This window comes from Lissotriton helveticus, chromosome 6 (assembly GCF_964261635.1).
Source record: "Lissotriton helveticus chromosome 6, aLisHel1.1, whole genome shotgun sequence".
NCBI lineage: Eukaryota > Metazoa > Chordata > Amphibia > Caudata > Salamandridae > Lissotriton > Lissotriton helveticus.
In genome coordinates, this window is record NC_136067.1 from 2,077,500,540 (window position 1) to 2,077,788,897 (window position 288,358).

A 288,358-nucleotide genomic window follows, 5' to 3' on the forward strand; every position below is an offset into this window, starting at 1 on the left:
TCTTTTAACCAAATGGAACGCCATATCATTAAAGGCATTAAAGCTATCAGATCTGACAAGCAACTAATTCCGACCTCTCTATGAATTAGTTCAGTAGGGGTAGAGGATGGTAAATTTAGTAGTTTTTTGAGGAAATTATTTTCCTCTGTTATTAAGCTACTATCAGGACAATATCCCCAGACCCCCGAACCATACAATGCATTCGAGACACATCTGGACTGGTAGATCTGTAACATATCCCTTATGCATCTGTCGCCTAACTTAGATGAAAATCTGAAAACTCCGTGAGCACTTTTGGCCATTTTGGCTCGAACGTTAGTTATTTCATGGGTCCACTTTCTATCTCTTGAATAAGTAATCCCTAAGTAACAAAATTTGTCCACTTGTTGGACTTTCTGTCCATCTATAAAAAAGGGATAATACTTATTACGGCCGCTGCCACAAACCATCGTATAAGTTTTTCTCTTATTAATCTGCAACTTTCTTTCTGTTATAAAATCTGCGAACCTATCTATTAGTTGCTGCAGAACATTCGGGGTCCTGGACAATAAAACAGCATCGTCTGCATAAGGCAGTACTGGTACCTCTGTCCCTTTAATTTAAGGGGCATCTGATTTTACTCTTTTTAATACAGCATCTATCTCATTAATAAAAAGAGTAAATAACAGAGGGGCAAGGACACAGCCTTGTCTAATGCCACATCTCACATCGAATTTTGGCGTGCAGTCCCCTCTGACCCCATACCAGACAGAGGTCTGTAATTTTTCGTACAGCCTTGCTAAAAAATATATTATTTCTTCTGGGGCCCCAAGTTTCAATAAAGTTTGCCATAAAATTGAATGATCAACTAAATCAAACGCACTGCTTAACCCCTTCAGTGCTGCGCGAATTTCACTGCAGTGCTGAAGGGTTTAAAAGCGTATTGGCTTCATGACGGAAATGTTCCGTCATCAGCACCGGAGCACCGACGCTGATGACGGAACCGTTCCGTCATGAGCATGGAAGGGGTTAAGTCCGCAAAGCAGAGGAAGATGGAACCTTGTTTGGCATAGGTATATTTAGCAATGATTAAATCTAAGTTAATACATTGTTCCAATGTTCCTCTTCCTTTCCTAAAGCCATATTGAGTATTGGCTAGAATTCCATTAATCTCTGCCCACTCTTCAAGCCTGACTAACAGAACCCTGCTCATTATTTTGACAGAGAAATCCAAAAAGGAGATTGGGCGGTAATTCCTAGCTTCCGATTTATCCCTTTCTTAAAAATGGGAATAATGATGTATTCTCCCCATGTAGATGGGGCTCCGTTGCTTACAGCAGCATTAAAAACAGTCGTTAATTAAGGGCCCCATAAAGCAGGAATAGCTTTGTATACGTCTATAGGCACCCCATCCGGGCCCTGTGCCTTTCCACCCTTACTTGCTTTAATTCCCTGTTCCACCTCATCTAAGGTGAAATTTAACGGGACTATAGGCCAGTTACCGGTATTATCGGAGGGTGTGTTGTTAGATTTAAAAATTCCTGAAAAATGCGTTACCCAGGCCTCACAGCTTACTTGGGATAATAACTCAGGGGCCGAGGCATCTTTTAAAAATGGCGAGTTAACAGTAGCCCAGAACAGTTGACAGTTCGATGTAATTGCCGCCTGAGTGAGTTTTTCCCATGCCTCCATCTGCAACTCCTTTTTCCTCCTCTTTAGGGCCAATTTATAATCCATTCGCAAATTTGCAACATGCAAAGGGTACCTAGGGCTATTTGTTAGCGCCTGTTTTAACTGAGTAAATAGAGTGGTACAACCAACCAACCAACCTTTATAATGGCCAATTTCCCTATCACCAGACCGTGTAAAAATGTTATCAATACAAAGGTTAATCTTATTAAAATTCAATAAAATTTACGGAGGATCACTGTCTATGTTTAAATATTCATTAATCTCCATGAAACTGGCCTTCACTATATTGTTTGACGCTACTTCTGCTTTCCCCCCATTCCATCTCACCCTGGTGCCATTAGATCTATATGGAACAATATTATCCACACTTCTTGCAATATTGGCAGGCCTAGATTCCCAAATTACAGTAGTAAAAGTAATACAATTATGGTCCCTAAGTAGAGATTCCTCTATCCTAGGTGTCATACAGAGGGTGGTGATATTCAAGGATATCAAGACGTGATCAGTGGTGGAGATCAAGTTTCTACCAATAAAGGTAGGAATCATTTTTCCACTTCCATCACTTGTGGGTAGCAATAATTCCAGGTCAATCAATCAATCAATCAAGGCATTTATAGAGCGCACTACTCAACCAGAGGGTCTCAAGGCGCTGGGGGGGTGGGAGGGGGGGTTGGGGGGGGGGGGGGGTTGGCGCTACTACTCGAACAGCCAGGTCTTGAGCTTCTTCCTGAAGGAGAAGTGGTCTTGGGTCAGGCGGAGGTCGGTAGGGAGGGTGTTCCAGGTCTTGGCGGCCAGGTAGGAGAAGGACCTTCCTCCTGTTGTCGCTCTTCGGATGCGGGGGACGGCGGCGAGGGCGTGGTTGGTCGATCGGAGGTGGCGTTTGGGAGCGTAGAAGTTGAGGCGGTTGTTGAGGTAGCTCGGGCCTTGGTCGTGTAGGGCTTTGTGTGCGTGGGTGAGGAGACGGAAGTTGATTCTCTTGTTGATGGGGAGCCAGTGCAGGTCTCTCAGATGTCCGGAGATGTGGCTGCGTCGGGGGATGTCGAGGATGAGTCTGGCTGAGGCGTTCTGGATCCGTTGGAGTCTCTTCTGGAGCTTGGCGGTGGTTCCGGCGTAGAGGGCGTTGCCGTAGTCTAGTCGGCTGGTGACGAGGGCCTGGGTGACCGTCTTCCTGGTCTCGGTGGGGATACACCGGAAGATCTTCCGTAGCATGCGCAGGATGTTGAAACAGGACGCGGAGACGGCGTTGACTTGTCTGGTCATGGAGAGGGAGGAGTCCAGGATGAAGCCCAGGTTGCGTGCGTGGTCTGTCGGTTTGGGTGCGGTGCCCAGGGCGGGGGGCCACCAGGAGTCGTCCCAGGCGGAGGGCGAGGAGCCCAAGATGAGGACTTCCGTCTTGTCTGAGTTCAGTTTCAGGCGGCTGGTCGTCATCCACTCGGCTACGTCTTTCATCCCTTCGTGGAGGTTGGTTCTGGCGGCGGCGGGGTCGTTGGTCAGGGAGAGGATCAGCTGGGTGTCGTCGGCGTAGGAGACGATGTTGAGGTTGTGCTGGCGTGCGATGGCCACAAGGGGGCTCATGTAGACATTGAAGAGGGTGGGGCTGAGCGAGGAGCCCTGAGGAACGCCGCAGATGACTTCCGTGGCTGCAGATCTGAACGGTGGTAGGCCGACTCTCTGTGTCCTTCCAGCGAGGAAGGAGATGATCCACTCCAGTGCCTTCTCCTGGATTCCGATGTTGCTGAGGCGCTGTACTAGAGTGCGGTGGCAGACAGTGTCGAACGCCGCGGAGAGGTCTAGGAGGATGAGGGCCGCTGTTTCACCGTTGTCCAGCAGGGCTCGGATATCGTCGGTGGCAGCGATGAGGGCGGTCTCGGTGCTGTGGTTGGCTCGGAAGCCAGACTGTGAGGGGTCGAGGGATCCATTCGTCTCGAGGAAGGCGGCCAGCTGCTTGTTGACGGTCTTCTCGATGACTTTGGCTGGGAACGGGAGGAGCGAGATGGGGCGGTAATTCTTGAGTTCGTTGGGGTCCGCTGTTGGTTTCTTTAGTAGAGCGCTGAGTTCGGCATGCTTCCAGCTCTCCGGGAAGGTGGCGGTGTCGAAGGAGGTGTTGATGATGTCCCGCAGGTGGGGTGCGATGACAGCGTCGGCCTTGTTGAAGACGTGGTGGGGGCAGGGGTCGGTCGGAGATCCGGAGTGGATCGAGTTCATCGTGCAGATGGTGTCTTCTGTGTTGATCTGGGTCCAGGCGCTGAGGGTGGTGGTGGGGGGCGTTGGAGCGGTCGTGGGGAGCGTTGTTTGTGGGCTGAAGCTGTTGTGTATGTCAACGATCTTGTTGTGGAAGAAGGAGGCGAGGGAGTTGCAGAGGTCTTGCGACGGGGTGATGTCGTTGCTTCTGGCGTTGGGGTTGGAGAGCTCTTTCACGATGTTGAAGAGTTCCTTGCAGTTGTGTGCGTTGTTGTCCAGCCGGTCCTTGAATGCTGTTTTCTTGGTGGCGTGGATCAGTTGATGGTGCTTCCGGGTGGCGAGCTTGAGGGTGGTCATGTTGTCCGGTGTAGGCTCCCTTCTCCAGGCTTTCTCGAGGGCTCGGCAGTTTTTCTTGGAGCTCTTGAGTTCGTCGGTGAACCATGGGGCCTTCTTGCTGCCGGGTCTGCTCGGCGGGGTCCTCAGTGGGGCGAGGTCGTCTGCGCAGTTGCTGATCCACTTCGTGAGGTTGTCGGCGGCCTGGTTGGGGTTCGCTGAGCTGGCGGGAGGGTGCTGGCTCAGGGAAGCGGCGAGCCGGTCTGCTGTGATCTTGTTCCAGTTTCTTCGAGCAACCTGTTGCTGGTGGTGGTAGGTCGTGGATCTTCTGAAGGTGAAGTGGACGCAGCTGTGGTCCGTCCAGTGGAGTCCAGTGGCGTGGCTGAAGGCGATGTCCTTGCTGGATGAGAAGACAGCGTAGAGTGTGTGTCCGGCGAGGTGGGTGGGGTGGTCACCAGTTGCTTGAGTCCGAGGTTGGCGAGGTTGTCAAGCAGGGTGGTGGTGTTGCGGTCGTTGTTGTTCTCCAGGTGGAAGTTGATGTCCCCCAGGAGGATGCAGTCAGCGGAGGGGAGGGCGTGCGGGCAGATGAAGTCGGCGATGTCTTCGCTGAATTGTGTGCGTGGTCCCGGGGGTCGGTAGATGAGGGTGCCTCTGAGGGTGGTTTTGGGGTCCGTGTGGATCTGGAAGTGCAGGTGTTCGGCGGTTTTCAGGGTGTCGTCGGTGTTGGTCGTGATGCGGATGGTGTCCCTGTGGATGATGGCGATGCCTCCTCCAGTCTGCCATAATTTTGTTTATTGACTCACCATATAAATTGTGAGGAAAATGGGAGTCATCTTCACCTGCGACTCTCTGCACCCCGCAAACCCTTGAGGTAGACAACTGACATATTGGAGTGTTAAAGTCTCCAACCCAAATGGAATTAAAAATAACATTTTCATCTGCACTTAATTTCTCAATCACGCTCTCTAATTCCTTAATAATTTTAAACCGTGTATTATAAAAGACATTATTATAAAAATTGATTAAAAGAACATCCCGGACATGTTTTTGAAAAAGCCAAAGAATCTGCACGTGTGTCCCAATATTCAAAGACCTTTTCACTTTCAGTGGCAAATTTGTCGAAACAAGAACTAAGAGGCCACCCTTAGCTCTCCCAGACGCCAAACCTTGTGCTTGTAAATTATGGGAGACATACCCATCATAGCTAACAGTTTCCGGTAGGGGAGAGGTGTGGCGCCGCGGCCAGGGCGACTGACGCTGGAATCTGGGGACCACGGTTCGATCCCCGGCTCCGGCGGCAGGGTAGCCCAGCACCATGTGACTCTGGGCAATAGCTCGCTTAATCTTCCCGACGGCCCCCAACGCCTAGAGACCCTTACGGGTGATTGTGCGCTTTACAAATGTGGACTTTACTTTTACTTTACTTTACTCTTGGAGGCATATTACATGATGGGAATGTAGAAAGTCCGCCCACCCCAGCAGTTCAATTAAATTAAATTCAATAAAGTAGTAAGCAGCACTATAAGCTGTAACATGAGTATATGCATTAAAAAGGGTAGTTCTGCTGAACACTTGAGAGGCAACCTATTCACTACTGGAGCCCACATTACTATTTCTGCTCCTGAGCAGCCCCATCCTTTGCCTCCCACCTCAACAAAGAAGCATATTGTGTGAGGATCCTGACATCATCAGAACCCCCTTACATATCTTTATCCATTGATGAGAGGCCGAAGTCAGTATCTACTTGAATAAATGCACATTGGGAAAACGTCAGCTAAAGAGTTTGTAGTTGTCTCTTCACATAGATTGGGCTACCCTTCTTGTGGCCTCTGATTCCCTTCCTTACAACAGGCAACAACAGCAACTGCGGCTCATTTGAGCTAGGTTACTGCTCTTTTAAATATTTACCATATAAAAAATAGAAGGCACCTGCATGTAACACCAAGGGCCATATTAGCAAGAACCTCATTAAAATTATCGCTGTTTTAGCTGCAGGAAACTGCAGCTACAAAGGCGATAATGGGCTTGCTATTATGCGTTATAGAATGCCAGGTTAGATGTGCAGGACATCTACCCTGGGTTTCTTTTGGAATTGTATAACGCATATTGGCAAGCCCATTATTGCTGTTTTAGCGGCAGTTTCCTGCCACTAAAATGGCGATCATTTTAAGGGGGTTCTTGCTAATATGCCCCGAAATCTTCTAGCAATTACCACAGAATTAACCACACACACACTAAGAACCTCCCCCTGCATACTTTCTACCTCTTCCTTCCGGGGGAATCCAATACAAGGGCCACCTGTACCATCACAAGTGAACAGTTCAAAACACCACAATCAAGTCACAGACCCCCCCAACCAGTAGATAAACCTCCCCTGACTGTGACCAACAAGTGTGATATGGAGTAAGCTACTGTGGTCTATGGAAGAATTGAAAGCAGTGTGTTTAAGATACATCATGTGAGCTTTTAAGCAAAAACAATGTGAAGCTGAAACAGCAGGTACACAACGGATTATTGTGTTGCATCCTGCTTCAAAGTAATTATTCTGCTTGTGCTAAACACACTATTCTGACACTTTCAGGGCTCACAGAACCTCTTGTGGACTTACTTGAAGTAAGGCGTCCATTCCAGCTGACTCCATGAGGACTGACAACAGATGGCAAATCAGAGAGCAAAATAAGCTTCATATTTTGAAATATTTACTCTGGCTAATCACTTGTTCTTCACAACTTTACTACTAACACCCTGTTTAGGATGATTTACACTCTAACTGCATGAACGTTACTGAATAGCATGCAGATGTATCTAGTGGTTAGTTTACAGAGAGAACAGTCTCCCTTATAAGGGCTCCAGCCCTCGCTATCCATGTCTGATGGCCCTGGCAGCATGCCCCAAGGGAACTCTGGAATCTCAGAAGATCTTCTTCATACTGAATAATGAGGTATTTACATCTAGCAAGTAAATGATGGGATTCATGTACACTGGATTTAAGTTGCATGTTTAATATCCTCTGAACTGGTGAAACTCCCTTCTTTTCATGCCACACATTTTCCTTACCTACCCCTTGCTATGAAGATGGATATCAGTGCCTTGAAAACATCGCTATTTACACAAGAAAAGGATGTTTGAAGTCAATAATTTGGCAGTGGAAGAATGACATGTATCCTCTAAAATGCTATCTTTGTTGCCTCTCAAGTGAGTTTATAAAAAAGGTGTAAGGGTCATGATACAATCAAAGAGGGATCATGTGTTGAGTTGGAAAGCTGAAGAAATGTAGGAATTATGGAGGAATAATTATTCTGTGCATTGCATATTAGCTATTCACAGCCAAAATCAGAAACCAATTTGAAAACAATAGAGTAAATTGTAATAAACAAAATTACATCAATATAATCAAGATCTAATTAGTAGAACCAGAGACTTGGGTGCCAACTGTGTATCTGTTCAAAGTCAAAGGACCATAGGCCAGGTCCAGGACCAATTTCAACCCTCTAAGCAAGATACTTTATGTTCTTGATGCAAGGACTGTGCAGAGTTCTCTTGGAAAGTCTTTGTGGCACTCAGCATCAGTTTAAATGAAGCTTTGGCTAGGTGGTAAGGCTTTGCTGGGCTCTGCATCACTAGGCTTCAGATCCGTCAAAGCAGTCAGGTAAGATCTGCACTGCTCTTTTGGGTCTAGTCAAGACTTTGGTTATGTTCTGCTCTGCATGGATCTGTGTAGCTTCTTGTTGCTTTGTGTCACATCCAATGAACGCTTTGGGAGGGAGATGCACAGCTTTGTGGGCCTTGTGCTGGATCTGACGGAAACTTCAGTTAGACAAGGAGAGGTGCTCTCTGATTCCTGCCAAGGGTCGAGGACTTGGAGGGGTCTTCTCTTGGCAATCATGCATCACTCCATCAGAGGCCAGCAGGATGGCTCGGGCAGGACCAGTGAGGTCCATTTGGTGTTGGTCAGATGGGCAGTTGCAATGCAGGCCTTTAGAAGCTTGTTGTTTCCAAGAAACTCAAACAATAGGGCAGCCAAATAAACCTTGGAGTCACTCTGGTTAGGCTGAATCAATGCAAACAGGCCTAACCTTTCCTCTTTAGACAGCAGGGCAGTCCTTCAAGCAGCAGGCAGTCCTTCTGGCAGCAGGCAGTCCTTCTTCCAAATCTTCCACAGATCCATAAGTGTTCTGAATAGTGGCTCTGAAGGTCCCATTTTTATACCTGGTGCCAGAAATTGAGTGGGGGAATTCCTTGACCTATACCCAAAACTGATTCTGGTCAGTTTTTCCCTGGTTTGGCTCCAAACTACCTATGATGACGAAAGGCAAGGCAGGCCTGATGTCAGGTTACCCTGTGTTTGCTGCAGGCAAGGTCCTCTGAAGTGTAATCAGGCCATGGGATAGCTCATATACAGCCAGTCTGTCAGGAAGGCTTACTGCATTCACACATTTGTCTTACTATGTGGAAGCAATACCCAACTACAACAGCAGGGCCAATCAGTGATGTGACCCATGCCATTGATAGAAAGGCACATTGGTTTGGGCAGAAAAATGCCAATGTTCTGAAAACAGAATTTTCAGAATTCCAACTTAAAATCTGACTTCACCATTGAATAGATTTTAAAACTACAAACAGTGAAAAGCAAGTTTTAGAGTGTAAGGGTGTTTTAATTACCATACACCCCACCTAATGAGCATTTAGGAGGGCAGTGTGTTTGTTTGTAATTAGTTAAATATGGAAAAGCTTCAGTGATAAACACTGTGAGCAGCCTGAGTGTGTGTGATGCATGTTTCGGTACTACTAAGGGTACATTGCATGGAGGAACATGGCTGGACTGAAAGTATGCTGTGAAAGTACACTGAGTGAGTGTGCCTTCAATGGTACTTTGTATAGAAGAATCTGGGTTCCATTTTGGGAAGTCCATCCCTGTCTGGTAAAAACATGAGGAGGAGAGGACTGCCCCCAGACAGATTTGTGCTTTTCGGCATTCCTGTGAGCTGGATGGGGGCACACTGGAGGGAATGGGTAGAGACTCCATTTACATTTTAAATGTCTGCTCTTTGATTCAGTGATTAATCAAAAGGAAGGGGCCTTGACACCTACCAGGAAGGGAAATAGGGCTGATAAGAAAATCACAAAGATTAGAGCTGTGGGTCAATGATGAAGCTTTTGATGAACATATTACGGTGGCTGACATCCAGTTGTGAACTCTGGACTTTCCATGAATTATGTTGTGGCCAATCAGCTTCAGAGTTGTGCCCACTGTGACAGTCATCATTGATGAAAGAATATGAAAAGGGAAAGTACCCTCTTCAAAAAAAGCCGAACCCCAGCATTGAACTTGAAATAACCAGACCTTAATTCACATTTGGTGTCTGGAAAAGGACTATAAGATGGGAGATTGAGTCCTCAAATATTAGGCATCTGCAAAGCAGCCAGACAGACGGGGAAGCTGTGCAAGAATTCTGCCTGTGACCATGACAGGGGCACAAGCTCTGCTAATCTCCCTGTTGGGACCCCATATGCCAGAAGGGGCCAACCGTCAAGACGTTGTGGGGCCAGCATTCCAAATACTCGTAAAAGTAGGAGCAGTGATGCCAGGAGAGGCTGGCGTGTGGTGCGTGATGGCAAATGAAGAGTCTCTGTGGAGTCTGGAAACTATCACAGCAACACCGTATGCCAATGGAAGTTACCAGTAAGGGTGGGCGGAGTTGGCAGAGTGACACTGCGTGGAATTCCACATAGTTGCCTAAAAGCTCAGCGGAATTCTGCTCTGCCCTAACTATGAATGCAGGCAGCAGACCTGGAGGGTTCCTGACCCTCCAGGTTGCTTCTACCAATTATGGACTCAGTATGCTGAATGCTGGTAGCTGATGAGCCAGAAATGTGAGGCTAAGAGGAGAAAATGCATTTAACGTAGTTCAACTGAATCGAGACTGCCATTGTGGAGATGGAAGTGTCCCAGAGGGAGAAGTGTGGGTAATTAATGAAGAGGGAAGGGCTTTTGACCAGTGTAGGAATGGCTAGTATTGTGGGTGAAGGTGTGCTAGTAGAGAGGGCATCTGATAGGGGTGGGGGCTGTTATAGTCTGCATGAGGGAGGGGAAGGGGACAGCCTACCAGGACTGATTGAAGAAGTGCAGAAGGAGGAGTGTGCATACAGATAATGGAGAATGAAGATTCTTTTAAGAAAATGATACTTTGGCATATAGGGCAGAAACACATGATATTCTCAAAGTGAAGGGGGCTCGGTCTCTAAGTTTGTTCACGCAAGTGAGTGCTAGAAGGGAAATCTGGGTGAGTCCATAAAAGACAGGCTCTTTGACTAGAATGCTGTAAGAATGCAAAATTCATGGAGAGAAAGTTCATCTCATGCATTTAGAAACATTTTCTGGAAAAGGTACTCAAGCTTGAAGGGCTTTTAAGTTCATGGATGGAGTTATTTTCCGGAAACTATACTTCAGATATCCTGTCAATTCCCACTCTGGCTTATGACTCTGGCCCCTGTGTTCTGCCTTACCCACACAGCTCTAGTTTTCTACAACTCCATCATCAATGTGTACATCATATCTTAACTCCACCCCCAACTCATTTCACTCACATGACTCTGGTCCAATAACTTCATCTTTTTCTGCCATTCCAATCTAGACCCTAATCTTCTGTTGGATCTGGCCCGCAATGCCGGGTCCCTCCAGATACTTACCTTCCTCTGACTTCCTTTACAGAGCTCATTTTTGTTGTCTTATAGGCATCTATATACTTTCTCACTGATCATCAGAGGTAAACTAGCTGTGCTTTCTTTCCATTAAGCATGGTTAAATAGGTCTATACCCACCTTACATATTTAATTTACTTGTAAGTCTCTAGTAAATGGTATTAGGTGTATCCAGGGCCTGTACATCATAGATGCTGATAGTTTGTAGTAAAAATCATTGTGCCAACCACTTTATTAGCCTTTAAAAACATGTCTCAGGCCTGCCACTGCACCCAGTTGCATAGTTTTAAACTGCCATTTCATCCTGATTAAATGGACCTTTTTCCTGGCCTAAGCCATCCCTTTTAATGTTTTTAAGGTACCCCTAAGGTAGACCCTAAAGGAGACATACACGTAGCAAATGTTTTATTCACAAATGTTCTGCACAGCACTATATCTGTCATGTAATAGTTTCTTCTCATCATGCGTACACTCAGTGCATGTACTAACCGCAAATGCACTGTACTGTAAGTTCCATCCTTGTACTATACCCTTACCAGGCACATATATATATATAGATAGAGTCATTTCTCCTCCACGCTATGCAGCATTCTACAGAATCCCCCATGTAGGCCAAGGGTGAGTTAAGCACACAGCATCAGAACTTTAAAAACGATGAGAGAGCCTGTAGGTCTCACTCCAGGGGCACAGGATAAAAGATAATGTTGTCTACCAATGATCATGACACAGTATGCTGCAAACACCACACTTGTGCTGCTTATCTTCTGGTGATTGTGGTACCCTTTTCGGCACCCTTCCTAGTCCAACAAAACCGCAATCCAATGATAACAAAAGTCATCTTTAGTGGTCCAGATAACAGTAAAGCTTGGTATTCTGGGCAAAGGTACACATTTTTACCATATGATGGACATTTACATTTCCACAACTCATAAATGTGGATACAAAGTCCCGACCATCCATATATTTTCTGCCACTTATTCTTTTTTTCAGTAACCAATAAAAAACAACATTAATGAAAGGCATCTTATCCTGCATTTCCTTGCTGCTTCTGTCTGTGTCATGCTGAGAGGATATATTTGTTTATTTACTCATTTATTTATATTTATGTAGTACAGACATTACCCAACGGTGCTGGAACTCCTTACTGTAGAAATATTTAATTTCATGGAAATTACAGCTGGTTTTAAATTAACAAAATACAACAGAAAAATGTTACAGCAGTCAACAACATGTGCAAGAGATACATAGGCAGAGAAAAGAGCAGAAGCAACTGATGAGAAGTCTGGTTACATGTCTGTGCCAAGATTAATTGCAATGTCTTAGTCAAAATATTGTTGTAGAAAGAAATGGCTTTCAGGTCCTTTTTAACTTTGGGAGGTAATCAGCTTCAAATTCTGGCGTTGGTACATGAAGAGTATTAAGCCAGTTGTTTCTTTTTAAAGGATGAGGGTTCTAGCAGCAGACTGAATTTGTTGTTTTTCATGAGCTGATGCACATGCACAACCAGCTCAGCCATGACTCAACATTTGCAGGGATCATGATCTGAAAGACCTGGGGCTATGAGGTTATCAGTCTGGCAAAGCTCTGGCCTCCCCAAGAAGTGTCCCTAGCAAATGCAGCCCAGGTGTTTTGTCTTCAACTCTGCAGTGGCTGATGCTGTGCATCAATAAAGGTACTGGAGCCATCACATAAGGGGTCAGCAAGCCTTGCTGGCCCCACCCCACCACACCCTGTAATGAGTTGGGTGATAGTTAAATCAGGAGATCCCACAAGGATGCTGAGCACTGGAGCCTGTCAATTCATCAGCTCAAAAAGTGCTGTGCTAGGTGACAAAGTCACGTCCCCAGGAGATGCACAGCTCTCAGCTTCTCACTCTATGCTGAGGGCATGAGTCAGTCCACCATTACTGGACTGTGCAGCTGGCTTTCAGCTTGTCACTATGAGTCTCAGACCTAAGAAAAATGCAGACTAATTGCAGGTAAGAAAGCAAGTGAGAACCTTGGAAGGCAGCAGTGCAGTGAAATGGAAGAGAGAAGAGGATGAACATTTGCCTTGACTGAAGCATTGGGATGAAATAAAGAGTTGGGTAAGGCTACTTCTGAAGGGAGCTGGGGAGGGGTGGTATTGTGGAAGGCACAGAGAACTCAGACACTTGTTACATGTCATGCTCTGAATTAAGATTGCAGGAAGCCATGTGGCAATTTGCAAAGATCTTAGGGTCAGAAAGATGCTTTTTTATGTTCAGAATGTGTGTTGCTTTGAAAGGAATCTGTAAGGGGATCATACAAACTGTGAATGTTTAAGGAAGACCCTAAAGTGCTTACATAGTGCTTGGAGTATTGTGCTCTTAGTATAGTATATGTAGAGTCCAAGCAGTTGACTGTATGTTGTATAGAGGGTAGGCTGCATACAGCTCAGATTGTGATACATTGAGGAAAGCCTGCAGGGAATACATTTCTTGGGTTTTTCTGTTTAGGGCTGTGAGTGTAGTTGAGCTAGCTGCCTGGAGCTCAGAACCGTATGTGCTAAATATTTTACAATGAGGCCGCTTGGAGTTATAACATTATTTTAAACATGGCCACATACATATTAAATTATTTATTTACAAATGTTAAAAAACACAAATTGCTAGTGAAAATGAGAAAATATGGTAGGCGAGAGTTGCTGTAAGAGTGGGGGCTGTTTGTCTTAGGCTTTTAACTTTGAATAGCCAGTGGAGTCGGCAGTGAAAACCTCAGGCAGTCATTTTGCCCACTGAAGTGGACTGCCACTGACTTTTCTATGTATTCTCCAGCCTGGCGACCAAATATGCATAAAGGTTTGCAGTGACAAAAAATCTGAGTTGGAGAAAGACTGGTTTTGTGACCACAAAAACCCTTTCACATATGCACTAACCTAATTTTGCAATACAGGAAATACATTTGCCAAATCAAAAACAGGGTTTAAAAAACTCCTTTTGGAATGGAGTGGCATCTTTCAAGGTACACCCAGGCCCAGATTAGGCTGACCCTACAAGTCTTGCACCCTTTTCATGGCGGGTCCCCACCATTGAAAGTGTGGTAACATGTGGCCCATAATTTGCTTGGCAGTGCCGGCATCAGCACTGCCAATATATTCAGCCCCTTGGGAGACCGCCACTTCAGCAGGATCCTGGATCCCAGTGGAAGCAGCAGTCTTGTGGTGGTTCCACCACCACACTGATAATATGGGGGACTGACCGCCATGGTGGTGGTGCTTCAGCCCGCCACCATGAATACAGTGGTCCCAGGACCGCCGTACTCTTAATAAGGCCTTAAGTCACTAACCGGCTAGCTCCAGACAACGATTTTATAAATGCATACATGAGCACAACCCCAAACAGCTAGGTTTTTGTTGGATCAAATGTGTAAAGCATATAGAAGTATAAAAACAGTTAACAATTCAAAAATCCAACACAGTAAACACAAATCCCCAAAACTGACACCAAATGAACAAAAATCCTACAAGGCAAAGCCAAGTAAATCATTTTTAATGAACTTAGGCAAAAAGCTCAAGAAACAATAAAGCTCTAAATAGAGGTTACTGTTCGTGGTTCGCGATTTCAGGCCAGTCACGATGGAGAGTGCTTTCAATACACTAGGCAGGTTTATTGTATTCAAGTATTTTACCTACTGGCTTACGGTATATAATATAAACATTGGAATTCTGTGGAGGAAGGCCTGTACCGGAGCCGGTTTATTGTCTTCAGAGGATCTCTAAGCTTTCCACTGCTATAAAGCTAATGACACCAGAGAACACCTCCAATGCATCTCTGCTCCCCCCAGGGGCATTTACTTTTATGCCACTCTCTGCTCTCTACACACTTCCAATCTAGTGTACAGTCTAGCTCTGGAAATCTGTTCTTCAGGTCCACCAAACTTTTCTTTCTGGGATGGTGGCCTGCTGGGGTAGGCAGACCACCATGTCTGGGATTGTTTTTTCTTTTTTTTTTTTTTTTGTGTCCTCATTTTGCTCTTGGAAAGACCACATAGGAGCACTAGGCGAGGGAAATGAACTATACTGTCTCAGGTAGACTGGTAGTGCCACACACCAACTAGGATTGGCACTCAGTAATGTTCAAACCCTCAACAAGGTGCACCGCTAGGTGTTTAAGTATTTAAGAGCGACGTTGCTGCTATTCGACACCCATTATAGATAGGGGAAGCCATGACGTTGGGTAAGTCGAGGGAGGAGAGCAGACCAAGCAGCGTTAATCATCGGACTGTGGAAAAAAAAAAAAAACCACGGTCGAAAGAGAAAACACCTAAACCCAATTTAAGAGGTGCCAGAAGCCCCGTTTCTCGGGGTTACCAGATCTTGCTAGGTCGGTTTTAGAAGTTTGCAGGACTGATATACGCCAATCTAACAGGGTGGGAGGCAGTGCTTCTTTCCATTTCCTGCAAATTTCTCTCCTTGCCAACAGGATACAGTAAAACAAAAGTTTTTTGGCTGGACCATGTATTTCCGGTGATGTTCTGAAAATTGCTAGCATTGCGTTGATTGAGATTCGATACCCTAAAGATGTTGACAACATGATACTGATAGAGTCCCAATAAGATGACAAAGATGGGCATTCGAAGAACATGTGTAGGTCAAAGGCTGCCAGCAACTCACACTTAGGACAGGCCACGATGGAGTCAGTCGAAAACTTTGATAACCTCTGTGGGGAATAGTACGCCCTATGCAGCGTAAAAAGATGGTTCCTACGCAACCACGCTGGCTTGACTGTGTCCCAAAGGATCTTAAAGGAGGAGTACCAGATATCCTCAAGATCTTTCCCAATGAATGAGGAATTCCACAATGTTTCAGGTAGGGTAAAATCCCCATCGACCTCTTCTAGTAATAAATTGTACCAGAATGAGATCTCCTTAGTTACAGGAGGTTTATCCATCATCAGGGTCAATATTCTACTATCCCCTCCCATTTGAAATCTACCCCTAACAGAACTCTGTGTATGGGACCAGCTCACTATCTGTAGATATTTAAATCTAGATAGCCTCAACCCCACTCTAGCTGATAGGTAGTCCCATGGTAACAAAACCCCGTCTAGGTAAAGGTCCCCCCAGACCTCCAGACCAGCCTCTCTCAAGGGTGTTGCCAAGCTATCAAGAAGCCACGCCGGACAACCCGGGGAGTCCCACAGTGGAGACCTACTTGCATAGTACCCCACCTTAATGGCACCTCTTAATTTAACCCATGTCCTTGTAAATCCCAACAGAATCTTCAATTTAACTTTTTTTTAAAACTTAGGATCCCCAAATTTAAGTAAAAAACCTTGCTGGCCTGCTCCCTCTCCTCTAAGTAGTGCGGCAAACATAATGCCTACCCCTACGTTGGTCGGCATTTTAAGCAACATCCTGGCGTGGGAAAATTGAAAAGCCCAGGCATAAAGTTGTAAGTCAGGTGCTGCCAGGCCCCCCTTTTCCCTGCGACGCCTGATCTTTTTCCATGCTATCCGTGGTATATGGTCATTCCAAATAAAAGAACTAATATGGCCTTGAAGTTTTGTTAAAATGGAGGGTTCAAAGTATAACGGGACGGTATTGAACAAAAAGGTGATTTTGGGTAAAATAGACATTTTAACCAGGTTAGCTCTACCCAAGATGGAAAGGGGGAGCGATGACCAAGACCTCATAAGCCTTTTACACTCCCTCGCAACAATGTCAAAGTTCAGCTGTACGATCTTATCTATGTCTTTTACGATAGTAAGACCCAGATAGCGCATGGACCGACTTAGCTGAGCCCCTGCCACTGGCTCAGCCTCATTCCACAGCATCATCTCGGTTTTGGATGCATTAATTTGATATCCAGATATCTCACCGTAGTTTTGTGCCAGTGCGATGACCGCGGGAAGTGCTGTACGCAGATCCGAAGAGAAGACAAGAATGTCATCAGCGTACAGGGCTACTTTCCTCTCCCATCTACCATAGATAAAAGGCTTGATATTGACGTCGTCCCTCAGCCGTTGGGCAAAGGGTTCGATATATAAATCAAATAGGAGAGGGGAGAGGGGGCAGCCCTGCCTGGTTCCCCGAGTGATGTTAAAAGGAGCTGACAATTCCCCATTGACCAGTAAAGAGGCTGTGGGGTTCCTATACAGTAGACTCACTGCTCTGCGAAAACTCTCCCCTATGTTGAACTTCCCCAAGACCCCCGACAGGAATGCCCAATTCACCCTGTCGAAGGCCTTAGTGGCATCCAGCGTGATCACAGCTAGGGGCAGAGAGTCCGCTGTAGCCATATCTATGGCTCCCAGTAGATCGTAAGTCAGCTCAAAGAGCTGGCGGCCCTTCACAAAGCCTCGTTGGTCCTGATGTAGAATACAGGGTGCCACCTCCCCAAGTCTTCTGGCAAGGACAGATGTAAAAAGCTTATAATCTGCATTTAAAATTCAGATCGGTCTATACGAGCCACAGCTGTCAGCTGGTTTACCATGTCTGTGATTGTTTTTTCAATAAAGAAGTTTTTTTTAAAAAATGCATCGCATTTTCCTTAAAGGAAAACAGGATGTATTTAAAAAAGAAAAATGAAACTTTTCAGTTAATTTTTTTTAAGGCCAGGTCCCTGGGAACACTGCCTGCTCTTAAAATATATTCTTGCACCCATTCACAAATGGGGATGGGGTCCCCTGGGGACTTCTTCCTGTTTGCGAGAGGTTTACCACCTACTCAAAGGAGGTGGTAAAGTGCGAGTGTTTGCGCCCGTAAATGTGGTTGGAAAACAACAGTACATTGATATTATAGTCGCTATTAGGAAGTGACGCCCTTGTCACGCCGCTTCCTAATAGCGAGCCGCAAACGCTAATTTGAGAGCCAGTGACTCGCAAAATAGCATTTGAACATAACACCACAGTTGATTTCCCTTTTGCGACTGCAAAAAAGGGTCGTACTTATGGGCCTTCGTATATTCCGGAGGCAGGCGGGGTTTTGCTGGTGGCTATTTTAGTTTGGGCAAATAAAAAATTTAAGTGGGTGAAAGTGATAGTTGGCCTAGTATATGTTCAGTAACTTTAAGTAGTACATCTCTACGGTTATTGGTTGTGGGTTCATAGGAGCTAGTGCTTGCCTATCTTATATTATATCCTGGAATATACCTGTTATTTTTATTTCTCACACATTTTGGGGTGTTTTTGCTCCATTACATGAAATACATCATCTTTTTATAGTTGCTTTCCCATAGCATGCATGAGAATAACACGTAGCACATTTCCAGTTTAGGTTTTCTGATGATGCACTTTCTTGGCGATGGGTGTAGCCCATTTGATTTAGTGGCTGATTTTTGTTCTGTGAAATTATATACTTTGCAGTCTCTGACATTGTATCTGAAAGCAGTGTAATAGTATAAATACATTTGTTTTGTACACTTACATGTATAATTTGTTTAGAAGTTTCACACAGTTTTGAAGCTTTTCTATTGGGGTGTTCTACTTAAGGCTTTAGACTTTAGATCTAAACTTAGACGTTTGGTCTAATTTTATGTTTGTAATTAGGTCTCATACTGTTTAGTACACTGGGAAGGCTAAACCAACAGTACCCCTGTACCCTCAAACCTACAGGCAGTTTCCTCCACCCACACAAAGTGAGGTAACTTGGAGGCTCTAGTTGCTCTGCTAATTATAAGGATCTAATTATAGATCCTGACCTAATGGTCTGTCTACCACAGAAACTCTGCATTAAATTGGAACATTTTCCACAGATGGACAGGAATTAGACAGAAAGGCCCCCAATGTTCAGGGAGGCAGCAATCTCTGCAGCAAGGTGGAATCAGTGGAACAAACTCTGATTCAGGTACTTTGTTTTTTATGAACAAATACGTTTGCCCATTAAACATGTGCCTGCTCAGCACAGCACAGAGATCATTTACAGGAAGGTGCTATCTATGTATGTCACAAGAAAGCAATGGCTTGAATTTGTACATCAACATGGTTAGTGGTGGCTGGTGAAGGATTTCAGAACCACAAACCAAACCGACAGATCTGTGATGAGCAGATCTAGAGTGTCATTGGTGTTGAGAGTGCTCTACACAGAAGCTGCTTTCCACCTAAACTTGAGAACTACCCAGAGTTATCTGCTTCTTTTTTGTGTGTGTATGTTTGTATATATATATATATATCACAGTTTTCTTCCGTAAGTTGCAGGATGCCTCCAGAAACGGACACGTACCCAGGAATGCTGCAAAAACAGATGTTTTATTCCTCACCAGTCGCCGTTATGCTTTTCAGCTCACCTGAGCCTTGATCACATAATTTGAGATGTTATCAGTGATGTCATCAGTGATGTCACTGACCATGTCATGATATTGTAATATGTGAGGTTATCAGCAGTGCATTGCAGGGGTGCAAGTTATAGTTAATCAACTAACTATAATGGCCACATTTCTCTGGTTTTGTACAAGTGAAATGTCTAAAACTATAACATCCCTGAAACCTGTATTTTTTTTCAGTGAATTTCGAAGGTTTTTTAAATGGTAATTTCTAACTATAACGACCCTGAAAACGATGGTTTTTTAAGTGAATTTCAGAGGTTTTTGAAATGCTAATTTCTAACCATAACATCCCTGAAACCTATGGTTTTTTCAGTGAATTGCAAACGTTTTTTAAATGATAATTTGTAACTATAACGTGTCTGAAACCTATTTTTGTTTTTAGTGAATTTCGAAGGTTTTTTCAAATAATATTGTTTAAATATAATGTCCCATAAAAATTTCTTTAGATTTTTGGTTATAATAAACATATTATAATGTTTTCTCTTTTCTGATTTACAAATAAAATGTAATGGATTTGCACACCCATCATGCACGTATCATGATGGGTGCGCAAATCTAAGCATTTGACCGCCATGTTGCTTAAGTCGTGTAAAATGTGCGTTTTGTCAGTGACGGGTGCGGGGTTCCGGCCCCGCGTAACGCCACGTTCGTGGCTGTGATGGTCGCGCTGTGTGCGCGAATCGACGGTAAATATTTAAGTTTTAAAACTATATCTATATAATATTATTATATACATGATACTAAGACATGATTTAAGATATTCTAAATATCATGTATCTGTAACAGGAATAAAGATATATTATTTTTAAATGTATTTTTCAGAATTTGCGCTGGGTGTGCCTACGTTGTGCGCCCAGTGTGCGAATCCCATGTGACTTCAAAAGAAACAGGCTTTGTATTCTAGAACTTGAAGGACCTCACCTCTGCTCTCATTTGCATCTCTTTGGTGTTTATTTTGCGGTTTAGAGAAATGGCAGCTGGACAACCACCACCGCAGCTTGCACCAGAGGATGAGGAAGATCTGGAAGAACCTATGAAGAAGAGGTAAGAGTGGGTTATCTGGGCATTTTTTACCTTCCCACCTAGTGAAAAAAAAAGTTAATGCCAGGAAGGTAACATGCACGATCTACGCGAATGTGCTAGCATGTGGGTCTTTAAAAAAGTACTCTTGTGGCACATCGTTGATGCTAAAACATCTGCAGACCATGCACCCTCGACAGCTCGCACTAGAGCAACTGCCATTTCAGCAAGAAAAAGAGACTGCAGATAACAACAGTGCTGGACCCAGTACCTCTTCTGGTGGTACAACAAGTGCCGTGATAAATGTTCACCCACTTTTTGCTTGAGTGGAGCAGCGCTGTCTGAAGTGCTGAAAATTGTTGTGTTTGGGGAGCAATCCGTTAATGCAATCCTCATTGCAATTGAGAACCACAAGTGTTTTTTTTTCATCTTTATGTTTTAATTGCATAATAATTTTTTCAATGTTTTTCTTGTCAGTTTTGTATGTCAATCAATCAATCAATCAATCAATCAATCAATCAATCATGGCATTTATATAGCGCGCTACTCACCCGGAGGGTCTCAAGGCGCTTGGGAGAGGGGGTCCGCTACTGCTCGAACAGCCAGGTCTTGAGCTGCTTCCTGAAGGCGAGGTGATCTTGAGTCAGGAGGAGGTGAGTCGGGAGAGAGTTCCACGTCTTGGCGGCGAGGTAGGAGAAGGATCTGCCTCCTGTGGTGGCTCTTCGGATGCGGGGGACGGCGGCGAGGGCGTGGTTGGTAGATCAAAGCTGGCGTGTGGGAGTGTAGAAGTTGAGGCGGCTGTTGAGGTATCTTGGTCCTTGGTTGTGTAGGGCTTTGTGTGCGTGGGTGAGGAGTCGGAATGTGATTCTCTTGTTGACCGGGAGCCAGTGCAGGTCTCTCAGGTGTCTGGAGATGTGGCTGTGTCGGGGGATGTCCAGGATGAGTCTTGCAGAGGCGTTCTGGATTCGCTGGAGTCTCTTCTGGAGTCTGGCAGTGGTTCCGGCGTAGAGGGAGTTGTCGTAGTCCAGTCGGCTGGTGACGAGGGCCTGGGTGACCATCTTCCTGGTCTCGGTGGGGATCCACGGGAAGATCTTACGTAGCATGCGCAGGATGTTGAAGCATGACGAAGAGACGGCGTTGGCTTGTCTGGTCATGGAGAGGGAGGAGTCCAGGATGAAGCCCAGGTTGCGTGCGTGGTCTGTTGGTTTGGGTGCATTGCCCAGGGCGGGGGGCCACCAGGAGTCGTCCCAGGCGGAGGGCGAAGATCCCAGGATGAGGACTTCCGTCTTGTCTGAGTTCAGTTACAGGCGGCTGGTCTTCATCCACTCGGCTACGTCTCTCATCCCTTCGTGTAGGCTGGCTCTGGCGGTGGCGGGGTCGTTGGTGAGGGAGAGGATCAGCTGCGTGTCGTCGGCGTACGAGATGATGTTGAGGTTGTGCTGGCGTGCGATGGCCTAGAGGGGGCTCATGTAGACATTGAAGAGGGTGGGGCTGAGCGAGGAGCCTTGAGGAACGCCGCAGATGACATCGGTGGCTTCTGATCTGAAGGGGTGGAGGCGGACTCTCTGAGTCCTTCCGGCGAGGAAGGAGATGATCCAGTCTAGTGCCTTCTCTTCGATTCCGACGTTGCTGAGGCGCTGCTCTAGGGTGCGGTGGCAGACAGTGTCGAAAGCCGCGGAGAGGTCCAGGAGGATGAGGGCCGCTGTTTCCCCGTTGTCGAGCAGGGCTCGGATGTCGTCGGTGGCTGCAATGAGGGCGGTCTCGGTGCTGTGGTTGGCCCGGAAGCCGGACTGCGAGTGGTCGAGGGATCCATTCGTCTCGAGGAAGGCGCCCAGCTTCTTGTTGACGGTCTTCTTGATGACTTTGGCTGGAAACGGGAGGAGCGAAATGGGGCGGTAGATTTTGAGTTCGGTGTGGTCCGCTGATGTTTTTTTCAGTAGAGCGCTGAGTTCGGCATGCTTCCAGCTCTCCGGGAAGGTCGCTGTGTCGAAGGAGGTGTTGATGACGTCTCGCAGGTGGGGTGCGATGACGGAGTCGGCCTTGTTGAAGACGTGGTGAGGGCAGGGGTCGGTTGGAGATCCGGAGTGGATGGAGTTCATTGTGCGTAAGGTTTCCTCGGTGTTGATCGGGGTCCAGGCGTGGAGGGTGGTGGTGGGGGGTGCAGGTGCTGTCGTGGGGTGCGTCGGCTCTGTGCTGAAGCTGTTGTGTATGTCCGCGATCTTGTTGTGGAAGTAGGAGGGGAGGGAGTTGCAGAGGTATTTGTGATGGGGTGATGTCGTTGTTTCCGGCACTGGGGTTGGAGAGCTCTTTGACGATGTTTGATTCTTTTAACAAAAAATCCCCCCAAAAATGTAAAAAGAATTTAAAAAATAACTATTTGTTTTAACCCCTTCGCTGCTAGGCCTTTTCCCCACCTGTGCTAAACCTTTTTTTGGCTATTTGGGGTAGAGCGCGCTTAGGCCCCTGTAACTTTTTGACCACATAAGGTATCCATGCCAATTTTGCGTCCTTTTCTTCCAACATAATAGGGATTCTAAAGGTACCGTGGGTTTGTGGATTCCCTTGGAGCGTTTCCAGAAATTAAGCAAAATACAGAAATTATTTTGTTTTTTTCAGAAAAATGGGAAAAACAGGCTGCAATGAAAGCCTCTGAGTTTTTCCCTGCAAGTGTTATAAAAAAGGGTTTGTGGGGCTGAAATCACCATTTTCCCAGGTTTTAGGGAATGACAGTCTTTTGTCAGAGAACCAACATTTTTCACACAGTTTTGGCATTTTTCTGGGACATAGCTTATTTTTGCAATTTTTTGTGCTTTCAACTGCCTTCCAGTTAATGGTAAAAATGAGTATGAAAGCAATAATGGATTCTGGAAAGCTATACATTTTAGGAAAGTAGACAAAACTCTGAATTCAGAAAGGGTTCATTTGTCTAAATCCATAAAGGTTTCTTTATAGAAACTAACAGTTAAATATTGAAAAATGTTAACATTATTTGAAAAAACAGTCTTTTGTGTCAACGTTTTTACCTGTATCTTCTTGTAATTATGACAGCTCATTGAAATCAATATACAGTTACATCCACTAGACGTTCCTGATTGTGGGGATATATAGGACTTGTAGGTTCACCAAGAACCCGACGAACCCAGAGCCAAAAACTGAGCAGCAACTTGCAATGGTATTTTATTATGTACCGGGTATAGAGCAATTATTCTTGGAAAATGTATACATGGAAAAATTGGTATGAAAGACACTTATGTAGTTCTGAAATAGGTACAAAATATAGAGTTTAGAAACAGTACATAATTATAAATTTTCAAAATTGGGAATACTCATACTAGCATGAGAATTATTGGTCATTTTTCCACGTGACTTCTTTTTTAGACAATGTCTTTCATTTGGAAGGGAGAAATGCATGAAAACTCAATAGGTAATAACAGTTAGTTTACAAATATGAATTACCCTAAGTCTCTCAATAAAAACGGTACCTCACTTGTGTGGGTCTGCCTTGTGCCTGCGACAGGAAACGGCGCAACACGCAACGAGGTCAGACCTCAATTTCGCAGTGAACAAAGACCCTTTTTTTAGCAGATTGCCTAGCTGTAGTTTTTGTACCCTAGATCTGCCGACACCTAAGGAAACCTAGCAAACCTATGCATTCTTGAAAACTAGACACGCTGGGGTGACTTGACTGCCTCCCACCAGGTTCTGTTACCGAGAATCCCTTACAAACTTAAAAGATTTACAAAAAAACACATTTTCTCTACATTTTGTGGCAGAAAGTTCTGGAATCTGCGTGTATACACACATGTCCTTCCACCATGCATTACCCAAAGTCTTCCAAGAAAAACGGTACCCCTAGTGCCTAGTGCCTGCGACAGGAAATGGCGCAAAACGCAACGTGGTCACACCTCAATTTCGCAGTGAAAAATGACCCTTTTTTGGCAAAGTGCCTAGCTGTATTTTTTGTTCAACAACAATAACGATGCACAGGAAATAATAACAATCAATCTATTTCAAGGACCGAGAAAAATGAATTATCCCTTCCTACTTGAAATTTATCATATCAGAAAAAAATCTGTGCTTTATATTCGTCCAAAACCAAACTATATGACGCAAAAAAAGCTTTCTTAGTGACTATTTTATTATTATTATTTTTTTTTGATTACTGTTCTATTTTTTCATAGACAGGAGGAGTTCTTTTTTTGATTTTACAAAAAAACTACATATATACAACAAACATATATATATATACACCACATTTATTTTCATCACAAAACTATACACAATATTTACATTGACAAACTAACACATATATTCAACTTTTTATGTGTTATAGCCCAATTTTTTAACAACAAGGATGCTTTACTAAAGTATAAACAAGCATTCCTATGAAACAAGATCTACCAAAAAACAATATCTACCAAAAAACTGAATAGGAGCCTAACAGGTATACATTATTTGAACCTTTCTTATTCAATTACTCCTTGTTGATCTATTTCTACAACATACATTTTTTTGATGGCGTCTTCTTAGTAATGTCGACCCGTTTCAGCCCAAGAGATACGGGCCTCATCAGGACAAGGGCTATTAAAAGTCCGTCTATAGAATCAGAAAAAACAAATAAAACATTTCTACGTACATATTCACTAATATTGTAGTGTTTTTGTAATCCAGGAACAAGGGGCATAATCAATATATATATATTGTACATATATACACTTATTTACAAAACTTCCTCGGAGTTGTGCGGCACAGAACGAATCCAAAAGCACCCAAGTAAAGTGTAAACCGAATTAGGAAGGACATGTATTCCAGATAAAATATCAGAATAACGTGTATTCAAGAAAATAGGGTGAAAAAGAAAAGACCCCAACCAACAGTTTTATTCTAAATAGCACATAAGTATTTACCGTGATCTACATCCTCCGTTAAATGAGGGTGGTGTAAATCTAGAAGTGTCTTAGTTCCTATAACAGACAGCTACTAGAAAAAAGAAAAGCGTTGTCAATCTGGCGCTAAAACGATATTTATAATGTCACGCCAAGTATACATTTGGTATGGCTTACCCGAAAAAACTCTCTCTGGCTCTACATATATTTATATCTCTCGCCAAATTCAAATAGTAAACAGATGGCTGTTTGTAACAAGCTTGTGTTCTCTGCAAATAAATGTAAGGACTGCTTATATATAATGCCTGTAACAAAATATCGTAACAAGAGGGGAAGAAATATCTCCCAAGTGTCTTACCCTGTTTAGAAAGTCTCATAAATAAATCGTCTAGGAGTGACACTATTCCACCTTGTTATCTAAAAAAACAATAGACAAGGCTATAACTAAGGAGCCTACTATGTAAAGACCGTTCCTTCCCCGATTGCGCAACCAGCCAAAGCTCCACTTACCCGGCAGACCCGAGTACGCATGTGTGATCCACGCCATTCTGTTTCTTCCAACGTGCACACATGTCACAAGATACTGAAGTTCAATACATTAGGATTCGTGATTCAAAAAAACAAACAAAGGACTAAAAAACTGCAAATAAAACCCACGGAAGTAAAAAGAGGACTGAGTGCCTCTATCTATAACTATTCACAAAAAGGAATAAAACGACCTAAAAGAGATCGTCTCTGTACTAATGGACCTTTTCTTACTTATGGTTCTGATTGAATAGATCACTCACATATTAGTAGTAAATAGAGGGACAGATGAAAAATAGGAAAAATTATAAAAATAATCATAAAATGAATACAAATAATAAATACCAATCCAAAACTCGAAAAAGTGCCACCACTTCTCACAATCTCAAAAAAATTCAATGGAATTCAATACATTTGTTATGCTATACTGATCTTTTCTCTCAGCAACCAGCAATTAATCATTATATCAATGCCCATATTTCGTCTCTATCATTAAGGCCAGATACCGCAGTACAATAATTTCCTATTAGCCTTGCTTCCAATCTGCTCAATTTGGTTTCAACTTTCTCCTGATTTGTCTTGCCCAAAGTGCACAAAACTGTCCACTCAATATTGTTTTTCGTATGTTTACTGGCTTCAAAATGATGTACAAGAGGGGCTCCTTGAACTTTACATTTTACCCGTGATTTGTGCTGTAAAATACGTTTCTTAACAATTTGGGTAGTTTGTCCTATATAGAACCTGTTACATGGACACTTAATAAAGTAAACTGTATTTTTTGAATTACAGTTAGAGAAAGTTCTTTGTTGGTGTAACTGACCATTTATTTCTACCTATTTTGAGTCCCTCGTTAGACTACATGCAGCGCAGTTTTGACATCTATAATGCCCAACTACTGGAGGCAAATTTAATAGCCCTCTTAGGTCATTGTTAATCAAATCTTCCTTTCTTGCTGCTCTCACTAGATATTGTCTTAAATTTTTTCCTTTTTTAAAACCAAAAAGAGATTTTGGAATACCTAGATGTTCAATAAGTTTCCAATTCTTTTGGATCAGTTTTTTTTACTTTATTCGCTTTTGGATCATACGTGAGAACACACGTTAATGGAGTTTCTTTCTCTTTAATTTTTGGCACCAATAGGACTTCTCTCGGTGTGTACCAAGTTTGTTTAAGGGCAACTTTAACCAATTTTTCGGATCACCCCGAGCCACAAGTTTATCTTTCAATATCTCTGCACTTTTAAAACAATCCTCCTTTTTGCTACAATTTCTCCTCACACGGAGAAATTGACTATATGGCAAGTTCTCTTTTAACGTGCGAGGATGACAACTCGAGAAATGTTCCGGTCTGTCGGTTTTGTATACAGACTAACTTGTAGATGACCATTTTCTTGTTGGATGTACACATCCCAAAAATTTATTTTCTCTCGATCACTAGACAAGGTAAAGTTGAATTCCTTAGTTCTCATGTTTAACCAATTATGGAAGTCTTGTAACGAAAAATCATCTCCATTCGAAATCCAAAAAATGTCATCTATATAGCGACACCAAAAAATCACCTGGTTCTTAACGTGATTGGTGTTGCTATATATCCACTTTTTTTCAAATTCTGCCATCACTCATTTAGGGGAAACAACCCTTACAACGCAACTATTACAACGCACACCGTTACAACGCACACCATTACAACGCAGGATCCGTTACAACGCATATCTTTACAACGCATGACATTACATAGCAGATGCTATTACAACGCATGCCATTACAACGTAAGTATTGGTAAGTATGTTATTTTTTTAAATCATTTTTTTTATATGTAAATTAAATAAATTATTTTAAGTAATAGTATATATTTAGGTTTGGGTTTTTGGGTACAGGGGTATTTTTAGGTTTCAGGGCTAGGTTTGGGTTTTGGGGTACAGGGGTATTTTTAGGTTTCAGGGCTAGGTTTGGGTTTTGGGGTACAGGGGTATTTTTAGGTTTCAGGGCTAGGTTTGGGTTTTGGGGTACAGGGGTATTTTTAGGTTTCAGGGCTAGGTTTGGGTTTTGGGGTACAGGGGTATTTTTAGGTTTCAGGGCTAGGTTTGGGTTTTGGGGTACATGGGTATTTTTAGGTTTCAGGGTTAGGTTTGGGTTTTGGGGTACAGGGGTATTTTTAGGTTTCAGGGCTAGGTTTGGGTTTTGGGGTACAGGGGTATTTTTAGGTTTCATGGCTAGGTTTGGGTTTTGGGGTACAGGGGTATTTTTAGGTTTCAGGGTTAGTTTTGGGTTTGGGGTACAGGGGTATTTTTAGGTTTCAGGGCTAGGTTTGGTTTTTGGGGTACAGGGGTATTTTTAGGTTTCAGGGCTAGGTTTGGGTTTTGGGGTACAGGGGTATTTTTAGGTTTCAGGGCTAGGTATGGGTTATGGGGTACATGGGTATTTTAAGGGTTCAGGGTAACAGGTATTTTTAGGGTTCAGTTTTTAAATAAATAATTTTAAATAATTTAAATAATTAATTTTAATAATTGTATTATTTTTTAATATTAGTTCTTTAATAATAATTGTTCTTTTTAAAATAAACTATTTTTAAGTATATATATTTACAAATTAATGATTAAACAATAATTTAATTTATTAAATTAATTACATTTTAATAAATTACATTTTTTTTTAAAATAATATACTTGCCTATACTTACGTTGTAATGGCATGCGTTGTAATAGCATCTGCTATGTAATGTCATGCGTTGTAAAAGCATTCGTTGTAAATGTATCTGCGTTGTAAAAATTGCTTTGTAACGGTGTGCGTTGTAAAAGTTTGCGATGTAACGTCATACATCCCTCATTTAGCTATCTCGGGTGAAAAACTACAACCCCATAGCCACTCCTGAAGTTTGAAGATATAGATGACCTTTGAAATCGAAAAGATTATTTTTTAGGCAAATGGTAGCTAAGAATGTTAAGAATCTTGTAGGTACCTGGTGTGGGCGTTCTCATAAGTCTAGAACCTGTCTCATTACTGCCAGAGCTTCATCTTGGGTATGTTAGTATAAAGGGATTCGATATCAAACGATACCAATAGTTGGTTTTCCATGTTGTAAGGCAAATCTTCTATCTTTGATATAAAATCCATCGTATCCTTAATGTATGATTGGGTCTCTTTTAACAGGGGAAAAAGAAAGAAATCTATGTATTGAGCCACAGGCCGATACTATAGGCCTGCCCAGCGGGTTAGTAGTTGATTTATGCACCTTGGGCAGGACATAGATATTCGGTATTTTATTCTGCTCACTGTTTAAAAAGTCAAATTCACTTTGGCATAGCCAACCTTGGTCTAGTCCCTCTTTTGTTATGTTAAGGATTTCTCCTTTCAATCTCAATGTAGGGTTATTCTCCAATAATCTATAGTGTATTGTGTTGGACAATTGTCTATTTACTTCCTGATCGTATTTGTCTTCATCCCAAAGGACTATTTCACCCCCTTTATCTGCCGGCTTAAGTATTAAGGACGGATTATTAGATAAATCTTTAAGGGCGGCCCTTTCAGTTTTACTGCAATTTGCATTGAAAAAAATCTTCTTCGATTGTAAAGTGTCCAATTCTCGAAGAACTAAGTCTTCGAAAATAAAAATTGTTGCCGGTAGTAAAACGCTTTCAGCGATAAATTTAGATTTATTCCTTAAACCGCATATGTTTATCTGGTCTTGTAATTCACGTTCTAAAAATAATGCTTTTAATCTAACTTTTCTGAGAAAGTTAAGAATTTCTATTTTAGTCTCTACTGGATTTTGCAGTGACGTCGGCACGAATGAAAGTCCCTTGGATAAAATTGAAAGTTCTGACTCTGTTGGTGTATAGTTAGACAAATTGTAATTAGGTATAGTATTTGCCTTTTCACCACCTTCTATCATGGTGTTATTTGATGTCTGTAGGTTTTCTTCCATGTTCGGAGATGCTCGGATTCTTGGTTCTGGTATTGCTCGGACTGCTGGAATTGGCCTTGTGGGGTGAACATTGCTACCTGTTGGTTGTACCCTCTCCATCTGGTCCCACCTCCCCTTGCTCGATACCTGCCTCTGCCTAAAAAAGGTAGAAACGATTGTTGATATTGGGTATAGGTTTAATGACCACTGTATGGCCCTTGATCAGAGTCCGATGAACTTTCTGAGAATGTAATAATTTTATTATGAGATCTACCTCTATATTGGAGATTCAACGCACTTGGGTTGTTATTCAGATAGAAATCGTCTTTCAAGAAAGGATATACTTCATCTAGTTTGCAACTCTTTATGTCTCTTGTTACTTTGGTGATTTTCAAGTTTGTATTATGTACCGTGAAATCAGCAATAGTTTTTTCAACTGATTCTGACAGTTGTTTATAGTCTTTAATGGTACTATCTCCTAATATTTCGTGTTGTCAATATTACTATTTATTTTAGAGCCTATTGTAAACGCGTGGATCGATTTGGATATTGGATATTGATTGCTTTAATTACCTAAGGTGAATGGTGTTATTTTTATAGGTGACCCTTTACCTGGTGGAGTTGTGCACTTTAGTGGTTTTCCATACCCTGGTGACTTGCTGTATCCTTTGATCTGTTCTTTTTCACTTTGTGGTGTTGTTCTTTCTTGTTTAACTGGGAAAGATAATTTCCTTATATCCTAATTTGTAACTATTTGCAATGCATTTTACTTTGTAATAGGAAGTAGTATATTACTTTCCTCAGTATATTTATAATATACTATTGTTTGTTTTCTACAGCCCTGAGGAAGTCAATTGCTAAACCTTTTGCTTGACGAAACACGTGTTGGCTGTTTTTGTTGGATACTATCCGTCTGACTGCTTAACAGATATTTATGTGGATCAAAAGAATCAAGAAGTATTGAACAAAATAAAGAAGTATTGAATAAGATGGACTTGAAGAATATAATTCGAACAGCACCAATAACTGAGATTACTGTGATTTACAACTGAATTTGTTTGACAATCTACTGTTTCGAGTTTTATACTTTTATGAAGATCTGTAAAATTGTGATATTTATTTTGCTCAGGGAGGAAGAACTTTTTCTAACTGCAATTGTATATAGCACTAGAATACCCCAAATGCTTCCATTATATTTGTAGAAATATGAGTAAAATATATCCCCTGAAAATACCCCAAAAAACTTTAAAGTGAATGCTTGCATTGTAGATCAATAGTCCACACCATAAATGTTGTCCTTTATGATTTGTTTGAGTGAACTCAGACTGACCGTCTATGAATCGCATACACTTGACGCTCATAATGTTATGCCTTTTCTAGCAAATATGAATACTTCCGACAAGGACTTTGAATATGTTTCAGCTCATCTCAGTGTGAAGTGAATACAATAAGATGTGGCCTTTATAAGTCATTGTGTTGTGTCCAGAGAAGAGAATTATGAGCTGTTTTACAATATTCTATGGATGAAAGGGTTTCATTGAGAAAGAGTTAATTGGGACTCAATTCACCAATAAGCCATAGTACCAACCCTTGAGCGGCGTATCGTTAAGACAACAGACATGTCGAGGACAATTTATCAACTGTTTGCTGTAGATTTGAATTGTAAAAGTGATGCAACCCCAGTGGAAACTGATGTAATGGGATTGAAGTTGCCTACATTAATTCAAAGGAGCCCTATTTTGCATTAAATGGGTGTTCCACATGAATTTTCAGGTTTGATGCAAATTCCTGTAGTAGGTAGTGTGTTCCTTCTTGAGGCTGGCGTAAGGTTTGAGAAACATTTTCTGTTCTAAAAACATTTCAAACTTTGCTTGTTTACCACACAGTACAGCATACATTTGAATGGGGAAGTGTGCAAGGTATTCAAGTAAAGGAAGGGTGCATTTCCAGAACAAAACCTGTTCTTGACACAACACAACACTCTTACATCATGGTGCACAGGTGAATGCTTTGGTGCATGACAGTCAAAATGTCACCAGCGCTGAGGGAGAGAAAAACAGCTCCATATCTTTATAGGTATGGTGCAGTTTTTGATTTTCCCATTGACTCAACACACAGCAACAACTTTGTTTTCTGAGCTGCAATGCACCAAAAATGGTTACATCTTAACTTTAGAATATATATTGTCTTGGAATTATCATGCACTACAATATGGACACAGCGAAAGAGTCTTCGTACCAACAACAACAATTTTGTATTGATTTACACATCTGCATAGATCAACATTTTAACATATATATGTATATAATCAATGTAATTTATATAAAATAATTGAATCTTAATATATCTTTTAATACCAAGGGATTGTACATATCAAATATTTACAACAAAATATCCTAATCAGTGCATTAAGTGTGTACATCTTATACCTGGCATAGGTGTGGTATTGGAAGGACTCTTCCATTCAAAAGACAATGCTTAGACATAGTTTAAAATTGTTGAAAGTTTGCATGTGTGCTGTTCATTATTCCACACAAGAAAGTTGGTAGTGTTTGATGAAAATATGTTTTTCTCTGTGTTATGCCTAGCTCAAGGGGACATAGATTGTGTTGCAAATGGCTATTTACCATTTTACCAGATAAAGCTTCGCGCCAAAATTCAGGAGCTGGGAGTAGTTGTGTGGGAACACCCATGTACTACACAAGGGACACCCCCTTGACACAGCTAGTTTTGTGATACTTTAGGCCGACTTTCCAAACCAAAGCAGGATTCACATTGGAAATTATATTCTAAGTCATTCTTTGCACTGGATAGCATCACTTTTTGTGACAGTGCCCACGAACAAAGGCTTGATAATTCTGACCATGTGTATTTTCGCTTATGAGAAAATATTTCATTAGGGTGCCGTACTTGGGAAGCATGTAAAGCAAACAGATCAGGATTAGAGAGTGCACAGGGCTTGTTCTGTAAAATTTGAGGTTAATGCACTAATTCAATACCCAGCCACTCCAGTCAGAAATACAACCTGTGAATTAAGAAGTTTTGCATTCCCAGGATCCTATTTTCTCTTTTAATCTTTTTTAACCAAAAACTTAGTATAAATGATGATATAGTAAGGATGTCAAACTATAATTTCACCTTGAAACCTGTAATTTTTGTACTACTATAAGGAACATGCAAGCACACACTGGCATTAAGCAAATCATACATTAGAAGTACATGTATTATTGCCCACAGATCATAATCAGGAAGTGGGCAATGAATACACTTGATTGCTCTCAACTAAGGGCAATAATGCTAACTGCATAAGCCAAGCCTCATGTGTCCCATTCCACTTCTAGTAGTTCTCTGCGGTTACCCACCAAGCATGTTTCCTTGACTCCCCCCACTGCCGACTGACTGTTCCCTACACACGTCAAGATCAATGCATGGGTTCACCCAGCCTAACACTGCACATTTATTCCTCTGTACTACACACATGTCCTTCTGCCCAGCACTCAAGAATGGTTGTCTGCTCTTGTTGACCTCAGCACTTCCGGCCTCTCTCACATTCTTCCCTGAGTTACCACCTAACCCACAAATAGGTCCACTGTAGCATAGTGCTAGCCGGGCATTGCTCTGCCTCCTTCATGTCCTTCCATCAGCACACAGCACCCATTTTCCTTTCCTACCCTGTGCTGCTGCTCCAGGATGAGCGTCACAACCTTCCAAAGCAACCTGGCTCCAATCAGTCAATCAATCAATATATCAATAAATAAATGAATAGATCAATCAATCAGTCAACCCAATCAACTTCAATGTAGTAGTACGAAATGGCTCAAGACATGTACAAAGAAGCAGATTTACTAAGACTTTGTGTGGGAGATGCATCACTTTTCTGGTGCAGCTTCAATGCGGAATTATTTTAGAAATGTATTAAGACACACAATAAAGCACATATCAATCCCATATTTAGTAAGCTGAGTATACCTGGGAATATGTCAAAAGTTATGGCTCTCTGAACCTTGGAAATATTTGTATTTCTCCTAGGGATTTACTCATTCAAACTCCACAAAAAGTATCCTGCCTGTAATGCAGTCACCCTTGCACCATAGTGCAAGGTGCCTGCGTTGGTGCTATGCAACAGCCAATGCACCAGAGCTAGGTGCATTTTTAGTAGATATGATGCATTTCTGTCTCCCCTTCACATAACGTAGTGCCGCGACTTTTCTTGCTGCCCTGCGTTGTGTGAAAAAATGATTCAATATGCCCCAGAAACTTTACCTGAAACCATGACATTAAAATTCAGTTCAATTAAATTAAATTCAATTCGATTCGATTCATAAAGCTTTATTCGGTTTGGTTAAATACAACCATAAAAGCACATAGATAATACATCGTTATATGGATAGAGATTAGTACAGAAAGAAAACATGTAATAAAAAAACAAGAATTAAAACATCATACTTTTTCTTTCATTAATACATTTAGGTAGATAAGTTGCGGTAAAAAAGCATACATCAGGTTCCTGCATGATAAAAAGCAGCCTTATAGCTGCGTCCACACTAAAAATGCCAAATTTTAAAAACATGGGTTTCTGATAAGCAATGCGAAAATTCCTATAGAAATTACAGATAAATAGAAAGTGCACTGTGCTTTGCTTGGTTTGACCATCACAGGGACAGGGACCTGCCGGGCGCTTTTTAGGATGTGGAAAAGCTACCAGGTGGTGCACCAGTCCAAACCTTAATCTGGAAAGAACATACCTATGTGATATTCTTGAAACCTAGCTCAAACATATCTGAAATCCTTCCTCGGCTAAGTATCTGTTATAAAACAGACAGGTCAACATTTGCTCACTGTTATGTGACCGCCTTTTAGCTCTGAATAGCAGGAACATGTTTTTTAATTCTGCTTTAGGCATTTCTACTACAGCACAGGGGTTGGCCAGAATATTTATGTCAAGTATTTCTTTAAAACTGTGTACTATATACTTTAGCCAAGGTATCTTAAGATAGTTATCCTGTTCAAGGCAGTCTTCTATTATCAATCTATTAAAAGCGGTCTCCTCTTTTAACCAAATGGAACACCATATCATTAAAGGCATTAAAGCTATCAGATCTGACAAGCAACTAATTCCGACCTCTCTATGAATTAGTTCAGTAGGGGTAGAGGATGGTAAACTTAGTAGTTTTTTGAGGAAATTATTTTCCTCTGTTATTAAGCTACTATCAGGACAATATCCTCAGACCCCCGCACCATACAATGCGTTCGAGACGCACCTGGACTGGTAGATCTGTAACATATCCCTTATGCATCTGTTGCCTAACTTAGATGAAAATCTGAAAACTCCGTGAGCACTTTTGGCCATTTTGGCTCGAACGTTAGTTATTTCATGGGTCCACTTTCTATCTCTTGAATAAGTAATCCCTAAGTAACAAAATTTGTCCACTTGTTGGACTTTCTGTCCATCTATAAAAAAGGGATAATACTTATTACGGCCGCTGCCACAAACCAGCATATAAGTTTTTCTCTTATTAATCTGCAACTTTCTTTCTGTTATAAAATCTGCAAACCTATCTATTAGTTGCTGCAGACCATTCGGGGTCCTGGACAATAAAACGGCATTGTCTGCATAAGGCAGTACTGGTACCTCTGTCCCTTTAATTTGAGGGGCATCTGATATTACACTTTTTAATACAGCATCTATCTCATTAATAAAAAGAGTAAATAACAGAGGGGCAAGGACACAGCCTTGTCTAATGCCACATCTCACATCGAATTTTGGCGTGCAGTCCCCTCTGACCCCATACCAGACAGACGTCTGTAATTTTTCGTACAGCCGTGCTAAAAAATATATTATTTCTTCCGGGGCCCCAAGTTTCAATAAAGTTTGCCATAAAATTGAATGATCAACTAAATCAAACGCACTGCTTAAGTCCGCAAAGCAGAGGAAGATGGAACCTTGTTTGGCATAGGTATATTTAGCAATGATTAAATCTAAGGTAATACATTGTTCCAATGTTCCTCTTCCTTTCCTGAAGCCATATTGAGTATTGGCTAGAATTCCATTAATCTCTGCCCACTCTTCAAGCCTGACTAACAGAACCCTGCTCATTATTTTGACAGAGAAATCCAAAAGGGAGATCGGGCGGTAATTCCTAGCTTCCGATTTATCCCTTTCTTGAAAATGGGAATCATGATGGATTCTCCCCATGTAGATGGGGCTCCGTTGCTTACAGCAGCATTAAAAACAGTCGTTAATAAAGGGCCCCATAAAGCAGGAATAGCTTTGTATACGTCTATAGGCACCCCATCCGGGCCCTGTGCCTTTCCACCCTTACTTGCTTTAATTCCCTGTTCCACCTCATCTAAGGTGACATTTAACGGGACTATAGGCCAGTTACCAGTATTATCAGAGGGTGTGTTGTTAGATTTAAAAATTCCTGAAAAATGCATTACCCAGGCCTCACAGCTTACTTGGGATAGTAACTCAGGGGCCAAGGCATCTTTTAAAAATGGCGAATTAACAGTAGCCCAGAACAGTTGACAGTTCGATGTAATTGCCGCCTGAGTGAGTTTTTCGCATGCCTCCATCTGCAACTCCTTTTTCCTCCTCTTTTTTTTTTTTTTTAAGACCAACAGTCCCAAACTTTATTTAGTTTCACAGATAAGGTAAACAGCAGTCACACAGTGTCATAACAATAAACCACTACTACAAGCGGTACTCGGCTATCAGTACATAATGACATGTCAATTGAATGCGAGTGAAAATAAACAGTAGCTAGTGGTAATGCATTAGTTCACAAGTAGCGGTGCTAGTAAATGTCTCGTGCCGCAGCGCTTGTGGCTCATGGCACTGCGCTAGGACCAGGGTGCTGAAAGAAATCCAACAGTCATTGCATTAAGTTATGTTCCCTGTTCAGTACAGTAGCGAGCTAGAGCAGGATCGTATCCCCCGCCGTCACCTGGATCGCTGGGCTTCCGCTGCCTGTACATGAAAACACCCAGGTGCCATTGTATGATACGGAAACAGGGAGGGGGGGGGTCGAGCATTAGCGCGTGTACAAAATCAACAGTCTCTGCGTCAACCAAAAGGTATAACTGGGAATTAAAAGAGGAGGGGGAGGGAGAAACATTTCAACAACTGCTGGACTAGTGTACGTGCATGTGGTAGTGTGTCTTGAATCCTAGCTGTGTGTGGTGCACCCCGTGTGGGCTGCGCAGGGGCGGGGGTGATCGAGGATGTGGTGTCGCCACGGCCGCCGGGCGGGGGCGGGGAGGGGAGGGAGGGGGCAGCGGGGGGGGGGAAGGGGAGCGGCGGGGAGCGGCAGGGGACATCGTTCGTTGTGGAAGATCTCGGTAGGCGGGGCTGGCGGCAGGGGGGGAAGGGGGGGAGGGGGGGTGCGGCAGTGGGGGGGAGGACGCGGCAGCGGAGGGGGGTGGGGGGCAAATTCCGTGTCCTATATGGACAGCAAGTGACAGGGCCCCTTCTAGTCCGCGTCAGGTTGGCATTCTATACCGGCCCGGGCGCATGCCCTGTGGTACGCGATCAGGGTAGCGTCCCAGTCTTGGGCGATCGGGTATGTCCGTAGGCCAGCGGTCTCCTCTCTGTGTAGGGACACACTCTCCGCACTGGCCCAGTTGCTAAAAGAGCGGCGCCAGTCTGCAGGGCGCGGTGGGTTGGCGTTTTTCCACCGTCTCGTAATGAGGCGTTTAGCCGTAATGAGGCCTAAGTCCCAAAAGCGTGCCCGCAGCTTGGTTTGCTTGGTTCTCCTGTAAAGCCCCAGTAGGCATACTTCCCACGTCTTGGGGAGAGTTTCGCCTGAGGCCGCCGTCAGCGTGTCAGTGACCGCTGACCAGTACAAGGCGAGGTGGGCGCAGTTCCAGAGTGCGTGCAGGAAATCAGAGTCTAGGAGGCCGCATCTGGGACATGCCGATGAAGTGAGTCCGAAATAGCGATTCAGTTTGTCAGGAGACAAATATGCTCGATGAATGATATAATATTGGATGGTTTTAAATCGCGCGTTGCGGGGAACATTTCTAGCGCCCGCTAATATTGCGGTCCATTGTTTGTCCGTCCAGTCGGAGCTCCGGTCGGTCGCCCACTTCCCCCTCAGCCTTTGGGAGGAGAATTGAGTGAGGGTGTGTAGTGCCTGCGCTAGCCAGTGCACTATATGAGACCCATCGCCCATCACGTGTAGGTACTGGATGAGAAGATGAGTGGGCGGTTCCTGGCTCATGTCACCCCATGCCTTCGTCAGTTCATGTAGGAGTCCGGCGTGTGCCAGGAATTGACCCACTGGTAGCCCGGTGTCTGTGGACAGGGTCCCGAAGGGCAGCAGCACTCCGTCGCTATATAGGCCGCTCAGGTCGTCCAGGTCTGCCGCCGTCCAGCAGCGTAGCGCAGTCGAGGACAGTATGCTAGTGCCCAAGGGAGTTCCCAGTAGAGGTAGGTTCGGGGCGTAGGGCACTGTACCTTTGGTAAGTTTGAGGGCCCGCACAAAGCACCGCTTCGCGATCGTCACATGGACTTGGGCGGGGTGTCGCTCCTGCGTTAGGGGGTGGAAGAGTGTGAGCACCTGCACGGGGGACAGAGTGGTATCAGTCGTGGCCGTGTCTATCAGGTTCTTGCCGCTCAGCCAGTAAGCGACCCATTGTAGCTGGGCCGCCAAGTAATACAGCTCTTGGTTGGGGACGGCCAAGCCTTCAGCGTCCGTGGCTGCATATAGAGTCTTTAACGCTACCCGGGGTCTCCCTTTGTTCCAAATAAGGCGCCTGGTGAGAGTTTCCAGCTCTCTGAATATGCGCGTTGGCACATACACTGGCAGGTTAGCATAATAATAGAGGAGCCGGGGGAGCATTATCATTTTGGTCAGTGCCACTCTGGCCGGCACATTCAGCGGGAGGGAGTTCCAGAACGTGACCTGGGCCGTGAGTGAGGAGATAGCCCTCACCAGGTTACCCTCCAGGAGATCCACGGGGTCTCGATATATCAAGATCCCGAGGTACCTGAATACCGTCGGGTGCCATCGGAGCGTCTCCCCCATCATGCGCACTTCACATTGCGGCATCTCGCTACTGAATGCGTAGGTCCCCGATTTGGCCCAGTTAACATGGAGCCCCGACATATCTCCGAAGGTACGGAAGATGCCCGCGATCGCCTCAGGTATGCATGTGAGATCTCTGACATACAGTAGGAGATCATCGGCATAGAGAGACACCGAGTGTATGCCGTCCGCTAGTGGGATGCCCCATGCAGCGCCGGAGGTGCGGAGCAGCTCCGCTAATGGCTCCATCGCCAGGGCGAATATCATAGGGGAGAGGGGGCAGCCCTGTCTGGTACCCCGCCCAATGCGGATCCTGTCGGAAAACAACCGCCCAGTCCGGACACGCACTTCGGGCGCCTGATAGAGGAGCCCCACCATCTGGATATAGGCGTCGCCTAGTTCGTATTTCTCGAGGACTCGGAGGAGATACGGCCATTCCACCGAGTCAAACGCTTTTTCCAGATCGAGCACGATGCACCCTGAACGCGGCCAGGTAGGGGTCGCATACCGCTGGATCTTAAAAAACCGGCGTAGGTTGTAGGACGTGCTCCGGGTGGGCACAAAGCCATTTGGATCAGCGTGCACCAGCGTGGGGACCAACGGTGCAAGTCTCCGGGCGAGCGTCGCGGCCAATATTTTGTAATCGGTGTTGAGGAGTGCCAATGGTCGGTACGAGCCAAGGTCTGTCGCCTCCCTACCTGGTTTCAGCAGAGAGACCACGTTAGCTTCGTTTAGAGACGCCGGGAGCTCAGCATCTTCCAATGCCGCCTTATACATTCTCAGCAGTTCAGGTATCAGCACCAGTGAATAGGCTTTATAGAACTCCGCCGGGAGCCCGTCAGGGCCCGGCGCTTTGCTATTGGAAAGGGAGAAAATCACGTCCCGTAATTCCTCACCGGTAATTGCAGCACCCAGCTCCGCCTGGTGGGCAGCAGTAGCTGTCGGGAGCTGTAGAGTCGCTAGATAGTCCTCGATCTCCACCACGGTGGCCCGCAGCCGTGTGCTATACAGGGACTTGTAATGTGACGTGAACGCCTCATGGATCTGTGTCTGGGTGTAGACCTCGACGCCTTGTGTCGTACGGATCGACAGGACCGGCGCAGACTGCGTGTCCTGCCGTATCAGCCACGACAGCAGTCTGCCAGGTTTGTCCCCCGCGTTGTGAGTGCGTGCGGAGTGGGCCGCAAAGTTAATGTTCTTTAGGCGCTCCATCAACGCAGCGTGATCCGCCCTGGCCGAGATCAGCTGGGAATCATCGCCTCCCGTCGCCTCCCGTTCTTTATCCAGTAGTGCCTCCTCCGCCCGTATCAGATCCCTCTCCACCTGACTTCGTAGGTCCGCCTGCACGCTAAGGCAGCCTCCCCGGGTGACTGCCTTGAAGGCGTCCCACTCAATTCTCGGGGAGGAGGCCGAGTCGGTGTTGTCTTCAAAATATTGTAAGATTCTCCTGGACATCTCCTCCCGGAATGGCGGGTCGAGTAGGAGGTCCGGCTGCAAGCGCCATGTGGGTACTGGCGGACGTGGGCGCCGCCATCCATAGACCAGTGTGTGCGGGTTATGGTCCGAGTGTGTCCGTCCCAGATAGTCAGCGTCAGTCACGGAGGAAAGCAGGTCGCGAGACAGCATGTATCGGTCCAACCTAACATGCAGAGAATGGGCTCCTGAGTAATAGGAATACACCCGGGCGGTGGGATTCCTGACTCGCCAGGCATCGTGCAGGTTCCATTGCGTCGCCCAATCGGTCAGGGCCCTGGATGTCGCTTGCGCTGGGGCGATTGCTGCTGGGGGGGACGAGCGGTCAAGGGAGACATCTAGTACGCAGTTGTAATCCCCACCCACCATCAAGGGTACGTCTGGCCAGGGCGCAATTACTGCCGACAAGCGCATGAAGAATTTCCCCTGTTCCACATTGGGTGCGTATATGGAGGCTATGACAATTTGCTGCCCGTCTAGTCTGCCCTGTATGAAGACATAGCGTCCCTCGGTGTCGATGTTGCTGTGTGTTAGTGCGAATGGAACCCCAGGTCTGACCCAGATCAGGGTCCCCCGCGCGAATGCTGAAAAGGTCGTGGCGTATATCTGCCCCCTCCACCGGCGGCGAAGTGCGGCCACCTCAGCAGCGACCAGGTGTGTCTCCTGTAGTAGTGCAATCTGGACCTGATGTCGCCTAAGGTATGAGTACACCTGGTATCTACGTGAGGGTGTGTGCATGCCCCTGACATTCCAGGTACAGAATTTAACCGTAGCCATCACAGCATGCATCGCGCCCAAGCACCCGCCCCCCCCCCCAACCCCCAGCCCACCCCACCCACACACACACAGCGGCCGCGGACAGTGGCCAATGTTACCCCACGCCCACTCCCACAGTCCCAGGGATGCACGTAGCAGCATTGCAATGTCCACACTAGTCTCAAAAGGAAGAACTTTAACAGAAACATAATACCAAAAGGGCAACGGCAGAACGAGTCGCCGCCCAAATGCTCTATCGAGCTTAATCAATCCGTGAGTTCAATGGGGGGATGCCAGAGTTCAGCACGTGAGTAATGCAAGTCAGTTCAAGTCGCCAAGGGAGCTGTGGCGGCTCCCCACCACGGGCAGTGTGTCTAGGGGCACCAAATGTCAGTGGCAGTGTCCGCAGACAGGTCAGGGTTCCCAATGTCGCTGGTCTCGGACAGTCCACCCCTGGGGGGGGGATCCCATCTGCTACCACCTCAGGGGGGGTCACTCACCTCTAGGGGCCCGTCCACCCCGCCAGATGCTTGCTCCCAGTGACGTACCAATAGGACCGCTCCTGCCCCTCTCTCGGTGTCACGGCGGACTGGGCCGGGCCGGTAGGCAGGGGGATCAGGAGTGGAGCTCAGATCACGGAGATGGGGCTGTATGTAGCTGCCGTGGGTCTCGGAAGTGTTGTTGCGGACATCCGGACAGGTCAGCTTTGAAATCGACCAAACTGTCCCAGGATGCCAATCGCTATGCCCAGGCCTGGGCTAGATTGAGGAGGGTCATTTATGCTATCAGATCCGATGTTTGGGGTGTGACAACCGGTAAGCCCTCAGTGTTCGGGTCATCTGGCAGTCCGTATATGAAGTCGTCGTCCTCGCTCCCGCGTGATCTTGGGCTTGCGTTGGAGATCAGGATGGGCGATTGTGATCCACTGATCTCAGCCGTTCTCCGGATGGCCTCTCGATGTTCAATCAGTATTTGCTCTGGGGTAGGTCCGATTTCTGCGTCTGTGGTCGGCGACCCGGGCCTCGAGGCGTGTCGTTGTCTCCGCCTGCGGGTACCGCGATTTCGGCGCTGCTCCTTCGGCGCAGGTACGTAGTTCGCATCCACTCCCGAATCCAGCCAGGCCGCCGCCGCCTCTGGAGTGTCGAAGAAGTGGGTTTTGTCCTGCGCCACCACTCTGAGACGTGCTGGGAACAGCAAGGAGTACTTGAGAGCCAGGCGCCTGAGCCGTTGTTTCACCTCGAGGAACGATTGACGCCGGCGTTGGACCTGAATGGTGTAATCAGGGAAGAACATCACCTTGGCGTTGTCCACCTGTATGTCCGACAGTTTCTGCGTTTCGCGGAGAATGGCGTCCCGGTCACGGTAGTTCAGCACCCGCATGAGCATTGGCCTCGGGTTGGAGCCCTCCGGGGGTGGACGGGACGGTACTCTGTGCGCTCTTTCCACCACAAAATGTGGTGACAGTGTGCCTTCAGGCAGGAGCTCTCTGAGCCAGATCTCCATATGTTCCGCTGTCTCCCTCCGTTCCCATCGTTCCGGAAGGCCCACTATGCGTACATTGTTTCTTCTGGCCCGTCCTTCAGCATCCTCCGCTCTATCCTCGAGGAACTCCACCCGGTTGAGTAGGTCACGGACGTGCTTATCTGTTTGCGTCAGCTTGGGAGTGGTCTCCGCCATCGTTTGCTCCAAGGCTGTGGTGCGGTCGGATAGTTTCTTGTGGTCCGCTCGAAGGAGCGTTAAGTCCACAGCCACTTTATCGATCCTGTTCTCCAGCGACGTACGGGTGAGCTGCATGGATTCCTCCAGGCGTTCCATGGCCGCCAGCATTGTGTCCAGTTTGGAGGCGGTTTGGTCAGCATCTGTGTTCTTCACCATCTTTCCTTTGCTCAGTGTCCCACCGGTGCCGGTCTTTGCTCTGGTCCCCCCTGACATGTGGGTGGTCGTCACGGGGAGGCAGCCGGTCAGGCAGGCTTTTTTGGTGAACACTGTTGGGGCCTGTGCGTACTAGCCTCTCCTGGCCAGGTCGTCAGCTCAGCCCGTGCCGGGCGGTGTGCGGGATCCTGGGTGCCACCCGACGTTGCGTGGGGCACCGTGGAGCTCAGTGCCGGGTTGGCCGAGGTGGAGAACGCGGGGGTGTTCTGGGCGCTCACCCGCGTGGGCCTGGGCAGGTCCCCCGGTGTAAGGCCAATTGTGAGATGGGCTGTCTCGACGCGGCCACGGTCCGTGTGCCGCGCGGGCCGGGCTCTTCAGTATTGGATGGGTCCAATGTTGTCCAGCGGTTGTATCTGAACAGCGGGTGGGTTCTGGTGTCCAGGAGGTAGGGCCACCCAGCTACCGTCGCCGATCACTCAGGCCCAGGGACGACGTCGATGGTGCGGGCCTCCAAGCAGTGGAGTGCGGTTGTCCTCCAGCTCCCGCCAGGTTCGGCGGGAAGCCCCCAGTGCCGGCAGGCAGGGCGGGTCAGCAGTGCAGGGCGCCGCGGGTCAGTGTGGCGTGCCAGCTCGTAGCCTCTGGGATCCCCGCGCCGCGGGTGCACCGGGGGTACCGGGCGCTGTGGTATTGTCTCGTCCCCCTCGCTGGGCCAGTGACAAGGCGGCGGGCGAGTGTGAGGGGCCAGGGGGCATAGCGGGTCTGTTCTCACTGTGGCCTGCTGGGAGCCAGGGGCAACGCCGACCAAATGGACCCCCAGGCGTCCGAGTGTTCCCCCTCTCCGGTGCTCACTGGGCCAGGCTGGATGCCTCCATGGTCGGTCGGCAGGGCGGGACGATTACACCGCCGCCGTGGGCCAGGGTCGGATGCCTTGCAGTTGAATCTGGGGCCCCTGCACAGCCGGAGCGCTGGTGGGGGCGGCCGGCGTCGCGGCGCAATCTCCTTCCCCTCCGGATCGCGCCGGGGAGTGCACTCGTGTTGCGGCCTACCTCGTTGGGCCGGATCCCCGGTCTCGGGTAGTTGGGGCCGCCGACCGGAAGTGAGCCCTGGGCGGGCAGATGCAGCGGCAACTGGCGGTCGGAGGGGCCGGTACTCCGACCCTCCTGAAATTTCTAGGGATGGCTGGGCAGGTCCCCGGGTGCACTCGGTCCGAGTTTGGGCCCGAATGCACAGGAATTGGAGGAGAAATCGCCCGTGGAAGGGGAGCTTCGCTCGGAGCTCTACCCGGGCACGTCTTCGTACATCGCGCTCTTGGCCACGCCCCCCCTCCTTTTTCCTCCTCTTTAGGGCCAATTTATAATCCATTCGCAAATTAGCAACATGCAAAGGGTCCCTAGGGCTATTTGTTAGCGCCTGTTTTAACTGAGTAAGTAGAGTGGTACAACCAACCAACCAACCTTTATTATGGCCAATTTCCCTATCACCAGACCGTGTAAAAATGTTATCAATACAAAGGTTAATCTTATTAAAATTCAATAAAATTGACGGAGGATCACTGTCTATTTTTAAATTTTCATTAATCTCCATGAAACAGGCCTTCACTATATTGTTTGACGCTACTTCTGCTTTCTCCCCATTCCATCTCACCCTGGTGCCATTAGATCTATATGGAACAATATTATCCACACTTCTCGCAATATTGGCAGGCCTAGATTCCCAAATTACAGTAGTAAAAGTAATACAATTATGGTCCCTAAGTAGAGATTCCACTATCCTAGGTGTCATACAGATATGGTGATATTCAAGGATATCAAGACGTGATCAGTGGTGGAGATCGAGTTTCTACCAATAAAGGTAGGAATCATTTTTCCACTTCCATCACTTGCGGGTAGCAATAATTCCAGGTCGTAATCTGCCATAATTTTGTTTATTGACTCACCATATAAATTGTGAGGAAAATGGGAGTCATCTTCACCTGCGACTCTCTGCACCCCGCAAACCCTCGAGGTAGACAACTGACATATTGGAGTGTTAAAGTCTCCAACCCAAATGGAATTAAAAATAACATTTTCATCTGCACTTAATTTCTCAATCACGCTTTCTAATTCCTTAATAATTTTAAACCGTGTATTATGAAAGACATTATTATAATAATTGATTAAAAGAACATCCCGGACATGTTTTTGAGAATCTGCACGTGTGTCCCAATATTCAAAGACCTTTTCAGTTTCAGTGGCACATTTGTCGAAACAAGAACTAAGAGGCCACCCTTAGCTCTCCCAGACGCCAAACCTTGTGCTTGTAAATTACAGGAGACATACCCATCATAGCTAACAGTTTCCGGTAGACATAGACTCTTGGAGGCATATTATATCATGGGAATGTAGAAAGTCCGCCAACCCCAGCAGTTCAATTAAATTAAATTCAATAAAGTAGTAAGCAGCACTATAAGCTGTAACATGAGTATATGCATTAAAAAGGGTAGTTCTGCTGAACACTTGAGAGGCAACCTATTCACTACTGGAGCCCACATTACTATTTCTGCTCCTGAGCAGCCCCATCCTTTGCCTCCCACCTCAACAAAGAAGCATATTGTGTGAGGGTCCTACATCATCGGAACCCCCTTACATATATTTATCCATTGATGAGAGGCCGAAGTCAGTATCTACTTGAATAAACGCACATTGGGAAAACGTCAGGTAAAGAACTTGTAGTTGTCTCTTCACATAGATTAGGCTACCCTTCTTGTGGCCTCTGATTCCCTTCCTTACAACAGGCAACAACAGCAACTGCGGCTCATTTGAGCTAGGTTACTGCTCCTTTAAATATTTACCATATGAAAAATAGAAGGCACCTGCATGTAACACCAAGGGCCATATTAGCAAGAACCTCATTAAAATTATCGCAGTTTTAGCTGCAGGAAACTGCAGCTAAAACGGCGATAATGGGCTTGCTATTATGCGTTATAGAATCCCAGGTTAGATGTGCAGGACATCTACCCTGGGTTTCTTTTGGAATTGCATAACGCATATTGGCAAGCCCATTATCGCAGTTTTAGCTGCAGTTTCCTGCCACTAAAATGGCGATCATTTTAAGGGGGTTCTTGCTAATATACCCCGAAATCTTCTAGAAATTACCACAGAATTAACCACACACACACTAATAACCTCCCCCTGCAGACTTTCTACCTCTTCCTTCCGGGGGAATCCAATACAAGGGCCACCTGTACCATCACAAGTGAACAGTTCAAAACACCACAATCAAGTCGCAGACCCCCCCAACCAGTAGATAAACCTCCCCTGACTGTGACCAACAAGTGTGAAATGGAGTAAGATACTGTGGTCTATGGAAGAATTGAAAGCAGTGTGTTTAAGATACATCATGTGAGCTTTTAAGCAAAAACAATGTGAAGCTGAGACAGCAGGTACACAACGGATTATTGTGTTGCATCCTGCTTCAAAGTAGTTATTCTGCTTGTGCTAAACACACTATTCTAACACTTTAAGGGCTCACAGAACCTCTTGTTGACTTACTTGAAGTAAGGCGTCCATTCCAGCTGACTCCATGAGGACTGACAACAGATGGCAAATCAGAGAGCAAAATAAGCTTCATATTTTGAAATATTTACTCTGCCTAATCACTTGTTCTTCACAACTTTACTACTAACACCCTGTTTAGGATGATTTACACTCTAAGTGCATGAACCTTACTGAATAGCATGCAGATGTATCTAGTGGTTAGTTTACAGAGAGAACAGTCTCCCTTATAAGGGCTCCAGCCCTCGCTATCCATGTCTGATGGCCCTGGCAGCATGCCCCAAGGGAACTTTGGAATCTCAGAAGATCTTCTTCATACTGAATAATGAGGTATTTACATCTAGCGAGTAAATGATGGGATTCATGTACACTGGATTTAAGTTGCATGTTTAATATAGTCTGAATTGGTGAACCTCCCTTCTTTTCATGCCACACATTTTCCTTACCTACCCCTTGCTATGAAGATGGACATCAGTGCCTTGAAAACATCGCTATTTACACAAGAAAAGGATGTTTGAAGTCAATAATTTGGCAGAGGAAGAATGACATGCATCCTCTAAGATGCTATCTTTGTTGCCTCTCAAGTGAGTTTATAAAAAAGGTGTAAGGGTCATGATACAATCAAAGAGGGATCATGTGTTGAGTTGGAAAGCTGAAGAAATGTAGGAATTATGGAGGAATAATTATTCTGTGCATTGCATATTAGCTATTCACCGCCAAAATCAGAAACCAATTTGAGAACAATAGAGTAAATTGTAATAAATAACATTACATCAATATAATCAAGATATAATTAGTAGAACCAGAGACTTGAGTGTTTAAGTGCCAACTGTGTATCTGTTCAAAGTCAAAGGACCGTAGGCCAGGTCCAGGACCAATTTCAACCCTCTAAGAAAGATCATTTATGTTCTTGATGCAAGGACTGTGCAGAGTTCTCTTGGAAAGTCTTTGTGGCACTCAGCATCAGTTTAAATGAAGCTTTGGCTAGGTGGTGAGGCTTTGCTGGGCTCTGCATCACTAGGCTTCGGATCCGTCAAAGCAGTCATGTAAGATCTGCACTGCTCTTTTGTTATGTTCTGCTCTGCATGGTTCTGTGTAGCTTCTTGTTGCTCTGTGTCACATCCAATGAACGCTTTGGGAGGGAGATGCACAGCTTTGTGGGCCCTGTGCTGGATCTGATGGAAACTTCAGTTAGACAAGGAGAGGTGCTCTCTGATTCCTGCCAAGGGTCGAGGACTTGGAGGGGTCTTCTCTTGGCAATCATGCATCTCTCCATCAGAGGCCAGCAGGATGGCTGAGGCAGGGCCAGTCAGGTCCATTTGGTGTTGGTCAGCTGGGCAGTTGCAATGCAGGCCTTTAGAATCTTGTTGTTTCCAAGAAACTCAAACAATAGGCCAGCCAAATAAACCTTGGAGTCACTCTGGTTAGGCTAAAACAATGCAAACAGGCCTAACCTTTCCTCTTTAGACATCAACGCAGTCCTTCAAGCAGCAGGCAGTCCTACTGGCAGCAGGCAGTCCTTCTTCCAAATCTTCCACAGATCCATATGTGTTCTGAATAGTGGCTCTGAAGGTCCCATTTTTATACCTGGTGCCAGAAATTGAGTGGGGGAATTCCTTGACCTATACCCAAAACTGATTCTGGTCAGTTTTTCCCTGGTCTGGCTCCAAACTACCTATGATGACGAAAGGCAAGGCAGGCCTGATGTCAGGCTCCCCTGTGTTTGCTGCAGGCAAGGTCCTCTGAAGTGTATTCAGGCCAGGGGATAGCTCATATACAGCCACTCTGTCAGGAAGGCTTACTGCATTCACACATTTGTCTTACTATGTGGAAGCAATACCCAACTACAACAGCAGGGCCAATCAGTGATGTGACTCATGCCATTGATAGAAAGGCACATTGGTTTGGACAGAACAATGCCAATGGTCTGAAAACAGAATTTTCAAAATTCCAACTTAAAATCTCACTTCACCATTGAATAGATTTTAAAACTACAAACAGTGAAAAGCAAGTTTTAGAGTGTAAGGGTGTTTTAATTACCATACACACCACCGCAGTGTGTTTGTTTGTAATGAGTTAAATATAGAAAAGCTTCAGTGATGAACACTGTGAGCAGCCTGAGTGTGTGTGATGCATGTTTCGGTACTACTAAGGGTACAATGCATGGAGGAACATGGCTGGACTGAAAGTATGCTGTGAAAGTACACTGAGTGAGTGTGCCTTCAATGGTACTATGTATAGACGAATCTGGGTTCCATTTTGGGAAGCCCATCCCTGTCTGGTAAAAACATGAGGAGGAGAGGACTGCCCCCAGACAGATTTGTGCTTTGCGGCATTCCTGTGAGCTGGATGGGGGCACACTGGAGGGAATGGGTAGAGACTCCATTTCCATTTTAAATGTCTGCTCTTTGATTCAGTGATCAATCAAAAGGAAGGGGCCTTGACACCTACCAGGAAGGGAAATAGGGCTGATAAGAAAATCACAAAAATTAGAGCTGTGGGTCAATGATGAAGCTTTTGATAAACATATTACTGTGGCTGACATCCAGTTGTGAACTCTGGACTTTCTATGAATTATGTTGTGGCCAATCAGCTTCAGAGTTGTACCCGCTGTGACAGTCATCATTGATGAAAGAATATGAAAAGGGGAAGTACCCACTTCAAAAGAAGCCGAACCCCACCATTGAACTTGAAATAACCAGACCTTAATTCACATTTGGTGTCTGGAAAAGGACTATAAGATGGGAGATTGAGTCCTCAAATATTAGGCATCTGCAAAGCAGCCAGACAGACTGAGTAAGAAGGGGAAGCTGTGCAATAATTCTGCCTGTGACCATGACGGGCACACGCTCTGCTAGTCTCCCTGTTGGGACCCCATATGCCAGAGGGGCCAACAGTCAAGACGATGTGGGGCCAGCATTCCAAATACTCGTAAAAGTAGAAGCAGTGATGCCAGGAGATGCTGGCGTGTGGTGCGTGATGGCAAATGAAGAGTCTCTGTTGAGTCCGGAAAGTATCACAGCAACACCATATGCCAAGGGAGGTTGCCAGTAAGGGTGGGCGGAGTTGGCAGAGTGACACTGCGTGGAATTCCACATAGTTGCCTAAAAGCTCAGCGGAATTCTGCTCTGCCCTAACTATGCATGCAGGCAGCAGACCTGGAGGGTTCCTGACCCTCCAGGTTCCTTCTACCAATTATGGACTCAGTATGCTGAATACTGGTAGCTGATGAGCCAGAAATGTGAGGCTAAGAGGAGAAAATGCATTTAACGTAGTTCAACTGAATCGAGACTGCCATTGTGGAGATGGAAGTGTCACAAAGGGAGAAGTGTGGGTAATTAATGTAGAGGGAAGGGCTTTAGACCAGTGTAGGAATGGCTAGTATTGTGGGTGGAGGTGTGCTAGTAGAGAGGGCATCTGATAGGGGTGGGGGCTGTTATAGTCTGCATGAGGGAGGGGAAGGGGACAGCCTACCAGGACTGATTGAAGAAGTGCAGAAGGAGGAGTGTGCATACAGAGTAATGGAGAAGGAAGATTCTTTTAAGAAAATGATACTTTGGCATATAGGGCAGAAACACATGATATTCTCAAAGTGAAGGGGGCTCGGTCTCTAAGTTTGTTCACGCAAGTGAGTGCTAGAAGGGAAATCTGTGTGAGTCCATAAAAAACAGGCTCTTTGACTAGGATGCTGTAAGAATGCAAAATTCATGGAGAGAAAGTTCATCTCATGCATTTAGAAACATTTTCTGGAAAAGGTACTCAAGCTTGAAGGGCTTTTAAGTTCATTGATGGAGTTATTTTCCGGAAACTATCCTTCAGATATCCTGTCAATTCCCACTCTGGCTTATGACTCTGGCCCCTGTGTTCTGCCTTACCCACACAGCTCTAGTTTTCTACAATTCCATCATCAATGTGTACATCATATCATAACTCCACCCCCAACTCATTTCACTCACATGATTCTGGTCCAATAACTTCATCTTTTTCTGCCATTCCAATCTAGACCCTAATCTTCTGTTGGATCTGGCCCTCAATGCAGGGTCCCTCCAGATACTTACCTTCCTCTGACTTCCTATACAGAGCTCATTTTTGTTGTCTTATAGGCATCTATATACTTTCTCACTGATAATCAGAGGTAAAATAGCTGTGCTTTCTTTCCATTAAGCATGGTTAAATAGGTCTATACCCACCTTACATATTTAATTTTCTTCTAAGTCCCTAGTAAATGGTATTAGGTGTATCCAGGGCCTGTACATCATAGATGCTGATAGTTTGTAGTAAAAATCATTGTGCCAACCACTTTATTAGCCTTTAAAAACATGTCTCAGGCCTGCCACTGCACCCAGTTGCATAGTTTTAAACTGCCATTTCATCCTGATTAAATTGACCTTTTTCCTGGCCTAAACCATCCCTTTTAATGTTTTTAAGTTACCCCTAAGGTAGACCCTAAAGGAGACAGACACGTAGCAAATGTTTTATTCACAAATGTTCTGCACAGCACTATATCTGTCATGTAATAGTTTCTTCTCATCATGCGCACACTCAGTGCATGTACTAACCGCAAATGCACTGTACTGTAAGTTCCATCCTTGTACTATACCCTTACCAGGCACATATATATATAGATAGAGTCATTTCTCCCCCACGCTATGCAGCATTCTACAGAATCATCCGTGTAGGCCAAGGGTGAGTTAAGCACATAGCATCAGAACTTTAAAAACGATGAGAGAGCCTGTAGGTCTCACTCCAGGGGCACAGGATAAAAGATAATGTTGTCTACCAATGATCATGACACAGTATGCTGCAAACACCACACTTGTGCTGCTTATCTTCTGGTGATTGTGGTAGCCTTTTAGGCACCCCTCCTAGTCCAACAAAACTGCAATCCAATGATAAAAAAGTCATCTTTAGTGGTCCAGATAACAGTAAAGCTTGGTATTCTGGGCAAAGGTACACATGTGTACCATATGATGGACATTTACATTTCAACAACTCATAAATGTGAATACAAAGTCCCGGCCATCCATATATTTTCTGCCACTTATTCTTTTTTTCAGTAACCAATAAAAAACTGAAATAAGGTTTGGAGCCAAATGTATAAGTGTGGGTTACTACTGCTAAAAAACCAAACACTATCCCCAGGATATGGAGTTGGTGAGACTCTAGATATAAATATAAACAGGCCATTATTGAGAGTAACAAATACATTATATGAGAAGCTTGTGAAAAACTGCATGTTGCAACATTATTAAGGATTCCTTCTTATTTTAGGAGACTGTAAATTACCCAACATGACCATAATACACAAATTGATGTCACCATAACACCGCAAGACAGGTTTGAGCGCTTCCCTAGGGTATTCAGTTACTGCAATAGAACTGATAGCCACCCAGAACTAGGTATCCCCACAAAGACACGTTCCAGAATGAAGATAGACTCACCCACTTATATGGAGGTCGGCTGTGCACTTAAGAGTACCCAGAGAAATAAGGCCCTTGGCCCTAACAGGGTACCAGCTGATCTCTTTTTAGACAACCCCGACCTATGGTTTCCATTGTTGGGAAACATTACCAGAAGTGTAGCAATAGAGGCCCCCACAAAAACTTGGTAATATATCAGACCCTTCATGTTATTGCCCAGTTTCCCTAATTGACACCACAATTAAGCTTATAGATAAGGTGTGCTTCTTGGAAGTAAAGTGTGGGTTTGGGAAAGACCTCCGCACTGTAGAAGAGTGTCTTAACCCCTTCGATGCTTATGACGGAACGGTTTCGTCATGAGCGCCGGTTGGGCTGTGCTTGTGACGGAACCGTTCCGTCACGGCCCACCCGTTTTTTAGAACCTTGAGCACAGCGCGAAAATTCGCGCTGCGCTGAAAGTGTTAAACTCCATCTGTTCGTATCTAAATATACAGAGGCAACAGTGGCACTATCCCCCTAGGTTTCATGGACCTAACATCGGCCTTTGACTGGGTGTATAGAAGAAGTTTGTGGTCACTCTGCATTGGTCCCCTTTTTGGCCCAGATGCTCAAATGAGTGACAAGGCGGTTGAGGTACCGGAAAAATGGAGAGCTTACCGACCCAATTGAAATTAAATGTAGCATTAGGCAGGGCTGTGTATTGGCCCTATACCTATTTTGCATATATATTAGCAGCCTAAATACCCATCTTAACCTAGATGAAGCTGATAGACTGAAGGTTGGGTCTAGGAAATGATCTGCCTTATTGTATATGGACAATTGTGTCCTAATCTCAAGACTGAGGGTAGGCTAGAAAACATTATTGAATAGATTTTACTTTTTCATGAATGTTTTAGGTTTAAAAATGAACATCATCAAAACCCACATTATGGTTATAGGGAGACCCTGTACAACTATATCAAACTATATTAATGGTGAGATTGCTATCATAATCCATTGCTAATGGCTAACATGTCTAAAAATCAATTCAAACAACATTTTATATATGTATGTGCTAACCAATGTCAAGTTAAAGAGATAGGTAAGAAGAGGATAACCAGATATCTCCCTCATGTCACCACTAGCTCTACGAAACCATATCTCATGTTTTCATTTTCCCACACACTGTGACACATCTAGCAGGAAAATATTGACATACTTCACAGAGTTCAATCATTGAGTAGGAGGGAGCAGCCAGGACAGCAACACTAACAACCCCAGGACCAGCCAGGATGACTCACTGTGAAAGAGAAGAGAAAGTGCAATTTCACTGAGGAGGAGAATGATATCTTGATCACGGAGGTGACAAAGCACAAAGACCAGCTCATCATCAGCTCCAAATTACCATTAGGGAAGAAAGAGCTCATTTGGCAGTCCATAGTTGCCAAGATCAACAGTGTGGGACAAACAAAGAGGACAGTTACTGACTAAACGAAACGCTGGAATGACGACAAGCGCTGGACCTAGGAGAAACTAGAGGGAGCCCTGTGCCCCAGGAAGAGCTGGATGAATTGGAAAAGAGGGTGGCAGCTGTCATCCCAGCAGAGTGGTGGCAGGACTACCTGGACAGGACAGTGCAGCTTTTGAAGACAAAGAACCTAAACAGTCCCAGGATTCAGTTTTTGAAAGGACCTCTTGTATACGCCCTCATACCTCAAGAAACTAACCACACAATAAAAAGATATACAATTTTCGAAATACAATAAAACATTAGATTCAAACGACAGTGTTTTTGTTAAAAAGCTTGGGCAATTGTATTACAAATAATTAAATCAAATATTTGATAACAGCAGCACGTGCCGTTGGCGGCACGTGTGGAGGAGCTAGGGGCTCAGATCGTATCCTATGCGGATGACACACAGCTCCTGTTCACGTGTGACAGGGGCTGTGACTACGACGGAGCGGCCATCCGGAAGTGCCTGGAGTTTGTGTTTGATTGGTTCGGGAAAAGCGGCCTCAAATGCAACTCAGACAAATCCGAGATATTGTTTTTTGGTTGTCCTGCTGAACCGAGATGGAAGCTCTGGTGGCCTTCGGCCATGTTCCCCCCCGCTAGCGATTCTGTTACAGCTAAGAATCTGGGCATGTTGGTCGATAACACCCTTTCCTTCAAAGCCCAGGTAGCTGGCCTGACGGGGAAGTGCTTTGCCATCTTAAGGATGTTGAGAAAGTTTCTGCCGTACCTATCTTGGGAACACAAGAAGATAACGGTGCAGGCCCTGATAGGCTCTCGCCTAGACTATGCCAACATCCTTTACTTGGGTCTTCCTGAATATCTGCTGACCCGCCTGCAGATAGTCCAAAATTCGGCAGCCAGGGCAATCTTTGGTCTTACCAGAAGAGCCAGGGCTAGCAACCTCCTTGCTACTCTGCACTGGCTGCCGATTCGCAAGCGCATCTCCTTTAAGACCTTAACTACAGCTTTTAAGGCGCTTCACAATCTTGGCGCTGGCTATTTGCTGAGAAGGGTCAATTTCTATCTTCCATCTAGACCCTTGAGGTCGGCTGCCCAGGCCTATGCCATCGTGCCGGCAGTGAGACGTGTTCGCTGTGGAGGTCGCTCCTTCAGTTATCTTGCCCCCCGTCTTTGGAACACTCTGCCCCTGATGTTGCGAACGTGCCCCAATTTGTCTGCCTTTAGAAAGGGACTTAAAACTTATCTCTTTGTTCTGTAAGTTGTTCCTGTGGATTTCTAGTGCCGTTTTGGCTGTCTTGTTAGTTGCTGGTATTTGTGTTGAGGATCTACAGCGCCGGGAGGCTCTTCAGAGCAGCTGAGCGCTTTACAAAACCCCCAGTAACATAACATAACATAACAGTATCATATATTAAAAAGATATAAAAAATGTGCCAATACACATAAACAGCATTTAAAATTACAAAGTGCAGAGTTGTCACAAAGTGCAAAGTTGTCGACGCAGCGTTTTGGTTTATTAAAATATCACCTTCATCAGAACAAGATTCTATTTAGAAAAAACATACAATTAGAAACAAGCATATAATCTATTAAAACATTTTCTTTCACATTTTCAGGCACAAGTCGATACTGGCATCTTTTTTATTAGTTAAGTTTAGCCAATACTGTATTTTCTACACATAAAGTACAGTACTATTTTTTTAGTTATTGTGGTTGACTTACGTGGGGTTATACTATTGGGCTCAAAAAAGAGTGACCTATGTCACTCCAAGGTATTTTATAAAGATAAATCATTATATATACCTACGATAATTCGTACTTCCTCTTGTTTAAATTCGAGGTTTTTCTTTCATGTTGTCTCACATGGTTAAGGCTTCTGTTATAACAATTGTGCCACAGATTCCTTGCTAGAGGAAAAATGGATTGACAAACACATATTTTAATTAGATGACCGAGTTTTTTTATATTTTCGGCTTTTTACTTTGCTAGGAGCGGCCTAATTCTTTAGCTTGCCCTCTGATTAGGTATTACCTTTAAATTTCAGGTACTCTGTGTTGAGGATTGGACCGGAGGGGGGCCACCGTATTCATATTAGATGTGTTACTATAAGAAGACATATATATACATACTAGGGTCTTATAAGTATTTTGATGGTCAAGCTCTTTTTTATCTCTAGGTTAAGGGACCTTACCGACCTATTGTGTTGCGTATTTCTTCGTCCACAATATGTCTGCCTTATTGGTAAACATCGTCTAACTAATAGTACTCACGAATAAAGATCTAAAAACGTCCTAATTAGGTTTGAGATTATGAGTATGGCAATTTGAAGCTTGAATAATCACAGTTGTATATCAACCCGCTCGCTCTTCTAAGTAATGGTAGAGCATTTTCGTCCTGCAGCAAGTTGGTAAATTGTTTAACCATGTGAGGCAGATACGAACAAATAGAAGAGGTAGTCAATGACAAAAGAGACAACCGACCAAACAAATTGAATAAGGACAATCAAGCAATGTCTTATGAAATAATTTATGAAATTTACGCGCTATTTACTAACAATGCATACTAAGATTTTAAATACAAAGTATGAAGATATGTATAATATAATCAATTGCAGGTCAATTGGATAAGAGACCACAATACATCACTGGTAGAATTAAAAGGATCCCAGTTACGCTGCTCCGGGGGCTCCATATCTCTGTTTTCAGGGTAAGTACGAGGTCATGGGCATTCAGCAATTTCTAGAGGTGTCTGATCACTTTGTAACATTTAAAAAATCAGACCTTTAATTTAATTGTTACAGACTCCTGCGGGTTTTTGGCTGTTAACGATTAGCTTCCGACGAAGAAATACGCAACACAATAGGTCGGTAAGGTCCCTTAACCTAGAGATAAAAAAGAACTTGACCATCGAATATGTATATATATGTCTTCTTATAGTAACACATCTAATATAAATACGGTGGCCCCCCTCTGGTCCAATCCTCAACACAGAGTACCTGAAATTTTAAGGTAATACCTAATCAGAGGGCAAGCTAAAGAATTAGGCCGCCCCTAGCAAAGTAAAAAGCCGAAAATATAAAAAAACTCGGTCATCTAATTAAAATATGTGTTTGTCAATCCATTTTTCCTCTAGCAAGGAATCGAAATTTGCCTAGCATTTGTAACGGTAAGTTTCAATTCTATTAAGGACACGGAGGCGAGGATTATGCTTTTTCCTTCTTCGCTGTTTTATTAACCGCAACACACAGCAGCCAAAAAGCAATAACAAAAGCCCAAAACCCTAAACAAAGGTAAAAGGGCTGAAAAACAACTACAAAATTTCTTCTCAGTAAACTACAAGTCCCATGACAGCAAGTCAGACAGTCCACAACGTAGTCCTTCCTCCATCTCCATGCAGGCTAGAAAGGACGTCCTCCCTGTGTCCACTTCCTCTTTCTTCGCGCGAGTCACGCCGTATCATCACTGGCCTTGTTTCGCACCATCATTTCCTAGCAAGAAAAATACACAAAGCGTCAGCCGTGCAAGGATAAGAAACCCTATGTGCACCAGCAGGAAAAAAGGAAGACTGTGAGCACCGAACAGGTCATCACCATACAGGAAAGGAAAACTGAGTACTTACTGCAGAACGGGGAGGGATCTGCTTCCACCGAAGACCTGGGAGGGATAATCCTCGCCTCCGTGTCCTTAATAGAATTGAAACTTACCGTTACAAATGCTAGGCAAATTTCGATTCTATGTCAGGACCGGAGGCTTCAGATTATGCTAGTTCAAAGCTTACTTACGACCAAATGTGCAATATCCACCACCGGCTTAAAGTAGAACCTCTTGAAGGTGGAATCCGAGGACCAGTCCGCCGCGCGCATGAGGTCCTCCAAGCGGGCTCCCAACGAGAAAGCCTTTGAAGCCATGGCCCCTCTGGCCGAATGAGCACCAAACTGCTTTGTGTCAATACCTGCTTCTTGCATGACCCACCGCACCCATCTGGCAATGGTGGGAGACGAGACAGCCTTGTGCGGTTTTCGCAACGCAATCAGGAGCTGTCGTTCGCCCGCCGGGCGAAGTTCTAGGGTCGCCTCCTCGTACGCCTTCATGCATTGGACCACACAGAGTTTGGGGACGTCGACGAAAGATGGGTAGGAAATCGTCCTTGACCCACATTTCGTACGGCGCCCCAAAGTGAAGACGACCCCATCCGGGGAAAAAACCCTCGCTGAAACGTCCAGAGCTCGCACATCCGAAACCCGCCTGCAAGAAATCAGGCACAAAAGCATCGCTAGCTTAGCGGAGAGCTCCTTCAAGGACAAATACCTATTCTGCTGCCAGGACAAAAAAAGGTTCAACACCAGATTAACGTCCCAAAGAACCGAATATCGCGGTTCCGGGGGTAAGGAGAGGCGGATGCCCCTTAACAGTCTACAGACAAAGGGATGCGCCCCAATCGGTGTGCCGTCCACCGGATTATGGCCCGCTGAAATCGCAGAGCGCATTGCATTGACAGTGCGATATGCCTTGCCGGCCGACGCCGAATCTGCCAGGAAATTCAGAACGGGCACGACTCCAGCGACCACGGGATCCACACCCCGTCGAAGACACCAACGAGACCACTCATTCCAGGCCGAGCGGTAGCGTTTCGCTGTGCTGCCGGCCCAAGCCTTGGAGAGGAAAGCCTCAGCCGGCCCCGAAAGGCCCGGGAGCGACCAGCGTCGCCCGAAAGCCTCCACGCCATGAGGTGGAGAGAGCTCTGCATCACCAGAGGATGGGGATCTCCGTCCGCGTTGAGAAGCAGCCGAGGAAATCGGGGGAGTAGGATTGGAGAATCCCAAGAAAGTTCCAGAAGAACCGGAAACCACACTTGAGACCTCCACCAAGGGGTCACCATGACCACTTCCGCTCGCTGGCGGCGCATCTGGGCCGCCGCCCTCAGTATCATCGAAAATGGAGGGAAAGCGTACGACCTCTCCGGACCCCAGTCCTGGAGGAAAGCATCCGTGGCTTCCGCGAGAGGGTCCGGCCTCCAGCTGAAAAACCGCGGCAGCTGACGGTCCAGGCGGGATGCAAAGAGATCCACCAAAAACTGGCCCCAAACACTGTCCAGCCACCTGAAGACCCGCGGGTCCATTTTCCACTGACTGGAATCCCGCAAGTGGCGGGAGTGCCAATCCGCCACCTGATTGGCCTGGCCCGGCAAGTATTCCGCCGTCACCGAGACGTGATGTGCCAGGCAATAATCCCAAAAATCCTTCGCGAGATCCGCGAGGGCCTTGGAGCGAGGTCCACCCAAATGGTTGACGTAGCGGACAGCTGAAATGTTGTCCATCCGGAGCAGGACGCAGGAACGCACGGACTCCTTGGTCCAACAGCGCACCGCGAAGGACCCCGCCAACAGCTCCAAGCAGTTGATATGCAGCTCCTGCTCCACGGACGACCAGGCGCCGCCTGTAGAGAATTCTCCGCAACGGGCGCCCCAACCAGCCCTGCTGGCATCGGATTCTATCACCATGTCCGGGGCTGATCCGAAAATCGCCCGACCGTTCCAGGCCTCCATATGAGCGAGCCACCACGCCATTTCCTCCTTCACTTCGGCGGAGAGAGGGACCACCTGATCGTAGGATAACCCCCGACATAGGTGGTGCGCCTTGAGGCGCTGAAGCGCTCGATAGTGGAGCGGACCCGGGAAGATTGCCTGGATGGACGAAGAAAGCAGTCCCACCACCCGGGCAATCTGGCGGAGGGAAGTGTGCGACCTCGAGATCGTCTGGCGCAAAATGTGACGGATCTTCCCTACCTTCTTGGGAGGCAAACTCAGGGTGCACTGCACCGAGTCCACCGTAAACCCCAGAAACACCACCGACTGGGAAGGAGAGAGAACCGACTTTTCCTCGTTCACGACAAACCCCAGACCCTGAAGTAGGGACACCGTTTGTTGAAGTTGAAGCGAGAGCGTTCGGGGACACTGCGCCATGACAAGGATGTCGTCCAGATAGACAATCATCCGCACCCCCTGGCTCCGCAAATGTTCCACCACAGGGTGGAGAAGCTTGGTGAAACACCAAGGCGCCGAGGAAAGTCCGAACGGAAGGGCGGTAAATTCGAACACTCGACCCCCCCACCGAAACTGAAGAAAGCGACGGTGCGGGGGATGGATGGGCACCACGAGATACGCATCCTTGAGGTCCAGCCGGACCATCCAATCGCCGGGAAGTAACACGTCCCGCAACAGATGGATACCTTCCATCTTGAAATGCCGGTAAACCAACCACCCATTGAACTCCTTGAGGTTGATCACCGGTCGCTTGCCCCCATCCGCCTTCTCCACCAGGAAAAGATTGCTCAAAAACCCGGCAGGGTGTTGCGTCGAAAGAACAACGGCTCCCTTGGAAAGCAAGTCGGAGACCTCTTTGTCGACCAACTGCGCATCCTCGTGAGAAAACACGATAGGGTGTGGAGGCCTTCGCTGAAAGGGCCGATCGTAAAAGTCTAAGCGAAAACCTCGGACGGTCTGCAAGACCCAAGAGTCCGACGTGATCGCAGCCCAGGCCTCCGGGAACAAAGCCAACCTCCCCCCAATGCGGACCTGATCCGCCGGGATGACACTCACCGTTGGAACTGTTTCCCGCGGAGTTCTTGAAACCGCCTCTGCCTCCGAAGCGCTGGCCCCTGGTGGGGTAGAAGGAGTTGTAGTTGGAGGAGGCGTTAAATTGACCTCTGCCGGAGCCTTGATTCCTGTTGCCAGCCTGCTGCTGGCCGCCACGGCCGGTCGCGCGGCCCCCACCGCGACCAGCCCCCCGGGAGAAACGCTGCTGGAACACTTTTTTAATGCTAGACTGGGCCCTGTCCAGAGACGTAAAGGTGGAAACAAATTTCCCCAGCTCCTTGATGAAAGGGTCCCCAAAGAGCCCCCCTTGGGCCACCGCCCCCGCCTCAGAAGAGGCCAAGTCGCCCAGCTTCGGGTCCAATTTAATTAAGAGGGACCTACGACGCTCGGTTGAGAGGGCACAATTAGCGTTTCCCAGGAATACCACCACTCTCTGAGCCCAATTAGATAGTACGTCTGGAGAAATGGGCGTCCCCGATACCTTAGCCTCTTCAGCCATGTCAAGTATCTTAGTGATCGGGCCAATGGCATCCAAAAGCTTATCCTGGCAGGAACGCCAGGATCTATCAATCCCCTTGCGAGGGTCTTTAACGAATTTCGCAAGGAAAGTGGCCATCTTCGGATCTAATTCGGGGGTAAGGGCCACCTTGCCCTCCAACGTAGGCCTAGGGCACTCACCCCGCAGACAACTCCTCGCCTCATTCGCTAGGGGCTTGCGGAGGCGTCCCGCGACGAACTTCGCCACCTTTTCCCCCGGAGCCCAGGCAGCCGACCGCGGATGCATTATTTCATCCGGGTCAAGCATACCCGAGCTATCCTGGGGCAATTCGGCAGCGGAGCCCGAAGGGCGCCAAGAACGCACAGACCCATCCTCGTCGTCCGTGTCTGCCGGTGACATACCCCCCGGAGAGGAAGGGGCCGTGGCTATGGACCCCGAAGGATCCAGGGTAGACGGAGGCGCAGGGGTGGACGTGGTCGCCTTGGCCAAAAAAGCGTCACGCAGGTGCTCAAAGGCGTCCCTGTCCACACCCTGCGTCGCCCCGGGAGCACCCTCCTTACACACCTTCTTAGGGGCAGGCGGAGAACAGCCCTCAGGGGCTGCCGCCGAGCCTGCCGTCCCCGAATGGGCCTGGGAGAGTCTCTCACACTCCTGCGTGATGCGAGCAGAGAGGCGGTCCTCCATAGGGCCCACTATCTCCTGCACGCACCTGTAAATAGAGCTGTCTACAGCGTTATAAAACTCCTCATCGTTTAAATACTGATGGGATTCCTCCTCAGTGTAGTAACTTTCCTCCTGATCCATGCCTAGCACCTTAGGCCCAAAGGGAAGGAGAAGCAGCAGGCACAAATCAGGGCAGCAGGCAGTGCCTGTGCAAATTGTGGCGCAGATAGAATCTGCCAAGTGTGGCCCCGGTGGAACCGGAGGGGGGGGGGGGGACAGACCCCAAGCGCGCTGACCCTTGCTGGAACCGGGTCTACACCACCTCCCTGCGCGCTTGTGTGAAGGGGAAGCAGGCTTTCAAGAGCGTCCCCACAGAAAAAACGCCCGCAGGCGGCAACGCGGTAAACACCGCAGTACAGACCCCGTCGGGGCGTCAGAGACAAGCACGGGCCAGGTACAGACCCAGGAAAGGCACCGGGCGTCAAGGTGAGGTGGCAGCAGGCTCCGGCGGCTCGCGTCTCCCAGCGCGTCCCTCCTGAGGAGAAACCCGCGCTGGGACCAGCGAGACGCTCCGGCGCCCCCTAGCGGCTGGAGGAGGCCGCAAAGCTGTGGAAATACCGCGGAAGGGACCGTGAACGTCCCCGCGGTAAGAAGGGCTCTGAAAAGGAAACAGAGCCACCATACAAGAAACAAGTCGCAACAGCGACCCACGCATACCAAAATACACCGAATTACATCCCCAAACCACCACATAAAGGGAAGATAAGGAGAAGCACTTAACTGGCTGCGAAGCAGCGAAGAAAGAGGAAGTGGACACAGGGAGGACGTCCTTTCTAGCCTGCATGGAGATGGAGGAAGGACTACGTTGTGGACTGTCTGACTTGCTGTCATGGGACTTGTAGTTTACTGAGAAGAAATTTTGTAGTTGTTTTTCAGCCCTTTTACCTTTGTTTAGGGTTTTGGGCTTTTGTTATTGCTTTTTGGCTGCTGTGTGTTGCGGTTAATAAAACAGCGAAGAAGGAAAAAGCATAATCTGAAGCCTCCGGTCCTGACATAGAATCTGTGGCACAATTGTTATAACAGAAGCCTTAACCATATGAGGCAACATGAAAGAAAAACCTCCAATTTAAAGAAGAGGAAGTACGAATTATCGTAGGTATACATAATGATTTATCTTCATAAAATACCTTGGAGTGACATTGGTCACTCTTTTTTTAGCCCAATAGTATAACCCCACGTAACTCAACCACAATAACTGCAAAAATAGTACTGTACTTTATGTCTAGAAAATACAGTGTTGGCTAAACTTAACTAATAAAAAAGATGCCAGTATCGACTTGTGCCTGAAAATGTGAAAGAAAATGTTTTAATAGATTATATGCTTGTTTCTAATTGTATATTGTTTCTAAATAGAATCTTGTCCTGATGAAGGTGATATTTTAATAAACCGAAACGCTGCGTCGACAACTTTGCACTTTGTGACAACTCTGCACTTTGTAATTTTAAATGCTGTTTATGTGTATTGGCACATTTTTATATCTTTTTAATGTATGATACTGCACTGCTGTTATCAAATATTTGATTTAATGATATGTAATAAAATTGCCCAAGCTTTTTAACAAAAACACTGTCGTTTGAATCTTATGTTTTATTGTATGTTGAAAATTGTATATCTTTTTATTGTGTGGTTAGTTTCTTGAGTTATGAGGGGTGTATACAAGAGGTCCTTTCAAAAACTGAATTCTGGGACTGTTTAAATTCTTTATCTCCTTTCGCCTTGTCCCAAATTGGACAGTCCAGGAGACCTCCCTTCTTTTGGCTTTTGAAGACAAGACAGACATACACGGTAAGTAGTAACAAGAGGCAATGTGGGTGAAAAAGGACATGTCAGGCAGTGCAGCCATCCATGTCTCGGAACAACACTACGCTGGTTACAAGGTAAACAGTAGGAATCATAGAGGACTGGAGCAAAGGTGTATGGACACAGTAGCGTGTCAAACCTGTGTTAACCCATGTCACCCATTTGTGCAGCACTAGTATGTGGGGTTCAGCTTTACCCATAGCCCTCAAATACAGGCAGCCATGTCAGTCAAGTGACATGGGAGAGGTGTGGTGCAGCGGCCAGGGCAACTGACTCTGTAGCACAGGGCTCACAGTTCGATGCATAGTGCTGGCGGCTGCTCAGCACAACACCATGTGACTTTGGCCAATAGTTCACTTAACCTCCGAAACGGCCCCCACTGCCTTGAGAACCTTAGCGGTGAGCAGTTTGCGCTTTACAAATACCACATTTTGAGCCAAGTGTACATGGACAAGAAATATTACACTGTTGCAGGCACATGAGAGTCAATGTATGATGTGGCCCCATCATTGTGTGGCATTATTATCAGTACCTTGCCCAAAAGAGCATTTCCAGAGGAGCCATGAACACTGACAAATGAGTGGGCCTGAGTCTAATGATGTCTGATGATCCTCAGGGGACTATGAGTACTAGCAATCTCCCTAGTATGACTGGAACCATACCGTCAGAGTCAGATCACAGTACTCACTGTCCACAACTATGGAGCCAGCGGTGTGTTAACGGAAGCACATGAGAATACATAAACAGGAAACCTGTGGTTGATACAACCACACACATTCCTGCAGTGTAGCAAGCTATTCAGCTGTCTACAGATGTGTGCATGGAGCTGTAAAACTAAACCGAGGGCCACATGAGTGTACAATGTGCAAGTAACAGATTGCTGTGGTCTGCTAGGTGAAAGCCAGACTGCAATTCCTTAAGTGAATACCTAACCAAACACACTTCATCCTCACAGAGGCAGTCGGCTGAGTACTGGTCACAGGGAATGTAGGCACCCTGTTAACTAGGTGCAATGTGCACAGTTGTAGTGTCACTACATAAAAATATAAACAGTACAGCCATCATCAAAAGATAAGATAATTACCCTGGCAGTTGAGTACCTGACTTGAAATAGCACGTGCAGGTAGGGCAGGCCCAGCAGGCTGTGTTACTGGATTGCACTGTATCCATTTCTATGACTAAAAGGCCTTACACATCTATTTTGAACTGAAGGTTAATCTGAAGAAAATATGTGTGTCAGCCTGATAATTAATTTCAACATAAACCATCAATAACATATCTTGATTTCATTGCAGAGGGAGAAACAACACCTCCTGGACAACTGCCTTTTATGGATGAGGAATCTATTGATGGTGACATCCTGCCAACCCTGGACCAACACACCCAAAGACAAATCCTCTTTTTTTTGGAAACACCTTGTCCGGTTGCTGGAAGGGTCACCCCAGAATAATCCTACCACCGTACAGACACTGTCTGCTAGCCCAAATTCAGACATGGACTCCAAGGACCCCAATTAGATTCTCAACACCATGCAGTGGCAGCTGGTAGATGTAGCGTGAGCGGGGATGGAAACCTCTACAAATAAGGACACATCAGAGAAAATAGGAGGCAGCTCCCGCCCCTGGCTGTCATTACTGGCATTGCTGGTGTCATGAGGCAGATGGTTGAACAACTGCCCTGCCGAAGTGACACCAATGAGGTTGCCAACCAGCTGGGGCCATACACCACATCCTTGAATCATGGAGCAGAAGGAGGACTGACCTCCACTACAACATGTTGGCAAACCACCAGGCCCTTCTCAGCTCTGTGCTGTCTTCATTGTTATCAAAGGCAAATGTTGGTGGGGACAAGGCACACACATCTCCTTCCCCTGACATGTATGTGCCTCAGTCACCTCCTGCACTAAAACCACCCCCTGCAGTGGAAGAAGAAGATATGGACTCTGACATCCATTTTAGGAGAAGTGACCTGTAACATTTCTCTGTGCAACTTGGCCAGTTTCTCATTGGACTTGTATATATGAGTGAACTCACCAACTGGCACTGTCCTCAATTGGTTTTTCTAGCTATTGATCTCACCCAATTAAGGGCTGTTGATGTGGCCTACAATCTCTAATGGCAAAGTGGACCTCCTCTTCACTGGAACACTCCCCTCCTCAACATGGGACATGTCATGTGTCCCCCATAGACATTGTCTGGCCATCCAATGGCACACTTATAATGTTGGGGTTGTTGCTTCAATATCTGCTACTGTGATCCTCCTTTTGACACAGATGTAAATACATGCACTTAATTCAACCTCAGGATTGTCTGTCTGTTGAGGATTGTACTAAGTAAACCATGTTGGATCTTGGAACACCAATAAGGCAAACTAACAACTGAAGTGATTTGTGTCACATACACCATTTGTAAAATCTAGACAGGACAGGCCCAATAGTCAATGTGCTACACAAACAAATGATGGACGTAATGCTGAATAAATCATACATTCACCCCGAGTCGAGAGATCTGGCTTAAATCCATTGTTTTTTTGCTCACCATGCCACCCCAGTTTAGACACAGCCATATGCAAATCAGTCTTGTCCCTGTGCCTCATGGGAACAGTCCAGACCCGAACTGCCAAGCCAGGTCCTCCCTGGACTGGAAACAAGCATCCTGGGACCGGTTTCTGAGTATATATTTTTGCATTTGTCACCCCGAGTGGGACGGGTATGCCCAGACGTGGGTCCTGTGCTCTCCATGCCACTGGAGTCACGCTATCCTGGCCGATGAGGGCTGAAAGCCGAAAACCGGTCCTTAGATACTTGTTTCCAGGCCAGGGAGGACCTGGCTTGGCAGTTCGGGCTGGACTATTCCCATTGGGTGCAGGGTGAAGACTGATTTGCATATGGCTGGGCCTAAACTGGAATGGCATGGTGAGCAAAAAAACAATGGATTTAGTCACAGATCTCTGTACTGGGTGAATGTATTACATTGTTCTGCATTCTGTCCATCAATTGTTCTTTTTGCAATAGTCAATGTAAACCATATATGCATCTCAAATAGAAAGTAGGGTCACATGGATGAAGTGCAACAAGTGTCATTATTTCAGTGCTAAGTCTCAATAAAGTTCCTGTCCAGGTGGGTGTCTCTATGTACACAATGAATCAAATAACAGTAATGTGACAATTAAATGATGCTAGGTTGTGTGCAAGTACCTGACATCCTTCTCTGAATCAACACATCCTTGACTAGTTTCAATGGTTTGACATAATCATCCATACAATACATGTTGCATGACTTACACACAGTACAACATTCAGTCAATAGCGGTACAAAAGGGGGTGGTGATGGACGGAGCATCTGATTCAATCAAACACTCACACCCAGTCAAAAGATCTGGGTTTAATCCATCACCGTTCTTTAGCCCACTCTGCCACCCCAGTTCAGACATGGCTATATGCAAATCAGTCTGACCCTGTGCCTCATCGGAACAGTCCAGCCCGAACTGCCAAGCCACGTCTTCCCTGGACCTGAAACAAGCTTCCGAGGACCGGTTTCTGGCATTCCAGCTGTCTTCAGCCCGGTTTGCTTGAATCCAGTGGCAAAGTGAGCAAGGGAGTCACGTCTGAACATACCCTGCCACACTTAAGGCGGCCAAAAGCGGTACAAAAGGGGGTGGTGATGGACGGAGCATCTGAATCAATCAAACACTCACACCCAGTCAAAAGATCTGGGTTTAATCCATCACCGTTCTTTAGCCCACTCTGCCACCCCAGTTCAGACATGGCTATATGCAAATCAGTCTGACCCTGTGCCTCATGGGAACAGTCCAGCCCGTACTGCCAAGCCATGTCTTCCCTGGACCGGAAACAAGCTTCCGAGGAGCGGTTTCTGGCATTCCAGCCGTCTTCAGCCCGGCTTGCTTGAATCCAGTGGCAAAGTGAGCAAGGGACTCACGTCTGAGCATACCCTGCCACACTTAAGGCGGCCAAAAGTGGTGCAAAAGGGGGTGGTGATGGACAGAGCATCTGAATCAATCAAACACTCACACCCAGTCAAAAGATCTGGGTTTAATCCATCACCGTTCTTTATCCCACTCTGCCACCCCAGTTCAGACATGGCTATATGCAAATCAGTCTGACCCTGTGCCTCATGGGAACAGTCCAGCCCGAACTGCCAGCCATGTCTTCCCTGGACCGGAAACAAGCTTCCGAGGACTGGTTTCTGGCAATCCAGCCGTCTTCAGCCCAGCTTTCTTAAATCCAGTGGCAAAGTGAGCAAGGGACTCACGTCTGAGCATACCCTGCCACACTTAAGGCGGCCAAAAGCTGTACAAAAGGGGGTGGTGATGGACAGAGCATCTGAATCAATCAAACACTCACACCCAGTCAAAAGATCTGGGTTTAATCCATCACCGTTCTTTAGCCCACTCTGCCACCCCAGTTCAGACATGGCTACATGCAAATCAGTCTGACCCTGTGACTCATTGGAACAGTCCAGCCCGAACTGCCAAGCCATGTCTTCCCTGGACCGGAAACAAGCTTCCGAGGACCGGTTTCTGGCATTCCAGCCGTCTTCAGCCCGGCTTGCTTGAATCCAGTGGCAAAGTGAGCAAGGGAATCATGTCTGAACATACCCTGCCACACGTAAGGCGGCCAAAACCGGTACAAAAGGGGGTGGTGATGGACGGAGCATCTGAATCAATCAAACACTCACACCCAGTCAAAAGATCTGGGTTTAATCCATCACCGTTCTTTAGCCCACTCTGCCACCCCAGTTCAGACATGGCTATATGCAAATCCGTCTGACCCTGTGCCTCATGGGAACAGTCCAGCCCGAACTGCCAAGCCACGTCTTCCCTGGACCGGAAACAAGCTTCCGAGGACCGGTTTCTGGCATTCCAGCCGTCTTCAGCCCGGCTTGCTTGAATCCAGTGGCAAAGTGAGCAAGGGACTCACTTCTGAGCATACCCTGCCACACTTAAGGCGACCAAAAGCGGTACAAAAGGGGGTGGTGATGGACGGAGCATCTGAATCAATCAAACACTCACACGCAGTCAAAAGATCTGGATTTAATCCATCACCATATTTTAGCCCACTCTGCCACCCCAGTTCAGACATGGCTATATGTAAATCAGTCTGACCCTGTGCCTCATGGAAACAGTCCAGCCCGAACTGCCAAGCCATGTCTTCCCTGGACCGGAAACAAGCTTCCGAGGACCGCTTTCTGGCATTTCAGCCGTCTTCAGCCCGGCTTGCTTGAATCCAGTGGCAAAGTGAGCAAGGGACTCACGTCAGAGCATACCCTGCCACACTTAAGGCGGCCAAAAGCGGTAGAAAAGGGGGTGGTGATGGACGGAGCATCTGAATCAATCAAACACTCACACCCAGTCAAACGATCTGGGTTTATTCCATCACCGTTCTTTAGCCCACTCTGCCACCCCAGTTCAGACATGGCTATATGCAAATCAGTCTGACCCTGTGCCTCATGAGAACAGTCCAGCCCGAACTGCCAAGCCATATCTTCCCTGGACTGGAAACAAGCTTCCGAGGACAGGTTTCCGGCATTCCAGCCGTCTTCAGCCTGGCTTGCTTGAATCCAGTGGCAAAGTGAGCAAGGGACTCAATTCTGAGCATACCCTGCCACACTTAAGGCGGCCAAAAGAGGTACAAAAGGGGGTGGGGATGGACGGAGCATCTGAATCAATCAAACACTCACACCCAGTCAAAAGACCCGGGTTTAAACCATCACCGTTCTTTAGCCCACTCTGCCACCCCAGTTCAGGCATGGCTATATGCAAAGCAGTCTGACCCTGTGCCTCATGGGAACAGTCCAGCCCGAACTGCCAAGCCATGTCTTCCCTGGACCGGAAACAAGCTTCCGAGGACCGGTTACTGGCATTCCATCCGTCTTCAGCCCGGATTGCTTGAATCCAGTGGCAAAGTGAGCAAGGGACTCACGTCTGAGCATACCCTGCCACACTTAAGGCGGCCAAAAGCGGTACAAAAATACCTGTATTGAGTGGAGTCTATTCCCAGCAAAAGCGCCCCTCGCTTTGCAGATTCATGTTCCACGCTCACTTCACTTACTCCATATAAAACTTGACTGGAGATACTCCATAGGAATCTCACCTTGTTATACATGTATAAAAACACAGCCTGTAATTCCTAAAGCATGTCTGACATAGTTAGATGGTGGGTACCAACCATTAAAACAACATACACTGCTTCACTATTGCCTCATGGAAAACCATGGAACCCTAGTGCATAGTATATGTAATGAAATGTACCCTATACCATTGGACCTTTTACCTATCCTAGTTTCTATCCACGCATTTCAGAATGTAATGTTACCTAGATGCACATGTAGTCATATATTATCCATGTAAATGAGTGTGTGCATGCCTGCTATGGAGTTCCTTGGCATGACTGCCTTGATCTGTAGTGTGCATGTAATAGCTCAAACATGCCCAATTGAGAGAGGCAGCATGGCTAACGGCAGCACTATGTGGACAGTGAAATATCCTGGATGCCAATAACACAATGCATACATGCCTGTCATACGTTACACATTGCATTTCTGGATCAAACAACAACACAGAGGGATGATCAGATGTCGATTATAGGCCATATGAGTCAGGCATGTAACTGCATTGGCATGTGAGAATGCTGCAATGTGTCATATCTACTCATAGCTAATCTTTCTGAACTGAGATAGGAATGCTCATCAGCTTTGTAAAACTGCCATACAAAACTGTCCATACATTGCCATGTGCACAAAAGCACCATACATGGGCATCAGTCTTTTGACAACATTCTGTACACCACTATGACATTTTGTAAATAGTGCCTCCATCACCCCATCTCACATGTCACTGATATTCAGCACTCTGAGGAGTGTACAGGCTCCCATGATGCAGGATATCAGTTGACACAAATCATGATAAATGTGGGGTTGTGCCTGAAACTAAGTAAATCATTGATATGGGAGATGGACTCACACACTTGCAGCTAATATTAGGGATTTGTAACTTGAACACTGGTATTTGAATAATGAATGATACATTAGAACTGTGTCAGTTCTAAAATACAGAGGCAGCATCTATACTAGGGAGGGAACAAGTTGTGGGATGCGGAGCCTGAACACAGGCTCACAAAAGCCCATTGTAGTCTGAACTTTTGCAAGACGCCGACCTACAGGTACATGTATAGATCCCAAGAAATGTTGCTGTTTGAATGACAAGGATGTCTGACCTGCATTCATTCATTTACAGTGTACCAAGGTTGATAGAGATGAGAAGTGTATCTGGCATTGCATGGGCATGGTATGAGGTTCTGCACCCCTTACACACCTGGGAATGACTCAAATTTGATATTGGGGAAACATGCTATGTGGGTAAAATCACAGACTATCACTCTGTCTACATTTCAAAAACAGTACATTGACTTCACTAATGTCTGATCAACTCTGTAATTTTGACATGTTGCAAATGGCAAAGTGGAAATGTCATAATGATGGATATATGTCTGCCATGTTGCAGGGTTGTCTGGTAATGCCAGGCACAGCGTGTATCTGGTGCAGAGATTGCACACAGAGTACTGTACAACCCTAACCTGCAGCATGGTGCAAGGGTGCCTGGCTTAGATGTTTATGTCAAGCAATCTATTTGACAGACAATACATGCATATTTAGATATTGTTGGGGCCAGTCATTGATAGGTTGTATACTCCATATATGTCAATTGTTCGGGGGATAATCTGCTTACCAGATAAAATTAGACAAATCTCTTCTCTATGTGCTCACTGGATCCCCACCAGCTTAACCATCTACCGCTCGCACTTTAGTAGTCAAAGACATGTTTCAGTATCAGGGAATGACGATTTCTAGGACAGACACTGAATTCCTAGAGGACAATCTATTCCCTCAATTGAATAAGCTTCAAAGGGATGTGATACACTGGAGACAGCTGTCAGTGTCTCTAATAGTATGGGCAAAATGTTCAAAATGATAGCTATGCCACGGTTCCTATAAGTTTTGCAGACTTGTGCCACCAGACTTTTTCCAAAAAGTCGACTTTGAAATAAGGCTGCTTCTATGGAATGGAGGAAGCCTTTGAATATCACTTCACAAACTACAAAGGGAGTGTGTGAGGAGGTCGCCTCCATGACAGATATACCCCTCCTTCCGACGGTCCCTGAGCAGGGCAACATTGTCACACAAAGACAGAGAGAGAAAGAGTTAATCCCTTCCACTGCCTCTTTCGTACAGGGAGAAGCCCTGCCCAGGGTATACAAGAGTCAATCGGATGAAGAAGAGGCGGGACCAATGACGTATGAAGGAATCCCGGAAGAACAGCGGGGCGTTGTTGAACCGAGAACGCCGCTGCGCCACGAGGAAGAGGACAGCATTCGGGAGCAGTACCCAGCAGACCGAGGACAACGAGAGGACCCAAGCCCAGACGCCGACCCTGAAGACGTCCTGGAGTCGGGAGGAGCGAAGATCTGGTCCGAAGAGAGGTGGACACCCCCGGAGGTCGCTAACGAGCCGCCGCAACTCTGGAGAGTTACGGCTGCCGCGGTACGTGATACGGGAGGGGGGAGGGAGTAATTGTGGGCTAAAAATGGGCACTGAAATATCGTCTTAGGACACCCTTACCCCCGTTACTTGCACCCCTGCACCGGCACAAATTGTGTTGTCTCGAGCACTGCCCATCACCTCTTGTTCTCTTGCATATTCCTCGTCCTTCCCTTGAGGAACGGAAGGTTTCCTTACCTTCTCCTCATATTTTCGAGCTTCCCATTTTGTTTTCTAAAAACCCTCACGTCCACTGTCGACTACTCCTCTGTACAGCACAAAGGGTGTATCTTGAAACCTGTGAAGGGTTCTCAGCAGATCATTGAGAACAGGGAACATACCGCTTTCTCACATTTTCTGTTTCACTTCCGAGGCTACCCGGGTGAGAAGTTCAACTACCTCAAGAGAAAACTACCTGCCAGAGATTGCTGATTAGATTTCTGTGCAGATGATTCTCAACTACGGCTTTACCTAGATGACACTGCAGCCACACAACAGGCGTGTCAGAATACTATGCATTTTAAAGGTAGTAGGATGGGATATATCCATCTGAAATTAAACACAGTTAAATCAGAAACAGTAATTCTGAACCTCAAAGTGAACTTATGAAATCAACTTTACTGGCCTTCAGAAATGGGCTCCACTAAGTTTCTCAATATATGTGTTGAACGTCTTGGTATCACTATGGATATCAACTTCTCTATGAAACCATAGATTGATCTGCAGTGTCTGAATGCATATGCATGTTAAAAGTGATTAGGAAAATGCCCTCAGTAAGAGCTAGAAACGGCAACAATGGCCTTAATATCTTCCAAGCCTGATTATGTGGGCCTACCTAACAACATGATTTACAAGCTGCAAGTGTTTCAAACACGCTAATTCATTTAAAATCTAAAGTCCCTAGCAGTATCCATGCCAACCCACTGTTGAAGAGTGTCCATTGGCTGCCTGTAAAACAAACAATTCAATTTATAACTTGCTATTTATTCTTTATGACAGTACATCCGCCCATTTTGTAATCAGAGGATAATGCACCATTAATTCTTTGGTAATCATATTCTAACTATCTGCCCATATTGAATTATTTATGTATAAGGTTTTATATAGCGCTTTCTTGACCCAAGGGGTATCAGAGCGCTTTACAGGAGTATGAGGTACAATAATCGATACCTTTGGTCAAAAAATTGCAATACAAGCCGAAATAGGGAAGGCAGATAAGTATGAAATTATTTACAATGGACAAATAATGATCAGCTCATGTGGGTAGCGAGTAGTTTGGGTCGGGTGGGTGCGAGGAGGTGGGCAGGGTGAAGATAAAGTAGGGGGATAAGGAGAGTGGGATATTAGGGGGTGGGAGTTCAGGGGAGTGGGGGATGGCAAGTCAGAGGGAGGCCATTTGTAGGTTAGATGTTAAAGGTAAAAGTGGGGGCATGGAGGGGTTGCTAGGGGAGGGGGAAGGGAGTAGCATGAGGGAGATGAGTTAGGGGGGCAAGTGAGGGGGGAGAGAGTTGGATGTCAAGGGGAGCCTGGAGGGGTGCAGGGTTGGATACTGTGACAGAGGAGGAAATTATTGACCCCAGTATTTGTTGAGGAGACACAATTTGAGGTCTTTTTTGAAGTTGATGTAGGAGGGGTTGCAGCGTAATTCTTTAGGCAGGGAGTTCCATATGGACAGAGCGTTACCCGAGAAGGAGCGAGCTTGTGTGCATTTCTTTTTTAGTAGAGGGGGGGATGAGAATTAGGGCGTTTGTGCTCCTTGATGAGCGAGTGTAGCCCGCTTTGTGAAGCTTGTTTGAGAGGCAACGTGGGGTGTTTTGGTGAAGGGCTTTGTGTGTAATACAGGCAATCTTATAGGTGGATCTGCCTTTGATGGGAAGCCGCTTGAGGGTTTTAAGTGCAGGAGAGATGTTGTCAAAACGTTTATAGTTAGAGATAAGTCTAGCAGCTAGAATGAGTACAGCTATGAGTGGTGCGAGATGGACTTTGGGAGTTCCAGCGAGGGTGGCGTTACCATAGTCTATTCTCGACAGGACCAGCAGGGCAAGATTGTTGTCAATAGTGATTCTTAGAGATTTAACTGAATTGGAGGTGGTGAGAGACCAGTTGAGGGCATTAAGGTCAGATATCCAGTTTTGTATGGGGAGTGGGTTGTTTTTAGGGGAGAAGAGAATGATTTCTGTTTTTGTAGGGTTGAGTTTGAGATGCTTTGGTGGAACCATGATTGGATCTTAGGCTGTCATTGAGGTGTAGCACATCAGAGTGGGATTTGATCTCATAGTAGAGTTGAGTATCATCAGCATAGAGGGTGTAGATGATTTCAGCTTGTTTGAGAATGAGGGTGAAGGGTTCCATGAATAGGTTGAAGAGAGCAGTGGAGAGAATGGATCCCTGAGGGACACCAAGGGGTTTAAGGAGTGGGATTAGAAAGGCAGTTCTTGATTTTGATTTGTTGAGTTCTGGTGTTGGAGTAAGGAGGTGAATCATTTGAAGACATGACCATTCAGGCCAAAACGGTCTCAAAGGCGGCAGAGAGGTCGAGGAGAATGAGAAGGCAAGCTTCGCCATTGTCAAGTAAGTGATGAATATTGTCTACTATGTTGAGTATGGCCGATTCTGTGCTGCATCCTTTTCTGAAGCCGGATTGCAGCAAGTCAAAGTGGTCGAAGGTGTTTATGTGATTATCCAATTGAAGCAGGACGCATTTTTCAAGGGCTTTGGAGAGAAGGGGGAGGTTAGAGATAGGTGGGGTGTTATTGGGGTTGTTGGGATCTGCTTTGGGGTTTTTGGGGATGGGTGTGATTTGACCTAGTTGGAAGGAGGCAGGAACATGCCCTGAGGTCAGGGGTGAGTTTATAATGGTGGTTCAGGATGGGGCTATGATATGCTTACGGTCTTGGACAAGTTTAGAGGACATGGTGTCTTTGATGTAAGAGGATGGTTCAAGCTTAGAGATGATATTATAGACTTTGTGTTCCGTGACTGGGGGGAAATTATGCCAGGAGGCATTATTTTTTAGTTGCTGGGGGTAAAGGAGTTACGGAGGGAGGGAGATGGATGAGAGATGGGAAGAGACCTGGGGATGATTAGATGGAGATGGAGATTCAGGAGAAATAAGAAAGTAGTGGGTTGGTAGGGAGAGAATTTAAGAGGAAGAATTAATCTATTTTAGTGAGTTTATCAGTGAAGAATTTGCAATTTCTTCACATTTCTCATTAGTGGCCATCAGCTTTTAGGGGGCACTAGTTCTATACCTTTTTCTCTCATCGGGGAGTAATTTGCACGCCTCATTGAGGTCAAATACAGACGGGGCAGCTACAGGAGAGCTAATGCAAATTAGCCTACAGGTGCTTCAGGCAGATAAAAGGTAACTTTCTAAAAGTCAGTGTTCCCAACTATTCATTAAACAACAGACTTCACAGTAGAATTGGACTTTTAATATACATTAAAAATAGCGGTTGAAAGAAATCGGTAGCTGGTCCGAATTTCAAGATAGCCAAATTAATATTTAAGATTCTTTCCCATCGTTATCTATGGGCCAGCAAGAGCCTTCCCAACGAAAATAGACTTGAATGCTAGTCGCAGTAGAAAATATCAACTTTATATTTCCATATTATCCTACTTTTAGATTCTAAGCATCCTACCTTATGGGCTACAGGACCTACATGTAGTTGATATTAGTATTTTAAAGGTAGGCTATTTTACACTCAAAGAGTTAAGATAGGTCAGACTGTAAGTTTAAACTGCAACAATCAGGCTGCAATGGAAGTCCTGACACCATGATTTCCTTGTGTTCTAATCCACGTAACTTTTCATGTAATGCATGTCAGTCAGTCATAACAATCTTTATATGGGTGACAAAAACAATATAAGCATAAAAGCAAAGACATATAAAGTCATATATCATGCTTAAAATAGCAAAGCTGATTCAAAATACCACATAAAAGAAATTTCAATTAAAACATGCCTATAAAATGTAAAAAATACAACAATAAATGGACAAAAAGGTACCATTTATTATAATGTTACTGATGATCAATCAACGTCACACACACCGCACACGTATAACACCGGAATATGAGCTATACTTGGTGCAGAGCGAGTCAACATATTCTAACATATTGGGCCTTTTAGAGCGGGGGGAAAAACCTTTCCCTAGGAATAACACCTTGCTTGGAATAGAAAAAGAAATGAAGAGTTCTGGGCAGAGCTTGAGTCACAAGGCACGACATGGGCTCAGAGGATACGAGAACAGGAAGTGCACTATATTAAATCTCTGATAGGGCTGTAAAGGAAAAAATAGATAAGGTGACATCTGTTCTGTAGTCACTTAAGGGATATATTTGGATGTTTTTTGCTCCCCCAACTCCCTGCCTTGATTTTGCTGCCCGAAAAATGTATCTTTAGTTACAGGTTAGAGAAAGATATATTATCTTGCCGACTATCAAAAAGAACAGATCTCCTTAGCAGGGCAAATTGGTCTTTTACATATCTTAACCAGGATATACAGTAGGCCTTACCTAAACATAGACAAATGTTTTATAATGCCCTGGTTTAAGAACGTTTCATCTTTTGCCCACACACATGCCAGAGCTTAAGTGGTGCCAGCTTAATCTGCTCTTCTAGGTTTAACAGGCCCAGTTCCATCTGACAAAGGAATGAGGGCAGGGATTTAGGGACAGACAAAAGCCTTCTGACAAACATGTTTTCAATCATCTGAAGGAGGGCAGTGTCACACTAACCCACACCCCAGCACCATAGACCATAGCAGAGCAACACTGAGCCATATAGATTTTTCTTAATGGCTTCCATCGGCTTGCAACCGAGCTCCCCAGCAAACCAGCCTGTGTTGTTTGACTAAACTAGGCATTACTGACTTTAATTAAGTGAGGCCAGGAACCTTTATGATCAAAAGGGATAACCAGATAATTAAAAGTTGTGACACAGGCAAGTTAATACAGAGAGCTCTAGGTTTCCAGACAGTGTTCCCTAAAATCATGGTGTGAGACATGGTAATTTTTTTCTGCAGGCCGAATTTTCTTATGTAGGAGACACATCTATTAGTGAGCGGTAAGCCCACAACTGTCCTGTATATATTTTCATATTTAGCCAATGTTATTAGTGATGTCATCAAGCAAGAATGACCCGCTGGGCCTCAAATTGTTACTATTGTAAATAAAATTAATATTGGCGAAAGACACTTTGGATTAGGACCAAAACATCCTTCATCTGATATGACTTTTAGATAGCAGAGAAGTTGAGGTGGGATGCAGCGGCTAAAGTGGCTGACTCCAGAGCATGGGGCTCAGGGTTCGATCCCTGGTGCCAGCGGCAGCTCAGCAGTGTGTGACTCTGGGCAATGGCTCACCAGTGCCTTGAAACCCTCAAGGGTGATATGTTTGGGCTTTATAAATATGGATTACATTATAAAGGATATTCTTGAAGGAGTGTGTGGTGTGTCTTCTACATTGAGAAATGTGGCTAGTGTGGGCTTCTTTAAGAGTGTATTTGTAAGATTCGATGGCCACAATTTATTTCTGTCTGTTATCATGAAGGCATCTTTTACTCTAGCTATGTTTCTAATTTTAATTTTAATTTTGGTTTGGTCATATGTATACAGTTGTAAATATCATGTCTTCTAGGGCAGAGATACCCTTTCATTTCAGTTTAAAAACATGTATTTTTTCCCTGCAACTAAGGCCAATAATGCTAGTAGCACAGGGACACATCTTCGGTGTCCAACTAATCTTCCAATGTTTCCTGAGTCCACCAGGCACATTCCGTTATATGCCACTGTCCAGTTCCTACGCCTTTCGAGTCTTTTGCCAGGTTTCACCCTGCCTATATGAAGTAGTCTTTTGTCCCACCACACACGCGCTTCTGTGTAGCACACAAGGACATTGGATCCTTCAGGGAAATCTCAGCACTTCTCTACACCCACACCTCCTTACACAAGTTACCTTCCTATCAACTCACACTATCTACAGCCCACAGCCAATCAGAGCTTTTAAAACAGTGTGAGCACCTCTTCCTTCAGAAGAGAACTAGGATCCTGTCTCAGATCAACTGCAATTGTATATAGCACTAGAATACCCCAAATGCTTCCATTATATTTGTAGAAACATGAGTCAAATATATCCCCTGAAAATACCCCAAAAAACTTTCAAATGAATGCTTGCATTGTAGATCAATAGTCACACCATAAATAATGTCTCTGAGCAATGTAACACCATCCTATGCTTCCAAGCTCAAAGAAAAGAATGAAATGACCTCGTTCTCAACACCTCAGATTAGGACAGATTGTTTGAGTGAACTCAGACTGACCGTCTATGAATCGCGTACACTAGAGGCTGCTCATAATGTTATGCCTTTTCTAGCAAACATGAATACTTCCGACAAGGACTTTGAAGATGTTTCAGCTCATTTTAGTGTGAAGTGAATACAATAAGATGTGGCCTTTATAAGTCATTGTGTTGTGTCCAGAGAAGAGAATTATGAGCTGTTTTACAATATTCTATGGATGAAAGGGTTTCATTGAGGAAGAGTTAAATGGAACTCAATTCACCAATAAGCCATAGCACCAACCCTTGAGCGGCGTATCATTAAGAAACCAGACATGTCGTGGACAACTTATCAACTGTTTGCTGTAGATTTGAATTACAAAAATTATGTAAACCCAGTGGAAACTGATGTGCTGGGATTGAAGTTGCCTACATTAATTAATCTCAAAATTATAAAGGGCGAAAACCAAAGGTATATACAGCATTGGATCAGATGATGAAAAGTCACAACTTGGTTGACGTCTGGGGCCTACTCCGGGGGCCAAATGTGGATGGCTATACATATTTTTCTTTCCCCCACAACAAATATGTTAGAATCGACTATATTATGTCAAGTATAAATCAGAAAGATATTATAGAAATAATTAAATCCCCGAAAACCTTATCTGACCACAATGCACTGACCTTTACCTTCGACACGGCTAATTTAGTTAAACCAATAATACAGTGGACTTTTGATAGGAGGCTACTGGTTAATCCAGAATATATAGCGTATATTAAATCTTGGACCCAGTCCTTTTTCGACTGTAACCAGTTTAGTGCACCCCGTATTATAGTATGGGACTGTTTTAAAGCAGCATTGAGAGGAGAGACCATCTCCTTTGTTGCTAATAAGCGAAAGCTAGAAAAACAATCCAATATGGAAATGATGCAGGAGTTGTCCAACCTTGAGGCCCATCATGCCTCCCAGTTAAATCTGTCTCGTAGAGGGCAAGTCGATCCTACCTTAGATCCTGGGAAAATCTTAAATAAAATAATGATCTTAAAAAATGAGATTAATAGTACCTTAATTCAAAAAGCCGCGGAAACCTATCAGGTCAATAAGGATAGACTGTACGAATCAGGGGAAAATGTGGGGAAGCAGTTAGCACTACGCACACGACAAAAGCAATCATTGAGCAATATTAAAAAGATAGAATTTGAGGGAAATGAATATACTACCCCCAAAGACATTGTTAAAGTATTTCAAAAATATTATCAAAAACTATATAGTAGTGATATTTCACATCCTGATAATGAAATTACCACATTCTTAAATAATTGGCTCCCAGACCATATTAATCATAAAAATATCGATGAAGAAAATAAGATTTACCTGGACAGAGAGATTACGGTCACTGAGGTGGAGATTGCATTAGCTGAGATGGCCAATGGTAAGGCGGCCGGACCGGATAAAATCCCATTGGATTTATATAAAATCCTTGGAAATCAGATAACTCCCTTTTTGTTTGATTTGTTTCTTGGAGTCCAATACCACGCAATTCCCCCTGAGTCTTGGAAACAAACAAATATAATAATTTTCCATAAGAAGGGTAAACCACCCCACCTGCCTTCCTCATATAGGCCTATATCCCTGATCAACTCCGACTCAAAGCTATACGCTAAAATATTTGCAAATCGACTGAGCGGGGTCATCGAACGGCTTGTATCCCCGTGGCAACACGGTTTTATACCCGGCAAAGGCACTACAGACCATACTCGTAGAGCCATAACCCTACTTGACATCATGGGCGCCACGGGGGGCGAGATGTCGATGATCTTCCTCGATGCCGAAAAGGCATTCGATCGAGTACTATGGCAGTTTCTCTGGAACATCCTGGAAAGTAGAAATTTCGGAAATACTTTTATCAATGCCATTAAAGCCATTTATACCAACCCCACGGCAAAAATCTGTATAGCAGGAAATGAGTCGGATGTCATTACGATTCAGAGAGGTACAAGGCAGGGTTGCCCATGCTCCCCGGTTCTATTTGCACTTTATATAGATCCCCTTATTCAAAAACTACTAACCTCAACTTCCATATATCCAGTTCTTACAGGGTCCTTTTCCACCAAAGTTATGGCATATGCGGATGACATTGCCGTAATAACCACTAAACCGTCTGAAGCAGTCTATGAAATTGAGACAATTACCCAAGCGTTTGGGAAGTACTCAGGGTACTCCTTGAATAGAGATAAGACTATGGTATTAGCCACTAGTAACACTCAATATGAAAGCACTCTCAGGGTTAAACAGGCCACTTATTTAGGTGTAGTGCTTTCGGCAGAAATAAGTAACATCAGCGATATTAACTATTCTCCCCTTATTGATAAAATTAAAAGCGATCTAAGAAGGGTAGATAGTCTACACCTCTCTATTATAGGTAGGGCCAATTACGTTAAAATGAACGTATTTCCGCGTGTTCTATATTTGTTTAGAGCAATCCCCCTGTTACCGGCAGAGCACGCGATAAAGACTATAGATTCCCTCATAGCAAAGTTTATGTGGAGTTACGGAAAAATAAGGCGGGCCCTCCCCCTTTTAGCACTCCCTCAAAGTAGAGGCGGCTTAGCCCTACCAACACAGCACCCATTTTCCTTTCCTACCCTGTGCTGCTGCTCCAGGATGAGCGTCACAACCTTCCAAAGCAACCTGGCTCCAATCAGTCAATCAATCACTATATCAATAAATAAATGAATCGATCAATCAATCAGTCAACACAATCAACTTCAATGTAGTAGTACGAAGTGGCTCAAGACATGTACAAAGGAGCAGATTTACTAAGACTTTGTGTGGGAGATGCATCACTTTTCTGGTGCAGCCTCACAGCGGAATAATTTTAGAAATGTATTAAGACACACAATAAAGCACATAGCAGTCCCATATTTAGTAAGCTGAGTATACCTGGGAATATGTCAAATGTTATGGCTCTCTGAACCTTGGAAATATTTGTATTTCTCCTAGGGATTTACTCTTTCGAACTCCACAAAAAGTATCCTGCCTGTAATGCAGTCACCCTTGCACCATAGTGCAAGGTGCCTGTATTGGTGCTATGCAACAGCCAGTGCACCAGAGCTAGGTTCCTTTTTAGTAGATATGATGCATTTCTGTCTCCCCTTCACATAATGTAGTGCCGCAACCTTTCTGCGTTGTGTGAAAAAATTATTCAATATGCCCCAGAAACTTTACCTGAAACCATGACATTAAAATTCAGTTCAAATAAATTAAATTCAATTCGATTCGATTCATAAAGCTTTATTCGGTTTGTGTAAAAACAACCATAAAAGCACATAGATAATACATCGTTATATGGATAGAGATTAGTACAGAAAGAAAAAATTCAATAAAAAAAACAAGAATTAAAACATCATACTTTTTCTTACATTAATACGTTTAAGTAGATAAGTAGCGGTAAAAAAGCATACATCAGGTTCCTGCATCATAAAAAGCAGCCTTATAGCTGCGTCCACACTAAAAATGCCATATTTTAAAAACATGGGTTTCAGATAAGCAATGCGAAAATTCATATAGAAATTACAGATAAATAGAAAGTGCACTGTGCTGTGCTTGGTTTGACCATCACAGGGACAGGGACCTACCGGGCGCTTTTTAGGATGTGGAAAAGCTACCAGGTGGTGTACCAGTCCAAACCGTAATCTGGTAAGAACATACCTATGTGATATTCTTGAAACCTAGCTCAAATATTTCTGAAATCCTTCCTCGGCTAAGTATCTGTTATAAAACAGACAGGTCGACATTTGCTCGCTGTTATGTGACCACCTTTTAGCTCTGAATAGCAGGAACATGTTTTTTAATTCTGCTTTAGGCATTTCTACTACAGCACAGGGGTTGGCCAGAATATTTATGTCAAGTATTTCTTTAAAACTGTGTACTATATAATACTTATTACGGCCGCTGCCACAAACCATCGTATAAGTTTTTCTCTTATTAATCTGCAACTTTCTTTCTGTTATAAAATCTGCGAACCTATCTATTAGTTGCTGCAGACCATTCGGGGTCCTGGACAATAAAACGGCATTGTCTGCATAAAGCAGTACTGGTACCTCTGTCCCTTTAATTTGAGGGGCATCTGATTTTACTCTTTTTTAATACAGCATCTATCTCATTAATAAAAAGAGTAAATAACAGAGGGGCAAGGACACAGCCTTGTCTAATGCCACATCTCACATCAAATTTTGGCGTGCAGTCCCCTCTGACCCCATACCAGACAGAGGTCTGTAATTTTTGGTACAGCCGTGCTAAAAAATATATTATTTCTTCGGGGGGCCCCAAGTTTCAATAAAGTTTGCCATAAAATTGAATGATCAACTAAATCATACGCACTGCTTAAGTCCGCAAAGCAGAGGAAGATGGAAACTTGTTTGGCATAGGTATATTTAGCAATGATTAAATCTAAGTTAACACATTGTTCCAATGTTCCTCTTCCTTTCCTGAAGCCATATTGAGTATTGGCTAGAATGCCATTAGTCTCTGCCCACTCTTCAAGCCTGACTAACAGAACCCTGCTCATTATTTTGACAGAGAAATCCAAAAGAGAGATTGGGCGGTAATTCCTAGCTTCCGATTTATCCCTTTCTTGAAAATGGGAATAATGATGGATTCTCCCCATGTAGATGGGGCTCCGTTGCTTACAGCAGCATTAAAAACAGCCGTTAATAAAGGGCCCCATAAAGCAGGATAGCTTTGTATACGTCTATAGGCACCCCATCCGGGCCCTGTGCCTTTCCACCCTTACTTGCTTTAATTCCCTGTTCCACCCCATCTAAGGTGAAATTTAACGGGACTATATGCCAGTTACCGGTATTATCAGAGGGTGTGTTGTTAGATTTAAAAATTCCTGAAAAATGCGTTACCCAGGCCTCACAGCCTACTTGGGATAATAACTCAGGGGCCGAGGCAACAGTAGCAAGAACAGTTGACAGTTCGATGTAATTGCCGCCTGAGTGAGTTTTTCCCATGCCTCCGTCTGCAACTCCTTTTTCCTCCTCTTTAGGGCCAATTTATAATCCATTCGCAAATTAGCAACATGCAAAGTGTCCCTAGGGCTATTTGTTAGCGCCTGTTTTAACTGAGTAAGTAGAGTGGTACAACCAACCAACCAACCTTTATAATGGCCAATTTCCCTATCACCAGACCGTGTAAGAATGTTATCAATACAAAGGTTAATCTTATTAAGGTTAATCTTCTTAAAATTCAATAAATTGATGGAGGATCACTGTCTATTTTTAAATTTTCATTAATCTCCATGAAACAGGCCTTTAATATATTGTTTGACGCTACGTCTGCTTTCTCCCCATTCCATCTCATCCTGGTGCCATTAGATCTATATGGAACAATATTATCCACACTTCTCGCAATATTGGCAGGCCTAGATTCCCAAAGTACAGTAGTAAAAGTAATATAATTATGGTCACTAAGTAGAGATTCCGCTATCCTAGGTGTCATACAGAGGGTGAGATATTCGAGGATATCAAGACGTGATCAATGGTGGAGTTCGAGTTTCTACCAATAAAGTTAGGAATCATTATTCCACTTCCATCACTTGTGGGTAGCAATAATTCCAGGTGGTAATCTGCCATCATTTTGTTTATTGACTCACCATATAAATTGTGAGGAAAATGGGAGTCATCTTCACCTGCGACTCTCTGCACCCCGCAAACCCTCGAGGTAGACAACTGACATATTGGAGTGTTAAAGTCTCCAACCCAAATGGAATTAAAAATAACATTTTCATCTGCACTTAATTTCTCAATCACGCTCTCTAATTCCTCAATAATTTTAAACCGTGTATTATAAAAGACATTATTATAAAAATTGATTAAAAGATCATCCCGGACATGTTTTTGAAAAAGCTAAAGAATCTGCACGTGTGTCCCAATATTCAAAGACCTTTTCACTTTCAGTGGCAAATTTGTTGAAACAAGAACTAAGAGGCCACCCTTAGCTCTCCCAGACGCCAAACCTTGTGCTTGTAAATTATAGGAGACATACCCATCATAGCTAACAGTTTCCGGTACACATAGACTCTTGGAGGCATATTATATCATGGGAATGTAGAAAGTCCGCCCACCCCAGCAGTTCAATTAAATTAAATTCAATAAAGTAGTAAGCAGCACTATAAGCTGTAACATGAGTATATGCATTAAAAAGGGTAGTTCTGCTGAACACTTGAGAGGCAACCTATTCACTACTGGAGCCCACATTACTATTTCTGCTCCTGAGCAGCCCCATCCTTTGCCTCCCACCTCAACGAAGAAGCATATTGTGTGAGGATCCTGACATCATCAGAACCCCCTTACATATCTTTATCCATTGATGAGAGGCCGAAGTCAGGATCTACTTGAATAAACACACATTGGGAAAACGTCAGCTAAAGAGTTTGTAGTTGTCTCTTCACATAGATTGGGCTACCCTTCTTGTGGCCTCTGATTCCCTTCCCTACAACAGGCAACAACAGCAACTGCGGCTCATTTGAGCTAGGTTACTGCTCTTTTAAATATTTACCATATAAAAAATAGAAGGCACCTGCATGTAACACCAAGGGCCATATTAGCAAGAACCTCAATAAAATTATCGCAGTTTTAGCTGCAGGAAACTGCAGCTAAAACGGCGATAATGGGCTTGCTATTATGCGTTATAGAATGCCAGGTTAGATGTGCAGGACATCTACCCTGGGTTTCTTTTGAAATTGTATAACGCATATTGGCAAGCCCATTATCGCTGTTTTAGCGGCAGTTTCCTGCCACTAAAATGGCGATCATTTTAAGGGGGTTCTTGCTAATATGCCCTGAAATCTTCTAGAAATTACCACAGAATTAACCGCACACACACTAATAACCTCCCCCTGCAGACTTTCTACCTCTTCCTCCCGGGGGAATCCAATACAAGGGCCACCTGTACCATCACAAGTGAACAGTTCAAAACACCACAATCAAGTCACAGACCCCCCAACCAGTAGATAAACCTCCCCTGACTGTGACCAACAAGTGTGATATGGAGTAAGCTACTGTGGTCTATGGAAGAATTGAAAGCAGTGTGTTTAAGATACATCATGTGAGCTTTTAAGCAAAAACAATGTGAAGCTGAAACAGCAGGTACACAACGGATTATTGTGTTGCACCCTACTTCGAAGTAGTTATTCTGCTTGTGCTAAACACACTATTCTGACACTTTCAGGGCTCACAGAACCTCTTGTTGACTTACTTGAAGTAAGGCGTCCATTCCAGCTGACTCCATGAGGACTGACAAGAGATGGCAAATCAGAGAGCAAAATAAGCTTCATATTTTGAAATATTTACTCTGGCTAATCACTTGTTCTTCACAACTTTACTACTAACACCCTGTTTAGGATGATTTACACTCTAAGTGCATGAACGTTACTGAATAGTATGTAGATCTATCTAGTGGTTCTTTTACAGAGAGAACAGTCTCCCTTATAAGGGCTCCAGCCCTCGCTATCCATGTCTGATGGCCCAGGCAGCATGCCCCAAGGGAACTCTGGAATCTCAGAAGATCTTCTTCATACTGAATAATGAGGTATTTACATCTAGCGAGTAAATGATGGGATTCATGTACACTGGATTTAAGTTGCATGTTTAATATAGTCTGAATTGGTGAACCTCCCTTCTTTTCATGCCACACATTTTCCTTACCTACCCCTTGCTATGAAGATGGACATCAGTGCCTTGAAAACATCGCTATTTACACAAGAAAAGGATGTTTGAAGTCAATAATTTGGCAGAGGAAGAATGACATGCATCCTCTAAGATGCTATCTTTGTTGCCTCTCAAGTGAGTTTATAAAAAAGGTGTAAGGGTCATGATACAATCAAAGAGGGATCATGTGTTGAGTTGGAAAGCTGAAGAAATGTAGGAATTATGGAGGAATAATTATTCTGTGCATTGCATATTAGCTATTCACCGCCAAAATCAGAAACCAATTTGAGAACAATAGAGTAAATTGTAATAAATAACATTACATCAATATAATCAAGATATAATTAGTAGAACCAGAGACTTGAGTGTTTAAGTGCCAAATGTGTATCTTTTCAAAGTCAAAGGACCGTAGGCCAGGTCCAGGACCAATTTCAACCCTCTAAGAAAGATCATTTATGTTCTTGATGCAAGGACTGTGCAGAGTTCTCTTGGAAAGTCTTTGTGGCACTCAGCATCAGTTTCAATGAAGCTTTGGCTAGGTGGTGAGGCTTTGCTGGGCTCTGCATCACTAGGCTTCAGATCCGTCCAAGCAGTCATATAAGATCTGCACTGCTCTTTTGTTATGTTCTGCTCTGCATGGTTCTGTGTAGCTTCTTGTTGCTCTGTGTCACATCCCATGAACGCTTTGGGAGGGAGATGCACAGCTTTGTGGGCCCTGTGCTGGATCTGATGGAAACTTCAGTTAGACAAGGAGAGGTGCTCTCTGATTCCTGCCAAGGGTCGAGGACTTGGAGGGGTCTTCTCTTGGCAATCATGCATCTCTCCATCAGAGGCCAGCAGGATGGCTGAGGCAGGGCCAGTCAGGTCCATTTGGTGTTGGTCAGCTGGGCAGTTGCAATGCAGGCCTTTAGAATCTTGTTGTTTCCAAGAAACTCAAACAATAGGCCATCCAAATAAACCTTGGGGTCACTCTGGTTAGGCTAAATCAATGCAAACAGGCCTAACCTTTCCTCTTTAGACATCAACGCAGTCCTTCAAGCAGCAGGCAGTCCTACTGGCAGCAGGCAGTCCTTCTTCCAAATCTTCCACAGATCCATATGTGTTCTGAATAGTGGCTCTGAAGGTCCCATTTTTATACCTGGTGCCAGAAATTGAGTGGGGGAATTCCTTGACCTATACCCAAAACTGATTCTGGTCAGTTTTTCCCTGGTTTGGCTCCAAACTACCTATGATGACGAAAGGCAAGGCAGGCCTGATGTCAGGCTCCCCTGTGTTTGCTGTAGGCAAGGTCCTCTGAAGTGTAATCAGGCCAGGGGATAGCTCATATACAGCCACTCTGTCAGGAAGGCTTACTGCATTCACACATTTGTCTTACTATGTGGAAGCAATACCCAACTACAACAGCAGGGCCAATCAGTGATGTGACTCATGCCATTGATAGAAAGGCACATTGGTTTGGACAGAACAATGCCAATGGTCTGAAAACAGAATTTTCAAAATTCCAACTTAAAATCTGACTTCACCATTGAATAGATTTTAAAACTACAAACAGTGAAAAGCAAGTTTTAGAGTGTAAGGGTGTTTTAATTACCATACACCCCACCTAATGAGCATTTAGGAGGGCAGTGTGTTTGTTTGTAATGAGTTAAATATAGAAAAGCTTCATTGATGAACACTGTGAGCAGCCTGAGTGTGTGTGATGCATGTTTCGGTAATACTAAGGGTACAATGCATGGAGGAACATGTTGGACTGAAAGTATGCTGTGAAAGTACACTGAGTGAGTGTGCCTTCAATGGTACTATGTATAGACGAATCTGGGTTCCATTTTGGGAAGCCCATCCCTGTCTGGTAAAAACATGAGGAGGAGAGGACTGTCCCCAGACAGATTTGTGCTTTGCGGCGATCCTGTGAGCTGGATGGGGGCACACTGGAGGGAATGGGTAGAGACTCCATTTCCATTTTAAATGTCTGCTCTTTGATTCAGTGATCAATCAAAAGGAAGGGGCCTTGACACCTACCAGGAAGGGAAATAGGGCTGATAAGAAAATCACAAAGATTAGAGCTGTGGGTCAATGATGAATCTTTTGATGAACATATTACTGTGGCTGACATCCAGTTGTGAACTCTGGACTTTCCATGAATTATGTTGTGGCCAATCAGCTTCAGAGTTGTACCCGCTGTGACAGTCATCATTGATGAAAGAATATGAAAAGGGGAAGTACCCACTTCAAAAGAAGCCGAACCCCACCATTGAACTTGAAATAACCAGACCTTAATTCACATTTGGTGTCTGGAAAAGGACTATAAGATGGGAGATTGAGTCCTCAAATATTAGGCATCTGCAAAGCAGCCAGACAGACTGAGTAAGAAGGGGAAGCTGTGCAAGAATTCTGCCTGTGACCATGACGGGCACACGCTCTGCTAGTCTCCCTGTTGGGACCCCATATGCCAGAGGGGCCAACAGTCAAGACGATGTGGGGCCAGCATTCCAAATACTCGTAAAAGTAGGAGCAGTGATGCCAGGAGATGCTGGCGTGTGGTGCGTGATGGCAACTGAAGAGTCTCTGTTGAGTCCGGAAAGTATCACAGCAACACCATATGCCAAGGGAGGTTGCCAGTAAGGGTGGGCGGAGTTGGCAGAGTGACACTGCGTGGAATTCCACATAGTTGCCTAAAAGCTCAGCGGAATTCTGCTCTGCCCTAACTATGCATGCAGGCAGCAGACCTGGAGGGTTCCTGACCCTCCAGGTTCCTTCTACCAATTATGGACTCAGTATGCTGAATACTGGTAGCTGATGAGCCAGAAATGTGAGGCTAAGAGGAGGAAATGCATTTAACGTAGTTCAACTGAATCGAGACTGCCATTGTGGAGATGGAAGTGTCACAAAGGGAGAAGTGTGGGTAATTAATGAAGAGGGAAGGGCTTTAGACCAGTGTAGGAATGGATAGTATTGTGGGTGGAGGTGTGCTAGTAGAGAGGGCATCTGATAGGGGTGGGGGCTGTTATAGTCTGCATGAGGGAGGGGAAGGGGACAGCCTACCAGGACTGATTGAAGAAGTGCAGAAGGAGGAGTGTGCATACAGAGTAATGGAGAATGAAGATTCTTTTAAGAAAATGATACTTTGGCATATAGGGCAGAAACACATGATATTCTCAAAGTGAAGGGGGCTCGGTCTCTAAGTTTGTTCACGCAAGTGAGTGCTAGAAGGGAAATCTGTGTGAGTCCATAAAAAACAGGCTCTTTGACTAGGATGCTGTAAGAATGCAAAATTCATGGAGAGAAAGTTCATCTCATGCATTTAGAAACATTTTCTGGAAAAGGTACTCAAGCTTGAAGGGCTTTTAAGTTCATTGATGGAGTTATTTTCCGGAAACTATCCTTCAGATATCCTGTCAATTCCCACTCTGGCTTATGACTCTGGCCCCTGTGTTCTGCCTTACCCACACAGCTCTAGTTTTCTACAATTCCATCATCAATGTGTACATCATATCATAACTCCACCCCCAACTCATTTCACTCACATGATTCTGGTCCAATAACTTCATCTTTTTCTGCCATTCCAATCTAGACCCTAATCTTCTGTTGGATCTGGCCCTCAATGCAGGGTCCCACCAGATACTTACCTTCCTCTGACTTCCTTTACAGAGCTCATTTTCGTTGTCTTATAGGCATCTATATACTTTCTCACTGATAATCAGAGGTAAAATAGCTGTGCTTTCTTTCCATTAAGCATGGTTAAATAGGTCTATACCTAACTTACATATTTAATTTACTTGGAAGTCGCTAGTAAATGGTATTAGGTGTATCCAGGGCCTGTACATCATAGATGCTGATAGTTTGTAGTAAAAATCATTGTGCCAACCACTTTATTAGCCTTTAAAAACATGTCTCAGGCCTGCCCTGCACCCAGTTGCATAGTTTTAAACTGCCATTTCATCCTGATTAAATGGACCTTTTTCCTGGCCTAAACCATCCCTTTTAATGTTTTTAAGTTACCCCTAAGGTAGACCCTAAAGGAGACAGACACGTAGCAAATGTTTTATTCACAAATGTTCTGCACAGCACTATATCTGTCATGTAATAGTTTCTTCTCATCATGCGCACACTCAGTGCATGTACTAACCGCAAATGCACTGTACTGTAAGTTCCATCCTTGTACTATACCCTTACCAGGCACATATATATATATATATAGATAGAGTCATTTCTCCTCCACGCTATGCAGCATTCTACAGAATCATCCGTGTAGGACAAGGGTGAGTTAAGCACATAGCATCAGAACTTTAAAAACGATGAGAGAGCCTGAAGGTCTCACTCCAGGGGCACAGGATAAAAGATAATGTTGTCTACCAATGATCATGACACAGTATGCTGCAAACACCACACTTGTGTGGCGTATCTTCTGGTGATTGTGGTAGCCTTTTCGGCACCCCTCCTAGTCCAACAAAACTGCAATCCAATGATAAAAAAGTCATCTTTAGTGGTCCAGATAACAGTAAAGCTTGGTATTCTGGCCAAAGGTACACATTTTTACCATATGATGGACATTTACATTTCAACAACTCATAAATGTGAATACAAAGTCCCGGCCATCCATATATTTTCTGCCACTTATTCTTTTTTTCAGTAACCAATAAAAAAAAACTGAAATAAGGTTTGGAGCCAAATGTATAAGTGTGGGTTACTACTGCTAAAAAACCAAACACTATCCCCAGGATATGGAGTTGGTGAGACTCTGTAGATATAAATATAAACAGGCCATTATTGAGAGTAACAAATACATTATAAGTGAAGCTTGTGAAAAACTGCATGTTGCAACATTATTAAGGATTCCTTCTTATTTTAGGAGACTGTAAATTACCCAACATGACCATAATACACAAATTGATGTCACCATAACACCGCAAGACAGGTTTGAGCGCTTCCCTAGGGTATTCAGTTACTGCAATAGAACTGATAGCCACCCAGAACTAGGTATCCCCACAAAGACAGGTTCCAGAATGAAGATAGACTCACCCACTTATATGGAGGTCGGCTGTGCACTTAAGAGTACCCAGAGAAATAAGGCCCTTGGCCCTAACAGGGTACCAGCTGATCTCTTTTTAGACAACCCCGACCTATGGTTTCCATTGTTGGGAAACATTACCAGAAGTGTGGCAATAGAGGCCCCCACAAAAACTTGGTAATATATCAGACCCTTCATGTTATTGCCCAGTTTCCCTAATTGACACCACAATTAAGCTTATAGATAAGGTGTGCTTCTTGGAAGTAAAGTGTGGGTTTGGGAAAGACCTCCGCACTGTAGAAGAGTGTCTTAACCCCTTCGATGCTTATGACGGAACGGTTCCGTCATGAGCGCCGGTTGGGCTGTGCTTGTGACGGAACCGTTCCGTCACGGCCCACCCGTTTTTTAGAACCTTGAGCACAGCACGAAAATTCGCGCCGCGCTGAAAGTGTTAAACTCCATCTGTTCGTATCTAAATATACAGAGGCAACAGTGGCACTATCCCCCTAGGTTTCATGGACCTAACATCGGCCTTTGACTGGGTGTATAGAAGAAGTTTGTGGTCACTCTGCATTGGTCCCCTTTTTGGCCCAGATGCTCAAATGAGTGACAAGGCGGTTGAGGTACCGGAAAAATGGAGAGCTTACCGACCCAATTGAAATGAAATGTAGCATTAGGCAGGGCTGTGTATTGGCCCTATACCTATTTTGCATATATATTAGCAGCCTAAATACCCATCTTAACCTAGATGAAGCTGATAGACCGAAGGTTGGGTCTAGGAAATGATCTGCCTTATTGTATATGGACAATTGTGTCCTAATCTCAAGACTGAGGGTAGGCTAGAAAACATTATTGAATAGATTTTACTTTTTCATGAATGTTTTAGGTTTAAAAATGAACATCATCAAAACCCACATTATGGTTATAGGGAAACCCTGTACAACTATATCAAACTATATTAATGGTGAGATTGCTATCATAATCCATTGCTAATGGCTAACATGTCTAAAAATCAATTCAAACAACATTTTATATATGTATGTGCTAACCAATGTCAAGTTAAAGAGATAGGTAAGAAGAGGATAACCAGATATCTCCCTCATGTCACCACTAGCTCTACGAAACCATATCTCATGTTTTCATTTTCCCACACACTGTGACACATCTAGCAGGAAAATATTGACATACTTCACAGAGTTCAATCATTGAGTAGGAGGGAGCAGCCAGGACAGCAACACTAACAACCCCAGGACCAGCCAGGATGACTCACTGTGAAAGAGAAGAGAAAGTGCAATTTCACTGAGGAGGAGAATGATATCTTGATCACGGAGGTGACAAAGCACAAAGACCAGTTCATCATCAGCTCCAAATTACCATTAGGGAAGAAAGAGCTCATTTGGCAGTCCATAGTTGCCAAGATCAACAGTGTGGGACAAACAAAGAGGACAGTTACTGACTAAACGAAACGCTGGAATGACGACAAGAGCTGGATGAATTGGAAAAGAGGGTGGCAGCTGTCATCCCAGCAGAGTGGTGGCAGGACTACCTGGACAGGACAGTGCAGCTTTTGAAGACAAAGAACCTTAACAGTCCCAGGATTCCGTTTTTGAAAGGACCTCTTGTATACGCCCCTCATACCTCAAGAAACTAACCACACAATAAAAAGATATACAATTTTCGAAATACAATAAAACATTAGATTCAAACAACAGTGTTTTTGTTAAAAAGCTTGGGCAATTGTATTACAAATCATTAAATCAAATATTTGATAACAGCAGCACGTGCCGTTGGCGGCACGTGTGGAGGAGCTAGGGGCTCAGATCGTATCCTATGCGGATGACACACAGCTCCTGTTCACGTGTGACAGGGGCTGTGACTACGACGGAGCGGCCATCCGGAAGTGCCTGGAGTTTGTGTTTGATTGGTTCGGGAAAAGCGGCCTCAAATGCAACTCAGACAAATCCGAGATATTGTTTTTTGGTTGTCCTGCTGAACCGAGATGGAAGCTCTGGTGGCCTTTGGCCATGTTCCCCCCTGCTAGCGATTCTGTTACAGCTAAGAATCTGGGCATGTTGGTCGATAACACCCTTTCCTTCAAAGCCCAGGTAGCTGGCCTGACGGGGAAGTGCTTTGCCATCTTAAGGATGTTGAGAAAGTTTCTGCCGTACCTATCTTGGGAACACAAGAAGATAACGGAGCAGGCCCTGATAGGCTCTCGCCTAGACTATGCCAACATCCTTTACTTGGGTCTTCCTGAATATCTGCTGACCCGCCTGCAGATAGTCCAAAATTCGGCAGCCAGGGCAATCTTTGGTCTTACCAGAAGAGCCAGGGCTAGCAACCTCCTTGCTACTCTGCACTGGCTGCCGATTCGCAAGCGCATCTCCTTTAAGACCTTAACTACAGCTTTTAAGGCGCTTCACAATCTTGGCGCTGGCTATTTGCTGAGAAGGGTCAATTTCTATCTTCCATCTAGACCCTTGAGGTCGGCTGCCCAGGCCTATGCCATCCTGCCGGCAGTGAGACGTGTTCGCTGTGGAGGTTGCTCCTTCAGTTATCTTGCCCCCCGTCTTTGGAACACTCTGCCCCTGATGTTGCGAACGTGCCCCAATTTGTCTGCCTTTAGAAAGGGACTTAAAACTTATCTCTTTGTTCTGTAAGTTGTTCCTGTGGATTTCTAGTGCCGTTTTGGCTGTCTTGTTAGTTGCTGGTATTTGTGTTGAGGATCTACAGCGCCGGGAGGCTCTTCAGAGCAGCTGAGTGCTTTACAAAACCCCCAGTAACATTACATAACATAACAGTATCATATATTAAAAAGATATAAAAAATGTGCCAATACACATAAACAGCATTTAAAATTACAAAGTGCAGAGTTGTCACAAAGTGCAAAGTTGTCGACGCAGCGTTTTGGTTTATTAAAATATCACCTTCATCAGAACAAGATTCTATTTAGAAAAAACATACAATTAGAAACAAGCATATAATCTATTAAAACATTTTCTTTCACATTTTCAGGCACAAGTCGATACTGGCATCTTTTTTATTAGTTAAGTTTAGCCAATACTGTATTTTCTACACATAAAGTACAGTACTATTTTTTTAGTTATTGTGGTTGACTTACGTGGGGTTATACTATTGGGCTCAAAAAAGAGTGACCTATGTCACTCCAAGGTATTTTATAAATATAAATCATTATATATACCTACGATAATTTGTACTTCCTCTTGTTTAAATTCGAGGTTTTTCTTTCGTGTTGCCTCACATGGTTAAGGCTTCTGTTATAACACTTGAGCCACAGATTCCTTGCTAGAGGAAAAATGGATTGACAAACACATATTTTAATTAGATGACCAAGTTTTTTTATATTTTCGGCTTTTTACTTTGCTAGGGGCGGCCTAATTCTTTAGCTTGCCCTCTGATTAGGTATTACCTTTAAATTTCAGGTACTCTGTGTTGAGGATTGGACCGGAGGGGGGCCACCGTATTCATATTAGATGTGTTACTATAAGAAGACATATATATACATATTAGGGTCTTATAAGTATTTTGATGGTCAAGCTCTTTTTTATCTCTAGGTTAAGGGACCTTACCGACCTATTGTGTTGCGTATTTCTTCGTCCACAATATGTCTGCCTTATTGGTAAACATCGTCTAACTAATAGTACTCACGAATAAAGATCTAAAAACGTCCTAATTAGGTTTGAGATTATGAGTATGGCAATTTGAAGCTTGAATAATCACAGTTGTATATCAACCCGCTCGCTCTTCTAAGTAATGGTAGAGCATTTTCGTCCTGCAGCAAGTTGGTAAATTGTTTAACCATGTGAGGCAGATACGAACAAATAGAAGAGGTAGTCAATGACAAAAGAGACAACCGACCAAACAAATTGAATAAGGACAATCAAGCAATGTCTTATGAAATAATTTATGAAATTTACGCGCTATTTACTAACAATGCATACTAAGATTTTAAATACAAAGTATGAAGATATGTATAATATAATCAATTGCAGGTCAATTGGATAAGAGACCACAATACAGCACTGGTAGAATTAAAAGGATCCCAGTTACGCTGCTCCGGGGGCTCCATATCTCTGTTTTCAGGGTAAGTACGAGGTCATGGGCATTCAGCAATTTCTAGAGGTGTCTGATCACTTTGTAACATTTAAAACATCAGACCTTTAATTTAATTGTTACAGACTCCTGCGGGTTTTTGGCTGTTAACGATTAGCTTCCGACGAAGAAATACGCAACACAATAGGTCGGTAAGGTCCCTTAACCTAGAGATAAAAAAGAGCTTGACCATCGAATATGTATATATATGTCTTCTTATAGTAACACATCTAATATAAATACGGTGGCCCCCCTCTGGTCCAATCCTCAACACAGAGTACCTGAAATTTTAAGGTAATACCTAATCAGAGGGCAAGCTAAAGAATTAGGCCGCCCCTAGCAAAGTAAAAAGCCGAAAATATAAAAAAACTCGGTCATCTAATTAAAATAAGTGTTTGTCAATCCATTTTTCCTCTAGCAAGGAATCTGTGGCACAATTGTTATAACAGAAGCCTTAACCATATGAGGCAACATGAAAGAAAAACCTCCAATTTAAAGAAGAGGAAGTACGAATTATCGTAGGTATACATAATGATTTATCTTCATAAAATACCTTGGAGTGACATTGGTCACTCTTTTTTTAGCCCAATAGTATAACCCCACGTAACTCAACCACAATAACTGCAAAAATAGTACTGTACTTTATGTCTAGAAAATACAGTGTTGGCTAAACTTAACTAATAAAAAAGATGCCAGTATCGACTTGTGCCTGAAAATGTGAAAGAAAATGTTTTAATAGATTATATGCTTGTTTCTAATTGTATATTGTTTCTAAATAGAATCTTGTCCTGATGAAGGTGATATTTTAATAAACCGAAACACTGCGTCGACAACTTTGCACTTTGTGACAACTCTGCACTTTGTAATTTTAAATGCTGTTTATGTGTATTGGCACATTTTTATATCTTTTTAATGTATGATACTGCACTGATGTTATCAAATATTTGATTTAATGATATGTAATAAAATTGCCCAAGCTTTTTAACAAAAACACTGTCGTTTGAATCTTATGTTTTATTGTATGTTGAAAATTGTATATCTTTTTATTGTGTGGTTAGTTTCTTGAGTTATGAGGGGTGTATACAAGAGGTCCTTTCAAAAACTGAATTCTGGGACTGTTTAAGTTCTTTATCTCCTTTCGCCTTGTCCCAAATTGGACAGTCCAGGAGACCTCCCTTCTTTTGGCTTTTGAAGACAAGCCAGACATACATGGTAAGTAGTAACAAGAGGCAATGTGGGTGAAAAAGGACATGTCAGGCAGTGCAGCCATCCATGTCTCGGAACAACACTACGCTGGTTACAAGGTAAACAGTAGGAATCATAGAGGACTGGAGCAAAGGTGTATGGACACAGTAGTGTGTCAAACCTGTGTTAACCCATGTCACCCATTTGTGCAGCACTAGTATGTGGGGTTCAGCTTTACCCATAGCCCTCAAATACAGGCAGCCATGTCAGTCAAGTGACATGGGAGAGGTGTGGTGCAGCGGCCAGGGCAACTGACTCTGTAGCACAGGGCTCACAGTTCGATGCATAGTGCTGGCGGCTGCTCAGCACAACACCATGTGACTTTGGCCAATAGTTCACTTAACCTCCGAAACGGCCCCCACTTCCTTGAGAACCTTAGCGGTGAGCAGTTTGCGCTTTACAAATACCACATTTTGAGCCAAGTGTACATGGACAAGAAATATTACACTGTTGCAGGCACATGAGAGTCAATGTATGATGTGGCCCCATCATTGTGTGGCATTATTATCAGTACCTTGCCCAAAAGAGCATTTCCAGAGGAGCCATGAACACTGACAAATGAGTGGGCCTGAGTCTAATGATGTCTGATGATCCTCAGGGGACTATGAGTACTAGCAATCTCCCTAGTATGACTGGAACCATACCGTCAGAGTCAGATCACAGTACTCACTGTCCACAACTATGGAGCCAGCGGTGTGTTAACGGAAGCACATGAGAATACATAAACAGGAAACCTGTGGTTGATACAACCACACACATTCCTGCAGTGTAGCAAGCTATTCAGCTGTCTACAGATGTGTGCATGGAGCTGTAAAACTAAACCGAGGGCCACATGAGTGTACAATGTGCAAGTAACAGATTGCTGTGGTCTGCTAGTTGAAAGGCAGACTGCAATTCCTTAAGTGAATACCTAACCAAACACACTTCATCCTCACAGAGGCAGTCGGCTGAGTACTGGTCACAGGGAATGTAGGCACCCTGTTAACTAGGTGCAATGTGCACAGTTGTAGTGTCACTACATAAAAATATAAACAGTACAGCCATCATCAAAAGATAAGATAATTACCCTGGCAGTTGAGTACCTGACTTGAAATAGCACGTGCAGGTAGGGCAGGCCCAGCAGGCTGTGTTACTGGATTGCACTGTATCCATTTCTATGACTAAAAGGCCTTACACATCTATTTTGAACTGAAGGTTAATCTGAAGAAAATATGTGTGTCAGCCTGATAATTAGTTTCAACATAAACCATCAATAACATATCTTGATTTCATTGCAGAGGGAGAAACAACACCTCCTGGACAACTGCCTTTTATGGATGAGGAATCTATTGATGGTGACATCCTGCCAACCTTGGACCAACACACCCAAAGACAAATCCTCTTTTTTTTGGAAACACCTTGTCCGGTTGCTGGAAGGGTCTCCCCAGAATAATCCTACCACCGTACAGACACTGTCTGCTAGCCCAAATTCAGACATGGACTCCAAGGACCCCCAATTAGATTCTCAACACCATGCAGTGGCAGCTGGTAGATGTAGCGTGAGCGGGGATGGAAACCTCTACAAATAAGGACACATCAGAGAAAATAGGAGGCAGCTCCCGCCCCTGGCTGTCATTACTGGCATTGCTGGTGTCATGAGGCAGATGGTTGAACAACTGCCCTGCCGAAGTGACACCAATGAGGTTGCCAACCAGCTGGGGCCATACACCACATCCTTGAATCATGGAGCAGAAGGAGGACTGACCTCCACTACAACATGTTGGCAAACCACCAGGCCCTTCTCAGCTCTTTGCTGTCTTCATTGTTATCAAAGGCAAATGTTGGTGGGGACAAGGCACACACATCTCCTTCCCCTGACATGTATGTGCCTCAGTCACCTCCTGCACTAAAACCACCCCCTGCAGTGGAAGAAGAAGATATGGACTCTGACATCCATTTTAGGAGAAGTGACCTGTAACATTTCTCTGTGCAACTTGGCCAGTTTCTCATTGGACTTGTATATATGAGTGAACTCACCAACTGGCAATGTCCTCAATTGGTTTTTCTAGCTATTGATCTCACCCAATTAAGGGCTGTTGATGTGGCCTACAATCTCTAATGGCAAAGTGGACCTCCTCTTCACTGGAACACTCCCCTCCTCAACATGGGACATGTCATGTGTCCCCCATAGACATTGTCTGGCCATCCAATGGCACACTTATAATGTTGGGGTTGTTGCTTCAATATCTGCTACTGTGATCCTCCTTTTGACACAGATGTAAATACATGCACTTAATTCAACCTCAGGATTGTCTGTCTGTTGAGGATTGTACTAAGTAAACCATGTTGGATCTTGGAACACCAATAAGGCAAACTAACAACTGAAGTGATTTGTGTCACATACACCATTTGTAAAATCTAGACAGGACAGGCCCAATAGTCAATGTGCTACACAAACAAATGATGGACGTAATGCTGAATAAATCATACATTCACCCCGAGTCGAGAGATCTGGCTTAAATCCATTGTTTATTTGCTCACCATGCCACCCCAGTTTAGACACAGCCATATGCAAATCAGTCTTGTCCCTGTGCCTCATGGGAACAGTCCAGACCCGAACTGCCAAGCCAGGTCCTCCCTGGACTGGAAACAAGCATCCTGGGACCGGTTTCTGAGTATATATTTTTGCATTTGTCACCCCGAGTGGGACGGGTATGCCCAGACGTGGGTCCTGTGCTCTCCATGCCACTGGAGTCAAGCTATCCTGGCCGATGAGGGCTGAAAGCCCAAAACCGGTCCTTAGATACTTGTTTCCAGGCCAGGGAGGACCTGGCTTGGCAGTTCGGGCTGGACTATTCCCATTGGGTGCAGGGTGAAGACTGATTTGCATATGGCTGGGCCTAAACTGGAATGGCATGGTGAGCAAAAAAACAATGGATTTAGTCACAGATCTCTGTACTGGGTGAATGTATTACATTGTTCTGCATTCTGTCCATCAATTGTTCTTTTTGCAATAGTCAATGTAAACCATATATGCATCTCAAATAGAAAGTAGGGTCACAAGGATGAAGTGCAACAAGTGTCATTATTTCAGTGCTCAATAAAGTTCCTGTCCAGGTGGGTCCTATCTCTATGTACACGATGAATCAAATAACAGTAATGTGACAATTAAATTATGCTAGGTTGTGTGCAAGTACCTGACATCCTTCTCTGAATCAACACAGCCTTGACTAGTTTCAATGGTTTGACATAATCATCCATACAATACATGTTGCATGACTTACACACAGTACAACATTCAGTCAATAGCGGTACAAAAGGGGGTGGTGATGGACGGAGCATCTGAATCAATCAAAACACTCACACCCAGTCAAAAGATCTGGGTTTAATCCATCACCGTTCTTTAGCCCACTCTGCCACCCCAGTTCAGACATGGCTATATGCAAATCAGTCTGACCCTGTGCCTCATGGGAACAGTCCAGCCCGTACTGCCAAGCCATGTCTTCCCTGGACCGGAAACAAGCTTCCGAGGAGCGGTTTCTGGCATTCCAGCCGTCTTCAGCCCGGCTTGCTTGAATCCAGTGGCAAAGTGAGCAAGGGACTCACGTCTGAGCATACCCTGCCACACTTAAGGCGGCCAAAAGTGGTGCAAAAGGGGGTGGTGATGGACAGAGCATCTGAATCAATCAAACACTCACACGCAGTCAAAAGATCTGGATTTAATCCATCACCATATTTTAGCCCACTCTGCCACCCCAGTTCAGACATGGCTATATGTAAATCAGTCTGACCCTGTGCCTCATGGAAACAGTCCAGCCCGAACTGCCAAGCCATGTCTTCCCTGGACCGGAAACAAGCTTCTGAGGACCGGTTTCTGGCATTCCAGCCGTCTTCAGCCCAGCTTTCTTAAATCCAGTGGCAAAGTGAGCAAGGGACTCACGTCTGAGCATACCCTGCCACACTTAAGGCGGCCAAAAGCTGTACAAAAGGGGGTGGTGATGGACGGAGCATCTGAATCAAACACTCACACCCAGTCAAAAGATCCATCACCGTTCTTTAGCCCACTCTGCCACCCCAGTTCAGACATGGCTACATGCAAATCAGTCTGACCCTGTGACTCATTGGAACAGTCCAGCCCGAACTGCCAAGCCATGTCTTCCCTGGACCGGAAACAAGCTTCCGAGGACCGGTTTCTGGCATTCCAGCCGTCTTCAGCCCGGCTTGCTTGAATCCAGTGGCAAAGTGAGCAAGGGACTCATGTCTGAACATACCCTGCCACACGTAAGGCGGCCAAAACCGGTACAAAAGGGGGTGGTGATGGACGGAGCATCTGAATCAATCAAACACTCACACCCAGTCAAAAGATCTGGGTTTAATCCATCACCGTTCTTTAGCCCACTCTGCCACCCCAGTTCAGACATGGCTATATGCAAATCCGTCTGACCCTGTGCCTCATGGGAACAGTCCAGCCCGAACTGCCAAGCCACGTATTCCCTGGACCGGAAACAAGCTTCCGAGGACCGGTTTCTGGCATTCCAGCCGTCTTCAGCCCGGCTTGCTTGAATCCAGTGGCAAAGTGAGCAAGGGACTCACTTCTGAGCATACCCTGCCACACTTAAGGCGCCCAAAAGCGGTACAAAAGGGGGTGGTGATGGACGGAGCATCTGAATCAATCAAACACTCACACGCAGTCAAAAGATCTGGATTTAATCCATCACCATATTTTAGCCCACTCTGCCACCCCAGTTCAGACATGGCTATATGTAAATCAGTCTGACCCTGTGCCTCATGGAAACAGTCCAGCCCGAACTGCCAAGCCATGTCTTCCCTGGACCGGAAACAAGCTTCCGAGGACCGCTTTCTGGCATTCCAGCCGTCTTCAGCCCGGCTTGCTTGAATCCAGTGGCAAAGTGAGCAAGGGACTCACGTCAGAGCATACCCTGCCACACTTAAGGCGGCCAAAAGCGGTAGAAAAGGGGGTGGTGATGGACGGAGCATCTGAATCAATCAAACACTCACACCCAGTCAAACGATCTGGGTTTATTCCATCACCGTTCTTTAGCCCACTCTGCCACCCCAGTTCAGACATGGCTATATGCAAATCAGTCTGACCCTGTGCCTCATGAGAACAGTCCAGCCCGAACTGCCAAGCCATATCTTCCCTGGACCGGAAACAAGCTTCCGAGGACAGGTTTCCGGCATTCCAGCCATCTTCAGCCTGGCTTGCTTTAATCCAGTGGCAAAGTGAGCAAGGGACTCAATTCTGAGCATACCCTGCCACACTTAAGGCGGCCAAAAGAGGTACAAAAGGGGGTGGTGATGGACGGAGCATCTGAATCAATCAAACACTCACACCCAGTCAAAAGATCTGGGTTTAATCCATCACCGTTCTTTAGCCCACTCTGCCACCCGAGTTCAGACATGGCTATATGCAAATCAGTCTGACCCTGTGCCTCATGGGAACAGTCCAGCCCGAACTGCCAAGCCATGTCTTCCCTGGACCGGAAACAAGCTTCCGAGGACCGATTTCTGGCATTCCAGCCGTCTTCAGCCCGGCTTGCTTGAATCCAGTGGCAAAGTGAGCAAGGGACTCACGTCTGAGCATACCCTGCCACACTTAAGGCGGCCAAAAGCCGTACAAAAAGGGGTGGTGATCGACGGAGCATCTGAATCAATCAAACACTCACACCCAGTCAAAAGATCCGGGTTTAAACCATCACCGTTCTTTAGCCCACTCTGCCACCCCAGTTCAGACATGGCTATATGCAAAGCAGTCTGACCCTGTGCCTCATGGGAACAGTCCAGCCCGAACTGCCAAGCCATGTCTTCCCTGGACCGGAAACAAGCTTCCGAGGACCGGTTACTGGCATTCCATCCGTCTTCAGCCCGGATTGCTTGAATCCAGTGGCAAAGTGAGCAAGGGACTCACGTCTGAGCATACCCTGCCACACTTAAGGCGGCGAAAAGCGGTACAAAAATACCTGTATTGAGTGGAGTCCATTCCCAGCAAAAGCGCCCCTCGCTTTGCAGATTCATGTTTCACGCTCACTTCACTTACTCCATATAAAACTTGACTGGAGATACTCCATAGGAATCTCACCTTGTTATACATGTAAAAAAACACAGCCTGTAATTCCTAAAGCATGTCTGACATAGTTAGATGGTGGGTACCAACCATTAAAACAACATACACTGCTTCACTATTGCCTCATGGAAAACCATGGAACCCTAGTGCATAGTATATGTAATGAAATGTACCCTATACCATTGGACCTTTTACTTATCCTAGTTTCTATCCACGCATTTCAGAATGTAATGTTACCTAGATGCACATGTAGTCATATATTATCCATGTAAATGAGTGTGTGCATGCCTGCTATGGAGTTCCTTGGCATGACTGCCTTGATCTGTAGTGTGCATGTAATAGCTCAAACATGCCCAATTGAGAGAGGCAGCATGGCTAACGGCAGCACTATGTGGACAGTGAAATATCCTGGATGCCAATAACACAATGCATACATGCCTGTCATACGTTACACATTGCATTTCTGGATCAAACAACAACACAGAGGGATGATCAGATGTCGATTATAGGTCATATGAGTCAGGCATGTAACTGCATTGGCATGTGAGAATGCTGCAATGTGTCATATCTACTCATAGCTAATCTTTCTGAACTGAGATAGGAATGCTCATCAGCTTTGTAAAACTGCCATACAAAACTGTCCATACATTGCCATGTGCACAAAAGCACCATACATGGGCATCAGTCTTTTGACAACATTCTGTACACCACTATGACATTTTGTAAATAGTGCCTCCATCACCCCATCTCACATGTCACTGATATTCAGCACTCTGAGGAGTGTACAGGCTCCCATGATGCAGGATATCAGTTGACACAAATCATGATAAATGTGGGGTTGTGCCTGAAACTAAGTAAATCATTGATATGGGCGATGGACTCACACACTTGCAGCTAATATTAGGGATTTGTAACTTGAACACTGGTATTTGAATAATGAATGATACATTAGAACTGTGTCAGTTCTAAAATACAGAGGCAGCATCTATACTAGGGAGGGAACAAGTTGTGGGATGCGGAGCCTGAACACAGGCTCACAAAAGCCCATTGTAGTCTGAACTTTTGCAAGACGCCGACCTACAGGTACATGTATAGATCCCAAGAAATGTTGCTGTTTGAATGACATGGATGTCTGACCTGCATTCATTCATTTACAGTGTATCAAGGTTGATAGAGATGAGAAGTGTATCTGGCATTGCATGGGCATGGTATGAGGTTCTGCACCCCTTACACACCTGGGAATGACTCAAATTTGATATTGGGGAAACATGCTATGTGGGTAAAATCACAGACTATCACTCTGTCTACATTTCAAATACAGTACATTGACTTCACTAATGTCTGATCAACTCTGTAATTTTGACATGTTGCAAATGGCAAAGTGGAAATGTCATAATGATGGATATATGTCTGCCATGTTGCAGGGTTGTCTGGTAATGCCAGGCACAGCGTGTATCTGGTGCAGAGATTGCACACAGAGTACTGTACAACCCTAACCTGCAGCATGGTGCAAGGGTGCCTGGCTTAGATGTTTATGTCAACCAATCTATTTGACAGACAATACATGCATATTTAGATATTGTTGGGGCCAGTCATTGATAGGTCGTATACTCCATATATGTCAATTGTTTGGGGGATAATCTGCTTACCAGATAAAATTAGACAAATCTCTTCTCTATGTGCTCACTGGATCCCCACCAGCTTAACCATCTACCGCTCGCACTTTAGTAGTCAAAGACATGTTTCAGTATCAGGGAATGACGATTTCTAGGACAGACACTGAATTCCTAGAGGACAATCTATTCCCTCAATTGAATAAGCTTCAAAGGGATGTGATACACTGGAGACAGCTGTCAGTGTCTCTAATAATATGGGCAAAATGTTCAAAATGATAGCTATGCCATGGTTCCTATACGTTTTTCAGACTTGTGCCACCAGACTTTTTCCAAAAAGTCGACTTTGAAATAAGGCTGCTTCTATGGAATGGAGGAAGCCTTTGAATATCACTTCACCAACTACAAAGGGAGTGTGTGAGGAGGTCGCCTCCATGACCGATATACCCCTCCTTCCGACCGTCCCTGAGCAGGGCAGCATTGTCATACAAAGACAGAGACAGAAAGAGTTAATCCCTTCCACTGCCTCTTTCGTCCAGGGAGAAGCCCTGCCCATGGTATACAAGAGTCAATCGGATGAAGAAGAGGTGGGACCAATGACGTATGAAGGAATCCCGGAAGAACAGCGGAGCGTTGTTGAACCGAGAACGCCGCTGCACCACGAGGAAGAGGACAGCATACGGGAGCAGTACCCAGCAGACCGAGGACAACGAGAGGACCCAAGTCCAGACGCCGACCCTGAAGACATCCTGGAGCCGGGAGGAGCGAAGACCTGGTTCGAAGAGTGGTGGACACCCCCGGAGGTCACTAACGAGCCGCCGCAACTCTGGAGAGTTACGGCTGCCGCGGTACGTGATACGGGAGGGGGGAGGGAGTAATTGTGGGCTAAAAATGGGCACTAAAATATCCTCTTAGGACACCGATTACCCCCGTTACTTGCACCCCTGCACCGGCACAAATTGTGTTGTCTCGAGCACTGCCCATCACCTCTTGTTCTCTTGCATATTCCTCGTCCTTCCCTTGAGGAACGGAAGGTTTCCTTACCTTCTCCTCATATTTTCGAGCTTCCCATTTTGTTTTCTACAAACCCTCACGCCCACTGTCGACTACTCCTCTGTACAGCACAAAGGGTGTATCTTGAAACCTGTGAAGAGTTCTCAGCAGATCATTGAGAACAGGGAACATACCGCTTTCTCACATTTTCTGTTTCACTTCCGAGGCTACCCGGGGGAGAAGTTCAACCACCTCAAGAGAAAACTACCCGCCAGAGATTGCTGATTAGATTTCTGTGCAGATGATTCTCAACTACGGCTTTACCTAGATGACACTGAAGCCACACAACAGGCGTGTCAGAATACTATGCATTTTAAAGGTAGTAGGATGGGATATATCCATCTGAAATTAAACACAGTTAAATCAGAAACAGTAATTCTGAACCTCAAAGTGAACTTATGAAATCAACTTTACTGGCCTTCAGAAATGGGCTCCACTAAGTTTCTCAATATATGTGTCGAACGTCTTGGTATCACTATGGATATCAACTCCTCTATGAAACCATAGATTGATCTGCAGTGTCTGAATGCATATGTATGTTAAAAGTGATTAGGAAAATGCCCTCAGTAAGAGCTAGAAACGGCAACAATGGCCTTAATATCTTCCAAGCCTGATTATGTGGGCCTACCTAACAACATGATTTACAAGCTGCAAGTGTTTCAAACACGCTCATTCATTTAAAATCTAAAGTCCCTAGCAGTATCCATGCCAACCCACTGTTGAAGAGTGTCCATTGGCTGCCTGTAAAACAAACAATTCAATTTATAACTTGCTATTTATTCTTTATGACAGTACATCCGCCCATTTTGTAATCAGAGGATAATGCACCATTAATTCTTTGGTAATCATATTCTAACTATCTGCCCATATTGAATTATTTATGTATAAGGTTTTATATAGCGCTTTCTTGACCCAAGGGGTATCAGAGCGCTTTACAGGAGTATGAGGTACAATAATTGATACATTTGGTCAAAAAAATTGCAATACAAGCCGAAATAGGGAAGGCATATAAGTATGAAATTATTTACAATGGACAAATAATGATCAGCTCATGTGGGTAGCGAGTAGTTTGGGTCGGGTGGGTGCGAGGAGGTGGGCAGGGTGAAGATAAAGTAGGGGGATAAGGAGAGTGGGATATTAGGGGGTGGGAGTTCAGGGGAGTGGGGGATGGCAGGTCAGAGGGAGGCCATTTGTAGGTTAGATGTTAAAGGTAAAAGTGGGGGCATGGAGGGGTTGCTAGGGGAGGGGGAAGGGAGTAGCATGAGGGAGGTGAGTTAGGGGGGCAAGTGAGGGGGGAGAGAGTTGGATGTCAAGGGGAGCCTGGAGGGGTGCAGGGTTGGATACTGTGACAGAGGAGGAAATTATTGACCCCAGTATTTGTTGAGGAGACACAATTTGAGGTCTTTTTTGAAGTTGATGTAGGAGGGGTTGCAGCGTAATTCTTTAGGCAGGGAGTTCCATATGAACAGAGCGTTACCCGAGAAGGAGCGAGCTTGTGTGCATTTCTTTTTTAGTAGAGGGGGGGGATGAGAATTAGGGCGTTTGTGCTCCTTGATGAGCGAGTGTAGCCCGCTTTTTGAAGCTTGTTTGAGAGGCAACGTGGGGTGTTTTGGTGAAGGGCTTTGTGTGTAATACAGGCAATCTTATAGGTGGATCTGCCTTTGATGGGAAGCCGCTTGAGGGTTTTAAGTGCAGGAGAGATGTGGTCAAAACGTTTATAGTTAGAGATAAGTCTAGCAGCTAGAATGAGTACAGCTATGAGTGGTGCGAGATGGACTTTGGGAGTTCCAGCGAGGGTGGCGTTACCATAGTCTATTCTCGACAGGGCCAGCGTTTGGGCAACAGTTTTGAAGTCATCTATTGGCATGAAGGTTTTGGTTTTTTGGAGTTGACGGAGAGTGAAGAGTGCTCCTTTGGCTGTGGTTTTTATGTGGGCTGTTAGGGCAAGATTGTTGTCAATAGTGATTCTTAGAGATTTAACTGAATTGGAGGTGGTGAGAGACCAGTTGAGGGCATTAAGGTCAGATATCCAGTTTTGTATGGGGAGTGGGTTGTTTTTAGGGGAGAAGAGAATTATTTCTGTTTTTGTAGGGTTGAGTTTGAGATGCTTTGGTGGAACCATGATTGGATCTTAGGCTGTCATTGAGGTGTAGCACATCAGAGTGGGATTTGATCTCATAGTAGAGTTGAGTATCATCAGCATAGAGGGGGTAGATGATTTCAGCTTGTTTGAGAATGAGGGTGAAGGGTTCCATGAATAGGTTGAAGAGAGCAGTGGAGAGCATGGATCCCTGAGGGACACCAAGGGGTTTTAGGAGTGGGATTAGAAAGGCAGTTCTTGATTTTGATTTGTTGAGTTCTGGTGTTGGAGTAAGGAGGTGAACCATTTGAAGACATGACCATTCAGGCCAAAACGGTCTCAAAGGCGGCAGAGAGGTCGAGGAGAATGAGAAGGCAAGCTTCGCCATTGTCAAGTAAGTGATGAATATTGTCTACTATGTTGAGTATGGCCGATTCTGTGCTGCATCCTTTTCTGAAGCCGGATTGCAGCAAGTCAAAGTGGTCGAAGGTGTTTATGTGATTATCCAATTGAAGCAGGGCGCATTTTTCAAGGGCTTTGGAGAGAAGGGGGAGGTTAGAGATAGGTGGGGTGTTATTGGGGTTGTTGGGATCTGCTTTGGGGTTTTTGGGGATGGGTGTGATTTGACCTAGTTGGAAGGAGGCAGGAACATACCCTGAGGTCAGGGGTGAGTTTATAATGGTGGTTCAGGATGGGGCTATGATATGCTTACGGTCTTGGACAAGTTTAGAGGACATGGTGTCTTTGATGTAAGAGGATGGTTCAAGCTTAGAGATGATATTATAGACTTCGTGTTCCGTGACTGGGTGAAAATTATGCCAGGAGGCATTATTTTTAAGTTGCTGGGGGTAAAGGAGTTACGGTGGGAGGGAGATGGATGAGAGATGGGAAGAGACCTGGGGATGATTAGATGGAGATGGAGATTCAGGAGAAATAAGAAAGTAGTGGGTTGGTAGGGAGGGAATTTAAGAGGAAGAATTAATCTATTTTAGTGAGTTTATCAGTGAAGAATTTGCAATTTCTTCACATTTCTCATTAGTGGCCATCAGCTTTTAGGGGGCACTAGTTCTATACCTTTTTCTCTCATCGGGGAGTAATTTGCACGCCTCATTGAGGTCAAATACAGACGGGGCAGCTACTGGAGAGCTAATGCAAATTAGCCTACAGGTGCTTCAGGCAGATAAAAGGTAACTTTCTAAAAGTCAGTGTTCCCAACTATTCATTAAACAACAGACTTCACAGTAGAATTGGACTTTTAATATACATTAAAAATAGCGGTTGAAAGAAATCGGTAGCTGGTCCGAATTTCAAGATAGCCAAATTAATATTTAAGATTCTTTCCCATCGTTATCTATGGGCCAGCAAGAGCCTTCCCCACGAAAATAGACTTGAATGCTAGTCGCGGTAGAAAAATATCAACTTTATATTTCCATATTATCCTACTTTTAGATACTAAGCATCCTACCTTATGGGCTACAGGACCTACATGTAGTTGATATTAGTATTTTAAAGGTAGGCTATTTTACACTCAAAGAGTTAAGATAGGTCAGACTGTAAGTTTAAACTGCAACAATCAGGCTGCAATGGAAGTCCTGACACCATGATTTCCTTGTGTTGTAACCCATGTAACTTTTCATGTAATGCATGTCAGTCAGTCATAACAATCTTTATATGGGTGACAAAATCAATATAAGCATAAAAGCAAAGACATATAAAGTCATTTATCATGCTTAAAATAGCAAAGATGATTCAAAATACCACATAAAAGAAATTTCAATTAAAACATGCCTATAAAATGTAAAAAATACAACAATAAATGTACAAAAAGGTACAATTTATAATCATTTTTCTGATGATCAATCAACTTCACACACACGTATAACACCGGAATATGAGCTATACCTGGTGCAGAGCGAGTCAATATATCCTAACATATTGGGTCTTTAAGAGTGGGGGGAAAAACCTTTCCCTAGGAATAACACCTTGCTTGGAATAGAAAAAGAAATGAAGAGTTCTGGGCAGTGCTTGAGTCACAAGGCATGGCATGGGCTCAGATTCATGAAAGCTTTGCTAGGATAGGAAAACAGGAAGTGCACTATATTAAGTCTGAACCATAGCAAATAAAATCTCTGAGAGGGCTGTAAGGAAAAAATAGATAAGGTTACATCTGTTCCGTAGTCACTTACGGGATATATTCGGCTGTTTTTTGCTCCCCCAACTCCCTGCCTTGATTTTGCTGCCCGAAAAATGTATCTTTAGTTACAGGTTAGAGAAAGATATATTATCTTGCGGACTATCAAAAAGAACAGATCTCCTTAGCAGGGCAAATTGGTCTTTTACATATCTTAACCAGGATATACAGTGGGCATTACCTAAACATAGACAAATGTTTTATAATGTCCTGGTTTAAGAACGTTTCATCTTTTGCCCACACCCATGCCAGCGCTTAAGTGGTGCCAGCTTAATCTGGGCTTCTAGGTTTAACAGGCCCAGTTCCATGTGACAAAGGAATGAGATCAGGGATTAAGGACAGACAAAAGCCTTCTGACAAAAATGTTTACATTCGCCTGAAGGAGGGCTGCGTCACAGTAATCCCACACCCCAGCACCATAGACCATAGCAGAGCAACACTGAGCCATGTAGCTTTTTCTTAAGGCATCCCTTTTCTTATGGCTTGCAACCGAGCTTCCCAGCAAACCAGAATACGGCCTGTGTTGTTGGACTAAACTAGGCATTACTGACTTTAATTAAGTGATACCAGGAACTTTTATGATCAAAATGTATGCCCAGATAATTAAAAGTTGTGACGCAGGCAAGTTAATACAGAGAGCTCCAGGTTTCCAGACAGTGCTCCCTAAAATCATGGTGTGAGACATGGGGGCATATTATCAAGGGGGTTTATCTCCGCTTTTTTGGCTTTGAAAGCCAAGAAAGCGGAGATAAATTATCTCCCTATTACCTAACTGTCGCTAACACCAGTTAGCGACAGCTAGTAGGAGATAGCGACCATCTTGAGCCCCGCTTTGCATGTCAGTGAAATTTATCACTAATGACATGCAAAGTGGGCGTGCCAAGATGTTAGCGACTGGAAACAGTCGCTAACATCGCTATCTCCTATTACCAACTTTTGAAGATATTCGTGCTAAGCGCGAATATCTCCAAAAGATAACACCTGCCCCTGAGCAGTTCTTAGCCATTTTATCCAATGGTAGGTGGATAACATGGCCTAAGAGCATTAGCTTGGTAATGCATGAATATCGCTGACTTTACAGCGATATTCATGCATTTCGGCCGGTTTTTTATCGTTTAGGAGATAAACCTTGATAATAGCAAGGTTCCTAAGCGATAAAAATCGCCGCAGCTCGGCGATAAAAATGTTGCCGGTAATATGCCCCTGGTAATTATTTTCTGCAGGCCGAATTTGCTTATGTAGGAGACACATCTATTAGAGAGCGGTAAGACCACCCCTGTCCTGTATATATTTTCATATTTATCCAATGTTATTCGGGATGTCATAATCAAGAATGACCCGCTGGGCCTCAAATTGTTACTATTGTAAATAAAATTAATATTGATGAAAGACACTTTGGATTAGGACCAAAACATCCTTCATCTGATATGACGTGTTGAAAGCAGAGAGGTCGAGCTATGATGCTGCGTCTAAAGTGGCTGACTCCAGAGCATGGGGCTCATGGTTCGATCCCTGGTGCCAGCGGCAGCTCAGCACCGTGTGACTCTGGGCAATGGCTCACCAGTGCCTTGAAACCCTCAAGGGTGATATGTTTGGGCTTTACAAATATGGATTACATTATAAAGGATGTTCTTGAAGGAGTGTGTGGTGTGTCTTCTACATTGAGAAATGTGGCTAATGTGGGCTTCTTAAAGAGTGTATGTGTAAGATTCGATGGCCACAATTCATTTCTGTTTGTTATTATGAAGGCATCTTTTACTCTGGCTATGTTTCTAATTTTTATTTTTATTTTGGTTTGGTCATATATATACAGTTGTAAATATCATGTGATCTAGGGCAGAGATACCCTTTCATTTCAGTTTGAAAACATGTATTTTTTCCCTGCAACTAAGGCCAATAATGCTAGTAGCACAGGGACACATCTTCGGTGTCCAACTACTCTTCCAATGTTTCCTGAGTCCCCCAGGCACATTTCGTTGTATGCCACTGTCCAGTTCCTACGCCTTTCCAGTCTTTTGCCATATATGAAGTAGTCTTTTGTCCCACCACACACGCGCTTCTGTGTAGCACACAAGGACATTGGATCCTTCAGGGAAATCTCAGCACTTCTCTACACCCACACCTCCTTACACAAGTTACCTTCCTATCAACTCACACTATCTACAGCCCACAGCCAATCAGAGCTTTTAAAACAGTGTGAGCACCTCTTCCTTCAGAAGAGAACTAGGATCCTGTCTCAGATCAACTGGAATTGTATATAGCACTAGAATACCCCACATGCTTCCATTATATTTGTAGAAACATGAGTAAAATATATCCCCTGAAAATACCCCCAAAAACTTTCAAATGAATGCTTGCATTGTAGATCAATAGTCACACCATAAATAATGTCTCTGAGCAATGTAACACCATCCTATGCTTCCAAGCTCGAAGAAAAGAATGAAATGACCTCGTTCTCAACACCTCAGATTAGGACAGATTGTTTGAGTGAACTCAGACTGACCGTCTATGAATCGCGTACACTTGAGGCTGCTCATAATGTTATGCCTTTTCTAGCAAACATGAATACTTCCGACAAGGACTTTGAAGATGTTTCAGCTCATTTCAGTGTGAAGTGAATACAATAAGATGTGGCCTTTATAAGTCATTGTATTGTGTCCAGAGAAGAGAATTATGAGCTGTTTTACAATATTCTATGGATGAAAGGGTTTCATTGAGAAAGAGTAAAATGGAACTCAATTCACCAATAAGCCATAGCACCAACCCTTGAGCGGCGTATCATTAAGAAAACAGACATGTCGCGGACAATTTATCAACTGTTTGATGTAGATTTGAATTACAAAAATGATGCAAACCCAGTGGAAACTGATGTGCTGGGATTGAAGTTGCCTACATTAATTCAAAGGAGCCCTATTTTGCAATAAATGGGTGTTCCACATGATTTTTCAGGTTTGATGCAAATTCCTGTAGTAGGTAGCGTGTTCCTCCTTGAGGCTGGCGTAAGGTTTGAGAAACATTTTCTGTTCTCAAAACATTTCAAACTTTGCTTGTTTACCACACAGTACAGCATACATTTGAATGGGGAAGTGTGAAAGGTAATCAAGTAAAGGAATGGTGCCTTTCCAGTACAAAACCTGTTCTTGACCCAACACAACACTCTTACTTCATGGTGCACAGGTGAATGCTTTGGTGCATGACAGTCAACATTTCACCAGCACTGAGGGAGAGAAAACCAGCTCCATATCTTGGTAGGTATGGTGCAGTTTTTGATTTTCCCCTTGACTCAACACTCAACAACAACTTTTGTTTTCTGAGCTGCAATGCACCAAAAATGGTTAAATCTTAACTTTAGAATATAAATTGTCTTGGAATTATCATGCACTACAATATGGACACAGTGAAAGAGTCTTCGTACCAACAACAACAATTTTGTATTGATTTACACATCTGCATAGATCAACATTTTAACATATATATGTATTCACTGAAAAAAACATAGGTTATAGACCATATATAGTTAGGAATTAGCATTTACAAAACCTTGAAAATTCACTGAAAAAACCATAGGTTATAGACCATATATAGTTAGGAATTAGCATTTAAAAAACCTTATTTTACTCACACAAAACCATTGAAATTCCATATATAGTTAGTTGCACTAACTATATATCGCGCACCTGCAATCCACTGCTGATGATGTCACATATTACATCATTCATGACATGGTCAGTGACATCACTGATGACATCACTGATGACATCTCAAATGACATCACTGATGACATCACTGATGACATCTCATTTGACATCAATGACCACATCACTGATGATATCATTCATGTGACAATACAATGCATCTCCTCACATTTTAATATAACCTCTGTTTCACCCAGTGTTAAATACAGAATATAATTTTTGAAACCATTGACACACCAATACTAGTTACTACATACGCACTCACTGATTCCTACGTCTACACACACCTTCACTCATTCACCCATACTATCATTCATACATACAATCACTCATCTTTACAACACTATCATATGCACTCATACACCTATACAGACACTCACAGTCTGCCACTCATCCATGGAGTTACTCACACACCTAGTCAGTCCTGTAAAGAATCAATGACACTTCCATTTTCTTGTCTATACAGTTAAACATAGAGCACCTTACATTTTCAAACATATACTAACACATACTTACCTTGTTATACAATCATTGATACAAGTACACATTGATCTGCACAGAGTCACACACCTCCCAGCCAGCCACACACACACTCAGTCTCCCATACAAATACTTGGACAATCAATCAGTAACCCATATAGTTAATCATATAGCTACTGATCAAAACATGCAGCAGTTTACAGAACAACAGACATAATGATGCACAAATTAAGACACTTTAGTCACTAACCCATGCACTCAGTGAGACACATTTAATCACTCACTCATGCATTCAGTCATGCACCTACTAAATCCTTTGTCCAGACACTTATACTTCCACTCATTCTTCAATATGTAAGACACATTTTAACTTTACAGAAACATACAGTCACTGGATGTTGTCATCAGTGATGTCATCAGTGATGTCATTTGAGATGTCATCAGTGATGTCATCAGTGATGTCACTGACCATGTCATGAATGATGTAATATGTGACATCATCAGCAGTGGATTGCAGGTGCGCGATATATAGTTAGTGCAACTAACTATATATGGAATTTCAATGGTTTTGTGTGAGTAAAATAAGGTTTTTTAAATGCTAATTCCTAACTATATATGGTCTATAACCTATGGTTTTTTCAGTGAATTTTCAAGGTTTTGTAAATGCTAATTCCTAACTATATATGGTCTATAACCTATGGTTTTTTCAGTGAATTTCAATGGTTTTTTAATAGCAAATATCATAAGCTGTCGAATGTCAAGTACGTGGTAAGTGAAAACATTTTCGTGTTTATGCACACTGATCTGCTTTGAATGGTGCCCCCCCCCCTCATTTCTATTAGGAGTACTCTCTCTTTGCAGATAGTGAAAGGTAGTTAACGCAGGTCTTTGCCCCCATTGTAATCCGTCGTGCCTGCTTCTCTCTCCATTTGATTCATTGTTATCCAAGTATTTACTGTTTTAGAATTAGTTCTCTTTGGTTCATTCTCTATTTACAAACAAACACAGAGTCGCAATACTCTGTTTAGTCTTTGCAGATAACGAAAAATCGTGTAAAAAAAAAGAAAAGGAATCGAGCAAAATCAGTAGGCCACTAATGGGATCTCTTTTTGACCTCGCTAAAATAGAAACATTAGGAACAACCCCTCATGACAAATACAAAACTAGTGAGATGAACTGAACTCCACACAATGATGGCTGCAAAACAGCTCTGCTCCGCCACCCACCCCGCCCAAAATAACGATAAAGAACGGCTGCCATGATTGGTTGCGGAATGACCACGACGGAGCTACGAAATGGTGCTGCTCTCATGCTAACCCCAGCTTCAGTCTGAAACATCCAGAAACACTGTAGACTACCAATTCGATCAGTTCCGGTAGCGCCCCAATGTAACCCGGTAGAGAAGAACTAGCCCTCCCCTCTTTGACTGATGGTTCTTGTTGCCTGTCCCTTCTGTTGTCATTTAACAGAACTATTTAGCCTGCTGAAAGGGGTTGTGTTCCGACCGCTGGTTGGTGGAGACATTTTGACTATATTCTGTACCTGCGTTGTCGCGTAATGCGTCATATGACGCGCCGCGTTAGCGCATCCGGAAGTCATCCGGGGCGCGCAGCGCGTAACGTAAGCATAACAAGTCATGTGACTTGTTAATAAAACTTTTCATTGGTTCATTTTACTTTTCTTATTGTAATGATGAAAGGCTTGATCATATGACCTAAAAATTACGCTTTTCATTACTTCCTAACATTATTTTTTCTTAAATATATGTTATAATGTTCCAGGCTAATGTACTTTCCCGGAAATTTTACAACTGTCCTGCAAGTAAAATATATTCTTTTTTCGAGAAAAAGAGCGTTTCTTCGTCCCATGACGGAGCCGTTGAGCAAAAGAGGGTCGACCTGCTGTCTTAGTCGCCGATACGCCTGAATATGAGATTCTTATCGATCACTTTATGTTGCAGGAATAGAAAACACAACAGCCCTTGACCATTTATCTTTACTGCGTTCCTTCGTATTATACCTTTTACCCTTCATGTAATTGGTCTGCTTTATTTCACTTGCCTTTTAATGATTCTAAAACAGTGACTATTATTAAAAACTTTACCAATGTATATACTACTACCATGTTTTCTTTTAAAAACCTTTATTGTGAAAATTTCATTATACAAATACGAGCCTATAACCACGTGGGCCGGCCACGGAGCAAACTGTAATCGTATATGATAAATAGACATTTACACTGTAGAGGAACGTAACGGGCGGGCCATTAGGTTGCAAGAACTAAGGTGTCTAACAGTTACGGAATCGGTGGACGTACATTTTATAATTAAAATACGACAGGGCCAGTTACACTAAAATTATCTAGATATACATTTGCGGGCAAGTACCATGGGTGACGTTAATTCGAACTTTCAACAGTACAGTAATCAATAACACATCAGAACTTAATATCAATAGGGATGTCGAAATATTCAATCAATTCTCGTCCCCGCCCGCCATGTGCTTCAAAACTGCATACGTATCTCGTGATTTCAAGGTTCTGCAACCAGTACACAACAAGGAGTTACGAGTCCCATTTATTCTGGCGCCATTTTGGGCGAGGACGGACAGGTCCAGGATATAGTCAAAATGTCTCTACCAACCATCGACTATGATGATGTTCATATGCTGTATTTATTAGAGTAACACTCAGATGTCCACATGAAATAAATTTGCCACAATCTAAACATGTCATTTTAATCTTTCCAAAGTTCTTCTAAATATTTGGGACCGTTTCCCTTGCCTCTGAAGCTCTCAGTGCCACTTCTTTGATGAATGTACTAGCAGGTCAGGGGTTCTCCTCCAAATCTCTCTTTTATGCAGCACTATAATTAATTGGTGCCACCTCTCCATATGACGATGCATGGTATAGTTACCACAACTATATTTTTTTTCGGTTCCTCTAGAGAGTTCATCGTGGCAGATGAAGCGTGTAACGTACCGGGCATTTACCTTTTTTTGCATGTACAGGAAAGGAAAAAAAAATAGAGCGTCCGAGTTCTAAGGTGTCCCAGGGCCATTTTAGTGGACCAGGCCCAAATCCAAAGAACAGGCCGCCATTTTGAGAGTCCTGTTGCAGCCGCCTGTCGCTGTAGCATCAAGAGCAGCCGAAACTCAGCTGAATGGCAACTGAAACGGTAAAGGGGCGCCCCACTACAGCAGACGAGCCAGGCCCAAATCCAAAGAACTGCTATCTCACAGGCTAATGGGGCGACCCACGCCGAGTTTCAGCATTGTAGGATGACCACACAAGTACAGCAACTTGCTAGACATCACCTCGGTGCCATCCGGATCTCGGCGCCCCACTGCAGATGAAGTGCCTCTCAACTATGAAACCACCACGGTGACATCCGGATCTTGGCGCGTTGTGCTGCCTTCGGCCTATTCGCACATCGGTCCGCTACTGACGCCATCTCACAGGCTAATGGGGCGACCCACGCCGAGTTTCAGCATTGTAGGATGACCACACCAGTACAGCAACTTGCTAGACATCACCTCGGTGCCATCCGGATCTCGGCGCCCCACTGCAGATGAAGTGCCTCTCAACTATGAAACCACCACGGTGACATCCGGATCTTGGCGCGTTGTGCTGCCTTCGGCCTATTCGCACATCGGTCCGCTACTGACGCCATCTCACAGGCTAATGGGGCGACCCACGCCGAGTTTCAGCATTGTAGGATGACCACACCAGTACAGCAACTTGCTAGACATCACCTCGGTGCCATCCGGATCTCGGCGCCCCACTGCAGATGAAGTGCCTCTCAACTATGAAACCACCACGGTGACATCCGGATCTTGGCGCGTTGTGCTGCCTTCGGCCTATTCGCACATCGGTCCGCTACTGACGCCATCTCACAGGCTAATGGGGTGACCCACGCCGAGTTTCAGCATTGTAGGATGACCACACCAACTTGCTAGACATCACCTCAGTGCCATCCGAATCTTGGCATCTCAACGCCTAGTGGTATCTTCCATACAAAAAATATTGTTACGCTGCCTTTGGCCCCATTCGCACATCAGTCCGCAACTTAGACATCACCTCGGTGCCATCCGGATCTTGGCATCTCAGCGCCTTGTGGTGTCAGTCAGAAAATATTGTTGTGCTGCCTTCGGCCTATTCGCACATCGGTCCGCTACTGACGCCATCTCACAGGCCAACGGGGCGCCCCACGCCGACTTTCAGCATTGTAGGATGGCCACACCAGTACCACAACTTGCAAGACACCACCTCGGTGCCATCCGGATCTTGGCATCTCAGCGCCTTGTGGTCTCTTCTACACCGGAAATATAGTAGAAAATATTGTTGCGCTGCCTTTGGCCCCATTCACACATCAGTCCGCTACTGACACCATCTCACAGGCCAACGGGGCGCCCCACGCCGACTTTCAACATTGTAGGATGGCCACAGAAGTGCGACAACTTACTAGACACCACCTCGGTGCCATCCGGATCTTGGCGCGTTGTGCTGCCTTCGGCCTATTCGCACATCGGTCCGCTACTGACGCAAACTCACAGGCCAACGGGGCGCCCCACGCCGACTTTCAGCATTGTAGGATGGCCACACCAGTGCGGCAACTTCCTACACACCACCTCGGTGCCATCCGGATCTTGGCGCGTAGTGAAGCTGCAGCAGCTGCAAATAAGCTTCAGACAGTGTTACAACCGCTGCTCAGAACTCTCAACTATGACACCACCTCGATGCCATCCGGATCTTGGCGCGTTGTATTGCCTTCGGCCTATTCGCACATCGGTCCGCTACTGACGCCGCCTCACGTGCCAACGTATTTTCTCCGCATTTTATACCCTATGCCGCATAACAGGTCATGTGACTTGTTTATAAAACTTTTCATTGGTTCATTTTACTTTTGGTTTCCTAATGATGGAAGGCTTGATCATATGACCTAAAAACAACACTTTTCATTGGATGAAAACTTTTTTTTCCCCCCAAACGATGAAAGCCCCACCTTGTTTCTGGATGTTTCAGACTGAAGCTGGCGTCACCATGAGAGCACCACCATCTCGTAGCTCCGTCGTGGTCATTCCGCGAGCAATCATGGCAGCCGCTCCCCACCAGAAGCCTGCAGGAGTCGGGGCCCCCAAAACTTTTGATGAATTCTCAAGGCGGAGGGGACGCTTTCGAGAATGGGGTCCAAGACCTAGCAGACAAGCGTCCGATTTCCAAGGTGTCCCAGGGCCATTTCAGTGGACCAGGCCCAAAAAGGAAACAGCCTGCCGCCATTTTGAGAGTCCTGTGACAGCCGCCTATCGCTGCACCGCAAGAGTGGGCGCAACTCAGCTGAATGGCGGATTTTGACACAGTGGACCAAAAGCGGACGGAATGGCAACTGAAACGGTAAAGGGGCGCCCCACTACAACAGACGAGACTCCACCTGGAGAGGCCCGTTCACGCCGCCTCCCCCGGGGCGCTCCACGCCGTTATTCGGAGCAGCATTGTAGGATACCAAAACCAGTGCGGCAACTTACTGGACATCACCTTGGTGCCATCGTTCTGCTGCCTTGGAACTATTCGCACAACAGTTTGCTACTGATGACCCACCCCCCGCGACGCCCCACGCCGTTATTTGCTGGGTGGCAACTTACTAGACATCACTTTTGTGTCATCTAGATTTCGGCGCGTTCTGCTGCCTTGGAACTATTCGCACAACAGTTTGCTACTGATCACCCACCCCCCGCGACGCCCCACGCCGGAAATCTGGACGTTGTGCTGCGTTGGGACTATTCGCACAGCCGACCGCTACTTCGTTGTTTTTCTCTAAAAATGTTTATATGTTATTACTATTTTTGTTTTCTTGTATATATTTATAAATTATTAAAGTTTTATAATCTTACTACTTTGTCGGAGTGCTATATATTTTTAATGTGACACATAATTGTAAAAACTTTGATGTACAAAGAGTCATCCCTGGAATCTTCCGCTTCACGCTCGGTCCCCTCCCCAATCACAATACAGAATGGTTTTCAGATAATAGCAACGCTTCTGCTGTGACGGATCTCATCGAGTGTGGGCCTTGATCTACTATAACTCCTTTGAAGACGGGTGATTCTTTACAGCTGTGGCCATAAACTACATCTGCAGGGCTAGCTGATAGCCTAGGACCGGCCTGGACAATCGGACACAGAGGAAAAGGAGTGTCAGAGGGTGCGGTAGTGAATAGGGCGAAAGGGAGGTGTCGGGCGGGCACAGGGTGTGATTCTCAGGGAAGAACAGCGCAGATGGGGGGAGGTTTATTACCCATGCATAAAACAGACAGCGGGGGTGACCACTGCCTGGGGGAGATGCTTGCGAGGGTGGGGAGCCATGCTAAGGATCGACAGCGTTCACAGAGTGGATCTGGTCAAGGCATCTAAAATGGCTGCCGTGCACGACAAAAGTGTGGCATTTGAAAAAAGACAAGATGGCGCACACAATGTTTTTCAACAATTCCTGATTTCCTTCGAATCGAACGTTAACAGACGTTGGGGCATATTACCAAAGTTAAGCGATATTTATCCCTAACGATGCATTGCAAAGATTTTTTTACCGTCAGAAATTATCGCAGATAAACCTTGCTATTATCAAGGTTTATCGCAAATACGATAAAAAACGAGCGCAATGCATTAATGTCGCTGAAAACTCCGCGATATTCATGCATTACCGAGCTAATGCTCTTAGCCATGTTATCCACCTCCCATTGGATAACATGGCTAAGAACTGCTCAGGGCAGCTGTTACTTTTTGGAGATATTCGCGCTTATCTCGAATATTTCCAAAAGTTGATAATAGGAGATAGCGATGTTAGCGACTGTTTCCAGTCGCTAACATCTTGGCATGCCCACTTTGCATGTCATTAGTGATAAATATCACTCACATGCAAAGTGGGACCCAAGATGGTCGCTATCTCCTACTAGCCGTCGCTAACTGGTGTTAGCAACAGCTAGGTAATACACATATAATTTTATCTCCGCGAAGCGGAGCGCTGTTACAGATATATATCTTGTTTTTGAACGTTAATTTCTCAAAATGCACTGAAGCACATATATTGAGACATAGCAAAGGCACATCGGGCTACCAGTCCCTAATATTTTACCAAGTTTCGTGCAAATCCATTCAGCCGTTCGATTATTATTATTATTATTTTTTTTTGCCCCGCGGGGCCCTTTTAAAACCTCCACATCAAACCTAGGGGGTCAGCGAGGATCTACTATGCCCCCTTATGGTCATCAGCCGTTCGATTATTATTATTATTTTTTTTTTTGCCCCGCGGGGCCCTTTTAAAACCTCCACATCAAACCTAGGGGGTCAGCGAGGATCTACTATGCCCCCTTATGGTCATTTGCCCCTTCGCTTTGGCCTCCTCTTGTCTCTCGATCCTACCGAGAGACAAGATGGCGGCCGCTACGTACTGTTTGGAATGTTTACAGACACCGGAGAGCCAATCAGCTTCGCTTCGCAAAGCTCCGTAACGCGAAAAGTACGCGAAGCGGTGCGCTGTTACAGATATATATCTTTTTTTGAACGTTAATTTCTCAAAATCCACTGAAGCACATATATTGAGACCTAGCAAAGGCACATCGGGCTACCAGTCCCTACAATTTTGCCAAGTTTCGTGCAAATCCATTCAGCCGTTCGATTATTATTATTATTATTTTTTTTTGCCCCGCGGGGCCCTTTTAAAACCTCCACATCAAACCTAGGGGGTCAGCGAGGATCTACTATGCCCCCTTATAGTTATTTCCCCCTTTGTTTTGACCTCCTCTTGTCTCTCGATCCTACCGAGAGACAAGATGGCGGCCGCTACGGACTGTTTGGAATGTTGACAGACGCCGGAGAACCAATCAGCTTCGCTTCACAAAGCTCCGTTGCGCGAAAAGTCCGCGAACCAGAGCGCTAACCGGTCCGCTGTTACAGATATATATCTTTTTTTAAACGTTAATTTCTCAAAATCCACTGGAGCACATATATTGAGACCTACAAAAGGCACATCGGGCTACCAGTCCCTACAATTTTGCCAAGTTTCGTGCAAATCCATTCAGCCGTTCGGGCTAAAAGTGAGGCCAACCGCCCTATGGAAAACTCAATGTTAAAAACACGTTTTGGGACCCCCCTTTTTTCTCGGCCCCCACTGGACGAACCCCCCCCAAATTTTCAAGGGCTGCTCAGAAACAAAATGTGCCATTTTCCTGAAAATTTCAGCCGATTCCGTCCACAAACGCCAAAGTTATTAGACATAGAATTTTCAAAAAACCCATAGAGAAAAAATCCTAACTATATATACCTACTGGCGACCGCCAGTAGGTAATATAATCAATGTAATTTATATAAAATAATTGAGTCTTAATATATCTTTTAAAACCAAGGGATTGTACAAATCAAATATTTACAACAAAATATCATAATCAGTGCATTAAGTGTGTACATCTTATATCTGGCAGGGGTATGGTATTGGAAGGACTCTTCCATTCAAAGACAATGCTTAGACATAGTTTAAAATTTTTGAAAGTTTGCATGTGTGGTGTTCGTTATTCCACGCAAGAAAGTTGGTAGTGTTTGATGAAAATATATTTTTCTCTGTGTTATGCCTAGCTGAAGTGGACATAGATTTTTTTGCAAATGGCTATTTACCATTTTACCAGATAATGCTTTGGGCCAAAATTCAGGAGCTGGGAGTAGTTGTGTGGGAACGTGTACTAGACAAGGGATGCCCCCTTGTCACAACTAGTTTTGTGATACTTTAAGCCTACTTTCCAAACCAAAGCAGGATTCACATTGGAAATTATATTCTAAGTCATTCTTTGCACTGGATAGCATCACTTTTTGTGACAGTGCCTCAGAACAAAGGCTTGATAATTCTGACCATGTGTATTTTCGCTTATAAGAAAATATTTCATTAGGGTGCCGTACTTGGGAAGCAAGTAAAGCAAACAGATCAGGATTAGAGAGAATAGCAGAATCTAGTTCAGCTGCACAGGGATTGTTCTGTAAAATTTGAGGTTGATGCACTAATTCAATACCCAGCCACTCCAGTCAGAAATACAACCTGTGAATTAAGACGTCTTGCATTCCCAGGGTCCTATTATCTCTTTTAATCTTGTTTAACCAAAAACTTAGTATAAATGGTGATATAGTAAGGACTTCCGGCCCATCTCGCTCCTCCCATTCCCCACCAAAGTGATTGAGAAGATCATCACCACTCAACTCACCACCGCCCTAGAATCCAACGACTCACTCGACCTCTCACAGTTCGGTTTCAGAGCTAACCACAGCACCGAGACCGCCCTCATCGCAGCCACAGATGACATCAGATCCCTGACAGACATGGGAGAGACCGTGGCACTCATACTCCTGGACCTCTCCGCAGCCTTCGACACGGTATGCCACCGTACTCTAATACGGCGCCTCAACAACGCCGGCATCCGAGGCAAGGCCCTGGAATGGATCACCCCCTTCCTCTCCGGAAGAACACAGAGAGTCCGACTCCCCCCCATCAGATCTACAGCTACTGAAGTCATCTGCGGCGTCCCACAAGGAGCCTCCCTCAGCCCCACCCTCTTCAACATTTACATGACCCCCTTGACGAACATCGCACGCAAACACGGACTCAACATCATATCCTACGCCGACGACACTCAGCTCATCCTCTCCCTCACCAACAACCCCACCTCAGCAAGAACCAGACTACACGAAGGCATGAAGGAAGTAGCGGACTGGATGACAGACAGCCGGCTTAAACCCAACACCGATAAGACGGAGGTCCTAATCCTCTGCCCCACTCACACCGCCTGGGATGAATCATGGTGGCCCCCCGCCCTGGGCAGCACTCCCCAACCCACCGACCACTCCCGCAACCTCGGCTTCATCCTGGACTCGTCCCTCTCCATGAACAGACAGGTCAACGCGGTGACATCGGCATGCTTCAACACCCTCCGCATGCTCCGAAAAATCTTCCGCTGGATCCCCACCGACACCAGGAAGACCGTCACCCACGCCCTCGTCACCAGCCGCATGGACTATGAGAACACTCTGTACGCCGGCATCACTACCAAGCTACAGAAGAAACTTCAACGAATCCAGAACGCAGCCGCACGACCCATCCTGAACATCCCCCGCCACCACCACATCTCCGGACACCTGAAGAAACTTCACTGGCTCCCAGTCAGCAAGAGGATCACCTTCAGGCTCCTCACCCACGCACACAAAGCCCTTCACAACCTCGCACCAAAACTCATCAACCACCGCCTCTCCTTCTACTGTCTTCCTCGCACCCTGCGCTCGACAGGACAAGCCCTGGCAGCCGTGCCCCGCATCCGCAGGGCCACCGCCGGGGGCAGGTCCTTCTCCTACCTGGCAGCGAAGACCTGGAACTCTCTTCCCAGCCACCTGCGCGCCACACAGGACCACCTCTCCTTCAGAACGCAGCTCAAGACCTGGCTTTTTGAGCACTGACCCCCCCCAGCGCCTTGAGACCCCCACGGGTGAGTAGCGCGCTTTTCAAATGCAAATGATTGATTGATTGATTGACGTCAAACTATAATTTCACCTTGAAACCTGTAACTCTACACCAGTGTATATCAAATGTGCCTTGGTGGGCGGAGGACAATTCAATTGCAGCCTGGGTCAATGTGTTCCTTCACACAGTATGCCCCCAAGGGTGCCAATTTGGTGCCATTTGTGATTTTTGTACTACTATAAGGAATATGCAAGCGCACACTGGCACTAAGCAAATCATCCATTAGAAGTACATGTATTATTGCCCACAGAACATAATCAGGAAGTGGGCAATTAATACACTTGATTGCTCTCAACTAAGGGCAATAATGCTAACTGCAGAAGCCTAGCCTCATGTGTCCCATTCCACTTCTACTAGTTCTCTGCGGTTACCCACCAAGCATATTTCCTTGACTTCCCCCACTGCCGACTGACTGTTCCCTACACACGTCAAGATCAATGCATGGGTTCACCCAGCCTAACACTGCACATTTATTCCTCTGTACTACACACATGTCCTTCTGCCCAGCACTCAAGAATGGTTGTCTGCTCTTGTTGACCTCAGCACTTCCGGCCTCTCTCACATTCTTCCCTGAGTTACCACCTAACCCACAAACAGGTCCACTGTAGCATAGTGCTAGCCGGGCATTGCTCTGCCTCCTTCATGTCCTTCCATCAGCACACAGCACCCATTTTCCTTTCCTACCCTGTGCTGCTGCTCCAGGATGAGCGTCACAACCTTCCAAAGCAACCTGGCTCCAATCAGTCAATCAATCAATATATCAACAAATAAATGAATAGATCAATCAATCAGTCAACCCAATCAACTTCAATGTAGTAGTACGAAATGGCTCAATACATGTACAAAGAAGCAGATTTACTAAGACTTTGTGTGGGAGATGCATCACTTTTCTGGTGCAGCTTCAATGTGGAATTATTTTAGAAATGTATTAAGACACACAATAAAGCACATATCAATCCCATATTTAGTAAGCTGAGTATACCTGGGAATATGTCAAAAGTTATGGCTCTCTGAACCTTGGAAATATTTGTATTTCTCCTAGGGATTTACTCTTTCGAACTCCACAAAAAGTATCCTGCCTGTAATGCAGTCACCCTTGCACCATAGTGCAAGGTGCCTGCATTGGTGCTATGCAACAGCCAGTGCACCAGAGCTAGGTGCCTTTTTAGTAGATATGATGCATTTCTGTCTCCCCTTCACATAACGTAGTGCCGCAACTTTTCTTGCTGCCCTGCGTTGTGTGAAAAAATGATTCAATATGCCCCAGAAACTTTACCTGAAACCATGACATTAAAATTCAGTTCAACTAAATTAAATTCAATTCGATTCGATTCATAAAGCTTTATTCGATTTGTGTAAAAACAACCATAAAAGCACATAGATAATACATCGTTATATGGATAGAGATTAGTACAGAAAGAATTTTTTTTATAAAAAAACAAGAATTAAAACATCATACTTTTTCTTACATTAATACATTTAAGTAGATAAGTAGCGGTAAAAAAGCATACATCAGGTTCCTGCATCATAAAAAGCAGCCTTATAGCTGCGTCCACACTAAAAATGCCATATTTTAAAAACATGGGTTACAGATAAGCAATGCGAAAATTCATATAGAAATTACAGATAAATAGAAAGTGCACCGTGCTGTGCTTGGTTTGACCATCACAGGGACAGGGACCTACCGGGCGCTTTTTAGGATGTGGAAAAGCTACCAGGTGGTGCACCAGTCCAAACCTTAATCTGGTAAGAACATACCTATGTGATATTCTTGAAACCTGGCTCAAACATATCTGAAATCCTTCCTCGGCTAAGTATCTGTTATAAAACAGACAGGTCGACATTTGCTCACTGTTATGTGACCGCCTTTTAGATCTGAATAGCAGGAACATGTTTTTTAATTCTGCTTTAGGCATTTCTACTACAGCACAGGGGTTGGGCAGAATATTTATGTCAAGTATTTCTTTAAAACTGTGTACTATATACTTTAGCCAAGGTATCTTAAGATAGTTATCCTGTTCAAGGCAGTCTTCTATTATCAATCTATTAAAAGCGGTCTCCTCTTTTAACCAAATGGAACGCCATATCATTAAAGGCATTAAAGCTATCAGATCTGACAAGCAACTAATTCCGACCTCTCTATGAATTAGTTCAGTAGGGGTAGAGGATGGTAAACGTAGTAGTTTTTTGAGGATATTATTTTCCTCTGTTATTAAGCTACTATCAGGACAATATCCCCAGACCCCCGCACCATACAATGCGTTCGAGACGCATCTGGACTGGTAGATCTGTAACTTATCCCTTATGCATCTGTCGCCTAACTTAGATGAAAATCTGAAAACTCCGTGAGCACTTTTGGCCATTTTGGCTCGAACGTTAGTTATTTCATGGGTCCACTTTCTATCTCTTGAATAAGTAATCCCTAAGTAACAAAATTTGGCCACTTGTTGGACTTTCTGTCCATCTATAAAAAAGGGATAATACTTATTGCGGCCGCTGCCACAAACCATCGTATACGTTTTTCTCTTATTAATCTGCAACTTTCTTTCTGTTCTAAAATCTGCGAACCTATCTATTAGTTGCTGCAGACCATTCGGGGTCCTGGACAATAAAACGGCATCGTCTGCATAAGGCAGTACTGGTACCTCTGTCCCTTTAATTTGAGGGGCATCTGATTTTACTCTTTTTAATACAGCATCTATCTCATTAATAAAAAGAGTAAATAACAGAGGGGCAAGGACACAGCCTTGTCTAATGCCACATCTCACATCGAATTTTGGCGTGCAGTCCCCTCTGACCCCATACCAGACAGAGGTCTGTAATTTTTCGTACAGCCGTGCTAAAAAATATATTATTTCTTCTGGGGCCCCAAGTTTCAATAAAGTTTGCCATAAAATTGAATGATCAACTAAATCAAACGCACTGCTTAAGTCCGCAAAGCAGAGGAAGATGGAACCTTGTTTGGCATAGGTATATTTAGCAATGATTAAATCTAAGGTAATACATTGTTCCAATGTTCCTCTTCCTTTCCTGAAGCCATATTGAGTATTGGCTAGAATTCCATTAATCTCTGCCCACTCTTCAAGCCTGACTAACAGAACCCTGCTCATTATTTTGACAGAGAAATCCAAAAGGGAGATCGGGCGGTAATTCCTAGCTTCCGATTTATCCCTTTCTTGAAAATGGGAATAATGATGGATTCTCCCCATGTAGATGGGACTCCGTTGCTTACAGCAGCATTAAAAACAGTCGTTAATAAAGGGCCCCATAAAGCAGGAATAGCTTTGTATACGTCTATAGGCACCCCATCCGGGCCCTGTGCCTTTCCACCCTTACTTGCTTTAATTCCCTGTTCCACCCCATCTAAGGTGAAATTTAACGGGACTATAGGCCAGTTACCGGTATTATCAGAGGGTGTGTTGTTAGTTTAAAAATTCCTTAAAAAATGCGTTACCCAGGCCTCACAGCTTACTTGGGATAATAACTCAGGGGCCGAGGCTTCTATTAAAAATGGCGAGTTAACAGTAGCCCAGAACAGTTGACAGTACGATGTAATTGCCGCCTGAGTGAGTTTTTCCCATGCCTCCATCTGCAACTCCTTTTTCCTCCTCTTTAGGGGCAATTTATAATCCATTCGCAAATTAGCAACATGCAAAGGGTCCCTAGGGCTATTTGTTAGCGCCTGTTTTAACTGAGTAAGTAGAGTGGTACAACCAACCAACCAACCTTTATTATGGCCAATTTCCCTATCACCAGACCGTGTAAAAATGTTATCAATACAAAGGTTAATCTTATTAAAATTCAATAAAATTGACGGAGGATCACTGTCTATTTTTAAATTTTCATTAATCTCCATGAAACAGGCCTTCACTATATTGTTTGACGCTACTTCTGCTTTCTCCCCATTCCATCTCACCCTGGTGCCATTAGATCTATATGGAACAATATTATCCACACTTCTCGCAATATTGGCAGGCCTAGATTCCCAAATTACAGTAGTAAAAGTAATACAATTATGGTCCCTAAGTAGAGATTCCTCTATCCTAGGTGTCATACAGATATGGTGATATTCAAGAATATCAAGACGTGATCAGTGGTGGAGATCGAGTTTCTACCAATAAAGGTAGGAATCATTTTTCCACTTCCATCACTTGCGGGTAGCAATAATTCCAGGTCGTAATCTGCCATAATTTTGTTTATTGACTCACCATATAAATTGTGAGGAAAATGGGAGTCATCTTCACCTGCGACTCTCTGCACCCCGCAAACCCTCGAGGTAGACAACTGACATATTGGAGTGTTAAAGTCTCCAACCCAAATGGAATTAAAAATAACATTTTCATCTGCACTTAATTTCTCAATCACGCTCTCTAATTCCTTAATAATTTTAAACCGTGTATTATCAAAGACATTATTATAAAAATTGATTAAAAGAACATCCCGGACATGTTTTTGAAAAAGCCAAAGAATCTGCACGTGTGTCCCAATATTCAAAGACCTTTTCACTTTCAGTGGCAAATTTGTCAAAACAAGAACTAAGAGGCCACCCTTAGCTCTCCCAGACACCAAACCTTGTGCTTGTAAATTATAGGAGACATACCCATCATAGCTAACAGTTTCCGGTACACATAGACTCTTGGAGGCATATTATATCATGGGAATGTAGAAAGTCCGGCCACCCCAGCAGTTCAATTAAATTCAATTCAATAAAGTAGTAAGCAGCACTATAAGCTGTAAAATGAGTATATGCATTAAAAAGGGTAGTTCTGCTGAACACTTGAGAGGCAGCCTATTCACTACTGGAGCCCACATTACTATTTCTGCTCCAGAGCAGCCCCATCCTTTGCCTCCCACCTCAACGAAGAAGCATATTGTGTGAGGATCCTGACATCATCAGAACCCCCTTACATATCTTTATCAATTGATGAGAGGCCGAAGTCAGTATCTACTTGAATAAACGCACATTGGGAAAACGTCAGCTAAAGAGTTTGTAGTTGTCTCTTCACATAGGTTGGGCTACCCTTCTTGTGGCCTCTGATTCCCTTCCTTACAACAGGCAACAACAGAAACTGCGGCTCATTTGAGCTAGGTTACTGCTCTTTTAAATATTTACCATATAAAAAATAGAAGACACCTGCATGTAACACCAAGGGCCATATTAGCAAGAACCTCGTTAAAATTATCGCAGTTTTAGCTGCAGGAAACTGCAGCTAAAACGGCGATAATGGGCTTGCTAATATGCGTTATAGAATCCCAGGTTAGATGTGCAGGACATCTACCCTGGGTTTCTTTTGGAATTGTATAACGCATATTGGCAAGCCCATTATCGCTGTTTTAGCGGCAGTTTCCTGCCACTAAAATGACGATCATTTTAAGGGGGTTCTTGCTAATATGCCCCGAAATCTTCTAGAAATTACCACAGAATTAACCGCACACACACTAATAACCTCCCCCTGCAGACTTTCTACCTCTTCCTTCCGGGGGAATCCAATACAAGGGCCACCTGTACCATCACAAGTGAACAGTTCAAAACACCACAATCAAGTCACAGACCCCCCCAACCAGTAGATAAACCTCCCCTGACTGTGACCAACAAGTGTGATATGGAGTAAGCTACTGTGGTCTATGGAAGAATTGAAAGCAGTGTGTTTAAGATACATCATGTGAGCTTTTAAGCAAAAACAATGTGAAGCTGAAACAGCAGGTACACAACGGATTATTGTGTTGCATCCTGCTTCGAAGTAGTTATTCTGCTTGTGCTAAACACACTATTCTGACACTTTCAGGGCTCACAGAACCTCTTGTTGACTTACTTGAAGTAAGGCGTCCATTCCAGCCGACTCCATGAGGACTGACAACAGATGGCAAATCAGAGAGCAAAATAAGCTTCATATTTTGAAATATTTACTCTGGCTAATCACTTGTTCTTCACAACTTTACTACTTACACCCCGTTTAGGATGATTTACACTCTAAGTGCATGAACGTTACTGAATAGCATGCAGATGTATCTAGTGGTTAGTTTACAGAGAGAACAGTCTCCCTTATAAGGGCTCCAGCCCTCGCTATCCATGTCTGATGGCCCTGGCAGGATGCCCCAAGGGAACTTTGGAATCTCAGAAGATCTTCTTCATACTGAATAATGAGGTATTTACATCTAGCGAGTAAATGATGAGATTCATGTACACTGGATTTAAGTTGCATGTTTAATATAGTCTGAATTGGTGAACCTCCCTTCTTTTCATGCCACACATTTTCCTTACCTACCCCTTGCTATGAAGATGGACATCAGTGCCTTGAAAACATCGCTATTTACACAAGAAAAGGATGTTTGAAGTCAATAATTTGGCAGAGGAAGAATGACATGTATCCTCTAAGATGCTATCTTTGTTGCCTCTCAAGTGAGTTTATAAAAAAGGTGTAAGGGTCATGATACAATCAAAGAGGGATCATGTGTTGAGTTGGAAAGCTGAAGAAATGTAGGAATTATGGAGGAATAATTATTCTGTGCATTGCATATTAGCTATTCACCGCCAAAATCAGAAACCAATTTGAGAACAATAGAGTAAATTGTAATAAATAACATTACATCAATATAATCAAGATATAATTAGTAGAACCAGAGACTTGAGTGTTTAAGTGCCAACTGTGTATCTGTTCAAAGTCAAAGGACCGTAGGCCAGGTCCAGGACCAATTTCAACCCTCTAAGAAAGATCATTTATGTTCTTGATGCAAGGACTGTGCAGAGTTCTCTTGGAAAGTCTTTGTGGCACTCAGCATCAGTTTAAATGAAGCTTTGGCTAGGTGGTGAGGCTTTGCTGGGCTCTGCATCACTAGGCTTCGGATCCGTCAAAGCAGTCATGTAAGATCTGCACTGCTCTTTTGTTATGTTCTGCTCTGCATGGTTCTGTGTAGCTTCTTGTTGCTCTGTGTCACATCCAATGAACGCTTTGGGAGGGAGATGCACAGCTTTGTGGGCCCTGTGCTGGATCTGATTGAAACTTCAGTTAGACAAGGAGAGGTACTCTCTGATTCCTGCCAAGGGTCGAGGACTTGGAGGGGTCTTCTCTTGGCAATCATGCATCTCTCCATCAGAGGCCAGCAGGATGGCTGAGGCAGGGCCAGTCAGGTCCATTTGGTGTTGGTCAGCTGGGCAGTTGCAATGCAGGCCTTTAGAATCTTGTTGTTTCCAAGAAACTCAAACAATAGGCCAGCCAAATAAACCTTGGAGTCACTCTGGTTAGGCTAAATCAATGCAAATTGGCCTAACCTTTCCTCTTTAGACATCAACACAGTCCTTCAAGCAGCAGGCAGTCCTACTGTCAGCAGGCAGTCCTTCTTCCAAATCTTCCACAGATCCATATGTGTTCTGAATAGTGGCTCTGAAGGTCCCATTTTTATACCTGGTGCCAGAAATTGAGTGGGGGAATTCCTTGACCTATACCCAAAACTGATTCTGGTCAGTTTTTCCCTGGTTTGGCTCCAAACTACCTATGATGACGAAAGGCAAGGCAGGCCTGATGTCAGGCTCCCCTGTGTTTGCTGCAGGCAAGGTCCTCTGAAGTGTAATCAGGCCAGGGGATAGCTCATATACAGCCACTCTGTCAGGAAGGCTTACTGCATTCACACATTTGTCTTACTATGTGGAAGCAATACCCAACTACAACAGCAGGGCCAATCAGTGATGTGACTCATGCCATTGATAGAAAGGCACATTGGTTTGGACAGAACAATGCCAATGGTCTGAAAACAGAATTTTCAAAATTCCAACTTAAAATCTGACTTCACCATTGAATAGATTTTAAAACTACAAACAGTGAAAAGCAAGTTTTAGAGTGTAAGGGTGTTTTAATTACCATACACCCCACCTAATGAGCATTTAGGAGGGCAGTGTGTTTGTTTGTAATGAGTTAAATATAGAAAAGCTTCATTGATGAACACTGTGAGCAGCCTGAGTGTGTGTGATGCATGTTTCGGTACTACTAAGGGTACAATGCATGGAGGAACATGGCTGGACTGAAAGTATGCTGTGAAAGTACACTGAGTGAGTGTGCCTTCAATGGTACTATGTATAGACGAATCTGGGTTCCATTTTGGGAAGCCCATCCCTGTCTGGTAAAAACATGAGGAGGAGAGGACTGCCCCCAGACAGATTTGTGCTTTGCGGCATTCCTGTGAGCTGGATGGGGGCACACTGGAGGGAATGGGTAGAGACTCCATTTCCATTTTAAATGTCTGCTCTTTGATTCAGTGATCAATCAAAAGGAAGGGGCCTTGACACCTACCAGGAAGGGAAATAGGGCTCATAAGAAAATCACAAAGATTAGAGCTGTGGGTCAATGATGAAGCTTTTGATGAACATATTACTGTGGCTGACATCCAGTTGTGAACTCTGGACTTTCCATGAATTATGTTGTGGCCAATCAGCTTCAGAGTTGTACCCGCTGTGACAGTCATCATTGATGAAAGAATATGAAAAGGGGAAGTACCCACTTCAAAAGAAGCCGAACCCCACCATTGAACTTGAAATAACCAGACCTTAATTCACATTTGGTGTCTGGAAAAGGACTATAAGATGGGAGATTGAGTCCTCAAATATTAGGCATCTGCAAAGCAGCCAGACAGACTGAGTAAGAAGGGGAAGCTGTGCAAGAATTCTGCCTGTGACCATGACGGGCACACGCTCTGCTAGTCTCCCTGTTGGGACCCCATATGCCAGAGAGGCCAACAGTCAAGACGATGTGGGGCCAGCATTCCAAATACTCGTAAAAGTAGGAGCAGTGATGCCAGGAGATGCTGGCGTGTGGTGCGTGATGGCAACTGAAGAGTCTCTGTTGAGTCCGGAAAGTATCACAGCAACACCATATGCCAAGGGAGGTTGCCAGTAAGGGTGGGCGGAGTTGGCAGAGTGACACTGTGTGGAATTCCACATAGTTGCCTAAAAGCTCAGCGGAATTCTGCTCTGCCCTAACTATGCATGCAGGCAGCAGACCTGGAGGGTTCCTGACCCTCCAGGTTCCTTCTACCAATTATGGACTCAGTATGCTGAATACTGGTAGCTGATGAGCCAGAAATGTGAGGCTAAGAGGAGAAAATGCATTTAACGTAGTTCAACTGAATCGAGACTGCCATTGTGGAGATGGAAGTGTCACAAAGGGAGAAGTGTGGGTAATTAATGAAGAGGGAAGGGCTTTAGACCAGTGTAGGAATGGCTAGTATTGTGGGTGGAGGTGTGCTAGTAGAGAGGGCATCTGAGAGGGGTGGGGGCTGTTATAGTCTGCATGAGGGAGGGGAAGGGGACAGCCTACCAGGACTGATTGAAGAAGTGCAGAAGGAGGAGTGTGCATACAGAGTAATGGAGAATGAAGATTCTTTTAAGAAAATGATACTTTGGCATATAGGGCAGAAACACATGATATTCTCAAAGTGAAGGGGGCTCGGTCTCTAAGTTTGTTCACGCAAGTGAGTGCTAGAAGGGAAATCTGTGTGAGTCCATAAAAAACAGGCTCTTTGACTAGGATGCTGTAAGAATGCAAAATTCATGGAGAGAAAGTTCATCTCATGCATTTAGAAAAATTTTCTGGAAAAGGTACTCAAGCTTGAAGGGCTTTTAAGTTCATTGATGGAGTTATTTTCCGGAAACTATCCTTCAGATATCCTGTCAATTCCCACTCTGGCTTATGACTCTGGCCCCTGTGTTCTGCCTTACCCACACAGCTCTAGTTTTCTACAATTCCATCATCAATGTGTACATCATATCATAACTCCACCCCCAACTCATTTCACTCACATGATTCTGGTCCAATAACTTCATCTTTTCTGCCATTCCAATCTAGACCCTAATCTTCTGTTGGATCTGGCCCTCAATGCAGGGTCCCACCAGATACTTACCTTCCTCTGACTTCCTTTACAGAGCTCATTTTTGTTGTCTTATAGGCATCTATATACTTTCTCATTGATAATCAGAGGTAAAATAGCTGTGCTTTCTTTCCATTAAGCATGGTTAAATAGGTCTATACCCATCTTACATATTTAATTTTCTTCTAAGTCCCTAGTAAATGGTATTAGGTGTATCCAGGGCCTGTACATCATAGATGCTGATAGTTTGTAGTAAAAATCATTGTGCCAACCACTTTATTAGCCTTTAAAAACATGTCTCAGGCCTGCCACTGCACCCAGTTGCATAGTTTTAAACTGCCATTTCATCCTGATTAAATGGACCTTTTTCCTGGCCTAAACCATCCCTTTTAATGTTTTTAAGTTACCCCTAAGGTAGACCCTAAAGGAGACAGACACGTAGCAAATGTTTTATTCACAAATGTTCTGCACAGCACTATATCTGTCATGTAATAGTTTCTTCTCATCATGCGCACACTCAGTGCATATACTAACCGCAAATGCACTGTACTGTAAGTTCCATCCTTGTACTATACCCTTACCAGGCACATTACCTACAGTAGGTATATATAGTTAGGATTTTTTCTCTATGGGATTTTTGAAAATTCTATGTCTAATAACTTTGGCGTTTGTGGACGGAATTGGCTGAAATTTTCAGGAAAATGGAACATTTTGTTTCTGTTTCTGAGCAGCCACTGAAAATTTGGGGGGGTTTCGTCAAGGGGGGGCCGAGAAAAAAGGGGGGTCCCAAAACGTGTTTTTAACTTTGAGTTTTCCATAGGGCGGTTGGCCTCACTTTTAGCCCGAACGGCTGAATGGATTTGCACGAAACTTGGCAAAATTGTAGGGACTGGTAGCCCGATGTGCCTTTGCTAGGTCTCAATATATGTGCTCCAGTGGATTTTGAGAAATTAACGTTCAAAAAAAGATATATATCTGTAACAGCGGACCAGGCAGCGCTCCAGTTCGCGTACTTTTCGCGTTACGGAGCTTTGTGAAGCGAAGCTGATTGGTTCTCCGGCGTCTGTAAACATTCCAAACAGTCCGTAGCGGCCGCCATCTTGTCTCTCGGTAGGATCGAGAGACAAGAGGAGGCCAAAGCGAAGGGGCAAATGACCATAAGGGGGCATAGTAGATCCTCCCTGACCCTCTAGGTTTGATGTGGAGGTTTTAAAAGGGCCCCACGGGGCAAAAAAAAAAAATATAATAATAATCGAACGGCTGAATGGATTTGCACGAAACTTGGCAAAATTGTAGGGACTGGTAGCCTGATGTGCCTTTGCTAGGTCTCAATATATGTGCTCCAGTGGATTTTGAGAAATTAACGTTCAAAAAAAGATATATATCTGTAACAGCGCTCCGCTTCGCGTACTTTTCGCGTAACGGAGCTTTGCGAAGCTGATTGGTTCTCCGGCGTCTGTAAACATTGCAAACAGTCCGTAGCGGCCGCCATCTTGTCTCTCGGTAGGATCGAGAGACAAGAGGAGGCCAAAGCGAAGGGGCAAATGACCATAAGGGGGCATAGTAGATCCTCCCTGACCTCTTAGGTTTGATGTACCATTTTGCCAAGTTTGGTGTAATTCCGTTCAGGCTGTAGACGTATCTAAATGTCCTATGGAAAATTGCATGGGGAAAACACATTTGAAAGTGTTGAAATTTAGAACCAATTAAAATGTTACTTTGGTTTTGTATTTGTGTGTGATGAAAGTTAATTGGTTATGTATATATCTAAAATGAGAGGAAACCACAGCCATTTTGTGATACTACTGTCTGAGGTACATTTGTGAGGAATTTTTGGTGCTCAATTTCTGGTGTTTGGTTTACACAGTACTAACACTTCTCCTACTTTTAAAAAGATGAGTTGTTAATTTGTAAGGGGAACTATGTTGTACACTTTAAGATAATTTGAAAAATGTTTTCTGTTATTTATTTACAGTCCTTCTGTTATACTAAATACTTGATAAAGTTAGTTTTATATTATGTATTACTAAAAACGATAAATGAAAGTGATTATTTTTTTCTGCAATTTACAGCAAGCAATTTCAAAATAAAATGGCTCACAATGAAGAGACCGTGGCAATTTCTTTTGAATTATCCACTACATTTATTGAAATTGACAGCACCAATAATGAAGTATTCTCACAAGGAGGAGATGACTTGAATGATTTTTTGGATCAATCTCTTGATGGCGAATTTATCGAATGTTTGGAGACCATAGAGTTACAAGAATCATCATTGCAGACTTTTCATGAGGAGATTCCAGATGAGATGATTGAAGAGGAAATTCCTGATGAGGACATGTTACTAGTTCTTTCAAATTTTGAAAATTCAGAAGAATAAATTTATATTTAGAAATACAAAAATTGTTTGAGACATTATTCATTTTTATTTTTAATTTATGAGGTTGTAGCGAAGTGATTGTAGTATAAAATGAGACTTATAGTATAGAGTGGAACATTTTTATGTTACATGGTAAGTTTACTCATATTTACTTTCCTTCTTCCACTATATTATCTCCAATGTGTATTTGACATCTCTTCTTCATCTCCGGCCTCCTTTCTCTCACTGTATGTCTCTGATGCATCTTATCGCTGCCATTTTGTGTAATTACAGAAGAGAGTAAAATAAAATAGTTCGGAACGTGAAAAGGGGGCAAAGTAGAGTACCCCTCACCCCCTAGGCCTTCTCAGGCGGTCCCAAAAGGATCAGTTTCTGCTTTCCTGAGAGATTATGGTATGAGTTCCATATACCACAATAACTTGCATTACAACATGCAAGATATCTATCTCCTATTACCAACTTTTGGAGATATTCGCGCTAAGCGCGAATATCTCCAAAAACTAACACCTGCCCTGAGCAGTTCTTAGCCATGTTATCCAATGGGAGGTGGATAACATGGCTAAGAGCATTAGCTCGGTAATGCATGAATATCGCTGACTTTTTAGCGATATTCATGCATTGCGGCCGTTTTTTATCGCATTTGCGATAAACCTTGATAATAGCAAGGTTTATCTTCGATAATTTCTGACGATGCTTAGCGGTAAAAAAATTCGTTGCTAAGCATCGTTAGCGATAAATATCGCTTAAATTTGGCAATATGCACCAACGTCTGTTAACGTTCGATTCGAAGGAAATGAGGAAGTGTTGAAAAACATTGTCTGCGCCATCTTGCCTTTTTTGAAATGCCACACTTTTGTTGTGCACGGCAGCCATTTTAGATGCCTTGACCAGACCCACTCTCTGCACGCTGTCGATTCGTAGCATGGCTCCCCACCCTCGCAAGCATCTTCCCCAGGCACTGCTCACCCCCGCTCTCTGTCTTATGCATGGGCAATAAACCTTCCCCCATCTGCGCTGCTCTTCCCTGAGAATCACACTCTGTGCCCGCCCGACACCTCCCTTTCGCCCTATTCACTACCGCACCCTCTGACACTCCTCTTCTTCTGTGTCCGATTGTCCAGGCCGGTCCTAGGCTATCAGCTAGCCCTGCAGATGTAGTTTATGGCCCCAGCTGTAAAGAATCACCCCTCTTCAAAGGAGTTATAGTAGATCAAGGCCCACACCCGATGAGATCCGTCACACCACACGTGTTCATACTATCTGAAAACCATCCTGTATTGTGATTGGGGAGGGGACCGAGCCTGAAGCGGAAGATTCCAGGGATGACTCTTTGTACATCAAAGTTTTTACAATTATGTGTCACATTAAAAATATATAGCACTCCAACAAAGTAGTAGGAATATAAAACTTTAATAACTTATAAATATATACAACAAAACAAAAACAGTAAAAACATTTAAACAATGAAGAGACCGTGGCAATTTCTTTTGAATTATCCACTACATTTAATGAAATTGACAGCACCAATAATGAAATATTCTCACAAGGAGGAGATGACTTGAATGATTTTTTTGATCAATCTCTTGATGGCGAATTTATCGAATGTTTGGAGACCATAGAGTTACAAGAATCATCATTGCAGACTTTTCATGAGGAGATTCCTGATGAGATGATTGAAGAGGAAATTCCTGATGAGGACATGTTACTAGTTCTTTCAAATTATGAAAATTCAGAAGATGTTGCCTGGGGGTGGGTCGTCAGTAGCAGTCTGTTGTGCGAATAGTTCCAAGGCAGCAGAACGCGCTGAAATCTAGATGGCACGAAGGTGATGTCTAGTAAGTTGCCGCCCAGCAAATAACGGCGTGGGGCGCCGCGGGGGGGGGGGAGGCAGTCCAAAGTTCCGTTAAAAGGGCAAAGGAAAGGATCGGTGGTTTGAACCATCAGTCAAAAAGGGGAGGGGGTACAACAATTTTTCCGACCGGGTCACACTGTGCTTTCACCGGAACTGAGGTCTGCAGGATTCTAGTCATTCAAACTGAGGCTGGCGCCAGCATGGGAGCGCCGACGTCCCGCGGCTACAGTTTCGTCACTCCACGGGCGATCATGGCAGTCATTCCCCATCGGGGGTGTCTGCGGGGGTCGGGGACTCCCGCGGCTCCTCTAGAATCTTCAAGGTCGTGGAGGACTACGGTGGTGGAGTCAACCAGTGACCGGGCCATTTCTTTATGCTGGGCCCGCTCTTGCCAGGTCGACCGCCATTTTGAGAGTTCGGTAGCTACTGGCGATCGCGGGGTCAAATGAGCGGACGGGCTCCACCCTGCCGGGCGAGACGTTGCAGCATCGCCACAGTGGAAGAACCCTTTTCCGGGCACCTGGAGCGCTGAGGGTGCAGGTGGGAAGCCTCCACCTGGGGAGGCGGGAGAGGCCTGTTCGCACCGTCTCTCCCTCCCAGTGCACCCCACGGCGTCTCGCTTGAGATTTGTTATGGCCGGACCAGGCGATGAGGACGAGAGGGGGGGGGGGTCGGAGCCATGTGCAAGACATCCCCCCCCCCAGGGTTGTTGCAGCAATTATTCAAGAAAGAAGAAATGTCCCGTCCGTCTTTGGGCCGGACCTCCGGTGGATGGCGGCCGGACGCCCTTTGCTCTGGCCCCATGAACGGGTTCCTTGGCTCATCGGCTGCAGCCGGATCCCGTCGGCCCCAGCCCCCGGCCGTTGGTGGCCGGACCGGGAGAGAGTGTGGAGGGACAACCTGCAACTCTCAAGGGCCACCGCGGCCGGACTGGGAGAGAGAGGGGAGGTTCGAGGACACGGACATTCCCCCCCCTAAAACTCTCCAGTGTTGTCAATCCCCCTGGCCGGGTCCCGCTGGCCTCGGCCTCTCCTCCGGCTACACCCTACGTGATGATCTCCTGGCCGAGGCGTGGCAGCAGGACCCGCCTTATATGTGTTGCTTCCGGCTGGGCGTAGCCGAAAACCTGTTGCCCTTTGGAAGTTTCTAGAATGGGGCGGATGTCTGCTGACTTCTATCTTTCCCAGTTTGCCGTTATTTGGCCGTGGCAGGCGGTGGGACAGACACGTTTTGGGGCAGTGAGGGGCGATGTTTTCAGGTTTCTTATTACGGGCTTACTTCTAACGTTTCTTGTTTCTAGGACAATAATAGGTTTTATCATTACGTATTGTTATCGTTTCTTTGTTTGTTATTTAATAAAAAGTTCATCAGTGGCCTACTGATTTTCGTTTTCCTATTCTTTTCTTTCCAGGTTGTTTCATGCTAAAGTTTCTGTTAACAGGATACAGTGATCACTTCGTTATTATTGCATATGTCCTTTTCACTAGGGGTGCTCTCTTGTCGGGCCAGATGACCTATCTCTAGTAAATGGTCTGGGTGAAACAGGTGCATCAATCAGTGGGGAGTAGATAGGCATGACAGATTACAACGGGGGAGAAAGGTCCGCATTACGTACCCTTTCACTACTTGCAAAGATTTTCCTACGTTTATTTGCAAACAGGGAATACCTCCAAAAAGAACTAATTCCCAAACAGTCAATGTTCGGACAATCAATCAATCAATGAGGAATGAAATAGGTACGACGTGTTAAAGGCTTGCGTTACCTACCCTTCACTATCTGCAAAGGGAGAGAGAATATTCCTATTCTTCCTCGTTTGCAGGCAGAGAAGATCCTTAAGAGAACCAACTTCAAACAATTCAATGCTCGATTCAAACAATCAACAAGGGGTACTGTGAACACAAATGAACGCCGCTTATGTACATACACATTGCTATTTTCAACAGGTTGTTCCTAATGTTTCTATTTTAGCGAGGTCAAAAAGAGATCCCATTAGTGGCCTACTGATTTTGCTCGATTTCTTTTGTTTTTTTACACGATTTTTCGCTATCTGCAAAGACTAAACAGAGTATTGCGACTCTGTGCTTGTTTGTAAATAGAGAATGAACCAAAGAGAACAATCAATCAAATGGAGAGAGAAGCAGGCACGACGGATTACAACGGGGGCAAAGGCCTGCGTTAACTACCCTTCACTATCTGCAAAGAGAGAGTACTCCTAATCGAAATGAGGGGTGGGGGGCAGCATTCAAAGCAGATCAGTGTGCATAAACACAAAAATGTTTTTACTTACCACGTACTTGACATTCGACAGCTTATGATATTTGCTATTAAAAAACCATTGAAATTCACTGAAAAAACCATAGGTTATAGACCATATATAGTTAGGAATTAGCATTTACAAAACCTTGAAAATTCACTGAAAAAACCATAGGTTATAGACCATATATCGTTAGGAATTAGCATTTAAAAAACCTTATTTTACTCACACAAAACCATTGAAATTCCATATATAGTTAGTTGCACTAACTATATATCGCGCACCCGCAATCCACTGCTGATGATGTCACATATTACATCATTCATGACATGGTCAGTGACATCACTGATGACATCACTGATGACATCTCAAATGACATCACTGATGACATCACTGATGACATCTCATTTGACATCAATGACCACATCACTGATGATATCATTCATGTGACAATACAATGCATCTCCTCACATTTTAATATAACCTTTGTCACACCCAGTGTTAAATACAGAGAATAATTTTTTAAACCATTCACACACCAATACTAGTTACTACATACGCACTCACTGATTCCTACGTCTACACACACATTCACTTATTCACCCATACAATCATTCATACATACAATCACTCATCTTTACAACACTATCATATGCACTCATACACCTATACAGATACTCACACTCTGCCACTCATCCATGGAGTTACTCACACACCTAGTCAGTCCTGTAAAGAATCAATCACACTTCCATTTTCTTGTCTATACAGTTAAACATAGAGCACCTTACATTTTCAAACATATACTAACACATACTTACTCTCTTATACAATCATTGATACAAGTACACATTGATCTGCACAGAGTCACACACCTCCCAGCCAGCCACACACACACTCAGTCTCCCATACAAATACTTGGACAATCAATCAATAACCCATATAGTTAATCATATAGCTACTGATCAACACATGCAGCAGTTTACAGAACAACAGACATAATGATGCACAAATTAAGACAGTTTAGTCACTAACCCATGCACTCAGTGAGACACATTTAATCACTCACTCATACATTCAGTCATGCACCTACTAAATCCTTCATCCAGACACTTATACTTCCACTCATTCTTCAATATGTAAGACATATTTTAAATTTACAGAAACATACAGTCACTGGATGTTGTCATCAGTGATGTCATCAGTGATGTCATTTGAGATGTCATCAGTGATGTCATCAGTGATGTCACTGACCATGTCATGAATGATGTAATATGTGACATCATCAGCAGTGGATTGCGGGTGCGCGATATATAGTTAGTGCAACTAACTATATATGGAATTTCAATGGTTTTGTGTGAGTAAAATAAGGTTTTTTAAATGCTAATTCCTAACGATATATGGTCTATAACCTATGGTTTTTTCAGTGAATTTTCAAGGTTTTGTAAATGCTAATTCCTAACTATATATGGTCTATAACCTATGGTTTTTTCAGTGAATTACCTACTGGCGGTCGCCAGTAGGTATATATAGTTAGGATTTTTTCCCTATGGGATTTTTGAAAATTCTATGTCTAATAACTTTGGCGTTTGTGGACGGAATTGGCTGAAATTTTCAGGAAAATGGAACATTTTGTTTCTGAGCAGCCCCTGAAAATTTGGGGGGGGTTCGTCCAGGGGGGACCGAGAAAAAAGGGGGGTCCCAAAACGTGTTTTTAACATTGAGTTTTCCATAGGGCGGTTAGCCTCACTTTTAGCCCGAACGGCTGAATGGATTTGCACGAAACTTGGCAAAATTGTAGGGACTGGTAGCCCGATGTGCCTTTTGTAGGTCTCAATATATGTGCTCCAGTGGATTTTGAGAAATTAACGTTTAAAAAAAGATATATATCTGTAAGCGCGGACCAGGCAGCGCCCCGGTTCGCGGACCTTAAGCGTATCGGAACTTCGCGTAGCGAAGCTGATTGGCTTTCCGGTGTCTGTCAACATTCTAAACAGTCCGGAGCGGCCGCCATCTTGTCTCTCGGTAGGATCGAGAGACAAGAGGAGGCCAAAACAAAGGGGGAAATAACTATAAGGGGGCATAGTAGATCCTCGCTGACCCCCTAGGTTTAATGTGGAGGTTTTAAAGGGGCCCCGCGAAGCAAAAAAAAAAAAAAATTCTTTTTGTTTTTTTTCGTGGTTAGCGCCCGGTACGCGAACCGGGAAGCGTTCTGGGGAGCGTACCACAATGAAAAATAAATGATAGACTTTTCAAATGCTGTATGTTAATTGATTGTTGGTTTTGTTGATTATTTTTTATTTTTTTTAATTTTTTAAGCTTTTTTTATTGTGTTTCATAATTTATTAAACTTTCTAACATTTCATTGTCAGAAATTTCATAATAATCATGGAATATAGATTGTAGTCTCTGAGGTTGTAAAATGTCCTCATTTGCAAGGAGGTTATCTACTGCTTGTACACATTGCAGTAGTTCTTGGTCCCAAGTTTCATCCATAAATTCAATCTCATTTGGATCAATGATTTCTGTGTTGGACTCTGGAAGGACAATTTCAAATGAAATGTTTTGTTCACTTTCCATTTTCCCTGAAATTTGCATAAAAAAAATATATATTAGCAGAGGTAGGGCACTGTTGGGATTAATTTTAGATAGGCAGTTTTTAACAGAGAATTTATCTTTGGGCAGTGTATAGTATCAGAGTGGAAGTAGGAATATAAAAAAGTGTATCTAAATTTATAAGTACTACAGAGGGATAGTATATAACTAACAGAAAAAGTTTGCCATATTAACTTAAAGTGCACAATATACTTCAGTTTTAAAAATAACAACTTACCTTTAAAAAGAAGTTGAAGTTATTAATGAAAATCCTATTGAAATGTACACCAGGAAGTAGTAGTCAAAATGGCTGTGTTTCCTTCTCTTCCTTTATATATATTCGGGTACATAACCAATCAAATGTCAGGTAAAAAAAGTAGAAAATGAAAGTAACATTTTAATTGGTTGTCAATTCCAACATTTCAGATGTGTTTTGTGAAGTAATTTACCTCACGGTATTTAGAGAGGTCTACAGGCTAAATGGCTAAATGGAATTCCAATCAAATTTGTGAAAATGGTAGGGATTGGTATGTAGTATGAGCTAATCTATATTTGGTGAAATTGTCTCAAGTGGCTTTTCTGTGAACTACTTTCCCACCTTTTTTGATGGTGCGCTTCCCAGGGAGCGACCCGGTACGCGAACCGTTGAGCGCCCCGGTTCGCGTACCTTAAGCGTTCCGGGAGTCCACCATTTTGTGTTTCGGTCGAATTAAGATACAAGATGGAGGGCAAATAATGTTCAGAATGGGTAGAAGGGGGCACGGTAGACTTATCTTGACCCCCTAGGTTTTCTGAGGGTGGCTGAGGAGGTTTATATGTGCGAAAAAAAAACATTTTTTTAAAAAATTTCGCGAGGTTAGCTCCCGGTACGCGTACCGGGTAGCGCCCCCGGGAGCGTACTTTGTTGAAAATTAGTGAAAAAAGTTAGAGTAAAATAATAATTGTGAGTGATTAGATGTAGGGTAGCTCTGAGAAGAGCTTTTGGGTTTATGGTACATTTAGGTACTTATAAGTAGGTACCAATGCACATTCTTAAATTCAGAGTGAAAACTCTGTTGCCCTCATCTGAGAAGTGAACTCCATCTCCTCTGTAGATATCTTGCATGTAGTAACGCAAGTTATTGTTGTACAGGGAGCCCATTCCATGGTCTCTCATGTAAGCTGAAACAGATTTGTTTACATGCTTCCTCGACTTCTCAATTTGTGGACAAAATTGGTTTGACCACCTCCATTTCTGTCTTTGGCATATATTTGAATATACCAAGGCAGTCTGAGGAAAAAGTGCCATTAATTGCTCAAAGGTGTCCTTTAAAAGCATTTCCAGACCTACACCAGTCAAAGTGCCCAAGTCATTACCTCCACAGTGCACAATTAACAGGTCAGGTTTTGGCAAATGCATAAAGGTTTTCACCAATGGTATCAATTGGTGACATTTTAATCCTCTGTGGCCAAACCACTTAATTTCCACATCTTGTAAATTGAGGTTAGGTAAATTCCTGCTTTCAACGTACCTTTGAGCCCAGTGAATATAACTATGACCAACAATCCAGACAGAAAACATGGTGAGAGAAGGTTCTCCTGCAGTCAGATGAAGTGTGGCAATGAAATGGCAGTTGAAAAAATGAGAGTTTGAAATGAAAAAAACTGTGGAGTTTCTGTGTTCATGAAGTAGTAACAGTGATTGGTGGATTTTGATTGATGAAAACAGAAAGTTAGGGTGTACAGATGTGTTGTTTGAAAGATGTATTTTGAGTGGTCAATAAAAAATCATTAAATGAAAGAAAGCACTGGATATGCAGGTGCACTGAGAGTTCAGAGTTCAATTGCAACATTGTTGTGTGAACTTGCAAACACCAGAGTTTCTCCAAGAGGTGGTTGCTATGGAAAATAGGCAGAAAGGGCAGAGGGGGAAGGGTTTTCATTTGAAAAAAAGTGAGGGAAGAGTTTTGATTGGGTGACATGAGAAATATGTGTGAAGAATTACAGCATTTCTGTGCTTTTGATAGCTGCAGACTCTGGAGTGCATACCTTTTGCTCTGCTGAAGACAAATTGGTGTGTTTCTTAGACTGTTTTCAAACTGAAAGTATTTGCTAAGGTGAGAAAATATTTCTTTACTTTAGATAGAGAATAGTGTGCTTTAAGGAGAAAATTATGATTTATGTGGCGCAAATTGCTTGTAAATATGCTCTCACATGTGCATGGAAAATTTTGATTTTGAATGTTTGTGTTACATAGCCATGTTAAAAGTGACGCAACCATGCTGGAAAGCCAATCAAAAAATGATTTCATGTGTTTTAATGACATTTTAAGTCATTTTCTGATGTGCAGTGTTTAGAAATTATGATTTGAAAATCGTTTTTGAGGAAAAGGAATTGTTTTTAAATTCATGACAAGGATATAATGGTGTATGGTTCTTTATAAGGCAATTGACTGTCCCTGATGTTATTTTTCTCATTTTAGTGTAAGACCTTTCTCTGTGGCGCAAATTGCTTGTAAATATGCTCTCACATGTGCATGGAAAATTTAGATTTTGAATGTTTGTGTTAAATAGCCATGTTAAAAGTGACTAAACCATGCTGGGAAGGCAATCAAAAAACGCTTTCATGTGTTTTAATGACATTTTAAGTCATTTTCCCATGTGCAGTGTTTAGAAATTATGATTTTAAAATCGTTTTTGGGGAAAAGGAATTGTTTATAAAATCATGACAAGGACATAATGGTGTATGGTTCTTTATAAGGCAATTGACTGTTCCTGATGTTATTTTTCTCATTTTAGTGTAAGACCTTTCTCTGTGGCGCAAATTGCTTGTAAATATGCTCTTACATATGCATGAAAATTTTAATTTTGAATGTTTGTGTTACATAGCCATGATAAAAGTGACCCAACCATGCAGGAAAGCCAATCAAAAAACGCTTTCATGTGTTTCAATGACATTTTAAGTCATTTTCTCATGTGCAGTGTTTTGAAATTATGATTTGAAAATCGTTTTTGGGAAAAAGGAATTGTTTTTAAATTCATGAGAAGGACATAATGGTGTATGGTTCTTTATAAGGCAATTGACTGTCCCTGATGTTATTTTTCCCATTTTAATGTAAGACCTTTCTCTGTGGCGCAAATTGCTTGTAAATATGCTCCCACCTGTGCATGGAAAATTTTGATTTTGAATGTTTGTGTTACATAGCCATGTTAAAAGTGACCCTACCATGCAGGAAAGCCAATCAAAAAACGCTTTTATGTGTCTTAAGGACAATTTAAGTAATTTTCCCATGTGTAGTGTTTTGAAGTTATGATTTGAAAATCGTTGTTGAGGTAAAGGAATGTTGTTAAAATTTATGTGCGCCATATGCCCCCAAATTTCTTTTTCAGGGTTGCAGCAGGGTGTTCTTGAGACACCCCTGCACCTTTGGAATAAATTCCTAATTTGTGATGAGCAAATTGTTAATCGCAAATTGCACCTTCATTTATATGAGCCTCCTAGCCCATGGAAATGAATGGGTAATTTGCAATTAGCTATTTTCTCAAAGCAAATTTGGAATGGTAAAGAATCGCTATTTATTCCTTAAAATTCGCTTTTTTGGAAATGCAAAATAGTTATATGATACATATGGCGGTTGATGTCTAACAAGATAAGAAGCTTACGGATACATTTATGATGACTGGTGCAATGAAGTAGAAATCACTTACTTCATTGGTAGGCCTTTACAATAAATTATCTCCTCTGTATTCTTCATCAAGCGTAACTTTAATCTGCAATCCTGAGTAGGCCTCACCTTAAACAAACCTCTGGATAGGCCACATCTTATTGTCATCCTGAATTAATCATTTAAAATGCTAGGGACAGATTTATGATAGGTGTATACCTCTTTTGTGCCACTTAGAAAACATTGTCCATGGGGAAATGACTTAAAATGTCCTTAAGACACATGAATGTGTTATTTTAAAACGTTTGCAATTTTTTTGGGTCACTTTCAACATGGCTATGTGTCTGAAACAGTCAAAATCTAAATTTGCAATGCACAGGTGGGAGCATATTTACAAGGAATGTGCTTCATGGGGAAAGGTCTTATAATGTAATATGGGAAAAATGACATTAGAGATACTGAAATGCCTTATAGAGAAGCATACACCATTATGTCCTTGTCATAAATTTGCAAACCATTACTTTTCCCCAAAAACGATTTTCAAATTATATTTTGAAAACACTGCACATGTGGAAATTACTTAAAATGTCAATAATTCAAAATTTGTGATTCCTTAAATGCAATGTATCAAAAAAAAATATGTAAAAAATGATATTAAGGATTTGGAAACTACCACCAACTTCTAGTTTGTGGTAATTTGCGAATTCTTTTCAAAAAGCATTTTTTTCAACAAAAAAAAAGGTCCCATATGACGCCCATACATGCCATTAGGGCATGTAGGTGTGCCATGTGCTCCCAAATTTCTTTTTCAGGGGTGCAGCAGGGTGTTCTTGAGATACCCCTGCACGCTTGAAAAAAATCCTATTTTGTGATGAGCTAATTGCTAATCACAAATTGCAACATTAATTCCTATGAGCCTCCTAGCCTATGGAAATGAATGGGTAATTTGCAATTAGCAATTTGCTCATTGCAAATTAGGAATAGTAAAGAATTGCTATTTATTCCTTAAAATTTGCTATTTAGGAAATGCAAAATAGTTTGATGATACATATGGTGGTTCATCTGTAACAAGATAAGAAGCTTAGGGATACATTTATGATGACTGGCGCAATAAAGTGCACATTACTTACTTCATTGGTAGTCCTTTATATGTATTATCTCCTCTGTATTCTTCATCAAGCGTAACTTTAATCTGCAATCCTGAGTAGGCCTCACCTTAAACAAACCTCTGGATAGGACACACTTTATTGTCATCCTGGATTAATCATTTAAAATGCTAGGGATAGATTTATGATAGGTGTATGCCTTTTTTCTGCCACTGTGCGTCACTTTTATGATGCAGCGGTGGTGCATAATATTTGCTATGAGGTGACAACATTAAAAATTGATGCATTTAGGCAGATATGTCATAGTGTAAAAAAAAAACCTACCACATAAAACCCAATCAGCAGTAATGCAAAAGATGCACCATGTCGCAAGACAGGCCTCACTTGGGGCCATATGTATCAAGCTAATTAGCATTTGCAAAGATCAAAATTCTATGAATTTCGGCCTTTGCGAATGTTAATTAGACAAATGGTATGTATCAAACAACTTTGATGCAAAATAAGGAGTAGCAAAATTTGCTATTCCTTATTTTGCGATTGCACTGAAGCATTTGTAAATTTTGTGACTACTTAAATGCAATGTATCAAACAAAAACTATGTAAAAAATGACATTAAGGATTTGGAAACTATTGTGGTAAATTAGTGGTAATTTGTGAATTCTTTTCAAAAAGCTTTTTTTCAAAAAAAGAAAAGGTGCCATATGACGCCAACACATGCCCTTAAGGCATGTATGTGTGCCATATGCCCCTAAATTTGTTTTTCAGGGGTGCAGCAGGTGTTCTTGAGACACCCCTGCACCCTTGGAAAAATTCCTACTTTGTGATGAGCAAATTGCTAATCGCAAATTAAACCTTCATTCATATTAGCCTCCTAGGCCATGGAAATGAATGGGTAACTTGCAATTAGCAATTTGCTCATCGCAAATTAGGAATGGTAAAGAATCGCTATTTATTCCTTAAAATTCGCTATTTAGAAAATGTAAAATATTTTGATGATACATATGGCAGTTCATCTGTAACAAGATAAGAAGCTTAGGGATAGATTTATGATGAGTGGCGCATCACCAGGGATGTGACAGTCATCCTGCGCCACTGTTCCGCCACCCATGTTGTGCTGCATTTACAATGCGGCGCAGCATGGGGCAAAAACGGCACAGATGCGTGACGCATCTGTGCCGTAAAGGTGGCGCATTGCTGGAGTTGTATCGTAAGTGCGATGCAGCTCCAGCAAGGCTCAGGGGTGCCCCATCTCTACAATGCTGCGTCAAGACCTATGCCAGCTTCAAGCAGGCGCAGGGTTTTGAAGCAGCTTTCTCCTATCTGATTGTAAATGCGGCACACCATGGGTGGTAAAGCAGTGGTGCACATTAACTGGTGCATGCCTGGGGATGTGCCATTTAATATAAATCTGCACTTTAACATTTGAGTATGTGCAGGGGACACAGAGTCATTGAGGCTTATCCAAGGTTAAGAACAGATGAGTCCTGTTCAGTGAAAAATTAGACATAGGCTTCACCTGCTCAGCATCGCTGGACATGGCTAAATAATAGCTGCAAAATGTTACTCTTGTTAAATAATTTTACTATTATAATCTGTGAGATTTGTCTCTTACTCTGCAACATCTCATTGTTGTTATCTTTCTTTAAAGATAAAGACAACCTCAACATGAGCGACAATCTGCAATCAGTTGATTTTGACCTCATCATTGAACTTGTAATTGAAACATCAGTGGATGTTGATCCATTGGATGATTTAAATCCTGAGGATGAAGAAGAGCGTGATGAGGATGCAGATTTGTCCGAATTATATGATATAGGATGGGAAGCTGACCTGCTTGAGCCTTTGGAATTATAAACATTTATTTTTAAAATTTATAATCAATAAAAAGTAAAAAGGTAAACCGTTTAATTTAAAAATAAAGACACCTTCAAAAACAGGTTATGTGTAGTGTCTTCAATAAAATATTAAAATATGCTCATAAAATTAGATCAGATTCACATATAAAATAGCATAGGTAACATAAATATAAATGTCATTTCTTTTCTGGTATTTCTGTATTGTAAAAATGGCAATGACTAAAAAATCTTCAAATTAAAATGTCAAGTAGTGTGTTATGTTTTTGATCACTATTACTGATTTACTGTTTGATAATAATGTTTATTAACATTTTTTATTATATTTTTCCTCAGATTCAACTGCAGATCATTTCAAGATTTCAATATGCCTACAGTACTAAGACAGATAAAGGCTGCAAAACGTCAAAGACAGCAGGAGAAAAAAAAAACGCAGCAGTCCTCTAACAAAAAGATTTCTCAAGCCACGAAGAAAGCACCGGGTAAGAGCTCTAAATATTTCATAAGAAATATTTGTAATAAAAAAAATATTACTACAGAAAATGTTTCAATCCATAACACGAGAAGTAAATCAAATGGAAAGAAAAGGACAAATGAAAATGTTACTGCTAGAGCAAGAGATAAATCTGTGCATGATAGTAGAAGGAAACAACAGTTTAGGGAGATTCGTAAACGAATGTTCCGTAACAGGATAATTGGCAATTTGTTAAAAAATATTAAGAAAGGTCAACAGAAACTAGTTTTTTATAAGAGAAAAAAAAAGTTGAGAAAGTTATTGATCAGGCATTTGAAATTAAACGTAAGTTATTTATTTTGATAATCAATAGAATTAGGAAGCTAAACAAGGCAATTTTTGATTTCAAAAGAAATAGTAGATGGAAGAGAATAGTTAATCGTAGTAATTTTTGTGAAGTTTTTTCTGGAGAATGGATACATAGTTCAAGCTGTGAGGCATTTTTTAATGAAGAGAGTTATTTCCAGGATAATGATTTGGTGCATGCAGTTGACATCAGTGGTCGTGCTTATGAAGTGAAAGATGGTTGTCCAGTTGAAAAAGAAAAACTTGTGACAACAGAGGCAGAAGAGTTGTTAGGTAATGAGGTTTTAGGAAGACGTGCTAAGGGTCCTGTGTACACCTGGAAGTGTAGTAGTATTTGCAGTGTGCGACAGGATTCCATCAATTTGCTTTGGGATTTTGTACGGTCATTTAACAAAAAAAGTTTGAAGCAGAAAATGAGGTTGTTGCAAGAATTAGATCCTTGCAGAGTAAGAGAAGTGACAGGTTTGCATGGTCATTCACTGGCTTGTCTATCCAGGAGAGTATGCCAGAGTGTTTTTCATCATTTCAGGATGCTAGCAGTGCATCATAACAAAGTGAGGAAGTTAGTTAGACTGTTGTATTATGCTAAGAGTCCAGCAATTATGCTGAAACAATTATGCGCTGCTCTTTTGCATGGTTCTGAAATAGATGTGAAGAATATATGTGAAGAAATTGAGTTTTGTTACTTTGGAAGTAAAGAGGAGAATGTTGAAATTGAGCAAGAAGTAGAGGGTCATTTGGAAGATAGTGTACATGTTTCCAGTACAGATAATTTCCAGAGGGAAATTGCGACGTTTGACATGAAATCAAGTGAGAGGCCTAATTTCACTTGTGTGTGTTGTAGACGCACTTATTATAAGAATCAGACTAAGTTAGTGGATTTATATGCAAAAAGTGAAAGGGAAAATAATAGTGAATGGAAGGATTTTGCAACATACTTGATGGTAGAAAATTGTTTTGATTTGGGATTGGATCAACGTGTGTGTACTTATTGTTGTAACAAATTAAAACAAAACCAGATGCCTGCTAGAGCAGTTCATAATAATCTGGAATTGGTTGAGATTCCTTCTGAATTGAAGGACTTAAATACTTATGAATCTATTTTGATTCAAAGTATCCATCCCTTTCAGGCTATTGTAAGAATGGAGCCAAAGACAGGGAAATTGCCTCCATCAGATTTACAGAGAGGATTAAAGGGAAGAGTTGTTTATTTGCCTCTAGATTTCAAGAAAAACATTAACACAATTGGAGTAGAAAAAGTGGAAGAGGAACCTCTGGTTATCTTAGTTAATGGGGTTCCGACAAAGAATAAGAAAATATGGCAAGATTTAGTAGATGTTAGGAAAGTTAAAAAGGCAACATTGTATTTGAAAAAAAATAATAAATACTATAAGAATGTATATGTTGCAGAAGAGGAAGTAAGTGAGGAAGAGGATAGCGATTTGTGTGCTGGTCAAATTGAGAAAGTAGAACCCTCTACTAGTGAGGAAATATATGAACATTATAGTGTTCATCCTTTGCATTCGAAGGAAGTCATGGGGAATGCTATTGAGTTGTTTCAAATGAAACAAGCCAAAGGGAGTCCCATTAGTGTTTGGGAGGAAAGTTTGGAAGCTCGGTGTTTCCCACTGCTTTTTCCAACAGGTCAGGGAGGAAGATATGATGAGCGACCTCATCAAATTCCTGCTTCTGAATACCGGACTTTGCGATTGTATGCAGGAGATGCTAGGTTTCGACAATGCATTCCTTATTTGTTTCATCTCCTGTTTGAAAGCGATCTGTCTGGACTGTCATATGCAGTGAACCACATCTTGAAAAGTGGTATACACATGCAAAACATCTCGGCAAGTGATTTTATGGATAAAGTGAATGTCCAAGATAGTATTTTGGATTCTCACCTGATTAATCTCATGGCGTGTCAGCGTGGTACTAATGAGTACTGGTACCGTCGTCATGGTGATTTAAAATGTATGCTGAGGAACTTAGGTACTCCCACATGGTTCCTCACTCTGAGTTGTGCCGAGTATGGCTGGGAAGACTTACTTCAATTTCTACGAGAGGCAAATGCTAACGTAGAAAACATCGAATTCAAGACACCCGGAGAACTGTGCTCTTTGGATCCAGTCAATGTATGTAGGTACTTCAATCATAGATTTGAAGCTATGATGTCTTTCATCATGAATAAGAAGAATCCACCTCTTGGAGAGGTGTTGGATTTCTTCTGGAGAAAGGAGTACCAAGCAAGAGGTGCTCCTCATATACATATGTTGCTGTGGATCAAGGATGCACCTAAATTTGGAACGGATCCAGAAGACTCAGTGATGAGTTTCATCCAACAGTATTCTACGTGTGCTGTTCCAAACGCAAAGGAGAAGAAAAGCCTAAGAGAAAAAGTTCTGCGTTTCCAAAGCCATCGATGTGGAAAGTACTGCCGTCGTAAATTCCGAAACAAAGACAAGTTCTACACCAAATGTCGTTTCGGCTTTCCACGACCGGTGATTTCTAAAAGGAAGAGTAAACAGTTTGATGTCTTCGCTGCGACACAATGTGATGAAGAAATCACCTAAAAACACATACAATTTGAAGAGGAACGAAGAGTCCAAGTACATCAACGACTACAACCCGGTGATTTTGTCCATGTGGAATGCTAACATGGATATACAGTTTGTGGCTGATAACTGTATGGCTGTTGCTCGGTATGTGACGTCTTACATCACCAAAAAAGAGAAGACAGAATTGAAGGATATGTGGGAGGACATTTCCCATGAAAAGAGCCTCAGCAAGAAGTTGTACAGTTTCAGTCTGAAGATGTTGTCGCATCGAGAAATCGGAGCGTACGAATGTTCTGACCGGTTGTCTTCAGCAAGTCTCTATGCCAAGTCCAGGAGTATCATTTGGGCGAGTCTTGGTCTTGCTGCAACGCGTAATCGAGTTCTCAAACCTGTGCGGGAAATTGAGTATTTGGCGGAAAAGGAGCCAAACAGTACCGACATTTTGAAGACAAACATGTTGGATACATATTATCCAAATCGAAGCAGTCACCTAGAGAATGTTTGTCTGTATGAGGTTCTGCAAAATTACATGTTCAAGAGGAACATCAAAGAAGATACTGAGAAAGGAGTGTATGCTGTAATAGGAAGTGAGGGATGTCTGGTCAAGCAAAGAAAATGCCACTTGATAAACCATCGAAAATTGAGTGGCGAATCTCCTGAAAAAAAGGAGTTTTTCTATTTAGCACTTTTGCAACTTTTCAAGCCTTGGCGTGCAGAAGAGGAACTGCTTGGAGATTTCCTCTGTTACGAAGACTCTTTCAATGCCGCCAAGGAGACCATAGAATGTCCTGCTTTTCCCAAATATGTAGAAATGTTGAATGCGGAAATTGAGCAGGAAGCAACGATTGCAGCCGAGATTGCCAGAGACAGTTCTCAGGACAGTCAGAGTTCTGCTTCATTGAGTCAGGATCCACTAGGAGGACCTCTTATTGAAAATGAAGCTGCCACTGCTATGAATGAAGTGGAAAGAGCCATGGCACATGCTCAAGAGGATGCGGTTAACTTAGAAGAGTTGGAAAGGCAACTCAACGTTGAGCAGAGGAAAATATATGACGAAGTTACCATGCAAATTGATCATGGATTAAGTCATGATAAGAAAGAGTGCTCATGTACGTCGTTGAAGCCTGTCCGACTGTACGTGAGTGGAGAAGCGGGAACTGGAAAAAGTTTCCTCATTAAAGCAATTTCATGCTATTTGCAGGAAAGGACAGAGTCATCGCTGTCTTGTGTTGTCACTGCTCCAACTGGACTGGCAGCACATAATATTAAAGGGATTACTTTACATCGTTTACTGATGCTGCCAGTGGAGCATGACAACAAATTAGAATATCACAAGCTATCTGGAGATGCTTGTTTTGAAGTTTCAAGAATCTTGAGGAAAATGAAACTTCTTATCATTGACGAAGTAAGCATGGTTTCCAATGTCATGCTTGCCTTTGTGCATTTGAGGATGCAAGAAGTTCTCAAAACAGAGTATGATGTGTTATTTGGTGGCAAACACATCATTGTTTTCGGAGATCTTCTGCAGCTGACACCAGTGAAAGGGCAACCTGTGTTCAAAATGCTCACGCATGAAGATACCAGGAAGTGCCTAGGCAGCATTGGCAACGTCAATATATGGTTAAACTTCAATTATGCTGAACTGCATGAAAATATGCGTCAGGCGAAGGATGAAGTTTACAAGACTATTCTACAAGATGTTAGAATTGGAAAAGTGACCGAGCATGGGAAAGAAGCTTTACATGCACGATTACTGTCAAATTTGTATCCAGAACAAGATGTTGTGCCTGAGAATATTTTTCAGAAAATTACTGATAAGAAATCTGGAATATGTTTGATGCCAACTCTTGCAGAATGTGCCAAATTCAACAACAAAATGTTGAATTTAGAAAAGCAAGAGATTGTGAAACTGGAAGCTATTGACAGAGTAGAGCATATGGGATCAACAATTATTTTGTCTGAGAATCTGAAAACAAAATTGGATTCATTAGAGAAGACTATATCTAAAACTGCAGGTTTTGAAAAGACTCTGAATGTGTGCTTGAACTGCCGTATAATTTTAAGAAGGAATTTACATGTTGAAAGAGGTCTGGTAAATGGGTCAATGGGTAATGTTGTTGATTTTGTAAAATACAGAAATAGAGATGGAATTGAATTTTTAAAAATTAAATTTGATGGCATTGAGGAAGTACAGCTAATTGGTCGTTGCTCTGCTAGATTTTTGCTTGTGAAAGACTTATATGTTCGCCGTAAGCAGTTTCCTGTTTGCTTGGCATATGCGGTGACAATCCATAAATCGCAAGGTTTAAGTGTAGACTGTGCATTGGTGAATATTGGCAGTTCTGTGTTCAAGGAGGGTATGGCATACGTGGCATTGTCACGAGTTAGAACTTTATCGGGATTGTACTTGATTGAGTGTGATGTCACAAACATTTGTGCGGATCTAGATTGTGTTAAGGAATACAATAGGTTAAGAAGAGAGTATGCGCCACATTTGCCTCAGTATCCTTTGTTTGAGAAACGTGTGGTAGGCCGGAAACGAAGAAATGTGACCAATACTGGGGAGGTTGTAGCAAAAAGACGAAAAGTCGATGAACCTAAAATTACAAGCAGAAACAAAGAGGATTCTGTTGAAGATGTTGTTGGTTTTCAGTTTGAAAACAGTTCTGGTGTCAACTGCTATGCTAATGTAGTAATTAATGTTTTGTTTTCTCTAAAAAATGTAAAAGAAGAGATTGTGGTCAATTCTGATCAAAGATTTTGCAGTTTGTTAAATTCTGTGTTAGAGAAATGTACCACTGATAGAAGAAACATAGAACGTGTGTCTGAAATTAGAAATCTGTTAGATAGATGTTCAGGCCAAACACAATTCTCTCAAAATATTCAGCAAGATTGTCAGGAGTTTTTAATGTATATGCTTGATGTATTACATGCTGAAGGTGTAGATGTAGATCAGCTGTTTGGGCTTTCTTATCAATGGCAGCATGACTGCGAGAACTGTATGGTATCAAGTACTACTAGTGTAGACTCAGAAAGATTTATATATTTAACTTTGCCAGACAGTAAATCAGTCTCCTTTAATAAGCTAGTAAAAGCTGCTAATCACAACATGGAGTGTAGCCAATGTAAATCTGAAATGATGTCCACATTATTTATACGAACATATGGCCAGTACGTCATTTTAATGTTCCAACGATGTAGGCCTGATGGAACAAAATTGACAACTTTAATAAAAAATTTTGTAGCTTCGCAGTTGTCAATATCAGGAAGGACTTTTGTAACTACAGCAATTATATATCATGACGGCCCTTCAATATCATCAGGACATTACACAGCTTATTTAAAGTCTAGAAATGGCTGGTCATTCTGCAATGATTCTGTTTTAATTTTCAAAAAAAAATTGCCGTATGACCTTAAAAACTCTTACCTGGTGTTTTTAAAACCAAAATTTTAGGGAAATAATCTCAGGATGTGCTCTGTGGAATTTCAAGAAGTTCTAATGGCTCCTACACAATTTGGCCTTGAGGATAAGTGTAGTTCAGAGACATAACTTCTAATCATAGGATTGGACATCATGGAGAAATAAGTGCACTTTGAATGAGTTCAGAAAAACTGTTTCTTTTCATAAGCTAATTGAAGCAGCCAATCAAAACATGGAGTAGAGGGAATGTAAGTCTGCAATGCTGTCTACTGTTTTACATTGCTTTGTGATTAAAAGTGATGTAGAGAATTAAATAATTGTACTACTCATAGAGGTAGTGTAAGTCTGCTTCATATTAAGCAGTATCAGTGTCATAGGAAATGTAGAACATGACTGAGCAAGAAGGGGAAGATATTACTATTCCAGGATTGTGAAAATGATCTTCAACATTTTAATTGTGAAAGTTGCGGAAATGCCAAATGATGGGATTGGCTTACAAGAAATCCAAGAGTTATAAATATCTCTGACTAGATTTGGCCTTGTGGAAAATAGTGGTACAGAGCAAGAAGTCATTTATTGCATGTAACGTGTTTTTAAAAACGATGGAGGTTTTCTTTCAGAAAGTGGCGGGCTGAAAGTAATAACAGCACAAAAGAGTGTAAGCTGTTCATAGGACATCCTTGGACGTCATGGAAAGTAAGTTAACTTTAAGGAGTTCTGAATTCTGATTTCTGATGTTGTATGGGTTTTTTAAACACAATCATTTTGATTGTGTTTTTTTTTCCCCGCTGTTACATGATGAATACCTTCAAGTCACTGTTTTTAGTGAATTTTGATACATTCTGAGAACAGCAAAAATAAACCATTTAAGATGTATAATTAATTCTGTACTGTTTGCATTTATGATGTATATGTAGAACTGTGTAGGAGGCATGGAGAAGGTGAGGCTTCTGTAAGTGTCAAAGTTGTTGCATGCAGTGCGGCACTTCTGCGTATTCTTTGATATGCTAGACTACATCTGCACAATGAGATAAATAAGCAAAGGAAACACAAGTGACGTGATTGTGAAATGAGCAAAATAAATTGCATGTATTTCAATTACATCATGTGTGTTTCCTATCATTACGAATCACATTGTGCAGATCAAGTTTAGGTCTGTCCAGGGAAACATAGGAGGTTTGGACTTTGTTGAAGATTGCAGTGGACATGACTCACTTCATTGGTAGACCTTCACATGTATTATGTCCTCTATTCTCTTCAACAACTCGAAATTTCATCTGCAACCCTGAGTAGGCCTCACCTGAAACAAAACTCTGGATAGTAGACATCTTATTGGCATCCTGAAGCAATTATTTTAAATTTTAGTGTCTTGCGACACTTTTCTGAGACAACAGCAATGCAAAAGATGCACCATGTTTTAAGATAGGCCTCACTTCATCTGCATCAAGATAGTGTTAGTTTAAAATGTATATCTTTAGGACTGTGTAGCTTCTGTAAGTGTCAAAGTTATTGAAAAACTGTTTGTCCTTCAATCTTTGCCCTTGTCTTTTGTAATTTTTTAATACATGTTTTTATATTTTTTAAATGTTTGTTCTCTCTTTCACAGATTGAAAGTATAAAAATAAAAAGTGAGGAATTTAACGACAATTATAAGGTAAGTATTTTGTACTCTTTTCGTTACATTTCTATCACATTGAACTACTATTAGTTCCACTGCTTCATTTCTTTAATCCTCAGTTTCCTGCCTTTGCTACTTCCCTCATTCCTTTCTCTATTACCTACTTACTCAACTCCTTCCACTTTTTTTCTCAGTCCCTCTCTTCTCATAGTTCCTCACTCTTGTTCACTCACTCCGTCTCTATTACTCTTAGTGTCTTTGACTGATCACTGTATCACTATTTGTTCATAATGCTTTCTCTGTGTAGTTGAAGCACACTAAGGGGCATATTATGAATGCAGCCAATAAAATTATTGCTCTTTTTATTGGCAGAAAACTGGTGCAAAAGCGGCTTTAGCGGCAGTTTTCTGCCGCAAAAGCAGCTTTAGCGACACATTTCTGCCGATAAAAGCTGCAAAACTTTTATTGCCTATGTTGATAATATGCCCCTATGTTATTTACATTAGGGCTATATTGTCCAGTATAACAATCAAAATTGCTCTCCAAAGACACCAGGCAAAGCAGACGCTCCCTCAAACAGATCACCAAGCGCAATTTACCCTACTTACAATCTAGCCTGTTCTCTGTCGAGACTTTAGCAATCTTTAGAGCACAAGATAAGATTTTTTTACATGGAAGAGCCATACGTATTGCAATTCTACTTAAGAAACAAGCATTGGCATAGACAATAGGTCTCGCCTTTGGGACCTTATACGTGTTTAGCCATGCAACAGTTGATGTTGCTGCACCAAGGATATTATGCTGCATAACTAAAGACTTAGAAGGTCCAAAAGTCGATACCTATTGGCTATGCCAATGCTTGTTTTTCTTTCACTTCGTTATCTATTTTGTTTTTCACAATTATACCATCTTCTGTCTGTTCTTTGGTAAATAGATCTATTAAATAGTATCTCTTCTTTACTCCCTATAGCTGTCTTTCTTGAAACATCACTCTCTGTTTACTTTCCTTATACTTACTCTTTTTTTTAAAAAAGTTTTTTTTTTTGGTTAGCTCCCGGTACGCGTACCGGGAAGCTAAACCGGAAGCGAACCAAAAGAAATAGAGCTTGCCAGAGTGCTAAACATTCTAGCAATTTTTTTGGAAAGGGAAGGTAGTTCTGAAAAGAACTTTTTTTTTAATATTTTTGTTGTTTTATATTTTTTTTGTATTTTTTGAACATTTTTTGTTTTTTTTGTATTTTTTGAACGATTTTATATTTTTTTTGGTTTTTTTGGGGGGGGGGAACAACAAAAAACAGGCGTTGAAAAGGGCTCAACAGGAGCAAAAAAAAATTACTGGGGGCGGTTAGGGCAATTATGATTGTCATAAGCCAGGTTGATGGCATTAATACTCATGTTACCACATGATATCAACGCACCACAGTGCATACAAGTATGTTTCATGTGCCCAAAATTCTCTTGGATGTTTGGCACAGTTTCCCGTGCCTCTGCTGGTGTCAATGATATTGACGATGTTGACCTGGCCACAGGAGTTGCTGTTGGGTTTTGTTCCATATCCCGTATTTCCGCCCGGCTGTAATTAAGTGGATGCTTCCTGGTCATGTGCCTATGCATGGTATAGTTCCCATAGCTATACTTTTTATCAGTCCCTCTTGATAATTTCTCTTTGCAGATGAGGCAGGTGACATACCTCGCATTCACTTTCTTTTGCCCTGGAGGGATTGAATAAAACTGCCAGATGAAACTGGCTTTCCTATGGGAAACCCGGGGCACCTCTTCCAAGAACTGTGGTTCTTCTCTCTCCTCTTCCTCTAGTTCTTCCTCTTCCTCCTCTGTGTTGGTGATCACCTGGGGAGGTGGTCCTCTCTTCCCATGAGGAGGTGGAGGTGGTGGTGGGGGTGCACCAGCTGAAGCAAGTACTGAAGTCATTTCTCAAGTATTAATAAAGGTCTTCCTCTCACAATGATGAAAGTCAGAGTGAGGAAAGAAGGAGGGGTTTTCATCATTTGGAAAAAACAATACTTCTCAACCAATGAAAAGTGTTATTTTTAGGTCACCTGACCTAGCCTTCCATAATTATGAAACTAAAAGTGAAATGAACCAATGAAAAGCTTTATTAACAAGTCACATGACTCTAACTTTCATGTTACGCGCTGCGGAACGCTCCCCGGTTCGCTTCCGGTTCGCTGCGCTTCGCGCCTCGGTCCGCGCCCAGGGACACTTCCGGGTGCGCTAACGCAGTACGTCACAAGACGCATTTCGCGGCAACGCGATACGTCGCGCTTTCGCGCCGCGGATCGCTTCCGGGGAGTTGCGTTTCGCGCCTCGGTCCGCGCCCCGGGGCACTTCCGGGTGCGCTAACGCAGTACGTCATAAGACGCATTACGCGGCAACGCAATACCGTCACTATGTTGATTTGTTACCGGTTCGCGGACGGGATCGCGGAATCGAATTGAGCTAACTGGAAGCTTCCCGGTTAGCGGACCGGGAGCGAAACCAAAAAAATATTTAAAAAAAATTATTAATAAACATATAAAATATATTTTTGGATTTAAAGAAGAATACATTTTACTTCTGTAGATATTAGCTTTTAAAAAACCAATGAAATTCACTGAAAAAACCATAGGTTATAGACCATATATAGTTAGGAATTAGCATTTACAAAACCTTGAAAATTCACTGAAAAAACCATAGGTTATAGACCATATATAGTTAGGAATTAGCATTTAAAAAACCTTATTTTACTCACACAAAACCATTGAAATTCCATATATAGTTAGTTGTACTAACTATATATCGCGCACCCGCAATCCACTGCTGATGATGTCACATATTACATCATTCATGACATGGTCAGTGACATCACTGATGACATCACTGATGACATCTCAAATGACATCACTGATGACATCACTGATGACATCTCAAATGACATCACTGATGACATCACTGATGACATCTCAAATGACATCACTGATGACATCACTGATGACATCTCAAATGACATCGCTGATGACATCACTGATGACATCTCATTTGACATTACTGATGACATCACTGATGACATCATTCATGTGATAATACGATGAAGCTCTTCAGACTCTAATATAACCTTAGATACAGTAAGTGTAAATAGACACTCACAGACTGTCACTCATCCATAGAGTTACACACACACCTAGTCAGTCATGGAAAGAATCAATCACACATCCATTTTCTCAACTATACAGTTATACACACCTTACTTATTCAAAGATATACTAACACATATTTACTCTCTTATACAATCCCTGATACAAGTTCACAATGATCCATACAGCCACTCACACATTCACTGGCTCTTATGCACAGTTATTTATATATGTCAACTCTCACATGTACTGTTTTTTACATATGTACTTACTTTTACATGCAGCACTGAGATATCCATTCACTCACCCATACACTCATGCACACAGTCAACCGCCCATACAGCTGTTTCCACATGCACTTTTGAACCCATACATCTAGTGAATCAACTGCTCACACATCTATGCACAGAGTCATACACCTACCAGCCACCCATACACACTCTCAGTCTCCCATACAAATACGTAGGAAACCAATCAATAACGCATATAGTTAATCATATAGCTAATGATCAACACATGCAGCAGTTTATAGAACAACAAAGATAATGATGCACAAATTGAGACAGTTTAGTCACTAACCCATGCACTCAGTGAGACACATTTAACCACTCACTCATACAGTCAGTCATGCACCTAATAAATCCTTCATCCAGACATTTATAAATCCACTAATTCTTAAATATGTAAGACATATTTTAACTTTACAGAAACATACAGTCACTGGATGACGTCATCAGTGATGTCATCAGTGATGTCATTTGAGATGTCATCAGTGATGTCATCAGTGATGTCACTGACCATGTCATGAATGATGTAATATGTGACATCATCAGCAGTGGATTGCGGGTGCGCGATATATAGTTAGTACAACTAACTATATATGGAATTTCAATGGTTTTGTGTGAGTAAAATAAGGTTTTTTAAATGCTAATTCCTAACTATATATGGTCTATAACCTATGGTTTTTTCAGTGAATATATATATAGATAGAGTCATTTCTCCTCCACGCTATGCAGCATTCTACAGAATCATCCGTGTAGGCCAAGGGTGAGTTAAGCACATAGCATCAGAACTTTGAAAACGATGAGAGAGCCTGTAGGTCTCACTCCAGGGGCACAGGATAAAAGATAATGTTGTCTACCAATGATCATGACACAGTATGCTGCAAACACCACACTTGTGCTGCTTATCTTCTGGTGATTGTGGTAGCCTTTTAGGCACCCCTCCTAGTCCAACAAAACTGCAATCCAATGATAAAAAAGTCATCTTTAGTGGTCCAGATAACAGTAAAGCTTGGTATTCTGGGCAAAGGTACACATTTTTACCATATGATGGACATTTACATTTCAACAACTCATAAATGTGAATACAAAGTCCCGGCCATCCATATATTTTCTGCCACTTATTCTTTTTTTCAGTAACCAATAAAAAACTGAAATAAGGTTTGGAGCCAAATGTATAAGTGTGGGTTACTACTGCTAAAAAACCAAACACTATCCCCAGGATATGGAGTTGGTGAGACTCTGTAGATATAAATATAAACAGGCCATTATTGAGAGTAACAAATACATTATATGAGAAGCTTGGGCAAAACTGCATGTAGCAACATTATTAAGGATTCCTTCTTATTTTAGGAGACTGTAAATTACCCAACATGACCATAATACACAAATTGATGTCACCATAACACCGCAAGACAGGTTTGAGCGCTTCCCTAGGGTATTCAGTTACTGCAATAGAACTGATAGCCACCCAGAACTAGGTATCCCCACAAAGACAGGTTCCAGAATGAAGATAGACTCACCCACTTATATGGAGGTCGGCTGTGCACTTAAGAGTACCCAGAGAAATAAGGCCCTTGGCCCTAACAGGGTACCAGCTGATCTCTTTTTAGACAACCCCGACCTATGGTTTCCATTGTTGGGAAACATTACCAGAAGTGTGGCAATAGAGGCCCCCACAAAAACTTGGTAATATATCAGACCCTTCATGTTATCGCCCAGTTTCCCTAATTGACACCACAATTAAGCTTATAGATAAGGTGTGCTTCTTGGAAGTAAAGTGTGGGTTTGGGAAAGACCTCCGCACTGTAGAAGAGTGTCTTAACCCCTTCGATGCTTATGACGGAACGGTTCCGTCATGAGCGCCGGTTGGGCTGTGCTTGTGACGGAACCGTTCCGTCACGGCCCACCCGTTTTTTAGAACCTTGAGCACAGCGCGAAAATTCGCGCCGCGCTGAAAGTGTTAAACTCCATCTGTTCGTATCTAAATATACAGAGGCAACAGTGGCACTATCCCCCTAGGTTTCATGGACCTAACATCGGCCTTTGACTGGGTGTATAGAAGAAGTTTGTGGTCACTCTGCATTGGTCCCCTTTTTGGCCCAGATGCTCAAATGAGTGACAAGGCGGTTGAGGTACCGGAAAAATGGAGAGCTTACCGACCCAATTGAAATGAAATGTAGCATTAGGCAGGGCTGTGTATTGGCCCTATACCTATTTTGCATATATATTAGCAGCCTAAATACCCATCTTAACCTAGATGAAGCTGATAGACCGAAGGTTGGGTCTAGGAAATGATCTGCCTTATTGTATATGGACAATTGTGTCCTAATCTCAAGACTGAGGGTAGGCTAGAAAACATTATTGAATAGATTTTACTTTTTCATGAATGTTTTAGGTTTAAAAATGAACATCATCAAAACCCACATTATGGTTATAGGGAAACCCTGTACAACTATATCAAACTATATTAATGGTGAGATTGCTATCATAATCCATTGCTAATGGCTAACATGTCTAAAAATCAATTCAAACAACATTTTATATATGTATGTGCTAACCAATGTCAAGTTAAAGAGATAGGTAAGAAGAGGATAACTAGATATCTCCCTCATGTCACCACTAGCTCTACGAAACCATATCTCATGTTTTCATTTTCCCACACACTGTGACACATCTAGCAGGAAAATATTGACATACTTCACAGAGTTCAATCATTGAGTAGGAGGGAGCAGCCAGGACAGCAACACTAACAACCCCAGTACCAGCCAGGATGACTCACTGTGAAAGAGAAGAGAAAGTGCAATTTCACTGAGGAGGAGAATGATATCTTGATCACGGAGGTGACAAAGCACAAAGACCAGCTCATCATCAGCTCCAAATTACCATTAGGGAAGAAAGAGCTCATTTGGCAGTCCATAGTTGCCAAGATCAACAGTGTGGGACAAACAAAGAGGACAGTTACTGACTAAACGAAACGCTGGAATGACGACAAGCGCTGGACCTAGGAGAAACTAGAGGGAGCCCTGTGCCCCAGGAAGAGCTGGATGAATTGGAAAAGAGGGTGGCAGCTGTCATCCCAGCAGAGTGGTGGCAGGACTACCTGGACAGGACAGTGCAGCTTTTGAAGACCAAGAACCTAAACAGTCCCAGGATTCAGTTTTTGAAAGGACCTCTTGTATACGCCCCTCATACCTCAAGAAACTAACCACACAATAAAAAGATATACAATTTTCGAAATACAATAAAACATTAGATTCAAACGACAGTGTTTTTGTTAAAAAGCTTGGGCAATTGTATTACAAATCATTAAATCAAATATTTGATAACAGCAGCACGTGCCGTTGGCGGCACGTGTGGAGGAGCTAGGGGCTCAGATCGTATCCTATGCGGATGACACACAGCTCCTGTTCACGTGTGACAGGGGCTGTGACTACGACGGAGCGGCCATCCGGAAGTGCCTGGAGTTTGTGTTTGATTGGTTCGGGAAAAGCGGCCTCAAATGCAACTCAGACAAATCCGAGATATTGTTTTTTGGTTGTCCTGCTGAACCGAGATGGAAGCTCTGGTGGCCTTCGGCCATGTTCCCCCCTGCTAGCGATTCTGTTACAGCTAAGAATCTGGGCATGTTGGTCGATAACACCCTTTCCTTCAAAGCCCAGGTAGCTGGCCTGACGGGGAAGTGCTTTGCCATCTTAAGGATGTTGAGAAAGTTTCTGCTGTACCTATCTTGGGAACACAAGAAGATAACGGTGCAGGCCCTGATAGGCTCTCGCCTAGACTATGCCAACATCCTTTACTTGGGTCTTCCTGAATATCTGCTGACCCGCCTGCAGATAGTCCAAAATTCGGCAGCCAGGGCAATCTTTGGTCTTACCAGAAGAGCCAGGGCTAGCAACCTCCTTGCTACTCTGCACTGGCTGCCGATTCGCAAGCGCATCTCCTTTAAGACCTTAACTACAGCTTTTAAGGCGCTTCACAATCTTGGCGCTGGCTATTTGCTGAGAAGGGTCAATTTCTATCTTCCATCTAGACCCTTGAGGTCGGCTGCCCAGGCCTATGCCATCGTGCCGGCAGTGAGACGTGTTCGCTGTGGAGGTCGCTCCTTCAGTTATCTTGTCCCCCGTCTTTGGAACACTCTGCCCCTGATGTTGCGAACGTGCCCCAATTTGTCTGCCTTTAGAAAGGGACTTAAAACTTATCTCTTTGTTCTGTAAGTTGTTCCTGTGGATTTCTAGTGCCGTTTTGGCTGTCTTGTAAGTTGCTGGTATTTGTGTTGAGGATCTACAGCGCCGGGAGGCTCTTCAGAGCAGCTGAGCGCTTTACAAAACCCCCAGTAACATAACATAACATAACAGTATCATATATTAAAAAGATATAAAAAATGTGCCAATACACATAAACAGCATTTAAAATTACAAAGTGCAGAGTTGTCACAAAGTGCAAAGTTGTCGACGCAGCGTTTTGGTTTATTAAAATATCACCTTCATCAGAACAAGATTCTATTTAGAAAAAACATACAATTAGAAACAAGCATATAATCTATTAAAACATTTTCTTTCACATTTTCAGGCACAAGTCGATACTGGCATCTTTTTTATTAGTTAAGTTTAGCCAATACTGTATTTTCTACACATAAAGTACAGTACTATTTTTTTAGTTATTGTGGTTGACTTACGTGGGGTTATACTATTGGGCTCAAAAAAGAGTGACCTATGTCACTCCAAGGTATTTTATAAATATAAATCATTATATATACCTACGATAATTCGTACTTCCTCTTGTTTAAATTCGAGGTTTTTCTTTCGTGTTGCCTCACATGGTTAAGGCTTCTGTTATAACAATTGAGCCACAGATTCCTTGCTAGAGGAAAAATGGATTGACAAACACATATTTTAATTAGATGACCGAGTTTTTTTATATTTTCGGCTTTTTACTTTGCTAGGGGCGGCCTAATTCTTTAGCTTGCCCTCTGATTAGGTATTACCTTTAAATTTCAGGTACTCTGTGTTGAGGATTGGACCGGAGGGGGGCCACCGTATTCATATTAGATGTGTTACTATAAGAAGACATATATATACATATTAGGGTGTTATAAGTATTTTGATGGTCAAGCTCTTTTTTATCTCTAGGTTAAGGGACCTTACCGACCTATTGTGTTGCGTATTTCTTCGTCCACAATATGTCTGCCTTATTGGTAAACATCGTCTAACTAATAGTACTCACGAATAAAGATCTAAAAACGTCCTAATTAGGTTTGAGATTATGAGTATGGCAATTTGAAGCTTGAATAATCACAGTTGTATATCAACCCACTCGCTCTTCTAAGTAATGGTAGAGCATTTTCGTCGTGCAGCAAGTTGCTAAATTGTTTAACCATGTGAGGCAGATACGAACAAATAGAAGAGGTAGTCAATGACAAAAGAGACAACCGACCAAACAAATTGAATAAGGACAATCAAGCAATGTCTTATGAAATAATTTATGAAATGTACGCGCTATTTACTAACAATGCATACTAAGATTTTAAATACAAAGTATGAAGATATGTATAATATAATCAATTGCAGGTCAATTGGATAAGAGACCACAATACATCACTGGTAGAATTAAAAGGATCCCAGTTACGCTGCTCCGGGGGCTCCATATCTCTGTTTTCAGGGTAAGTACGAGGTCATGGGCATTCAGCAATTTCTAGAGGTGTCTGATCACTTTGTAACATTTAAAACATCAGACCTTTAATTTAATTGTTACAGACTCCTGCGGGTTTTTGGCTGTTAACGATTAGCTTCCGACGAAGAAATACGCAACACAATAGGTCGGTAAGGTCCCTTAACCTAGAGATAAAAAAGAGCTTGACCATCGAATATGTATATATATGTCTTCTTATAGTAACACATCTAATATAAATACGGTGGCCCCCCTCTGGTCCAATCCTCAACACAGAGTACCTGAAATTTTAAGGTAATACCTAATCAGAGGGCAAGCTAAAGAATTAGGCCGCCCCTAGCAAAGTAAAAAGCCGAAAATATAAAAAAACTAGGTCATCTAATTAAAATATGTGTTTGTCAATCCATTTTTCCTCTAGCAAGGAATCTGTGGCACAATTGTTATAACAGAAGCCTTAACCATATGAGGCAACATGAAAGAAATACCTCCAATTTAAAGAAGAGGAAGTACGAATTATCGTAGGTATACATAATGATTTATCTTCATAAAATACCTTGGAGTGACATTGGTCACTCTTTTTTTAGCCCAATAGTATAACCCCACGTAACTCAACCACAATAACTGCAAAAATAGTACTGTACTTTATGTCTAGAAAATACAGTGTTGGCTAAACTTAACTAATAAAAAAGATGCCAGTATCGACTTGTGCCTGAAAATGTGAAAGAAAATGTTTTAATAGATTATATGCTTGTTTCTAATTGTATATTGTTTCTAAATAGAATCTTGTCCTGATGATGGTGATATTTTAATAAACCGAAACGCTGCGTCGACAACTTTGCACTTTGTGACAACTCTGCACTTTGTAATTTTAAATGCTGTTTATGTGTATTGGCACATTTTTATATCTTTTTAATGTATGATACTGCACTGCTGTTATCAAATATTTGATTTAATGATATGTAATAAAATTGCCCAAGCTTTTTAACAAAAACACTGTCGTTTGAATCTTATGTTTTATTGTATGTTGAAAATTGTATATCTTTTTATTGTGTGGTTAGTTTCTTGAGTTATGAGGGGTGTATACAAGAGGTCCTTTCAAAAACTGAATTCTGGGACTGTTTAAGTTCTTTAACTCCTTTCGCCTTGTCCCAAATTGGACAGTCCAGGAGACCTCCCTTCTTTTGGCTTTTGAAGACAAGCCAGACATACACGGTAAGTAGTAACAAGAGGCAATGTGGGTGAAAAAGGACATGTCAGGCAGTGCAGCCATCCATGTCTCGGAACAACACTACGCTGGTTACAAGGTAAACAGTAGGAATCATAGAGGACTGGAGCAAAGGTGTATGGACACAGTAGTGTGTCAAACCTGTGTTAACCCATGTCACCCATTTGTGCAGCACTAGTATGTGGGGTTCAGCTTTACCCATAGCCCTCAAATACAGGCAGCCATGTCAGTCAAGTGACATGGGAGAGGTGTGGTGCAGCGGCCAGGGCAACTGACTCTGTAGCACAGGGCTCACAGTTCGATGCATAGTGCTGGCGGCTGCTCAGCACAACACCATGTGACTTTGGCCAATAGTTCACTTAACCTCCGAAACGGCCCCCACTGCCTTGAGAACCTTAGCGGTGAGCAGTTTGCGCTTTACAAATACCACATTTTGAGCCAAGTGTACATGGACAAGAAATATTACACTGTTGCAGGCACATGAGAGTCAATGTATGATGTGGCCCCATCATTGTGTGGCATTATTATCAGTACCTTGCCCAAAAGAGCATTTCCAGAGGAGCCATGAACACTGACAAATGAGTGGGCCTGAGTCTAATGATGTCTGATGATCCTCAGGGGACTATGAGTACTAGCAATCTCCCTAGTATGACTGGAACCATACCGTCAGAGTCAGAACACAGTACTCACTGTCCACAACTATGGAGCCAGCGGTGTGTTAACGGAAGCACATGAGAATACATAAACAGGAAACCTGTGGTTGATACAACCACACACATTCCTGCAGTGTAGCAAGCTATTCAGCTGTCTACAGATGTGTGCATGGAGCTGTAAAACTAAACCGAGGGCCACATGAGTGTACAATGTGCAAGTAACAGATTGCTGTGGTCTGCTAGGTGAAAGGCAGACTGTAATTCCTTAAGTGAATACCTAACCAAACACACTTCATCCTCACAGAGGCAGTCGGCTGAGTACTGGTCACAGGGAATGTAGGCACCCTGTTAACTAGGTGCAATGTGCACAGTTGTAGTGTCACTACATAAAAATATAAACAGTACAGCCATCATCAAAAGATAAGATAATTACCCTGGCAGTTGAGTACCTGACTTGAAATAGCACGTGCAGGTAGGGCAGGCCCAGCAGGCTGTGTTACTGGATTGCACTGTATCCATTTCTATGACTAAAAGGCCTTACACATCTATTTTGAACTGAAGGTTAATCTGAAGAAAATATGTGTGTCAGCCTGATAATTAATTTCAACATAAACCATCAATAACATATCTTGATTTCATTGCAGAGGGAGAAACAACACCTCCTGGACAACTGCCTTTTATGGATGAGGAATCTATTGATGGTGACATCCTGCCAACCCTGGACCAACACACCCAAAGACAAATCCTCTTTTTTTTGGAAACACCTTGTCCGGTTGCTGGAAGGGTCTCCCCAGAATAATCCTACCACCGTACAGACACTGTCTGCTAGCCCAAATTCAGACATGGACTCCAAGGACCCCCAATTAGATTCTCAACACCATGCAGTGGCAGCTGGTAGATGTAGCGTGAGCGGGGATGGAAACCTCTACAAATAAGGACACATCAGAGAAAATAGGAGGCAGCTCCCGCCCCTAGCTGTCATTACTGGCATTGCTGGTGTCATGAGGCAGATGGTTGAACAACTGCCCTGCCGAAGTGACACCAATGAGGTTGCCAACCAGCTGGGGCCATACACCACATCCTTGAATCATGGAGCAGAAGGAGGACTGACCTCCACTACAACATGTTGGCAAACCACCAGGCCCTTCTCAGCTCTGTGCTGTCTTCATTGTTATCAAAGGCAAATGTTGGTGGGGACAAGGCACACACATCTCCTTCCCCTGACATGTATGTGCCTCAGTCACCTCCTGCACTAAAACCACCCCCTGCAGTGGAAGAAGAAGATATGGACTCTGACATCCATTTTAGGAGAAGTGACCTGTAACATTTCTCTGTGCAACTTGGCCAGTTTCTCATTGGACTTGTATATATGAGTGAACTCACCAACTGGCACTGTCCTCAATTGGTTTTTCTAGCTATTGATCTCACCCAATTAAGGGCTGTTGATGTGGCCTACAATCTCTAATGGCAAAGTGGACCTCCTCTTCACTGGAACACTCCCCTCCTCAACATGGGACATGTCATGTGTCCCCCATAGACATTGTCTGGCCATCCAATGGCACACTTATAATGTTGGGGTTGTTGCTTCAATATCTGCTACTGTGATCCTCCTTTTGACACAGATGTAAATACATGCACTTAATTCAACCTCAGGATTGTCTGTCTGTTGAGGATTGTACTAAGTAAACCATGTTGGATCTTGGAACACCAATAAGGCAAACTAACAACTGAAGTGATTTGTGTCACATACACCATTTGTAAAATCTAGACAGGACAGGCCCAATAGTCAATGTTCTACACAAACAAATGATGGACGTAATGCTGAATAAATCATACATTCACCCCGAGTCGAGAGATCTGGCTTAAATCCATTGTTTATTTGCTCACCATGCCACCCCAGTTTAGACACAGCCATATGCAAATCAGTCTTGTCCCTGTGCCTCATGGGAACAGTCCAGACCCGAACTGCCAAGCCAGGTCCTCCCTGGACTGGAAACAAGCATCCTGGGACCGGTTTCTGAGTATATATTTTTGCATTTGTCACCCCGAGTGGGACGGGTATGCCCAGACGTGGGTCCTGTGCTCTCCATGCCACTGGAGTCAAGCTATCCTGGCCGATGAGGGCTGAAAGCCCAAAACCGGTCCTTAGATACTTGTTTCCAGGCCAGGGAGGACCTGGCTTGGCAGTTCGGGATGGACTATTCCCATTGGGTGCAGGGTGAAGACTGATTTGCATATGGCTGGGCCTAAACTGGAATGGCATGGTGAGCAAAAAAACAATGGATTTGGTCACAGATCTCTGTACTGGGTGAATGTATTACATTGTTCTGCATTCTGTCCATCAATTGTTCTTTTTGCAATAGTCAATGTAAACCATATATGCATCTCAAATAGAAAGTAGGGTCACAAGGATGAAGTGCAACAAGTGTCATTATTTCAGTGCTAAGTCTCAATAAAGTTCCTGTCCAGGTGGGTCCTATCTCTATGTACACGATGAATCAAATAACAGTAATGTGACAATTAAATTATGCTAGGTTGTGTGCAAGTACCTGACATCCTTCTCTGAATCAACACATCCTTGACTAGTTTCAATGGTTTGACATAATCATCCATACAATACATGTTGCATGACTTACACACAGTACAACATTCAGTCAATAGCGGTACAAAAGGGGGTGGTGATGGACGGAGCATCTGAATCAATCAAACACTCACACCCAGTCAAAAGATCTGGGTTTAATCCATCACCGTTCTTTAGCCCACTCTGCCACCCCAGTTCAGACATGGCTATATGCAAATCAGTCTGACCCTGTGCCTCATGGGAACAGTCCAGCCCGTACTGCCAAGCCATGTCTTCCCTGGACCGGAAACAAGCTTCCGAGGAGCGGTTTCTGGCATTCCAGCCGTCTTCAGCCCGGCTTGCTTGAATCCAGTGGCAAAGTGAGCAAGGGACTCACGTCTGAGCATACCCTGCCACACTTAAGGCGGCCAAAAGTGGTGCAAAAGGGGGTGGTGATGGACAGAGCATCTGAATCAATCAAACACTCACACCCAGTCAAAAGATCTGGGTTTAATCCATCACCGTTCTTTATCCCACTCTGCCACCCCAGTTCAGACATGGCTATATGCAAATCAGTCTGACCCTGTGCCTCATGGGAACAGTCCAGCCCGAACTGCCAGCCATGTCTTCCCTGGACCGGAAACAAGCTTCCGAGGACCGGTTTCTGGCATTCCAGCCGTCTTCAGCCCAGCTTTCTTAAATCCAGTGGCAAAGTGAGCAAGGGACTCACGTCTGAGCATACCCTGCCACACTTCAGGCGGCCAAAAGCTGTACAAAAGGGGGTGGTGATAGACGGAGCATCTGAATCAATCAAACACTCACACCCAGTCAAAAGATCCATCACCGTTCTTTAGCCCACTCTGCCACCCCAGTTCAGACATGGCTACATGCAAATCAGTCTGACCCTGTGACTCATTGGAACAGTCCAGCCCGAACTGCCAAGCCATGTCTTCCCTGGACCGGAAACAAGCTTCCGAGGACCGGTTTCTGGCATTCCAGCCGTCTTCAGCCCGGCTTGCTTGAATCCAGTGGCAAAGTGAGCAAGGGACTCATGTCTGAACATACCCTGCCACACGTAAGGCGGCCAAAACTGGTACAAAAGGGGGTGGTGATGGACGGAGCATCTGAATCAATCAAACACTCACACCCAGTCAAAAGATCTGGGTTTAATCCATCACCGTTCTTTAGCCCACTCTGCCACCCCAGTTCAGACATGGCTATATGCAAATCCGTCTGACCCTGTGACTCATGGGAACAGTCCAGCCCGAACTGCCAAGCCACGTATTCCCTGGACCGGAAACAAGCTTCCGAGGACCGGTTTCTGGCATTCCAGCCGTCTTCAGCCCGGCTTGCTTGAATCCAGTGGCAAAGTGAGCAAGGGACTCACTTCTGAGCATACCTTGCCACACTTAAGGCGGCCAAAAGCGGTACAAAAGGGGGTGGTGATGGACGGAGCATCTGAATCAATCAAACACTCACACGCAGTCAAAAGATCTGGATTTAATCCATCACCATATTTTAGCCCACTCTGCCACCCCAGTTCAGACATGGCTATATGTAAATCAGTCTGACCCTGTGCCTCATGGAAACAGTCCAGCCCGAACTGCCAAGCCATGTCTTCCCTGGACCGGAAACAAGCTTCCGAGGACCGCTTTCTGGCATTCCAGCCGTCTTCAGCCCGGCTTGCTTGAATCCAGTGGCAAAGTGAGCAAGGGACTCACGTCAGAGCATACCCTGCCACACTTAAGGCGGCCAAAAGCGGTAGAAAAGGGGGTGGTGATGGACGGAGCATCTGAATCAATCAAACACTCACACCCAGTCAAACGATCTGGGTTTATTCCATCACCGTTCTTTAGCCCACTCTGCCACCCCAGTTCAGACATGGCTATATGCAAATCAGTCTGACCCTGTGCCTCATGAGAACAGTCCAGCCCGAACTGCCAAGCCATATCTTCCCTGGACCGGAAACAAGCTTCCGAGGACAGGTTTCCGGCATTCCAGCCGTCTTCAGCCTGGCTTGCTTGAATCCAGTGGCAAAGTGAGCAAGGGACTCAATTCTGAGCATACCCTGCCACACTTAAGGCGGCCAAAAGAGGTACAAAAGGGGGTGGTGATGGACGGAGCATCTGAATCAATCAAACACTCACACCCAGTCAAAAGATCTGGGTTTAATCCATCACCGTTCTTTAGCCCACTCTGCCACCCGAGTTCAGACATGGCTATATGCAAATCAGTCTGACCCTGTGCCTCATGGGAACAGTCCAGCCCGAACTGCCAAGCCATGTCTTCCCTGGACCGGAAACAAGCTTCCGAGGACCGATTTCTGGCATTCCAGCCGTCTTCAGCCCGGCTTGCTTGAATCCAGTGGCAAAGTGAGCAAGGGACTCACGTCTGAGCATACCCTGCCACACTTAAGGCGGCCAAAAGCCGTACAAAAGGGGGTGGTGATCGACGGAGCATCTGAATCAATCAAACACTCACACCCAGTCAAAAGATCCGGGTTTAAACCATCACCGTTCTTTAGCCCACTCTGCCACCCCAGTTCAGACATGGCTATATGCAAAGCAGTCTGACCCTGTGCCTCATTGGAACAGTCCAGCCCGAACTGCCAAGCCATGTCTTCCCTGGACCGGAAACAAGCTTCCGAGGACCGGTTACTGGCATTCCATCCGTCTTCAGCCCGGATTGCTTGAATCCAGTGGCAAAGTGAGCAAGGGACTCACGTCTGAGCATACCCTGCCACACTTAAGGCGGCCAAAAGCGGTACAAAAATACCTGTATTGAGTGGAGTCCATTCCCAGCAAAAGCGCCCCTCGCTTTGCAGATTCATGTTTCACGCTCACTTCACTTACTCCATATAAAACTTGACTGGAGATACTCCATAGGAATCTCACCTTGTTATTCATGTATAAAAACACAGCCTGTAATTCCTAAAGCATGTCTGACATAGTTAGATGGTGGGTACCAACCATTAAAACAACATACACTGCTTCACTATTGCCTCATGGAAAACCATGGAACCCTAGTGCATAGTATATGTAATGAAATGTACCCTATACCATTGGACCTTTTACCTATCCTAGTTTCTATCCACGCATTTCAGAATGTAATGTTACCTAGATTCACATGTAGTCATATATTATCCATGTAAATGAGTGTGTGCATGCCTGCTATGGAGTTCCTTGGCATGACTGCCTTGATCTGTAGTGTGCATGTAATAGCTCAAACATGCCCAATTGAGAGAGGCAGCATGGCTAACGGCAGCACTATGTGGACAGTGAAATATCCTGGATGCCAATAACACAATGCATACATGCCTGTCATACGTTACACATTGCATTTCTGGATCAAACAACAACACAGAGGGATGATCAGATGTCGATTATAGGCCATATGGGTCAGGCATGTAACTGCATTGGCATGTGAGAATGCTGCAATGTGTCATATCTACTCATAGCTAATCTTTCTGAACTGAGATAGGAATGCTCATCAGCTTTGTAAAACTGCCATACAAAACTGTCCATACATTGCCATGTGCACAAAAGCACCATACATGGGCATCAGTCTTTTGACAACATTCTCTACACCACTATGGCATTTTGTAAATAGTGCCTCCATCACCCCATCTCACATGTCACTGATATTCAGCACTCTGAGGAGTGCACAGGCTCCCATGATGCAGGATATCAGTTGTCACAAATCATGATAAATGTGGGGTTGTGCCTGAAACTAAGTAAATCATTGATATGGGCGATGGACTCACACACTTGCAGCTAATATTAGGGATTTGTAACTTGAACACTGGTATTTGAATAATGAATGATACATTAGAACTGTGTCAGTGCTAAAATACAGAGGCAGCATCTATACTAGGGAGGGAACAAGTTGTGGGATGCGGAGCCTGAACACAGGCTCACAAAATCCCATTGTAGTCTGAAATTTTGCAAGACGCCGACCTACAGGTACATGTATAGATCCCAAGAAATGTTGCTGTTTGAATGACATGGATGTCTGACCTGCATTCATTCATTTACAGTGTACCAAGGTTGATAGAGATGAGGAGTGTATCTGGCATTGCATGGGCATGGTATGAGGTTCTGCACCCCTTACACACCTGGGAATGACTCAAATTTGATATTGGGGAAACATGCTATGTGGGTAAAATCACAGATTATCACTCTGTCTACATTTCAAAAACAGTACATTGACTTCACTAATGTCTGATCAACTCTGTAATTTTGACATGTTGCAAATGGCAAAGTGGAAATGTCATAATGATGGACATATGTCTGCCATGTTGCAGGGTTGTCTGGTAATGCCAGGCACAGCGTGTATCTGGTGCAGAGATTGCACACAGAGTACTGTACAACCCTAACCTGCAGCATTGTGCAAGGGTGCCTGGCTTAGATGTTTATGTCAACCAATCTATATGACAGACAATACATGCATATTTAGATATTGTTGGGGCCAGTCATTGATAGGTCGTATACTCCATATATGTCAATTGTTCGGGGGATAATCTGCTTACCAGATAAAATGAGACAAATCTCTTCTCTATGTGCTCACTGGATCCCCACCAGCTTAACCATCTACCGCTCGCACTTTAGTAGTCAAAGACGTGTTTCAGTATCAGGGAATGACGATTTCTAGGACAGACACTGAATTCCTAGAGGAAAATCTATTCCCTCAATTGAATAAGCTTCAAAGGGATGTGATACACTGGAGACAGCTGTCAGTGTCTCTAATAGTATGGGCAAAATGTTCAAAATGATAGCTATGCCACGGTTCCTATACGTTTTGCAGACTTGTGCCACCAGACTTTCCCCAAAAAGTCGACTTTGAAATAAGGCTGCTTCTATGGAATGGAGGAAGCCTTTGAATATCACTTCACAAACTACAAAGGGAGTGTGTGAGGAGGTCGCCACCATGACCGATATACCCCTCCTTCCGACCGTCCCTGAGCAGGGCAACATTGTCACACAAAGACAGAGAGAGAAAGAGTTAATCCCTTCCACTGCCTCTTTCGTACAGGGAGAAGCCCTTCCCAGGGTATACAAGAGTCAATCGGATGAAGAAGATGTGGGACCAATGATGTATGAAGGAATCCCGGAAGAACAGCGGGGCGTTGTTGAACCGAGAACGCCGCTGCGCCACGAGGAAGAGGACAGCATACGGGAGCAGTACCCAGCAGACCGAGGACAACGAGAGGACCCAAGCCCAGACGCCGACCCTGAAGACGCCCTGGAGTCGGGAGGAGCGAAGACCTGGTCCGAAGAGTGGTGGACACCCCCGGAGGTCACTAACGAGCCGCCGCAACTCTGGAGAGTTACGGCTGCCGCGGTACGTGATACGGGAGGGGGGAGGGAGTCATTGTGGGCTAAAAGTGGGCACTAAAATATCCTCTTAGGACACCGATTACCCCCGTTACTTGCACCCCTGCACCGGCACAAATTGTGTTGTCTCGAGCACTGCCTATCACCTCTTGTTCTCTTGCATATTCCTCGTCCTTCCCTTGAGTAACGGAAGGTTTCCTTACCTTCTCCTCATATTTTCGAGCTTCCCATTTTGTTTTCTACAAACCCTCATGCCCACTGTCGACTACTCCTCTGTACAGCACAAAGGGTGTATCTTGAAACCTGTGAAGGGTTCTCAGCAGATCATTGAGAACAGGGAACACACCGCTTTCTCACATTTTCTGTTTCACTTCCGAGGCTACCCGGGGGAGAAGTTCAACCACCTCAAGAGAAAACTATCCGCCAGAGATTGCTGATTAGATTTCTGTGCAGATGATTCTCAACTACGGCTTTACCTAGATGACACTGCAGCCACACAACAGGCGTGTCAGAATACTATGCATTTTAAAGGTAGTAGGGTGGGATATATCCATCTGAAATAAAACACAGTTAAATCAGAAACCGTAATTCTGAACCTCAAAGTAAACTTATGAAATCAACTTTACTGGCCTTCAGAAATGGGCTCCACTAAGTTTCTCAATATATGTGTCGAACGTCTTGGTGTCACTATGGATATCAACTTCTCTATGAAACCATAGATTGATCTGCAGTGTCTGAATGCATATGTATGTTAAAAGTGATTAGGAAAATGTCCTCAGTAAGAGCTAGAAACGGCAACAATGGCCTTAATATCTTCCAAGCCTGATTATGTGGGCCTACTTAACAACATGATCTACAAGCTGCAAGTGTTTCAAACACGCTCATTCATTTAAAATCTAAAGTCCCTAGCAGTATCCATGCCAACCCACTGTTGAAGAGTGTCCATAGGCTGCCTGTAAAACAAACAATTCAATTTAGAACTTGCTATTTATTCTTTATGACAGTACATCCGCCCATTTTGTAATCAGAGGATAATGCACCATTCATTCTTTGGTAATCATATTCTAACTATCTGCCTATATTTAATTATTTATGTATAAGGTTTTATATAGCGCTTTCTTGACCCAAGGGGTATCAGAGCGCTTTACAGGAGTATGAGGTACAATAATCGATACATTTGGTCAAAAAAATTGCAATACAAGCCAAAATAGGGAAGGCAGATAAGTATGAAATTATTTACAATGGACAAATAATGATCAGCTCATGTGGGTAGCGAGTAGTTTGGGTCGGGTGGGTGCGAGGAGGTGGGCAGGGTGAAGATAAAGTAGGGGGATAAGGAGAGTGGGATATTAGGGGCTGGGAGTTCAGGGGAGTGGGTGATGGGAGGTCAGAGGGAGGCCATTTGTAGGTTAGATGTTAAAGGTAAAAGTGGGGGCATGGAGGGGTTGCTAGGGCAGGGGGAAGGGAGTAGCATGAGGGAGGAGAGTTAGGGGGGCAAGTGAGGAGGTGAGAGAGTTGGATGTCAAGGGGAGCCTGGAGGGGTGCAGGGTTGGATACTGTGACAGAGGAGGAAATTATTGACCCCAGTATTTGTTGAGGAGACACAATTTGAGGTCTTTTTTGAAGTTGATGTAGGAGGGGTTGCAGCGTAATTCTGTAGGCAGGGAGTTCCATATGGACAGAGCGTTACCCGAGAAGGAGCGAGCTTGTGTGCATTTCTTTTTTAGTAGAGGGGGGGAGGAGAATTAGGGCGTTTGTGCTCCTTGATGAGCGAGTGTAGCCCGCTTTGTGAAGCTTGTTTGAGAGGTAACGTGGGGTGTTTTGGTGAAGGGCTTTGTGTATATTACAGGCAATCTTATAGGTGGATCTGCCTTTGATGGGAAGCTGCTTGAGGGTTTTAAGTGCAGGAGAGATGTGGTCAAAACGTTTATAGTTATAGATAAGTCTAGCAGCTAGAATGAGTACAGCTATGAGTGGTGCGAGATGGACTTTGGAAGTTCCAGCGAGGGTGGCGTTACCATAGTCTATTATCCACAGGACCAGTGTTTGGGCAACAGTTTTGAAGTCATCTATTGGTATGAAGGTTTTGTTTTTTTGGAGTTGACGGAGAGTGAAGAGTGCTCCTTTGGCTGTGGTTTTTATGTGGGCGGTTAGGGCAAGATTGTTGTCAATGGTGATGCTTAGAGATTTAACTGAATTGGAGGTGGTGAAAGACCAGTTGAGGGCATTAAGGTCAGATATCCAGTTTTGTATGGGGAGTGGGTTGTTTTTAGGGGAGAAGAGAATGATATCTGTTTTTTTAGGGTTGAGTTTGAAATGGTTTTGATGGAACCATGATTGGATCTTAGGCTGTCATTGAGGTGTGGGATTTGATCTTATAGTAGAGTTGAGTATCATCAGCATAGAGGGGGTAGATGATTTCAGCTTGTTTGAGAATGAGGGTGAAGGGTTCCATGAATAGGTTGAAGAGAGCTGTGGAGAGAATGGATCCCTGAGGGACACCAAGGGGTTTTAGGAGTGGGGTTAGAAAGGCAGTTCTTGATTTTGATTTGTTTATTTCTGGTGTTGGAGTAAGGAGGTGAACCATTTGAAGACATGACCATTCAGGCCAAAACGGTCTCAAAGGCGGCAGAGAGGTCGAGGAGAATGAGAAGGCAAGCTTCGCCATTGTCAAGTAAGTGATGAATATTGTCTACTATGTTGAGTATGGCCGATTCTGTGCTGCATCCTTTTCTGAAGCCGGATTGCAGCAAGTCAAAGTGGTCGAAGGTGTTTATGTGATTATCCAACTGAAGCAGGGCGCATTTTTCAGGGGCTTTGGAGAGAAGGGGGAGGTTAGAGATAGGTGGGGTGTTATTGGGGTCGTTTGGATCTGCTTTGGGGTTTTTGGGGATAGGTGTGATTTGACCTAGTTGGAGGGAGGCAGGAACATACCCTGAGGTCAGAGATGAGTTTATAATGGTGGTTCAGGATGGGGCTATGATATGCTTAAGGTCTTGGACAAGTTTAGAGGACATGGTGTCTTTGGTGTAAGAGGATGGTTCAAGCTTAGAAATGATATTATAGACTTCGTGTTCTGTAACTGGGTGAAAATTATGCCTGGAGGCATTATTTTTTAGTTGCTGGGGGTAAAGAAGTTACGGTGGGAGGGAGACGGATGAGAGATGGGAAGAGACCTGGGGATGATTAGATGGAGATGGAGATTCAGGAGGAATAAGAAAGTAGTGGGTTGGTAAGGAGGGAATTTAAGAGGAAGAATTGATCTATTTTAGTGAGTTTATCAGTGAAGAATTTGCAATTTCTTCACATTTCTCATTAGTGGCCATCAGCTTTTAGGGGGCACTAGTCCTATACCTTTTTCTCTCATCGGGGAGTAATTTGCACGCCTCATTGAGGTCAAATACAGAATGGGCAGCTACTGGAGAGCTAATGCAAATTAGCCTACAGGTGCTTCAGGCAGATAAAAGGTAACTTTCTAAAAGTCAGTGTTCCTAACTATTCATTAAACAACAGACTTCACAGTAGAATTGGACTTTTAATATACATTAAAAATAGTGGTTGAAAGAAATCGGTAGCTGGTCCGAATTTTAAGATAGCCACATTAATATTTAAGATTCTTTCCCATTGTTATCTATGGGCCAGCAAGAGCCTTCCCCACGAAAATAGACTTGAATGCTAGTCGCGGTAGAAAAATATCAACTTTATATTTCCATATTATCCTACTTTTAGATACTAAGCATCCTACCTTATGGGCTACAGGACCTACATGTATTTGATATTAGTATTTTAAAGGTAGGCTATTTTACACTCAAAGAGTTAAGATAGGTCAGACTGTAAGTTTAAACTGCAACAATCAGGCTGTAATGGAAGTCCTGACACCATGATTTCCTTGTGTTCTAATCCACGTAACTTTTCGTGTAATGTATGTCAGTCAGTCATAACAATCTTTATATGGGTGACAAAAACAATATAAGCATAAAAGCAAAGACATATAAAGTCATATATCATGCTTAAAATAGCAAAGATGATTCAAAATACCACATAAAAGAAATTTCAATTAAAACATGCCTATAAAATGTAAAAAATACAACAATAAATGTACAAAACGGTACCATTTATTATCATGTTCAAGTTCAAGTTCAGAAATGTATATAGCGCACTACTCACCCAGAGGGTCTCAAGGCGCTTGAGGGATGGTGGGGAGCTTTACTTCCAAGTTTTTAGATGCTTTCTGAAGGAGAGATGGTTCTGTGTAAGGCGGATGTGGGCGGGGAGGGAATTCCAGGTTTTGGCCGCTAGGTAGGAGAAGGATCTTCCTCCCATGGTGGATCTATGGATGCGCGGGATTGCGGCGAGGGCTTGGTTGGACGATCGTAATTGGCGGGTGGGGGTGTAGAAGGACAGTCGCGTGTTGAGGCATTCGGGTCCTAGGTCGTAGAGGGCTTTGTGCGCGTGGGTGAGGAGACGGAACGTTATTCTCTTGTTGACGGGGAGCCAGTGGAGGTCTTTCAGGTGAGCGGAAATGTGAGCTTGACAGGGATCTCCAGTATGAGTCTGGCTGAGGCGTTTTGGATACGTTGGAGTTTTTTCTGTAATTTGGCTGTGGTTCCGGCGTAAAGGGTGTTTCCGTAATCCAGTCGGCTTGTGATCCGTGGGTATGGGTGCGGTTCCCAGGGCTGGAGGCCACCATGAGTCGTCCCAGGCAGAGGGGGATGAACCTAAGATGAGTACTTCCGTTTTGTCCGAGTTTAGTTTTAGACGGCTGTTCTTCATCCACTCGGCTACTTCTTTCATTCCTTTGTGTAGGTTGGTTTTGGCGGTGTTTGGGTCTTTGGTGAGGGAGAGGATCAGTTGGGTGTCGTCTGCGTAGGAGATAATGTTGAGGTTGTGTTGGCGCGCGATGGATGCGAGGGGACTCATGTATACGTTGAAGAGGGTGGGACTGAGTGATGATCCTTGAGGTACTCCGCAGATGACTTCGGTGGCTTCTGATCTAAAAGGGGGGAGGCGGACTCTCTTTTCCTTGTATTCCGACGTTGCTGAGGCGTTGTATTAGGGTACTATGACAGACTGTGTGGAAGGCTGCGGAGAGGTCAAGTAGGATGAGGGCTGCTGTTTCTCCGTTGTCTAATAGAGTTCGAATGTCATCTGTTGCTGCGATGAGGGCGGTTTCGGTGCTGTGTTTGTCTCGGAAGCCGGACTGTGAAGGGTCGAGGGATTTGTTGGATTCAAGGAAGGTGGCGAGCTGAATGTTGACGGCTTTCTCAATGACTTTGGCTGGGAATGGGAGGAGCGAGATGGGTTCTTAAGTTCAGAGGGGTCTGCTGTGGGCTTCTTCAGAAGGGCGTTGAGTTCGGCGTGTTTCCAGCTTTCCGGGAAGGTGGCGGAGTTGAAGGAGCAATTGATGATGTCGCGGAGATGGGGTGCGATAATGGAGTCTGCTTTGTTGAAAATGTGGTGGGGACATGGGTCGGTTGGCGATCCTGAATGGATGGAGTTCATCAGACGGATGGTGTCTTCAGTGGTGATTGGGTTCCAGTCGCAAAGGTTGTTCGAGTGTGGTTTTGGTTCGGTGGTGGGTGGAGTGGGCTGGTCTTCGGACTGGTTTTTAAAGCTGTTATGTATGTCGGCGATTTTGTTGTGGAAGAAAGAGGATAGAGAGTCACAGAGGTCTTGGGAGGGAGTGATGTCGTTGTTACCGGTGGTTGGGTTGGTAAATTCTTTGACGATGTTGAATAGTTCCTTGCTGTTTTGGGCGTTGTTATTAAGGCTATCCTTGAATGCTGATTTCTTGATGGATAGGATCAGTTGGTGGTGTTTGCGGGTGGCATTCTTGAAGGTGGCCATGTTGTCGGTGGTTGGGTTTTTTCTCCAGGCTTTCTCGAGGGTGCAACAGAGCTTCTTGGATTTCTTAAGCTCATCGTTGAACCAGGGGGCTTTTTTGCTGCCTTGCTTGGTTTGGTGGTTTTTCAGGGGTGCTAGTTCGTCGGCGGTGTTGGTGATCCATTGTGTGAGGTTGGTGGCTGCTTGGTTAGGGTCCGATGATTTAGCAGGAGGGTTCTGATGGAGCGATGTGAAGAGCTGGTCGGTGGTAATTTTGTTTCAATTTCTTCGGGGAATAGGTTGTGGGGGCTTGTGGGTCGTGGTCTTTTTGTAGTTGAAGTGAACGCAGCTGTGGTCCGTCCAATGGAGAGCTGTGGTGTGATCAAAGGAGATGTGCTTGCTGGAGGTGAAGATTGGGTCGAGCGTGTGTCCGGCAACGTGGGTGGGGGTATCAACAAGTTGTTCGAGTCCGAGGTTGGCCAGGTTGTCTAGGAGGGTGGTGGTGTTGCTGTCGTTTTTCTTTTCCAGGTGGAAGTTGAGGTCTCCCAGTAGAATATAGTCCTCGGAGGGGAGGGCGTGTGGGCTGATGAAGTCGGTGATGTCTTCGCTGAATTGTGTGCGGGGACCTGGTGGTCTGTAGATGAGGGTGCCTCTGAGTGTGGTCTTGTGGTCGGTGTGGATTTGGAAGTGAAGGTGTTTGGCGTCTGCGAGGTTATCGTCGGAACTGGTCGTGATGCGGATGGTGTTCTTATGGACGATGGCGATGCCTCCTCCTATTTGGTTGGTGCGATCCTTTCGGATGATCTTGTAGGCGTCCGGGATGGCTATGGCGATGTCGGGCGCTGATGAAGCGTTCATCCAGGTTTCTGTAAGGAAGGCGACGTCCGGTGACGTATTGTCGAGTAGATCCCAGAGTTCTATGGAGTGTCTGTGGACCGAACGGGTGTTGAGTAGGATGCACTTTAGGTGGTTGGTGTCGGAGTTCTGTTTGGAGTTCGTGGATTTGGTGTGGGGTCTGATGCAGTCGAACTTGCAGGAGTGGCATGTGAAGGGGCCATGGGTTTGTCCTGGGGTGGCTAGGTAGCAGTTTTGGAGTCTGCCGGGATTAAGTGCTGATAGGGATGCGGCGTCGTACGTGCAGCGGGGGGAGTGGGGTTTGCGTGGGCCAGGGGGTCTGGCGCTGGGCGCGGTCCAGGCGCGGACAGTCGTAGACGGGCTTACCTTAGGCGCACCTTCGGCGCGCATAGGGCGCGTCTGCTGCGCGTGGACGCTCCGCGCCACGGCATCTGTCATATGTGGATAGTGGAGGGGGGAGGGGCGAGGGAGGGTCAGCTGGGAGGCGGGAGGCGGGGTGGAGAGGCGGGCTGTGAGGCAACAAACAACAACAAAATGGCAGCAGATCTAGATCAAAGCAGGACGAGATTGGGGCACAGGCAGAAATATTGCCAGCAATGCAAGCCTTCACACAAAGGGCCACGAAGTCACAGAGGCACAAACACACAGTGCGCGCGATGTGGGCTATGCGCTAACAGCGTTACAGAAAATACAATCAGGCAAATAAATGTTATTGATGCGATCAGATGTCGAAATCAGCAGAGAGCAGCAAAGCGCTACGATACCACAGTGCAGCAAAGCGCCACGAAACCAGAGAGCAGCAAAGCGCCACAACACCAGTAGTGGAGCAGGGAACGTGGGGAGCGACCGCCTCAGAGCGAGTCAGGACTTTACTGATGATCAATCAACATCACCACACACACGTATAACACCGGAATATGAGATGCTGTTACTTCCCAACTATTGTTCTCAGTCTATACACCATCAAAGAGGTGTATTGGGATGATGCCAGCTATACCTGGTGCAGAGCGAGTCAACATATCCTAACATATTGGGCTCTTAAGAGTGGGGGGAAAAACCTTGCCCTAGGAATAACACCTTGCTTGGAAAAGGAAAAGAAATTAAGAGTTCTGGGCAGAGCTTGAGTCACAAGGCATGGCATGGGCTCAGATTCATGAAAGCGTTGCTAGGATACGAGAACAGGAAGTGCACTATATTAAGTCTGAACCATAACAAATAAAATCTCTGAGAGGGCTGTAAAGGAAAAAATAGATTAGGTGACATCTGTTCCGTAGTCACTTACGGGATATATTCGGATGTTTTTTGCTCCCCCAACTCCCTGCCTTGATTTTGCTGCCCGAAAAATGTACCTTTAGTTACAGGTTAGAGAAAGATATATTATCTTGCCGACTATCAAAAAGAACAGATCTCCTTAGCTGGGCAAATTGGTCTTTTACATATCTTAACCAGGATATACAGTAGGCATTACCTAAACATAGACAAATGTTTTATAATGTCCTGGTTTAAGAACGTTTCATATTTTGCCCACACCCATGCCAGAGCTTAAGTGGTGCCAGCTTAATCTGGGCTTCTAGGTTTAACAGACCCAGTTCCATGTGACAAAGAAATGAGGGCAGGGATTTAGGGACAGACAAAAGCCTTCTGACAAACATGTTTACATTCGCCTGAAGGAGGGTAATGTCACACTAACCCACACCCCAGCACCATAGACCATAGCAGAGCAACACTGAGCCAAATAGATTTTTCTTAATGGCTTCCATCGGCTTGCAACCGAGCTTCCCAGCAAACCAGCCTGTGTTGTTTGACTAAACTAGGCATTACTGACTTTAATTAAGTGACATCATGAACTTTTATGATCAAAAGGATACCCAGATAATTAAAAGTTGTGACACATGCAAGTTAATACAGAGAGACATGGTAAGTTTTTTTCTGCAGGCCGAATTTGCTTATGTAGAAGACACATGTGTTAGAGAGCGGTAAGCCCACAACTGTCGTGTATATATTTTCATATTTAGCCAATGTTATTAGTGATGTCATCAAGCAAGAATGACCCGCTGGGCCTCAAATTGTTACTATTGTAAATAAAATTAATATTGGCGAAAGACACTTTGGATTAGGACCAAACCATCCTTCATCTGATATGACTTTTAAATAACAGAGAAGTCGAGGTGGGATGCAGTGGCTAAAGTGGCTGACTCCAGAGCACGGGGCTCATGGTTCGATCCCTGGTGCCAGCGGCAGCTCAGCACCGTGTGACTCTGGGCAATGGCTCACCAGCGCCTTGAAACCCTAAAGGGTGATATGTTTGGGCTTTATAAATATGGATTACACTATAAAGGATATTCTTGAAGGAGTGTGTGGTGTGTCTTCTACATTGAGAAATGTGGCTAGTGTGGGCTTCTTTAAGAGTGTATTTGTAAGATTCGATGGCCACAATTTATTTCTGTCTGTTATCATGAAGGCATCTTTTACTCTAGCTATGTTTCTAATTTTGATTTTAATTTTGGTTTGGTCATATGTATACAGTTGTAAATATCATGTCTTCTAGGGCAGAGATACCCTTTCATTTCAGTTTAAAAACATGTATTTTTTCCCTGCAACTAAGGCCAATAATGCTAGTAGCACAGGGACACATCTTCGGTGTCCAACTACTCTTCCAATGTTCCAACTTTCGTTGTATGCCACTGTCCAGTTCCTACGTCTTTCCAGTCTTTTGCCAGGTTTCACCCTGCCTATATGGAGTAGTCTTTTGTCCCACCACACATGCCCTTCTGTGTAGCATACAAGGACATTGGATCCTTCAGGGAAATCTCAGCACTTCTCTACACCCACACCTCCTTACACAAGTTACCTTCCTATCAACTCACACTATCTACAGCCCACAGCCAATCAGAGCTTTTAAAACAGTGTGACCACCTCTTCCTTCAGAAGAGAACTAGGATCCTGTCTCAGATCAACTGCAATTGTATATAGCACTAGAATACCCCAAATACGTCCATTATATTTGTAGAAACATGAGTAAAATATATCCCCTGAAAATACCCCAAAAAACTTTCAAATGAATGCTTGCATTGTAGATCAATAGTCACACCATAAATAATGTCTCTGAGCAATGTAACACCATCCTATGCTTCCAAGCTCGAAGAAAAGAATAAAATGACCTCGTTCTCAACACCTCAGATTAGGACAGATTGTTTGAGTGAACTCAGACTGACCGTCTATGAATCGTGTACACTAGAGGCTGCTCATAATGTTATGCCTTTTCTAGCAAACATAAAAACTTCCGACAAGGACTTTGAAGATGTTTCAGCTCATCTCAGTGTGAAGTGAATACAATAAGATGTGGCCTTTATAAGTCATTGTATTGTGTCCAGAGAAGAGAATTATGAGCTGTTTTACAATATTCTATGGATGAAAGGGTTTCATTGAGAAAGAGTTAAATGGGACTCAATTCACCAATAAGCCATAGCACCAACCCTTGAGCGGCGTATCATTAAGAAAACAGACATGTCGCGGACAACTTATCAACTGTTTGCTGTAGATTTGAATTGTAAAAGTGATGCAACCCCAGTGGAAACTAATGTGCTGGGATTGAAGTTGCCTACATTAATTCAAAGGAGCCCTATTTTGCATTAAATGGGGCTTCCACATGAATTTTCAGGTTTGATGCAAATTCCTGTAGTAGGTAGTGTGTTCCTTCTTGAGGCTGGCGTAAGGTTTGAGAAACATTTTCTGTTCTCAAAACATTTCAAACTTTGCTTGTTTACCACACAGTACAGCATACATTTGAATGGGGAAGTGTGAAAGGTATTCAAGTAAAGGAATGGTGCCTTTCCAGGACAAAAACCTGTTCTCGACCCAACACAACACTCTTACTTCATGGTGCACAGGTGAAGGCTTTGGTGCATGACAGTCAACATTTCACCAGCGCTGAGGCAGAGAAAACCAGCTCCATATCTTTGTAGGTATTGTGATGTATTCCTATAGGTTCTGAATCGATCCCCCTATTCCTGACCCTATTCTGGTTAAACAAACCAACAAATTAACTAGCAGTCAGCCCATGAGGCAGAAAACCCCCATGATGCAGATACCGTTATCTGACGCAGTCACACTACGGCACAGGAACGTGTTATCTGATTGGGTCATAACGCTTGCGATCTAATTAGACAAGCGATATTCCTCCAGCCGCTGATAAGGCATACGGAGTTCTCATAACAAATCAAACCTATGACAACCTGGGCAAAACCCTGCGGCCATTGTTTTGATTTCACCGAGAACTTCAGCAAAAGAATGTGCTAACGAGCAAGTCGTATGACATCCTTATTGACGTATCTATGTCCATCCTTACGTCAATCTCGGCACCTTAAAGGTATAAATATTACCGATATTGCCCTATGCAAAGACACGCGGTGGTGACGAGACGGAGCAGCCATACTTGCCGAAGCCCAGAGCAGAGCAGACCCCGCTGGCGCAGCCCCGCCTTCCTGACGCGCTGAGAACGAGACGCGCTGCTTTCTCCTGCCGAGAAATCCAGCACCGGCGCTTCCGGGTAGCCCTCGCAGGCAGCCTGGAATATCGAGACCAGAGAGAGAGATACCATCCCTCATTCATCCTTAATTCCAGGTACAGAACTGAATAACCCCTCGCAGAGAATTCTTTAGTCAGTCACTTGGCAAAAACAAACTTAACTTAAACTGTAACTTTCTATTCCCGCCCACGTATTAGGCTTAGGTCAGGTACACGGGGTAGGCGTATTTAGAAACACCAGTTGAGGACGTTTAGTCAAATGTATATGTGTATGTAATATATTTTATCCATTTTAAACCTTCATATGGCTTAGAAACCATATCAATGTTTTTACAGTATTATTTTATACTTCTGCTTTTAATGTATGCACTTTACTTAGCTATAAGTATTGCAATAATATCGATCCATTTCTCTTGTATGAGAAAAGAGACTGATCAATAAATAACACCTTTTTATTGAACACGCCCGTCTCTTCCTTTTTCTCTACAATCTGATGAGACTAAGAATGCACGTACTGATTGAGTAAAATAAATTGCCTTTTGTTCACACGACTCTCGAGATACACTCTTGATTAGGGGAGAGCAAAGTTGTCATGTTCTATGGTTGTCAGAAACTAAATCCCTTCTTGTCTAATCAGGGAAGTTAATTCCTTCCTGAACATTCGAGAAAGTTTCTAGTGAACTCTGAGCTAGCTGGCAAACCCAAAACTTTAAGTCTAATATCGACAGTAGTAGACCTAGTTAACGTCTGGTCTAGGCCTTTACTATTGAAGGTATTATTCCAATGCGCAGAGCCTATTGGGATAATAGGAACTACACTACAGTATGGTGCAGTTTTTGATTTTCCCCTTGACTCAACACACAGCAACAACTTTGTTTTCTGAGCTGCAATGCACCAAAAATGTTTAAATCTTAACTTTAGAATATATATTGTCTTGGAATTATCATGCACTACAATATGGACACAGTGAAAGAGTCTTTGTACCAACAACAACAATTTTGTATTGATTTACACATCTGCATAGATCAACATTTTAACATATATATATATATATATATATATATATATATATATATATATATATATATATATATATATATATATATATATATATATATATATATATATATATATATAATATATATATATATATAATCAATGTCATTTATATAAAATAATTGAGTCTTAATATATCTTTTAAAACCAAGGGATTGTACAAATCAAATATTTACAACAAAATATCATAATCAGTGCATTAAGTGTGTACATCTTATATCTGGCATAGGTGTGGTATTGGAAAGACTCTTTCATTCAAAAGACAATGCTTAGACATAGTTTAAAATTTTTTAAAGTTTGCATGTGTGCTGTTCATTATTCCACACAAGAAAGTTGGTAGTGTTTGATGAAATATGCCTAGCTCAGCTCAAGGGGCCATAGATTTTGTTGCAAATGGCTATTTACCATTTTACCAGATAAAGGTTTGGGCCAAAATTCAGGAGCTGGGAGTAGTTGTGTGGGAACACCCATGTACTAGACAAGGGATGCCCCCTTGACACAACTAGTTTTGTGATGCTTTAGGCCTACTTTCCAAACCAAAGCAGGATTCACATTGGAAATTATATTCTAAGTCATTCTTTGCACTGGATAGCATCACTTTTTGTGACAGTGCCCACAAACAAAGGCTTGATAATTCTGACCACGTGTATTTTTCGCTCTTATAAGAAAATATTTCATGAGGGTGCCGTACTTGGGAAGCATGTAAATCAAACAGATCAGGATTAGAGAGAATAGCAAAGTCTATGTCAGCTGCACAGGGCTTGATTTGTTATATTTGAGGTTGATGCACTAACTCAATATCCAGCCACTCTGTGAATAAATAAGTCTCAGTGTTGTGTGCATTTCCAGGATCCTATTTTCTCTTTTAATCTTGTTTAACTTAAAACTTAGTAAAATGGTGCTATCATAATGACGTCAAATTATAATTTCACCTTGAAACCTGTAACTCTACACCAGTGTATATCAAATGTGCCTTGGTGGGCGGAGAACAATTCAATTGCAGCCTGGGTCAATGTGTTCCTTCACACAGAATGCCACCAAGGGTGCTATTTTGGTGACATTTGTGATTTTTGTACTAGTATAAGGAATATGCAAGCGCACACTGGCACTAAGCAAATCATCCATTAGAAGTACATGTATTATTGCCCACAGCCCATAATCAGGAAGTGGGCAATTTATAAACTTTATTGCCCTCAACTAAGGGCAATAATGCTAACTGCAGAAGCCAAGCCTCATGTGTCCCATTCCACTTCCAGTAGTTCTCTGCGGTTACCTACCAAGCATGTTTCCTGGACTCCCCCAACTGCCGACTGACTGTTCCCTACACACGTCAAGATCAATTCATGGGTTCACCCAACCTAACACTGCACATTTATTCCTCTGTACTCCACACATGTCCTTCTGCCCAGCACTCAAGAATGGTTGTCTGCTCTTGTTGACCTCAGCACTTCCGGCCTCTCTCACATTCTTCCCTGAGTTACCACCTAACCCACAAATAGGTCCACTGTAGTACAGTGCTAGCCGGGCATTGCTCTGCCTCCTTCATGTCCTTCCATCAGCACACAACACATATTTTCCTTTCCTACCCTGTGCTGCTGCTCCAGGATGAGCGTCACAACCTTCCAAAGCAACCTGGCTCCAATCAGTCAATCAATCAATATATCAATAAATAAATGAATCAATCAATCAATCAGTCAACCCAATCAACTTCAATTTAGTAGTACGAAATGGCTCAAGACATGTACAAAGAAGCAGATTTACTAAGACTTTCTGTGGGAGATGCATCACTTTTCCGGTGCAGCTTCAATGCGGAATTATTTTAGGAATGTATTAAGACACACAATAAAGCACATATCAATCCCATATTTAGTAAGCTGATTATACCTGGGAATATGTCTAAAGTTATGGCTCTCTGAACCTTGGAATTATTTGTATTTCTCCTAGGGATTTACTTTTCGAACTCCACAAAAAGTATCCTGCCTGTAATGCAGTCACCCTTGCACCATAGTGCAAGGTGCCTGCATTGGTGCTATGCAACAGCCAGTGCACCAGAGCTAGGTGCCTTTTTAGTAGATATGATGCATTTCTGTCTCCCCTTCACATAACGTAGTGCCGCAACTTTTCTCGCTGCCCTGCGTTGTGTGAAAAAAACGATTCAATATGCCCCAGAAACTTTACCTGAAACCATGACATTAAAATTCAGTTAAATTAAATTAAATTAAATTCGATTCGATTCATAAAGCTTTATTCGGTTTGTGTAAAAACAACCATAAAAGCACATAGATAATACATCGTTATATGGATAGAGATTAGTACAGAAAGAAAAAATGTAATAAAAAAACAAGAATTAAAACATCATACTTTTTCTTACATTAATACATTTAAGTAGATAAGTAGCGGTAAAAAAGCATACATCAGGTTCCTGCATCATAAAAAGCAGCCTTATAGCTGCGTCCACACTAAAAATGCCATATTTTAAAAACATGGGTTTCAGATTAGCAATGCGAAAATTCATATAGAAATTACAGATAAATAGAAAGTGCACTGTGCTTTGCTTGGTTTGACCATCACAGGGACAGGGACCTACCGGGCGCTTTTTAGGATGTGGAAAAGCTACCAGGTGGTGCACCAGTCCAAACCTTAATCTGGTAAGAACATACCTATGTGATATTCTTGAAACCTGGCTCAAACATATCTGAAATCCTTCCTCGGCTAAGTATCTGTTATAAAACAGACAGGTCGACATTTGCTCGCTGTTATGTGACCGCCTTTTAGCTCTGAATAGCAGGAACATGTTTTTTAATTCTGCTTTAGGCATTTCTACTACAGCACAGGGGTTGGCCAGAATATTTATGTCAAGTATTTCTTTAAAACTGTGTACTATATACTTTAGCCAAGGTATCTTAAGATAGTTATCCTGTTCAAGGCAGTCTTCTATCATCAATCTATTAAAAGCGGTCTCCTCTTTTAACCAAATTGAACGCCATATCATTAAAGGCATTAAAGCTTTCAGATCTGACAAGCAACTAATTCCGACCTCTCTATGAATTAGTTCAGTAGGGGTAGAGGATGGTAAACTTAGTAGTTTTTTGAGGAAATTATTTTCCTCTGTTATTAAGCTACTATCAGGACAATATCCCCAGACCCCCGCACCATACAATGCGTTCGAGACGCATCTGGACTGGTAGATCTGTAACATATCCCTTATGCATCTGTCGCCTAACTTAGATCAAAATCTGAAACCTCCGTGAGCACTTTTGGTCATTTTGGCTCGAACGTTAGTTATTTCATGGGTCCACTTTCTATCTCTTGAATAAGTAATCCCTAAGTAACAAAATTTGTCCACTTGTTGGACTTTCTGTCCATCTATAAAAAAGGGATAATACTTATTACGGCCGCTGCCACAAACCATCATATACGTTTTTCTCTTATTAATCTGCAACTTTCTTTCTGTTATAAAATCTGCGAACCTATCTATTAGTTGCTGCAGACCATTCGGGGTCCTGGACAATAAAACGGCATCGTCTGCATAAGGCAGTACTGGTACCTCTGTCCCTTTAATTTGAGGGGCATCTGATTTTACTCTTTTTAATACAGCATCTATCTCCTTAATAAAAAGAGTAAATAACAGAGGGGCAAGGACACAGCCTTGTCTAATGCCACATCTCACATCGAATTTTGGCGTGCAGTCCCCTCTGACCCCAAACCAGACAGAAGTCTGTAATTTTTCGTACAGCCGTGCTAAAAAATATTTTATTTCTTCTGGGGCCCCAAGGTTCAATAAAGTTTGCCATAAAATTGAATGATCAACTAAATCAAACGCACTGCTTAAGTACGCAAAGCAGAGGAAGATGGAACCTTGTTTGGCATAGGTATATTTAGCAATGATTAAATCTAAGTTAATACATTGTTCCAATGTTCCTCTTCCTTTCCTGAAGCCATATTGAGTATTGGCTAGAATTCCATTAATCTCTGCCCACTCTTCAAGCCTGACTAACAGAACCCTGCTCATTATTTTGACAGAGAAATCCGAAAGGGAGATCGGGCGGTAATTCCTAGCTTCCGATTTATCCCTTTCTTGAAAATGGGAATAATGATGGATTCTACCCATGTAGATGGGGCTCCGTTGCTTACAGCAGCATTAAAAACAGCCGTTAATAAAGGGCCCCATAAAGCAGGAATAGCTTTGTATACATCTATAGGCACCCCATCCGGGCCCTGTGCCTTTCCACCCTTACTTGCTTTAATTCCCTGTTCCACCTCATCTAAGGTGAAATTTAACGGGACTATAGGCCAGTTACCGGTATTATCAGAGGGTGTGTTGTTAGATTTTAAAATTCCTGAAAAATGCGTTACCTAGGCCTCACAGCCTACTTGGGATAATAACTCAGGGGCCAAGGCTTCTATTAAAAATGGTGAGTTAACAGTAGCCCAGAACAGTTGACTGTTCCATGTAATTGCCGCCTGAGTGAGTTTTTCCCATGCCTCCATCTGCAACTCCTTTTTCCTCCTCTTTAGGGGCAATTTATAATCCATTCGCAAATTAGCAACATGCAAAGGGTCCCTAGGGCTATTTGTTAGCGCCTGTTTTAACTGAGTAAGTAGAGTGGTACAACCAACCAGCCAACCTTTATTATGGCCAATTTCCCTATCACCAGACCGTGTAAAAATGTTATCAATACAAAGGTTGATCTTATTAAAATTCAATAAAATTGACGGAGGATCACTGCTTTTTCCCCATTCCATCTCACCCTGGTGCCATTAGATCTATATGGAACAATATTATCCACACTTCTCGCAATATTGGCAGGCCTAGATTCCAAAATTACAGTAGTAAAAGTAATACAATTATGGTCCCTAAGTAGAGATTCCTCTATCCTAGGTGTCATACAGAGGGTGGTGATATTCAAGGATATCAAGACGTGATCAGTGGTGGAGATCGAGTTTCTACCAATAAAGGTAGGAATCATTTTTCCACTTCCATCACTTGCGGGTAGCAATAATTCCAGGTCGTAATCTGCCATAATTTTGTTTATTGACTCACCATATAAATTGTGAGGAAAATGGGAGTCATCTTCACCTGCAACTCTCTGCACCCCGCAAACCCTCGAGGTAGACAACTGACATATTGGAGTGTTAAATTCTCGAACCCAAATGGAATTAAAAATAACATTTTCATCTGCACTTAATTTCTCAATCACGCTCTCTAATTCCTTAATAATTTTAAACCGTGTATTATCAAAGACATTATTATAAAAATTGATTAAAAGAACATCCCGGACATGTTTTTGAAAAAGCCAGAGAATCTGCACGTGTGTCCCAATATTCAAAGACCTTTTCACTTTCAGTGGCAAATTTGTCGAAACAAGAACTAAGAGGCCACCCTTAGCTCTCCCAGACGCCAAACCTTGTGCTTGTAAATTATAGGAGACATACCCATCATAGCTAACAGTTTCCAGTACACATAGACTTGTGGAGGCATATTATATCATGGGAATGTAGAAAGTCCGCCCACCCCAGCAGTTCAATTAAATTAAATTCAATAAAGTAGTAAGCAGCACTATAAGCTGTAACATGAGTATATGCATTAAAAAGGGTAGTTCTGCTGAACACTTGAGAGGCAACCTATTCACTACTGGAGCCCACATTACTATTTCTGCTCCTGAGCAGCCCCATCCTTTGCCTCCCACCTCAACAAAGAAGCATATTGTGTGAGGATCCTGACATCATCAGAACCCCCTTACATATCTTTATCCATTGATGAGAGGCCGAAGTCAGGATCTACTTGAATAAATGCACATTGGGAAAACGTCAGCTAAAGAACTTGTAGTTGTCTCTTCACATAGATTGGGCTACCCTTCTTGTGGCCTCTGATTCCCTTCCTTACAACAGGCAACAACAGCAACTGCGGCTCATTTGAGCTAGGTTACTGCTCCTTTAAATATTTACCATATAAAAAATTAGAAGGCACCTGCATGTAACACCAAGGGCCATATTAGCAAGAACCTCATTAAAATTATCGCAGTTTTAGCTGCAGGAAACTGCAGCTAAAACGGCGATAATGGGCTTGCTATTATGCGTTATAGAATGCCAGGTTAGATGTGCAGGACATCTACCCTGGGTTTCTTTTGGAATTGTATAACGCATATTGGCAAGCCCATTATCGCTGTTTTAGCGGCAGTTTCCTGCCACTAAAATGGCGATCATTTTAAGGGGGTTCTTGCTAATATGCCCCGAAATCTTCTAGAAATTACCACAGAATTAACCGCACACACACTAATAACCTCCCCCTGCAGACTTTCTACCTCTTCCTTCCGGGGGAATCCAATACAAGGGCCACCTGTACCATCACAAGTGACCAGTTCAAAACACCACAATCAAGTCACAGACCCCCCAACCAGTAGATAAACCTCCCCTGACTGTGACCAACAAGTGTGATATGGAGTAAGCTACTGTGGTCTATGGAAGAATTGAAAGCAGTGTGTTTAAGATACATCATGTGAGCTTTTAAGCAAAAACAATGTGAAGCTGAAACAGCAGGTACACAACGGATTATTGTGTTGCATCCTGCTTCAAAGTAGTTATTCTGCTTGTGCTAAACACACTATTCTGACACTTTCAGGGCTCACAGAACCTCTTGTTGACTTACTTGAAGTAAGGCGTCCATTCCAGCTGACCCCATGAGGACTGACAACAGATGGCAAATCAGAGAGCAAAATAAGCTTCATATTTTGAAATATTTACTCTGGCTAATCACTTGTTCTTCACAACTTTACTACTAACACCCTGTTTAGGATGATTTACACTCTAAGTGCATGAACGTTACTGAATAGCATGCAGATGTATCTAGTGGTTAGTTTACAGAGAGAACAGTCTCCCTTATAAGGGCTCCAGCCCTCGCTATCCATGTCTGATGGCCCTGGCAGCATGCCCCAAGGGAACTTTGGAATCTCAGAAGATCTTCTTCATACTGAATAATGAGGTATTTACATCTAGCGAGTAAATGATGAGATTCATGTACACTGGATTTAAGTTGCATGTTTAATATAGTCTGAATTGGTGAACCTCCCTTCTTTTCATGCCACACATTTTCCTTACCTACCCCTTGCTATGAAGATGGACATCAGTGCCTTGAAAACATCGCTATTTACACAAGAAAAGGATGTTTGAAGTCAATAATTTGGCAGAGGAAGAATGACATGCATCCTCTAAGATGCTATCTTTGTTGCCTCTCAAGTGAGTTTATAAAAAAGGTGTAAGGGTCATGATACAATCAAAGAGGGATCATGTGTTGAGTTGGAAAGCTGAAGAAATGTAGGAATTATGGAGGAATAATTATTCTGTGCATTGCATATTAGCTATTCACCGCCAAAATCAGAAACCAATTTGAGAACAATAGAGTAAATTGTAATAAATAACATTACATCAATATAATCAAGATATAATTAGTAGAACCAGAGACTTGAGTGTTTAAGTGCCAACTGTATATCTGTTCAAAGTCAAAGGACCGTAGGCCAGGTCCAGGACCAATTTCAACCCTCTAAGAAAGATCATTTATGTTCTTGATGCAAGGACTGTGCAGAGTTCTCTTGGAAAGTCTTTGTGGCACTCAGCATCAGTTTAATTGAAGCTTTGGCTAGGTGGTGAGGCTTTGCTGGGCTCTGCATCACTAGGCTTCGGATCCGTCAAAGCAGTCATGTAAGATCTGCACTGCTCTTTTGTTATGTTCTGCTCTGCATGGTTCTGTGTAGCTTCTTGTTGCTCTGTGTCACATCCAATGAACGCTTTGGGAGGGAGATGCACAGCTTTGTGGGCCCTGTGCTGGATCTGATGGAAACTTCAGTTAGACAAGGAGAGGTGCTCTCTGATTCCTGCCAAGAGTCGAGGACTTGGAGGGGTCTTCTCTTGGCAATCATGCATCTCTCCATCAGAGGCCAGCAGGATGGCTGAGGCAGGGCCAGTCAGGTCCATTTGGTGTTGGTCAGCTGGGCAGTTGCAATGCAGGCCTTTAGAATCTTGTTGTTTCCAAGAAACTCAAACAATAGCCCGACCAAATAAACCTTGGAGTCACTCTGGTTAGGCTAAATCAATGCAAACAGGCCTAACCTTTCCTCTTTAGACATCAACGCAGTCCTTCAAGCAGCAGGCAGTCCTACTGGCAGCAGGCAGTCCTTCTTCCAAATCTTCCACAGATCCATATGTGTTCTGAATAGTGGCTCTGAAGGTCCCATTTTTATACCTGGTGCCAGAAATTGAGTGGGGGAATTCCTTGACCTATACCCAAAACTGATTCTGGTCAGTTTTTCCCTGGTTTGGCTCCAAACTACCTATGATGACGAAAGGCAAGGCAGGCCTGATGTCAGGCTCCCCTGTGTTTGCTGCAGGCAAGGTCCTCTGAAGTGTAATCAGGCCAGGGGATAGCTCATATACAGCCACTCTGTCAGGAAGGCTTACTGCATTCACACATTTGTCTTACTATGTGGAAGCAATACCCAACTACAACAGCAGGGCCAATCAGTGATGTGACTCATGCCATTGATAGAAAGGCACATTGGTTTGGACAGAACAATGCCAATGGTCTGAAAACAGAATTTTCAAAATTCCAACTTAAAATCTGACTTCACCATTGAATAGATTTTAAAACTACAAACAGTGAAAAGCAAGTTTTAGAGTGTAAGGGTGGTTTAATTACCATACACCCCACCTAATGAGCATTAAGGAGGGCAGTGTGTTTGTTTGTAATTAGTTAAATATAGAAAAGCTTCAGTGATGAACACTGTGAGCAGCCTGAGTGTTTGTGATGCATGTTTCGGTACTACTAAGGGTACAATGCATGGAGGAACATGTTGGACTGAAAGTATGCTGTGAAAGTACACTGAGTGAGTGTGCCTTCAATGGTACTTTGTATAGACGAATCTGGGTTCCATTTTGGGAAGCCCATCCCTGTCTGGTAAAAACATGAGGAGGAGAGGACTGCCCCCAGACAGATTTGTGCTTTGCGGCATTCCTGTGAGCTGGATGGGGGCACACTGGAGGGAATGGGTAGAGACTCCATTTCCATTTTAAATGTCTGCTCTTTGATTCAGTGATCAATCAAAAGGAAGGGGCCTTGACACCTACCAGGAAGGGAAATAGGGCTGATAAGAAAATCACAAAGATTAGAGCTGTGGGTCAATGATGAAGCTTTTGATGAACATATTACTGTGGCTGACATCCAGTTGTGAACTCTGGACTTTCCATGAATTATGTTGTGGCCAATCAGCTTCAGAGTTGTACCCGCTGTGACAGTCATCATTGATGAAAGAATATGAAAAGGGGAAGTACCCACTTCAAAAGAAGCCGAACCCCACCATTGAACTTGAAATAACCAGACCTTAATTCACATTTGGTGTCTGGAAAAGGACTATAAGATGGGAGATTGAGTCCTCAAATATTAGGCATCTGCAAAGCAGCCAGACAGACTGAGTAAGAAGGGGAAGCTGTGAAAGAATTCTGCCTGTGACCATGACGGGCACACGCTCTGCTAGTCTCCCTGTTGGGACCCCATATGCCAGAGGGGCCAACAGTCAAGACGATGTGGGGCCAGCATTCCAAATACTCGTAAAAGTAGGAGCAGTGATGCCAGGAGATGCTGGCGTGTGGTGCGTGATGGCAACTGAAGAGTCTCTGTTGAGTCCGGAAAGTATCACAGCAACACCATATGCCAAGGGAGGTTGCCAGTAAGGGTGGGCGGAGTTGGCAGAGTGACACTGCGTGGAATTCCACATAGTTGCCTAAAAGCTCAGCGGAATTCTGCTCTGCCCTAACTATGCATGCAGGCAGCAGACCTGGAGGGTTCCTGACCCTCCAGGTTCCTTCTACCAATTATGGACTCAGTATGCTGAATACTGGTAGCTGATGAGCCAGAAATGTGAGGCTAAGAGGAGAAAATGCATTTAACGTAGTTCAACTGAATCGAGACTGCCATTGTGGAGATGGAAGTGTCACAAAGGGAGAAGTGTGGGTAATTAATGAAGAGGGAAGGGCTTTAGACCAGTGTAGGAATGGCTAGTATTGTGGGTGGAGGTGTGCTAGTAGAGAGGGCATCTGATAGGGGTGGGGGCTGTTATAGTCTGCATGAGGGAGGGGAAGGGGACAGCCTACCAGGACTGATTGAAGAAGTGCAGAAGGAGGAGTGTGCATACAGAGTAATGGAGAATGAAGATTCTTTTAAGAAAATGATACTTTGGCATATAGGGCAGAAACACATGATATTCTCAAAGTGAAGGGGGCTCGGTCTCTAAGTTTGTTCACGCAAGTGAGTGCTAGAAGGGAAATCTGTGTGGGTCCATAAAAAACAGGCTCTTTGACTAGGATGCTGTAAGAATGCAAAATTCATGGAGAGAAAGTTCATCTCATGCATTTAGAAACATTTTCTGGAAAAGGTACTCAAGCTTGAAGGGCTTTTAAGTTCATTGATGGAGTTATTTTCCGGAAACTATCCTTCAGATATCCTGTCAATTCCCACTCTGGCTTATGACTCTGGCCCCTGTGTTCTGCCTTACCCACACAGCTCTAGTTTTCTACAATTCCATCATCAATGTGTACATCATATCATAACTCCACCCCCAACTCATTTCACTCACATGATTCTGGTCCAATAACTTCATCTTTTCTGCCATTCCAATCTAGACCCTAATCTTCTGTTGGATCTGGCCCTCAATGCAGGGTCCCACCAGATACTTACCTTCCTCTGACTTCCTTTACAGAGCTCATTTTTGTTGTCTTATAGGCATCTATATACTTTCTCATTGATAATCAGAGGTAAAATAGCTGTGCTTTCTTTCCATTAAGCATGGTTAAATAGGTCTATACCCATCTTACATATTTAATTTACTTCTAAGTCCCTAGTAAATGGTATTAGGTGTATCCAGGGCCTGTACATCATAGATGCTGATAGTTTGTAGTAAAAATCATTGTGCCAACCACTTTATTAGCCTTTAAAAACATGTCTCAGGCCTGCCACTGCACCCAGTTCCATAGTTTTAAACTGCCATTTCATCCTGATTAAATGGACCTTTTTCCTGGCCTAAACCATCCCTTTTAATGTTTTTAAGTTACCCCTAAGGTAGACCCTAAAGGAGACAGACACGTAGCAAATGTTTTATTCACAAATGTTCTGCACAGCACTATATCTGTCATGTAATAGTTTCTTCTCATCATGCGCACACTCAGTGCATGTACTAACCGCAAATGCACTGTACTGTAAGTTCCATCCTTGTACTATACCCTTACCAGGCACATTACCTACTGGCGGTCGCCAGTAGGTATATATAGTTAGGATTTTTTCCCTATGGGTTTTTTGAAAATTCTATGTCTAATAACTTTGGCGTTTGTGGACGGAATTGGCTGAAATTTTCTGGAAAATGGAACATTTTGTTTCTGAGCAGCCCCTGGAAATTTGGGGGGGGTTCGTCCAGGGGGGGCCGAGAAAAAAGGGGGGTCCCAAAACGTGTTTTTAACATTGTGTTTTCCATAGGGCGGTCTGTCGCACTTTTAGCCCGAACGGCTGAATGGATTTGCACGAAACTTGGCAAAATTGTAGAGACTGGTAGCCCGATGTGCCTTTTGTAGGTCTCAATATATGTGCTCCAGTGGATTTTGAGAAATTAACATTTAAAAAAAGATATAGATTTGTAACAGCGGACTGGGCAGCTCCCGGTTCGCGGACCGGGGCGCGTACCAAAACTTCGCGTAGCGAAGCTGATTGGTTATCCGGCGTCTGTAAACATTCCAAACAGTCCGGAGCGGCCGCCATCTTGTCTCTCGGTAGGATTGAGAGACAAGAGGAGGCCAAAACAAAGGGGGAAATAACCATAAGGGGGCATAGTAGATCCTCCCTGACCCCTTAGGTTTAATGTGGAGGCTTTAAAAGGGCCCCGCGGGGCAAAAAAAAAAAAAAATTTTTTTTTGTTTTTTTACGTGGGTAGCGCCCGGTACGCGAACCGGGAAGCGTTCTGGGCAGCGTACTGCAATGAAAAATGAATGATAGACTTTTCAAATGCTGTATGTTAATTGATTGTTGGTTTTGTTGATTATTTTTTATTTTTTTTTATTTTTTAAGCATTTTTTATTGTGTTTCATAATTTATTAAACTTTCTAACATTTCATTGTCAGAAATTTCAAAATTATCATGGAATATACATTGTAGTCTCTGAGGTTGTAAAATGTCCTCATTTGCAAGGAGGTTATCTACTGCTTGTACACATTGCAGTAGTTCTTGGTCCCAAGTTTCATCCATAAATTCAATCTCATTTGGATCAATGATTTCTGTGTTGGACTCTGGAAGGACAATTTCAAATGAAATTTTTTGTTCGCTTTCCATTTTCCCTGAAATTTGCATAAAAAAAATATATATTAGTAGAGGTAGGGCACTGTTGGGATTAATTTTAGATAGGCAGTTTTTAACAGTGAATTTATCTTTGGGCAGTGTATAGTATCAGAGTGGAAGTAGGAATATAAAAAATTGTATCTAAATTTATAAGTACTACAGAGGGATAGTATATAACTAACAGAAAAAGTTTGCCATATTAACTTAAAGTGCACAATATACTTCAGTTTTAAAAATAACAACTTACCTTTAAAAAGAAGTTGAAGTTATTAATGAAAATCCTATTGAAATGTACACCAGGAAGTAGTAGTCAAAATGGCTGTGTTTCCTTCTCTTCCTTTATATATATTCGGGTACATAACCAATCAAATGTCAGGTAAAAAAAGTAGAAAATGAAAGTAACATTTTAATTGGTTGTCAATTCCAACACTTCAGATGTGTTTTGTGAAGTAATTTACCTCACGGTATTTAGAGAGGTCTACAGGCTAAATGGCTAAATGGAATTCCAATCAAATTTGTGAAAATGGTAGGGATTGGTATGTAGTATGAGCTAATCTATATTTGGTGAAATTGTCTCAAGTGGCTTTTGTGTGAACTACTTTCCCACCTTTTTTGATGGTGCGCTTCCCAGGGAGCGACCCGGTACGCGAACCGTTGAGCGCCCCGGTTCGCGGACCTTAAGCGTTCCAGGAGTCCACCATTTTGTGTTTCGGTCGAATTAAGATACAAGATGGAGGGCAAATAATGTTCAGAATGGGTAGAAGGGGGCACGGTAGAGTTATCTTGACCCCCTAGGTTTTCTGAGGGTGGCTGAGGAGGCTTATATGTGCGAAAAAAAAACATTTTCAAAAAAAATTTCGCGAGGTTAGCTCCCGGTTCGCGTACCGGGTAGCGGCCCCGGTAGCGTATTTTGTTGAAAATTAGTGAAAAATGTTAGAGTTAAATAATAATTGTGAGTGATCAGATGTAGGGTAGCTCTGAGAAGAGCTTTTGGGTTTATGGTACATTTAGGTACTTATAAGTAGGTACCAATGCACATTCTTAAATTCAGAGTGAAAATTCTGTTGCCCTCATCTGAGAAGTGAACTCCATCTCCTCTGTAGATATCTTGCATGTAGTAACGCAAGTTATTGTTGTACAGGGAGCCCATTCCATGGTCTCTCATGTAAGCTGAAACAGATTTGTTTACATGCTTCCTCGATTTCTCAATTTGTGGACAAAATTGGTTTGACCACCTCCATTTCTGTCTTTGGCATATATTTGAATATACCAAGGCAGTCTGAGGAAAAAGTGCCATCAATTGCTCAAAGGTGTCCTTTAAAAGCATTTCCAGACCTACCCCAGTCAAAGTGCCCAAGTCATTACCTCCACAGTGCACAATTAACAGGTCAGGTTTGGGCAAATGCATAAAGGTTTTCACCAATGGTATCAATTGGTGACATTTTAATCCTCTATGGCCAAACCACTTAATTTCCACATCTTGTAAATTGAGGTTAGGTAAATTCCTGCTTTCAACGTACCTTTGAGCCCAGTGAATATAACTATGACCAACAATCCAGACAGAAAACATGGTGAGAGAAGGTTCTCCTGCAGTCAGATGAAGTGTGGCAATGAAATGGCAGTTGAAAAAATGAGAGTTTGAAATGAAAAAAACTGTGGAGTTTCTGTGTTCATGAAGCAGTAACAGTGATTGGTGGATTTTGATTGCTGAAAACAAAAAGTTAGGGTGCACGGATGTGTTCTTTGAAAGATGTATTTTGAGTGGTCAATAAAAAGTCATTAAATGAAAGAATGCACTGGATATGCAGGTGCACTGAGAGTTCAGAGTTCAATTGCAACATTGTTGTGTGAACTTGCAAACAACAGAGTTCTTCCAGGAGGTGGTTGCCATGCAGATAAAGCAGAAAGGGCAGAGGGGGGATGGGTTTTCATTTGAAAAAAGTGAGGGAAGACTTTTGATTGGGTGACATGAGAGATATGTGTGAAGAATTACAGCATTTCTGTGCTTTTCATAGCTGCAGACTCTGGAGTGCATACCTTTTGCTCTGCTGCAGACAAATTGGTGTGTTTCTGAGACTGTTTGTCTCTGACTGAGACTCTGTGGCGCAAATTGCTTGTAAATATGCTCCCACATGTGCATGGAAAATTTAGAGTTTGAATGTTTGTGTTACATAGCCATGTTAAAAGTGACCCTACCATGCAGGGAAGCCAATCAAAAAACGCATTTATGTGTCTTAAGGACATTTTAAGTCATTTTCCCATGTGCAGTTTTTAGAAATTATGATTTGAAAATCGTTTTTGGGGAAAAGGAATTGTTTTTAAAATCATGACAAGGACATAATGGTGTATGCTTCTTTATAAGGCAATTGACTGTCCCTGATGTTATTTTTCTCATTTTAGTGTAAGACCTTTCTCTGTGGCGCAAATTGCTTGTAAATATGCTTCCACGTGTGCATGGAAAATTTTGATTTTGAATTTTTGTGTTACATAGCCATGTTAAAAGTGACCCAACCATGCTCGAAAGGCAATCAAAAAACGCTTTCATGTGTTTTAATGACATTTTAAGTCATTTTCCCATGTGCAGTGTTTAGAAATTATGATTTGAAAAACGTTTTTGGGGAAAAGGAATTGTTTTTAAAATCATGACAAGGACATAATGGTGTATGCTTCTTTATAAGGCAATTGACTGTCCCTGATGTTATTTTTCTCATTTTAGTGTAAGACCTTTCTCTGTGGCGCAAATTGCTTGTAAATATGCTCCCACATGTGCATGGAAAATTTAGATTTAGAATGTTTGTGTTACATAGCCATGTTAAAAGTGACCCTACCATGCAGGAAAGCCAATCAAAAAACGCTTTTATGTGTCTTAAGGACAATTTAAGTAATTTTCCCATGTGTAGTGTTTTGAAGTTATGATTTGAAAATCGTTGTTGAGGTAAAGGAATGTTGTTAAAATTTATGTGCGCCATATGACCCCAAATTTCTTTTTCAGGGGTGCAGCAGGGTGTTCTTGAGATACCCCTGCACGCTTGAAAAAAATCCTATTTTGTGATGAGCTAATTGCTAATCACAAATTGCAACCTTCATTCCTATGAGCCTCCTAGCCCATGGAAATGAATGGTTAATTTGCAATTAGCAATTTGCTCATTGCAAATTAGGAATAGTAAAGAATTGCTATTTATTCCTTAAAATTTGCTATTTAGGAAATGCAAAATAGTTTGATGGTACATATGGTGGTTCATCTGTAACAAGATAAGAAGCTTAGGGATACATTTATGATGACTAGCGCAATAAAGTGCACATTACTTACTTCATTGGTAGGCCTTTACATGTATTATCTCCTCTGTATTCTTCATCAAGCGTAACTTTAATCTGCAATCCTGAGTAGGCCTCACCTTAAACAAACCTCTGGATAGGACACACTTTATTGTCATCCTGGATTAATCATTTAAAATGGTAGGGACAGATTTATGATAGGTGTATGCCTCTTTTGTGCCACTGTGCGTCACTTTTATGATGCAGCGGTGGTGCAAAAGATTTGCTATGAGGCGACAACATTACAAATTGATGCATTTAGGCAGATATGTCATGGTGTAAAAAAACGTACAACATAAAACCCAAGCAGCAGTGATGCAAAAGATGCACCATGCCGCAAGACAGGCCTCACTTGGGGCCATATGTATGAAGGTAATTAGCATTCGCAAAGATCAAAATTCTACGAATTTTGGCCTTTGTTAATGTTAATTAGACAAATGGTATGTATCAAACAAGTTTGATGCAAAATAAGGAGTAGCAAAATTTGCTATTCCTTATTTTGCAATTGCACTGAAGGATTTGCAAATTTTGTGATTCCTTAAATGCAATGTATCAAACAAAAAATATGTAAAAAATGACATTAAGGATTTGGAAACTATTGTGGTAAATTGGTGGTAATTTGTGAATTCTTTTCAAAAAGCTTTTTTTCAAAAAAACAAAAGGTGCTATATGACGCCAACACATGCCCTTAGGGCATGTATGTGTGCCATATGCCCCCAATTTTCTTTTTCAGGGGTGCAGCAGGGTGTTCTTGAGACACCCCTTCACCCTTGGAAAAATTCCTAATTTGTGATGAGCAAAATGGTAATCGCAAATTAAACCTTCATTCCTATGAGCCTCCTAGCCCATGGAAATGAATGGGTAACTTGCAATTAGCAATTTGCTCATCGCAAATTAGGAATGGTAAAGAATCGCTATTTATTCCTTAAAATTCGCTATTTAGGAAATGTAAAATATTTTGATGATACATATGGCAGTTCATCTCTAACAAGATAAGAAGCTTAGGGATACATTTATGATGACTGGCGCATCACCAGGGATGTGACAGTCATCCTGCGCCGCTGTTCCGCCACCCATGGTGTGCTGCATTTACAATGCGGCGCAGCATGGGGCAAAAATGGCACAGATGCGTGACGCATATGTGCCGTAAAGGTGGCGCATTGCTGGAGTTGTATTGCAAGTGCGATGCAGCTCCAGCAAGGCTCAGGGGTGCCGCATCTCCACAATGCTGCGTCAAGACCTATGCCAGCTTCAAGCAGGCGCAGGGTTTTGACGCAGCTTTCTCCTATCTGATTGTAAATGCGGCACACCATGGGTGGCAGAGCAGTGGTGCACGTTAACTGGTGCATGCCTGGGGATGTGCCATTTAATATAAATCTGCCCCTTTACATTTAAGTATGTGCAGGGGACACAGAGTCGGTGAGGCTTATCCAAGGTTAAGAAGAGATGAGTCCTGTTCAGTGAATAATTAGACATAGGCTTCACCTGCTCAGCATTGCTGGACATGGCTAAATAATAGCTGCTAAATGTTAATCTTGTTAAACAATTTTACTAATATAATCTCTGAGATTTGTCTCTTACTCTGCAACATCTCATTGTTGTTATCTTTCTTTAAAGATAAAGACAACCTCAACATGAGCGACAATCTGCAATCAGTTGATTTTGACCTCATCATTGAACTTGTAATTGAAACATCAGTGGATGTTGATCCTTTGGATGATTTAAATCCTGAGGATGAAGAAGAGCGTGATGAGGATGCAGATTTGTCCGAACTATATGATATAGGATGGGAAGCTGACCTGCTTGAGCCTTTGGAAATATAAACATTTATTTTTAAAATTTATAATTAATAAAAAGTAAAAAGGTAAACCGTTTAATTTAAAAATAAAGACACCTTCAAAAACAGGTTATGTGTAGTGTCTTCAATAAAATATTAAAATATGTTCATAAAATTAGATCAGATTCACATATAAAATAGCATAGATTCTTTTCTGGTATTTTTGTATTGTAAGATTGCCAATGACTAAAAAATCTTCAAATTAAAATGTCAAGTAGTGTGTTAAGTTTTTGATCACTGTTACTGATTTACTGTTTGGTAATAATGTTTATTAACATTTTTTATTATATTTTTCCTCAGATTCAACTGCAGATCATTTCAAGATTTTACCATGCCTACAATACAAAGACAGATTAAGGCTGCAAAACGTCAAAGACAGCAGGTGAAAACAAAAACCCAGCAGTCCTCTAACAAAAAGATTTCTCAAGCCATGAAGAAAGCACCGGGTAAGAGCTCTAAATATTTCATAAGAAATATTTGTAATAAAAAAAATATTACTACAGAAAATGTTTCAGTCCATAACACGAGAAGGAAATCAAATGGAAAGAAAAGGACAATGAAAAATGTTACTGCTAGAGCAAGAGATAAATCTGTGCATGATAGTAGAAGGAAACAACAGTTTAGGGAGATTCGTAAACGAATGTTCCGCAACAGGATAATTGGCAATTTGTTAAAAAATATTAAGAAAGGTCAACAGAAACTAGTTTTTTATAAGAGAAAAAAAATAGTTGAGAAAGTTATTGATCAGGCATTTGAAATTAAACGTAAGTTATTTATTTTGACAATCAATAGAATTAGGAAGCTAAACAAGGCAATTTTTGATTTCAAAAGAAATAGTAGATGGAAGAGAATAGTTAATCGTAGTAATTTTTGTGAAGTTTTTTCTGGAGAATGGATGCATAGTTCAAGCTCTGAGGCATTTTTTAATGAGGAGAGTTATTTCCAGGATAATGATTTGGTGCATGCAGTTGACACCAGTGGTCGTGCTTATGAAGTGAAAGATGGTTGTCCAGTTGAAAAAGAAAAACTTGTGACAACAGAGGCAGAAGAGGTGTTAGGTAATGAGGTTTTAGGAAGACGTGCTAAGGGTCCTGTGTACACCTGGAAGTGTAGTAGTATTTGCAGTGTGCGACAGGATTCCATCAATTTGCTTTGTGATTTTGTACGGTCATTTAACAAAAAAAGTTTGAAGCAGAAAATGATGTTGTTGCAAGAATTAGATCCTTGCAGAGTAAGAGAAGTGACAGGTTTGCATGGTCATTCACTGGCTTGTCTTTCCAGGAGAGTATGCCAGAGTGTTTTTCATCATTTCAGGATGCTAGCAGTGCATCATAACAAAGTGAGGAAATTAGTTAGAATGTTGTATTATGCTAAGAGTCCAGCAATTATGCTGAAACAATTATGCGCTGCTCTTTTGCATGGTTCTGAAATAGATGTGAAGAATATGTGTGAAGAAATTGAGTTTTGTTACTTTGGAAGTAAAGAGGAGAATGTTGAAATTGAGCAAGAAGTAGAGGGTCATGTGGAAGATAGTGTACAGGTTTCCAGTACAGATAATTTCCAGAGGGAAATTGCGACGTTTGAGGTGAAATCAAGTGAGAGGCCTAATTTCACTTGTGTGTGTTGTCGACGCACTTATTATAAGAATCAGACTAAGTTAGTGGATTTATATGCAAAAAGTGAAAGGGAAAATAATAGTGAATGGAAGGATTTTGCAACATACTTGATGGTAGAAAATTGTTTTGATTTGGGATTGGATCAACGTGTGTGTACTTATTGTTGTAACAAATTAAAACAAAACCAGATGCCTGCTAGAGCAGTTCATAATAATCTGGAATTGGTTGAGATTCCTTCTGAATTGAAGGACTTAAATACTTATGAATCTATTTTGATTCAAAGTATCCATCCCTTTCAGGCTATTGTAAGAATGGAGCCAAAGACAGGGAAATTGCCTCCATCAGATTTACAGAGAGGATTAAAGGGAAGAGTTGTTTATTTGCCTCTAGATTTCAAGAAAAACATTAACACAATTGGAGTAGAAAAAGTGGAAGAGGAACCTCTGGTTATCTTAGTTAATGGGGTTCCGACAAAGAATAAGAAAATATGGCAAGATTTAGTAGATGTTAGGAAAGTTAAAAAGGCAACATTGTATTTGAAAAAAAATAATAAATACTATAAGAATGTATATGTTGCAGAAGAGGAAGTAAGTGAGGAAGAGGATAGCGATTTGTGTGCTGGTCAAATTGAGAAAGTAGAAACCTCTACTAGTGAAGAAATATATGAACATTATAGTGTTCATCCTTTGCATTCCAAGGAAGTCATGGGGAATGCTATTGAGTTGTTTCAAATGAAACAAGCCAAAGGGAGTCCCATTAGTGTTTGGGAGGAAAGTTTGGAAGCTCGGTGTTTCCCACAGCTTTTTCCAACAGGTCAGGGAGGAAGATATGATGAGCGACCTCATCAAATTCCTGCTTCTGAATACCGGACTTTGCGATTGTATGCAGGAGATGCTAGGTTTCGACATGCATTCCCTATTTGTTTCATCTCCTGTTTGAAAGCGATCTGTCTGGACTGTCATATGCAGTGAACCACATCTTGAAAAGTGGTATACACATGCAAAACATCTCGGCAAGTGACTTTATGGATAAAGTCAATGTCCAAGATAGTATTTTGGATTCTCACCTGATTAATCTCATGGCGTGTCAGCGTGGTACTAATGAGTACTGGTACCGTCGTCATGGTGATTTAAAATGTATGCTGAGGAACTTAGGTACTCCCACATGGTTCCTCACTCTGAGCTGTGCCGAGTATGGCTGGGAAGACTTACTTGAATTTCTACGAGAGGCAAATGCTAACGTAGATAACATCGAATTCAAGACACCCGGAGAACTGTGCTCTTTGGATCCAGTCAATGTATGTAGGTACTTCAATCATAGATTTGAATCTATGATGTCTTTCATCATGAATAAGAAGAATCCACCTCTTGGAGAGGTGTTGGATTTCTTCTGGAGAAAGGAGTACCAAGCAAGAGGTGCTCCTCATATACATATGTTGCTGTGGATCAAGGATGCACCTAAATTTGGAACGGATCCAGAAGACTCAGTGATGAGTTTCATCCAACAGTATTCTACGTGTGCTGTTCCAAACGCAAAGGAGAAGAAAAGCCTAAGAGAAAAAGTTCTGCGTTTCCAAAGCCATCGATGTGGAAAGTACTGCCGACGTAAATTCCGAAACAAAGACAAGTTCTACACCAAATGTCGTTTCGGCTTTCCACGACCGGTGATTTCTAAAGGAAGAGTAAACAGTTTGATGTCTTCGCTGCGACACAATGTGATGAAGAAATCACCTAAAAACACATACAATTTGAAGAGGAACGAAGAGTCCAAGTACATCAACGACTACAACCCGGTGATTTTGTCCATGTGGAATGCTAACATGGATATACAGTTTGTGGCTGATAACTGTATGGCTGTGGCTCGGTATGTGACGTCTTACATCACCAAAAAAGAGAAGACAGAATTGAAGGATATGTGGGAGGACATTTCCCATGAAAAGAGCCTCAGCAAGAAGTTGTACAGTTTCAGTCTGAAGATGTTGTCGCATCGAGAAATCGGAGCGTACGAATGTTCTGACCGGTTGTCTTCAGCAAGTCTCTATGCCAAGTCCAGGAGTATCGTTTGGGCGAGTCTTGGTCTTGCTGCAACGCGTAATAGAGTTCTCAAACCTGTGCGGGAAATTGAGTATTTGGCGGAAAAGGAGCCAAACAGTACCGACATTTTGAAGACAAACATGTTGGATACATATTATCCAAATCGAAGCAGTCACCTCGAGAATGTTTGTCTGTATGAGGTTCTGCAAAATTACATATTCAAGAGGAACATCAAAGAAGATACTGAGAAAGGAGTGTATGCTGTAATAGGAAGTGAGGGATGTCTGGTCAAGCAAAGAAAATGCCACTTGATAAACCATCGAAAATTGAGTGGCGAATCTCCTGAAAAAAAGGAGTTTTTCTATTTAGCACTTTTGCAACTTTTCAAGCCTTGGCGTGCAGAAGAGGAACTGCTTGGAGATTTCCTCTGTTACGAAGACTCTTTCAATGCCGCCAAGGAGACCATAGAATGTCCTGCTTTTCCCAAATATGTAGAAATGTTGAATGCGGAAATTGAGCAGGAAGCAACAATTGCAGCCGAGATTGCCAGAGACAGTTCTCAGGACAGTCAGAGTTCTGCTTCATTGAGTCAGGATCCACTAGGAGGACCTCTTATCGAAAATGAAGCTGCCACTGCTATGAATGAAGTGGAAAGAGCCATGGCACATGCTCAAGAGGATGCGGTTAACTTAGAAGAGTTGGAAAGGCAACTCAACGTTGAGCAGAGGAAAATATATGACGAAGTTACCATGCAAATTGATCATGGATTAAGTCATGATAAGAAAGAGTGCTCATGTACGTCGTTGAAGCCTGTCCGACTGTACGTGAGTGGAGAAGCGGGAACTGGAAAAAGTTTCCTCATTAAAGCAATTTCATGCTATTTGCAGGAAAAGACAGAGTCATCGCTGTCTTGTGTTGTCACTGCTCCAACTGGACTGGCAGCACATAATATTAAAGGGATTACTTTACATCGTTTACTGATGCTGCCAGTGGAGCATGACAACAAATTAGAATATCACAAGCTATCTGGAGATGCTTGTTTTGAAGTTTCAAGAATCTTGAGGAAAATGAAACTTCTTATCATTGACGAAGTAAGCATGGTTTCCAATGTCATGCTTGCCTTTGTGCATTTGAGGATGCAAGAAGTTCTCAAAACAGAGTATGATGTGTTATTTGGTGGCAAACACATCATTGTTTTCGGAGATCTTTTGCAGCTGACACCAGTGAAAGGGCAACCTGTGTTCAAAATGCTCACGCATGAAGATACCAGGAAGTGCCTAGGCAGCATTGGCAACGTCAATATATGGTTAAACTTCAATTATGCTGAACTGCATGAAAATATGCGTCAGGCGAAGGATGAAGTTTACAAGACTATTCTACAAGATGTTAGAATTGGAAAAGTGACCGAGCATGGGAAAGAAGCTTTACATGCACGATTACTGTCAAATTTATATCCAGAACAAGATGTTGTGCCTGAGAATATTTTTCAGAAAATTACTGAAAAGAAATCTGGAATATGTTTGATGCCAACTCTTGCAGAATGTGCCAAATTTAACAACAAAATGTTGCATTTAGAAAAGGAAGAGATTGTGAAACTGGAAGCTATTGATAGAGTAGAGCATATGGGATCAACAATTATTTTGTCTGAGAATCTGAAAACAAAATTGGATTCATTAGAGAAGAGTATATATAAAACTGCAGGTTTTGAAAAGACTCTGAATGTGTGCTTGAACTGCCGTATAATTTTAAGAAGGAATTTACATGTTGAAAGAGGTCTGGTAAATGGATCAATGGGTAATGTTGTTGATTTTGTGAAATACAGAAATAGAGATGGAATTGAATTTTTAAAAATTAAATTTGATGGCATTGAGGAAGTACAGCTAATTGCTCGTTGTTCTGCTACATTTTTGCTTGTAAAAGACTTATATGTTCGCCGTAAGCAGTTTCCAGTTTGCTTGGCATATGCGGTGACAATCCATAAATCGCAAGGTTTAAGTGTAGACAGTGCTTTGGTGAATATTGGCAGTTCTGTGTTCAAGGAGGGTATGGCATATGTGGCATTGTCACGAGTTAGAACTTTATCGGGATTGTACTTGATTGAGTGTGATGTCACAAACATTTGTGCAGATCTAGATTGTGTTAAGGAATACAATAGGTTAAGAAGAGAGTATGCGCCACATTTGCCTCAGTTTCCTTTGTTTGAGAAACGTCTGGTAGGCCGGAAACGAAGAAATGAGAACAATACTGGGGAGGTTATAGCAAAAAGACAAAAAGTGAATGAACCTAAAATTACAAGCAGAAACAAAAAGGATTCTGTTGAAGATGTTGTTGGTTTTCAGTTTGAAAACAGTTCTGGTGTCAACTGCTATGCTAATGTAGTAATTAATGTTTTGTTTTCTCTAAAAAATGTAAAAGAAGAGATTGTGGTCAATTCTGATCAAAGATTTTGCGGTTTGTTAAATTCTGTGTTAGAGAAATGTACCACTGATAGAAGAAACATAGAAAGTGTGTCTGAAATTCGAAATCTGTTAGACAGATGTTCAGGCCAAACACAATTCTCTCAAAATATTCAGCAAGATTGTCAGGAGTTTTTAATGTATATGCTTGATGTATTACATGCTGAAGGTGTAGATGTAGATCAGCTGTTTGGGCTTTCTTATCAATGGCAGCATGACTGCGAGAACTGTATGATATCAAGTACTACTAGTGTAGACTCAGAAAGATTTATATATTTAACTTTGCCAGACAGTAAATCAGTCTCCTTTAATAGGCTAGTAAAAGCTGCTAATCACAACATGGAGTGTAGCCAATGTAAATCTGAAATGATGTCCACATTATTTATACGAACATATGGCCAGTACGTCATTTTAATGTTCCAACGATGTAGGCCTGATGGAACAAAATTGACAACTTTAATAAAAAATGTTGTAGCTTCGCAGTTGTCAATATCAGGAAGGACTTTTGTAACTACAGCAATTATATATCATGACGGCCCTTCAATATCATCAGGACATTACACAGCTTATTTAAAGTCTAGAAATGGCTGGTCATTCTGCAATGATTCTGTTTTAATTTTCAAAAAAAAATTGCCGTATGACCTTAAAAACTCTTACCTGGTGTTTTTAAAACCAAAATTTTAGGGAAATAATCTCGGGATGTGCTCTGTGGAATTTCAAGAAGTTCTAATGGCTCCTACACAATTTGGCCTTGTGGATAAGTGTAGTTCAGTAACACAACTTCTAATCATAGGACTGGACATCATGGAGATATATGTGCACTTTGAATGAGTTCAGAAAAACTGTTTCTTTTTATAAGCTAATTGAAGCAGCCAATCAAAACATGGAGTAGAGGGAATGTAAGTCTGCAATGCTGTCTACTGTTTTACATTGCTTTGTGATTAAAAGTGATGTAGAGAATTAAATAATTGTTGTAGTCATAGAGGTAGTGTAAGTCTGCTTCATATTAAGCAGTATCAGTGTCATAGGAAATGTAGAACATGACTGAGCAAGAAGGGGAAGATATTACTATTCCAGGATTGTGAAAATGATCTTCAACATTTTAATTCTGAAAGTTGCGGGAATGCCAAATGATGGGATTGGCTAACAAGAAATCCAAGAGTTATACATGGCTCTGACAAGATTTGGCCTTGTGGAATCTTGTGGTAGAGAGCAAGAAGTCATTTATTGTATGTAACATGTTTTTAAAAACGATGGAGATTTTCTTTCAGAAAGTGGCGGGCTGAAAGTAATAACAGCACAAAAGAGTGTAAGCTATTCATAGGACATCCTTGGACGTCATGGAAAGTAAGTTAACTTTAAGGAGTTCTGATTTTTGATTTCTGATGTTGTATGGGTTTTTTAAACACAATCATTTTGACTGTGTTTTTTTTTCCCCGCTGTTACATGATGAATACCTTCAAGTCACTGTTTTTAGTGAATTTTGATACATTCTGAGAACAGCAAAAATAAACCATTTAACATGTATAATTAATTCTGTACTGTTTGCATTTATGATGTATATGTAGAACTGTGTAGGAGGCATGGAGAAGGTGAGGCTTCTGTAAGTGTCAAAGTTGTTGCATGCAGTGCTGCACTTCTGCGTATTCTTTGATATGCTAGACTACATCTGCACAATGAGATACCTAAGCAAAGGAAACACAAGTGATGTGATTGTGAAATGAGCAAAATAAATTGCATGTATTTCAATTACATCATGTGTGTTTCCTATCATTACGAATCACATTGTGCAGATCAAGTTTAGGTCTGTCCAGGGAAACATAGGAGGTTTGGACTTTGTTGAAGATTGCAGTGGACATGACTCACTTCATTGGTAGACCTTCACATGTATTATGTCCTCTATTCTCTTCAACAACTCGAAATTTCATCTACAACCCTGAGTAGGCCTCACCTGAAACAAAACTCTGGATAGTAGACATCTTATTGGCATCCTGAAGCATTTATTTTAAATTTTAGTGTCTTGCGACACTTTTCTGAGACAACAGCAATGCAAAAGATGCACCATGTTTTAAGATAGGCCTCACTTCATCTGCATCAAGATAGTGTTAGTTTAAAATGTATATCTTTAGGACTGTGTAGCTTCTGTAAGTGTCAAAGTTATTGAAAAACTGTTTGTCCTTCAATCTTTGCCCTTGTCTTTTGTAATTTTTTAATACATGTTTTTATATTTTTCAAATGTTTGTTCTCTCTTTCACAGATTGAAAGTATAAAAATAAAAAGTGAGGAATTTAACGACAATTATAAGGTAAGTATTTTGTACTCTTTTCGTTACATTTCTATCACATTGAACTACTATTAGTTCCACTGTTTCATTTCTTTAATCCTCAGTTTCCTGCCTTTGCTACTTCCCTCATTCCTTTCTCTATTACCTACTTACTCAACTCCTTCCACTCTTTTTCTCAGTCCCTCTCTTCTCATAGTTCCTCACTCTTGTTCACTCACTCCGTCTCTATTACTCTTAGTGTCTTTGACTGATCACTGTATCACTATTTGTTCATAATGCTTTCTCTGTGTAGTTGAAGCACACTAAGGGGCATATTATGAATGCAGCCAATAAAATTATTGCTCTTTTTATTGGCAGAAAACTGGTGCAAAAGCGGCTTTAGCGGCAGTTTTCTGCCGCAAAAGCAGCTTTAGCGACACATTTCTGCCGATAAAAGCTGCAAAACTTTTATTGCCTATGTTGATAATATGCCCCTATGTTATTTACATTAGGGCTATATTGTCCAGTATAACAATCAAAATTGCTCTCCAAAGACACCAGGCAAAGCAGACGCTCCCTCAAACAGATCACCAAGCGCAATTTACCCTACTTACAATCTAGCCTGTTCTCTGTCGAGACTTTAGCAATCTTTAGAGCACAAGATAAGATTTTTTTACATGGAAGAGCCATACGTATTGCAATTCTACTTAAGAAACAAGCATTGGCATAGACAATAGGTCTCGCCTTTGGGACCTTATACGTGTTTAGCCATGCAACAGTTGATGTTGCTGCACCAAGGATATTATGCTGCATAACTAAATACTTAGAAGGTCCCAAAGTCGATACCTATTGGCTATGCCAATGCTTGTTTTTCTTTCACTTCGTTATCTATTTTGTTTTTCACAATTATACCCTCTTCTGTCTGTTCTTTGGTAAATAGATCTATTAAACAGTATCTCTTCTTTACTCCCTATAGCTGTCTTTCTTGAAACATCACTCTCTGTTTACTTTCCTTATACTTACTCTTTTTTTTTTTTTAAATTGTTTTTTTGGTTAGCTCCCGGTCCGCGTACCGGGAAGCTAACCCGGGAGCGAACCAAAAGAAAGAGAGCTTGCCAGAGTGCTAAACATTGTAGCAATTTTTTTGGAAAGGGAAGGTAGTTCTGAAAAGAACTTTTTTTTTATATTTTTGTTGTTTTATATTTTTTTTGTATTTTTTGAACATTTTTTGTTTTTTTTGTATTTTTTGAATGATTTTATATTTTTGGGGGTTTTTTTGGGGGGGGGAAACAACAAAAAACAGGCGTTGAAAAGGGCTCAACAGGAGCAAAAAAAAATTACTGGGGGCGGTTAGGGCAATCATGGTGTTCATATGCCAGGTTCAGTGCATTGATGCTCATGTTGCCACAAGCTAATAATGCACGACAGCGCATGCATAAGTGTATCATGTTCCCAAAATTGGGTTGGATATTTGGCACAGTTTCCCGTGCCTCCTCTGGTGATAAAGAAACTGATGTTGCTGGTCTCGTCACAGGAGTTGGTCGAGGATTGTCCATCATATCCCTTAATTCCGCCCGGCTGTAATTTAAGGGATGTTTCCTCGTCATGTGCCTATGCATGGTATGATTACCGTAGCTGTATTTTTTGTCCGTCCCTCTGGACAATTGTTCCTTGCATATGAGGCATGTTGCGTACCTGGCATTGACCTTTTTTTGGCCACGAGGGATGGAAAAAAACTGCCAGATGAAACTGGGTTTCTTTCTTGAAACCCGGGGCAACTCTTCAAGAAATTGTGGTTGTTCTCCCTCCTCATCCATCTCTTCATCTTCCTCCTCAGTGTTGGTAACCACCTGGGGAGGTGGTCCTCTCTTCCCATGAGGAGGTGGAGGTGGTGGTGGGGGTGCACCAGCTGAAGCAATCAGTGAAGCCATTTTCATACAATCAAAATAGGTCTTCCAAGAAGCAAAATAGGTCTTCCTCTCACAATAATGAAAGTCAGAGTGAGGAAAGAAGGAGTGGTTTTCATCATTTGGAAAAAACAATACTTCTCAACCAATGAAAAGTGTTATTTTTAGGTCACCTGACCTAGCCTTCCATAATTATGAAACTAAAAGTGAAATGAACCAATGAAAAGCTTTATTAACAAGTCACATGACCTCTAACTTTCATGTTACGCGCTGCGGAACGCTCCCCGGTTAGCTTCCGGTTCGCTGCGCTTTGCGCCTCGGTCCGCGCCCCGGGACACTTCCGGGTGCGCTAACGCGATACGTCACAAGACGCATTTCGCGGCAACGCGATACGTCGCGCTTTCGCGCCGCGGATCGCTTCCGGGGAGTTGCGTTTCGCGCCTCGGTCCGCGCCCCGGGGCAGTTCCGGGTGCGCTAACGCAGTACGTCATAAGACGCATTACGCGGCAATGCAATACCGTCACTATGTTGATTTGTTACCGGTTCGCGGACCGGATCGCGGAATCGAATTGAGCTAACGGGAAGCTTCCCGGTTAGCGGACCGGGAGCGAAACAAAAAAAATATAAAAAAATTTTTATTAATAAACATATAAAATATATTTTTGGATTTAAAGAAGAATACATTTTACTTCTGTAGATATTAGCTTTTAAAAAACCAATGAAATTCACTGAAAAAAACATAGGTTATAGACCATATATAGTTAGGAATTAGCATTTACAAAACCTTGAAAATTCACTAAAAAAACCATAGGTTATACACCATATATAGTTAGGAATTAGCATTTAAAAAACCTTATTTTACTCACACAAAACCATTGAAATTCCATATATAGTTAGTTGTACTAACTATATATCGCGCACCCGCAATCCACTGCTGATGATGTCACATATTACATCATTCATGACATGGTCAGTGACATCACTGATGACATCACTGATGACATCTCAAATGACATCACTGATGACATCACTGATGACATCTCAAATGACATCACTGATGACATCACTGATGACATCTCAAATGACATCACTGATGACATCACTGATGACATCTCAAATGACATCACTGATGACATCACTGATGACATCTCATTTGACATTACTGATGACATCACTGATGACATCATTCATGTGATAATACGATGAAGCTCTTCAGACTCTAATATAACCTTAGATACAGTAAGTGTAAACAGACACTCACAGACTGTCACTCATCCATAGAGTTACACACACACCTAGTCAGTCATGCAAAGAATCAATCACACATCCATTTTCTCAACTATACAGTTATACACACCTTACTTATTCAAAGATATACTAACACATATTTACTCTCTTATACAATCCCTGATACAAGTTCACAATGATCCATACAGCCACTCACACATTCACTGGCTCTTATGCACAGTTATTTATATATGCCAACTCTCACATGTACTGTGTTTTACATATGTACTTACTTTGACATGTAGCACTGAGATATCCATTCACTCACCCATACACTCATGCACACAGTCAACCGCCCATACAGCTGTTTCCACATGCACTTTTGAACCCATACATCTAGTGAATCAACTGCTCACACATCTATGCACAGAGTCATACACCTCCCAGCCACCCATACACACTCTCAGTCTCCCATACAAATACGTAGGCAACCAATCAATAACGCATATAGTTAATCATATAGCTAATGATCAACACATGCAGCAGTTTATAGAACAACAAACATAATGATGCACAAATTGAGACAGTTTAGTCACTAACCCATGCACTCAGTGAGACACATTTAACCACTCACTCATACAGTCAGTCATGCACCTAATAAATCCTTCATCCAGACATTTATACATCCACTAATTCTTAAATATGTAAGACATATTTTAACTTTACAGAATTATACAGTCACTGGATGACGTCATCAGTGATGTCATCAGTGATGTCATTTGAGATGTCATCAGTGATGTCATCAGTGATGTCATTTGAGATGTCATCCGTGATGTCATCAGTGATGTCATTTGAGATGTCATCAGTGATGTCATCAGTGATGTCATTTGAGATGTCATCAGTGATGTCATCAGTGATGTCACTGACCATTTCATGAATGATGTAATATGTGACATCATCAGCAGTGGATTGCGGGTGCGCGATATATAGTTAGTACAACTAACTATATATGGAATTTCAATGGTTTTGTGTGAGTAAAATAAGGTTTTTTAAATGCTAATTCCTAACTATATATGGTGTATAACCTATGGTTTTTTCAGTGAATATATATATAGATAGAGTCATTTCTCCTCCACGCTATGCAGCATTCTACAGAATCATCCGTGTAGGCCAAGGGTGAGTTAAGCACATAGCATCAGAACTTTAAAAACGATGAGAGAGCCTGTAGGTCTCACTCCAGGGGCACAGGATAAAAGATAATGTTGTCTACCAATGATCATGACACAGTATGCTGCAAACACCACACTTGTGCTGCTTATCTTCTGGTGATTGTGGTAGCCTTTTAGGCACCCCTCCTAGTCCAACAAAACTGCAATCCAATGATAAAAAAAGTCATCTTTAGTGGTCCAGATAACAGTAAAGCTTGGTATTCTGGGCAAAGGTACACATTTTTACCATATGATGGACATTTACATTTCAACAACTCATAAATGTGAATACAAAGTCCTGGCCATCCATATATTTTCTGCCACTTATTCTTTTTTTCAGTAACCAATAAAAAACTGAAATAAGGTTTGGAGCCAAATGTATAAGTGTGGGTTACTACTGCTAAAAAACCAAACACTATCCCCAGGATATGGAGTTGGTGAGACTCTGTAGATATAAATATAAACAGGCCATTATTGAGAGTAACTAATACATTATATGAGAAGCTTGGGCAAAACTGCATGTTGCAACATTATTAAGGATTCCTTCTTATTTTAGGAGACTGTAAATTACCCAACTTGACCATAATACACAAATTGATGTCACCATAACACCGCAAGACAGGTTTGAGCGCTTCCCTAGGGTATTCAGTTACTGCAATAGAACTGATAGCCACCCAGAACTAGGTATCCCCACAAAGACAGGTTCCAGAATGAAGATAGACTTACCCACTTATATGGAGGTCGGCTGTGCACTTAAAAGTACCCAGAGAAATAAGGCCCTTGGCCCTAACAGGGTACCAGCTGATCTCTTTTTAGACAACCCCGACCTATGGTTTCCATTGTTGGGAAACATTACCAGAAGTGTGGCAATAGAGGCCCCCACAAAAACTTGGTAATATATCAGACCCTTCATGTTATCGCCCAGTTTCCCTAATTGACACCACAATTAAGCTTATAGATAAGGTGTGCTTCTTGGAAGTAAAGTGTGGGTTTGGGAAAGACCTCCGCACTGTAGAAGAGTGTCTTAACCCCTTCGATGCTTATGACGGAACGGTTCCGTCATGAGCGCCAGTTGGGCTGTGCTTGTGACGGAACCGTTCCGTCACGGCCCACCCGTTTTTTAGAACCTTGAGCACAGCGCGAAAATTCTCGCCGCGCTGAAAGTGTTAAACTCCATCTGTTCGTATCTAAATATACAGAGGCAACAGTGGCACTATCCCCCTAGGTTTCATGGACCTAACATCGGCCTTTGACTGGGTGTATAGAAGAAGTTTGTGGTCACTCTGCATTGGTCCCCTTTTTGGCCCAGATGCTCAAATGAGTGACAAGGCGGTTGAGGTACCGGAAAAATGGAGAGCTTACCGACCCAATTGAAATGAAATGTAGCATTAGGCAGGGCTGTGTATTGGCCCTATACCTATTTTGTATATATATTAGCAGCCTAAATACCCATCTTAACCTAGATGAAGCTGATAGACCGAAGGTTGGGTCTAGGAAATGATCTGCCTTATTGTATATGGACAATTGTGTCCTAATCTCAAGACTGAGGGTAGGCTAGAAAACATTATTGAATAGATTTTACTTTTTCATGAATGTTTTAGGTTTAAAAATGAACATCATCAAAACCCACATTATGGTTATAGGGAAACCCTGTACAACTATATCAAACTATATTAATGGTGAGATTGCTATCATAATCCATTGCTAATGGCTAACATGTCTAAAAATCAATTCAAACAACATTTTATATATGTATGTGGTAACCAATGTCAAGTTAAAGAGATAGGTAAGAAGAGGATAACCAGATATCTCCCTCATGTCACCACTAGCTCTACGAAACCATATCTCATGTTTTCATTTTCCCACACACTGTGACACATCTAGCAGGAAAATATTGACATACTTCACAGAGTTCAATCATTGAGTAGGAGGGAGCAGCCAGGACAGCAACACTAACAACCCCAGGACCAGCCAGGATGACTCACTGTGAAAGAGAAGAGAAAGTGCAATTTCACTGAGGAGGAGAATGATATCTTGATCACGGAGGTGACAAAGCACAAAGACCAGCTCATCATCAGCTCCAAATTACCATTAGGGAAGAAAGAGCTCATTTGGCAGTCCATAGTTGCCAAGATCAACAGTGTGGGACAAACAAAGAGGACAGTTACTGACTAAACGAAACGCTGGAATGACGACAAGCGCTGGACCTAGGAGAAACTAGAGGGAGCCCTGTGCCCCAGGAAGAGCTGGATGAATTGGAAAAGAGGGTGGCAGCTGTCATCCCAGCAGAGTGGTGGCAGGACTACCTGGACAGGACAGTGCAGCTTTTGAAGACAAAGAACCTAAACAGTCCCAGGATTCAGTTTTTGAAAGGACCTCTTGTATACGCCCCTCATACCTCAAGAAACTAACCACACAATAAAAAGATATACAATTTTCGAAATACAATAAAACATTAGATTCAAACGACAGTGTTTTTGTTAAAAAGCTTGGGCAATTGTATTACAAATCATTAATTCAAATATTTGATAACAGCAGCACGTGCCGTTGGCGGCACGTGTGGAGGAGCTAGGGGCTCAGATCGTATCCTATGCGGATGACACACAGCTCCTGTTCACGTGTGACAGGGGCTGTGACTACGACGGAGCGGCCATCCGGAAGTGCCTGGAGTTTGTGTTTGATTGGTTCGGGAAAAGCGGCCTCAAATGCAACTCAGACAAATCCGAGATATTGTTTTTTGGTTGTCCTGCTGAACCGAGATGGAAGCTCTGGTGGCCTTTGGCCATGTTCCCCCCTGCTAGCGATTCTGTTACAGCTAAGAATCTGGGCATGTTGGTCGATAACACCCTTTCCTTCAAAGCCCAAGTAGCTGGCCTGACGGGGAAGTGCTTTGCCATCTTAAGGATGTTGAGAAAGTTTCTGCCGTACCTATCTTGGGAACACAAGAAGATAACGGTGCAGGCCCTGATAGGCTCTCGCCTAGACTATGCCAACATCCTTTACTTGGGTCTTCCTGAATATCTGCTGACCCGCCTGCAGATAGTCCAAAATTCGGCAGCCAGGGCAATCTTTGGTCTTACCAGAAGAGCCAGGGCTAGCAACCTCCTTGCTACTCTGCACTGGCTGCCGATTCGCAAGCGCATCTCCTTTAAGACCTTAACTACAGCTTTTAAGGCGCTTCACAATCTTGGCGCTGGCTATTTGCTGAGAAGGGTCAATTTCTATCTTCCATCTAGACCCTTGAGGTCGGCTGCCCAGGCCTATGCCATCGTGCCGGCAGTGAGACGTGTTCGCTGTGGAGGTCGCTCCTTCAGTTATCTTGCCCCCCGTCTTTGGAACACTCTGCCCCTGATGTTGCGAACGTGCCCCAATTTGTCTGCCTTTAGAAAGGGACTTAAAACTTATCTCTTTGTTCTGTAAGTTGTTCCTGTGGATTTCTAGTGCCGTTCTGGCTGTCTTGTTAGTTGCTGGTATTTGTGTTGAGGATCTACAGCGCCGGGAGGCTCTTCAGAGCAGCTGAGCGCTTTACAAAACCCCCAGTAACATAAGATAACATAACAGTATCATATATTAAAAAGATATAAAAAATGTGCCAATACACATAAACAGCATTTAAAATTACAAAGTGCAGAGTTGTCACAAAGTGCAAAGTTGTCGACGCAGCGTTTTGGTTTATTAAAATATCACCTTCATCAGACCAAGATTCTATTTAGAAAAAACATACAATTAGAAACAAGCATATAATCTATTAAAACATTTTCTTTCACATTTTCAGGCACAAGTCGATACTGGCATCTTTTTTATTAGTTAAGTTTAGCCAATACTGTATTTTCTACACATAAAGTACAGTACTATATTTTTTAGGTATTGTGGTTGACTTACGTGGGGTTATACTATTGGGCTCAAAAAAGAGTGACCTATGTCACTCCAAGGTATTTTATAAAGATAAATCATTATATATACCTCCGATAATTCGTACTTCCTCTTGTTTAAATTCGAGGTTTTTCTTTCGTGTTGCCTCACATGGTTAAGGCTTCTGTTATAACAATTGAGCCACAGATTCCTTGCTAGAGGAAAAATGGATTGACAAACACATATTTTAATTAGATGACCGAGTTTTTTTATATTTTCGGCTTTTTACTTTGCTAGGGGCGGCCTAATTCTTTAGCTTGCCCTCTGATTAGGTATTACCTTTAAATTTCAGGTACTCTGTGTTGAGGATTGGACCGGAGGGGGGCCACCGTATTCATATTAGATGTGTTACTATAAGAAGACATATATATACATAATAGGGTCTTATAAGTATTTTGATGGTCAAGCTCTTTTTTATCTCTAGGTTAAGGGACCTTACCGACCTATTGTGTTGCGTATTTCTTCGTCCACAATATGTCTGCCTTATTGGTAAACATCGTCTAACTAATAGTACTCACGAATAAAGATCTAAAAACGTCCTAATTAGGTTTGAGATTATGAGTATGGCAATTTGAAGCTTGAATAATCACAGTTGTATATCAACCCGCTCGCTCTTCTAAGTAATGGTAGAGCATTTTCGTCCTGCAGCAAGTTGCTAAATTGTTTAACCATGTGAGGCAGATACGAACAAATAGAAGAGGTAGTCAATGACAAAAGAGACAACCGACCAAACAAATTGAATAAGGACAATCAAGCAATGTCTTATGAAATAATTTATGAAATTTACGCGCTATTTACTAACAATGCATACTAAGATTTTAAATACAAAGTATGAAGATATGTATAATATAATCAATTGCAGGTCAATTGGATAAGAGACCACAATACAGCACTGGTAGAATTAAAAGGATCCCAGTTACGCTGCTCCGGGGGCTCCATATCTCTGTTTTCAGGGTAAGTACGAGGTCATGGGCATTCAGCAATTTCTAGAGGTGTCTGATCACTTTGTAACATTTAAAACATCAGACCTTTAATTTAATTGTTACAGACTCCTGCGGGTTTTTGGCTGTTAACGATTAGCTTCCGACGAAGAAATACGCAACACAATAGGTCGGTAAGGTCCCTTAACCTAGAGATAAAAAAGAGCTTGACCATCGAATATGTATATATATGTCTTCTTATAGTAACACATCTAATATAAATACGGTGGCCCCCCTCTGGTCCAATCCTCAACACAGAGTACCTGAAATTTTAAGGTAATACCTAATCAGAGGGCAAGCTAAAGAATTAGGCCGCCCCTAGCAAAGTAAAAAGCCGAAAATATAAAAAAACTCGGTCATCTAATTAAAATATGTGTTTGTCAATCCATTTTTCCTCTAGCAAGGAATCTGTGGCACAATTGTTATAACAGAAGCCTTAACCATATGAGGCAACATGAAAGAAAAACCTCCAATTTAAAGAAGAGGAAGTACGAATTATCGTAGGTATACATAATGATTTATCTTCATAAAATACCTTGGAGTGACATTGGTCACTCTTTTTTTAGCCCAATAGTATAACCCCACGTAACTCAACAACAATAACTGCAAAAATAGTACTGTACTTTATGTCTAGAAAATACAGTGTTGGCTAAACTTAACTAATAAAAAAGATGCCAGTATCGACTTCTGCCTGAAAATGTGAAAGAAAATGTTTTAATAGATTATATGCTTGTTTCTAATTGTATATTGTTTCTAAATAGAATCTTGTCCTGATGAAGGTGATATTTTAATAAACCGAAACGCTGCGTCGACAACTTTGCACTTTGTGACAACTCTGCACTTTGTAATTTTAAATGCTGTTTATGTGTATTGGCACATTTTTATATCTTTTTAATGTATGATACTGCACTGCTGTTATCAAATATTTGATTTAATGATATGTAATACAATTGCCCAAGCTTTTTAACAAAAACACTGTCGTTTGAATCTTATGTTTTATTGTATGTTGAAAATTGTATATCTTTTTATTGTGTGGCTAGTTTCTTGAGTTATGAGGGGTGTATACAAGAGGTCCTTTTAAAAACTGAATTCTGGGACTGTTTAAGTTCTTTATCTCCTTTCGCCTTGTCCCAAATTGGACAGTCCAGGAGACCTCCCTTCTTTTGGCTTTTGAAGACAAGCCAGACATACACGGTAAGTAGTAACAAGAGGCAATGTGGGTGAAAAAGGACATGTCAGGCAGTGCAGCCATCCATGTCTCGGAACAACACTACGCTGGTTACAAGGTAAACAGTAGGAATCATAGAGGACTGGAGCAAAGGTGTATGGACACAGTAGTGTGTCAAACCTGTGTTAACCCATGTCACCCATTTGTGCAGCACTAGTATGTGGGGTTCAGCTTTACCCATAGCCCTCAAATACAGGCAGCCATGTCAGTCAAGTGACATGTGAGAGGTGTGGTGCAGCGGCCAGGGCAACTGACTCTGTAGCACAGGGCTCACAGTTCGATGCATAGTGCTGGCGGCTGCTCAGCACAACACCATGTGACTTTGGCCAATAGTTCACTTAACCTCCGAAACGGCCCCCACTGCCTTGAGAACCTTAGCGGTGAGCAGTTTGCGCTTTACAAATACCACATTTTGAGCCAAGTGTACATGGACAAGAAATATTACACTGTTGCAGGCACATGAGAGTCAATGTATGATGTGGCCCCATCATTGTGTGGCTTTATTATCAGTACCTTGCCCAAAAGAGCATTTCCAGAGGAGCCATGAACACTGACAAATGAGTGGGCCTGAGTCTAATGATGTCTGATGATCCTCAGGGGACTATGAGTACTAGCAATCTCCCTAGTATGACTGGAACCATACCGTCAGAGTCAGAACACAGTACTCACTGTCCACAACTATGGAGCCAGCTAACGGAAGCACATGAGAGTACATAAACAGGAAACCTGTGGTGGATACAACCACACACATTCCTGCAGTGTAGCAAGCTATTCAGCTGTCTACAGATGTGTGCATGGAGCTGTAAAACTAAACCGAGGGCCACATGAGTGTACAATGTGCAAGTAACAGATTGCTGTGGTCTGCTATGTGAAAGGCAGACTGCAATTCCTTAAGTGAATACCTAACCAAACACACTTCATCCTCACAGAGGCAGTCGGCTGAGTACTGGTCACAGGGAATGTAGGCACCCTGTTAACTAGGTGCAATGTGCACAGTTGTAGTGTCACTACATAAAAATATAAACAGTACAGCCATCATCAAAAGGTAAGATAATTACCCTGGCAGTTGAGTACCTGACTTGAAATAGCACGTGCAGGTAGGGCAGGCCCAGCAGGCTGTGTTACTGGATTGCACTGTATCCATTTCTATGACTAAAAGGCCTTACACATCTATTTTGAACTGAAGGTTAATCTGAAGAAAATATGTGTGTCAGCCTGATAATTAATTTCAAAATAAACCATCAATAACATATCTTGATTTCATTGCAGAGGGAGAAACAACACCATCTGGACAACTGCCTTTTATGGATGAGGAATCTATTGATGGTGACATCCTGCCAACCCTGGACCAACACACCCAAAGACAAATCCTCTTTTTTTTGGAAACACCTTGTCCGGTTGCTGGAAGGGTCTCCCCAGAATAATCCTACCACCGTACAGACACTGTCTGCTAGCCCAAATTCAGACATGGACTCCAAGGACCCCCAATTAGATTCTCAACACCATGCAGTGGCAGCTGGTAGATGTAGCGTGAGCGGGGATGGAAACCTCTACAAATAAGGACACATCAGAGAAAATAGGAGGCAGCTCCCGCCCCTGGCTGTCATTACTGGCATTACTGGTGTCATGAGGCAGATGGTTGAACAACTGCCCTGCCGAAGTGACACCAATGAGGTTGCCAACCAGCTGGGGCCATACACCACATCCTTGAATCATGGAGCAGAAGCAGGACTGACCTCCACTACAACATGTTGGCAAACCACCAGGCCCTTCTCAGCTCTGTGCTGTCTTCATTGTTATCAAAGGCAAATGTTGGTGGGCACAAGGCACACACATCTCCTTCCCCTGACATGTATGTGCCTCAGTCACCTCCTGCACTAAAACCACCCCCTGCAGTGGAAGAAGAAGATATGGACTCTGACATCCATTTTAGGAGAAGTGACCTGTAACATTTCTCTGTGCAACTTGGCCAGTTTCTCATTGGACTTGTATATATGAGTGAACTCACCAACTGGCACTGTCCTCAATTGGTTTTTCTAGCTATTGATCTCACCAAATTAAGGGCTGTTGATGTGGCCTACAATCTCTAATGGCAAAGTGGACCTCCTCTTCACTGGAACACTCCCCTCCTCAACATGGGACATGTCATGTGTCCCCCATAGACATTGTCTGGCCATCCAATGGCACACTTATAATGTTGGGGTTGTTGCTTCAATATCTGCTACTGTGATCCTCCTTTTGACACAGATGTAAATACATGCACTTAATTCAACCTCAGGATTGTCTGTCTGTTGAGGATTGTACTAAGTAAACCATGTTGGATCTTGGAACACCAATAAGGCAAACTAACAACTGAAGTGATTTGTGTCACATACACCATTTGTAAAATCTAGACAGGACAGGCCCAATAGTCAATGTGCTACACAAACAAATGATGGACGTAATGCTGAATAAATCATACATTTACCCCGAGTCGAGAGATCTGGCTTAAATCCATTGTTTTTTTCCTCACCATGCCACCCCAGTTTAGACACAGCCATATGCAAATCAGTCTTGTCCCTGTGCCTCATGGGAACAGTCCAGACCTGAACTGCCAAGCCAGGTCCTCCCTGGACTGGAAACAAGCATCCTGGGACCGGTTTCTGAGTATATATTTTTGCATTTGTCACCCCGAGTGGGACGGGTATGCCCAGTCGTGGGTCCTGTGCTCTCCATGCCACTGGAGTCAAGCTATCCTGGCCGATGAGGGCTGAAAGCCCAAAACCGGTCCTTAGATACTTGTTTCCAGGCCAGGGAGGACCTGGCTTGGCAGTTCGGGCTGGACTATTCCCATTGGGTGCAGGGTGAAGACTGATTTGCATATGGCTGGGCCTAAACTGGAATGGCATGGTGAGCAAAAAAACAATGGATTTAGTCACAGATCTCTGTACTGGGTGAATGTATTACATTGTTCTGCATTCTGTCCATCAATTGTTCTTTTTGCAATAGTCAATGTAAACCATATATGCATCTCAAATAGAAAGTAGGGTCACATGGATGAAGTGCAACAAGTGTCATTATTTCAGTGCTAAGTCTCAATAAAGTTCCTGTCCAGGTGGGTCCTATCTCTATGTACACGATGAATCAAATAACAGTAATGTGACAATTAAATGATGCTAGGTTGTGTGCAAGTACCTGACATCCTTCTCTGAATCAACACATCCTTGACTAGTTTCAATGGTTTGACATAATCATCCATACAATACATGTTGCATGACTTACACACAGCACAACATTCAGTCAATAGCGGTACAAAAGGGGGTGGTGATGGACGGAGCATCTGAATCAATCAAACAATCACACCCAGTCAAAAGGTCTGGGTTTAATCCATCACCGTTCTTTAGCCCACTCTGCCACCCCAGTTCAGACATGGCTATATGCAAATCAGTCTGACCCTGTGCCTCATCGGAACAGTCCAGCCCGAACTGCCAAGCCACGTCTTCCCTGGACCTGAAACAAGCTTCCGAGGACCGGTTTCTGGCATTCCAGCTGTCTTCAGCCCGGTTTGCTTGAATCCAGTGGCAAAGTGAGCAAGGGACTCACGTCTGAACATACCCTGCCACACTTAAGGCGGCCAAAAGCGGTACAAAAGGGGGTGGTGATGGACGGAGCATCTGAATCAATCAAACACTCACACCCAGTCAAAAGATCTGGGTTTAATCCATCACCGTTCTTTAGCCCACTCTGCCACCCCAGTTCAGACATGGCTATATGCAAATCAGTCTGACCCTGTGCCTCATGGGAACAGTCCAGCCCGTACTGCCAAGCCATGTCTTCCCTGGACCGGAAACAAGCTTCTGAGGAGCGGTTTCTGGCATTCCAGCCGTCTTCAGCCCGGCTTGCTTGAATCCAGTGGCAAAGTGAGCAAGGGACTCACGTCTGAGCATACCCTGCCACACTTAAGGCGGCCAAAAGTGGTGCAAAAGGGGGTGGTGATGGACAGAGCATCTGAATCAATCAAACACTCACACCCAGTCAAAAGATCTGGGTTTAATCCATCACCGTTCTTTATCCCACTCTGCCACCCCAGTTCAGACATGGCTATATGCAAATCAGTCTGACCCTGTGCCTCATGGGAACAGTCCAGCCCGAACTGCCAGCCATGTCTTCCCTGGACCGGAAACAAGCTTCCGAGGACCGGTTTCTGGCATTCCAGCCGTCTTCAGCCCATCTTTCTTAAATCCAGTGGCAAAGTGAGCAAGGGACTCACGTCTGAGCATACCCTGCCACACTTAAGGCGGCCAAAAGCTGTACAAAAGGGGGTGGTGATGGACGGAGCATCTGAATCAATCAAACACTCACACCCAGTCAAAAGATCTGGGTTTAATCCATCACCGTTCTTTAGCCCACTCTGCCACCCCAGTTCAGACATGGCTACATGCAAATCAGTCTGACCCTGTGACTCATTGGAACAGTCCAGCCCGAACTGCCAAGCCATGTCTTCCCTGGACCGGAAACAAGCTTCCGAGGACCGGTTTCTGGCATTCCAGCCGTCTTCAGCTCGGCTTGCTTGAATCCAGTGGCAAAGTGAGCAAGGGACTCATGTCTGAACATACCCTGCCACACGTAAGGCGGCCAAAACCGGTACAAAAGGGGGTGGTGATGGACGGAGCATCTGAATCAATCAAACACTCACACCCAGTCAAAAGATCTGGGTTTAATCCATCACCGTTCTTTAGCCCACTCTGCCACCTCAGTTCAGACATGGCTATATGCAAATCCGTCTGACCCTGTGCCTCATGGGAACAGTCCAGCCCGAACTGCCAAGCCACGTCTTCCCTGGACCGGAAACAAGCTTCCGAGGACCGTTTTCTGGCATTCCAGCCGTCTTCAGCCCGGCTTGCTTGAATCCAGTGGCAAAGTGAGCAAGGGACTCACTTCTGAGCATACCCTGCCACACTTAAGGCGGCCAAAAGCGGTACAAAAGGGGGTGGTGATGGACGGAGCATCTGAATCAATCAAACACTCACACGCAGTCAAAAGATCTGGATTTAATCCATCACCATATTTTAGCCCACTCTGCCACCCCAGTTCAGACATGGCTATATGTAAATTAGTCTGACCCTGTGCCTCATGGAAACAGTCCAGCCCGAACTGCCAAGCCATGTCTTCCCTGGACCGGAAACAAGCTTCCGAGGACAGGTTTCTGGCATTCCAGCCGTCTTCAGCCTGGCTTGCTTGAATCCAGTGGCAAAGTGAGCAAGGGACTCAATTCTGAGCATACCCTGCCACACTTAAGGCGGCCAAAAGAGGTACAAAAGGGGGTGGTGATGGACGGAGCATCTGAATCAATCAAACACTCACACCCAGTCAAAAGATCTGGGTTTAATCCATCACCGTTCTTTAGCCCACTCTGCCACCCGAGTTCAGACATGGCTATATGCAAATCAGTCTGACCCTGTGCCTCATGGGAACAGTCCAGCCCGAACTGCCAAGCCATGTCTTCCCTGGACCGGAAACAAGCTTCCGAGGACCGATTTCTGGCATTCCAGCCGTCTTCAGCCCGGCTTGCTTGAATCCAGTGGCAAAGTGAGCAAGGGACTCACGTCTGAGCATACCCTGCCACACTTAAGGCGGCCAAAAGCCGTACAAAAGGGGGTGGTGATCGACGGAGCATCTGAATCAATCAAACACTCACACCCAGTCAAAAGATCCGGGTTTAAACCATCACCGTTCTTTAGCCCACTCTGCCACCCCAGTTCAGACATGGCTATATGCAAAGCAGTCTGACCCTGTGCCTCATGGGAACAGTCCAGCCCGAACTGCCAAGCCATGTCTTCCCTGGACCGGAAACAAGCTTCCGAGGACCGGTTACTGGCATTCCATCCGTCTTCAGCCCGGCTTGCTTGAATCCAGTGGCAAAGTGAGCAAGGGACTCACGTCTGAGCATACCCTGCCACACTTAAGGCGGCCAAAAGCGGTACAAAAATACCTGTATTGAGTGGAGTTCATTCCCAGCAAAAGCGCCCCTCGCTTTGCAGATTCATGTTCCACGCTCACTTCACTTACTCCATATAAAACTTGACTGGAGATACTCCATAGGAATCTCACCTTGTTATACATGTATAAAAACACAGCCTGTAATTCCTAAAGCATGTCTGACATAGTTAGATGGTGGGTACCAACCATTAAAACAACATACACTGCTTCACTATTGCCTCATGGAAAACCATGGAACCCTAGTGCAAAGTATATGTAATGAAATGTACCCTATACCATTGGACCTTTTACCTATCCTAGTTTCTATCCACGCATTTCAGAATGTAATGTTACCTAGATGCACATGTAGTCATATATTATCCATGTAAATGAGTGTGTGCATGCCTGCTATGGAGTTCCTTGGCATGACTGCCTTGATCTGTAGTGTGCATGTAATAGCTCAAACATGCCCTATTGAGAGAGGCAGCATGGCTAACGGCAGCACTATGTGGACAGTGAAATATTCTGGATGCCAATAACACAATGCATACATGCCTGTCATACGTTACACATTGCATTTCTGGATCAAACAACAACACAGAGGGATGATCAGATGTCGATTATAGGCCATATGAGTCAGGCATGTAACTGCATTGGCATGTGAGAATGCTGCAATGTGTCATATCTACTCATAGCTAATCTTTCTGAACTGAGATAGGAATGCTCATCAGCTTTGTAAAACTGCCATACAAAACTGTCCATACATTGCCATGTGCACAAAAGCACCATACATGGGCATCAGTCTTTTGACAACATTCTGTACACCACTATGACATTTAAATAGTGGCTCCATCACCCCATCTCACATGTCACTGATATTCAGCACTCTGAGGAGTGTACAGGCTCCCATGATGCAGGATATCAGTTGACACAAATCATGATAAATGTGGGGTTGTGCCTGAAACTAAGTAAATCATTGATATGGGAGATGGACTCACACACTTGCAGCTAATATTAGGGATTTGTAACTTGAACACTGGTATTTGAATAATGAATGATACATTAGAACTGTGTCAGTTCTAAAATACAGAGGCAGCATCTATACTAGGGAGGGAACAAGTTGTGGGATGCGGAGCCTGAACACAGGCTCACAAAAGCCCATTGTAGTCTGAACTTTTGCAAGACGCCGACCTACAGGTACATGTATAGATCCCAAGAAATGTTGCTGTTTGAATGACATGGATGTCTGACCTGCATTCATTCATTTACAGTGTGCCAAGGTTGCTAGTGATGAGGAGTGTATCTGGCATTGCATGGGCTTGGTATGAGGTTCTGCACCCCTTACACACCTGGGAATGACTCAAATTTGATATTGGGGAAACATGCTATGTGGGTAAAATCACAGACTATCACTCTGTCTACATTTCAAAAACAGTACATTGACTTCACTAATGTCTGATCAACTCTGTAATTTTGACATGTTGCAAATGGCAAAGTGGAAATGTCATAATGATGGATATATGTCTGCCATGTTGCAGGGTTGTCTGGTAATGCCAGGCACAGCGTGTATCTGGTGCAGAGATTGCACACAGAGTACTGTACAACCCTAACCTGCAGCATGGTGCAAGGGTGCCTGGCTTAGATGTTTATGTCAACCAATCTATTTGACAGACAATACAAGCATATTTAGATATTGTTGGGGCCAGTCATTGATTGGTCGTATACTCCATATATGTCAATTGTTCGGGGGATAATCTGCTTACCAGATAAAATTAGACAAATCTCTTCTCTATGTGCTCACTGGATCCCCACCAGCTTAACCATCTACCGCTCGCACTTTAGTAGTCAAAGACATGTTTCAGTATCAGGGAATGACGATTTCTAGGACAGACACTGAATTCCTAGAGGACAATCTATTCTCTCAATTGAATAAGCTTCAAAGGGATGTGATACACTGGAGACAGCTGTCAGTGTCTCTAATAGTATGGGCAAAATGTTCAAAATGATAGCTATGCCATGGTTCCTATACGTTTTTCAGACTTGTGCCACCAGACTTTTTCCAAAAAGTCGACTTTGAAATAAGGCTGCTTCTATGGAATGGAGGAAGCCTTTGAATATCACTTCACCAACTACAAAGGGCGTGTGTGAGGAGGTCGCCTCCATGACCGATATACCCCTCCTTCCGACCGTCCCTGAGCAGGGCAGCATTGTCATACAAAGACAGAGAGAGAAAGAGTTAATCCCTTCCACTGTCTCTTTCGTACAGGGAGAAGCCCTGCCCATGGTATACAAGAGTCAATTGGATGGAGAAGAGGTGGGACCAATGACGTATGAAGGAATCCCGGAAGAACAGCGGAGCGTTGTTGAACCGAGAACGCCGCTGCACCACGAGGAAGAGGACAGCATACGGGAGCAGTACCCAGCAGACCGAGGACAACGAGAGGACCCAAGTCCAGACGCCGACCCTGAAGACATCCTGGAGCCGGGAGGAGCGAAGACCTGGTTCGAAGAGTGGTGGACACCCCCGGAGGTCACTAACGAGCCGCCGCAACTCTGGAGAGTTACGGCTGCCGCGGTAAGTGATACGGGAGGGGGGAGGGAGTAATTGTGGGCTAAAAATGGGCACTGAAATATCCTCTTAGGACACCGATTACCCCCGTTACTTGCACCCCTGCACCGGCACAAATTGTGTTGTCTCGAGCACTGCCCATCACCTCTTGTTCTCTTGCATATTCCTCGTCCTTCCCTTGAGGAACGGAAGGTTTCCTTACCTTCTCCTCATATTTTCGAGCTTCCCATTTTGTTTTCTACAAACCCTCACGCCCACTGTCGACTACTCCTCTGTACAGCACAAAGGGTGTATCTTGAAACCTGTGAAGAGTTCTCAGCAGATCATTGAGAACAGGGAACATACCGCTTTCTAACATTTTCTGTTTCACTTCCGAGGCTACCCGGGGGAGAAGTTCAACCACCTCAAGAGAAAACTACCCGCCAGAGATTGCTGATTAGATTTCTGTGCAGATGATTCTCAACTACGGCTTTACCTAGATGACACTGAAGCCACACAACAGGCGTGTCAGAATACTATGCATTTTAAAGGTAGTAGGATGGGATATATCCATCTGAAATTAAACACAGTTAAATCAGAAACAGTAATTCTGAACCTCAAAGTGAACATATGAAATCAACTTTACTGGCCTTCAGAAATGGGCTCCACTAAGTTTCTCAATATATGTGTCGAACGTCTTGGTATCACTATGGATATCAACTTCTCTATGAAACCATAGATTGATCTGCAGTGTCTGAATGCATATGTATGTTAAAAGTGATTAGGAAAATGCCCTCAGTAAGAGCTAGAAACGGCAACAATGGCCTTAATATCTTCCAAGCCTTATTATGTGGGCCTACCTAACAACATGATTTACAAGCTGCAAGTGTTTCAAACACGCTCATTCATTTAAAATCTAAAGTCTCTAGCAGTATCCATGCCAACCCACTGTTGAAGAGTGTCCATTGGCTGCCCGTAAAACAAACAATTCAATTTATAACTTGCTATGTATTCTTTATGACAGTACATCCGCCCATTTTGTAATCAGAGGATAATGCACCATTAATTCTTTGGTAATCATATTCTAACTATCTGCCCATATTGAATTATTTATGTATAAGGTTTTATATAGCGCTTTCTTGACCCAAGGAGTATCAGAGCGCTTTACAGGAGTATGAGGTACAATAATCGATACATTTGGTCAAAAAAATTGCAATACAAGCCGAAATAGGGAAGGCAGATAAGTATGAAATTATTTACAATGGACAAATAATGATCAGCTCATGTGGGTAGCGAGTAGTTTGGGTCAGTTGGGTGCGAGGAGGTGGGCAGGGTGAAGATAAAGTAGGGGGATAAGGAGAGTGGGATATTAGGGGGTGGGAGTTCAGGGGAGTGGGGGATGGCAGGTCAGAGGGAGGCCATTTGTAGGTTAGATGTTAAAGGTAAAAGTGGGGGCATGGAGGGGTTGCTAGGGGAGGGGGAAGGGAGTAGCATGAGGGAGGTGAGTTAGGGGGGCAAGTGAGGGGGGAGAGAGTTGGATGTCAAGGGGAGCCTGGAGGGGTGCAGGGTTGGATACTGTGACAGAGGAGGAAATTATTGACCCCAGTATTTGTTGAGGAGACACAATTTGAGGTCTTTTTTGAAGTTGATGTAGGAGGGGTTGCAGCGTATTTCTTTAGGCAGGGAGTTCCATATGGACAGAGCGTTACCCGAGAAGGAGCGAGCTTGTGTGCATTTCTTTTTTAGTAGAGGAGGGGGATGAGAATTAGGGCGTTTGTGCTCCTTGATGAGCGAGTGTAGCCCGCTTTGTGAAGCTTGTTTGAGAGGCAACGTGGGGTGTTTTGGTGAAGGGCTTTGTGTGTAATACAGGCAATCTTATAGGTGGATCTGCCTTTGATGGGAAGCCGCTTGAGGGTTTTAAGTGCAGGAGAGATGTGGTCAAAACGTTTATAGTTAGAGATAAGTCTAGCAGCTAGAATGAGTACAGCTATGAGTGGTGCGAGATGGACTTTGGGAGTTCCAGCGAGGGTGGCGTTACCATAGTCTATTCTAGACAGGACCAGCGTTTGGGCAACAGTTTTGAAGTCATCTATTGGCATGAAGGTTTTGTTTTTTTGGAGTTGACGGAGAGTGAAGAGTGCTCCTTTGGCTGTGGTTTTTATGTGGGCGGTTAGGGCAAGATTGTTGTCAATAGTGATTCTTAGAGATTTAACTGAATTGGAGGTGGTGAGAGACCAGTTGAGGGCATTAAGGTCAGATATCCAGTTTTGTATGGGGAGTGGGTTGTTTTTAGGGGAGAAGAGAATGATTTCTGTTTTTGTAGGGTTGAGTTTGAGATGCTTTGGTGGAACCATGATTGGATCTTAGGCTGTCATTGAGGTGTAGCACATCAGAGTGGGATTTGATCTCATAGTAGAGTTGAGTATCATCAGCATAGAGCGGGTAGATGATTTCAGCTTGTTTGAGAATGAGGGTGAAGGGTTCCATGAATAGGTTGAAGAGAGCAGTGGAGAGAATGGATCCCTGAGGGACACCAAGGGGTTTTAGGAGTGGGATTAGAAAGGCAGTTCTTGATTTTGATTTGTTGAGTTCTGGTGTTGGAGTAAGGAGGTGAACCATTTGAAGACATGACCATTCAGGCCAAAACGGTCTCAAAGGCGGCAGAGAGGTCGAGGAGAATGAGAAGGCAAGCTTCGCCATTGTCAAGTAAGTGATGAATATTGTCTACTATGTTGAGTATGGCCGATTCGGTGCTGCATCCTTTTCTGAAGCCGGATTGCAGCAAGTCAAAGTGGTCGAAGGTGTTTATGTGATTATCCAATTGAAGCAGGGCGCATTTTTCAAGGGCTTTGGAGAGAAGGGGGAGGTTAGAGATAGGTGGGGTGTTATTGGGGTTGTTGGGATCTGCTTTGGGGTTTTTGGGGATGGGTGTGATTTGACCTAGTTGGAAGGAGGCAGGAACATACCCTGAGGTCAGGGGTGAGTTTATAATGGTGGTTCAGGATGGGGCTATGATATGCTTACAGTCTTGGACAAGTTTAGAGGACATGGTGTCTTTGATGTAAGAGGATGGTTCAAGCTTAGAGATGATATTATAGACTTCGTGTTCCATGACTGGGTGAAAATTATGCCAGGAGGCATTATTTTTTAGTTGCTGGGGGTAAAGGAGTTACGGTGGGAGGGAGATGGATGAGAGATGGGAAGAGACCTGGGGATGATTAGATGGAGATGGAGATTCAGGAGAAATAAGAAAGTACTGGGTTGGTAGGGAGGGAATTTAAGAGGAAGAATTAATCTATTTTAGTGAGTTTATCAGTGAAGAATTTGCAATTTTTTCACATTTCTCATTAGTGGCCATCAGCTTTTAGGGGGCACTAGTCCTATACCTTTTTCTCTCATCGGGGAGTAATTTGCATGCCTCACTGAGGTCAAATACAGACGGGGCAGCAAATTAGCCTACAGGTGCTTCAGGCAGATAAAAGGTAACTTTCTAAAAGTCAGTGTTCCCAACTATTCATTAAACAACAGACTTTACAGTAGAATTGGACTTTTAATATACATTAAAAATAGTGGTTGAAAGAAATCGGTAGCTGGTCCGAATTTCAAGATAGCCAAATTAATATTTAAGATTCTTTCCCATTGTTATCTATGGGCCAGCAAGAGCCTTCCCAACGAAAATAGACTTGAATGCTAGTCGCGGTAGAAAAATATCAACTTTATATTTCCATATTATCCTACTTTTAGATACTAAGCATCCTACCTTATGGGCTACAGGACCTACATGTATTTGATATTAGTATTTTAAAGGTAGGCTATTTTACACTCAAAGAGTTAAGATAGGTCAGACTGTAAGTTTAAACTGCAACAATCAGGCTGCAATGGAAGTCCTGACACCATGATTTCCTTGTGTTCTAATCCATGTAACTTTTCATGTAATGCATGTCAGTCAGTCATAACAATCTTTATCTGGGTGACAAAAACAATATAAGCATAAAAGCAAAGACATATAAAGTCATATATCATGCTAAAAATAGCAAAGATGATTCAAAATACCACATAAAAGAAATTTCAATTAAAACATGCCTATAAAATGTAAAAAATACAACAATAAATGGACAAAAAGGTACCATTTATTATAATGTTACTGATGATCAATCAACGTCACACACACCGCACACGTATAACACCGGAATATGAGCTATACTTGGTGCAGAGCGAGTCAACATATCCTAACATATTGGGCCTTTTAGAGCGGGGGGAAAAACCTTTCCCTAGGAATAACACCTTGCTTGGAATAGAAAAAGAAATGAAGAGTTCTGGGCAGAGCTTGAGTCACAAGGCACGACATGGGCTCAGATTCATGAAAGCGTTGCTAGGATACGAGAACAGGAAGTGCACTATATTAAATCTCTGAGAGGGCTGTAAAGGAAAAAATAGATAAGGTTACATCTGTTCCGTAGTCACTTAAGGGATATATTTGGATGTTTTTTGCTCCCCCAACTCCCTGCCTTGATTTTGCTGCCCGAAAAATGTATCTTTAGTTACAGGTTAGAGAAAGATATATTATCTTGCCGACTATCAAAAAGAACAGATCTCCTTAGCAGGGCAAATTGGTCTTTTACATATCTTAACCAGGATATACAGTAGGCATTACCTAAACATAGACAAATGTTTTATAATGTCCTGGTTTAAGAACGTTTCATATTTTGCCCACACCCATGCCAGAGCTTAAGTGGTGCCAGCTTAATCTGGGCTTCTAGGTTTAACAGGCCAAGTTCCATGTGACAAAGAAATGAGATCAGGGATTAGGGACAGACAAAAGCCTTCTGACAAACATGTTTACATTCGCCTGAAGGAGGGTAATGTCACACTAACCCACACCCCAGCACCATAGACCATAGCAGAGCAACACTGAGCCATATAGATTTTTCTTAATAGCTTCCATCGGCTTGCAACCGAGCTTCCCAGCAAACCAGCCTGTGTTGTTTGACTAAACTAGGCATTACTGACTTTAATTAAGTGACATCATGAACTTTTATGATCAAAAGGGATGCCCTGATAATTAAAAGTTGTGACACAGGCAAGTTAATACAGAGAGCTCTAGGTTTCCAGACAGTGGTCCCTAAAATCATGGTGTGAGACATGGTAATTTTTTTTCTGCAGGCCGAATTTGCTTATGTAGAAGACACATGTGTTAGAGAGCGGTAAGCCCACAACTGTCGTGTATATATTTTCATATTTAGCCAATGTTATTAGTGATGTCATCAAGCAAGAATGACCCGCTGGGCCTCAAATTGTTACTATTGTAAATAAAATTAATATTGGCGAAAGACACTTTGGATTAGGACCAAACCATCCTTCATCTGATATGACTTTTAAATAACAGAGAAGTCGAGGTGGGATGCAGTGGCTAAAGTGGTTGACTCCTAGCATGGAGCTCATGGTTCGATCCCTGGTGCCAGCGGCAGCTCAGCACCGTGTGACTCTGGGCAATGGCTCACCAGCGGCTTGAAACCCTAAAGGGTGATATGTTTGGGCTTTATAAATATGGATTACATTATAAAGGATATTCTTGAAGGAGTGTGTGGTGTGTCTTCTACATTGAGAAATGTGGCTAGTGTGGGCTTCTTTAAGAGTGTATTTGTAAGATTCGATGGCCACAATTTATTTCTGTCTGTTATCATGAAGGCATCTTTTACTCTAGCTATGTTTCTAATTTTAATTTTAATTTTGGTTTGGTCATATGTATACAGTTGTAAATATCATGTCTTCTAGGGCAGAGATACCCTTTCATTTCAGTTTAAAAACATGTATTTTTTCCCTGCAACTAAGGCCAATAATGCTAGTAGCACAGGGACACATCTTCGGTGTCCAACTAATCTTCCAATGTTTCCTGAGTCCACCAGGCACATTCCGTTATATGCCACTGTCCACTTCCTACGCCTTTCCAGTCTTTTGCCAGGTTTCACCCTGCCTATATCAAGTAGTCTTTTGTCCCACCACACACGCGCTTCTGTGTAGCACACAAGGACATTGGATCCTTCAGGGAAATCTCAGCACTTCTCTACACCCACACCTCCTTACACAAGTTACCTTCCTATCAACTCACACTATCTACAGCCCACAGCCAATCAGAGCTTTTAAAACAGTGTGAGCACCTCTTCCTTCAGAAGAGAACTAGGAGCCTGTCTCAGATCAACTGCAATTGTATATAGCACTAGAATACCCCAAATGCTTCCATTATATTTGTAGAAACATGAGTCAAATATATCCCCTGAAAATACCCCAAAAAACTTTTAAATGAATGCTTGTATTGTAGATCAATAGTCACACCATAAATAATGTCTCTGAGCAATGTAACACCATCCTATGCTTCCAAGCTCAAAGAAAAGAATGAAATGACCTCGTTCTCAACACCTCAGATTAGGACAGATTGTTTGAGTGAACTCAGACTGACCGTCTATGAATCGCGTACACTAGAGGCTGCTCATAATGTTATGCCTTTTCTAGCAAACATGAATACTTCCGACAAGGACTTTGAAGATGTTTCAGCTCATTTTAGTGTGAAGTGAATACAATAAGATGTGGCCTTTATAAGTCATTGTGTTGTGTCCAGAGAAGAGAATTATGAGCTGTTTTACAATATTCTATGGGTGAAAGGGTTTCATTGAGGAAGAGTTAAATGGAACTCAATTCACCAATAAGCCATAGCACCAACCCTTGAGCGGCGTATCATTAAGAAAACAGACATGTCGCGGACAACTTATTAACTGTTTGCTGTAGATTTGAATTACAAAAATTATGCAAACCCAGTGGAAACTGATGTGCTGGGATTGAAGTTGCCTACTTTAATTCAAAGTAGCCCTATTTTGCATTAAATGGGTGTTCGACATGATTTTTCAGGTTTGATGCAAATTCCTGTGTGTTCCTCCTTGAGGCTGGCGTAAGGTTTGAGAAACATTTTCTGTTCTCAAAACATTTCAAACTTTGCTTGTTTACCACACAGTACAGCATACATTTGAATGGGGAAGTGTGAAAGGTATTCAAGTAAAGGAATGGTGCCTTTCCAGGACAAAACCTGTTCTTGACCAAACACAACACTCTTACTTCATGGTGCACAGGTGAATGCTTTGGTGCATGACAGTCAACATTTCACCAGCACTGAGGGGGAGAAAACCAGCTCCATATCTTGGTAGGTTTGGTGCAGTTTTTGATTTTCCCCTTGACTCAACACTCAACAACAATTTTGTTTTCTGAGCTGCAATGCACCAACAATGGTTAAATCTTAACTTTAGAATATAAATTGTCTTGGAATTATCATGCACTACAATATGGACACAGCGAAAGAGTCTTCGTACCAACAACAACAATTTTGTATATATATAATCAATGTAATTTATATAAAATAATTGAGTCTTAATATATCTTTTAAAACCAAGGGATTGTACAAATCAAATATTTACAACAAAATATCATAATCAGTGCATTAAGTGTGTACATCTTATACCTGTCATGGGTATGGTATTGGAAGGACTCTTCCATTCAAAAGACAATGCTTAGACGTAGTTTAAATTTTTTGAAAGTTTGCAAGTGTGGTGTTCGTTATTCCATGCAAGAAAGTTGGTAATGTTTGATGAAAATATATTTTTCTCTGTGTTATGCCTAGCTCAAGTGGACATAGATTTTTTTGCAAATGGCTATTTACCATTTTACCAGATAAGGCTTTGGGCCAAAATTCAGGAGCTGGGAGTAGTTGTGTGGGAAAATGTACTAGACAAGAGATGCCCCCTTGTCACAACTAGTTTTGTGATAGTTTAGGCCTACTTTCCAAACCAAAGCAGGATTCACATTGGAAATTATATTCTAAGTCATTCTTTGCACTGGATAGCATCACTTTTTGTGACAGTGCCTCAGAACAAAGGCTTGATAATTCTGACCATGTGTATATTCGCTTATAAAAAAATATTTCATTAGGGTGCCGTACTTGGGAAGCATGTAAAGCAAACAGATCAGGATTAGAGAGAATAGCAAAATCTAGTTCAGCTGCACAGGGCTTGTTCTGTTTGATGCACTAATTCAATACCCAGCCACTCCAGTCAGAAACACAACTTGTGAATTAAGAAGTCTTGCATTCCCAGGATCCTATTTTCTCTTTTAATCTTTTTTAACCAAAAACTTAGTATAAATAGTGATATAGTAAGGACGTCAAACTATTTCACCTTGAAACCTGTAACTCTACACCAGTGTATATCAAATGTGCCTTGGTGGGCGGAGAACAATTCAATTGCAGCCTGGGTCAATGTGTTCCTTCGCACAGTATGCCCCCAAGGGTGCCAATTTGGTGCCATTTGTGATTTTTGTACTACTATAAGGAATATGCAAGCGCACACTGGCACTAAGCAAATCATCCATTAGAAGTACATGTATTATTGCCCACAGACCATAATCAGGAAGTGGGCAATAAATACACTTGATTGCTCTCAACTAAGGGCAATAATGCTAACTGCAGAAGCCAAGCCTCATGTGTCCCATTCCACTTCTAGTAGTTCTCTGCGGTTACCCACCAAGTATGTTTCCTTGACTTCCCCCACTGCCGACTGACTGTTCCCTACACACGTCAAGATCAATGCATGGGTTCACCCAGCCTAACACTGCACATTTATCCCTCTGTACTACACACATGTCCTTCTGCCCAGCATACAAGAATGGTTGTCTGCTCTTGTTGACCTCAGCACTTCTGGCCTCTCTCACATTCTTCCCTGAGTTACCACCTAACCCACAAATAGGTCCACTGTATCATACTGCTAGTCGGGCATTGCTCTGCCTCCTTCATGTCCTTCCATCAGCACACAGCACCCATTTTCCTTTCCTACCCTGTGCTGCTGCTCCAGGATGAGCGTCACAACCTTCCAAAGCAACCTGGCTCCAATCAGTCAATCAATCAATATATCAATAAATAAATGAATCGATCAATCAATCAGTCAACACAATCAACTTCAATGTAGTAGTACGAAGTGGCTCAAGACATGTACAAAGGAGCAGATTTACTAAGACTTTGTGTGGGAGATGCATCACTTTTCTGGTGCAGCCTCACAGCGGAATAATTTTAGAAATGTATTAAGACACACAATAAAGCACATAGCAGTCCCATATTTAGTAAGCTGAGTATACCTGGGAATATGTCAAATGTTATGGCTCTCTGAACCTTGGAAATATTTGTATTTATCCTAGGGATTTACTCTTTCGAACTCCACAAAAAGTATCCTGCCTGTAATGCAGTCACCCTTGCACCATAGTGCAAGGTGCCTGCATTGGTGCTATGCAACAGCCAGTGCACCAGAGCTAGGTGCCTTTTTAGTAGATATGATGCATTTCTGTCTCCCCTTCACATAATGTAGTGCCGCAACCTTTCTGCGTTGTGTGAAAAAATGATTCAATATGCCCCAGAAACTTTACCTGAAACCATGACATTAAAATTCAGTTCAATTAAATTAAATTAAATTCGATTCGATTCATAAAGCTTTATTCGGTTTGTGTAAAAACAACCATAAAAGCACATAGATAATACATCGTTATATGGATAGAGATTAGTACAGAAAGAAAAAATTCAATAAAAAAAACAAGAATTAAAACATCATACTTTTTCTTATATTAATACATTTAAGTAGATAAGTAGCGGTAAAAAAGCATACATCAGGTTCCTGCATCATAAAAAGCAGCCTTATAGCTGCGTCCACACTAAAAATGCCATATTTTAAAAACATGGGTTTCAGATAAGCAATGCGAAAATTCATATAGAAATTACAGATAAATAGAAAGTGCACTGTGCTTTGCTTGGTTTGACCATCACTGGGACAGGGACCTATCGGGCGCTTTTTAGGATGTGGAAAAGCTACCAGGTGGTGTACCAGTCCAAACCGTAATCTGGTAAGAACATACCTATGTGATATTCTTGAAACCTAGCTCAAATATTTCTGAAATCCTTCCTCGGCTAAGTATCTGTTATAAAACAGACAGGTCGACATTTGCTCGCTGTTATGTGACCGCCTTTTAGCTCTGAATAGCAGGAACATGTTTTTTAATTCTGCTTTAGGCATTTCTACTACAGCACAGGGGTTGGCCAGAATATTTATGTCAAGTATTTCTTTAAAACTGTGTACTATATAATACTTATTACGGCCGCTGCCACAAACCATCGTATAAGTTTTTCTCTTATTAATCTGCAACTTTCTTTCTGTTATAAAATCTGCGAACCTATCTATTAGTTGCTGCAGACCATTCGGGGTCCTGGACAATAAAACGGCATTGTCTGCATAAAGCAGTACTGGTACCTCTTTCCCTTTAATTTGAGGGGCATCTGATTTTACTCTTTTTTAATACAGCATCTATCTCATTAATAAAAAGAGTAAATAACAGAGGGGCAAGGACACAGCCTTGTCTAATGCCACATCTCACATCAAATTTTGGCGTGCAGTCCCCTCTGACCCCATACCAGACAGAGGTCTGTAATTTTTGGTACAGCCGTGCTAAAAAATATATTATTTCTTCCGGGGCCCCAAGTTTCAATAAAGTTTGCCATAAAATTGAATGATCAACTAAATCATACGCACTGCTTAAGTCCGCAAAGCAGAGGAAGATGGAAACTTGTTTGGCATAGGTATATTTAGCAATGATTAAATCTAAGTTAACACATTGTTCCAATGTTCCTCTTCCTTTCCTGAAGCCATATTGAGTATTGGCTAGAATGCCATTAGTCTCTGCCCACTCTTCAAGCCTGACTACCAGAACCCTGCTCATTATTTTGACAGAGAAATCCAAAAAGGAGATTGGGCGGTAATTCCTAGCTTCCGATTTATCCCTTTCTTGAAAATGGGAATAATGATGGATTCTCCCCATGTAGATGGGGCTCCGTTGCTTACAGCAGCATTAAAAACAGCCGTTAATAAAGGGCCCCATAAAGCAGGATAGCTTTGTATACGTCTATAGGCACCCCATCCGGGCCCTTTGGCTTTCCACCCTTACTTGCTTTAATTCCTTGTTCCACCCCATCTAAGGTGAAATTTAACGGGACTATAGGCCAGTTACCAGTATTATCAGAGGGTGTGTTGTTAGATTTAAAAATTCCTGAAAAATGCGTTACCCAGGCCTCACAGCCTACTTGGGATAATAACTCAGGGGCCGAGGCAACAGTAGCAAGAACAGTTGACAGTTCGATGTAATTGCCGCCTGAGTGAGTTTTTCCCATGCCTCCGTCTGCAACTCCTTTTTCCTCCTCTTTAGGGCCAATTTATAATCCATTCGCAAATTAGCAACATGCAAAGTGTCCCTAGGGCTATTTGTTAGCGCCTGTTTTAACTGAGTAAGTAGAGTGGTACAACCAACCAACCAACCTTTATTATGACCAATTTCCCTATCACCAGACCGTGTAAGAATGTTATCAATACAAAGGTTAATCTTATTAAGGTTAATCTTCTTAAAATTCAATAAATTGATGGAGTATCACTGTCTATTTTTAAATTTTCATTAATCTCCATGAAACAGGCCTTTAATATATTGTTTGACGCTATGTCTGCTTTCTCCCCATTCCATCTCATCCTGGTGCCATTAGATCTATATGGAACAATATTATCCACACTTCTCGCAATATTGGCAGGCCTAGATTCCCAAAGTACAGTAGTAAAAGTAATATAATTATGGTCACTAAGTAGAGATTCCGCTATCCTAGGTGTCATACAGAGGGTGAGATATTCGAGGATATCAAGACGTGATCAATGGTGGAGTTCGAGTTTCTACCAATAAAGTTAGGAATCATTATTCCACTTCCATCACTTGTGGGTAGCAATAATTCCAGGTGGTAATCTGCCATAATTTTGTTTATTGACTCACCATATAAATTGTGAGGAAAATGGGAGTCATCTTCACCTGCGACTCTCTGCACCCCGCAAACCCTCGAGGTAGACAACTGACATATTGGAGTGTTAAAGTCTCCAACCCAAATGGAATTAAAAATAACATTTTCATCTGCACTTCATTTCTCAATCACGCTCTCTAATTCCTCAATAATTTTAAACCGTGTATTATAAAAGACATTATTATAAAAATTGATTAAAAGATCATCCCAAACATGTTTTTGAAAAAGCTAAAGAATCTGCACGTGTGTCCCAATATTCAAAGAGCTTTTCACTTTCAGTGGCAAATTTGTCGAAACAAGAACTAAGAGGCCACCCTTAGCTCTCCCAGACACCAAACCTTGTGCTTGTAAATTATAGGAGACATACCCATCATAGCTAACAGTTTCCGGTACACATAGACTCTTGGAGGCATATTATATCATGGGAATGTAGAAAGTCCGCCCACCCCAGCAGTTCAATTAAATTAAATTCAATAAAGTAGTAAGCAGCACTATAAGCTGTAACATGAGTATATGCATTAAAAAGGGTAGTTCTGCTGAACACTTGAGAGGCAGCCTATTCACTACTGGAGCCCACATTACTATTTCTGCTCCTGAGCAGCCCCATCCTTTGCCTCCCACCTCAACAAAGAAGCATATTGTGTGAGGATCCTGACATCATCAGAACCCCCTTACATATCTTTATCCATTGATGAGAGGCCGAAGTCAGTATCTACTTGAATAAACACACATTGGGAAAACGTCAGCTAAAGAGTTTGTAGTTGTCTCTTCACATAGATTGGGCTACCCTTCTTGTGGCCTCTGATTCCCTTCCTTACAACAGGCAACAACAGCAACTGCGGCTCATTTGAGCTAGGTTACTGCTCCTTTAAATATTTACCATATAAAAAATTAGAAGGCACCTGCATGTAACACCAAGGGCCATATTAGCAAGAACCTCATTAAAATTATCGCAGTTTTAGCTGCAGGAAACTGCAGCTAAAACGGCGATAATGGGATTGCTATTATGCGTTATAGAATCCCAGGTTAGATGTGCAGGACATCTACCCTGGGTTTCTTTTGGAATTGTATAACGCATATTGGCAAGCCCATTATCGCTGTTTTAGCGGCAGTTTCCTGCCACTAAAATGGCGATCATTTTAAGGGGGTTCTTGCTAATATGCCCCGAAATCTTCTAGAAATTACCACAGAATTAACCGCACACACACTAATAACCTCCCCCTGCAGACTTTCTACCTCTTCCTTCCGGGGGAATCCAATACAAGGGCCACCTGTACCATCACAAGTGAACAGTTCAAAACACCACAATCAAGTCACAGACCCCCCCAACCAGTAGATAAACCTCCCCTGACTGTGACCAACAAGTGTGATATGGAGTAAGCTACTGTGGTCTATGGAAGAATTGAAAGCAGTGTGTTTAAGATACATCATGTGAGCTTTTAAGCAAAAACAATGTGAAGCTGAAACAGCAGGTACACAACGGATTATTGTGTTGCATCCTGCTTCGAAGTAGTTATTCTGCTTGTGCTAAACACACTATTCTGACACTTTCAGGGCTCACAGAACCTCTTGTTGACTTACTTGAAGTAAGGCGTCCATTCCAGCCGACTCCATGAGGACTGACAACAGATGGCAAATCAGAGAGCAAAATAAGCTTCATATTTTGAAATATTTACTCTGGCTAATCACTTGTTCTTCACAACTTTACTACTAACACCCTGTTTAGGATGATTTACACTCTAAGTGCATGAACGTTACTGAATAGTATGCAGATCTATCTAGTGGTTCTTTTACAGAGAGAACAGTCTCCCTTATAGGGGGCAACAGCCCTCGCTATCCATGTCTGATGGCCCAGGCAGCATGCCCCAAGGGAACTCTGGAATCTCAGAAGATCTTCTTCATACTGAATAATGAGGTATTTACATCTCGCAAGTAAATGATGGGATTCATGTACACTGGATTTAAGTTGCATGTTTAATATAGTCGGAATTGGTGAACCTCCCTTCTTTTCATGCCACTCATTTTCCTTACCTACCCCTTGCTATGAAGATGGATATCAGTGCCTTGAAAACATCGCTATTTACACAAGAAAAGGATGTTTGAAGTCAATAATTTGGCAGAGGAAGAATGACATGCATCCTCTAAAATGGTATCTTTGTTGCCTCTCAAGTTAGTTGATAAAAAAGGTGTAAGGGTCATGATACAATCAAAGAGGGATCATGTGTTGAGTTGGAAAGCTGAGGAAATGTAGGAATTATGGAGGAATAACTATTCTGTGCATTGCATATTAGCTATTCACCGCCGAAATCAGAAACCAATTTGAAAACAATAGAGTAAATTGTAATAAATAAAATTACATCAATATAATCAAGATCTAATTAGTAGAACCAGAGACTTGTGTGTTTAAGTGCCAACTGTGTATCTGTTCAAAGTCAAAGGACCATAGGCCAGGTCCAGGACCAATTTCAACCCTCTAAGAAAGATAATTTATGTTCTTGATGCAAGGACTGTGCAGAGTTCTCTTGGAGAGGCTTTGTGGCACTCAGCATCAGTTTAAATGAAGCTTTGGCTAGGTGGTAAGGCTTTGCTGGGCTCTGCATCACTAGGCTTCAGATCCGTCAAAGCAGTCAGGTAAGATCTGCACTGCTCTTTTGGGTCTAGTGAAGACTTTGGTTATGTTCTGCTCTGCATGGATCTGTGTAGCTTCGTGTTGCTTTGTGTCACATCCAATGAACGCTTTGGGAGGGAGATGCACAGCTTTGTGGGCCTTGTGCTGGATCTGACGGAAACTTCAGTTAGACAAGGAGAGGTGCTCTCTGATTCCTGCCAAGGGTCGAGGACTTGGAGGGGTCTTCTCTTGGCAATCATGCATCACTCCATCAGAGGCCAGCAGGATCGCTCGGGCAGGACCAGTGAGGTCCATTTGGTGTTGGTCAGATGGGCAGTTGCAATGCAGGCCTTTAGAAGCTTGTTGTTTCCAAGAAACTCAAACAATAGGCCAGCCAAATAAACCTTGGAGTCACTCTGGTTAGGCTGAATCAATGCAAACAGGCCTAACCTTTCCTCTTTAGACAGCAGGGCAGTCCTTCAAGCAGCAGGCAGTCCTTCTGGCAGCAGGCAGTCCTTCTTCCAAATCTTCCACAGATCCATAAGTGTTCTGAATAGTGGCTCTGAAGGTCCCATTTTTATACCTGGTGCCAGAAATTGAGTGGGGGAATTCCTTGACCTATACCCAAAACTGATTCTGGTCAGTTTTTCCCTGGTTTGGCTCCAAACTACCTATGATGACGAAAGGCAAGGCAGGCCTGATGTCAGGTTACCCTGTGTTTGCTGCAGGCAAGGTCCTCTGAAGTGTAATCAGGCCAGGGGATAGCTCATATACAGCCACTCTGTCAGGAAGGCTTACTGCATTCACACATTTGTCTTACTATGTGGAAGCAATACCCAACTACAACAGCAGGGCCAATCAGTGATGTGACTCATGCCATTGATAGGAAGGCACATTGGTTTGGGCAGAAAAATGCCAATGTTCTGAAAACAGAATTTTCAGAATTCCAACTTAAAATCTGACTTCACCATTGAATAGATTTTAAAACTACAAACAGTGAAAAGCAAGTTTTAGAGTGTAAGGGTGTTTTAATTACCATACACCCCACCTAATGAGCATTTAGGAGGGCAGTGTGTTTGTTTGTAATTAGTTAAATATGGAAAAGCTTCAGTGATGAACACTGTGAGCAGCCTGAGTGTGTGTGATGCATGTTTCGGTACTACTAAGGGTACAATGCATGGAGGAACATGGCTGGACTGAAAGTATGCTGTGAAAGTACACTGAGAGAGTGTGCCTTCAATGGTACTTTGTATAGAAGAATCTGGGTTCCATTTTGGGAAGTCCATCCCTGTCTGGTAAAAACATGAGGAGGAGAGGACTGCCCCGAGACAGATTTTTGCTTTGCGGCATTCCTGTGAGCTGGATGGGGGCACACTGGAGGGAATGGGTAGAGACTCCATTTACATTTTAAATGTCTGCTCTTTGATTCAGTGATTAATCAAAAGGAAGGGGCCTTGACACCTACCAGGAAGGGAAATAGGGCTGATAAGAAAATCACAAAGATTAGAGCTGTGGGTCAATGATGAAGCTTTTGATGAACATATTACGGTGGCTGACATCCAGTTGTGAACTCTGGACTTTCCATGAATTATGTTGTGGCCAATCAGCTTCAGAGTTGTGCCCGCTGTGACAGTCATCATTGATGAAAGAATATGAAAAGGGGAAGTACCCACTTCAAAAAAAGCCGAACCCCAGCATTGAACTTGAAATAACCAGACCTTAATTCACATTTGGTGTCTGGAAAAGGACTATAAGATGGGAGATTGAGTCCTCAAATATTAGGCATCTGCAAAGCAGCCAGACAGACGGGGAAGCTGTGCAAGAATTCTGCCTGTGACCATGACAGGGGCACAAGCTCTGCTAATCTCCCTGTTGGGACCCCATATGCCAGTGATGCCAGGAGAGGCTGGCGTGTGGTGCGTGATGGCAAATGAAGAGTCTCTGTGGAGTCCGGAAACTATCACAGCAACACCGTATGCCAATGGAAGTTACCAGTAAGGGTGGGCGGAGTTGGCAGAGTGACACTGCGTGGAATTCCACATAGTTGCCTAAAAGCTCAGCGGAATTCTGCTCTGCCCTAACTATGAATGCAGGCAGCAGACCTGGAGGGTTCCTGACCCTCCAGGTTGCTTCTACCAATTATGGACTCAGTATGCTGAATGCTGGTAGCTGATGAGCCAGAAATGTGAGGCTAAGAGGAGAAAATGCATTTAACGTAGTTCAACTGAATCGAGACTGCCATTGTGGAGATGGAAGTGTCCCAGAGGGAGAAGTGTGGGTAATTAATGAAGAGGGAAGGGCTTTTGACCAGTGTAGGAATGGCTAGTATTGTGGGTGAAGGTGTGCTAGTAGAGAGGGCATCTGATAGGGGTGGGGGCTGTTATAGTCTGCATGAGGGAGGGGAAGGGGACAGCCTACCAGGACTGATTGAAGAAGTGCAGAAGGAGGAGTGTGCATACAGATAATGGAGAATGAAGATTCTTTTACGAAAATGATACTTTGGCATATAGGGCAGAAACACATGATATTCTCAAAGTGAAGGGGGCTCGGTCTCTAAGTTTGTTCACGCAAGTGAGTGCTAGAAGGGAAATCTGGGTGAGTCCATAAAAGACAGGCTCTTTGACTAGGATGCTGTAAGAATGCAAAATTCATGGAGAGAAAGTTCATCTCATGCATTTAGAAACATTTTCTGGAAAAGGTACTCAAGCTTGAAGGGCTTTTAAGTTCATGGATGGAGTTATTTTCCGGAAACTATACTTCAGATATCCTGTCAATTCCCACTCTGGCTTATGACTCTGGCCCCTGTGTTCTGCCTTACCCACACAGCTCTAGTTTTCTACAATTCCATCATCAATGTGTACATCATATCTTAACTCCACCCCCAACTCATTTCACTCACATGACTCTGGTCCAATAACTTCATCTTTTTCTGCCATTCCAATCTAGACCCTAATCTTCTGTTGGATCTGGCCCTCAATGCAGGGTCCCTCCAGATACTTACCTTCCTCTGACTTCCTTTACAGAGCTCATTTTTGTTGTCTTATAGGCATCTATATACTTTCTCACTGATAATCAGAGGTAAAATAGCTGTGCTTTCTTTCCATTAAGCATGGTTAAATATGTCTATACCCACCTTACATATTTAATTTACTTGTAAGTCTCTAGTAAATGGTATTAGGTGTATCCAGGGCCTGTACATCATAGATGCTGATAGTTTGTAGTAAAAATCATTGTGCCAACCACTTTATTAGCCTTTAAAAACATGTCTCAGGCCTGCCACTGCACCCAGTTGCATAGTTTTAAACTGCCATTTCATCCTGATTAAATGGACCTTTTTCCTGGCCTAAGCCATCCCTTTTAATGTTTTTAAGGTACCCCTAAGGTAGACCCTAAAGGAGACATACACGTAGCAAATGTTTTATTCACAAATGTTCTGCACAGCACTATATCTGTCATGTAATAGTTTCTTCTCATCATGCGTACACTCAGTGCATGTACTAACCGCGAATGCACTGTACTGTAAGTTCCATCCTTGTACTATACCCTTACCAGGCACATATATATATGGATAGAGTCATTTCTCCTCCACGCTATGCAGCATTCTACAGAATCCCCCATGTAGGCCAAGGGTGAGTTAAGCACACAGCATCAGAACTTTAAAAACAATGAGAGAGCCTGTAGGTCTCACTCCAGGGGCACAGGATAAAAGATAATGTTGTCTACCAATGATCATGACACAGTATGCTGCAAACACCACACTTGTGCTGCTTATCTTCTGGTGATTGTGGTACCCTTTTCGGCACCCTTCCTAGTCCAACAAAACCGCAATCCAATGATAACAAAAGTCATCTTTAGTGGTCCAGATAACAGTAAAGCTTGGTATTCTGGGCAAAGGTACACATTTTTACCATATGATGGACATTTACATTTCAACAACTCATAAATGTGGATACAAAGTCCCGACCATCCATATATTTTCTGCCACTTATTCTTTTTTTCAGTAACCAATAAAAAACAACATTAATGAAAGGCATCTTATCCTGCATTTCCTTGCTGCTTCTGTCTGTGTCATGCTGAGAGGATATATTTGTTTATTTACTCATTTATTTATATTTATGTAGTACAGACATTACCCAACGGTGCTGGAACTCCTTACTGTAGAAATATTTAATTTCATGGAAATTACAGCTGGTTTTAAATTAACAAAATACAACAGAAAAATGTTACAGCAGTCAACAACATGTGCAAGAGATACATAGGCAGAGAAAAGAGCATAAGCACCTGATGAGAAGTCTGGTTACATGTCTGTGCCAAGATTAATTGCAATGTCTTAGTCAAAATATTGTTGTAGAAAGAAATGGCTTTCAGGTCCTTTTTAACTTTGGGAGGTAATCAGCTTCAAATTCTGGCGTTGGTACATGAAGAGTATTAAGCCAGTTGTTTCTTTTTAAAGGATGAGGGTTCTAGCAGCAGACTGAAGTTGTTGTTTTTCATGAGCTGATGCACATGCACAACCAGCTCAGCCATGACTCAACATTTGCAGGGATCATGATCTGAAAGACCTGGGGCTATGAGGTTATCAGTCTGGCAAAGCTCTGGCCTCCCCAAGAAGTGTCCCTAGCAAATGCAGCCCAGGTGTTTTGTCTTCAACTCTGCAGTGGCTGATGCTGTGCATCAATAAAGGTACTGGAGCCATCACATAAGGGGTCAGCAAGCCTCGCTGGCCCCACCCCACCACACCCTGTAATGAGTTGGGTGATAGTTAAATCAGGAGATCCCACAAGGATGCTGAGCACTGGAGCCTGTCAATTCATCAGCTCAAAAAGTGCTGTGCTAGGTGACAAAGTCACGTCCCCAGGAGATGCACAGCTCTCAGCTTCTCACTCTATGCTGAGGGCATGAGTCAGTCCACCATTACTGGACTGTGCAGCTGGCTTTCAGCTTGTCACTATGAGTCTCAGACCTAAGAAAAATGCAGACAAATTGCAGGTAAGAAAGCAAGTGAGAACCTTGGAAGGCAGCAGTGCAGTGAAATGGAAGAGAGAAGAGGATGAACATTTGCCTTGACTGAAGCATTGGGATGAAATAAAGAGTTGGGTAAGGCTACTTCTGAAGGGAGCTGGGGAGGGGTGGTATTGTGGAAGGCACAGAGAACTCAGACACTTGTTACATGTCATGCTCTGAATTAAGATTGCAGGAAGCCATGTGGCAATTTGCAAAGATCTTAGGGTCAGAAAGATGCTTTTTTATGTTCAGAATGTGTGTTGCTTTGAAGGGAATCTGTAAGGGGATCATGCAAACTGTGAATGTTTAAGGAAGACCCTAAAGTGCTTACATAGTGCTTGGAGTATTGTGCTCTTAGTATAGTATATGTAGAGTCCAAGCAGTTGACTGTATGTTGTATAGAGGGTAGGCTGCATACAGCTCAGATTGTGATACATTGAGGAAAGCCTGCAGGGAATACATTTCTTGGGTTTTTCTGTTTAGGGCTGTGAGTGTAGTTGAGCTAGCTGCCTGGAGCTCAGAACCGTATGTGCTAAATATTTTACAATGAGGCCGCTTGGAGTTATAACATTATTTTAAACATGGCCACATACATATTAAATTATTTATTTACAAATGTTTAAAAACACAAATTGCTAGTGAAAATGAGAAAATATGGTAGGCGAGAGTTGCTGTAAGAGTGGGGACTGTTTGTTTTAGGCTTTTAACTTTGAATAGCCAGTGGAGTCGGCAGTGAAAACCTCAGGCAGTCATTTTGCCCACTGAAGTGGACTGCCACTGACTTTTCTATGTATTCTCCAGCCTGGCGACCAAATATGCATAAAGGTTTGCAGTGACAAAAAATCTGAGTTGGAGAAAGACTGGTTTTGTGACCACAAAAACCCTTTCACATATGCACTAACCTAATTTTGCAATACAGGAAATACATTTGCCAAATCAAAAACAGGGTTTAAAAAACTCCTTTTGGAATGGAGTGGCATCTTTCAAGGTACACCCAGGCCCAGATTAGGCTGACCCTACAAGTCTTGCACCCTTTTCATGGCGGGTCCCCACCATTGAAAGTGTGGTAACATGTGGCCCATAATTTGCTTGGCAGTGCCGGCATCAGCACTGCCAATATATTCAGCCCCTTGGGAGACCGCCACTTCAGCAGGATCCTGGATCCCAGTGGAAGCAGCAGTCTTGTGGTGGTTCCACCACCACACTGATAATATGGGGGACTGACCGCCATGGTGGTGGTGCTTCAGCCCTCCACCATGAATACAGTGGTCCCAGGACCGCCGTACTCTTAATAAGGCCTTAAGTCACTAACCGGCTAGCTCCAGACAACGATTTTATAAATGCATACATGAGCACAACCCCTAGTAGCACCGAACAGCTAGGTTTTTGTTGGATCAAATGTGTAAAGCATATAGAAGTATAAAAACAGTTAACAATTCAAAAATGCAACACAGTAAACACTAATCCCCAAAAATGACACCAAATGAACAAAAATCCTACAAGGCAAAGCCAAGTAAATCATTTTTAATGAACTTAGGCAAAAAGCTCAAGAAACAATAAAGCTCTAAATAGAGGTTACTGTTCGTGGTTCGCGATTTCAGGCCAGTCACGATGGAGAGTGCTTTCAATACACTAGGCAGGTTTATTGTATTCAAGTATTTTACCTACTGGCTTACGGTATATAATATAAACATTGGAATTCTGTGGAGGAAGGCCTGTACCGGAGCCGGTTCATTGTCTTCAGAGGATCTCTAAGCTTTCCACTGCTATAAAGCTAATGACACCAGAGAACACCTCCAATGCGTCTCTGCTCCCCCCAGGGGCATTTACTTTTATGCCACTCTCTGCTCTCTACACACTTCCAATCTAGTGTACAGTCTAGCTCTGGAAATCTGTTCTTCAGGTCCACCAAACTTTTCTTTCTGGGATGGTGGCCTGCTGGGGTAGGCAGACCACCATGTCTGTGATTGTTTTTTCAATAAAGAAGTTTTTTTTTTAAAAATGCATCGCATTTTCCTTAAAGGAAAACAGGATGTATTTAAAAAAGAAAAATGAAACTTTTCAGTTATTTTTTTTTAAGGCCAGGTCCCTGGGAACACTGCCTGCTCTTAAAATATATTCTTGCACCCATTCACAAATGGGGATGGGGTCCCCTGGGGACTTCTTCCTGTTTGCGAGAGGTTTACCACCTACTCAAAGGAGGTGGTAAAGTGCGAGTGTTTTGCGCCCGTAAATGTGGTTGGAAAACAACAGTACAGATATTATAGTCGCTATTAGGAAGTGACGCCCTTGTCACGCCGCTTCCTAATAGCGAGCCGCAAACGCTAATTTGAGAGCCAGTGACTCGCAAAATAGCATTTGAACATAACACCACAGTTGATTTCCCTTTTGCGACTGCAAAAAATGGTCGTACTTCTGGGCCTTCGTATCTTCCGGAGGCAGGCGGGGTTTTGCTGGTGGCTATTTTAGTTTGGGCAATTAAAAAATTTAAGTGGGTGAAAGTGATAGTTGGCCTAGTATATGTTCAGTAACTTTAAGTAGTACATCTCTACGGTTATTGGTTGTGGGTTCATAGGAGCTAGTGCTTGCCTTGCTTATATTATATCCTGGAATATACCTGTTATTTTTATTTCTCACACATTTTGGGGTGTTTTTGCTCCATTACATGAAATACATCATCTTTTTATAGTTGCTCTCCCATAGCATGCATGAGAATAACACGTAGCACATTTCCAGTTTAGGTTTTCTGATGATGCACTTTCTTGGCGATGGGTGTAGCCCATTTGATTTAGTGGCTGATTTTTGTTCTGTGAAATGATATACTTTGCAGTCTCTGACATTGTATCTGAAAGCAGTGTAATAGTATAAATACATTTGTTTTGTACACTTACATGTATAATTTGTTTAGAAAGTTCACACAGTTTTGAAGCTTTTCTATTGGGGTGTTCTACTTAAGGCTTTAGACTTTAGATCTAAACTTAGACTTTTGGTCTAATTTTATGTTTGTAATTAGGTCTCATACTGTTTAGTAAACTGGGAAGGCTAAACCAACAGTACGCCTGTACCCTCAAACCTACAGGCAGTTTCCTCCACCCACACAAAGTGAGGTAACTTGGAGGCTCTAGTTGCTCTGCTAATTATAAGGATCTAATTATAGATCCTGACCTAATGGTCTGTCTACCACAGAAACTCTGCATTAAATTGGAACATTTTGCACAGATGGACAGGAATTAGACAGAAAGGCCCCCAATGTTCAGGGAGGCAGCAATCTCTGCAGCAAGGTGGAATCAGTGGAACAAACTCTGATTCAGGTACTTTGTTTTTTATGAACAAATATGTTTGCCCATTAAACATGTGCCTGCTCAGCACAGCACAGAGATCATTTACAGGAAGGTACTATCTATGTATGTCACAAGAAAGCAATGGCTTGAATTTGTACATCAACATGGTTAGTGGTGGCTGGTGAAGGATTTCAGAACCACAAACCAAACCGACAGATCTGTGATGAGCAGATCTAGAGTGTCATTGGTGTTGAGAGTGCTCTACACAGAAGCTGCTTTCCACCTAAACTTGAGAACTACCCAGAGTTATCTGCTTCTTTTTTGTGTGTGTATGTTTGTATATATATATATATATATCACAGTTTTCTTCCGTAAGTTGCAGGATGCCTCCAGAAACGGACACGTACACAGGAATGCTGCAAAAACAGATGTTTTATTCCTCACCAGTCGCCGTTATGCTTTTCAGCTCACCTGAGCCTTGATCACATAATTTGAGATTTTATCAGTGATGTCATCAGTGATGTCACTGACCATGTCATGATAATGTAATATGTGAGGTTATCAGCAGTGCATTGCAGGGGTGCAAGTTATAGTTAATCAACTAACTATAATGGCCAAATTTCTCTGGTTTTGTACAAGTGAAATGTCTAAAACTATAACATCCCTGAAACCTGTATTTTTTTCAGTGAATTTCGAAGGTTTTTTAAATGGTAATTTCTAACTATAACGACCCTGAAAACGATGGTTTTTTAAGTGAATTTCAGAGGTTTTTGAAATGCTAATTTCTAACCATAACATCCCTGAAACCTATGGTTTTTTCAGTGAATTGCAAACGTTTTTTAAATGATAATTTGTAACTATAACGTGTCTGAAACCTATTTTTGTTTTTAGTGAATTTCGAAGGTTTTTTCAAATAATATTGTTTAAATATAATGTCCCATAAACATTTCTTTAGATTTTTGGTTATAATAAACATATTATAATGTTTTCTCTTTTCTGATTTACAAATAAAATGTAATGGATTTGCACACCCATCATGCACATATCATGATGGGTGTGCAAATCTAAGCATTTGACCGCCATGTTGCTTAAGTCGTGTAAAATGTGCGTTTTGTCAGTGACGGGTGCGGGGTTCCGGCCCCGCGTAACGCCACGTACGTGGCTGTGATGGTCGCGCTGTGTGCGCGAATCCACGGTAAATATTTAAGTTTTAAAACTATATCTATATAATATTATTATATACATGATACTAAGACATGATTTAAGATATTCTAAATATCATGTATCTGTAACAGGAATAAAGATATATTATTTTTAAATGTATTTTTCAGAATTTGCGCTGGGTGTGCCTACGTTGTGCGCCCAGTGTGCGAATCCCATGTGACTTCAAAAGAAACAGGCTTTGTATTCTAGAACTTGAAGGACCTCACCTCTGCTCTCATTTGCATCTCTTTGGTGTTTATTTTGCGGTTTAGAGAAATGGCAGCTGGACAACCACCACCGCAGCTTGCACCAGAGGATGAGGAAGATCTGGAAGAACCTATGAAGAAGAGGTACGAGTGGGTTATCCGGGCATTTTTTACCTTCCCACCTAGTGAAAAAAAAAGTTAATGCCAGGAAGGTAACATGCACGATCTACGCGAATGTGCTATCATGTGGGTCTTTAAAAAAGTACTCTTGTGGCACATCGTTGATGCTAAAACATCTGCAGACCATGCACCCTCGACAGCTCGCACTAGAGCAACTGCCATTTCAGCAAGAAAAAGAGACTGCAGATAACAACAGTGCTGGACCCAGTACCTCTTCTGGTGGTACAACAAGTGCCGTGATAAATGTTCACCCACTTTTTGCTTGAGTGGAGCAGCGCTGTCTGAAGTGCTGAAAATTGTTGTGTTTGGGGAGCAATCCGTTAATGCAATCCTCATTGCAATTGAGAACCACAAGTGTTTTTTCTTTCATCTTTATGTTTTAATTGCATAATAATTTTTTCAATGTTTTTCTTGTCAGTTTTGTATGTCAATCAATCAATCAATCAATCAATCAATCAATCAATCAATCAATCATGGCATTTATATAGCGCGCTACTCACCCGGAGGGTCTCAAGGCGCTTGGGAGGGGGGGTCCGCTACTGCTCGAACAGCCAGGTCTTGAGCTGCTTCCTGAAGGCGAGGTGATCTTGAGTCAGGCGGAGGTGAGTCGGGAGAGAGTTCCACGTCTTGGCGGCGAGGTAGGAGAAGGATCTTCCTCCTGTGGTGGCTCTTCGGATGCGGGGGACGGCGGCGAGGGCGTGGTTGGTAGATCAAAGCTGGCGTGTGGGAGTGTAGAAGTTGAGGCGGCTGTTGAGGTATCTTGGTCCTTGGTTGTGTAGGGCTTTGTGTGCGTCGGAACGTGATTCTCTTGTTGACCGGGAGCCAGTGCAGGTCTCTCAGGTGTCTGGAGATGTGGCTGTGTCGGGGGATGTCCAGGATGAGTCTTGCAGACTGACCACCATCACAGTCCCTCCTGCCAAGTCAATTGCACAAATCTAGCACGCCACTACCTTCATCACCTGGTATCTCTAAACCAAATACTCTAGGAAAGGCCCAAAGCCTATTACAACTAAGAACAAAAGACGCCACCCCAAAACCTATAATTCAAAACGGAGGCTGCCAGTTTGAAACTAGACAACATCACGTCAATCTGGTCTCAGTTCTGCAGAAACTGCCACTATCTCCCTTAAAAAAGCGAACGCCTGAAATGGCCCAGATTGCAGACGAACCAGTTTTAATGGCATATGAAGTATCCCCTCCCCCTATGACCCATCCTATTGACAACACAACCAATGTCGAGAGGAACCTGTTATTCTGGAACATAGCGGGTCTCGCAACCAAGCACAAAGAGAAAGCCTTTTTGGACCTGGCCCATACAAATGATTTAATATGTCTTCAGGAGACATGGCTGAATGATCCAGTCCACCTGGTGGGATACAGAACTTACTTCTCGCAAGCTACAAAATCATACTCAGGGAGAAGCAAAGGGGGTTTAACAACATATATCACCAACCTTTGGCCCTGCCAGGAAATAACGCCTATAGCTCTTCATCAGAACTACCAAGTAATCAACATTAAAGTAACCAATCAAATTTCCTACACAATAATAAACTTTTACAATAATATGAGCTCGGTGGACTTACTTAAAACACTAAGCGAAATCACTGAAGTAACAAACATGCAAAAAATCAAATATGCTAAAGTCACACACTCAATAATCTGGGGTGGAGACTTCAACTTACATATCTGCGGTAAAAGTAACACACCCACTTGTGGGATTACCGATGAACAGGATAACCCTCTAACTCATTTTCTACATACGGAGGAAGGAACTAATACACAAGCCGCTATGTTTGAGCTGGATTAAGGGTTTGCGAACATGATAATGTCACCGACAATCCCATTTACGTCAACTTTTCATGGTAGAGGCGCCCAAACATTAATTGATTACATCCTGGTTTCTACCATTAACGCAGAACGCATAAAGCACTTTGAAGTGATTAATAACGTACTCAGTGACCACTATCCCCTCAAATTAACATACTTAGAACCTGATCACCATAGGAATCCAGCAAAGGACCATTTTACTCTACTGCATCAAGAAAAACTCACGTTAAACAGGCTGAATGGCTTCACCCTAAAATGGGGCATTTTAGACCAAGAACTGACCACTAAAAGAATAGTTGAAAAATGTAGGACACTTATCGATAACTGCCTAAATCCTTCTGCCACTGCGGATGAAATCCTGAGCGACTATGACAGAATAGTGAAAACCATAGGAAATGAATTAACCAAACCTAGAAAACAAAACAACACACTAAGAAAAGGATGGTTTGATACCAAGTGTACAAAAGCCTATTCTAACCTAAAGAAAGCCCTAGCAAAGAAGGAACGAAATAGGGAAGAGATAGTCAAATTAAGGAAATCATACGCGCACGCACTCAAACAACGGAAAAAAGAGATACAACTCAACCTCTGGACTCAGCTTTTAGACAGCAGTTTGCAAAAAGATAACCTAGCATTCTGGAGAATAGTCAAAACTCCATTCTTAGCTGGTAACAATGAGGGCCCATCCTTAGACAGTGCAATAAACGCGGAGGACTGGGTGTCGTATTTTTCAGGGGTCTTTGGAGAGGCAAAAACTGGAGACCTAATTTCTCGACCTGTCCTTCCATTGGTGAAATATCCGTTAGATATACACTTCACCATCAACGAGATACAGAAAGCTATTAACTTGGCAAAAAATGGTAAAGCGCCGGGTCCAGACTCCGTTCCAATGGACCTCTACAAATTTCTTCCTGACCTCTGGTCCCCACTTTTAACAAAAGTACTGAATGCAGCCAAGGAAATCAATCTCCCTAACTCATGGTCAACATCAATCTTGGTTCCTATTTTCAAGAAAGGCAACAGAGACAGTCCCTCCTGCTACCGACCCATCTCGCTTCTGGACTCAGTGGGAAAGATGGCAGGAAGGATACTTCTTGATCGTCTCCAGGAGTGGTCCAAGGAACAAGGGGTCCTTTCAGACCTTTAATACGGGTTTAGGGCAGGCCTGAGCACCGTGGACCAAGTTCTGAACTTAACTCTACTGGCCGCAAAATATACAACTGTAAAAAAAACTAGTCTCCACATGGTCTACGTTGACCTTACGGCAGCGTTTGACTGTGTGGAACATACTAAACTCTGGCTAATAATGCTGGAAATGGGGATTGACCCTGCAATAGTGGACTTTTTACGTGAGTTATACTCCGGAGCCACAGGCAAGGTAAGATACGGGCTGGAAGGACAACTTACGGATAGCTTCCCAATACAGAAGGGGGTCAGGCAGCGGTGTGTATTGGCCCCCTTCCTATTCACGCTGTACACTATCGGACTAGAGGCAGCAATGCTACAGGGAACAAAAGACTTTCCAACAGCAGGTCGGCGACCAATTCCAGCATTGTTATACGCCGACGATGCGGTGATCCTCGCTCGAACTCCGATTCAGTTACAAAGAGCTTTAAACAACTACTGCACTTTCATGACTAATCTCAACTTGAAAGTTAACATAAAGAAAACCTTTGTGATGCATGCTGGCAGTAAGGGGAAAAGGGTGAAAACAATCTTTGTGGACAACTTACCGCTTGAAACAACAAAAACCTATCCATATCTTGGTATCACCATCGACGAGGAGTTCAAATGGAAAGATGCAATCAATTCCCGCAAGCTATCGCTCATACGAACAGTGGGCGCTCTAAAAGCCTTCTCTCTTCGCCTAGGGAAAAAACCCCTGGTAGAGATGTTAAAGATCTAAAATGCAAAATGATTTAGCACGGCTATTTTTGGAGCAGGAGTTTGGGGAATTGCAAACGTTGACCAAATTCAAAAAATTGAAAACACCTTCCTCAAATTTTTATTAGCAGTCCCTAAGAGCACGACCACCTTCGGATGCCACCTAGAACTTGGAGTGGAACATATCTCCGACCTTATCAAGATCCAACCCATAATGCTATGGCATAGAATATGGGCTACGGATGAATGCACACTCACTAGAGTAATTATTGAGGACTGCATGAACCTAGAGCATATGGAAAAGATAAAGTGGTTACACTATGTAAAAACCTTCCTTGCAGATATTGGCCTCCTGAGGTTCTTCAATGAGCCACAGTCAGTAACAGACATAGCTAAAAAAGAGCTAAAAAGATATGTCTGTCTCACTTAACCCAACTAAGGCTGATGACAGAAATAGGCAAACCATCAGTACAACGTTGCCTCATGATACAAACTGTTCCATCTATACAACCATATCTGCAGCAAGACCTGACTCAATTTGAAAAGTTACTGCTCACCCGTTTCAGGTTCAATCTTTTCCATATCATGGTCTCATTCCCCATTCAGAACAACTGGACACATAATACAACAGCGTGCCCTTGCGACTTCAACTCTCCTCAGTCCACAATCCACGTTCTTTTCTTTTGTACTTTTTATTCATCATTCCGCAAGAGATGGATTTTACCAATTTTAAAAGTAATGAAGGTCAGAAGATGTCGTCCAGCATTTCTGGCACTGCAGTTCTTGGAGAATCCCCTAATGTTAAAATCTGTGGCACACTATCTCAGAATGTGCCTCAAACATCGTATGAACCTATGAGTAATCTGAGAACTTGTTTTAACACGGACTCTAGTAAATGTATTGAACAGTATAAGAGACCTTAAATTTAACATATCATGAACTTTTTAACCTTCTTTTTTATTTTTAATGGTGTTTTACTGTGGAAATTTGTACTTTTGTGGCTTTCATATCGAAAACCGAATAAAGATATTTTGAATTTGAGTCTTGCAGAGGCGTTCTGGATTCGCTGGAGTCTCTTCTGGAGTCTGGCAGTGGTTCCGGCGTAGAGGGAGTTGCCGTAGTCCAGTCGGCTGGTGACGAGGGGCTGGGTGACCATCTTCCTGGTCTCGGTGGGGATCCACGGGAAGATCTTACGTAGCATGCGCAGGATGTTGAAGCATGACGAGGAGACGGCGTTGGCTTGTCTGGTCATGGAGAGGGAGGAGTCCAGGATGAAGCCCAGGTTGCGTGCGTGGTCTGTTGGTTTGGGTGCATTGCCCAGGGCGGGGGGCCACCAGGAGTCGTCCCAGGCGGAGGGCGAAGATCCCAGGATGAGGACTTCCGTCTTGTCTGAGTTCAGTTACAGGCGGCTGGTCTTCATCCACTCGGCTACGTCTCTCATCCCTTCGTGTAGGCTGGCTCTGGCGGTGGCGGGGTCGTTGGTGAGGGAGAGGATCAGCTGCGTGTTGTCGGCGTACGAGATGATGTTGAGGTTGTGCTGGCGTGCGATGGCCTCGAGGGGGCTCATGTAGACATTGAAGAGGGTGGGGCTGAGCGAGGAGCCTTGAGGAACGCCGCAGATGACATCGGTGGCTTCTGATCTAAAGGGGTGGAGGCGGACTCTCTGAGTCCTTCCGGCGAGGAAGGAGATGATCCAGTCTAGTGCCTTCTCTTCGATTCCGACGTTGCTGAGGCGCTGCTCTAGGGTGCGGTGGCAGACAGTGTCGAAAGCCGCGGAGAGGTCCAGGAGGATGAGGGCCGCTGTTTCCCCGTTGTCGAGCAGGGCTCGGATGTCGTCGGTGGCTGCAATGAGGGCGGTCTCGGTGCTGTGGTTGGCCCGGAAGCCGGACTGCGAGTGGTCGAGGGATCCATTCGTCTCGAGGAAGGCGGCCAGCTGCTTGTTGACGGTCTTCTCGATGACTTTGGCTGGCAACAGGAGGAGCGAAATGGGGCGGTAGATTTTGAGTTCGGTGTGGTCCGCTGATGTTTTTTTCAGTAGAGCGCTGAGTTCGGCATGCTTCCAGCTCTCCGGGAAGGTCGCTGTGTCGAAGGAGGTGTTGATGACGTCTCGCAGGTGGGGTGCGTTGACGGAGTCGGCCTTGTTGAAGACGTGGTGAGGGCAGGGGTCGGTTGGAGATCCGGAGTGGATGGAGTTCATTGTGCATAAGGTTTCCTCGGTGTTGATTGGGGTCCAGGCGTGGAGGGTGGTGGTGGGGGGTGCAGGTGCTGTCGTGGGGTGCGTCGGCTCTGTGCTGAAGCTGTTGTATATGTCCGCGATCTTGTTGTGGAAGTAGGAGGGGAGGGAGTTGCAGAGGTCTTGTGATGGGGTGATGTCGTTGTTTCCGGCGCTGGGATTGGAGAGCTCTTTGACGATGTTTGATTCTTTTAACAAAAAATCCCCCCAAAAATGTAAAAAGAGTTTAAAAAATAACTATTTGTTTTAACCCCTTCGCTGCTAGGCCTTTTCCCCACCTGTGCTAAGCCTTTTTTTGGCTATTTGGGGTAGAGCGCGCTTAGGCCCCTGTAACTTTTTGACCACATAAGGTATCCATGCCAATTTTGCGTCCTTTTCTTCCAACATAATAGGGATTCTAAAGGTATCGTGGGTTTGTGGATTCCCTTGGAGCGTTTCCAGAAATTAAGCAAAATACAGAAATTATTTTGTTTTTTTAAGAAAAATGGGAAAAACAGGCTGCAATGAAAGCCTCTGAGTTTTTCCCTGCAAGTGTTATAAAAAAGGGTTTGTGGGGCTGAAATCACCATTTTCCCAGGTTTTAGGGAATGACAGTCTTTTGTCAGAGAACCAACATTTTTCACACAGTTTTGGCATTTTTCTGGGACATAGCTTATTTTTGCAATTTTTTGTGCTTTCAACTGCCTTCCAGTTAATGGTAACAATGAGTATGAAAGCAATAATGGATTCTGGAAAGCTATACATTTTAGGAAAGTAGACAAAACTCTGAATTCAGAAAAGGTTCATTTGTCTAAATCCATAAAGGTTTCTTTATAGAAACTAACAGTTAAATATTGAAAAATGTTAACATTATTTGAAAAAAACAGTCTTTTGTGTCAACGTTTTTACCTGTATCTTCTTGTAATTATGACAGCTCATTGAAATCAATATACAGTTACATCCACTAGACGTTCCTGATTGTGGGGATATATAGGACTTGTAGGTTCACCAAGAACCCGACGAACCCAGAGCCAAAAACTGAGCAGCAACTTGCAATGGTATTTTATTACGTACCGGGTATAGAGCAATTATTCTTGGAAAATGTATACATGGAAAAATTGGCATGAAAGACACTTATGTAGTTCTGAAATAGGTACAAAATATAGAGTTTAGAAACAGTACATAATTATAAATTTTCAAAATTGGGAATACTCATACTAGCATGAGAATTATTGGTCATTTTTCAACATGACTTCTTTTTTAGACAATGTCTTTCATTTGGAAGGGAGAAATGCATGAAAACTCAATAGGTAATAACAGTTAGTTTACAAATATGAATTACCCTAAGTCTCTCAATAAAAACGGTACCTCACTTGTGTGGGTCTGCCTTGTGCCTGCGACAGGAAACGGCGCAACACGCAACGAGGTCAGACCTCAATTTCGCAGTGAACAAAGACCCTTTTTTTAGCAGATTGCCTAGCTGTAGTTTTTGTACCATAGCTCTGCCGACACCTAAGGAAACCTAGCAAACCTATGCATTCTTGAAAACTAGACACGCTGGGGTGACTTGACTGCCTCCCACCAGGTTCTGTTACCGAGAATCCCTTACAAACTTAAAAGATTTACAAAAAAACACATTTTCTCTACATTTTGTGGTGGAAAGTTCTGGAATCTGCGTGTATCCACACATGTCCTTCCACCATGCATTACCCAAAGTCTTCCAAGAAAAACGGTACCCCACTTGTGTGGGTCGGCCTAGTGCCTACGACAGGAAATGGCGCAAAACGCAACGTGGTCACACCTCAATTTCGGAGTGAAAAATTACCCTTTTTTGGCAAAGTGCCTAGCTGTAGTTTTTTGTTCAACAACAATAACGATGCATAGGAAATAATAACAATCAATCTATTTCAAGGACCGAGAAAAATGAATTATCCCTTCCTACTTGAAATTTATCATATCAGAAAAAAATCGGTGCTTTATATTCGTCCAAAACCAAACTACATGACGCAAAAAAAGCTTTCTTAGTGACTATTTTATTATTATAAATTTTTTTTGATTACTGTTCTATTTTTTCATAGACAGGAGCAGTTCTTTTTTTGATTTTACAAAAAAACTACATATATATACAACAAACATATTACCTACTGGCGGTCGCCAGTAGGTATATATAGTTAGGATTTTTTCCCTATGGGATTTTTGAAAATTCTATGTCTAATAACTTTGGCGTTTGTGGACGGAATTGGCTGAAATTTTCTGGAAAATGGAACATTTTGTTTCTGAGCAGCCACTGGAAATTTGGGGGGAGTTGGTCCAGGGGGGGCCGAGAAAAAAGGGGGGTCCCAAAACGCGTTTTTAACATTGAGTTTTCCATAGGGCGGTTAGCCTCACTTTTAGCCCGAACGGCTGAATGGATTTGCACGAAACTTGGCAAAATTGTAGGGACTGGTAGCCCGATGTGCCTTTTGTAGGTCTCAATATATGTGCTGCAGTGGATTTTGAGAAAATAACGTTCAAAAAAAGATATATATCTGTAAGCGCGGACCAGGCAGCGCCCCGGTACGCGTACTTGACGCGTAACGGAACTTCGCGTAGCGAAGTTGATTGGCTCTCCGGTGTCTGTCAACATTCTAAACAGTCCGGAGCGGCCGCCATCTTGTCTCTCGGTAGGATCGAGAGACAAGAGGAGGTCAAAAGCGAAGGGGCAAATGACCTTAAGGGGGCATAGTAGATACTCCCTGACCCCCTAGGTTTGATGTGGAGGCTTTAAAGGGGCCCCGCTAAGCAAAAAAAAAAAAAATGTTTTTTTGTTTTTTTTCGTGGTTAGCGCCCGGTACGCGAACCGGGAAGCGTACTGGGGAGCGTATCACAATAAAAAATGAATGATAGACTTTTCAAATGCTGTATGTTAATTGATTGTTGGTTTTGTTGATTATTTTTTTTTTTTAAAACTTTTTTTATTGTGTTTCATAATTTATTAAACTTTCTAACATTTCATTGTCAGAAATTTCATAATCATGGAATATAGATTGTAGTCTCTGAGGTTGTAAAATGTCCTCATTTGCAAGGAGGTTATCTACTGCTTGCACACATTGCAGTAGTTCTTGGTCCCATGTTTCATCCATAAATTCAATCTCATTTGGATCAATGATTTCTGTGTTGGACTCTGGAAGGATAATTTCAAATGAAATGTTTTGTTCACTTTCCATTTTTCCTGAAATTTGCATAAAAAAATATATATTAGTAGAGGTAGGGCACTGTTGGGATTAATTTTAGATAGGCAGTTTTTATCAGAGAATTTATCTTTGGGCAGTGTATAGTATCAGAGTGGAAGTAGGAATATAAAAAAGTGTATCTAAATTTATAAGTACTACAGAGGGATAGTATATAACTAACAGAAAAAGTTTGCCATATTAACTTAAAGTGCACAATATACTTCAGTTTTAAAAATAAAAACTTACCTTTAAAAAGAAGTTGAAGTTATTAATGAAAATCCAAATGAAATGTACACCAGGAAGTAGTAGTCAAAATGGCTGTGTTTCCTTCTCTTCCTTTATATATATTCGGGTACATAACCAATCAAATGTCAGGTAAAAAAAGTAGAAAATGAAAGTAACATTTTAATTGGTTGTCAATTCCAACACTTCAGATGTGTTTTGTGAAGTAATTTACCTCACGGTATTTAGAGAGGACTACAGGCTAAATGGCTAAATGGAATTCCAATCAAATTTGTGAAAATGGTAGGGATTGGTATGTAGTATGAGCTATTCTATATTTGGTGAAATTGTCTCCAGTGGCTTTTCTGTGAACTACTTTCCCACCTTTTTTGATGGTGCGCTTCCCAGGAAGCGACCCGGTACGCGAACCGGTGAGCGCCCTGGTACGCGAACCTTAAGCGTAACGGGAGTCCACCATTTTGTGTTTCGGTCGAATTATGATACAAGATGGAGGGCAAATAATGTTCAGAATGGGTAGAAGGGGGCACGGTAGACTTATCTTGACCCCCTAGGTTTTGTGAGGGTGGCTGAGGAGGCCCATATGTGCGGAAAAAAAAACATTTTTTTTAAAAATTTCGCGAGGTTAGCTCCCGGTACGCGTACCGGGTAGCGCACCAGGGAGCGTATTTTGTTGAAAATTAGTGAAAATAGTTAGAGTAAAAAAATAATTGTGAGTGATTAGATGTAGGGTAGCTCTGAGAAGAGCTTTTGGGTTTATGGTACATTTAGGTACTTATAAGTAGGTACCAATGCACATTTTTAAATTCAGAGTGAAAACTCTGTTGCCCTCATCTGAGAAGTGAACTCCATCTCCTCTGTAGATATCTTGCATGTAGTAACGCAAGTTATTGTTGTACAGGGAGCCCATTCCATGGTCTCTCATGTAAGCTGAAACAGATTTGTTTACATGCTTCCTCGACTTCTCAATTTGTGGACAAAATTGGTTTGACCACCTCCATTTCTGTCTTTGGCATATATTTGAATATACCAAGGCAGTCTGAGGAAAAAGTGCCATTAATTGCTCAAAGGTGTCCTTTAAAAGCATTTCCAGACCTACACCAGTCAAAGTGCCCAAGTCATTACCTCCACAGTGCACAATTAACAGGTCAGGTTTTGGCAAATGCATAAAGGTTTTCACCAATGGTATCAATTGGTGACATTTTAATCCTCTCTGGCCAAACCACTTAATTTCCACATCTTGTAAATTGAGGTTAGGTAAATTCCTGCTTTCAACGTACCTTTGAGCCCAGTGAATATAACTATGACCAACAATCCAGACAGAAAACATGGTGAGAGAAGGTTCTCCTGCAGTCAGATGAAGTGTGGCAATGAAATGGCAGTTGAAAAAATGTGAGTTTGAAATGAAAAAAACTGTGGAGTTTCTGTGTTCATGAAGTAGTAACAGTGATTGGTGGATTTTGATTGATGAAAACAGAAAGTTAGGGTGTAGAGATGTGTTCTTTGAAAGATGTATTTTGAGTGGTCAATAAAAAATCATTAAATGAAAGAAAGCACTGGATATGCAGGTGCACTGAGAGTTCAGAGTTCAATTGCAACATTGTTGTGTGAATTTGCAAACACCAGAGTTTCTCCAAGAGGTGGTTGCTATGGAAAATAGGCAGAAAGGGCAGAGGGGGAAGGGTTTTCATTTGAAAAAAAGTGAGGGAAGAGTTTTGATTGGGTGACATGAGAAATATGTGTGAAGAATTACACCATTTCTGTGCTTTTGATAGCTGCAGACTCTGGAGTGCATACCTTTTGCTCTGCTGAAGACAAATTGGTGTGTTTCTTAGACTGTTTTCAAACTCAAAGTATTTGCTAAGGTGAGAAAATATTTCTTTACTTTAGATAGAGAATAGTGTGCTTTAAGGAGAAAATTATGATTTATGTGGCGCAATTTGCTAGTAAATATGCTCTCACATGTGCATGGAAATTTTTGATTTTGAATGTTTTTGTTATATAGCCATGTTAAAAGTGACGCAACCATGCTGGAAAGCCAATCAAAAAATGCTTTCATGTGTTTTAATGACATTTTAAGTCATTTTCTGATGTGCAGTGTTTAGAAATTATGATTTGAAAATCGTTTTTGTGGAAAAGGAATTGTTTTTAAATTCATGACAAGGATATAATGGTGTATGGTTATTTATAAGGCAATTGACTGTCCTTGATGTTATTTTTCTCATTTTAGTGTAAGACCTTTCTCTGTGGCGCAAATTGCTTGTAAATATGCTCTTACATGTGCATGAAAATTTTAATTATCAATGTTTGTGTTACATAGCCATGATAAAAGTGAACCAACCATGCAGGAAAGCCAATAAAAAAACGCTTTCATGTGTTTCAATGACATTTTAAGTCATTTTCTCATGTGCAGTTTTTTGAAATTATGATCTGAAAATCGTTTTTGGGAAAAAGGAATTGTTTTTAAATTCATGAGAAGGACATAATGGTGTATGGTTCTTTATAAGGCAATTGACTGTCCCTGATGTTATTTTTCCCATTTTAATGTCAGACCTTTCTTTGTGGCGCAAATTGCTTGTAAATATGCTCCCACCTGTACATTGAAAATTTTGATTTTGAATGTTTATGTTACATAGCCATGTTAAAAGTGACCCTACCATGCAGGAAAGCCAATCAAAATACGCTTTTATGTGTCTTAAGGACAATTTAAGTAATTTTCCCATGTGTAGTGTTTTGAAGTTATGATTTGAAAATCGTTTTTGAGGTAAAGGAATGTTGTTAAAATTTATGTTCGCCATATGCCCCCAAATTTCTTTCTCAGGGTTGCAGCAGGGTGTTCTTGAGACACCCCTGCACTTTTGGAATAAATTCCTAATTTGTGATGAGCAAATTGTTAATCGCAAATTGCACCTTCATTTATATGAGCCTCCTAGCCCATGGAAATGAATGGGTAATTTGCAATTAGCAATTTTCTCATCGCAAATTTGGAATGGTAAAGAATCGCTATTTATTCCTTAAAATTCGCTTTTTTGGAAATGCAAAATAGTTATATGATACATATGGCGGTTGATGTCTAACAAGATAAGAAGCTTATGGATACATTTATGATGACTGGTGCAATGAAGTAGAAATCACTTACTTCATTGGTAGGCCTTTACAATAAATTATCTCCTCTGTATTCTTCATCAAGCATAACTTTAATCTGCAATCCTGAGTAGGCCTCACCTTAAACAAACCTCTGGATAGGCCACATCTTATTGTCATCCTGATTTAATCATTTATAATTCTAGGGACAGATTTATGATAGGTGTATACCTCTTTTGTGCCACTTAGAAAACATTGTCCATGGGGAAATGACTTAAAATGTCATTAAGACACATGAATGTTTTTTTTTTTAAACGTTTGCAATTTTTTTGGGTCACTTTCAACATGGCTATGTGTCTGAAACAGTCAAAATCTAAATTTGCAATGCACTGGTGGGAGCATATTTACAAGGAATGTGCTTCATGGGGAAAGGTCTTATAATGTAATATGGGAAAAATGACATTAGAGATACTGAAATGCCTTATAGAGAAGCATACACCATTATGTCCTTGTCATAAATTTGCAAACCATTACTTTTCCCCAAAAACGATTTTCAAATTATATTTAGAAAACAGTGCACATGTGGAAATTACTTAAAATGTCAATAATTCAAAATTTGTGATTCCTTAAATGCAATGTATAAAAAAAAATATGTAAAAAATGATATTAAGGATTTGGAAACTACCACCAACTTGTAGTTTGTGGTAATTTGCGAATTCTTTTCAAAAAGCATTTTTTTTTTAAAAAAAAAAAGGTCCCATATGACGCCCATACATGCCATTAGGGCATGTAGGTGTGCCATGTGCTCCCAAATTTCTTTTTCAGGGGTGCAGCAGGGTGTTCTTGAGATACCCCTGCACGCTTGAAAAAAATCCTATTTTGTGATGAGCTAATTGCTAATCACAAATTGCAACCTTCATTCCTATGAGCCTCCTAGCCCATGGAAATGAATGGGTAATTTGCAATTAGCAATTTGCTCATTGCAAATTAGGAATGGTAAAGAATTGCTATTTATTCCTTAAAATTTGCTATTTAGGAAATGCAAAATAGTTTGATGGTACATATGGTGGTTCATCTGTAACAAGATAAGAAGCTTAGGGATACATTTATGATGACTGGCGCAATAAAGTGGACATTACTTACTTCATTGGTAGGCCTTTACATATATTATCTCCTCTGTATTCTTCATCAAGCGTAACTTTAATCTGCAATCCTGAGTAGGCCTCACCTTAAACAAACCTTTGGATAGGCCACACCTTATTGTCATCCTGGATTAATCATTTAAAATGCTAGGGACAGATTTATGATAGGTGTATGCCTCTTTTGTGCCACTGTGCGTCACTTTTATGATGCAGCGGCGGTGCTAATTTGCAATTAGCAATTTGCTCATTGCAAATTAGGAATGGTAAAGAATTGCTATTTATTCCTTAAAATTTGCTATTTAGGAAATGCAAAATAGTTTGATGGTACATATGGTGGTTCATCTGTAACCAGATAAGAAGCTTAGGGATACATTTATGATGACTGGCGCAATAAAGTGCACATTACTTACTTCATTGGTAGGCCTTTACATGTATTATCTCCTCTGTATTCTTCATCAAGCGTAACTTTAATCTGCAATCCTGAGTAGGCCTCACCTTAAACAAACCTTTGGATAGGCCACACCTTATCGTCATCCTGGATTAATCATTTAAAATGCTAGGGACAGATTTATGATAGGTGTATGCCTCTTTTGTGCCACTGTGCGTCACTTTTATGATGCAGCGGCGGTGCAAAAGATTTGCTATGAGGCGACAAAATTACAAATTGATGCATTTAGGCAGATATGTCATGGTGTAAAAAAAACGTACCACATGAAACCGATGCAGCAGTGATGCAAAAGATGCACCATGTCGCAAGACAGGCCTCACTTGGGGCCATATGTATCAAGCTAATTAGCATTCGCAAAGATCAAAATTCTACGAATTTCGGCCTTTGCGAATGTTAATTAGACAAATGGTATGTATCAAACAAGTTTGATGCAAAATAAGGAGTAGCAAAATTTGCTATTCCTTATTTTGCGATTGCACTGAAGGATTTGCAAATTTTGTGATTACTTAAATGCAATGTATCAAACAAAAAATATGTAAAAAATGACATTAAGGATTTGGAAACTATTGTGGTAAATTGGTGGTAATTTGTGAATTCTTTTCAAAAAGCTTTTTTTCAAAAAAACAAAAGGTCCCATATGACGCCAACACATGCCCTTAGGGCATGTATGTGTGCCATATGCCCCCAAATGTCTTTTTCAGGGGTGCAGCAGGGTGTTCTTGAGACACCCCTGCACCCTTGGAAAAATTCCTAATTTGTGATGAGCAAATTGCTAATCGCAAATTAAACCTTCATTCCTATGAGCCTCCTAGCCCATGGAAATGAATGGGTAACTTGCAATTAGCAATTTGCTCATTGCAAATTAGGAATGGTAAAGAATTGCTATTTATTCCTTAAAATTCGCTATTTAGGAAATGCAAAATAGTTTGATGGTACATATGGCGGTTCATCTGTAACAAGATAAGAAGCTTAGGGATAGATTTATGATGACTGGTGCATCACCAGGGATGTGTCAGTCATCCTGCGCCGCTGTTCCGCCACCCATGGTGTGCTGCATTTACAATGCGGGGCATCATGGGGCAAAAATGGCACAGATGCGTGACGTATCTGTGCTGTAAAGGTAGTGATTGCTGGAGTTGTATCGCAAGTGCGATGCAGCTCAAGCAAGGCTCAGGGGTGCCCCATCTCCACAATGTTGCGTCAAGACCTATGCCTGCTTAAAGCAGGCGCAGGGTTTTGACGAAGCTTTCTCCTATCTGATTGTAAATACGGCACACCATGGGTGGCAGAGTAGCGGTGCACGTTAACTGGTGCATGCCTGGGGATGTGCCATTTAATATAAATCTGCCCTTTAACATTTAAGTATGTGCAGGGGACACAGAGTCGGTGAGGCTTATCCAAGGTTAAGAAGAGATGAGTCCTGTTCACTGAAAAATTAGACATAGTCTTCACCTGCTCAGCATTGCTGGACATGGCTAAATAATAGCTGCAAAATGTTAATCTTGTTAAACAATTTTACTATTATAATCTCTGAGATTTGTCTCTTACTCTGCAACATCTCATTGTTGTTATCTTTCTTTAAAGATAAAGACAACATCAACATGAGCGACAATCTGCAATCAGTTGATTTTGACCTCATCATTGAACTTGTAATTGAAACATCAGTGGATGTTGATCCATTGGATGATTTAAATCCTGAGGATGAAGAAGAGCGTGATGAGGATGCAGATTTGTCCGAATTATATGATATAGGATGGGAAGCTGACCTGCTTGAGCCTTTGGAATTATAAACATTTATTTTTAAAATTTATAATCAATAAAAAGTAAAAAGGTAAACCGTTTAATTTAAAAATAAAGACACCTTCAAAAACAGGTTATGTGTAGTGTCTTCAATAAAATATTAAAATATGCTCATAAAATTAGATCAGATTCACATATAAAATAGCATAGGTAACATAAATATAAATCTCATTTCTTTTCTGCTATTTCTGTATTGTAAATTTGCAAGGACTAAAAAATCTTCTATTTAAAATGTCAAGTAGTGTGTTATGTTTTTGATCACTATTACTGATTTACTGTTTGATAATAATGTTTAATAACATTTTTATTATATTTTTCCTCAGATTCAACTATGCCTACAAAAATAAGAGAGATGAAGGCTGCAAAACGTCAAAGACAGCAGGAGAAAAAAAAAATGCAGCAGTCCTCTAACAAAAAGATTTCTCAAGCGATGAAGAAAGCACCGGGTAAGAGCTCTAAATATTTCATAAAAAATATTTCTAATAAAAAAAATATTAGTACAGAAAATGTTTCAATCCATAACAACACAAGTAAATCAAATGGAAAGAAAAGGACAAATGAAAATGTTACTGCTAGAGCAAGAGATAAATCTGTGCATGATAGTAGAAGGAAACAACAGTTTACGGAGATTCGTAAACGAATGTTCCGTAACAGGATAATTGGCAATTTGTTAAAAAATATTAAGAAAGGTCAACAGAAATTAGTTTTTTATAGGAGAAAAAAAAAAGTTGAGAAAGTTATTGATCAGGCTTTTGAAATTAAACGTAAGTTATTTATTTTGATAATCAATAGAATTAGGAAGCTAAACAAGGCAATTTTTGATTTCAAAAGAAATAGTAGATGGAAGAGAATAGTTATTCGTAGTAATTTTTGTGAAGTTTTTTCTGGAGAATGGATACATAGTTCAAGCTGTGAGGCATTTTTTAATGAAGAGAGTTATTTCCAGGATAATGATTTGGTGCATGCAGTTGACATCAGTGGTCGTGCTTATGAAGTGAAAGATGGTTGTCCAGTTGAAAAAGAAAAACTTGTGACAACAGAGGCAGAAGAGTTGTTAGGTAATGAGGTTTTAGGAAGACGTGCTAAGGGTCCTGTGTACACCTGGAAGTGTAGTAGTATTTGCAGTGTGCGACAGGATTCCATCAATTTGCTTTGTGATTTTGTACGGTCATTTAACAAGAAAAGTTTGAAGCAGAAAATGAGGTTGTTGCAAGAATTAGATCCTTGCAGAGTGAGAGAAGTGACAGGTTTGCATGGTCATTCTGTGGAAAAGTAAATTTTGCCATGTTCTGTGTCCCTACGCTTCATCCATCATATGTTATGTGTGCATGACCAATATGCATATGTTATTCCCCATGTCCGATTAAATGACGCAATTCCAGTTGTGTCCACCTCTAGTATGTTAGTTTCCAGTCTTCGTGAATACTACGAATATCAGGCCTATGTAAAGTTATGTTGCCACGTTTCCCAGTGTGCACGTTATTCCATTATAAAGTCCCCGTTTCCAGGCCTCAACAGGGCCCGGACCACAGATTCAGCTCCTGTCTCCTGAAAGCCTCGCTGAGGAGCGATACAGCCCCCACCTGTATCCTCGACCTTTCACTTACTTCCTGCCTCGCAGTGCCCGGTGCAGCTTGGCTCTGCCTCTGAGTCTGCCAAGAGTATGTTATGATTCCAGCTATCAGTTCAGTCCTCCTCTTCTGCATTCCTAAGCTACTGAACTGCATCAATAGTTTCCGTCATTGTCTAGCCTTCTCGTCTCCACGTTAGAGAAATACTGTATTAATGGTCATTTAATATTCTTCATCACGCACTACATGTAGAATAATGCATGGTCCAGTCTTAGAATCAAGTTAGCTTTTCCCCTCATGACTCCTAGTTTATATCAACATGTTCCCTAAACATTAGATACCAGATAAGGTTTAGGTGCATGTCGCTCCGACCCTCCAGACTCTAGTCTCTGCTCCTAGCACAGAGTTCGTAGCCCCCAGCTTCTCCTAGTAACACGTCATTGCCAGTTTTCGCGCACCATTAGGTTAGAGGTCCCGGCTCCTTAGGTAGCCCCCTCCTATGTTTCCGCCCATTCATGACATATTCTGTTACGTTTGCATCACATGTCTATGTATACTCCCAGTTACACCTCTTTTTACTGTTATCTTTCGCGACTGCTACGCGTCACGCCTTCTGCTCCACCCACTGTTACGCCTACTGCAATGTAATGCTATGTGTTTGCGCTATGTATATAAGTCAATGTATTGTTATTAAAAGTTAGCGCGCTCATCCCAGACCAAGCCCCGGCAGCTGCTGGGCCCCAGTTGTCCTGCTGGGCCCTGTTACCTCTGTTCCTATGCAGGTTGTCCTGATCCTGTCCTTATGCTGTAATAAACCTGCAGAAACTCCTACTACCTCGAATCTTGACTCTTATTTTATTGAGCTATCTGTTATTCATTCATTCATCCAAAAATAGATCCGGTATTATTTATTTATATACCACATAATGGCGCCCGAATAGGGACTTGCCCTTTCCCCACGCGTCGGTGAAGCCACGCCGACCCCCTGACCCTCTGCAGCCGTGACGGAACCATACCGGCCACGTGCAGATATTTCTGCTTCAAGTATCCCTCAGGCCCACGGAGGAGACGGAGGAGGCGGTCCAGCATCCGAACGAGACGGTGGAGGAACGCGGCGAGTCCCGACCAGAGCCCAAGCCGAGAGTCCAAGGTCCGAGGTATCCGGAGGCCCACCCGTAACTGAAGTCCGAAGTCCGAAGTTCGTCGTCGTAGCAGTCCAGTCCCGTCCGAGGCTTTCCGTTCCGTGCTGCCCGGTGAGTACCATTGCTGGGGTAGTATCTAGACAGGACCAATCTAAATTGACTCCTGGTCCGTGGGTTGGTGGTGCCCAGACTCACAAACGAAGTGTTCACCTAGGTGGATACGGGTCTTGATGCGTCCCTTTGTGGGACCGGTATGTTCCGTACTGTTACAGCAGTGCATCCAGTAACTCTAGTCTGTTCCGTTCTCGAGAAGATCTGTTCTGTTTCTGTTTTCAGTATTTTCAGGTAGTATTCTGTCCGAACTGTTATGTTATGATGTTGTTCAATGTATTTCTAATATCGTGGTATGCCTGAATTGTTTTCCCAATTGTTATTGTTCTTCGTGTATTGTATTGTGTTCCGATTCAAGTTTACAATGCCGCTCTTTTCAAGATTACGTCAGTTAAAAACTAGAAAGGGTCTGTTAGAGGAAGCAGTTCCTGTCCCGCCTAGGGACAGTCCAGGTCATTTTATGTATCAGAAACATGGCATAAGCGCCATAATGTATCTAGATTTATGGGTAGAGTATACCAAACAGTTAGAAGAAAAGTATAGATGGCCCGTATCGGGTACATGGGATGCCGAATGTATCATGCGAGTAGAAGAAGCATTATGGAAAAAGAAAGCCAGACAGTCACAGAAAGATGCCATCGAGTTATGGCGGAAAGAAGCGCACAGAAGAACGGAAAAGGAAGTCAGAAAGTCAGAGTTAAGTAGAGAATCCCAGGAACGAGCCCAAGAAAGAGAATTAATCGAGATAGGTGAACAAGTCAAAACCGAACAGTCAGACAGACAGAGGCATGCCCTCATTAAGGGTATGTATCCTCTCCTTGCCGAAGGTGTGCCAAAAGCGACCCCAGAGGCATCCAGTAATTTCCCGCCGCCATTAGTTCCGACCAAGCTACGTCACAAACAGACCGCAGCTGATATTTTTATTTCGTCCTATTTGGACGACACAGTCCCCGAATATGCAAATCCTGTTCGCGCTCCGCCAGTCCCTGTAAATCAGGTACTTCCCGCTCCTCCAGACACCGGGGTGCCCTTAACAGCTCCCCCGGTCCAGTCTGCCATACAAGTCCAGCCCACGTTACAATTACCGACTCTGCCAGGACGAAGAATGTCAGTCGACGATTCCAGTTTAGGGGCCGCGGGAGGAGGTCTCCCTCAAACCCCGCCGCCACACAAGCGTTTATCAGCACTCGAATTACATGCTCAAGCATCACAGCGTACTCCTAAAAGTAATAAGTCTGTCACAGAAATCAGACAAGCCCTTGGCGAATGTGTCTATGATCCAGTCCCAGGCGAGTATAATATGGTTTTATATTCCGTACGTGTAAGGAGAGTGACCGAGTATCTAGTCACCTTACCGAATATGAAAGAAGATCTAGACAGAATATATCGTTTCATCCGTACAGGGGATGATCCAGAAAGTATTGGCGAGATTATGTCTCAAAGGAAAGCCGAGATTCAGCTCATGATATTAAAGTTCCTGATCAATTGTCTAATAAGAGAACAAGATTATCCGTCTAAAGATCCCGCCGAAATGAGAATCCTGACAAGGTGGAGTGATAATATAGCCGAGGGTAAGCACAAGACCGTCGGTGCCATGGAGAGTATGTACAAGAAAATTCGTAAAGAAATAATAAGGTTACACGAACAGCGTAAAGCAGCACAAGTAAGCGAGAAAGAAAGTATCTCTGATCCTGAAGAGGAAGAGAACGAGAATCCCGCCAGAATAGCGTATGTAGGAAAATCCAGATTTCCAGATCGCCATTTACGCCTAGAACACAAGTCTATTTTTCATCATCCAGCACCAGAACAAGGTTCCCTAGAACAAGTATTTCAAGCTACCGATCACATTCTGAAATCACGAGTCGGGTACAGTGAATTAAGTACTATGCATGAACAAGAACTAGCCCGATCAGCAGTCCGATGGATTACTGATTCTACCACTTTTCCAGACGAAATAGTGGCACAAATGTTTCTGAAACTGCCCCCAGCCGAGCAACGACTGGTGGGTATGTATATGATCCAACACCTTATTACTCTGTATGAGGGTCAACATTCTGACCCAGGCCCGTTACACGATGTCCTGAACGAGTTACTCCAGTATAGATGGAGAGGTCTAGGTACCGATTTAATTAGTGTCATTCTAGAACAACGCCACAAATATAGAACGTTCCTGAACCCGCATTTTGTTCATGTCTCACCCCCAGAAAGTAAACCATTCTACATAGACAGACAGAATCCGTTACGAGAAGTCCACCCAGTCCAAGGGGCGGGTGGCGTAATGCAACGAGTGTTTGTATACACTCCAATATCAAAGATGGAACTTCTTGAAATGAAGAAATTAATTCCCTGTCATGACAAAGATCCAGCAGGGTTCCATAGAGAATTAAAAGACATGCTCCGTATGGGAGAATACACTTACCCAGATATCATTAAAATGTTAAAGGTCCTGTTACCCGCAGGGGTATATGAAAAGTTAAAAGAAAAAGAATGGGAGGTGGGAGAGAAAAAGATCGATTGGACAGCTCTAGAAGCTGAAGACAAGGCACGAGTACAAGGTACCGGTCTTGGAGATAAATGTAAAGAATTACCAGAATTACTGATTCAAGTTTTACCCAGATTATTGACAACGAGAAAAGAAGACTGGGATGCAATCTCAGCCTGTAAACAGAAACAAGATGAAGATATTAGTGATTTTTATTCTAGATTTGAGAAATGTTTCAGTATTAATAGTGGTCTCAAGACAAGTAGTGAGTCATACCCTCATCTTTTCGTTACCAAATTAGTCGAGAATTCAAGTCCACAAATTAAAAATCGAGTTTTGAAAGTCGAAAGTACCTGGCAAGCAAATACCCCGTCCCAGATGCTCCAGATGCTCCAGTACCACCAGAATAGAATCAGAGAAGAGCAAGAACACGAAAGAAAACGTATGAAAGACACGAAAATGAAAGTGCTAGTTGCACAATCTGTTCCTCAAGACAGTCAGAAGAGGGGTCCGAATCAAGCCAGTCATCCTGCAGCTCCCGTTAAAGGGAACTGCAATTATTGTAAACAGCCAGGTCATTTTATAAACGAGTGTGCAGTTCTGAAACATAACATAGCTACTGGTAAGACTAAAGAAAGACCACGTCCGCCTAGACAAGAACAAGTTTCACAGATTCCTCAGTCACAGAATGCACAACAGACAGTTACAGTACCGCAGCCTATCGCTGCAACACAGCACGTTACATCGCAGATGTACCAGTATGCGCAGTCTGAGTATCCAGAGTACCAGTCATATTCATGAAACAGCCTAGAGAGGGAGGTAGGCTTGCCTCTCATCGAGATACCTGTAGATCAAGAAGGTCCCTATGTTCACAGTCAAGTATTAGGGAAAGATAGAAAGTTTTTGATCAATACAGGGGCAAGTAGGACCACAATTAGTCATGCCGAAGTTCCAGGGGCTCCGCTCTCAGGCTCAAGAAATGTTTCCCTTGGATTTTCAGGAAAGCCAATAGTTAATGAGATATCAAAGCCAGTCACTCTAGAAGTAGGTCCATTGTCCCGTACTACTGATCTGTTACTTACTAAGTCATGTCCAGAAAATCTATTAGGCATTAAGACACTGAAAGAATTAGGTGCAGTTATTTGCTGTTCCCCAGAGGGAATACGTCTGTTCCTACGTGACTTCAAGGGTCACTATGTATTACGAGATTTTGATTCAAGATTGTCTAATGTTCCGCAGCACTTATGGGCGCAAGGTCCAACTGATGTAGGTTACATGCAAATCACACCCCATCGTGTGACTCTCAAACCAGGTGTAGTGTTACCCCGAATCAGACAGTACAGATTGCCACCTGAGGCTGTAGCAGCCTTATCCAAAATTATTGACGAGCTCATGGCTCAAGGAGTAGTTGTAGAAACTGACTCCAATGTATGTAATTCTCCGATCATTCCAGTCATGAAACGTACTGATCCGAATGCACCCCCAGTATATCGATTAGTGATTGATTTACGAGAGCTTAATAAATGTATTATTCCGCAGTACCCAGTTGTCCCAGACATCTCTTCCCTGTTAACAGCCATTGATTCCGAAGCCATGTTTTTCACTGTCATAGACCTCAAGAATGCATTTTTTAGTGTTCCGATTCATCCAGACAGCCAGTTTCTTTTCGGATTTTGTTTAAATGGAAGGAGCTATATGTTTACACGCGCTCCTCAAGGTTTCACAGAAAGTCCTAGTATTTACAGTCAAGCACTCAAGAGACAACTAGACAACATTCACATGCCAACTGACACTGCCCTGCTCCAGTATGTCGATGATCTACTGATCACAGCCCGTTCTGAACGTGACTGCGAACGAGCATCCCTTACAGTCCTGTATTTTCTAGCCGAGATGGGGCACAAGGTGTCACCTTCGAAGCTTCAATTCTGTGTCCAGCAAGTGGTATACTTAGGACACTTGCTGTCCAAGAGGGGTAGGCAGTTGACACCAGACCGTATCCAGTTAATAGCGAGTCTTCCCCAGCCCAGAACCCAGAAGGAGGTACGTGCCTTTATCGGCCTTACTTCTTATTGTAGACAATGGATTCCCCAGTATGCATTTCTAGCCAAGCCACTGATACAGTTAACGACACAGGAGGCAGCCGTATCGACTGTCCTCCCTTGGACATCTGACCATACACTTAGTTTCAACGAGTTAAAGAAAGCCCTATGTCAAGCTCCAGTTCTAGCTACACCGAACTACAGTAAGCCTTTTACACTTTTCGTTACTGAACGCGAAGGTACAGCATTATCTGTTCTCACACAAGATCAAGCAGGACAATACAAGCCCTGTGCTTATTTTTCGAGCACATTAGATCCAGTCGCCCAGGCGTTGCCTGCGTGCCTCAAGTCAGTTGCAGCCACAGCACTAGCTATCAGACAAAGTGATTCCATAGTTTTAGGACACTCCCTGACAGTACAAGTCCCACATTCAGTAGAAGTTCTTTTAAACCGAACACAAACACAGCACTTGACAATTGCACGTTTAACAGGTTATGAATTGACACTGTTCCAGCCACACATAGAAATTAGACGCTGCAACGTCCTGAATCCTGCTACACTGTTACCATCAGTTAGTTCAAATCCTGACCCACATGACTGTGTGGAAGTAGTCAACATTACGACAAAGCCAAGACAAGACCTGACAGACATTCCGTTACCAGATCCTGACCTGACACTTTATGTGGATGGTTCATGTATGAGAACTAGTACAGGAGAACTAGTCGCCGCGTATGCAGTGACTACTGACACCGAAGTTATTGAAACACACCGTATTGATACCCTGTCCGCTCAAGCAGCAGAGCTAGTCGCTCTGACACAAGCCTGTATACATGCCAAGAACCTGAAAGTTAATGTTTACACAGATTCACGTTATGCATTCGGAGTTGTACACGACTTCGGAGTGCTCTGGCAGGAGAGAGGTTTCATGACTTCTCATGGAACCAAGATTCAGCATGGTCTCCTTATTCAAGCCCTGTTAGATGCCATACATTTACCGACATCTATTGCTATCATGAAATGCAAAGCACATACGAAAGTCACTGACATTATTTCCCAAGGTAATGATCTAGCAGATCGCACAGCCAAGCTTACAGCACAGACTCCAGACATTCCAGTTAATCAGACACATACTCCAGATCTGACTACCTGCATGACAGTTAAGGACCCTACACAAGATGTCATAGATATCCAGTTACATGCTACTCCCTCTGAAATCAAGAAATGGTCTGAACAAGGAGGGGTCCAGACAGATCAAGGATGGTTAACGAAGGGTAGAGCCACATGGTTTCTCCCCGACTCTATGGTTCAAGTCATTATCAATACCGCACATAGTCCAGCACATTTAGGAGAAAAAGCTATGTTAGACAGTATCCAGAACATTTGGTTCAACAAGCATTTACGAGCTGCAGCCAAGCAGAAAGTCCGTACCTGTATGATATGTTGTCAGTTTAATCCAGGTAAAAGTGTCCCGGTGGAACAAGGTGGTTTCCAGCCCCCTGACCACCCTTTTGAGGTCCTCCAGATGGATTATATTCAGATGGAGCGATGTCGAGGTTTCAAGTATGTCCTTGTAGTTGTATGCGCTTTGTCCAGGTGGACAGAAGCATATCCAGTCCCAGATTACACAGCCGCGACCACTGCCAAGCAGTTGGTTCGTGAATTCTTCCCTAGATATGGACTCCCTAGAGTCGTATATTCTGATAACGGTCAGCCATTCTCCTCAGAGTTAATGAAGCACGTTTCCCTGTTGTTAGGGTACCAGTGGAAGTTCCATTGTGTACGCCATCCTGAAGCAGCCGGTTTGGTCGAGAGACATAATCAGACCCTGAAAATCCGCATTGCTAAAGTCTGTAAAGAAAAAGGTGTGGACTGGCTAGTAGCTCTGCCAGTTGCTCTGTTTTATATGCGCATGGTCGCACATTCCAGATCAGGTCTGTCCCCGTATGAGGTCGTATTCGGCCGCCCCCCTAACATGTGGGGTACTCCTAGACCCCGAAGTATTACCGATGTTTCATGTAATATGCTGACAGATTACCTAGCTTCCTTGATGTCTGCCCTCAACTCATGTCGTTCACAGGTTGCTGCCGCATTTCCAGACAATACCGAGGTGGCACCGCACGAGATCGTACCAGGCTCCTTGGTGATGATCAGAAATTTCGACAGATCAAGTCCGCTGGAACCACGTTGGAAAGAGCCACGTCAGGTCCTCTTGACCACCCGTACTGCCGTCAAGTTGGAAGGCAGGAAGGGGTGGGTCCACCTTTCTCATGTAAAACTTTTCAAAGGATTGAAACCAGCTTCTAAAAACATTTCTAAGGATTCCCAAGATTCGAAGGATTGCCAGAACATTGTTTTAAAGGACTGTCCCGCACAAGACATTATTACAACCCCTCCCTTGTTAGAGAAAACTCCGCAACAGGAGTATAAGCTCAAATTAAGGTCTAGTAAAATAAGTCAGTCAGTTTGATTGTATAAGTCCTCCCCTAGGTGAAACGGTTAGATTGTTTCTGACATGTATAAAATAGACCCCCATAGTGAGAGAGTCAGTCGAAGTTCACTTCAATGTATCGTTTTTCTGAGTTTCATATTATTCATCAGCATAATGATTTCCTGCACCAGCTATGCGTTCTATCTGTATTGTCCAGTTCCTCATGTAAATATGTCTGCTAATGCTACAGTAGAGCACACGTTTAGTGATCTGCCTCCTCATGAACTCTCTTACCGCCTCGCTATGCGTAACAACACATTTATCCGTATGTTACATTACTCACACCAGACCAGCAATGCCACTAATTGTTGGGTGTGTGGTCGACTCCCCCCTTTCCAGACACCGAAGGGAGTTCTGCCACTGTTTCCTTATCCATTCTCACACAATGGTTCGTGTGGAGCATGGTCCACGTTAACGTCATCCTCAACAGATATGTCTTTTCTTAACAGTACATGTTTTCCAGACAAGAAAGGTTTCCCCCACAGAACAGGTTTAGATCTAGAAAATGAAGTATATAATTTAGGTAATTATTCGTCGAATTTCATGGTCCTGAATGTTCAGTCTGATACTACTCCAGACTTACCTGCTATCTCAGTACTACCAGTCAAAGGCGAATTATGTGTCCGTAGTTATGGTTCTGTACATATAGGTCATAGTGAATGTACTACTGTTGTCAAGTATAGTGACAGTGGGAAATCTGTTTTCAAAGCTTCACGTCACTCTTATTTTATTTGTGGTCAGACCGCATATGTCCGTCTGCCCCTCGATTGGGAGGGAACCTGTTACATTGCTTTCCTACTGCCACCTGTTTTCCTAGCCCCATCTGATTATCACAGAAACACACATCTAGTACACATTAGACATAGAAGGGAGTCCCCAATTGTCGATTATACTGAAACTACTCTAGAACAGTATACAGATTTCAATAAAGGTTTCTTCTTCTTTGTAGGACCTGTCCAGAATAGTAAACTGATCCGTAGGTTAACAAGAACCCTTGAAGCTGTAGTAAATGAGACTGCCTCTGCTCTAGGCAACCTAACCGAAGAACAATCTGCTATGAGATTTGTTGTTTTGCAAAATCGTCTCGTCCTTGACGTCATACTGGCCGATAGGGGCGGGGCCTGTAGAGTCATCGGATCTAGTTGCTGCATTTTCATTCCAAATAACGCGCCGTCTGTTTATTCAGCTATAACCAGACTCCATAAAATTGCCCATCTGTTACACCAAGATCCAGGCACCTGGACATGGTCCGGTTGGTTCTGGAATATAATTTCCGCATGGGGATGGAAAGTCCTGTCCTTTCTAGGTATTGCAGTAGCGATCATATTTAGCTGCTGCCTCTGTATACAATGTGGCCCTGCGATTTGCAGCATGTGTGCTACCTCTTGTATTCCTAGTCCCAAGCCCCGTTCTAAATCCCGTTCCAAGACAATTCGAGACGAGCAAATGATACTGTATGAAATGATAGATGGTATCATGAAAATTGATGTTTCCTGATGGAAACGTAGTGACAAGGAGGGAATGTGGAAAAGTAAATTTTGCCATGTTCTGTGTCCCTACGCTTCATCCATCATATGTTATGTGTGCATGACCAATATGCATATGTTATTCCCCATGTCCGATTAAATGACGCAATTCCAGTTGTGTCCACCTCTAGTATGTTAGTTTCCAGTCTTCGTGAATACTACGAATATCAGGCCTATGTAAAGTTATGTTGCCACGTTTCCCAGTGTGCACGTTATTCCATTATAAAGTCCCCGTTTCCAGGCCTCAACAGGGCCCGGACCACAGATTCAGCTCCTGTCTCCTGAAAGCCTCGCTGAGGAGCGATACAGCCCCCACCTGTATCCTCGACCTTTCACTTACTTCCTGCCTCGCAGTGCCCGGTGCAGCTTGGCTCTGCCTCTGAGTCTGCCAAGAGTATGTTATGATTCCAGCTATCAGTTCAGTCCTCCTCTTCTGCATTCCTAAGCTACTGAACTGCATCAATAGTTTCCGTCATTGTCTAGCCTTCTCGTCTCCACGTTAGAGAAATACTGTATTAATGGTCATTTAATATTCTTCATCACGCACTACATGTAGAATAATGCATGGTCCAGTCTTAGAATCAAGTTAGCTTTTCCCCTCATGACTCCTAGTTTATATCAACATGTTCCCTAAACATTAGATACCAGATAAGGTTTAGGTGCATGTCGCTCCGACCCTCCAGACTCTAGTCTCTGCTCCTAGCACAGAGTTCGTAGCCCCCAGCTTCTCCTAGTAACACGTCATTGCCAGTTTTCGCGCACCATTAGGTTAGAGGTCCCGGCTCCTTAGGTAGCCCCCTCCTATGTTTCCGCCCATTCATGACATATTCTGTTACGTTTGCATCACATGTCTATGTATACTCCCAGTTACACCTCTTTTTACTGTTATCTTTCGCGACTGCTACGCGTCACGCCTTCTGCTCCACCCACTGTTACGCCTACTGCAATGTAATGCTATGTGTTTGCGCTATGTATATAAGTCAATGTATTGTTATTAAAAGTTAGCGCGCTCATCCCAGACCAAGCCCCGGCAGCTGCTGGGCCCCAGTTGTCCTGCTGGGCCCTGTTACCTCTGTTCCTATGCAGGTTGTCCTGATCCTGTCCTTATGCTGTAATAAACCTGCAGAAACTCCTACTACCTCGAATCTTGACTCTTATTTTATTGAGCTATCTGTTATTCATTCATTCATCCAAAAATAGATCCGGTATTATTTATTTATATACCACAATTCACTGGCTTGTCTTTCCAGGAGAGTATGCCAGAGTGTTTTTCATCATTTCAGGATGCTAGCAGTGCATCATAACAAAGTGAGGAAGTTAGTTAGACTGTTGTATTATGCTAAGAGTCCAGCAATTATGCTGAAACAATTATGCGCTGCTCTTTTGCATGGTTCTGAAATAGATGTGAGGAATATATGTGAAGAAATTGAGTTTTGTTACTTTGGAAGTAAAGAGGAGAATGTTGAAATTGAGCAAGAAATAGAGGGTCATTTGGAAGATACTGTACATGTTTCCAGTACAGATAATTTCCAGAGGGAAATTGCGACGTTTGACATGAAATCAAGTGAGAGGCCTAATTTCACTTGTGTGTGTTGTCGACGCACTTATTATAAGAATCAGACTAAGTTAGTGGATTTATATGCAAAAAGTGAAAGGGAAAATAATAGTGAATGGAAGGATTTTGCAACATACTTGATGGTAGAAAATTGTTTTGATTTGGGATTGGATCAACGTGTGTGTACTTATTGTTGTAACAAATTAAAACAAAACCAGATGCCTGCTAGAGCAGTTCATAATAATCTGGAATTGGTTGAGATTCCTTCTGAATTGAAGGATTTAAATACTTATGAATCTATTTTGATTCAAAGTATCCATCCCTTTCAGGCTATTGTAAGAATGGAGCCAAAGACAGGGAAATTGCCTCCATCAGATTTACAGAGAGGATTAAAGGGAAGAGTTGTTTATTTGCCTCTAGATTTGAAGAAAAACATTAACACAATTGGAGTAGAAAAAGTGGAAGAGGAACCTCTGGTTATCTTAGTTAATGGGGTTCCGACAAAGAATAAGAAAATATGGCAAGATTTAGTAGATGTTAGGAAAGTTAAAAAGGCAACATTGTATTTGAAAAAAAATAATAAATACTATAAGAATGTATATGTTGCAGAAGAGGAAGTAAGTGAGGAAGAGGATAGCGATTTGTGTGCTGGTCAAATTGAGAAAGTAGAACCCTCTACTAGTGAGGAAATATATGAACATTATAGTGTTCATCCTTTGCATTCAAAGGAAGTCATGGGGAATGCTATTGAGTTGTTTCAAATGAAACAAGCCAAAGGGAGTCCCATTAGTGTTTGGGAGGAAAGTTTGGAAGCTCGGTGTTTCCCACAGCTTTTTCCAACAGGTCAGGGAGGAAGATATGATGAGCGACCTCATCAAATTCCTGCTTCTGAATACCGGACTTTGCGATTGTATGCAGGAGATGCTAGGTTTCGACAATGCATTCCTTATTTGTTTCATCTCCTGTTTGAAAGCGATCTGTCTGGACTGTCATATGCAGTGAACCACATCTTGAAAAGTGGTATACACATGCAAAACATCTCGGCAAGTGATTTTATGGATAAAGTGAATGTCCAAGATAGTATTTTGGATTCTCACCTGATTAATCTCATGGCGTGTCAGCGTGGTACTAATGAGTACTGGTACCGTCGTCATGGTGATTTAAAATGTATGCTGAGGAACTTAGGTACTCCCACATGGTTCCTCACTCTGAGCTGTGCCGAGTATGGCTGGGAAGACTTACTTGAATTTCTACGAGAGGCAAATGCTAACGTAGAAAACATCGAATTCAAGACACCCGGAGAACTGTGCTCTTTGGATCCAGTCAATGTATGTAGGTACTTCAATCATAGATTTGAAGCTATGATGTCTTTCATCATGAATAAGAAGAATCCACCTCTTGGAGAGGTGTTGGATTTCTTCTGGAGAAAGGAGTACCAAGCAAGAGGTGCTCCTCATATACATATGTTGCTGTGGATCAAGGATGCACCTAAATTTGGAACGGATCCAGATGATTCAGTGATGAGTTTCATCCAACAGTATTCTACGTGTGCTGTTCCAAACGCAAAGGAGAAGAAAAGCCTAAGAGAAAAAGTTCTGCGTTTCCAAAGCCATCGATGTGGAAAGTACTGCCGTCGTAAATTCCGAAACAAGGACAAGTTCTACACTAAATGTCGTTTCGGCTTTCCACGACCGGTGATTTCTAAAGGAAGAGTAAACAGTTTGATGTCTTCGCTGCGACACAATGTCATGAAGAAATCACCTAAAAACACTTACAATTTGAAGAGGAACGAAGAGTCCAAGTACATCAACGACTACAACCCGGTGATTTTGTCCATGTGGAATGCTAACATGGATATACAGTTTGTGGCTGATAACTGTATGGCTGTGGCTCGGTATGTGACGTCTTACATCACCAAAAAAGAGAAGACAGAATTGAAGGATATGTGGGAGGACATTTCCCATGAAAAGAGCCTCAGCAAGAAGTTG